The sequence below is a fragment of the Mobula hypostoma genome, chromosome 21 (genome assembly GCF_963921235.1).
Source record: "Mobula hypostoma chromosome 21, sMobHyp1.1, whole genome shotgun sequence".
NCBI lineage: Eukaryota > Metazoa > Chordata > Chondrichthyes > Myliobatiformes > Myliobatidae > Mobula > Mobula hypostoma.
The window spans coordinates 46,474,170-46,762,527 of NC_086117.1; the positions used below are offsets into that span (position 1 = coordinate 46,474,170).

The 288,358-nt window shown below is 44.1% G+C and overlaps 2 protein-coding genes and 2 long non-coding RNA genes across 8 annotated transcripts; all 4 read right to left on the minus strand.

The window, feature by feature from the left end:
• Nucleotides 1-246: 246 nt before the first annotated feature.
• Nucleotides 247-136,665, minus strand: LOC134360095 (uncharacterized). The gene is made up of 26 exons (XM_063074175.1): nucleotides 136,626-136,665; nucleotides 119,449-119,526; nucleotides 116,602-116,802; nucleotides 113,229-113,330; nucleotides 110,643-110,705; nucleotides 107,146-107,361; nucleotides 104,794-104,871; nucleotides 100,500-100,721; nucleotides 97,592-97,804; nucleotides 96,919-96,996; nucleotides 93,863-94,084; nucleotides 84,676-84,840; nucleotides 81,960-82,053; nucleotides 49,762-49,844; nucleotides 45,906-46,118; nucleotides 40,699-40,776; nucleotides 40,027-40,275; nucleotides 25,485-25,703; nucleotides 21,263-21,340; nucleotides 19,842-20,084; nucleotides 17,301-17,519; nucleotides 13,062-13,139; nucleotides 11,640-11,882; nucleotides 5,521-5,739; nucleotides 2,668-2,745; nucleotides 247-2,059 (listed from the first exon to the last, which is right to left on the minus strand). The coding sequence occupies exons 1-26, from the start codon at nucleotides 136,636-136,638 to the stop codon at nucleotides 1,896-1,898; spliced, it is 3,909 nt and encodes a 1,302-aa protein (XP_062930245.1). The 5' UTR covers nucleotides 136,639-136,665; the 3' UTR covers nucleotides 247-1,895.
• On the minus strand, nucleotides 70,587-74,516 carry LOC134359988 (uncharacterized). The gene is made up of 3 exons (XR_010021227.1): nucleotides 74,453-74,516; nucleotides 73,912-74,098; nucleotides 70,587-70,651 (listed from the first exon to the last, which is right to left on the minus strand). It is a non-coding gene; the product is annotated as an uncharacterized LOC134359988 (long non-coding RNA).
• Nucleotides 104,792-110,768, minus strand: LOC134359990 (uncharacterized). The gene is made up of 3 exons (XR_010021228.1): nucleotides 110,643-110,768; nucleotides 107,146-107,361; nucleotides 104,792-104,871 (listed from the first exon to the last, which is right to left on the minus strand). It is a non-coding gene; the product is annotated as an uncharacterized LOC134359990 (long non-coding RNA).
• A 26,551-nt stretch (nucleotides 136,666-163,216) lies between the features above and the next one.
• LOC134359991 (discoidin domain-containing receptor 2-like) lies at nucleotides 163,217-270,933 on the minus strand. Of its 5 annotated transcripts, none has more exons than XM_063073931.1 (18): nucleotides 270,812-270,933; nucleotides 230,202-230,306; nucleotides 222,634-222,770; nucleotides 213,173-213,275; nucleotides 207,000-207,228; nucleotides 202,406-202,553; nucleotides 197,177-197,282; nucleotides 195,482-195,668; nucleotides 192,684-192,939; nucleotides 190,527-190,742; nucleotides 189,802-189,959; nucleotides 184,348-184,546; nucleotides 178,770-179,014; nucleotides 177,260-177,381; nucleotides 176,369-176,566; nucleotides 174,634-174,868; nucleotides 169,172-169,321; nucleotides 163,217-168,570 (listed from the first exon to the last, which is right to left on the minus strand). In XM_063073931.1, exons 3-18 carry the CDS (start codon nucleotides 222,695-222,697, stop codon nucleotides 168,430-168,432), a joined length of 2,757 nt encoding a protein of 918 aa, XP_062930001.1. In that variant the 5' UTR covers nucleotides 222,698-222,770; nucleotides 230,202-230,306; nucleotides 270,812-270,933; the 3' UTR covers nucleotides 163,217-168,429. The 5 variants fall into 5 exon arrangements, with proteins under 5 accessions (XP_062930001.1, XP_062930002.1, XP_062930003.1 ...); XM_063073932.1 differs by lacking the exon at nucleotides 270,812-270,933 and adding an exon at nucleotides 269,110-269,412; XM_063073933.1 differs by lacking the exon at nucleotides 270,812-270,933 and adding an exon at nucleotides 235,938-236,040.
• Between the last annotated feature and the right edge of the window lie 17,425 nt (nucleotides 270,934-288,358).

The following is a 288,358-nucleotide window of genomic DNA, read 5'->3' on the forward strand; positions in this document are numbered from 1 at the left end:
GCAAGAGCGAGTGTAATGGTACTTTGTATCAGCCATGAGGAGCCAGCCACCAATCACCCCCTTAACTCGTGATTGAGAAGTTGCCTCCTCACAGAAAAACACCCAGGCTGGATGCACAACAATCATTGCCCCCAACAATATACACCATCTATGGGACTGCCATCGCGACCACTCCAATAGCTGTGGAGGTATGGCAGGTTGTGTACTTTGTGGGTGACAAACTGAACATACTTCAGTAGCTGATGACCAAGTGATTCTTTATTCTAATAGTCTCTACAATCACTACAGCAGCTGAGAGCATAATTTGTAAAATAAAAGCAGCATTAAAAACAGTCACTTTTAACAATTGACGAAATACAATGAATAAATGGATGAGAGTTTCCACATACTAATACCAAACATCTCACTAACATCATGAAAGGCTTTAAGATTGGAAAATCTGCAGTTTACTTCAGCGCACTGTTGCTATGGTGCATCATAAAGGCCCCAAAGGAGGTCTGTGTCCCTTTGCATTCAAAGGGTGTTATTCATTGGTGGCTGCTTGAAGGAAAAACAGCATGACAGCAGTAGGAAAGTATTTAACACCAGTGCTCAGAAGGAACAGAAGAGTGGTGAAATCAGCTCCAGTAAGAGAAACAAGTCAGCTAGCAAATTAACATAACTTTCCCTTAGACCACTCCCAGCTTTTATTACAAAATACATATTGGCAGGAAAAATCCTACACATTTCTCTGCCCAAACTCTGATACAAATTGTGTTAATAAAACTATCTTCTTTAATTATTGTGTATGCAGTCTGCATATGGGATTGTTCCTGCATCATCTAGGATGTGCTCTCTTCTCATTGTCACTGTCAGGAAGGAGGTACAGAAGACTGAGGCACACACTCAGTGATTCAGGATCAGTTTCTTCCCCTCTGCCATATGATTCCTAAATGGACATTGAACCCATGAACACTACCTCATTGTAATATTACTGTTTTTGCATTATTTGTAATTTAACTATTTAATATGTGTGTGTGTGTATGTATATATATATATATATTCACTGTAATTGATTTACTTTTTCTTTTTATATCATATATTGCATTGTATTGCTGCCATGAAGTTAACAAATTTCACATATGCTGGTGATATTAAACCTGATTCTGATTCAATCACACCCTTCTCACTGTATTGGCTAGGATTACAACAATATAGGTTGTACCTCAAATATCTCAGTGACATACCGTAAAATACTAATTATCCAAATCCCGACAGTAGTCTTAATGGCTCAACAGGCTTTCTTTCCCACTTGAGACACCCAGGACCATTCCCTTAAAACTCATTGGTGCTTAGTTCCCTAGCTCCATCTACATTTAACAGTTCTGTCCCTCATTCCTTTTCAATTTAATATTATTAAAAACAGGAATCTACAAGTCTAGCACAACAAAGAAATGAGGGTGCTGGATGATCAGACCTTGGAGGTGTATAGTATACTGTGATTTTATTGTATTAAAACAGCCTATTGCTCTTGTGAAGGGGGTTAACAATATAATTTGATACTGAAGTACATAGAGAAATTAGAAAAGGTGAACTATCATGAAATGTAGAAAATTTCAAGGACAGCCTTAAAAGAAAGCAGCAGAAAGATGTATTTTGCTCAGCAATTTCATATCTTAAACCCAGGCAGTAAAAACCACAAGCAAAAACAGAAGGGAGAAGGAAATTAGAGTTGAACAAGTATCCGTATTTACTCACTGAGCTTTGCATATTATTATTAAAATATTTCAGCTAAATTCCTCTAACCTGGAAAAAAGTACCATTTAAAGCATTAATTAAATTTCAAAAAGATATTATTTGTGCATTGTATGGGGCAGCTACATGTGATAAGTGCCACTCTTATTCATCCTCCTGGCTCATTGTTTCCTGGGAGGTAACACATTTTCCTTGAAATAGCCAGGATTGCTGATGTTCCCTGCTGGCTTGTAGACTGCCACCACAAAGAATGTGCCTTTCCCATCCGTTGCTTGTCCAGCCCCCATCTCTTTTGTTGCCTTCCACACCAGCTGGGTGAAGTGTCCTGGAATCAAAACCAGAGGAAGATGGGCCAACACCATTATAGAGTTATACAGCATAGGAACAAGCCCTGCAGCCCATCAAATCTATGTCAACCAAAAACCACCCATTTCCACTAATCCTACATTGATCCTAGATTTTTATTCTCCCCTCATTCCCTACAGATTCACTCAACTATTAGCAACTTATAGTGGCCAATTAACCTACCAACATGAATTCTGGGACATGGGAGGAAATCCATGCAATCACAGGGAGAATGTGCAACTCCATTATGCAAAATGAATGAGAAATAGTTGTGATTGGGTTTCACACCCCTCTCCCTGCCCGCTCCCCCAACCCTCCCCTCCCTCTCTAAGCCCTCCTTCACTCTCCCTCCTTCCCATCTCTCTCCTCTCTTATCTCCTTTCCCAGGTCCTTTCCCATCTCCCTCCCTCAAAGGACCCTACCTCTCCCTTGCAAATCCCAGCATCTGCAATTTCTTGTGTTTCCAATTTCAGTGTAAAGTATCCTCCCAAAGGCTGCATTTTGGGAGATGGTGACCTCCAGCAAACTGAAGCCAATGAAACTGAATGAATCTTGAACATCAACCTACAAATGCTCTCAAACACTTACCTGTCTTACTACTAAATCCTGGAGCTTTGAAGTTGTAGTCCCGAATTTCATTGTACCAGGATTCACTCACCTCTTTCCCTGAAACAAATAAAAATTTAAAAAATCATTACATTTCAGTTACACTCTGTCTGCAGATCTGACGACAATTCTCCTAAGTCTTTTACCTGTTATAACTAAACCCAAGCTCAATTTGTTCCTTCACGACTAAGTCATCAGGACTACAGAGACTAATCATAAAGAGATTTGATTTCAGCTGCTATCCCTGGAAGCAGTAAAGTATAACAATAAAAACAGAAGCGAACCTCAAAGTCCATGCCATCAGCTGATCTGTGCCTTGATCCCCATGTCTCCTAATACTCTAGGTGTCTAATAATTCATTGATCTGAACTGTGAATGTACCCAATCACTGGAACCTACAGCTCTCAGATACAAGATTTCTTAAGATGTTGTTGGGTGTCATTGAGTTGTTGACTCATGTCGACCCTACATTGGTCGGAAACATTTTCCCTCAATCTAGCCATCAAGCCATTTAATAATTTTGAAAGTTTTTATGAAATAGCTTCACATTCTTTTAAACTTAAGAGCATAAAGTCTTCCTTGTACGGCAAACTATTTCTAGAACCAGTCTCATGAATCTTTGCTGTACTTCCTCAAAGGCAAATAAGTCTTCTCTTAATTAAGGAAAGCAAAATAGAGTAACATTCTTCATGAGATTTACTTCTGCCTCATTTTTCCAACTCATTACCATATACCTTGATATTCAGAAATAAGTTGATCTGTGTTTGGAATTAACTCCATCATCAAGTCTCCAAACCACTGGATTCAGTTCCAAAGGTTCACTCTTTGATCCTTTATCCTGACACTATTGCCCTTCATTCTAGACACCTTATCCATTTCCAGTCTGTTGCAAGAGGATTCCCTCTCATTTTTCTAGATGAGAAATACACTTTTCTAAATAGCGAATACAAACTGAGCTGATCTAACCTTCCATCTCAGCAGCCCCGTGTTTTAGTGAAGTAGATTGCCAGGCCTTTCTTTCACACAGATAGTGAAGTAGATTGCTTATGTTTCAGTAAAGTAGTTTGCCAGGCCTTTCTTCTGCTGCTGCCCAGGTTGGGACCTGGCTGGATTTGAACTCAGGACCATCCGCCTCGAAGTCCAGTTCTGATACCACTGCACCACTGGCCAACCAATGCATCTTAAGATGTGTAATACTCCAAATAAAGGACCTTTTCATTTCAGTTCTGAAAGGTCAAACCCCTCACTTGAAACTGTGTTTTTGAGCTCAAGATAATCTATACAGGGAAACAATGCCCCCCCTCCCCCCAGTATTTACCACTGATCACTCTCCAGCCTTAAATCGTGCTACAATTTATAAAGATTTTCCAAAGTTGGTCAGAGTTCTCATTCATTTTTCTTCCCTTGTTGACAATGCATACAACCTGCTGACTAAACAAACTGAATGAAGTGCACCAAATAGCTGTAATAAGTCATGTCAAGCACAACTTTAGATCAGAATATAGCTTTCATGATTTTTAAATGTCCCTGCAGTTTGCAGCCATTGTCATGCCTTCGTAATACATTGGACACATACTGCTGGTCACAGCTCCAATGACCAGAATTCAATCTTGACCCTGGGCAATGTCTGTGTGGATTTTGTACATCTTTCCTATGACAATGGTTTTCCTCTAGGTATTTAAAGTGAAGATGGATTAATACTTATGAACACAAGAAAATCTGCAGATGCTGGAAATCCAAAGCAACTCACACAAAATGCCAGAGAATCTCAGCAGGTCAGGCAGCATTTATGGAAATGAATAAATAGTTGATGTTTCAGGCTGAGTCTCTTCTTCAGGATAATATTTGATAGATGGAGGAACAGAAAGTGATGGAGAATTGGCACAGACAAGGAGCTAAGGTCAGCCCAGATCAGCCACAATCATATTCAGGGATGGGGTAGGCTTGAAGGGCCCGATACCTTCAACGATGTTTTTTGCATTTTGGTTTCTCCCCCACATCTCAACATTGAGCTGATCGCTAGGTCAGTTGACAATTATTGTTTATTATTTATCATTAAATTATTAAAATAACATTATAAAATATTATTCATATATAATATATTCATAACATTATTGTTAATTGTTCTGAGTGTAGGTGTGTGGTAGAGTATGGGAGGAATTGATGGCAATGTGGGGAGAGTAGAATGGGATTAGCGGTGAATTAATAATGGGGGTTTATATTGTTGGTGCAGAAGGACCTGTTTCCGTGTTATATGACTATACAATTCAATGACCTTAACATGCACGTGGCAACGTCAAACCTCAAAGCCCATCTTCCGAAGCTTCACAATCTTGCAAAGGAATCAAGTGAATGCTCACTAGCCTTGCCAAACAAACCACTGATCATCATTAATTTCAATTGCATTTAATAGACATTGGTGCAACTTTGGTCCGGAGAAAATCCATTTAGTCACTTTTCTTGGGTTGAAAGGTTTCTAGGGAAGTAGGTTTTATTAAAGTTATGTAGGAAGTTTTTATTTTCACTTTTCACTGAAAACGTTCACCTACAGAGGACAGAAGGCCTCTTGTATTTTACAAATCGTCTGGTCTCTCTCTACTAATATTCAAATACATTTCTTAACACAATTCACCAATATTCATTATTGCACAAACCATTAGTGTTAATAATTCCTACAGTACTGACAAGAGACTACTCCAAACCCTCTGCTCTCCACCCCTGAATGATTACTCCAAACTCACGGGTCGTTGACTAGGAGGGATCACTGTTAATGGGAGCTCATCAACCTTCATCTCTACCTATACAGACTATCAACATTTCCAATCAGCTCTGTACCTGTTGGTAGTGTTTTGTTGCTGCTCCATTTGTACCAGAGGTTCTCTCCATATTGGGTGTCACTGTGCTTGAGTGCTTTGATACTGGCAAGATGCTCTGCCCATTTCTTTGCTTGTATAGACAGTTCAGGATTGACCTGGAGTGGTGGGGACTGATGTCGAGCTCGTAAACTATTGTGCTCTTTAAGCAGCTCAGCAATCAAAGCATCCTTTTCATTGCCTGAAAAACACAAATTGTTGATTGCATAATTTACAGGATCATACTGAGATATTTAAGTGATATTCGTTCACATTGTAATTTAGTGAAATGGAGAGCTTGCTGTTGATATAATTGCAATATTTACACAGAGAACTTAAAGCATCAAAATAGATCACTCTGTTCTTGTCCAAAGTGGTAATGCTCCATTTGTGCCTTCTTCCAGTGATGACCTAAACCTATTAACTTATTCTTCTAACCGAAAAACAATTACGACCAGAAAAGGCTATTTGGCTCTTTGAGCCCACTCCACCATGGTCAATCTTCCACATCAGATCTATTTTCCTGCATTATCCCCATTTCCCTTATATTTAGTAATCTGTGATTTGAATGCCCTCATAGGCCTCTGGGGAGAGGATTCCAAAAGCTTACTAACCCCCGCGTGTTTAAACCTTTTCTCATTTCAGGCAGAAACAGCCTACCCCTTATTCTCAAGGGGTCCTAAACCTCTCTTCCAGCAGAAACATTCTCCATCTATCTAGCCATCAAGCCCTTTAACAATTTTGAAAGTTTTGATGAAATTGTTTCACATTCTTTTGAACTTAATAGAATTAAGTCCTCCTTGTATGGCAAACTATTTCTAGAACCAGTCTTGTGAATCTTTGCTGTACTTCCTCAATGGCAAACAAGTCTTTTCTTAATTAAGGAAAGCAAGACAGAATAACATTCTTCACGAGATTTACTTCAGCCTCATTTTTCCAATCCATCCCCATATTCCTTGAAATTCAGAAATAAGTTGATCTGTGTTTTGAATTAACTCCATCAAGTCTCCAAACCACTGGATTCAATTCCAAAGGTTCGCTCTTTTCTCCTTTAACCTGACACTAATGCTCTTCATTCTAGACACCTCAACCAGGGAAAACATCTTCCCATTTCCAGCCTGTCTTGTGCTGTTGAACGTTTCAATTGAATGCCCTCTCATTTTTCTAAATAGTGAATACAAACCTAGCTTGCTTAATCTCTGCTCTTTTGAAAATCCTTCCATCCCAGCAATCAGTCTAGAGATTCTTCACTGAACTTCCTTTGTGCCAAGTAGCTGCTCTTTGGAGGAATGTGACCAAAACTGCATAAAGTATCCCAGGTAAGGTTCCACTTAGTATAACCGTTAACTGGTATCTTTGTTTCTGTATCCTCTTACACTGAAGGCCGACCTACTATTTGCCTTAACTGCTTGCTGTGTCTGTATGCCTGCTTCCAGTAACAGGTGCACAAGAACACCAAGTCTCTTTGCATATTAACATTTCCCAACGTACAAGCCATTTAAGTAACACGCTGTCTTGATTTTTCTATAAAATTATCAGCCTTATCTAATTATACTTGCCCAAATTAAACTGCATCTGCTACCTTTCTGCCCACTTACACAATCTGTCCAGGTTTTTGAAATTCCTTTCAATAGGTTTTAATATGTACATTTAATATACATTTGTATCTTTCATAAAATCCACAATCCCACCCAATTCTTTTTTGGAGCTAAATATGGAAATGTTACACTGGTTCCCTCAACCAATTTATTGATGTACATTATAAACAGTGGAGACCCAGCACTAGTTCCCCGTGGTACCCTGTGAGTAGTTGTATGGCATCCTGAAAAAAAGAGATCATTTTCTCTTTTCTGCCTGTTTACCAATGTTCCGTCCATGCCAATGTATTACATCCAATGGCAGGTGCTTTAATTTTGCTCACTAACCATTTATGTGGGACTTTATGTAAGGCCTACTGAAAATCCAAGAACAGAATAAACAATAGTTTTCCCTCATCTATTCTACCAGTTATTCCTCAATAAAGACTCCAAACACAACTTCCCATTCCTAGAGCCATACTGAGTTGTTTAACACAGAAATAGGCTCTCCAGCCCATCACATCCATGCTGACCCTTTGCCCAACTTCACAAATCCCATTTACTGCATAAGGTCCATAAACCTTCAATGCCTTGTCAGCTTAAGTGCCTGTCTAGATGTCTTTTAAATATGGTAGTAGTATGTCATTCCACCATCTCCTCCAGCAGCGAGTTCCAGATAATATCCCCTCCTTGTGTAGCACTCTTTCCCTCAGATGCCCCTTGAAATTCCTTGCTCTCACATTAAACTTATGCCTCGCTTTTGACCCTTGCCAGGATTCAATCGATCTACTTTTTAATCATAAATCTACGATGACATGGCATATCCTGAGTCCAGCACGTCGACGCAGCCATGAAAGATTGCCAGCGTGTCCACTTTCTTAGTGTCTTTAGATGTACAGTGACAAGAATTCTGAATCACATCCTACAGAGAGTGGTGGACTAAGCTAGTTCCATCACTGGTACAGCTCTCCCTACCATCGAGGACTTCTACAAGAGGTTATATCTCAGAAAGGTGACATCCATTATCCAAGAACTCCACCATCTGGGCCATGCCCTCTTCTTCATCCTGCCATCAGGCAGGAGGTAGAAGAGTACAGGCAGACACTTCAAGGCTCAACAACAACAGGTTCTTGAATCAAGCTGAAAAATCCGAATACTAGCTTGGACACATTTTATTTTCTTTCTCTCATCTTACACTGATGCTGTTATGTTTGTCAGGTAAGGTATATTTCAGGATGAAAGTTGTTTATTGCCATATGTACATATATGCACAGAAAACGGAAAACCTACATGCAATACCATTATAGCATTAGAGACACAACATCCACAAGAAAACTATAAATTAAACATAAATTATAGTGAATTATACAAGAAAGAATACGATTAGAACATGTTACGTACCCCATAACTAGGTTGCCAAACCAGCAGAAATGGATCACTCAGTTGGAGTCTGGATTACTAGAACTAAGAAAGTTTTATTAAAGAAACAAGCAACACAGTACTCTAATCAAAAGGATAATGAATGCAACAGTTCAGCAATGATAAACATACATGTACACAGAACTCAGATAACAGGATCAATCAAGCTCTATCGTTGTCTAGGGGTAAATGACCAGTTTCAAAGTGACGCAAAGTTCAGTTCAACTTAGTTCAGTTCAGTTCGCAGTAATCGCTGCCGTGGCGATGGACAGTGGGGGGAAGGAGAGAGACAGCAAAACGAATGAATATTCAACACAGCTTCCACACAGACCTTCGCAGTCAGCTTTCGGGCGAGTCCTTTATGATGTCATCTGAGGTCACCGACCGTGACCCCTCCGTTTCCAGATACGATCGTTTCCCTGCGGTGAACCTGGCACCCAGGCAAGGGTGGACACACACCAGGTTCCCGCCGATCGTGCCTTTCCACCCTGTGCGTTTATGGCCCGGTACTTCCCACCGACTTGTGAGAGACGCACCGCTTCCAGGGTCTTGTTACCTCGGGGTGTCGTGTGTGTGTCCTGCCTTAGCGAACCTGTCCCTTTTTATCCCCCTGCTGGGGTATCGCCTGTCCATCACTTCAAACAGATCAGGGTTCAAAGGGGGAGCCGCTCTTGACAGCTCTCCTTCCCCTTCATTAACATCTCCAAATGCTGCTCCATTGTTTTCCTTATCTCTCTCTCTCCTGAAGACAGGTGGCAGACCAACTGCTGATCCCACTGGTGCCAGCACAGGACAGCTACATCTTAATCCATGTGTATTCTTGTCACAAACAAAACACTGAAGTCTACTGTAGTGGAAAGTGGTCATGCTGTTGATATACTGAGGTAGTGCGAGTTGGTTGAAGAACTGAATGTTTGAAGGGAAGTAGCTGTTCTTGAGCCTGGTGGTGTAGGGCTTCAGGCTACTGTTCCTCCTGCCCGATGGTAATTATGAGAAGATAGCAAGACTCGTGAATAGCGAAGATGTTTGATGATAGATATTACTTCTTCAGGCAGCAACACATACAATAGATACTTTTGATGGATGTGTCAATAATGTATTGGGCTGAGTCCAGCATTCTCTCCAGCTTCTTATGCTCCTGCGCATTCAAACTTCTGTACCAGATCATGATTTATGAGCAGTTGCTGGACTGACACCTCTCAGGCCTGCTAATGGCTGTCGGGAGCAATAAGACATGGGACTCTAGGAGGGCCAGGTATTTTCGCCTGGACTTGTTAGGGCATATTCTGGAGATATGGAATAGAGCAAATTTTAATTTTAACAGTAACCATTCTTCAGATGTGAATATGGATGCAGATTGACTTTAAAATGCGGCTTAGAACAATGGCCTTCCTGGAGCTGCAGACTGGGGTCAATTGCAAACCAGGAAACATCACATTGACCAAGAAACACCCCACTGACCTGAGATGTCTGCATATGCATGAATGCAGCTCAGAGATAGCAGTGATTAATACTCATTTTGGGGGTGTTGATGTGAAGATCTAGGGCTACGTCCACACTACACCGGATAATTTTGAAAACGCTCGTGTCGAGTAAAAACGACAGGCGTCCACACTAAGCGTTTTTCAAAATATCTCTGTCCACATTAGGCGGATATTTGGGCGAATCTCCTCCTACTGGGCATGCGCAGGACACACACAGAAAACCAGTGAAGAGGAAACGATATACTTAGTGCGCGTTTGTCCAGTTACAGAGTAGAAAAACTTTAAAGGAATTGCTCTTGGCTGTCACGCAGGAGGACTTAAAACTTAAAAAAAACAAATACTGGAGCGTATGGAGGCAACCGACAGGGAGTTCATGGACAGTATGACCCGCTGACGACGAATGTTGAAAAACTGACTAACTCTGTTGAATTAATAAAGCACCTTGTTAAATGTATAAAACGTCTGCATCAGCGTTATCTTGTATTTCCATACAATGTTACATTAGGCTGTTACACATCTATTGTCAGAGAAGAACTTGCATAAATAGGTAAACCACCTTCATACAAGCAAGGACAGAAAACAGGGCGAAGTGAGTGTACTTACTCACTTCTTCACTTCGTTGTTAAAACAACGAACATCTGTTCTGCACATCATGACAGCGTTTTTAAATAGTCAAAAAAGCTCACTTTACAATTTAACTCTCACGCCGTTCACACCGACTGCGCGTTATAACAGCTTGCGCAGTACCAAGCAGAAGCAGAAAAAAGCATTGTTGTTGTGTTGTCATGACAACGTTTTTAAATCTCTCGGGTTATCCCGTACACACTACGCCGGATATTAAGCGTTTTCAGATTTATTCACTCTGGAGAGTGTTTTTGAAAATCTCCGTTTTCGGGGGCTGAAAACACCGGCTCAGTGTGGACGGGAGGGCAAAATGAAGAGAAAAAGCTTCGTTTTCAAAATTATCCGGCGTAGTGTGGACGTCCCCTAGGTGTAACTCAAAGGAAGCATTATGAATGCATTGTAACTATAGAAATTGCCCTGCTGTTACCTTTGATCTTTAGCATATAATAATGTGATGTAACGTTGGGTCTGGGAGTGTCTCTCTGGAATCACACCAAATACCGTCAGCTTGTATGTGCCGAATAAAGACTTTTATACTAGCAGCTGTATGTCTCTCTGGTGGCATTCGTTGACAGTCACAACAGACCTCACAGAAATAATTTTTTGTTTCCTTTATAGGGAAGTTCCCTCCCCACCATTCCAAGATCCATGGCTACATTCACTCTAATCACCAGTGACCATCCTACAGAACTGTGGCTATTTGCAGAAACTGTTAGTAAAAACTGTCAGCCAGGTCAAGTGACTATATGTTGGTAAAGTACCCCGTCTAACCCATGAGAATTTCAAATCTCTGACCGTTTCTACCTGCTGCTTTATCATCCTATCCTGTCACTTCTGAATGCAATTGTCCACCAGCATCATGTACATGATGGGATAAAGCAAATTTCAAGAAACGTTCCAGAGTACTCAGGAGCAGGAACTCACCATTACATTACTGAACAATATTAAACATTGTTTTCATTTCTTCATAGGAAATGCTTTAAGAACAAAACTTGTACCCGAAACTGGTGCTGCTTTCCCTGTATCTGGAGTGTCAGATGCCTTGACTTTTTCTCTGTGGGCTGATCCACCTTGCTGCACCTTGCTGCCAGGGGGCAGGACGTTTTTAGCAAAGTAGCCTGGATTGGTGATGTTACCAGCTGGGTTGAACTGAGCCACCACGACAGTGAAACCTTTGCCATCAGATGCTAGGCCAACTCCCATCTCCTTGGAATCTTGCCACACCAACTGTGTGAAATGGCCTGCAGAGAACAGGCAAGAACATACAAAGGAAAGAAAGCAATGTGGTCTGTAGGTAATATCTAATATATTCTTCCCTCTACAGATCGGTCTATTAGAAGGCTGTCTATCTCCTATCCACTATAAACTTGAGATCATCCAAAACACTTAAGACCAGAAACTCAATCCAAACCGACAAAAGTCAGGGGAGGGGGGAGGAGGAGGAGGAGGGAGAGGAAGAGGAGATGGGGGATAGAGGACTGGAGAGAGTGGGGGGTTCTGGAGAGTGGGAGGTCGGTGGAGAGGGGGGGAGGGAGAGAGTGAGGGGAGAGGGAAGGAGGAGTGGGAGGGGGAGATGAGAGGGAGGAAAAAGGGAGTGGGGAAGAGAGGAGGGAGTGGGAAGAGGGGGAGAGGAGGACAAGGGGGAGAGGAGGGGAGAGGGAGAGTGGAGTAGAGAGGGAGTAGACAGTGGGGAGAGAGGTGGGAGAGATGGGTGGAGAATGGGAGGGGAGAGACATGGAGAGAGGGGGTAGAGAAGTAGGGGAGAGTGGCGGTGAATGGGTGATAGTGGGTACAGGGAAAGGGGAGGTGGTGAAAGTGAGGAGGGAAGGATGTGGGAAAGAGGGTGGCAGAAGGGTCGAGGGGTTGGGGGAGAGATGGGTGAGCGAGACAGTGGGGAGGGATGGCTGAGGGGGAGGAGCAAAGAGGTGGGAGTAGGAGAGAAGGGGAGGGGGAGTGGTGGGAGGGGGGAGGGGGAGGTGGTGAGAGAGGGGTTGGTGGGGAGAATGGTGGAGAGAGGGTGGGAGAGGGGCAGGAGGGTAGGTAGAGTGTAGGAGAGGAGTTGGGGGTAGAGTGAGGGACAGAAGAGTGGAGTGAGGGGGAGAGGGAGGTTCGTGGGAGGGGAGGTGAGTGAAGTAAGGAATGGGTGGAGGAGAGGGAGGAGAGAAAGATTGAGGGAGAGGTTAGAGTGTGAATTTTGCCACAATAAGATGAATAAGCAGAATCCCAGATGCTTTCAAAATGAAAATCAAGTAGATTGGAGAAAAAGGAAGAGTAGAAAATGCTGAAAAACAATTGTTGGGAGGAGATTCTTGTGGAGAGTAAGCACCAACTCAGACTGGAGCTGAATGAGCTATTTCTGTTTCATATATTCTACCAATTCAATATAACCATTACACACAACCACTTAATCAAAAACTTACCACAATTCTTTTGAAATCCAGAGGAGGAGAAGTCATAATCTTTAATTTCATTGTACCAGGAATCAACAACTGCCTGTCCTGAAAACATGAAAGACATAATTTGATTAAATCTATTTCTGTGCAAAGCTGCACTAAGAATGAAATTAAATCCCATATCCTTGCAAGACACCTTTTGTAGTATCAATTACCATTGCTTCTAAATTGCAATAACTACCACGAGGTAGAGGAATAGATATACGCAGGCAAATTATGAAAAGATGTAAAAGTAACAGGGTTTTTAGTAGCGAGTGACTTTACTGTCCCCAGTACTGACCAGGACTTCCTTCGTGCATGGGTCTTAGATAGGGTAGAATTTCATCTGTTCATTCAAGAGGGTTGTTTGAAACAGTATGTGCATAGTCCAATTAGTGGAGCAAACATACTGAACCTGTTTTAGGAAATGAACCTGGGCCGGTCCAGGTGACCGCCTATTCAGTAAGCATTTTGGGAACTGTCATCAAAACTCCTTAAGTTTTCAGATACAGATTAGCTTTATTTGTCACAGGTAGATTGAAATGTGAAAACACACAGCAAAATGCATTATTTGCATCAAATCAACAAGGATTGTGCAAGGCAGCCTGCAAGTGTTGCCAAGCTTGTGGTACCAACATAGCATGCCCACAATTCAATGTTTATCATCGCAATGTGGGAGGAATCTGGAGCTTCCTGAGGAAACGTACAATCTTCTTACAGACAGCAGCGGGAATTGAACCTCGAACAGTGATCACCGGCACTGTAAGACTTCTGGTGAGGTGGTGGCGTGTTCACATGCAGCGGCCTCTCAGAGGTCAACCAAAGCTGCTTTTTTCTTTGTTAAGCGTGTCTTTTACAATTATAAGATAATTCTACTCCGAGAACATAGGGTAGTGCAGAGTTACTCCATCAGTAAGCTGCTCATTGATTGAAGCAGCTGGACTGGTGTCAGAGGTGGAGCCTACTGAGATGTCGAAGGGGCTGGCCAGACAGGGAAGGAGGCAGCCGGGATGTCGGAGGAGTCTGCCGGGATGTCGGAGGAGTCTGTCGGGACGTCAGAGGAGCTAGTTTGGGTTTGGAGGTGCTGACCTGGCTGCAGACAGTGTTGCTGTCTGTTTCTGGAAGACATTGGAGTTGCTGCATGAAGGCGGTGTGCGGTATAACTGTGGGAGATTGTCATGGACATCTCACTTGTGATTGCGAGACTCTGTTGAACAGTGACAATGTACAGTGCCTATATAAAGTATTCACTCCCACCGCCCACCCCCCCCCTTGGAAGTTTTCTTGTTTTATTGTTTTACAACATTGAATCACAGTGGATTTAATTTGGCTTTTTTGACACTGACCAAAAGAAAAAAGACTCTTTCATGTCAAATTGAAAACAGATCTCCATAAATTAATTCCAAATATAAAACACAATAATTGATTGCTTAAATATTCAATCCCCTTTAATATGACACACCAAATCATCATTGGTGCAGCTAATTGGTTTTAAAAGCCACATAATTATTTAAATGGAGATCTGATTCTGGAGGCCTGTATGCAGTCAAGGTGTTTCAATTGATTATAGTAAAAATACACCTGTATCTGCAAGGTCCAACAGCTGGTGAGTCAGTATCCTAGCAAAAACTACACCATGCAGACAAAAAAGCACTCCAAGCAACTCCACAGAAACGTTATTGAAAAGCACAAGTCAGGAGATGGGTACAAGAAAATTTCCAAGTCTCTGAATAACCCTTGGAATACAGTAAATCAATCATTAGTAAATGGAAAGAAAATGGCACAGCTGTAAATCTGCCCAGAACAGGTCATCTTCAAAAACAGAGTGACCATGCAAGAAGGGGATTAGTGAGGGAGGCCACCAAGAGACCCATTTCAACTATGAGGAGTTACAAGCTTCAGTGGCTGAGATGGGAGAGACTGCACACACAACTGTTACCAGGGTGATTTACCAGTTGCAGCTTTATGGGAGAATGGCAAAGAGAAAGCCACTGTTGAAAAAAAAACTCACATGAAATCTTGGCTGGAGTTTGCCAGAGGGCATGTAGGAGACTCTAAGATCAGCTGGAGGAAGGTTCTATGGTATGATGAGCTTTTTGACTATTAGACTAAACGCTATGTTTGGCGTAAGCCAAACATCGCACATCATCAAAAAGATACCATCCCTATTGAGAAGCATAGTGGTGGCTGCATCATGCTGTGGGGATGCTTCACTACAGCAGGTCCTGGAAGGTCTGAAAAGGTAGAGGGTGAAATGAATGTAGCAAAATACAGGGAAATCCTGGAGGAAAACCTGATGCAGTCTGCAAGAAAACTGCAACTTGGGAGAAGATTTATTTTCCAGCAAGCCAATGACTCAAAGCACAAAGTCAAAGTTACACAGGAATGGCTTAAAAAGAACAAAGTCAATGGGTTGGGGTGGCCAAGTCAGAATGCAGACCCTGGTCAGAATACACTGGCATCTGTGCTGGGTTGGTGGCTGCCCTCCCCTGTTCGAGCAGTGGCATGACAAGCAGGATTGTGTGCTTCTACGCACTGCTAGGAGACTGTATAATCAGTTGCGGGACATTTTGCTCAGAGTCTTGGACTATAATTTTTGCGCATGGATATGCTTCCTTTCTCGCTATTATGAATGTGCTAGTTTATATGTTTACTGCCTTGGCTCCAGTGGAATGCTGTTTCGCTCACTGTATCTATGTATGGTTGAATAATAATTAGACTTGATTTGATTTAAAGCGATGTGTAAACTGCTATGGTACCATGACACCTTAGTTATGAATATGTTTAAGTCTGGAACTTGTGCGAGTTAACTGCATAAGTTAACTTGTAATTCTAAAATGATTAATGTTGTGCTTAAGAATTTTTATTCTAAACTGTATCAATCTGAGCAATGTAATGATGGACAATCTACGATGGAGTCCCTTTTCAGGAATTTAGATCTCCTAGGCATTTCTTGTGAACAAGAGTCCCTCCTCAATGCTCCGTTATCTATACATAAATTGTAACTGCTCAATAAATGCCTTTCGCCCTTGAAAGTGAGTGCTGAGAGCCAGCTCCATCATGGGCACCAGCCTCTCCAGCATTGAGGACATCTCTGAAAGGAGATGCTTCAAGAAGCTGGCATTCATAATGAAGGACCTTTACCACCCAGGACATGCCCCCTACTTCTTCGCTAAAGTGCTTCTCTTACAAATATTGTCTGACCTGCTGAGTATCTGTGCCTTTTGTATCATGCAGAATTCTAGCCTTTGCAGTTTTTTGCCCCTTCAGAGATGTTTGGATATAGGTAGCTTGGGATATTTTACTATGCTTTGTTAATGGAAGTTACTGATTGCACAATATGGAAGAAGGACTCAGAACTAGATACTCTCATTTAAAGTCACATCCAGATCTTTAAAATTTGCAAAATTATGCTGATAATATCTAAACTTTCCACTCATTTTGACACTGAACTAAAGATTATTAATTAAACAATTTTGATTCCTCATGACAATTGAAAATTAAAACTACATTTCTTTCCAACAGGATTGTCTTAAGTTACTGATATCTTTAGTTGAAGTTGTCTGAATGTACTTTACAACAACATTGTGTACAAAGGTCTCTGAAGATGATTATACACTTTATGAGGCTTAATTACTCCTGAAGTTCAGTCATGCAATGTAAAATGAAAAATAGCAACTGTGCACAATTGTGCTTTACAACTAAAAATAAATATAGCTCTTAAGTTGTAATATAGGAAGATTCCACTAACAAAATGTAATGGATTACAGGACAACCTATGAAAGGAATAAAAAAGTCTCAAGATAGATGTAGGATTTCTTGCTCTTCAACCAGTGCCAATAGGTCCAACGGGACCAATTAGCCTCATCTGATGGTGCCAGAAAACCTCGGTGCCAACAGGATTCAGCCTGGATTACGTGTTGAAGATTTCTGGAGCAGCACCTGAACCACACCCCATTAGTGTAAAAGGGAGAAGTATGCTACCAAATGAATGACAGATGGTGCTGTTTATCTAAGTTGGGAGCATGTGCTGGAATTTCAATGGATTTACACAGAAGAAAAATGATTTGCATATAAGGAATTAAGAGTCCTGGATCAAATAGACTGCATGCTGGTTCTGGTAGAAATAATCTTATTCCATGAGGCATGACCTACTAATATCCAAACAATGTATGCTCCCTTACTGAGGATAACCATCAAAGGATGTCAGATCGCGATGCAACAGACCTGTGACCTGGCAATCTGCAGGGCCTTGTTGATACCAGATGTTCTCCCCATATGGTGTGTCACTGTGCTTCAGTGTTCTAGACTTGACAAGATGTTTTGCCCATTTCTCTGCATCCCTGCTGATTTGAGAGTTCAGGATTAAAGGTTGTGCTCCATGGCGCGCCCGATACTTGTTTGCGGAATTCAGCAACTGTTCGGCAAAATTTCCTGAATCTTCACCTGAAAGAGATAAAGACAGGTGATAAACAGCTACTTTCAACCACAGGGGAGGGGCGAGAGGGGGAGATCACTGACAGGCAATCCTGCATCTTCCCCCTCCATCCTTTGGAGAATGTGACAGGATGGTAATCTGTGGCAGTGCCCAGCAGCAACAGAATGGGGCACCATCAGCCACACTTTCATCCAATCTAAACTCTGCTACCCATATCCCAACTCATGCCAAGCCCCATTCACCATCACAGCTCTTCTCACCAATACAATAAAATACAATAGATACTTTTGATGGTGGGAAAGGATGTGTCAATAATGTATTGGGCTGAGTCCAGCATTCTCTCCAGCTTCTTATGCTACTGCGCATTCAAACTACTGTACCAGATCATGATTTATGAGCAGTTGCTGGACTGACACCTCTCAGGCCTGCTAATGGCTGTCGGGAGCAATAAGACATGGGACTCTAGGAGGGCCAGGTATTTTCGCCTGGACTTGTTAGGGCATATTCTGGAGATATGGAATAGAGCAAATTTTAATTTTAACAGTAACCATTCTTCAGATGTGAATGTGGATTGTAGATTAACTTTAAAATGCGGCTTAGAACAATGGCCTTCCTGGAGCTGCAGACTGGGGTCAATTGCAAACCAGGAAACATCACATTGACCAAGAAACACCCCACTGACCTGAGATGTCTGCATATGCATGAATGCAGCTCAGAGGTAGCAGTGATTAACACTCATTTTGGGGGTGTTGATGTGAAGATCTCGGGCTACGTCCACACTACACCGGATAATTTTGAAAACGCCCGTGTCAAGTAAAAACGACAGGCGTCCACACTAAGCGTTTTTCAAAATATCTCCGTCCACATTAGGTGGATATTTGGGCAAATCTCCTCCTACTGGGCATGCGCAGGACACACACAGAAAACCAGTGAAGAGGAAACGATATACTTAGTGCGCGTTTGTCCAGTTACAGAGTAGAAAAACTTTAAAGGAATTGCTCTTGGCTGTCACGCAGGAGGACTTAAAACTTAAAAAAAAACAAATACTGGAGCGTATGGAGGCAACCGACAGGGAGTTCATTGACAGTATAACCCAGCTGGCGACGAACGTTGAAAAACTGACCAACTCTGTTGCATTAATAAAGCACCTTGTTAAATGTATAAAACGTCTGCATCAGCGTTATCTTGTATTTCCATACTACGTTACATTAGGCTGTTACACATCTATTGTCAGAGAAGAACTTGCATAAATAGGTAAACCACCTTCATACAAGCAAGGACAGAAAACAGGGCGAAGTGAGTGTACTTACTCACTTCTTCACTTCGTTGTTAAAACAACGAACATCTGTTCTGCATGTCATGACAGCGTTTTTAAATAGTCAAAAAAGCTCACTTTACAATTTAACTCTCACGCCGTTCACACCGACTGCGCGTTATAACAGCTTGCGCAGTACCAAGCAGAAGCAGAAAAAAGCATTGTTGTTGTGTTGTCATGACAACGTTTTTAAATCTCTCGGGTTATCCCGTACACACTACGCCGGATATTAAGCGTTTTCAGATTTATTCACTTTGTAGAGTGTTTTTGAAAATCTCCGTTTTCGGGCGCTGAAAATGCCGGCTCAGTGTGGACGGGAGGGCAAAACGAAGAGAAAAAGCTTCGTTTTCAAAATTATTCGGCGTAGTGTGGACGTACCCTAGGTGTAACTCAAAGGAAGCATTATGAATGCATTGTAACTATAGAAATTGCCTTGCTGTTACCTTTGATCTTTTAGCATATAATAATGTGATGTAACGTTAGGTCTGGGAATGTCTCTCTGGAATCACACCAAATACCGTCAGCTTGTATGTGCTGAATAAAGACTTTTATACTAGCAGCTGCATGTCTCTCTGGTGGCATTCGTTGACAGTCACAACAGACCTCACAGAAATAATTTTTTGTTTCCTTTATAGGGAAGTTCCCTCCCCACCATTCCACGATCCATGGCTACATTCACTCTAATCACCAGTGACCATCCTACAGAACTGTGGCTATTTGCAGAAACTGTTAGTAAAAACTGTCAGCCAGGTCAAGTGACTATATGTTGGTAAAGTACCCCGTCTAACCCATGAGAATTTCAAATCTCTGACCGTTTCTACCTGCTGCTTTATCATCCTATCCTGTCACTTCTGAATGCAATTGTCCACCAGCATCATGTACATGATGGGATAAAGCAAATTTCAAGAAACGTTCCAGAGTACTCAGGAGCAGGAACTCACCATTACATTACTGAACAATATTAAACATTGTTTTCATTTCTTCATAGGAAATGCTTTAAGAACAAAACTTGTACCCGAAACTGGTGCTGCTTTCCCTGTATCTGGAGTGTCAGATGCCTTGACTTTTTCTCTGTGGGCTGATCCACCTTGCTGCACCTTGCTGCCAGGGGGCAGGACGTTTTTAGCAAAGTAGCCTGGATTGGTGATGTTACCAGCTGGGTTGAACTGAGCCACCACGACAGTGAAACCTTTGCCATCAGATGCTAGGCCAACTCCCATCTCCTTGGAATCTTGCCACACCAACTGTGTGAAATGGCCTGCAGAGAACAGGCAAGAACATACAAAGGAAAGAAAGCAATGTGGTCTGTAGGTAATATCTAATATATTCTTCCCTCTACAGATCGGTCTATTAGAAGGCTGTCTATCTCCTATCCACTATAAACTTGAGATCATCCAAAACACTTAAGACCAGAAACTCAATCCAAACCGACAAAAGTCAGGGGAGGGGGGAGGAGGAGGAGGAGGGAGAGGAAGAGGAGATGGGGGATAGAGGACTGGAGAGAGTGGGGGGTTCTGGAGAGTGGGAGGTCGGTGGAGAGGGGGGAGGGAGAGAGTGAGGGGAGAGGGAAGGAGGAGTGGGAGGGGGAGATGAGAGGGAGGAAAAAGGGAGTGGGGAAGAGAGGAGGGAGTGGGAAGAGGGGGAGAGGAGGACAAGGGGGAGAGGAGGGGAGAGGGAGAGTGGAGTAGAGAGGGAGTAGACAGTGGGGAGAGAGGTGGGAGAGATGGGTGGAGAATGGGAGGGGAGAGACATGGAGAGAGGGGGTAGAGAAGTAGGGGAGAGTGGCGGTGAATGGGTGATAGTGGGTACAGGGAAAGGGGAGGTGGTGAAAGTGAGGAGGGAAGGATGTGGGAAAGAGGGTGGCAGAAGGGTCGAGGGGTTGGGGGAGAGATGGGTGAGCGAGACAGTGGGGAGGGATGGCTGAGGGGGAGGAGCAAAGAGGTGGGAGTAGGAGAGAAGGGGAGGGGGAGTGGTGGGAGGGGGGAGGGGGAGGTGGTGAGAGAGGGGTTGGTGGGGAGAATGGTGGAGAGAGGGTGGGAGAGGGGCAGGAGGGTAGGTAGAGTGTAGGAGAGGAGTTGGGGGTAGAGTGAGGGACAGAAGAGTGGAGTGAGGGGGAGAGGGAGGTTCGTGGGAGGGGAGGTGAGTGAAGTAAGGAATGGGTGGAGGAGAGGGAGGAGAGAAAGATTGAGGGAGAGGTTAGAGTGTGAATTTTGCCACAATAAGATGAATAAGCAGAATCCCAGATGCTTTCAAAATGAAAATCAAATAGATTGGAGAAAAAGGAAGAGTAGAAAATGCTGAAAAACAATTGTTGGGAGGAGATTCTTGTGGAGAGTAAGCACCAACTCAGACTGGAGCTGAATGAGCTATTTCTGTTTCATATATTCTATCAATTCAATATAACCATTACACACAACCACTTAATGAAAAACTTACCACAATTCTTTTGAAATCCAGAGGAGGAGAAGTCATAATCTTTAATTTCATTGTACCAGGAATCAACAACTGCCTGTCCTGAAAACATGAAAGAAATAATTTGATTAAATCTATTTCTGTGCAAAGCTGCACTAAGAATGAAATTAAATCCCATATCCTTGCAAGACACCTTTTGTAGTATCAATTACCATTGCTTCTAAATTGCAATAACTACCACGAGGTACAGGAATAGATATACGCAGGCAAATTATGAAAAGATGTAAAAGTAAGAGGGTTTTTAGTAGTGAGTGACTTTACTGTCCCCAGTACTGACTAGGACTTCCTTCGTGCATGGGTCTTAGATGGGGTAGAATTTCATCTGTTCATTCAAGAGGGTTGTTTGAAACAGTATGTGCATAGTCCAATTAGTGGAGCAAACATACTGAACCTGTTTTAGGAAATGAACCTGGGCCGGTCCAGGTGACCGCCTATTCAGTAAGCATTTTGGGAACTGTCATCAAAACTCCTTAAGTTTTCAGATACAGATTAGCTTTATTTGTCACAGGTAGATTGAAATATGAAAACACACAGCAAAATGCATGATTTGCATCAAATCAACAAGGATTGTGCAAGGCAGCCTGCAAGTGTTGCCAAGCTTGTGGTACCAACATAGCATGCCCACAATTCAATGTTTATCATTGCAATGTGGGAGGAATCTGGAGCTTCCTGAGGAAACGTACAATCTTCTTACAGACAGCAGCGGGAATTGAACCTCGAACAGTGATCACCGGCACTGTAAGACTTCTGGTAAGGTGGTGGCGTGTTCACATGCAGCGGCCTCTCAGAGGTCAACCAAAGCTGCTTTTTTCTTTGTTAAGCGTGTCTTTTACAATTATAAGATAACTCTACTCCGAGAACATAGGGTAGTGCAGGGTTACTCCATCAGTAAGCTGCTTATTGATTGAAGCAGCTGGACTGGTGTCAGAGGTGGAGCATACTGAGATGTCGAAGGGGCTGTCCAGACAGGGAAGGAGGCAGCCGGGATGTCGGAGGAGTCTGCCGGGATGTCGGAGGAGCTAGTTTGGGTTTGGAGGTGCTGACCTGGCTGCAGACAGTGTTGCTGCCTGTTTCTGGAAGACATTGGAGTTGCTGCATGAAGGCGGTGTGCGGTATAACTGTGGGAGATTGTCATGGACATCTCACTTGTGATTGCGAGACTCTGTTGAACAGTGACAATGTACAGTGCCTATATAAAGTATTCACTCCCACCGCCCACCCCCCCCCTTGGAAGTTTTCTTGTTTTATTGTTTTACAACATTGAATCACAGTGGATTTAATTTGGCTTTTTTGACACTGACCAAAAGAAAAAAGACTCTTTCATGTCAAATTGCAAACAGATCTCCATAAATTAATTCCAAATATAAAACACAATAATTGATTGCTTAAATATTCAATCCCCTTTAATATGACACACCAAATCATCATTGGTGCAGCTAATTGGTTTTAAAAGCCACATAATTATTTAAATGGAGATCTGATTCTGGAGGCCTGTATGCAGTCAAGGTGTTTCAATTGATTATAGTAAAAATACATCTGTATCTGCAAGGTCCAACAGCTGGTGAGTCAGTATCCTGGCAAAAACTACACCATGCAGACAAAAAAGCACTCCAAGCAACTCCACAGAAACGTTATTGAAAAGCACAAGTCAGGAGATGGGTACAAGAAAATTTCTGAGTCTCTGAATAACCCTTGGAGTACAGTTAAGTCAATCATTAATAAATGGAAAGAAAATGGCACAGCTGTAAATCTGCCCAGAACAGGTCATCTTCAAAAACAGAGTGACCATGCAAGAAGGGGATTAGTGAGGGAGGCCACCAAGAGACCTATTTCAACTCTGGAGGAGTTACAAGCTTCAGTGGCTGAGATGGGAGAGACTGCACATACAACTGTTACCAGAGTGATTTACCAGTTGCAGCTTTATGGGAGAATGGCAAAGAGAAAGCCACTGTTGAAAAAAAAACTCACATGAAATCTTGGCTGGAGTTTGCCAGAGGGCATGTAGGAGACTCTAAGATCAGCTGGAGGAAGGTTCTATGGTATGATGAGCTTTTTGACCATTAGACTAAATGCTATGTTTGGCGTAAGCCAAACATCGCACATCATCAAAAAGATACCATCCCTATTGAGAAGCATAGTGGTGGCTGCATCATGCTGTGGGGATGCTTCACTACAGCAGGTCCTGGAAGGTCTGAAAAGGTAGAGGGTGAAATGAATGTAGCAAAATACAGGGAAATCCTGGAGGAAAACCTGATGCAGTCTGCAAGAAAACTGCAACTTGGGAGAAGATTTATTTTCCAGCAAGCCAATGACTCAAAGAACAAAGTCAAAGTTACACAGGAATGGCTTAAAAAGAACAAAGTCAATGGGTTGGGGTGGCCAAGTCAGAATGCAGACGCTGGTCAGAATACACTGGCATCTGTGCTGGGTTGGTGGCTGCCCTCCCCTGTTCGAGCAGTGGCATGACAAGCAGGATTGTGTGCTTCTACGCACTGCTAGGAGACTGTATAATCAGTTGCGGGACATTTTGCTCAGAGTCTTGGACTATAATTTTTGCGCATGGATATGTTTCCTTTCTCGCTATTATGAATGTGCTAGTTTATATGTTTACTGCCTTGGCTCCAGTGGAATGCTGTTTCGCTCACTGTATCTATGTATGGTTGAATAATAATTAGACTTGATTTGATTTAAAGCGATGTGTAAACTGCTATGGTACCATGACACCTTAGTTATGAATATGTTTAAGTCTGGAACTTGTGCGAGTTAACTGCATAAGTTAACTTGTAATTCTAAAATGATTAATGTTGTGCTTAAGAATTTTTATTCTAAACTGTATCAATCTGAGCAATGTAATGATGGACAATCTACGATGGAGTCCCTTTTCAGGAATTTAGATCTCCTAGGCATTTCTTGTGAACAAGAGTCCCTCCTCAATGCTCCGTTATCTATACATAAATTGTAACTGCTCAATAAATGCCTTTCCCCCTTGAAAGTGAGTGCTGAGAGCCAGCTCCATCATGGGCACCAGCCTCTCTAGCATTGAGGACATCTCTGAAAGGAGATGCTTCAAGAAGCTGGCATTCATAATGAAGGACCTTTACCACCCAGGACATGCCCCCTACTTCTTCTCTAAAGTGCTTCTCTTACAGATATTGTCTGACCTGCTGAGTATCTGTGCCTTTTGTATCATGCAGAATTCTAGCCTTTGCAGTTTTTTGCCCCTTCAGAGATGTTTGGATATAGGTAGCTTGGGATATTTTACTATGCTTTGTTAATGGAAGTTACTGATTGCACAATATGGAAGAAGGACTCAGAACTAGATACTCTCATTTAAAGTCACATCCAGATCTTTAAAATTTGCAAAATTATGCTGATAATATCTAAATTTTCCACTCATTTTGACACTGAACTAAAGATTATTAATTAAACAATTTTGATTCCTCATGACAATTGAAAATTAAAACTACATTTCTTTCCAACAGGATTGTCTTAAGTTACTGATATCTTTAGTTGAAGTTGTCTGAATGTACTTTACAACAACATTGTGTACAAAGGTCTCTGAAGATGATTATACACTTTATGAGGCTTAATTACTCCTGAAGTTCAGTCATGCAATGTAAAATTAAAAATAGCAACTGTGCACAATTGTGCTTTACAACTAAAAATAAATATAGCTCTTAAGTTGTAATATAGGAAGATTCCACTAACAAAATGTAATGGATTACAGGACAACCTATGAAAGGAATAAAAAAGTCTCAAGATAGATGTAGGATTTCTTGCTCTTCAACCAGTGCCAATAGGTCCAACGGGACCAATTAGCCTCATCTGATGGTGCCAGAAAACCTCGGTGCCAACAGGATTCAGCCTGGATTACGTGTTGAAGATTTCTGGAGCAGCACCTGAACCACACCCCATTAGTGTAAAAGGGAGAAGTATGCTACCAAATGAATGACAGATGGCGCTGTTTATCTAAGTTGGGAGCATGTGCTGGAATTTCAATGGATTTACACAGAAGAAAAATGATTTGCATAGTTAAGGAATTAAGAGTCCTGGATCAAATAGACTGCATGCTGGTTCTGGTAGAAATAATCTTATTCCATGAGGCATGACCTACTAATATCCAAACAATGTATGCTCCCTTACTGAGGATAACCATCAAAGGATGTCAGATCGCGATGCAACAGACCTGTGACCTGGCAATCTGCAGGGCCTTGTTGATACCAGATGTTCTCCCCATATGGTGTGTCACTGTGCTTCAGTGTTCTAGACTTGACAAGATGTTTTGCCCATTTCTCTGCATCCCTGCTGATTTGAGAGTTCAGGATTAAAGGTTGTGCTCCATGGCGCGCCCGATACTTGTTTGCGGAATTCAGCAACTGTTCGGCAAAATTTCCTGAATCTTCACCTGAAAGAGATAAAGACAGGTGATAAACAGCTACTTTCAACCACAGGGGAGGGGCGAGAGGGGGAGATCACTGACAGGCAATCCTGCATCTTCCCCCTCCATCCTTTGGAGAATGTGACAGGATGGTAATCTGTGGCAGTGCCCAGCAGCAACAGAATGGGGCACCATCAGCCACACTTTCATCCAATCTAAACTCTGCTACCCATATCCCAACTCATGCCAAGCCCCATTCACCATCACAGCTCTTCTCACCAATACAATAAAATCTAACACTTAAACATTGTCATGAAGGCTTTGGAATTACTGTTCAAACAGAACAAATCATTACACATCAAGGCAGTACAAGATAAGGCAACAAAAGAAAGCAGAAAAAGGTACAAGAGCTACAGAGCAAATGCAGTGCGGGTAGACAATAAGGTTTAAGTTCGTAACGAGGTAGATTATGAGGTGCAGATCTCATTTTACTATTGTGACACTCTCACTGGTCTGTATACAAACTTGGCTCATTAGCTAATTCTGCTAATGACCACGTGACTCAGCAGTGAGAAGGCCACCTTTCATACGCAATATATGTCTAGGATTGCTATGATCTGGGATTCAATCGAACAGGAAAGTTTGAATGTTCCAATAAAGAACACTGATTGTAACGAATACTGTGTAAATACTAACCTATAAAAAATTATCAGTCACTAAAATGACAGATCGTACACCAGCATAAAATTATAAAGAAAGTAGATTTACCAATTTTTCAACTCTATCAAAGTTAACAGAGAAAAGAAATATAAAAAGGCCCATTACAGTTAAATCAATTGCATGTGCACATAAATGTTGGAGCTCATTTCTGGAGTAGTCAGGTATATCACTTTACTCATGCTCTGAACGCACATTCTGCGTGAAAGACAGCAGCTAAATTTCGAACTTCCTTCAAAGACCATCCCCAACAAACTGGCTAACTCAGGAGTATTGGCACTTCCTCCTTCAAACCATTCATCTGCACAAAGCACTTTTACAACGGGATCTCTCCTTCGAATGGCATCTTCTCTTGTGCCCCGCTCCACAGCTCCCCCCAAAAGACTCCAAATTAGACTACTGTCCTTCAGAAAGCTTATCCTGCCTAGCCTTCTCAAATGTTCCATGATATCCCACTGCACAGAAAGTTACAACACATACCAAGACAATCCCAGTTGGCTGACACAATGTTCCTAACTTGGGCAGCATGGCTCCTTCAGCCAAAGCTAAAACATTCTATTAACAGGACACACTGCTTTCTCAGAAAACTGCTAAAAGAAAAATACCTCATAGCATGGCAGAAGAAATGTTAACCAGGGTATTACATTATACTAGGGAACTGTTCATTATGTCTGACAACAATGGGGTAGACGTTGTCCTTGAGCCTGATGGTACATGCTTTCAAGCTTTTGTATCTTCTGCCCAGTGCGAGAAGGGAGAATAGGGAATGTACAGGGTGGGTGGAGTCTTTGATTATGCTGGCTGCTTTACGGAGGCAGTGAGAGTCCATGCAGGAGGCACTGCTTTCTGTGATGTGCTGAGCTACGCCCATCATTCTCTGCAATTGCCATAACAAGCCATCATTCATCCACATAGGATAGTTTCGATGATGCATTGATAAAAAAGGGTCAAGAGAGAGAAGTCAAATTTCTTTAGCCATTATTTTGGTTTTGGCCTGCAACTGCTTTATTATAGAGCACGGAGACAAGGCCTTTAAGCTGACTATCCGCGCTGCTCACCCATCTACACGATTCTCATCCTAATTTCTGATATTTTCACCACTGCACTCCAATTCTACCACTCACCAACACTAGAGACACTTTACAGTGTTCAATTAACTTACTAATACACATATTTTGGAAAAGGGAAAAATCTGGAGCACGCAGGGGAAATGTTCAGGTTCACAGGAAGAATCCATACTGACAACACCAGAGGTCAGGCTTGAGCTTGTGAAGGGAGTTGTGAGACAGCAGAGAAAGTCTAACGCTACAGTTCTCAATCCCTCCTTTTAAACATATCTTCCTGTGAATAGCTTTGTTTCTTTAAGAGTTCCATCCAACCCATTTCAGACAGGAGTTTCAGAAGCAGTTACGCCAAAGATTCAAAACAGGTGCAGCACATGGGTGCGTGCTTAGCCCACTGCTCTTCACTCATCAATTTGTGGCTAAGCACAGCTCAAATGCCTTGTATAAATCTGCAGATAATACCACTGCTGTTGGAAGAATCTCAGATTGTGAATCGTAGCTGTACAAGAGTGAGATAAATGTAGCTGGTTGAGTGGTGTAGCAGTTGCAATCTCACACTCTATGGCTGCAATACCAAGGAAATGATTGTGGTTTACAGAAAGGGGAAGTGGGGAGAACTCACACCAGTATTCATTGAGGGGCCTAAAGACCACGAGCCATAAAATACACAGGAGCAGAATTAGGCTATTTGGGGGACTTCCGGGGTCGAGTATGGAGTGAGTTGGTGCGTGTGAATGTGGCTCCCGATTTTTATTGAAAATCTACCTGTTTATCTTTGCCGTATGCTCGAGATAACTGAATATTTACCATTGTGAACAACGCGGGACATAGCTGGACATTGAAATGGCAAGTAGAATGTACCTTCGAAGTAAAACCGGGGAAAAAGATAGCGAAGCCTCGAGCAAGAAGGCTGATGTTACAGTAATGGCGCCGTTGCACGCTGCTGGAGCTGGACCCGGCCCTGCGCTACCCGATGACCCGGAGAGGCTTCGTTTAGTGCTTATTACTGACATGACGCAAGGGGTGCATTCTGCCCTAAAAAGAGAACTTGAAGATGCTTTATCACCAGTGAATGCTACCATGGAACAAATTATGTCTTCTTACGAGTCGCACGACGAACGCATTCGTGGGGTTGAAGACGGTCTGAATGATTACAGTGGTCGGCATTCCTGAAAATTTGGAAGGTTCGGACCCTGTTAAATTTATGACCGAATTTTTTGACGAAGTGCTGGGGATAAATTTTTTCCCAAGGCCTCTCGTGCTTTCGCGTGCTCACCGAGTCGGACGTAAACCATGCGGTGTTTCTGGAGCCAAGCAAATGAGACCAAGAACGTTCCTGGTTTGCTTTCACTCCTTTCAAGATGAGCAATGCATCATCAATAGATGGAAGCAGGAGCTGTATTTCCGTGGACACCACGTGTTTTTTTATGAAGATTTTAGTGCGGAGCTGGGTAAAAAACGAGCAGCTTTCAAGGAGGTGAAATCCCTGCTTTACGGGAAAGGGGTCAGGTTTGGCCTCTTGTATCCTGCCCAGCTCCGGGTCATGCATGAAGGTGAAAAGCATTATTTCCATACACCAGAGGCGGACAAAGAGTTTTACCATTCGCGCTGGGGAGAAGAAGAACGAGAAGAGCAATGACTTTTTTTTAAGGTTATTCATGCAGCATTGAAGGGGCCTCATGCCGAGGCAAATGGTTAATTTTCGCAATCCACTTCTTTGTTCATTTTTTCCAGTTTAATTTGTGGAACGCGATCGGGTCGAACTGCTATGCTGCCAAAACTGATTAACAAAAACTTTCAACCAGCAAAATGTAAATATTTGGGATTTGTATCTCGGGTGTTTAAGTTGCCCAGTGTTTTTTTTTTGTTTTTAATGCTTAGCTTGACCTGTGTCTTCTTTAGCCTATATGTTATATTAAAGGTAGTATAAGTGATAGGATAAATGTTAAGGAGGGGAGCCACCCTAGATTAGATTGAAAATTGGGTTGTATGGGGAACACCTTGGAAGTTTTTTGTTTGGTAATGCCTGTGATCATCCTCAATTGGGGAGGTAGATCTAGGTTTCGGGGGTTAATTGGGTTTTGTTGTTTGCGTAAAGGGATGGGGGGAGTGTTTTGGGGGATTACCATGGCAGTTTATTCTTCTGTGTGTTACAGATTGATCAGACTTTCTTTTCATTGTGCGTTATTGTGTGCAACTTATGCCCTCACACTGTTTTGGATTGTAGGCCCTGTGTGTCTTTTGATATGGTTAACATGAGCGCTGCTGTTGGAGGCCACCCTGTGAGGTTTATTTCTTGGAATGTAAAGGGGCTCAATGGTCCGGTTAAAAGAGCTAAAGTTTTCTCTCATCTGAAACAATTAAAAGCATATATACTATTTCTACAAGAGACACATGTAAGAGTGGAGGACCATGATAGACTTCGTAAAGCATGGATTAGTCAGGTTTTTCATTCCAGATTTAATAGTAGGTCCAGGGGGGTGGCAATATTAATCACCAAAAGAATGCAGTTCACACCATCTGATGTAATCAGTGACCCTAATGGTCGCTTTATTATAGTCTCTGGCTCTCTCTTTCAGATACCTGTTATTTTGGTAAATGTTTATGCTCCTAATTGGGACGATGTCCAATTTGCAAATAAGGTTTTGTCATTAATACCTAACCTGAATACACATAAGCTAATCTTTTCCGGAGATTTGAACTGCGCTATTGACCCACTGCTTGATAGGTCTTGCCCTAGGGGAACATTTTCTGGTATGGCAAAGGCCTTCTCGATGTTTATGCAACAAAATGGTTATATGGATCCTTGGAGATTTTTTAATCCATCAGTTAGGCAATTCTCTTTCTTCTCTCATGTTCACCACTCCTATTCCAGGCTAGACTATTTCTTTATAGATAATTCCTTGATACCTATTGTTACGTACCCCGTAACTGGGTTGCCAAACCAGCAGAAATGGATCACTCAATTGGAGTCTGGAGTACTAGAACTAAGAAAGTTTTATTAAAGAAACAAGCAACACAGTAATCGAAAGGATAATAAATGCAACAGTTCAGTGATGATAAACACACATGTGCACAGAATTAAGATAACAGCATCAATCAAGCTCTATCGTTGTCTAGGGGTAAATGACCAAATTTCAAAATGACTCAAAGTTCAGTTCGCAGTAATCGTTGCCATGGCGATGGACAACGTGGGGGAAGAGACAGAGAGAACAGGAACAACTGATCATTCAGAACACTGCTTCACTCACAGACCAGCGAGATGGCTCACAAACAGCTTTTGGGCGGGTCCTTGGTGATGTCACCTGAGGTCACCGACTGTGACCCCTCCTCCAGATGCGGTCGATCCTCTGCAGTGAACCCGGCACCCAGGCAAGGGCGGACACACACCGGGTTCCCGCTGATTGTACCTTTCCACCCTTGTCGTTGTCTGGTACTTCTCACCCACTCGTGAGAGGCGTACCGCTTCCAGGGTCTCGTTACCTCGGGTGGCGTGTGTCCCCGTCTTAGCGAACCTGTCCCTTTTTATCCCCCTGCTGGGGTATCGCCTGTCCATCACTTCAAACAGTTCAGGGTTCAAAGGGGGGAGCCGCTCCAGACAGCTCTCTCTCCCACATCCCTTCATTACACATCTCCAGACGCTGCTCCATTGTTCCTTATCTCTCCTTCCCCTGAGGGCAGGTGGCAGACCAACTGCTGATGCCACTGATGCTAGCCCAGGCCAGCAAACATCTTAATTTTATGTGTATTCTCGTAACACTATGATTAGACAAATTGAATACACTGCTATAGTTATATCTGATCACTCGCCCGTGAAACTGGACCTATGTTTTCCTTTAAACGTTAGAGAACGGCCTCTGTGGAGACTTAACCCCCTTTTGATTTCTAATGAGAAATTTTGTAGTTATATATCGGCTAACATTGACACATTCTTCCAGACTAACAAAACTGAGTCGGTATCGTACTTTTTACTTTGGGAAACTTTAAAGGCTTACCTGAGGGGTCAAATAATATCTTATACTTCACTTGCCAATAAAGAGCATAGGAAGGAAATGCAAGTGTTAATGCAATGTATTTGGGACCTGAATAGAAAATACTATGAGGCACCCACTGTGGAATTATATAAAGGCCGGGTTGATTTGCAAGCGAAGTTTAATCTTTTATCTACAAACCTATCAGAACAATTAATTCTTAAGACACGTGGCCTCTATTATGAATATGGTGACAAGGCGAGCTGGCTTATGGCTCATCAGTTGAAACGTCAAGCTGCATCACGACTTATTCCCCAGATAAGAGACACGCACCAGAACTTGACAAGCAATCCAAAAGAGATTAATAACATCTTTGCAACTTTTTATTCCTCTCTGTATGCCTCAGAGTTCCCATCAGATAAAACAAATATGGAATGTTTTTTAGATAATTTGGAAATACCAACTCTTGAACCAGAGGAAGTGGAGAACCTAGATTGGGCTCTTGGGCAGGAAGAGATTAATAATGCCATTAAGGTGATGCAGAATGGTAAATCCTCAGGTCCTAATAGTTATCCAATAGAATTTTATAAGAAATTTAAGGATAAGCTCATACTGGTCCTTCTAGAAGTGTTTCAGGAATCTTTGGAGAACTGCTCCTTACCCCCTTCTCTTTCACAGGCAGCTATTTCACTACTTCTTAAAAAGGACAAGGACCCGACTCAATGTGGATCATATCGCCCCATCTCACTTTTGAACGTAGATGTGAAAATTTTGGCTAAAGTGCTTGCATGCCGTTTAGAACGTCCCCTTCCCAAGATCATTTCAGACAATCAAACAGGTTTGACTAAAAATCGCTATTCTTTGTTTAATATCCGTCGACTGGCTGATGTGGTTTATTCACCCAGCGATTCTCCAAGGCCAGAGGTTGTTATCGCCTTGGACGCGGAGAAGGCGTTTGATAGAGTGGAATGGGTATACTTCTTTAGTGTTTTGGAGAAATTTGTATTTGGCAGAATATTTATAGCTTGGGTTAAGCTATTATACCACTCGCCTTTAGCATGTATACAGACAAATTATTTTCGATCTGACTATTTCCCATTAACACGTGGCATTCGCCAAGGCTGCCCACTGTCCCCTCTTCTTTTTGCAATTGCAGTTGAGCCTCTTTCTATTGCACTTAAGTCAACTACATTATTTCAAGGTGTTAGAAGAGGGGACATGGAACACCATGTTTCCCTGTATGCTGATGACCTCTTACTTTATGTTAGCGACCCTATAGGTAGTAGTCCTGCTATTGTGTCATTATTAGGTCAATTTGGAGCCTTCTCTGGCTATAAACTGAACTTTCAAAAAAGCAAATGCTTTCCCATTAATAACTTGGCCCGACAGATCCGACAGGAATCCTTGCCTTTTCCTTTATCTCAAGATGGTTTTGTACACCTAGGAATACATATTACTCGCTCTTTTACATCTCTGTTTGAAGCTAACTACAGGCCTCAGGTTAGCCAAATGAAGGCTGATTTCGAGAGATGGCGCAGTTTACCCCTTACTATAGCTGGGAGAATTCAGTCAGTGAAAATGACTATACTTCCTAGATTTCTCTATTTGTTTCAGTGTTTGCAAGTTTTCTTATCTAAGTTATTTTTTAAATCAGTCGATCAAGCTATAACCTCCTTTATTTGGGAAAATAAGGTCCCAAGGGTTAATAAGCGCACTCTCCAAAGAGGCCGTGACGTAGGTGGAATGGGTCTTCCCAGCTTTATTCATTATTACTGGGCATCGAACATTCAAAAAGTATTATTTTGGCTTCACCGGCCAGATATAATCCGGTGTCTGCTTGAGTCACGGTCTTGCCACTCCTCGTCTCTCCCAGCTTTGGTGTATTCTTCCTTACCATCGAAATCCTCTCAATTCACATCTAACCCAGTCGTGCTCTCCACCCTCAAAATTTTTAATCATTTTCGCTGCCACTATAAGTTCATATCAGCTTCAGTTTTGGGCCCCATTCATAAAAAACATTTATTTCCTCCCTCCACATTCGATTCAGCTTTTAGACAATGGGGTTTGAATGGTCTTATGAGCATTAAGGATTTGTATACTGATAACATATTTGATAGTTTTGATAACCTGAGCTGTCAGTATGGCCTTCCGCATAATCATCTTTTTAAATACCTGCAGATTCGCCACTTTGTCAAGGAAAAATTTCCCTCTTTTCCTGTTCTACCACCTGCTATGTTATGGGAAAAACTCACTCTTAGCTTTAACAATAAGGGGCTGATTTCTGAACTATACTCTCAGCTGATGTCTTTGGAACTTCAAGATCTAAACAAAACTAAGAGTAGGTGGGAGGATGACCTCGGTATGGATCTGGCGGAGGAATATTGGGCAAAAGTATTGAATAGGGTTCATTTCTCATCATCATGTGCTAGACTGGGGCTCATACAATTCAAAGTTTTACACAGGGTACATTTAAGTAAAGCCAGACTGGCAGACATATACCCTGGGACAGATGCTGGCTGTGACAGGTGTTCCTTCTCTCCGGCTGGTTTAATACATGCATTTTGGTCATGCCCTCGGCTTGATGACTATTGGGCACTGGTTTTTCAAATTATCAGTGAGGTTTTGGGGGTGACATTGAGACCTTGCCTGCTTATAGCTGTATTTAGTGTGGCAGATGATGATTTGGGTTTAAATGCTAGCCAGTCGGATATCATTGCATTTATATCGCTATTGGCCCGTAGGAGAATTTTGCTGGTTTGGAAATCTGCCATTCCCCCAACTGCTGCTGCTTGGTTAGAAGATGTAATGTTTTTTCTGAAATTAGAAAAGATTAAATTCACTTTGAGGGGGTCTGTGAAAAAGTTCTATTCAAAATGGGGACCTTTCTTATCATATTTTGGGAGTCTTAAGGAATTACCTACTAGTTGAGGGCATTTGATTGTACTTGGGAAGTTGCCTCCCATTTTACACGCTTATAATTTACCTCACAGGGTGGTTGATGAATTGTAAATATGAGTGTATTTTGGATCATCTGACATGTTGCAGATGTGTATGAGCCGTCGTATTGAAGTAGTGTGGGGGTATGGTTGTGAAATGTCCATACTTGTATTTGTGAATTGTTGTGTTGTAAATATTGTAGCTGCCATGATATGTTTGGGGAGGGCGGGTGGGGGTGGGGGAGGTTTGTTTTGGGGGTACGATACTAAAGCAAAATGGAGGAAAATGTAATCCATTATATATTCTGTATTGTGTCATTCCTTCAATAAAAATAAAAATTAAAAAAATTAGGCTATTTGGCCCATCAAGTCTGCTCCATCATGGCTGATTTAATATCCCTCTCAAATCCATTTTCCAGCCTTCTTACCTTAACCTTTTACACCCTTACTAATCAAGAACCTCTCACCTCCACTTTAAATTTACAAAACATCTGTCAGTGTCAAAGAATTCCACAGATTAACCACCCTCAGGCTCAAGAAATTCTTCCTCATCTCTTCTCTAAAGGGACATCCTTGTGCTCTGAGGCTGTGCCCTCTGGCTCTAAACTCCCCCACTACTGGAAACATCCTCTCCATGTGCACTCTATCTAGGCTATTTAATATTCAATAGATTTCAATTGGATACCCCCTCATTCTTCTAAACTTTAGTGAGTACAGACCCAGAGCCATCATATGCTCTTCATACACTAACCTTTCATTTTTGGGCTCATTGTCACAAACTTCCTCTGGACCCTCTCCAATGTCAGCATATCTTTTCTTAGATATGGACCCAAAACTGTTCAGAACACTCTAAATGCAATCTGACAAATGCCTTATAAAACCTCAGCAGTACAGTTTGCTTTAATATTCTAGTCCTCTTGAAATGAACGCTAACACTGCATTTACCTTCCTTACTAGTGACTCAACGTGCAAGCTCAAAATTCAAGGAAAATTTATTATCGAAGTACATACATGTCATCAAATACTACCTTGAGATTCATTTGCTTGCAGGTATTCACAGTAGAACAATGAAAAACCACACACAAAGATTACTAGCCAATGTGTAAAAGACAAATAGTGCAATAAATAAATAAATACAAATGATTCCACTTCTCTAGGAGCTTACCAACATTCAACATGACATTAAAACTTTTGATAAATTGCTATAGATGTGTTGGGATATGGCCCAGTTCATCACGGTAAATCCATTCCCATCACTGAGCACACCTACATGAAGCGTTGTCGCAGGAAACCAGCATCCATTATCAGTGACTCTCACCACCCATGTCATGCTCTCTTCTTGCTGCTGCCATCAGGAAGAAGGTACAGGAGCCTCAGGACTCACACCACCAGATTCAGAAATAGTTATTACCCCTTAACTATCAGGTTTTTCAACCAAAGGAGATAACCACTCAAATTCACTTGTCCCATCATTGAAAGGTCCCCACAATCTATGCATTCACCGTTAAGGACACTTCATCTCATATTCTCAATATTTATCGCTTGCTTATTTATTAGTTCTTTCTTTTTTTTTATTGCAAAGTTTGGTGTCTTTTGCCCACTAGTTGAATAATCAAGTTGGTTCAGTCTTTCATTCATTCTGTTATGGTTATTATTCTATTGGGTGGTGGGGTGGAGATCTCTACCACAGGAGGTGTAAAGCATTCCTTCCCTCCACTAGCCTGCAGGTCACCACACATGGGCAAGGTGTAGCACCTGCTTCGGCCCCTGAGCAGGGGGGGGGGGGTCACATGAAGCTATGAGAGTAGGTGGTGGATGGTCATATGAACAGCTGGTACATATCACATCATGGTTATGCGACCTCTGACACCAGGTAGACAATCTCTGAAGAGTATTGATAATAGCTGGGGTCACCCTTGTAAAGACACTGCCCAGAAGACAATGGCAAACCACTTCTGCATAATTTACCAAGAACTATCAAGGTCACAGACCATGGTCGCTCACATCATATGACACTGCACATAATGATGATCAGTATGCACTTTAGGGACTAGTATCAAAAATTCTAATCGTTTTAAAGTAGTTATGGAACAGATAACATTAGTCCACAAGTTAAAATCCTAACAGTGGGACAGGGCTAATTTTGACAGCGTTAGACAGAAACTTGCAAAGTTTGATTGGGTGAAGCTGTTTAGGGATGTGTGGCAAGGGGATGCTTTTGAAAGCAAGCAAGGTAGAACTCAGGGTCAGTACATTCCAGTTAGAGTGAAGGGCAAGGTTGGCAGGGTTGGGAAATCCCAGTTCACAAGGTATATTGGGGCTCTGGGCAGGAGAGTGGAAGAGGAATACAATACAAATAGTGGAAAGCAAGTGAATCCCGCGAGGAGCATAAATGAAGTAGGAGTACACTTAATTGGAAAGCCAGGAGTGCAAATATAGGACATGAGGTAGCTTGGGAAGACAAGGTGAAAGTGAATCCAACAGGATTCTGAGCAAAAAAGTAGCTAGGGAAAGTATAAGACCCCTTAAGGATCAATATGACCAATTTTATGTGGAGCTACAGGATAGAGGTGAAGTCCAAAATGAATATTTTTTTGTTTGTATGTACTGTGGTGTTAGCAGAAGCTCAGGAATTCTGAGAATAGTGATATCACATTTAGAAAGGATGTACAGCCTTAAAAATAAACAAACAAAGCTAGGGGCATAAATTTAAAGTGAGAGAGATAAGATCTACAATGGAGATAGGGAGGCGGGTATCTAGAATGAACTGCCAGAGAAAGTAGTAGAGCGGGCGCAATTACAATGTATCACATTTGGACAGCTGTAAAGGTGTAGAAGGATATGGGCCAAATGGGACTAGTTCACGTTGGCATCGCGGTCGGGTCGGCACAAACGAGTTGGGCTGAAGGGCCGTTTCCGTGCCTTATGACTGCTATTTGATTTCTGCTGTATGTTTGTCAGTTTTCTAGTAGGATGGGACTTGGAGGCGCTGTGCTCTTCAAAACCCATTCTCTCCCCATGAAACACTTCGGGATTTCGGGGGGAAGCTACAGGACCTGCCACTTCCCCTCCTCTTTCACGGCAGCTCAGAGGGCGGTGAAGACGGGAAATTCGGGCGCAGTCTCGGCGGAGCCGCCCTCACACCGGGCGACGGCAACCGCCGAGTGACCCAACCACATGACGTTAACATCACTATGGCCACACGTGCCCGTCCTGCACCGCCAAGTGACCCAACCACTCGGCCACGTGATATAACATCGCTACAGGTGCACGTGACGTCACCGCACACATGCCTGTTGCTGCCCGACCGGCGCTGCCGAGTGGCCCGTCCGTTTGGCCACGTGATTTAACGTCGCTAGGGCTGCATGTGACTGGCCCTCCTTGGGACTGCTGCTGTCCGTCCTGCACTACCGGGAAATTTCTGTGGGTTCCAGCACATGTGGAGGTGAAGGGGAATGAGAGGGTGGAAGAGTCGGCAAAGAGGGCGTTGGAGAAAGAAAATATAGAAATGCACATTAGTATCAGTAAAGCAGAGGTTAAGTGTGTAATCTGGAAAAAATCAACCAAATGTGGCAAGAAAGATGGGACAGAGAGGGGAAAGGGAGGCATTTATATCAAATATGAAAAAGTGTTGCAGGTACTAGGGTAGGTAGTGGATACAGGAGAGAGGAAATTGTGTGGACTAGGTTAAGGTTCGGGCACTGTGCATTAAGCAAAACATTGAAAATGATAGGGAAACACCAGACAGGATTCTGTGAGGAGTCAGTAGAACATGTAGTTCTGAGTTGCAGGAAGTATGGAATACAGAGAGAGATGATGGGAATTAAACTAAGGGAATTGGGGGTGCAGGAATTCACATTAAAAGAGTTGCTGGGCATGGGTGAGAGAGCACAGGTTAGGGTATTTTTAGCTTTCTTAAGGGGTACAGAGGTTTTTTTATAGGATATGACGGATAAGCAGGAATAGGGTACTAGGGTGGCCAAAGATGGGAGGATAAAGTGTAGGTTAGTGTGTGTGTGTGAGAGAGAGAGATTGGGTGAAGGGATTTAGATTGTAAGTCTATATTTAGATTGTAAGTCTATTGCATACTCCGGAGCAGAAGGTGTACATAAAGCACCATTAAGCTGGGTGCCAACCACCGTAAAACAAGAAGAAGAAGTCCTGCACCACCGGCTTGCCGTCTGTCCCGGACAGAGCAAACACTAACCCAATCAAGGTTAGGACAGTCCAGCACTTCTCTGGGCACTAGTATGGTAACACCAATGTTCTTGAATGGAAAATGCTGCCAAAAAAGTACTGGATATGGCCCAGTCCATCACCACCATTGATAACATCTACACCAAGCATTGTTGCAGTGTCCATCACCAGGAACCCCCACCACACAAGCCATGCTCTCTTCTCACTGCTGCCATCCGGAAGAAGGTACAGGAGCACCAGGACTCTCACCACTAGGTTCAGAAACAGGTATTACCCCTCAACCATCAGGTTCTTGAACCAAAGGAGACAACCCCACTTAACTTCACTGAACTGTGCCCACAACCTATGCACTCACTTTCAAAGACTCCATCTCATGCCCTTGATATTTACTGCTTATTTATTATTAACATTTCTATTTCTTTCTTTTTGTATTTGCACAGTTTATCATCTTTTGCACACTGGTTGTATACCCAATTGGTGGGGTCTTTCATTAATTCTATTATGGTTATTGGATTTATTGAGTATGCCCACAAGAAAATGAACCTCAGGGTTGTATATGATGACATAAATGTACTTTGATAATAAATTTACTTTGAACTTGGGTCACGACTGCTCTGGTCAATGCATACGGGGCTCAGATGACCTCTTGAGATGTTGCACTTTAACGGGCAGGGGACTTCGTATGCAGACTGCCGAAGATGGAAAGGCCCGTAATATATAGGTTTTCCAATAGTGTGTAAAGGCATGGCTCGAAGAGCAACAGCTTCTTGCGTGGTGGAGGTCGCTGGACTGAATTATTTTCAACTGACTGGTAAAACTCCAATAATGCTGCACACTCAGAACCAAGATGTTAAATTAACCCATTTTCTAGATTACTCTATATTGTTTCTATCACAATAGGTTTGTCAACCTGGTGTCCGGGTCCAGTGAATTGAAGGGGTGTTGGATAATATCACCTGTTGGGCCAAATGATCTACCTTTGGGATTCTGGATAGTGGATCATTAGAGTTTTGATATATTTGTACAAATATTAAAGCACGCCTCTAATTGCTTTTCCTTTAGTGTTGATGGCAATGTTCCAGACATAACTCCTGGGGATTCCGGAATAAGGTTGTTGGAGGGTTGACTACACTATGAATGGTGTGGGTGTTTACTGTTCAGGTGCTAATTGAGAGAATATGCTGTTCACCAACTTTTGATCATCTCCAATTCCATAACTTTTGGACAGGTGAATTTGTTTGATATTGATGGTAACGGTGGCCTAAACTATGTTTGTGTCAATTAGTTGTTTTGAAGATTTTATTTTGCATAATTAGGAAAGGAACATTTTTTAGTTGAAGAAAAGTATGACTGGTATAGGAGTGAATGCCTTGATACTATAGGAGGAGTTCCCTTAAATTAAATTAGCCATTGTTTCAGTTGCCCAACAGGAAAAGGAGAGTTTGTTTAGAGAACTGAATTGTACCTGATGTAGGTGCCAACAAGCCTGTCTCCGGTGCACCAGGTTTGCTTGTGTTCCCTCTGGGGGCTGACGAACCCTCATCCTCCTGCACCTTGCTGCCAGCGGGCAGGACATTTCTAGTAAAGTAGCCCGGATTGGTGATGTTACCAGCTGGGTTAAACTGAGCCACCACGATAGTGAGACCTTTACCATCAGATGCCAGGCCAACCCCCATCTCCTTGGAGTCTTTCCAAACCAGCTGTGTGAAATGACCTGTGTGGAAACCGCAGGAGGGTAATTCATAAAATTTAATTTGTATTTTCCATCACAATGTTTTATTAATCAATGCAGATGTATTGTAACCTCCAAAGTGCTGAAAGTAGACCCAGTCTGGCCCCTCCACCACTCTCCCCCTCCACCTGTTCAGCTTGAAGTTAGTCATTTTCAGGAAGAAAAATATCAGCAAAAAAAGAGAAAATCAAACAGTTAAATAACAGAACATACGGACATGCATGCCTTCAAAACCATCGCATCACCCAAACGCCCAACATCCTACTTTACAAATAACACTGAATTTCTCAGCACCTCCTGTACTGATGACCTGCCCTCATTATTACAGCATTTCCATTCAGATCATCATTTCTCCCAACAGTAGTACCAGAGTTGATTAGGATGGTTTCAGAGAAGGAGAATTACCACAATTCTTCTGAAATCCAGGAGAGGAGAAGTCATAATTCTTAATTTCGTTGTACCACGAGTCAGCAGCCTGTTGTCCTGAAAACAAAGTCATAGGAAAACATTTAGGTTTCTCAAAAGGTAAGTAAAAATCATTTCAGATAAGGGGAAGTAGGCAAAGAATTTCAGGCTTTTATAATAGTTATACAGTATATAGTTGTACAATGTGGAAACACTATGTCCTTGATAACCATCTATACTGAACTCATTTACCAGCACTAAGTCTATAGCTGTACCTTCAAAGTGTAAAGAAAATTTGTTATCGATATATGTATATGTTACCACGTACTACCTTGACATTCATTTCCTTGCAGGAGTTTACAAGGAAAAAAGAAATACAATAGAATTTATGAAAAACTATACGAAGACTGACAAACAATCAATGTACGAAAGAAGGCAAACTGCAAGTAAAAACAAACACAGTGGATTCTGGTTAATTGGGACAGCCGCTTATTTGGAACAACTCTTTAAAAAAACTAAAACTAATTGAGGAAACAGCCGGGATTCACTTCATTTATTTGCCGCTATGCATCTTAATTGGGACAGGAGACTTGCCAAATAGTTTCTAAATAGCATCAGTCATGTGCACTTGTGCAGCAGTTAAACACTATTCTGTGCTTCAAGCAGACAATTTTTGAGTAGTTGCCTGGGTGTGGGTTCAGGAAGCAGTGATTTTAGTAACTGATAGTTGATTTTAGTCACTGATAATTGACGAGAAATAATCAGTAAGACAATTCAAAACAGCTTTGCTCAGTGCCGAGAGGATCACCATTGTCTCTTCCACCCCCTCGCCTCCACTTGTGACATTTACTGGGACTGCTGTATACATTGTTGAGAATTCCTACCATACGTTCCACAATCTCTTAGACCCACTGCGATCAGGGAGGTACAGGAGCACCAGGACTAGGACTGCCAGACCGGGTAACAGCTTCTTCCCTCAGGCTGTGAGTCTAAAGAATACTCTGCCACCACCGAGGTCTCGTCACTAGCACAGCGAGCTGTTTGCAGTTTACTTGTACTGCACACTGCATGCACTTCAAATTATATTTTATTAACTTATTTGTGGTAATGTTTTATGTGCTGTGTGTTACATGTTTTGCGGGTGCAGCGTGGTCCAGAGGAACATTGTTTAGTTGTATATATGTACAGTCAGATGAGAATGAATTTGAATTTATCCTATCTAAACACACTGAACAGGTTGGGGCTGTATTGTTAGAATGGGGTGATTCTTAGAAACATAGCATTCTAAGTAGCCTGGGCAGGATGGAAACATGAGATGTTATCACATGTGGAGATCTCAGATGAGTGCGTAGAGTTTCAAGATAAGTGGCAACTCATTACAAACAAATATAGAATTTCTTTTTATGGTGGGTGGGGAATTCTTGGAACTCTATGTTGTGGAGATTACATCATAAGTACTTCAAGTAGACGTAGTTAAATATATGAAAGATGAGAGTACTAAGGGCTGTGAGGAATGGCATAGAGGAGTTGAGGCCAGGACTAGATCAGCCGTGATCATATTGAGTGGTGGGTCAGGCTTGAGGAACTAGGAAGTCTTGCTCTTATTTTCTTCTTGTAAATTTTCTCTGCCGTTACCCATGATGAATATTATCCTGTCGTCTACAAGTTTCCTCCATCCTGTGAACAACACCACTAATTTTCATGCTCATTATACTTTCCACATTCATATCCAAATCAATAATATGCAAGCTGTCCCCAGTTTACCAATGCATGAATTACAGATAAACGCGTGTGAGTGAACGCTGATAATAAGTTTCAAAGTCTGACATATGTACGTGTGTTCATTCCTATGAATGGCTGAACTAGTTTTTGTCTCTCCATGTTTCGTACTTGTTCTGTCTTAGCATATTTTTGACATCATTCATCACAATACTGCGGAGGTATGGTTACCATGCTGAGTGACTTTTTACTTTTTTGACTCTCAGACAAAATTCTAGGAATTTCTGTAAAAATGGAACTCGTGTATTACCAAGGAACAGCCTAAATACAGCAAACAGTATGGAACCCAGCACCAGTCTCTGTGGTGCACCAATGGTCAAGATATCCAATAAGCATTGCACCCTCTGCTTCCTATTACCAAGCAACTTTAGATCCTATTTGCCATTTTGCTTGAATCCCATTTTGGACCAGCTTCCCATGTGGGACCTTATCTAGAATATTATGGAAGTCCACATGGAATACATCAACTGTATTAGTTTCATCAGTACATTTTGTTACAGCTTCAGAGTAGTAAATCAGATTGGTTAGATAGATTCGCACCCTTAACAAAGCCATGCTGTCTCTTGTTGCTGCTAGCAGGCAGGAGGTACAGAAGCCTGAAGTCCCACACCACCAGGTTCTTGTATGAACTTGCATAACCATAATCCTTCCACAGCAATGGAACACTATGGACTATCTCTTGGATGACCATGGCCTTGTCTCTGATTGGGCTTTTTAGCACTAATTTATTATTTTACTGTCTTTTCTTCACTGTCTTGTATAATTTATATTCTGTGTGGTCTGAATCTACGTGCCTATGATGCTCCTGCAAGCAAGTTGTTCATAATACCTATACCTCATCGTAGTTTGCACATGACAATAAACAACTTGATATGTTTAATCCCTGCCTTTCCCAGGTGAATTAATCTTCTCCTTCTGAGATTTCGATAACTTCCCTAAGACTGGCATTAGACTCTCAGATCTGTAATTACCTGGCTTTCTACCACTGCTCTTTGAATAGAAATACCACATTTTCTGCCTGTCAATCATCTGGAACCATATGTAGAAGAAGACATTTAGAAATCTTTGTGGGGCTCCAGAAATCAACTCCCTTGACCACTATAGTGGGTTGGCATCCAACTCCCCATGCCCTTGAATTCTTCCAACTTTAATTCCAAAGAAAGAAATCTTCTACCTATACTTTTTAATGATTACATGTTTTACAATTTTACTTCATCCCACCCTGCATTTTCCAACCACAACATCTTTCATGAATATAGATGAGAAGCTTGCATTTAAGACCTCACTTTCGTATATTGTCCATGCACAGATTACCATTTTGGCCCCTATGGGCCCTACTCCATCAGGTCCAATATAATAGCTGGTGAAGTGTATTTGATCAATCATGTGATGGACCGGTTGGGCCTCTTACGCATAGGCACAGGTTTTAAAATGCCCATGTTTACGTTTCGGCAGGCCTGGTTTGCAGTTTCTACACTGTAAATTGCCCAGCGTGTACCTTTATCAACATGACTCAGTAAAAACTAATTATATAATTTGTTTGTCAGTCTTTCTCAGCAACAGGTATACAATAGCCATTTCATATTAAAGGGATTTCTGCACTGGTAGTTTCTAGTTGAGGTTAATTAGGGACTCTCTGCCACAGGTTAGGTAGGAGTTGCTTGGTGGGTGGCTGGAGAGTATGGGAGCTAGTATCCACTATCTACCTTTTCCAAAGAAAAAGTGCTTCTGAAAAGATTCGGGGTTTTAGTGGTATTTATACTATACTTTGAATTTTGAACTTTATCCCTTAGTGTGCCATTCCCATCTTAAAATTTATTTTTCTCTTTAATGATTAATATTTCACTATATCTTTTTCTTGATAATGCAATTTTATAAGTCCTCATTGTATTCCTGTTTCTCTGATTTCTTAATCCCTTCACAGTCTTACTGTCATAGGCAGCCTGCAAGTCAATATACTAATACACGCCACTTCCCTTGCCCTCAATTTACCACGTATTCAGCCATGGAATCTTGTGTTTAGTTTGTACCTTAACACAATATATTTTTCCTGCACTTTGTTGAATAGGGTGAATCTGTTAAATATTTCCCACTTTCGTTTGCCAATATTTTGCCCATTTTAGTTTCCAAAGTTTTGTTCTAAACTCCTCAAAATCTCAATTTACTTACCTGCCTTCTTTCATCTTAAATATTATGATTTTTTTCTATTTAAAATGTACTTTTATGTGTTTCTGCTTTGGTTCTTCCCCCATTACCGGAGGCAGCAGAATCAAAATCAGGTTTATTATTACTGATATATGACCTGAAATGTGTTGTTTTGTGGCAGAAGTACAGTGCAAAGGCATAAAATCTATAAAGTACAAAAACAGTGTCACAAACAAGGAAGAACGTGGTATTGTTCATGGATGATTCAGAAATTTGATGCTGAATGAGTCCTCCTCCTTTGCTGGTTCTAGCTACATTATTAGTCCAATCAATATTGTTGGTGATAAATCTTTTATTATCTTCTATCTTTATGCATTTCAATCCGTTTTAGAGCTATATAATGCCTCACAATATTTAATTCCCAGTCTTCAGCAAGCTGTACTATGTCTGATCCATATCAAAGCATGTTTGCTTACAAATCGCCAGTTGTAATTAAGACACTCTGTGCATTAGCAGCTCTGACAATGAGAATTTTGAGCTGTTTACTCTTCACCCAGTCTGAAGCAGCGTGAGAAGTCAGATAATGATGTGGAGCAGTGATAGACTGGGTAGTCTGGTTAGTGCAGTAATCTTCCATGAACATAAACTGAATATTTACACTGGGATTAGACTGAGAATTCAGAGCATTGTGATATTGTGGCTGGCATGTGTGACACGGTGGGTTGTGGGCAACAATATATAATTTCATTCTAGCAGTTTATCTTAGGGTAGATAAAATCTGTTGCATAAGTTTCAGTTGGACTTGTCGTGTTCAGGACAGCATACATTGGTCTCAGGTAACAGACTCAGTCATCTGGAAAATTACTTTATTGTATCCAAACCCAGCATTACTTCTCATACTTATTTTCAAATCCCTTCCTCACCATTTATGAATACTGCAATCTCCTCCACGTCTACAACTATGATTTAGCTCTAATTCTGGCTTTTTGAGAATTCCCTTATTTTAACCATTTAAGCATTGGTGACCATCCTTCAGTTGTTTAAGCCCTAAGTTCTGAAATATCCTTCTTAACCTTTATCACCTCTCATTCTTCCACAAAGTTATTTTTTAAAGGCTCCCTCAAAGCTTTTGTCCATCTGTTTCAATACTTCTTAGATAGACAAATTTTGTTTGGTGATCTTCCCATGATAACCAATGTAGTTACTTTTCCCAGACATAGTCTAAGGCACCCTGTATAAGTTGAAGTTGTTGTGTAGTATCCTGTGTTAGTGAAATATCATACCTGTCACCTCCTGCCTGATTGTGCTCTGCTGACACCAGATATTCTCCCCATGCGATGTGACACTGTGCTGCAGTGTCCTGGAGTTTACCAGATGTCTTGCCCATTTGGTAGCCTTTTCACTGACATCTGGGTTTAGGATTAATGGTTTTGCTCCATGCCTCTTCCGGTACTCATTCACAGATTTCAGCAACTGTGAGGCAAAGATACCAGAACCTATACGTGGAATGAATGGAGATATCAGTGAGACATGGAAGGTCAGTATTGTGATGAAACTCAAAAAGGCAACATGGATTTTTCTCCATTCTCACACTGAACTAACATTATGTTTGTTACCATTCAGTAGTGTGAGACCATTTCCTGGGTTCTGTTTATGATTCCAGTGAAGAGTTGCAGGATGGTCTATAGCCTAGAGGTCAGGGGCAGAAACAGTTTGAGAATAAGTAGTTACGTCGGGTTCACTCAAGCTATTTAATTGGATGTGATATATACTATATATGAAATTGTGTGTATGACATATGACAAGCAAACCCATACAGTTAAAGGCAATGTTGACCTTGAAAGAAGGAAACATGAATTTACATTGCCTTCAGTCCAGTCACTGGAATCCTGTCAAAGTGTGGTTACTGCTTTAATGTGGAAAATTGAACTAAATTGATCAAAATCATGTTTGCTGCTATGTGCTGGGGCAGCAGGCTGAGGGTAGCAGACACCAACACAGTCAACAAACTCATTCGTAAGGCCAGTGATGTTGTGGGGATGGAACTGGACTCTCTGACGGTGGTATCTGAAAAGAAGATGCTGTCCAAGTTGCATGCCATCTTGGACAACGTCTTCCATCCACTACATAATGTACTGGTTGGGCACAGGAGTACATTCAGCCAGAGACTCATTCCACCGAGATGCAACACAGAGCGTCATACGAAGTCATTCCTGCCTGTGGCCATCAAACTTTACAACTCCTCCCTTGGAGGGTCAGACACCCTGAGCCAATAGGCTGGTCCTGGACTTATTTCCTGGCATAATTTACATATTATTATTTAACTATTTATGGTTTTATTACTATTTAATTATTGATGGTGCAACTGTAACGAAAACCAATTTCCCCCGGGATCAATAAAGTATGACTATGACTATTTTAGCCCTTAACTGAGTGCAGTAACTGATTGTGCTCCACTGCTCTCACCTTTCAGGAGATGGTCAGAATCCCAATTCTCTCTGCACACTGGAATTCCAATGTACCTGTGAAGATTTTGCCAGAGTCGTGATTGCTGTTCTGATTTGTGCCTACATAAGAACTTGTGGAAGAATATCAACCACAGAGTCTCTATTTCTCAGAAGATCTACACCCTGCAGTGCATGTCAGGAAAATGTTTCTTCAGGATCATTGTTGATAATCAGTAATTAGAAGAAGGTTGGGGGTGGAACTGGTGATTGGCAGAATTCAAAATTGAGGGATTGGCATTGATTGCCTTTTTCACCCCCACTGGATTTTTCAGTCCTAATGAAACAATTGAGCTGATAACAAGATGTGTTGTGTAATGGGCAGCAATATCAATGTCAGCTACTTTCTGTTGCCCATCTGTGCATTTCACCCCTTTATTCATGTTATCAGAGCAATGATACTGTGCTCAGTTCTTCTGGTATCTATCTGAGTGGGCCTTTGTTGTGTTTCAGTGGAATCCTGTTGGTTTCTGGAACTGTCGGGGAAGTTGTTCACCGGGCTAATATCACTTTGTGGAACAGCACCACTGTTTGGAAAGAGTAAAGCCATATTCTGTGAGGTTTCCTACTGTTCAGGCGTATTTGGAAAACTGGCATCCATCTCCAAACATCATTGTGATAAAACCATCAAAGAAAATGTCAAAGTTAGTTTTAAGTTTCTTTAAAAGATTATATCCATTGGTTGTAAAACATCTATGGAAAATTACTGAATGATCTATGATGGGAGTGTGGAAAAATGCAATTGGAGATCTTTGAGGATTTTCTCAACAAGAACTGGGAGCTCCAGCACTTAGTCTTAGCACATAAGAGATATGCATAAACACTTATGTATTTTCTCAGTATGTTCCTGTCAATCTGCATTGCAAGCTTCACTGCCACCTGTGTCTGTTCTCATGTCAATTGAGACAGGAACCAGGGGCTACCTAATCTAATTCCTAGCTTGGTTTGCTGGGTTACTGCCCTGTGTTAATTACAATACGGAGCTCAACCTTAACCAGTCCTAGCTGGGGTGGGATGTGAATGCCCAATTTGCAGATCCATGATATTTTAACATCTGCGCTTCATTTGCCTTTCAATTTCCCACCAAGAGCAGCTAAATGTTGCAGAGAACTTTCCAACAGGTGAAGCAGAGCATGTCACTGGGTTCCAACTAGAGGTTTAAGGACTGTGGAAGCAGATAGAGCTTGGAACCATTCTGCAGCACCACAGCCTTGCAAGAGTTGTGACAGACTCTTTTCTATCTTCAGTCCTGGTGCGGTACCATGGCAAAGTGTGGCTATCCCATTCATACATCATGTAAAACTGCCTTCAGATGCTATTGATGTTTAAGGAAGTTAAGAAGCTTTGGCCTGCCTTGGGAGGATGCTTTATCCAACAAGTCCAAACATGGCCAGTATAAACTGGGAATACAGAAGAAAATGCCAGAAGAATCTAGGATGTCAGGCAACATCTGTGGAGGGAAATAAATGGTCAATATTTCATGCTGAGATGTTTCATCAGGACCCTTTATCTGCAGACCCTTCATGCTGATTTCCTCAAGCATTTTGTGTGTGTTGGCCAGGATTTCCAGCATCTGCAGGCTGTCTTGTGTCTATGTCATCGTGGGAATAGTTGGAATGAGAATGGATAAATAATCCTGTACTCAGTTACTACCTTCTTCCGTCTCTACAGGCCAGAAGGGCTAATCTCTGGGAGACATAGTTAAGGGTATCAGGTTGTTGGCGGTATGTCTGGGGTCTAAAGATTCTTTCCTTGCTTTGGGCTGACCCTATTATCACCTTGTTGTTAATTAGTAGAATAGTTTAAACAAAGTATCCCAGCATTACCATTTGGGTTGTTCTGAGCCATGATGATTAGACTGATGTCATCAGTTGCTTAGCCAATCCAGATCCGTTTGGAGTGTCTCCAGACACGCTGTGTGAAATGACTTGCAGGAGAACAGCACCTGGGTGGATAACAAAGAACAGAGGTGATGATGATGCCAATCACTGGACCTCCATCCCTGTGTTCCTTAAGTCATCTGATCAGATAATCATCACCGTAAAATGATTTGGCATTCTTTGCTTCCAGCACAATTATTTCTGAACCAATTGTATAAAGAAACTTCCAGTAGTATGCAATATGGTGAAGTGTGGCTGACATTAAAAAAATTTGCAGTAAGATACCAATATTAATGGACATTTAGTTAACATTGATTTCTATAAACAAGTGTAAAATGGTGCATTTTTGTTGGAGTAGTGAATATAAATAAAGTAGCAGAGTGGAGAGATCTGGGATAACAGATAATCATCTAAAGTGATAATAAGTTTATAAGAAAGTAAAAAAATATATATCCTGTACCTCCACAGAATGTTGGACAGATGTTTGGGAGAAACTCATTGGCTACTTGCCACTCAGATTAAGACAGTCTGCTCAGCTACTTTTCTCCATTCCTCCAGCCTAACAGGCCAAATTTCCAGCAGACTAGCAGCAGAACAGCACTGACTGTTTCAGTCATGGGTTCCCCACGGCCACTGGTGCACATGGGATACTGTCTGTTTTCAGATTGGGCAGATTGTTGGTGAGAGAGAGTCAGCAGTTTGGAACAAACTAGCCTTTGAGTTGGGGGCTGGAAGTTCTACAGTGAGAGGGCTACCTTGCGACTTGAAGACGTGATCAAGTATGGCTGGGATGTAGGGGTACTGGGGCCTCCACTGTGATCTCTGGAGAGCGTTGGGGCTGTCGGGTAGGCAATAAAGAATGGTAGATCAGAGTATAAGCAGGTGTGGGTTAGGGTCAAAGAGTTGGAAAAGTGGGGGAGGAGGGTAGAGAAAATTTCAAGGGCTGGTACAGCAACCAGCCCACTCTTCACACATTTAAACTTTTTACTGTTGATGCATCCCAGCTTGTTGAATACTTTTCTACTTTTATTCCATTTCTTAAACATGATTGTTCTAATAGTGTCCAAAGTTTAAAGTAAATCTATTATCAAAGAACAAAAATGTCACCATATACAACCCTGAGATTCATTTTCTTGCAGGCATACTCAATAAGTCCAATAACCATAGTAGGATCAATGAAACACTGCACCAAAAGGGTGAACAACCAATGACAACAAACTGTGCAAGTACAAAAAGAAAGAAAAAGTAATAAGAAATAAACAATAAATATGGAGAACATGAGATGAAGTGTTTTTGAAAGTGAGTCCATAGGTCCAGTGATAGGTCCAAGTGAAGTTGAATGAAGTTATCCCCTCTGGTTCAAGAGCCTGATGGTTGAGGGGTAATAACTGTTCCTGAACATGGTGGAGTGAGTCCTGAGGCACTGAAGAATGCATGACCCGAGTGGTGGGGGCCCCTGATGATTGATGCTGATTCCTTGCGACAAAGCTCTGCGTAGATGTGCTCCATGGCGGGGAGGGCTTTACATGTGATGGACTGGGCTGTATCCTTTACTTTTTGTAGGATTTTCTGTTCGAGGGCATTGGTGCTTTTATACCAGGTCCCCTGAATATTTAACACGCGAGGAATTTAAAGTTACTGACTCTCCACCTCTGATCCCTGATAAGGACTGGCTGACAGACCTCCGGTTTCCTTCTCCTGAAGTCAATAATCAATTCTTTAGCACTCAACAAATCACCCCATATGAGCCAGATGTCTTCTGTGGGTTCATCCTCCTGAAGGATGCTCTCATGTCAGTGTCAGAGACTGAAACCACAGGGACATCAGCTTTGGGAGCACATGATGGATCCCTATGCTTTGATGGTCGAGCTCATATGGAAGTGAAGTCCTGTTGTCACCTATGTCACAACATTGGAGGGTTGCAGATGTTGTTCTCTTATTCAAGAAAGGGAGTAGAGATAGCCCAAGAAATTATAGACCAGTGAGTCTTACTTCAGTGGTTGGTAAGTTGACGGAGAAGATCATGAGAGGTAGGGTTTATGAACATTTGGAGAGGTATAATATGATTAGGAATAATCAGCATGGCTTTGTCAAAGGCAGGTCATACCATACGAGCCCGACTGAATTTTTTGAGGATGTGACTAAACACATTGATGAAGGTAGAGCAATAGATTAGGTGTATATGGATTTCAGCAAGGCATTTGATAAGGTACCCCATACAAGGTGTCTTGAGAAAGTAAGGAGGCATGGGATCCAAGGGGACCTTGTTTTGTGGATCCAGAAGTGGCTTGCTTACAGAAGGCAAAGAGTAGTGGTAGACCGGTCATATTCTGCATGGAGGTTGGTGACCAGTGATGTGCCTCAGGGATCTGTTCTGGGAAACCTACTCTTCATGATTTTTATAAATGACCTGGCTGAGGAAGTGGAGGGATAGGTTAGTAAATTTGCTGAAGACACAAAGGTTGGGGTGTTATGAATAGTGTGGAGGGCTGTCAGAGGCTACAGCGGGACATCGATAAGGTGCAAAACTGGGCTGAGAAGTGGCAGATAGAGTTCAACCTAGATAAGTCTGAGGTGGTTCATTTTGGTAGGTCAAATATGATGGCAGAATATCAATGGTAAGACTCTTGGCAGTGTTGAGGATCAGAGAGATCTTGGGGTCTGAGTCCGAGTTGTGCAGGTTGACTTTGTGGTTATGAATGTCTTATGTTCTTATGAAGGCATATGGTGCATTGGCCTTCATCAACTGTGGGATTGAGTTTAAGAGCTGAGAGGTAATGTTAAAACTGTATAGGACCCTGGTCAGACCCCACTTGGAGTACTGTGCTCAGTTCTGGTCACCTCACTACAGGAAGGATGTGGAAACTATAGAAAGGGTGCAGAGGAGATTTACAAGGATGTTGCTTGGATTGGGGAGCACGCCTTATGAGAACAGGTTGCGTGAACTTGGCCTTTTCTCCTTGCAGCAGTGTAGGATGAGAGGTGACCTGATAGAGGTGTATAAGATGATGAGAGGCATTGATCATGTGGATAGTCAGAAGCTTTTTCCCCAGGACTGAAATGGCTAACATGAGAGGGCAGTTTTAAGGCGCTTGGAAGTAGATACAGAGGAGATGTTAGGGGTAAGATTTTTATGCAGAGTGGTAAGTGTGTGGAATGGGCTGCCAGCAACAGTGGTGGAGGCAGATATGAAAGGGTCTTTTAAGAGACTCCTAGATAGGTACATGGAGTGCAGAAAAATAGAGGTCTATGGGTAACCCTAGATAATTTCTAAAGTAGGTACATGTTCAGCACAGCATTGTGGGCTGAAGTACCTGTATTGGGCTGAAGGGCCTGTATTTTGCTGTAGGTTTTCTAGGTTTCTATGTTTTCACTTTGTAAGAGGTGATAGGGTTCAGGCCCTGACACAGCTGTTGAGCATTCTTCATTGATTCAAGTTTCATTCGGAATTGCCTCTTCAGCCACGAGATGGCTTTCCGGAGATCATACTTGGATGTCTCATGACTTTCTTGGTCACCAGACTTGATTGCCTCTGATCTGGCCCTCAGCGGATTGCGGATCTCATGGTTAATCCAGGGCAACTGGCTGGGGAATACTGAATGATTATGTGGGGACAGACTCATCTGTGACTTTTTCAATCGTTCATATCAACCATGGTGTATTCATTCAGATTCACAGATGAGTTCTTCAACCAGTCCGCTGACTCGAAGCAATCCCATAGCTGCTCCTCTGCCTCCCATGATCACACCTTTATTGTCCCAATCTCTGAAGCCTTGCCCTTTAGCCTCCGCCTTTATGCAGGTAGGACAAGAGCAGGCTGCGATAAGATTTCCCGAAGTGTGGTCTGGGCATGGAACAGTAGGCATTCCTTATCTTAGTATAGCAGTGATCTAAGGTGTTGGGACCCCTGTTGCTACAGGTTATATGCTGATGGTAATTGGGCAGAGATTTTTTCACATCCCCGACGATTGTTTGAAATGGGTGGACTGTTTCTTGTTTAGTGACAGCATCATGTAGTATCTTAAATACCTGATCACAGTTGGCCAATGATGATATGTAAACTGTGGTCAGGAACATGAAGGAGAACTCTTGGTGAATAGAATGGTCGGCATTTGATAGGTGTTCAAGGTTGGGGGAACAAGAGTATGATATAACTGCCACATTGGAGCACCATAGAGAGTTTATCATGGAGCACATACCTCCAATTTTGCCTTTTATGAATTAGCAATTTGATCCACCCGGTGTATTGAGAACTTTTCGGGTCTGATCAGTGTATCTGGCATACTCCGAGAAAGCCGTGTTTCAGTAAAGTACAGAATACAACAATTTCCCATTTCCCTTTAATACAGCAATCTTGCCCTCAGGTCCTCAGATTTGTTCTCCAGTGATTGTATAAGATGCTGGGTAGAGGGGGCCTCATCCCTCTGTGGTTCAGCCTGGCTTGGAGTCCCCCACTCCCTCTGCTTGCTTGCAGTTATGTCAGACGAGTCCTTCAGAAGATCGTGAAATTTGTAGATCATTAAGTTGATTTAAAAGTATCTTGCTTCAAACGAAATTACATCAGAGTAATTCAAAGGAGGTAGATTTAGAAATATATCACATAGCCCGTAAAACATTGTCGTGATTCACCTGTGCCATTTTGACCAAATAAAAACGTGCCTATCCAAACTGCTCATAAATGTTGCAATCCAGCAGTTCCTCTGGCATCTCGTCCCACACTTGCACCCCTGCTGAGTGAAGACGTTCCCCCTCAGATTTCCCTTAAACATGTCACCTTTCAATCTTAACTTATGTCCTCTAGTTTCAGTTTCACCCAATCTCAGTGGAAAATTCCTGCTTGCATTAACTCCGTGGTCACCGGAAGAATATACAAACTCCTTACCAGCAGTGGTGGGAATTGAACCTGGGTTACCTGTTCTGTAAACATTGTGCTAACCACTACACTATTGTTACATTCCCTACGTTCCTATCAATCCCTCCCCATCCCCCATCCCCACAGATTCGACACTCATCGGCACACTAGGTGCAAATTACAGTGCCCAATTAACCTACTGACCCACTCGTCTGGGATATGAAAGGGAACCAAAGCACCCAATTAAAACCCAGGGGGTCACAAGTAGAATGTCCAAACTCCACATAGGCAGCACCCAAGGTCAGGACTGAACACAGCTCATTGGCAGTGAATCTACCAGCCGTCCCACTGAGCCTCCCTTAATGAATGATAAGGCCCTTGGGAGCACAGAGAAAAGAGGAACCTCGGTGTACTACTCCAAGGTCCCTGCAGGTGGCAGCACTGGCTGATTAGGTGAATGAAGGTAGACGGGATACTTTCTTCAGCAGCTGAGTTATAGAACATAAGACTTCGGATATAATTTTATAAGACATTAATGAGGTCCTACTTACAGGACTGTGTGCATTTTTGGTCTCTGCACTGTAGGAAGGAAGCGAATGCATTATAGAGGGTGCAGAGGAAATTCACCAAGGTGTTGCCTGGGATGGAGTGTTTCAGTTATGGGGTGTGAATGTAAGGCTGTATTTGATTTCCTTGGAGTAAGCTGAGAAGGGACCTTATGTATTTAATATTTCAGGAATATTTGAGTAATTTTGTAAATATGTTGTTGATGAAGCAAGCTTGTTCATTTAAAATAATTGATTATGGGTTCTATGTATAAATATGTGAACTGCATTTGTCATCACGCTACCATATGATATGTGCGTGCCTCACTTAAAGCAAACCTAAAGTTAGACTCAAATTTTAGTCTCTCATGTCTTCCTCTGAATTAAATGGCAAAATAATTAAAATGGAATTGGACACTGGTTTGGCTGTTTCAGGCATTCCACAAAATGAGTTTGAATGACATTTCAAAGATACTAAACTGAAGCCTGTAAATATCCAGCTAAGGACTTGTACTGGAGAAAAGATAACTCCTGTGACATTTTTAACAGTGAAATACAACAACTAACAAGCCCTATTGAGCTTGTATGTGGTAAAAACAGGAGGACCAGCATTGTGGGGATGTGAGTAGCTGAGACAACTGCAACTAGATAGGCCATCCATCATTTCCTGCAATGAAGCCAAGTGAAAGTGAATTATGAAAGGTACTGGATGATGCCACAACTGTCTCCATGCTGAACACCAGGAACTGCTTACAAACAAGAGAAAGTCTGCAGATCCTGGAAATGTAAGCAACACACACAAAATGCTGGAGTAACTCAGCAGGCCAGGCAAGAACTATACAAAAGAGTACAGGCACTGTTTCGGGCCGAGATGCTAAAATGGGTGGCCACAGGAAAAACAGGATCTCCCAGAGGCTATCCACTTAATTCCACTTCCCACCCTCGTTCCAGAATGTCTATCTGTGGCCTCCTCTACTGTTGTGATAAGTCCATGCTCAGGCTGGAGAACAACACCTTATATTTCGTCTGAGTAGCCTCCAACCTGATGGTATGAACATTAATTTCTCGAACTTCCAGTAGTAGACCCCCCCCCTCACCATTCCCCATGCCCTTTTCCCTCTCTTCACCTTATCTCCTTGCCTGACCATCTCTGGTGCTCTTCTCCACTTTTCTTTCTTACATAGCCTTCTGTCCTCTCTGATTAGATTCCCCTTTCTTCAGCCTTGTATCTCTTTCACCAATCAACTTCCTGGCTCTTTGTTTCACCCCTCCCCCTCCCAGTTTCACCTACCAACTTGTGCTTCTCCCTCCCCTCCCCACCCCGACCTTTTAACTCTACTCCTCATCTTTTTCTCTGCAATCCTGCTGAAGGGTCTCGGGCCGAAATGTCGACTGTATTCTTTAACCATTGATGTTGCTTGGCTCGCTGAGTTCCTCCAGCATCTTGTGTGGGGTACCATGAACTGCTGCCCAGTAGAAGACAAACAGGTGTTGGTGCCAACCTCTAAGCCTTGGTTGGAAAAGCACATGGGACCAAGGAAGGACCATGCTGCCCAGAGGAAGTGTGAAGGAGATGAAAGCAGTGGTCTGATTACCCCAGTTTTTGTCAGCAACATATCTGACGAAGCTTCTGATATATTAATCAGGCAGTTACTTGCGACATGTGGCTTGGTTTTAAGCTGGAAGAGAGTTCAAGGAGCTTCAGGAAAGTTGCAAGCATTCAGCTTTTGTGAGTATAAAGAACCAGAATCCACTCTGCATGCATTAAGTTTATTGCATGAATGACAAGTGTGAGATAATAAAACTGCTGAAAATAGATGCAAAGACCAAAGCCCAGCTGGGTAAATTGAAGGCCAAGAAGGAGTCAATAGAGATACGAAAACAAAGGATTTATCAGATGAGGCAACCTGGAGGAGAGATCAGATTGGTAAGGGAGCAATAGAGAATACTCTAGTGAATTAAATGCATCTTCCCAAGATCAAGACGCACAAACTAGAAGAAGAAAAAGGAAGGAGAGGAAAGGTGTCAGAACCACTTCCTGCAGTCTCAGAGTCAACTCCTACACCCACCGCGGAGGAGGCCCCAGAACCAGAGATTGTTTCACAGCCACGTCTTGCCTGCCTAGCAGAGTCATTCCCCCTTTACAGAAAAGACAATATCCCACAAGAGTAAGAAATTGTACACACTGATTAAATCTTTAGGCCTGAATGAGACATTTTAAAATGTACTATGCTATGAATGTCTGCATCTGGTAGTTGTACTGCACAGTGTACTGTGTATATAGTCGAGATGCATTCTCTATTGAGTTGGAGTTTATAGCTAAGAAGGGAGGAGTGTTGTGCACTTAATATTTCAGTGATACTTGAGTAAACGTTGATTAAGTATTCTTGTTTAAAATAATTCATTATGGGTTATTTGCATAAATAGGTTAATTGCATATGTCATCACACTATCACATGATACGTGCACACCTTGCTTAAAGTATACCTGAAGTTAGACTCTCGTGTCGTCCTTTGAATTAGTTTAATGATTGAAGTTATAAATCATAACAGACCTGACTGAAGTAATCGAGATTAAAGGACATTGCCCACCATTGAGAACATCTACCATAAACGCTGCCTGGGCAGGGTGAAAAGCAATATCAAGGATGCATCTCACTCTAATCATGGACTTTTTACTCTCCTCCCATCTGGTAGGCGCTACAGGAGCCTCCACTCCCGCACCAGCAGGCACAGGAAGAGTTTCTTCCCTGAGGCTGTGACACTGCTGAACCTCTCATCACAGCACTAAGTAGTATTGCATCCGTATTGTACTGTCTCAGTGCTTCTATATTTGTGTGCTGTAGCACTTTTTTTATTCACAGTTATTTTGTAAATAACACTATTCTTTGCATTTCTGGTCAGATGCTAAATGCATTTCATTGGCTTTGTATCTGTACTCGGCACAATGACAATAACGTTGAATCTAATCTAATCTAACATAGACAGGGTGAACAGTAGGAAACATCTACAAATCAGAGGTGTCTAAGATTAGAGTCCATAGTTTAAGAGTAAAATACATGCACATATTTTAGAAGTATTTTTTGAACAATCGAATCACAAAGGCATAGATGGATACAGGAAAATGGGATTAGTACACTGGGCTGAATGGTGGCTATATTTGGTTGGACTCTATGACTCAATAATCTGACTCTCTGATACCTTGGTAAGATCATGACAGCCCCTCACAGTTTTATCCAGATGGATACTTGTCCTCTACACAGTGTCTCAGTCTGAAACTGTGCAGCAACAATATTAAGGCTGAACACTCTGCAAGCCAGTCGGTGAATGCCAGAGTCGCTGCATTGAAGGGGAAGACCACTTTGCTGATTTTCACCTGTGACTGCTCTAGATTTAAATTCAAGTTTTCCGGTACATCGTGTTTCCTCTTGATGCTAAAGTTCAATTCATTTCCTTAATCCTGTGAACAAAATTAGGTTTCATTTTCCAAGCTGACCTTTCAATTCAAGTGAAGGGATCTCAACAGAGAACAGGCGCTCCGTAGGCATTGTGATAGAATGGCGTCCTCTGTACTCGTAATATATTCCACATCCAAATAGGCAGATTAGTTTTTGCAGATTTTAAGTCAACGTAGAGTATAAATTACGTTTCTTACCGGTATCGATGTGGAGTGCAGGTCTTGCGGATTATGCCTCTCTCACTTTGATGTAGTATAGTTGCATGAAGTTCAGAGCTGAACTACTGCTGAGCACACAGAAAGCACCGTTTACTGATCTGACAGGTTTATAAGGAGGAAGTGAAATAACAAATCGTAGGAGGTTCTAACTAAAGGCTGGTTGAGGCAAGAAGTGGAACAGCAAACGCCGAATTTCTTAACCCACTTTAACCACAGAGATTTAAACCCCAGTTAGCTAGGCATCAGCTGCGTTTGTGACAGAGTCTGAAATCATACTGGCAGAATATAGTTACACAGCTGATGGTTCAAGAACAGTTCTTGCTCATATTTTGTCTCAGTACTGCAACAGTATGACTGCTTTGCATTACAATCAATACTTCGCTTTGCTCTATTTGTTCAAATTCAATTGCAGTTTATTGTCTGGGATCACTGACAATGCTAAGAGCCTTGCATGTGCAGTGCTCCTGATAAATATCTCCGATGGGTGGAAGAGAGATCCTGATGATCCTTTCAGCAGTCCTTGCAAACCTTTGCTATGTCTTGTGGTCAAATGCTTTGCAATTCTCATTCCGGAGAGTGATGCAGCTTGTCTCAATCTCCTCAGGAAGTGGAGATGCTGCTGTGAGTTCTTGACCAAAGAGATGGTGTTGAGGGACCAGGTGAGATCGTCTGTTATGTGCACTCCCAGAAACTTGGTCCTCATAACTCTCTCCACAGAGGAGGCATGTATGTGAAGTGAGGAGTGGATATGTCTATCTATGGCCTCCTCTACTGTCAAGATGAAGCCAAACTCAGGTTGGAGGAACAACACCTTATTTTCCATTTGGGTAGCCTCCAACCTGGTGGCATGAACATTGACTTCTCAAACTTCAGCTAATGCCCCACCTCCCCCTCGTATCCCATCCGTTATTTATTTATTTATTTATATACACACATTATTTTTCTCTCTCTCCTTTTTCTCCCTCTGTCCCTCTCACTGTACTCCTTGCCCATCCTCTGGGCTCCCCCCGCTCCCCCTTTTCTTTCTCCCTGGGCCTCCCGTCCCATGATCCTCTCATATCCCTTTTGCCAATCATCTGTCCAGCTCTTGGCTCCATCCCTCCCCCTCCTCCTATCATTTCGGATCTCCCCCTCCCCCTCCCACTTTCAGACCTGTTACTAGCTCCTTTTTCAGTTAGTCCTGACGAAGGGTCTCGGCCGGAAACGTCGACTGTACCTCTTCCTAGAGATGCTGCCTGGCCTGCTGCATTCACCAGCAACTTTTATGTGTGTTGAGGAGTGGTCATCCTGCATCTTCCAGAAGTCCACGATCATCTCCGTGTTCTTGTCCACGTTGAGACTTAACTTCTCTGCATTCTCTCTGTACGCTGCCTTGTCATCGTTGTGGTGAGGCCAATCTTGTGTCATCAGCAAACTTGGTGATTTGGTTTGAACTGGGCCTAGCAGTGCAGTCGTGCCTCAGAAACGCGAACACGCGACGGGGGTGGGGAGCAGGGGGCTTCCTCATTGAAACTTTGTTCCATGCCTCAGACTGAGTGTTAAAGTCAATCAGCCCATCAGGAAGAGAAGATTCTCTGTCTTTGACACGCAGCGTGGAGTTTCACTCTGTTATGGACTGAATGCCTCTGTCACAGAAATGGCTGTATATTCTCTGTAAGTGATCCCATTTCGCCTTCCTGATGGTGCAGGAAGGTGCAGTTCTTGCTGACTTGGGAGCCGTCTTATCCCCTGATTTGAAGGCTGCATCCGATCTCTCGCCACGCTCAAACCTCTGCTGTGTCCTCCCATAGATGTGTTCTTTCTGGTAAAAGTTGTACATGATCTGTGTTTGTTTTTCTAGTGAATCCTTTATATCTGATGCTATGTGCCTGTGATGGTGTTGCTGATAAGTTCTCCATTGTACCTGTGCACACATGTACTTGTATTTACAAGGAGGAATTTAAGGTGGGGGGTTATATGGGAGGCAGGGTTTGAGGGTTGGCACAACATTGTGGGCCGAAGGGCCTGTACTGTGCTGTACTATTCTATGTATGACAACAAACTTGACTGACTTTGCATCTGTAGGACAGCTCTCCCAATGGTTAATTTCCAAGAAATTGAAGAAATATCACGGGTTAAACCAGTGCCTAATGCCCCTATTTTAACATTACCTGAAATAAATCACTGGAACTATTGTTTCCAGGCACAAAATTAGACTAACACTTCAGGTTGCATGTTTGATTTTTTTTTCCACGGTGTTAAACATGCAACAACAAACATTACTGCTAACACGGAGCTCATATCCAAACGAAGAAGCTGCTGTTGCACCGTTCCAGAGACCCAGGCTGAATTCCGACCTCTGGTGCTATCACGATGGAGTCTGCGTGCTTTCCTGTGACTGTGGATTTTTCCTGTGTGTCCAGGTGTCTCTCACATCCCAAAAGTGAGCACAGTGGCAGGTTAATTGGCCAGTGTGAATTGGCCCTGGTCTGTTGCTGAGTATGAGAATCATTGGGGAGTTGATGGGAATGTGGGGAGATTAAAGTGGTTTAGAGTAGGATTAGTGTAAAGGGATGATTAATAGATGTGGCCTCTTTGGCTTGTTTCCATGCCATATTGCTCTATGACTCTTTGACTTCAAAAGACGCATATAGTCCAGTCGTTTCGACAAAATGCTCCTAACTACACATGGACTTTGGCCTAAATGGGAAACATGGGGCAACCAACAGCTTGACTGTTGTAGCCAACATCCCCGGTTCCTCCATTTCAAATCCTTTCTCGCTGATAGGACAGATCTACCACTAGTGGTCAGACATTGGCACATAGTTCTGAGGGAGTTTTCAGCACTGACTCCCCATGCCATGAAATCTTAACACCTTGAGGTGGAAACCCATCATACATGGACATAGAAACCCTTCACCTATCCACCTCCCAAATAATTTATCCTTACTTCTCTGTTTTGAACACCAGCTGGAATAAATACAAAGTCTGAGAATAGACTTAGTGGAATGGACCAGCTATAGCAGTGAGCAAGCTGGTGAAGAGTGGAGCTACCAGTTGGTCCTTAGCAGGCAGTGAGTTACCATAATAAAGTCATACGTCACGGAAGTGGGCACTTTGACCCAACTGGCCCTGTCAACCAAGATTACCATTTAAGCTAGTCCTATATTCCTATGCCCCTCTAAACCTTTCCTAACCATGTATCTGTCAAAGTATATTTTAAATGGTCCCTTAATGTTATCATAGGTGGGGGAGGGAGTTGCGTCGTGGGGATAAGCTCCCACTAGCTATTAAATGCTCCGAATGACATGAGTCTCAAATTGCCTCTGACAAGCAAGTCAAGCTCTTGGCCTTCACGTGTGGCTTAGCTACTAAATCCAGCAAAACTTTGCTATTAAACGAGTCAGAACCCCTACTGACAAGGCAAGGGGCCTTAAAATCAGTCGCTCCGGGCAGATGGAGTTCATCAATGTGGTTGGCAGCTCATCTAGGAAAAGGAAAACTCGGATCTCAAACCTCTGCTGCCTTGCGGCTACACCCACTCATGGGAAAAGCTTTCGGAGCAGACGCTGAGAAAAATTCTGGAGCTGGAATCCCTAAGGTAGTCCTACATTGAGGTCCATAGTGGCTGGAAACTCTTGCCAAGTTTCTGGTGTCATTCCTTTGGGCTCATTAGCTGCGTGGAGAGGGGAAGCCTGCGGCAAGGACAGCAGCTCCCCTGGCTTGTGTATAATGCAGACAGCTCAGATGCAAATCTATGGTCAACACCAACCAACAGAGGACCTAACATTTTTAAATGTTGATGAACCTGTTTCTAACAGTTCCTCTGACAGCCCTTTCCGTATCTGAGTGAAAAAGTTGTCCCACAGGTTCCTACTAAACCTCTCACGTCTCAGCTTAAACCCATGTTCTCTTGTTCTTGATTCCCTAACCTTGGAAAACACTTCTATAAGTTATTGAGTAAGACAAGGGAGTGACAGTTTCTTAACCCCACCTATTGCAGATGCATCTTGCTGACAATAATGGTAGGATTTACTATCTCATAACCTTTGTTGAGATCATCGAACAGCTCAAAACTGTACATCATGGACCTTAGAAACAGCAGAATTGTGTTCTGCTGTAATCCTAAGGGCTGGTATATCCCTCACTGAATTATTGCCATTCAGCTAGTGATGGGTGGTTATTGTTCAATCAGGAGTGCAGAAGAACAGGCGAGGAACGCCTTCGGGCTCAGCTCAAAACAAGGACTACCATTTTGATACTACAACACACACTGATCAACAAGATCAGTCATTGCTGGACAAGTTTAGAAGAAAGAATTGAATCAGGAGTGCAGACCTGCTACTTTCTGCTGTGTATGATGGGAAAAAATTAAGTACTAAACACAATTAAATAGCTGCAACTGTGTCTTCAACAATGGAGAAGGAAAACAAATACATATCAAAGGCAAGGCTGATGTGTCTGCAATCTCCTTTAAGCAGACGAACATAATACAAACCGGGATAATTTGTTCAGCCCTTTACTCTGCTGTTTAATAATAAGATTATAGTCAAGCTTTTATCTCTGTCATTTTTCTGTATTAACTCATCCCGTGAGTTTTGTAATACCTATCATATTAGTTTTGAATATAATCAGAGTCTGAGACTTGACGAGAGTCTTGGGTAGGTAACTTGAAAGATTCACTACCTTCTAGACCAGGGGTTTATGCCATGGACAAATACCAGTAAACAAGGGGTCTGTGGAGCCCAGGTTGGGAACCATTACTCTGGAGTGAAGAAACTTCCCTTCACCTCATTCCGAGCCAACACTTAATTGCAAATGGTGAACCTGAGCCACTGACTAAATGACCCTTATTGGTTCTGTCCTATGGAGTCCACTGTCACGACTGTGCCATTTAGCGCTGTTCAAGAAACAACAGGCACCACTTGATACAGGAGAAGTTATGGAACCAGTCCACATTCCGGTGTCCTGACACAAAAACAGAACGTGTTGGAAATATGCCAGGTGCCCTGACAGCTTCTGTGGAGAGAGAAACTGAGCCAAGGTTTAAAATCAATGTCTTGACCAAATTTGGAGAGGTGTTTTGGGTAAACAGAAGAGGCAGGACAGAGAGAATGGAGGGAATATTTGTGTTGGGTGGAGATTAACACTGTGCACGTGACTCAATGATTCCTGTACAACCAGGTTACAGATAATAAGAGCATTAAAAATAAACTATGTTCTAGAACTGTGAGAGGCACAATACAGCAATTGCTAGAAATCTGAACCTAAAGAAAATGATGGAAACGCCCAGCAGATTAGGTAGCATCAGTGGAGAGAGAAAAGGCTGAGGATCTTTCATCAAGGTTCTCAGGAGTAAAGCATCCCCGTACAGAGCTGTTCCTTGAACTGATGTCGGGCTTCAATGGAAGAGCTCAAGAGGCAAAACATGGAACACAGCAGGGAATTAATGAGCAACGCACCTAAAATGCTGGAGAAACTCAGCAAGGCAAGCAGCATCTATGGAGGGAGAGTTGACATTTTGGGCCGAGACCCTTCAGGAATTGACATGACGGTTATTGAAAGCTCAATGTCTCCCTTGCAGTGGAATTATTCACCAATGTTCTTCCATTCATGCATTTAAGCAATCTAAGTCTCCAACCTTTCACAAACACCCCTCTCTCCCAGTTTCCTCCACCTCCTCCCCGCCAACCCTGCCACAATTCGGAACCTGCTTGTTTGCTCACCTCTTCAAATGACCGGAAGTGCTAACTCTGCTTCTGATTCCACAGATGCTGCCTAATCCATTGAGCATCTCCAGCACTTGCCGTTTTTATTTCTGATTTCCAACATCTGCAGTGTTTTGATTTTCAGCATTCTGGTGATATTGAATGCTGGGGCTCTGCCACTGATTGCATCTCAAGGCATTCAAGTGGTGGAGCAGTTAGAATGTATCACCCAAAGACCACCCATCAATCTACCCTAAATAACCAGAAAGGTAATGAAATGTGTGGTTGATGCGTTGTCAAGAGACCATCACTCAGTAATAGACTGTTCAGGCCTGCTCAGTTTTGGATTTACCAGGGCTACTTGCTTCGGGACCCTATTCCAGCCTTGGCCCACCTTTTTCTAACCTCTGAGTACCTATCTCTCCTCCAGGATCATTCAGTATTATGAATTGATCTCACTATCAATGAAGATGGTGGCGTGACCGTTCCGAATTGATATTGATATGTGTTAACTAGGGGGCCGTGCACAATCCTGATTTGATGGAGACAGATGTGAGAAGCACGGAGGAACACCTGGAAAGCTTCTGAAATGCCCGCTTTGCTGCCGCTGCTACTGTGCGATCGAGAATCTCCGGAGGGGAAGGCCCCAAATCCTTGGTTTTGCCTATCGCCTGTTGCCGGGGCCGAAGTCGAAGCACTTGTCAGAGATGGTGCTCGGCGTCGAAGAGGTGGATCGGAGGCTCAGAGTTTTCGGACGGACTCGGGTCGGACTGTGGTCGGATGCTTCCAGGATGCTGCATCGGCAAGTTTGCGGCACTGGAGGTTCACCGTCTGCGTGAGATGATGGGACTTTCAAGAGACTTTGAGACTTTTACCGTGCCCGTGGTCTGTTCTTATCAAATTACGGTATTGCTTTGCACTGTTGTAACTATATGTTATACTTATGTGGTTTTTGTCAGTTTTTAAGTTGGTTTGTCATGTGTTTCTGTGATATCATTCTGGAAAAACATTGTATCATTTCTTAATGCATGCATTACTAAATGACAATAAAAGAGGACTGCGTGTCCTCATAATCTAATCTAATCTATCCCAGAGTACTGCACTATCCTTCTCGAAACCTACCGTCACCAACCTTGTTTAAAGAAAAAGCCCTGAGCCCTGTGTAGTTGTTACCCCTCCTTGGATCTACTTTTCCATGAATAAACTGGAAAATCCCAAGCAGATGCTGGAATCTGGAGCAACAAACAAGCTGCTAGAGAAGCTTTCATGGGAAAAAAACATATCGTTGACATTTCAGGTTGAAAACCTGTGTCAGGTCCTGCATCAACAATATTAACATTTACCTTCCCCAACACTCCATGTTTGAATCCTTTCATCAAATTCCTGCCCTTGCCACAGTAACAAGACCTCTTACTCAGCGGGCCATCTGAACAGACCACAGATCAAAGCTCCATTTTCCAGCCAGCAGGATGACCCCTTTCCTTGGCAGCTACCTGAGATTCATACAGATTGCTAAAAAACTTGGTGTCATATTTGATGCTAAGATGAGGTATGATGATAGCATTGAGATGGCTGCCTATTTCTCCTTTACACTGCATTCAACCTTTTCATCTCTACTTTTTTTCAGATGTCCCTCAAAACCATAAATTATTAACGTATCCAAATAGTTCTTTCTGTGGTTGTGTGCAAATGGCTTTTAATATTGTTACTAGGAACCATAAAAGGTTTTTTTTTGTGTTAAAATCAATATTTAAAACATATTGTTACTACCTATAGGGCTACTAGAATGCAAATTTATGGGTCTTGGATGCTTTGAGTCACACAGGTCCGCGATTGAAGATTAAAAAAGCAGCACTTTGCAGCAATCTTCGGACTTTGATCTGTGGACAATCAGTGAACATGATTTATTAGCAAGGGCAAATAAAATAAGGCAGGGACAAATAGTTTGGTCATTGTTGGGGCAACCATTGTGTGAGTGGGCTAGTGTTAGACTGGGGAGGCTTTGGCTTTGGCTCATCAGGCTTACGAGAGATCAGGCTTCAGTGAGTTAAGTATCTGGTAAGTTTCTTCTTCTTTATTCTTCATTCACCGTCTGTTAGGACATAGAGCAGAGAGGATGACTCCAGGGGCAGTTATGTTCTTTGTGCAAGATGTGGGAATTCTGTGAGAGCTACAGCCTCCCAGGTAATCACATCTGCACCATGTACAGCAGCTCCTCAGGCAATGCATTAAGGAACTGGTGCTTCAGCTCGAAGACATTTGGCTCATACGGGAGACTGAGGAAATGATGGGCTACACACATCAAAGTTGCTGGTGAACGCAGCAGGCCAGGCAGCATCTCTAGGAAGAGATACAGTCGACGTTTCAGGCTGAGACCCTTCGTCAGGACTAACTGAAGGAAGAGTTAGTAAGAGATTTGAAAGTTGGAGGGGGAGGGGGGGATCCAAAATGATAGGAGAAGACAGGAGGGGGAGGGATGGAGCCAAGAGCTGGACAGGTGATAGGCAAAAGGGATATGAGAGGATCATGGGACAGGAGGTCCGGGAAGAAAGACAGGGGGGGGGGAACCCAGAGGATGGGCAAGGGGTATATTCAGAGGGACAGAGGGAGAAAAAGGAGAATGTGTGTATAAAAATAAATAACAGATGGGGTATGAGGGGGAGGTGGGGCATTAGCGGAAGTTAGAGAAGTCGATGTTCATGCCATCAGGTGGAGGCTACCCAGACGGAATATAAGGTGTTGTTCCTCCTTATAGGAGGAACCTTATGGATAGGAGCTACTGGGAGGTAGTCACCCCTAGAATGCAGGAAGCAGGTAACTGGGTGACTGTCAGAAGAAGGAAGGGGAATGGGCAGCCATTGCAATGTAGCCCTGCATTCATTACCCTCAATGATAAGTACTGTATGCTGTTTCGGATACCGTTGAGGGGGGGTGAGCTACCAGGCAGGAGCCCCAGTGATCGGGTCTCTGGTACTGAGTCAGGCACTGTGGCTTAGAAGAAGTGAAATGAATTGCAGTAATGATAGAGGTTCCATAGTTAGTGGAATAGAGGTGTGATTCTGTGGACGTGAAAGAGAAACCCACATGGTATGTTGGCTCCCAGGTGCCAGGGTTAAGGATGTCTCAAGCAGGTCCACGGCATTCTTGAGGTGGAGGATGAGCATCCAGGATGTTACATATTGGCACCAGTGACATAGGGAGGAAAGGCGAGAAGGTCTTGAAGAGAGATTTAAGGGAGCTAGGTGGTAATTTGAAAAGCAGGATTTCCGGAGTAGTAATCTCTGGATTGCTGCATGTGCCACACGCCAGTGAGGGTAAAAATAGAAGCATTTGGCAGATCAATGCATGGGTGAGGAACTGGTGGAGGTGGCAGGGATGCAGATTTCTGGATCATTAGGATTTCTTCTGGAGAAGGTACAACTTATACAAAAGGGGCAAGTTACACATGAAACCGAGGGGCACCAATATCCTTGCGGGCATGTTAGCTAGAGCAGTTCTGGAGGGTTTAAACTAATTTGGCAGGGGGATGGGAACTGGAGTGATAGGGCTGAAGATGGGGCAGTTGTTTACAGACAGAGGCAGTGTGTAGTCAGACTGCTAGCAAGGACAGGCTGATGATAGGGCAAAATTGCAGTCAACAGAACGAGGTGAAATGTAAAAGGAGGACTATATCGAAAAGGGTGATGAGGGTGGTATATTGGAATGCAAACAGTATATAGAATAAAGTAGATGAACTTGTAGTAGGATAGTTAGAGATTGGCAGGTATAATGTTGTGGGCATCACTGAGTCATGGCTGAAAGAAGAGTATAACTGGGAACTTAATACCTAAGGATACACGTTGTATCAAAAGGACAGGCAGGTAGGCGGAGAGGATGGAGTGGCTCTGCTGGTAAAAAAAATGAAATCAAATCCTTAGAAAGAGGTGGCATTGGGTTGGAAGGTGTAGAATCCTTGCAGGCACAGCTGAGGAATTGCAGGAGTTAAAAAGACCCTGATAGAAGTTATATACAGGCCTCCAGACTGTAGTAAAGATGTAGTCTACAAATTACAACAGAAGATAGAAAAAGCTTGTCAAAAGGGCAATACTACAATAGCTGTGAGGGATTTCAAGATGTAAGTGGATCGGGAAAATTAGGATGGTGCTGAATCTCAAGAGAGAGAATTGTAGCATGCCTGCAGGTAGCTTTTTAGAGCAGCTCATGATTGAGCCCTCTAGGGGATCAGCTCTTCTGGATTTGGTGCTGTGCAATGAAACAGAATTGATTAGAGAGCCAATGGGGGCAAGGAAATGGTGGACAAATTGAAGAAGTATTTTTGCATTAATGTTCACTGTGGAAAACACGAGGGGTATGCCGGAAGCTTGAGAGTGTCGGGGGTAGAGGTGAGTGAAGCTGCTGTTATTAAGGAGAAGTTGCTTGGGAGACTGAAAAGTCTGAGGGTAGATAAATCACCTGGATCAGTTGGTCTACACCTCAGGTTTCTGAAAGAGATGGCTGAAGGGATTACGAAGGCATTAGCAATGATCTTTCAGGAATCAATATATTCTGGCATGATTACGGCGAACTGGAAAATTGCAAACACAAACAACACGCTGGAGGAACTTAGCGGGTCGGGCAGCATCCGTGGAAAAGATCGGTCGACGTTTCAGGCCAGAACCCTTCATCAGGACTGTAGGGGGAAGGGGCAGAGGCCCTATAAAGAAGGTGGGGGGAGGGTGGGAAGGAGAAGGCTGGTAGGTTCCAGGTGAAGAACCAGTAATGGGAAAGATAAAGGGGTGGGGAAGGGAGGCAGGGAGGTGATAGGCAGGAAAGGTGAAGAAAGAATAGGGGAAAACACAATGGGTAGTAGAAGGAGGCGGGACCATGAGGGAGGTGGTAGTTAGCTGGGGGAGGGGGCAGAGTGACATAGGGATAGGGGAAGGGAGGGGGAGGGAATTACCGGAAGTTGGAGAATTCTATGTGCAAATGTCACCCCACTCTTCAAGAAGGGAGAGAGGCAGAAGGAAGAAAATTACAGGCCAGTTAGTCTGACCTCAGTAGTTGGGAAGATGTTGGAGCTGTTTGTTAGGGACATGGTTTCAGTACTTGGAGCCACATGATAAAATAGGCCGTCGTCAGCATGGTTTCCTTAAGGGCCTGACAAATCTGTTGAAATCCTTTGAGGAAATAACAAGCAGGATAGACAAAGGAGAATCGGTGAATGTTGTGCACCTGGATTCTCAGAAGGCCTTTTACAAGGTGCCACACGTGAGGCTGCTTGACAAATTAGATCACAAGATCACAAGACAAAGGAGCAGAAGTAGGCCATTCGGCCCATCGAGTCTGCTCCGCAGCTCCCCCATGAGCTAAATTATTCACCCATCTAGTTCCAATTTCCGGCTTTTTCCCCATAGCCCTTGAAACCCTGACTAATTAGATACCTGTCAATCTCCTCCTTAAACACCCTCAATGATCGGGCCTCCACAGCCATATGTGGCAACGAATTCCACAAATCCACGACCCTCTGGCTAAAGGAGGAGCCGATGGTATTACAGGAAAGATGCCAACATGTATAAAGCATTTTCTGATTGGCAGAAGGCAAAGAGCGGGAATAAAGGGAGCCTTTTCTGGTTGGCTGCTGGTAACTAGTGGTGTTCCTCAGAGGGTCTGTGTTGTGATTGCTTCTTTTTATGTTGTATGTCAATGATTTGGATGACGGAATTGATGACTTTTGTTGCTAAATTTGCGGATGATATGAGGGTAGGTGGATGGGCAGGCAGTGTTGAGGAGGCAGGGGGGCTGCAAAAGGACAGATTAGGAGAATGGGCAAAGACATGGCGGAGGGAATACAGTGTTGGGAATGAAAGGGTTATCATATGAGGATTGATTGATGTCTCTGGGTCTGTAACCCTTGGAATTCAGAATAATTCATTGAAATCCATCAAATGTTGAGAGGCCTCAATACAGTGGATGAGGTAAGGATGTTTCCTATGGTGGGGGGAGCCGAGGATCAAAGGGACCTGCATTTAAAATGGAGATGTGGAGCAACTTCTTTAGCTAGAGGGTGGTCAATCTGTGGAATTCATAGCCAATACCTTTTACCCAGGCCAGGAATAGCCAATACCAGAAGAGATTCATTAACGGTGTGTGGAGTAAGGTGTAGGGGAACTGTCAGAGGTAGTATTTTTTTTTACAGGGACTGGTGGGTGTCTGGAATGAACTGCCCAGGGTGATGGTAGCAGCTGATACATAAGGGACATTTAAGATAGGGACTTAAATAGATGCTTATGGACTGTGTAGGAGGGAAGGGTTAGATTGATCAGCACAACACTATGGGCCGAAGGGCCTGTAATGTGCTGTACTGTTCTAAGTTCTGAATTCCTTCAGTAAGACATGTTGTAGTGTTGGAAACCTGTATTTAATCATTCAGTCAGCTTCACTAAAGATATTAACCATCCCTCTCGGTAGCAATCTCTATTGGAGTGGCAGGTTGACTGTTCATTTCTCATTCTGAAGAACCGACACATGATCAAAACTGATACTACAGTGCAATATCCGATCTGATGTTGCACTCTTTTCTATTAATACCGCAGCAGGAATAGGTTGAGTAATGCACAAGCAACTCTTATCAGCTTCACACTTCACTTATCATAATTCATCTGAAATCTAGGGTGAGATAAGCTGTCGGTACTTCGTTCCATGGAACATGAATCAATGATTTCCTGCCTCAGCAGCAGTGAAACGGTGTCTCAATCCCCAAAGGTAGCTCGATTTTCACAAAACAAAGCTCCAGCACAACTCTAACAGTGCAAGAAGAGCAGACCAAAGACAAAGACTACTTGCATTCCTGAAGCCCGATTCTCAGCTCTGTGATTCCCCCAAGTTGCTTGACAGCCCTGCAGGACTTCTGAAATGTAGAGAAAACACAGAACAAAATCCCACAAAGAGCAGCATGATAATGAGCTGGCAATTGCTCAGAAATTTAATCGCATAATACTGTTTCCTTCACTCTTCATTAATTGAAAATCATTGCTTCCCCCCTGATTAAAAACTGATAAGGACCACTTCTCTAATACAAACAGAAAATGCTGGAGATACTCATCAGTTCAGGCAGTAGCTACAGAGAGAGAAACACAGTTAATGTTTCAGGATGATGACCTAAAAGATCTGAGTTAATGAAAGACCATTTGCATGAAGTATAACATTTTTCTTGTTTTTATAAATGCTTCCAGACCTGTTGAGTATCTCCAAATATTTCCGTTTTTATTTCAGATTCCCAGCGGAAGCAGCTTTTGCTTTTTAATGATTTTGTATTTCAGTGCAGGAGGAGATCTTTCCACCATTCGAGCCCTTGAGTTGCTATGAACCAAATGCTGGTAAATTGGATTAGAATGCAAGGGCAGTTGGTGGTGGGCACAGAGCTAGAGGACTCTGTTTCTACGTCTAATGAGTGTAAATCCAACATGATTACTCCACCAGACACATATTCCCCTCCCCTCCCCTTTTGGCATTTTGCAGTCAGGATTGGAATCGGAACCAGGGCTATTATCATGGACAGAAGTTGTGAAATTTGCTTTTTTTTTCCTGAACCTGCAATGTGAAATAAAAAATTACGATAAATTACAAATATTAATTAATAAATAGTGCAAAAGAGGAATAGCAAGATCGTGTTCTGGGGTTCATGGATCGCTCTGATATCAGATGTTAAGAACAAGAAGCTGCTCCGAAAACACCGAGTGTGGGTCTTGAGACTCTTGTACTTCCTTCCTGATAATAGAAATGAGAAGAGGGCATGTCCCGGACGGCATGGGTTCTTAATGATCAGCCTCTTCACGACTCCCTAGCCTCCCTGCAGGGGATGCAGACCCAGCCTTGCACCTCTTCCATTCACTGCATCCAGGGATCTGAACAACCTTCCCAGGTGAAGCCCTTGCACTTTTTCCTGTCCAGTGTACTGTATTTAGTAACACACTGAGGTCTCCTCTACACTGGAGGAACAAAATACAGGTCTGGGTGATCACTGGTGGAGTGCTAGTGTTCAGTTTACAGGAGTGACCTGGAGCTCCTGGTTGCCTGTCACTGTGTCCTTGCCCCACCCTGACCTCTCTGTCTGCAGCCTCCCGCAGTGTTACACCAAGGCTCAATGAAACTGCAGCTCGTCTTTTTTTCCCCTCTCTGTCAGGGCATCTTGTCATCTGTAGAACTCAATACTGAATTCTCCAACTTCTGATAATGGGGTCATAGATTCATACAGAACAGAAATGGGCCCGGCAGCCTACTTGGCCCATGCCAACCAAGGTTCCCATCTAATTTAATTCCTTTTGCCTGTGTTTGGCCATATTTGTCTAAACCTTTCCTGTCCAATGTTGATAATGTACCTGCCAAAACCACTTCCTCTGGCAGCTCATTCCATATACTGATCACCCTCTGGATGAAAAAATTACCACTCAGGTTCCTATTAAATCTTTCCCCTCTCACATTAAACATGTCCTCTAGTCTTGGCAAAATTACCCAACCTTGGGGTAAAAGACTATGCATTCATCCAATCTATGGTTATTATGATTTTATACACCTCTGTAAGATCACCACCTCAGTTTTCTATGCTGCAATGAAAAAAAGTCCCAAATTGCTCAACCTCTTTCCATAACTCAGTTCCTCCGGTCCTGGCAACATCCTTGTAAATCTCCTTTGTACTCTTACCAGCTTAATGACATCTTTCCTACAGTAGGCTGACCAAAGCAGAATGCAATATTCTGAATTCTGGACTATACCAACCTCCTTCTATTCAAACCATTAGTAGAATGTGTAAAGCTCTTTGGGAATAGATGCGGTGTTGACAGCAATACTGCTCGACTTTGTTTGGTAGTCCATTATAGCATGTTAGCCCTGTTCCGACTGACACTGGTCTGGGACTGGTATTGTTTCCCTTTTCCCATTGGGCAGAAGATACAGAAGACTGAAGGCATATGCCACAAGGATCAAAGATAGCTTCTACCACGCTGTTATAAGACAGTTGAATTGTTCTCTAATACAATGAGGTGGACTCTTGACCTGACATTTATCTCGTTATGATCTTGCACATTATTGTGTACCTGAATGGTATGTTCTCTGTCCCTGTTACACATTATTTTGCATTCGGTTATTAGCTTATCTTGTTCTACCTCAATGTACTGTGTAAGGGATTGATCTGCATGAACAGTATGCAGGACAAGCTTTTCACTGTATCTCGTTACACATGACAACAATAAACCAATTCCAATTTCAAAGGAACACATGCAAAATTCTGGAGAAAGACAAGCAGGTCACTCTGCATTAGTGGAGAAGATGAACAGTCAACATTTCATTTCCCTCCATAGGTGCTGTTTCGTCTACTGAGTTCCTCCGTCATTTAGTGTGCGTTGCTCAAGATTCCCACCATATGCAAATCTCTTGTGTGTCTCTCATTTCAAACTGCAACCTCACCAATATCCATACACTGTATAACTGTCTTTCTTTCTGTCCATCTCAAGACTGCCCATTTTCATATCCCATCCTTCTCCAGCTATTTTCCATCATTTGCACATTCTGGATTGTTGGGCACATCCCTGTTGGGCAGACTATACAACATTAGCAACACATCACGCTGACTAAGGAGCCAAATTCTCCAGTTAATGATGGCATCATCTCACCCAGTTACAGATATTGTCTTCCCCCAGCTTCTCTTCCACTCTTAGACCAACTCTCTTTCTCAGTTCTCATCAAGGATATTTCACGTCAATTGTTAACTGTTCCTCTTTCCATGAATTTTACCCAATCTGATACATTTTCCTGGCATCTTCTGTTTTTATTTCAGATTAAGGACATATGCAGTTTTTTGCTTTTCAAACTATACAGAGCATAAATTAAAAAAATCATGGATACAGTTGGACAAATTGAAAAGGCTACTGAATGTGTGATTATAACCTTAAAGACAAAAAGATCATCAAAGAGGTTTAATGTAATTGGGTTGAATGTCACTGAAATTTCATATTATAATCTTATTTTGATCTCAAGCATGAAGGATACTCACAGGGGAACTGTAATGAAGGCCTATGAATTTGGACTGCCTCTTTGACGGAGTGGGGAAGCTTGGAGGAAGTAGGCAATTAGCTTCAGTGATATATTGGGCAACAACATTACACACTGTACCTGTGTCCTGCGGACTTGATAGGGCCTTGTTGGTATCAGGAATTTTCCCATACAGCGTGTCATCAGACTGCAGTGTTGAAGGCATCAGCAGCTATTCCGGCCCTTCTCACTGATGAATGATTTCCAGATTAACAGCCTTGCTCCTGCTGCATCCTTTATTCATTCACAATTCCAGCACAATTATCACCTGAAAGAGATATGAATGAGATTCGGGAATTAACAGCAGCTGCAGCACCAGGAGAGAAAATGAGCTCAGACTGTGGCATTGTGCTTCTCCCTCTCTGAGAGATCTGGGTTGCCTGTCTGCCTTCTCTTCAATGCAGCACTCGAGCTGCAGCATTCTCTGAACTGAAAGTCTCTCCTCTTCCCTTGCCTTTCGTAAGCTGCGTCCAAACATGCTATTGGTTACCCGTCCCTCCTCTTATCACATGGCTCATTCAGATTTAGCATAGACTCTCGAGAAGTGGGTTGAAACATTCTAAACTTTGAAAGAGCATAATACAAATATAATTATCCTATGCTTCACTTAACACCAGCTCACCTCATGGTTATTAAGGCCTGTGGGTGTCTGCCCATCCCAAGGACCCAGACTGAATAAGATAGGGCAGGCTGACACTGACTGATAGGGACATGAAACAGCCACATGGTCCACATGTTCTGTGTTATCTATTATCCAGAGGTGGTGTTGCTGATTGGCTGCCCTGGTCCTGCTGTTCAACTATGAAAAGTTCAAAGTAAATTTATTATCAAAGTACGTATGTGTCACCATATGCACCCTGAGATTCATTTTCTTGTGGGCATACTCAATAAGTACACAATAGAGTAATAACCATAATATAGTCAATGAAAGACTGCACCAACTTGGGCATTCAACCAGTTCGACCAAAAGACAACGAACTGTGCAACCAAACAAAAAAAAAATCAAAACTACCACAACCACCATCATAAATAAATAAATAAGAAATAAATATCAACCACATGAGATGAAGAGGTCTTAAAAGTGAGTGCATAGGTTGTGGGAACATTTCAATGAGAGGGCAAGTGAAGTTATCCTCTCTGGTTCAAGACCCTGATGAGCGAGGGGTAATAACTGTTCCTCAACCTGGAGGTGTGGGTCCCAAGGCTCCTGTACCTCCTTCCTGATGGCAGTAGCAGGATGTGAGCATGTTGATAAGTTCATATGTTGTGACCTTTCTAGATTTCCTCTGCCACATAAATGGCCTGTCCTCCACAACTTCAATTTCAGGTCACTTTAGAAATAATTTCAGGGGTCCGTTTTTGTCTTCATCATTATGCAACATCCAAAAGATTCAATGGCAACTATTTTGAGGGTGAGCAAGGAGCGCTCTGTGGTGTCCAAACAGATCACTCGAGCAGCATTATAAACCTTGCTGTATGCAACTTGGTTCCTGAATTCCCTTGCATTCCATCAGGAACTGTACTTCAAAATAAAACTTCAACAGTTGCCAAGCACTTGCCTTGAAAACGTCCTGCAGGACATCTTGTATCTGCCCAATTAACGTTCATGATGAAGCTGTTGGATATAATCAGGCCCCAAAGGAGAGCGATGAAGGACAGTGTGCAGAATTATGATGCAAAGTGTCACCACAATTAACTACCTCATTTCATACAGTGTATTAATCCATGATTTCAGCTTGCCATGTAGGGCTATTAATACATTTGGTGCTTTGGAGTTGTGGTGTCTATTGAAATAACTGTATAGGGACAAGGGAGACACGAGAGACTGCAGATGTAGAATGAGGAGCAGAAAAGAAAACTGCTGGAGGTACTCTGTAGGTCAGGCAGCATCTGTGGAGGCAGAGGGAGGGTTGACTTTTTCAGATCAAGACTCTGCCTCAGTGGAGAGGGGAGAGAGCCAGAATAAAATGTGAGGGATGGGGTGAGACAGGGGCTGGTAGAGGAAGGAGATGATGGGCAGGTGGAGCTCGGCTGGAGGAGAGTAAGGAGTGGAGTTAGAGATGGTAGCTGGTGGGTGAAAGGTAGAGATAGATAAGGGAAGAGAAAAAAAAGAGGAGACGTGATGGAGGAGGGGAGGGGCGAGTTAGAGACAGAGGGCGGAAGGTGATAAGTGGAGACAGAAGAAGCTGCAGATGTTAGGACAGGATAAATAAGAAAGGTGAACAAGGTAAGGGAGGAATAAGTGGCAAATGGAACCGACTGGGGAGGAGACTGGAGAAGTAGAAGTTGTAGTGTTGTAGTGAGTGGGTGAAAGGGAGGTGGAACCAGGTGGAACAAAGGAACGAAACTGAGTGATGGAGATGAGTAAACGAGGAGAGAGAGGGAACCCAGGAACTGGGATTGGTTTATTATTGTCAAATGTACCAAGATATGGTGAAAAGCTTGTCTTGTATACATTTCATACAGATCAAATCATTACACAATGCTTTCAGATAGAACAAGGTAAAACAATAACAGAATGTGGGTTTCCGGAGATTGGAATATTTAGTGCTTGTACCACTGGGTTGCAATTTCCATGTGGAATATGAGGTTTCGTTCTTCTGTTTTGTGTTTGGCCTCACCGTCACGGTGGAGAAGGTCGAGAATTGGCAGGTCATGGTGGGAATGGGAAGAGGAATTTAGATGACATATAACTGGAAGCTCAACATGGTTGCTGCAGACAGTGTGTAGGTGTTCTGCAAAATTGTCACCTAATCACAACTTTGTTTCCCCCTCTCCCCCCCCCCCACTGTGGAGGAGACCACACAGAAAGCACCAAGTGCTGTGGACAAGATTGGAGGAGGTGCACGCAAATATTTGTCTGATCTGGATGGTGGTGAGGTAGGATCATAAGTCCTAGGATTCATCATGGTCCATTTGGTCCATCAAGTCTTCTCTGCCATTTCATCACGGTCCATTTGGTCCATCAAGTCTTCTCTGCCATTTCATCACGGTCCATTTGGTCCATCAAGTCTTCTCTGCCATTTCATCATGGTCCATTTGGTCCATCAAGTCTTCTCTGCCATTTCATCACGGTCCATTTGGTCCATCAAGTCTTCTCTGCCATTTCATCATGGCAGATTTATTATCCCTGTCCACCCCTTTCTACTTCCTTTTTCCTGTAACCTTTGACTCCCCGATCAATCAAAAGCCCATCAACCTCTGGCTTAAATATACCCAATGACTTAGCCTGCACAGGCATCTGTGTCAAAGAATTCCAAGATTTACCACCCTTTGGCTAAAGAAAGAGGGTTCATTCATTCACAATTCACATTATTCATTCACAATTCCAGCACAATTATCACCTGAAAGAGATATGAATGAGATTTGGGAATTAACAGGAGAGAAAATGAGCTCAGACTGTGGTAGTATGCACCCTCTGCCTAAACAGCTTTCCTCATCTCTGTTTTAAATGGATATCCCTCAATTCTGAGGCTGTGCACTCTGATCCAAGACTCCCCCACTATAGGAAACATCCTCTCCACATCCACTCTATCCAGACCTGTCAATATTTGACAGGTTTCAATAAACTAACCCCTCATTCTTCAATTTTCCAGCGAGCACAGGCACAGAGCCATCAAGCACTCCTCATACGTTAACCCTCTTATCCCTGGGATCTATCTCCTGAACCTCCTCTGGATTCTCTCCAATACCAACACATTCTTTCTTAGATACAGGACCAATACTGTAGGAGATTTAGGTGCAAATGTTGCATTTCCTACAGTTGCATGACTGAGAAATTATTCTGCATAAAACGACTCTGTGCACAGCACTAAACGAGAATCCGCTTTCAATAATCATAGACTGCAGAAAACCTATGCCAGTCACAATTAACTTCACAAGTTTAAGCAGAAAATGCAAGGACTCTACAATTCTGGTTAAGACAACAGTTAGTAAAGACAGGTGCTTGAGAAATCTAGAAGCCCAACACTCTACAGCACACCACAGGGGCCTGCAGGGCTCATGTATTTATAGAGGGAATTCCAGTGTTTGAAGCCCAATGACCAATGGCGATGTAATGGGAGATGAAGACATACAGTGAGCTTGTACTGGCTGACTGTACAGTGTTGTGGAACTGAAGACCATCTCAGAGATATAGAGGGATGAGACCACACAGTCACCCAAACACAAGGGTGAGAGTTTGAAACTGGCTGCTTTTTGGACCAGAAACAGTGCTTGAATTAGGCCACAGACTCCATGGTTTTGGATCAGCTGAGGTTTATGGAGAATGGAAGATAATTAGGGGAAATTTGGGGATTTTTATACACCAAACTGTCATAAAAATTCGTTTTTGAGTCACTAACATAAATTGAGAAGTAACATTCAGATACAGCAAGGAACTAGGAAGGACAGTTATATATATGCTTTTATTGCAAGAGAAATTGAGTAAAGGAATGAAGAAATATTTTTTCCAGCTACATTCGGCCCCACTGATGCCACATTTGGAATAACGTCTCCAGATCTGGTGTCGCCACTGAATGAAAGATACACGTGTTTTGGAAGTGCAGCGATGATTGGTTCCTGAGGTGATACATGACAACAGAATAAAGTCTGTGCAACCTGACTTCAGAAGAATGGCAGTTGGACTGATGAAATGTATAAAATTCTCATGGGGCTTGACGAAGTTGATACGGAATTAATTTCTTGTGGCTGTGGTTTCCGGAACCAAGGGTCACAGTCTCATACTGTGCACAGTTCTGGCTGCCCAATGAAAGGACAATCATCAAATTGGAAAAACTGCAGAAAAGAGTCATGAAAATGCTACTGGGATTGGAGAGACTGCATTTACTGGAACTTCTTTCCTTGGAGTGTAGGAGGCTGAGTGATGACCTTGGAGAGGTTTGTTAAATCCTGAGGAACATAGATAAAGTGAATCGTCACAACATTTTACCCAGGGTAGAGACCATGTTGGGTAAAGGGTGTACCTGGAGAATTGTTCACCTGAGAATGTACCTGGAGAGTTGTGTACCTGAGAATGTATCTGTAGCATTGTGTACCTGAGAATGTACCTGGAGCGTTGTATACCTGAGACGGGATGCATCTGTAGAGTTGTGTACCTGAGAATGCACCTGGTATGTTGTTCACCCGAGACGGTACCTGGAGTGTTGTGCACCCGAGATGGTACCTGGAGGGTTGTGCACCCAAGACTGTAGCTGGTGTGTTGTGCACCCGAGACTGTACCTGGAGTGTTGTGCACCCGAGACTGTACCTGTAGAGTTGTGTACCTGAGAATGCATCTGGTGTGTTGTGCACCCGAGATTGTACCTGGAGAATTGTGAACCTGAGGATGTACCTGGAGAGTTGTGTACCTGAGAATGCACCTGTAGAATTATGTACCTGAGAATACACCTGGAGTGTTGTGTACCTGAGAAAGGTTGAACCTACCATAGGGGGAGTGCAGTGAGGATTCATTAAACTGGTTTTGGGGTGTGGCAAGTTTATGTTGTCAGGAGATGGGGACTGTATTCTCTAGAATTTAGATGAATGAGAACAGATCACACCAAAAGAGCTCAATCAGTGAATGCAGGGACAATGCTTCCTTTGGCTGAGAGATCTACCATCATCGGACACAGAGTAACGAAAGGTCACCCAGATCTGAGGTGAGAGAAGCTGTTTTACACCAATAGTGATGGATATTTGGTATTCATCAAACCCCGGAAGGTTTCAGATACTGAGTCCCTTGAAATAATTCAAATCAATGATTGAGGAATTTCTGGATATTAAAGGAATTGAGGGTCAAAGGTACAGCGCAGGAAACTGGCTCGGAGGAGATAATGAACACAAAGCAGGCTCGAACATTCGACAATCACCTCCTGCTTCGGATGTTTTCTGGAATTGGGGGAAAGGGAGTGGTGTAGGGCATGCTGCTGAGGAGAGAGATGAATGAGGTGGTGGTCAGACAGAAGAGGGAGAGTGTGCTGATACCCTTCCACCACACGTCTTGCCTTACATAATCTGGAGTCCATCGGGAAGATCACAGACTGTGGCCGATACTTCCTTCTCTCTCCCATGGAGAAGAGTGACTGTAACTCTGAGCCAAACCCCACAATCACAGGGAACTAGAGGAATCACGCCAGTGAGTGGTGCAGGGGGGTGGGAACCAGAGTGTTAGGGCAGCTAGTGAGTGGATCGGTTGTGGGAAAAGTAGATAGGAAGCCTACACACAAAGATGGGAACTGGAAATTTGAGCATGGTGGGACTAATGTCCTGAGTTGTGTCTATTTCAATGCAAGGAGTACTGTAGGTAAGACAGATGAGCTTAAAGCAGCATGTGGAAATATTATATTGAAGTTATTAGTGAGACTTGGTTGCAGGAAGAGCAGGACTGGCAGTTCAATGTTCCAGGGCTCTGTTGTTTAAGACTTCATAGAGGGGGAGGAATTACATTGCGAGCATCTGCCTTACTCTTCAGGGAAAATATCATGGCAGTGCTCAGACAGGACTGACTGGAGGCTATCTGAGTGGAACTGAGGAATAAGAAAGGGATGACTACATTAATGGGATTATATTACAGCCCTCCCAATAGTGTGTGGGATGAAGAGGAGAAAATTTGTAGCAAGATGACAGATTATTGCAAGAAATATAAGATTGCAATAGTAACACACATAAAAGTTGCTGGTGAACGCAGCAGGCCAGGCAGCATCTCTAGGAAGAGGTACAGTTGATGTTTCGGGCCAAGACCCTTCGTCAGGACTAACTGAAAGAAGAGCTAGTAAGAGATTTAAAAGTTGGAGGGGGAGGCGGAGATCCAAAATGATAGGAGAAGACAGGAGGGGGAGGGATGGAGCCAAGAGCTGGACAGTGGATTGTCAAAAGGGATATGAGAGGATCGTGGGACAGGAGGCCCAGGGAGAAAGAAAAGGGGGAGGGGGAGAAACCCAGAGGATGGGCAAGAGGTATAGTGAGAGGGACAGAGAGAGAAAAAGGAGAGAGAGAAGAAGAATGTGTGTATATAAATAAATAAATAACAGATGAGGTACGAGGGGGAGGTGGGGCACTAGCGGAAGTTTGAGAAGTCAATGTTCATGCCATCAGGTTGGAGGCTACCCAGACGGAAAAGAAGGTGTTGTTCCTGCAACCTGAGTTGCAATTGCAATAGATTGCAATAGTAGGTGATTTTAATTTTTCACATATAGACTGGGGCTTGATGGAGAGAGTTTGTATTTAGGAAAATTTCCTTAACCAATGTATAGAGGTTCCAATGAGAGAGAATGACACTGGATCTCCTATTGACAAATGAGGCAAGGCACATGACACAACTGTGTGTAGTGGAACACTTCGGGGCCAGTGATTATAACACCATTATCTTCAAGATAATTATAAAGAATGACTGGACTGGTCATCAGGTTGATATTCTAAACTGGAGAACGGCCACTTTGATGATATCAGAAAGGAACTGGCAGGTGTGGACTGGTCTTCTGGCAATGGATTCTTTGTAAGTGGAAGGCCTTCAAAAACAAAACTTCTGAGAGTACAGAGTTTGTATGTTTCTGGCAAAATAAAAGGCAAGGCTAACAGGTTGAGGGAATTTTGGATTTTGACGGGTATTAACCCCTGGTTAACAAGAAGGAGGAGGTGCAGAACATGTATGGGTAACAAGGAACAAACGGAGTGCTCGAGGGGTATAAGAAATACAAAAGAAGATGGAGGGAAGTCAGAGAGGGTGACCCAGTCAAACACAGGCCGATGACACTGACCACCTTCTTGAACAAAATACCAGAGGAGCTCAGCAGGTCAGTAGCATCTTTGGAGAGAAATAAACGGTCGATGTTTTGGTCAGAGACCCTTCGACAGGGCTGGAAGGAAGGGGTAGAGGCCAGAATAAGAAGGGGTGAACGAGAGGAGCGGGTGGAGGGTGAGACCAGGTGAGGGGGAAGGGTTGGGTGGGTGGAGTCAGCAATGGATGATATCTTACAAGTTTGTTTTCTCAGATATAGCTGGAGTTAACCCACCATTTTCTAAAGACACAAATGGATGCATTTATATTTTAGTGAAGTTTTATTTCTCAAATGCCTGAGTGCTGTGAATTCTCTCCTCAATTCCCTGGAGTTTGTTGTCCTTATCTTAATGGCTCTGAAGTTGATCACTACTCGCATGGGCTTCGCTCGGCCTTCTTCAGTTTTGGATCTTTCTTCTTGGGACAGTGACGATGTGCTTTTTTCTTTTCTCCCTTTGGAGAGGCTGCTGGCAGGAACAGTATACAAACTGGTCAGTTTAAGTCCAGCAACATGCCATTGCTATTTGTCTAATAAATGTTTCAGTGACTGACCAATCAATGAGCTGCCGTCTGTCTATTCAGGCAAATAGTAGCTCAACAATATATCATTAACATCTAAGTAATATATGTCTATTAAGACACTGAAGAACACCATTCAGCCCATCAAGTAAATGCTGGCTTCCAACAGAGCAATACAAAAGTTCCATTCTCTTTTTTGTCCTCATAATTCATTCCCTTTCACATTCTTATCAATTACCTTTACCTCCCTCCCTCTGCTCTCTGTGGGGGTCCTTCCCTCTGTGATTTCCTTGACCATTCATCCCTCCCCACTCATCTCCCACCTGGCACATATCCCTGCAAACAGTCTAGATGCAACACTTGCCCAGACACCCCCTCCCTCACCTCCATTCAGGGGCATGTGAGGCAACACTTCACAAGCCAATCTGCTGTGGTCACCTGTTGTCTGTGGTGCTCCCAATGCGGCCTCCTCTACATTGGTGAGACCCATTGTAAATTAGGGGACTGCTTCATCGAGCACCCTCATACCATCCGCCACAAGCGGGAATTCCAAAGGGCCAAATATTTTAATTCCGATCCCTATTCCCGCTCCAACATGCCGGTCCATGGACTCCTCTTGTGCTAAGATGAGGCCACCCTCAGGGTGGAGGAGCAACATATCTTGATAACCTCCAACCTGAATAGCAATTTCTCTTTCCAATAAACAAATCCCTCCCCACTCTGACCTTTTACTTCTCACCTGCCCATTACCTCACCATGGGTCCCCTCCTCCTTCTCCTATTGTCCACCCTCCTCTCCTATCAGATTCCTTCTTCTCCAGCCCTTAATCTTTCCCATCCACCTGGCTTCATGTATAACCTTCCAGTTATCTCCCGCCCCCCCCCCCCACATTATTATTCCGGCATTTTCCCCTTCATTTTCAGTCCTGAGGAAGGGTCTCAGCCTGAAGCATCGACTATCTATTCATTTCCATAGGTGATGCCTAACCTGTTGAGTTCCTCCAGCAATTTGTGTGTGTTGCTCATCAGTTCCTTTTTGATTTATTTTGCCATTTGCCTAATAATTTAAAGAGTCCAAATACCCTACTGACTGCACACTTTTGGGATGTGGGGGGATTGGGATTCGAGCTTCTGGATGTAATGTTCACTGCCGCAGGGAGGATATGCACACTCCATGTGGACCAGCAGCCGAGGACAGGATCGAACTTGGGTCACTGGAGCTGAGAGGCAGTGGCTCTCCCTGTTGTGTGAAACCCTCAGAAACATCTGCAAGTGTCTGTCTAATACACCTGTTGATAACTCCCTAACATTCTCAATAGTATCGGTCTGTGATTATGCTCTCTCATAACTCCTGTGTCTGCCTAATGAACCTTTCAACAGTTCAGAACCATTACCAGCATTGTATATTTGATCAGGCTCACAAAAGTGTAAGAGCAGATCATGTCCTATAAAGGGTATACTGTAGAAAGGATATATTGACATTGGAGAGCGTTCAGAGAAGATTCACCAGAATGATTCCAGGAATGAAAGGGTTACTGTATGAGGAACATCTGGCAGCTCTTGGGCTGTATTCCCTAAAGTTCATGAGAACGAGGGGGGTTCTCATAGAAACATTCTGAATGTTCAAAAGCCTGAACAGATTAGATATGGCAAAGTTATTTCCCATGGTAGGGGAGTCTAGGACAAGACTTCAGGATTGAAGGATGTCCATTTAGAACAGAGATCCAGAGAAATTACTTTAATCAGAGGGTGGTAAATCAGTGGAATTTGTTGCCACGAGAGGCTGCGGAGGCCAAGTCATTGGGTGTATTTAAGGCAGAGATAGATAGGTTCTTGATTAGCCAGGGCACCAAAGGGTATGGGGAGAAGGCAGGGGAGTGGGGATGACTGGAAGAATTGGATCAGCCCATGATTGAATGGCAGAGCAGACTTGATGGGCTGAATGGCCTGCTTCTGCTCCTATATATTATGGTTTTATGGTCTTATAGAACTATCCATAACAGCGCACCCATTGACGGTTATCTGAAAATAATCCACTATTCAATAATGTTTTGGCAGTATTTGTGAAATGAACTGTTAGCAACTTATCTACCTGATCAATTCTACAGGGTTCACAAACTTTCTAGCATCATTCTAAATAGGGTATGGGAAGAAGGCAGGGGAGTGAGGATGACTGGAAGAATTGGATCAGCCCATGATTGAATGGCAGAGCAGACTCGATGGGCTGAATGGCCTACTTCTGCTCCTATCTATTATGGTCTGTTAACCTCAGTCCGTACTAGTGTTGTTTTTCCAGAGACAGTTTCACTCCCCTGTCTGTATTATCTGCATTATTTTAATAATTTCTAGTGTTTCTTACCCCTCAGCATCTGTGTATGTTACACCCTGTCTGATTTAGTCTGTTTTGTGCCTCAGTGTCCATTGGTTTTTATATGGATAATATTGGTTTTTTTCATATTTCTCACTGTTTAGACAGTTACTCGGAATTCATTGCTCCCTGTGATGTGCTGTACTGTTCTATGTTCCTTGTTCTAAAATCCAAGCCCCTTCATGGTCCATGGGTTATTTTACCTGATTCTGCTGCTGCGGCAGGCTGTTCATCGGCTGGTTTTGCCTCGGCCGGTTTCTCTTCGGCCGGTTTCTCTTCGGCCAGTTTCTCTTCGGCTGCCTGCTCCTCAGCTGGTTCCTCCTTGGTTTCAGGTTCCTTGGCAGGTTCCTTCTCAGCTGTTGGCTTCTCTGTTGGGAGGGAAACCATTGAAGTCATATGGACATATGTGTTACATAATAATACTTCAGATGTGACACTGCAGTATTAGACTTGTGTTCTTCTTCCTGAAGACAGACTGTCAATTCCACATGATACACGGCTCAGTGTTTGTCTGCAAGCCATTCAGTGTATGGGTCAGACAGTTGTTGATGAATGGACCAGAAAATGCCATTATCTGTCAGTCCCTGTGTTATATTCTGTAACTTCAAAGCATTAAACTAATTCAAAGGAATTCACGGAGTCTGAAATGTGAATCTAACTTCAATTTTACTTTAAGCGAGGCGGACCTGTTTTACATGGTGCATGCAATTCACGTATTTATACAGATAAGCTGTAATGAATTATTCAAATGAACAAGAATGCCCAATCATACAATGTATATACAAGGTTACTCCAATATTACTGAAGTATTAAATACACAAAACTCCTCCCTGCTTAGCTATAAACTCCAACTCAATAGAGAATGCATCTCAGCCATATACATAGTATACTATATAATGCAACTTCTTTATACAGACATCCACGGCATAGTAAATTTTAATTTGTCCCATTCAGGCTGAAAGATGTAATTGCTGCTGAGGGTTTTTCCTCTTTTGGGATAATGTCTTTCCTGACGAGAGAGGTAACTCTGCTTGGCAGGTGAGAATTGTGGCTGTGACACAATCTCGGGTTCTGGGGCTTCCACCGTGGTGGTTGTAGGAGTTGACTGAGACTTCCTCGTCCACAGCTTCATCTGATTCCTTTCTTTTTGGCTTTCTATTCATCCAGCTGGGCTTTGGTCTTTGCACCTACTTTTACAAGCAGCTTATTGTGAGCCCATTGAAGGTCATGCAATGACCTAAATGCACACAGAGTAGATTTTGTTTCTTCACAAAGCTTGCAAATTTCCTGAAGCTTCTTGAACTTTCTTCCAGCTTAAAATCAGCCACATTTCACAAGTAACTGCCTGATTAACCTATCAGAAGCTTTTTCAGATATGTTGCCAACAAACACTATTGATGTTGGACCACTGCTTTTGTCACTTTCACATGTCCACTGACCAGCATGATCCTTCCTTGGTCCAATATGCTTTCCAACCAGAGGCACTGAGTTTGGTACCGATACTTGATGGCTTTCTGTTGGGGAACAGTTCATGGTGTGCAGCACGGAGATAGTTGTGGCATCATCCAGTAATTTTCTTAAACTGCTTTCAGTTGGCTTCATAGCAGGGGATGTATCATGCAAATTATGCAACTGGGTCACCTCAATCTCAGGACTTTTCACAAGCTTATCGACTCTTTTTTTAAAAAGACACTTGCAATGCATCACAAGTCATTTCAAAAGCCTCTGGTAAGTAATTGTTGTAGAGTTGGTATTGTGCGATGCAGAATTTGATATTATTTGTGAAATAGTTCACTAACGATTTCCATTTTTACCATTTCCGAAGTGAATTCGTCATTCCTCCCTGAAAGTGGCTGCAGGAGTTCGTAGATCAGTAAAGGGAGCCTGTCGCAATCTTGCCTTTATTGGACGAGGCAGTGATTTCAAGTCAGAAAGTTATACTGCAGATTTATAAAACTCTACTCTGGGTGCACCTGTTGTATTGCATTCAGTTCTGGTCATCCCACCGTAAGAAGAACGTTGAGGATGTCACATCTATAGAAGATGTGGGGTCTGCAAGTGAGGAAATTGAGGATCAATTGCACCGGGGGGTATTGAGGCTAAGGTCTAGGAACTTATTGATTAGTTTTGAAAGGATGCTGGTTTTGAATGCAAAGCTGTAGTCAATAAAGAGCATCAAGATATTTGCATCTTTGTTCTCCAGAAGTTCCAGGATTGAGTGAAGAGCCAGTGAGATGGCATCTGCAGTAGGCCTGATGCTCTGGAAGGCCATTTGGAGCGGATCCAAGTTGCTTCTCTGACAGGAGTTGATATGTTTTATCACCATCCTCTCAAAACACTTCTTCACTGTGGATCTAAGTGCTACTGGATAATAGTCATAGAGGCAGGTCACCATGCTCTTCTTGGTTACCAGAAAATTCGAATCCTGCTTGAAGCAGGTGGGTACCTCAGACTGATGATGTGATAGGTTAAAGATCTTGAACACTCCAACCAGTTGATCAGTGCAGGTATTTGGTACTTGTGCAGGTACCCCATCTGGGCCAGATGCTTTCCATGGGTTCACCATCCTGAAAGCTGCTTGCATGTTGGCTTCAGAGACTGAAATCATTGTATCACTGGGGGTTGTGAGAGTTTGTGATAGTTCCTCTATGCTTTGATGGTTAGAGTGAGCATAGAAGGCATCGAGCTCATCTGGAGGCAAAGCCCTGCTGTCGCATAAATCGTTTGATTTAACTTCATAGGAGGTGAAAACATTCCAGCCCTGCCACAGCTGTTGAGCATCCTTCAGTGATTCAAGTTTAGTCTGGAACTGCCACTTCACTTGTGAGATGGCTTTCCAAGATCATACTTGGACCTCTGGTAGCTTTCTTGGTCACCAGACTCTCAGCAGATTGTGGGTCTCATAGTTCATCTAGGGCCTCTAGTTAGGAAAGAGTCTGAAGGCTTTTGTGGGGACTTACTCGTCTACAACAATGTTGATAAAATCCATGATAACCTTGGTGCATTCATTCAGATACGCAGATGAGTCCTTGAATATCGTCCTTTCTACTGACTAGAAGCAATCCTGTGATGGCACCTGGAATGGATTGCTAGGATTGGTGTAGGCAATGAATTAGAGGCATTTCAGAGGCTTGTAGACATGCACAGAGATGTGCAGAGAAGGGAGAGAGGTGGACTCTGTGTAGGCAGAAAGAACTTGTTTAGTTAGTTGGTTAATTACCAGTTTAACGAGTTTGGAAAAACATTGTGCCTGAAGGTCCTGTTCCTATGCTGTACTGGTCTGTGTTCTTTCAAGGAGAAATACAATGAGACCTGGAGAAGTGGTGAAATGTCATCCGTCCTTCACAAACTGGTTTGATGAAAATCTTGACAAGGTAGCAGAGGAAGTCGTTGAGGGAAATGCAGGATATATTGTGCAGGGGGTACTTCACAAGACATTTGATGAACGTTAACATAAAAAGCTGGTTGATAAAACTGAGGCCCATTGAACAGCTTGGTATGCCAACTACTCTGCACGTGACCACAAGAGAGCGTAGAGAGTTGTGGACGCAGCTCAGCACACCGTGGAAACCAGTCTCTGTTGATGCTTTTCTCTGTGTCATTAAAGCCTCCAGCATAATCAAAGTCCCCTCCCTCCCTGGACATTCTCCATCTCTGGTCTTCAGTCAGTTAGAAGATACAAAAGCCTGAAAGCACATATCACCAGGCTCAATGACATCTTCCATCTTGCTGTTATAAGACTATTAATATGATGGGATGGACTTTTGATATTACAATCTACCTCGTTATGATCTTGTACCTTATTGGTCACCTGTACTACATTTTATTCTGTATTCTGTTATTGTTCTACCTCGATCTACATCAATGCACAGTGTAGTGATTGATCTGTACGAACAGTACACAAGACAAGCTTTTCTCTGGATCTCAGTACATTTGGCAATAAACCAACTCCAATTCCCAATTCCAAAGGGCTCATTGGCAATGTTTGATGGAAATCCTCTCTCAGATTGTAGCGTGGTCCAGTACTGCAAGTGATAGGCTCTTTGAACTCTATTAATGACTTGAATATGGCTGTGCATGTCAAACTAGTTTAAAACTGCAGATGGCAAGCAGTTTGCAGAAGTGGCAGATGAAAATGAAGAGTGTTTCACATACTGGAAATGTGAAATTCAAAATCCACACAAATACTGCCCGAATCTCTCGGCTGATCAGACTGTGTTTACAGGAATGAAATGGAGTTCATGTTTCAGATCAAAGACGCTTCATGAGGAGAGGAACCAGGTCCAACAGCACAGGACAAGCCATTTGACCCACAATGTTGCACTGATCTTGATGCCAATTGGTAATCCTCCTGTGCATCATCCACATTCCACCATTCCCTTCGTACCCACATCTCTATCATGTGTTGTTATATAGGAGGCGGGGAGGGATATGTTATTATACAGAAGTCCTATAGAAGATGGGGAGGAATGACCAGGAGAACAGATCTTTGATAGGGTGAAGTCCAATGGGTCACTGGGGATAGCTAAAAGGCTTTGCACCTCGAGGAGGGGCAAACGTACAAGGGCATTGGTAGCAGGAGACCAGCAAAGAAGGGTGCGGAAGGTGGTCTGTGGCTGTATGTACAAATCCAAGATAGTGTGTCACATCCCTGGTGCCGGGGTCAAAGATGTCCTTAATACTATCAGACATTTGGAGCAGAATTGGGCTCTTCAACCCATCGAGTCTGCTCTGCCATTCAAATGTCATAGATTGGTTGCAGGATATTCTGGCGTGTGGGGGGAACAGCCAGAGGCTGTAGTTCAGAGTACTGGCAGGGGCAGAGGACAGGGTCCTGCAGCATGAGATAAGGAAGCTGGGTCACAGGGTGAAAAACAAGATCTGTAAGGGTGTAATCACTGAATTACTTCCAGTGCCATGTGCTCACAAGTATAGGAACAGGAAGATTGGCCAGACGAACGTACAGCCACAGAGATGGTACAGAGCGAGTGCTTCAGATTCGTGGGTCACTGGGACTGTTTCTGGATAGGATGGGTCCTCTAGCAGCTGGCCAACTGAACTAGAACCTTGCAGGAAGCTTTATCCTCATCTTAAGGAAGGGTTTAAATGAATAAAAATTATCTGTGGAATGCTCTGCCTCAGAAGGCAGTGGAGGCCAATTCTCTGGATGCTTTCAAGAAAGAGATAGCGCTCTGAATGATCGCGGAGTGAAGGGATATGGGGAGAAGGCAGGAACGGGGTACTGATTGTGGATGATCAGCCATGATCACAGTGAATGGTGGTGCTGGCTCGAAGGGCCAAATGGCCTACTCCTGCACCTATTGTCTATTGTCTATTGAATCTGGCAGGGATTTAGGAGATTCAGTCAGATATGGAAGGAAAGCTAAGCTAGACCGGTGGGTAGATTAGAATTAGACATGGATGGGAGGAACAGAAGTTTAAATTGCTTCCATTTGATTGCAAGGAGTCTGAGCGGTAAACAAAGCATTGATCAGCGATGAGACTGTAATACTATTGTTGCCACTGAGATATAAAAGAGCAGAAACAAGCATTTCAACATTCCAGTGATAAAAATGTTCCTGTGTGACAGGAGAGGGGTATGTAAAGAGGAGGCACTGTTGGTTGAAGATTCCATTACCATAGAAATGAGAGAAGACATTTGCGGAATGCTACCACCCACACTGGACCCTCTACAATTTGCCTACCGATGGAACCGGCCTACTGATCACACCATAGCCACAGTACTACACACCATCTTCACTCACCTGGAGAAGAGGGATGCATATGTTGGAATGCTGTTCCTAGACTAAAGTTCAGCATTCAACATCATAATTCCCTCCAGACTTGAGAGGAAGCTCAGAGGCCTCGGCCCGCACCTCACCTTGTGCAGCTGGATCCTAGACTTCCTATCGGATCACCGACAGGTGGTAAGGACGGGCACCCTCATCTCTGCCCCTCAACCCAGGTGCCCCCGGGTTGTGTCCTGAGTCCCCTCCTCTACTCCGTTTACTCCCACAACTATGCTGCTATACACACAGCTGCAATCCGCTGATCAGATTTGCAGATGACACAACATTGATCAACCTTATTTCTAGTGGTGACGAGACAGCCTACAGACACCCTGATACAGTGGTGCCTAGATAACAACCTCTCCCTCGATGCCCGAAAAACAAAAGAGCTGATTGTGGATTACAGGAGAAACAGAGACAGGCTCAGTCCAATCAACATCAATGGACTTCAGTTGAAAGGGTGAGTGGTTTCAAGTTCCTCGAGATCCACATCACTGACGATCTCTCCTGGACTGTACACACTGGCTGTGTGGCAAAAACAACACAACAGTGTCTTTTCCACCTCAGGTAACTGAAGAAGTTCGGCATGGGTCCCCAAAGCCTCAGACCTTCTACAGGGGCACCACTGAGAGCATCCTGACTGGCTGCATCACTGCCTGGTATGGGAACTGCACCAGCCTGGTTCACTGGGCACTGCAGAGAGTGGTATGGACAGCCCAGCACATCTGTGGATGTGAACTTCCCTCCATTGAGGACATTTGTAGCAGCAGCTGGTAAAGAGGTCCTGGAAGATCATCAGGAACACCAGTCACTCCAGCCATAAACTGTTTCAGCTGCTTCTGTCTGGCAAACGGTACCACAGCATTAAAGCCAGGACCAACAGGCTATGGGACAGCTTCTTTCTACAAGCCATTAGACATAAATTCACATGTCTGTACATTGTGACGGGGTCATAACACAAAGATTTTTACTCCTTCAAATTGTGGGACAGATGTAAGATTTAAATAAATAAATAAATCAGAATGGGGAAAGTTTAGGAACAAAAGGTTTGTAGTCAGTTTGCTGGGAATGTTCTGCAGCAGGTGTTCCCAACCTGGGGTGAACGGATCCCTTGGTTAATGGTAGGAGTCCATGGCACACAAAAGTTTGGGAATCCCTGTTTTACAGGCTTCCTGACTATCAATAGGAGGTGGAGGAGCTGATATTTCAACAAATCACAAAAAGATGTAAGAGTAAAAGGGGATTTGAACTTCTCCAGTATGAATTGGGTTCATTGTAACATGAAAGGCATGGAGGGGGGAGTTTTTAAAAAGACAGATCATTTCAAAATAAAAATACATTGGGGTAGTACAAAGGGGAAAACAATAATAGACTGCAGAATGTAGTGTTACTGTTTCAGAGAATGTGCAGTGCTGGGAGACAATGTGATGTTACGGCCATATTGAATGAGACTGTGAGATCAAGAGTTCTTTATCAGGTGGGAGATCGACTCAAGTGTCATATACTGGCAGGATAGAAGCTGTCCTTGATTCTGTTAGTGTGTGTTTTCAAGCTTTTGTATCTTCTGCCAAATGGAAGGGTGAGAAAATAAACCGTATTTGGATGGAGGGGTCTTTGATAATGCTGACCGCTGTACTGAGGCAGCAGGAAGTGCAGACAGGGTCCCTCGGAGGGGAGTTTGTTTCTGTGACAGACTGAACTGTGTCCATAACCCTCTGCAGTCTTGGGCAGAGCACAGGCGGGGTCATGGTGAGATCAAGAGTGAATCTTATTGTGACTGCAGATATGCACGTCAGTGTTCCTTAATGGATCAGTCATTTTCTTAAATACCTTATTTACAATTTTCAGTTTTACAAGGGCAAAATATATTGAAGACGTACAAAGCAATACAAAGGAAATACAGCTCCAGCTGGAGCACAGACAAAACAAATCAAAAACAAAAACAAAAAGGCTGCCAGACAATTTACAAGATTACATAAATAAACTTTCAGAAAAAGAGTTGCCACAATCAGGGAAGCAATGTAAAGTAAAATGAATAAAACAATCCAGTTAGGCACCACACCCACTCATGAGACTAGAGAGGTCAAGGTCACTATGTGTGTGAGGTAATATGACACTGAGCCAATAAGGGTCCCCATACTCTCCCAAATATATTCTGTGTATTGGGTTTGTGCAGACGCAGTCTTTCCATTTGTATAACAGACAACATCTCCTCGAGCCAGTGTGCGAAGGTGGGAGGAGTAGTAGACTTCCAGCTCAGAAGAATAAGTTTCTCAGCCACCACCATTCCTAGACGCAGAGTAATCTGCATGTCGTGCGGCAACTCAAGAGTCTCTGCAGAGCATCCAAAGATGGCGAGGTCGTGATTGGGCTGGATGTCTCTAGAATAGACTTTTGAGAGCCACTCAAAAATTGCAGTCCAAAAGTTGTATGATGTAGGGCAAAACCAGAGAAGATGTGCTAGTGAGCCCACAGCAGAGCGGCAATTATCGCGTTCAGGAGACACAGATGGGAAGGTGCTATTCAGTTTTGTTTTTGAGTAAGGCAATGTATGCATCATCTTGTACTGGATTAACCTGTAGCGTGAATTAATAGAACAACAGTGAACCCGGGATAAGTCCCGCTGATATCTCTGAGTTCAAGTCCCTGGCCCAGGCTTCCCTAATAAAATCTGTAGAAACCAAAGGAGTAGAGCAGTTCACAAATTTTGATATTAACTGTTTGGAGTCTGGAGGGAGCAAGAGGTTTTCAAGAAAGGGGTGGGTGGTGGAAGTAGGCTTGAAGTGTGGGCACTTTTCCTTAATGTAGTGTCTGACTTGGAGATAGCAAAAAAAATGTGAATTTGGAAGGTTGAACTTTGAGCTTAATTGTGTGAATGATGAAAATTGGTCATTGATGTACAGATCTAAGAAAGTTTTGATACTCCTCTCTCTCCAGACTGCAAACACCCTGTCTAATTGTCCAGGCTTGAATGAGTGATTTTGACAAATGGGAACGTGTATGGAAACACTGGGAGTTTGGTGAGCCACTTTCATCTGATCAGTCATTCCTGATCAGAACTCCCATATAAATTTATCAGTTGATGTGAAACTGTCAGGCAGTGACTGTTGGATAAGGGTCAGCTTCTATATTTGATCTCAGCTGACATTAATACATGCAAATCATATTTACATATATAAATTTATTAACATATGGCATGGGGGAGCTGTTATGGGCAACATTTTTCGCCTTTCCCCAGTGGGCCTTATGAAAGGGATGGTTTTGTTCATTTGTCAGGATAGGACCATCATTGGCAGGGCCAACATTTACTCTCTTGAACCACCCAGCGTCAGTGGTGTAGAGGCTGCAGAGTTTAGGAATTTGAAGGGACAGCCAGGATGGCGTGTATCTGGAAGGGAATTCTGCACTCTCAGACATGCCATTCAGACGGTGGGAGGGTTTAGGTCTGGGAGAAGTAGCCAGCTCACTTCAGCCTTCTCAGGGGGCATTGGAGAAGACCATTAAATTGTGACCCTGCCAGTGATGTCCACATTCCCACCCCCTCTAAATAAAGTGAGTTAATTTCGCATTTCGCTCCCACACTTCAGCCTTTGTTACTTGCCTCCTGCTGGAGCTTCCTCCTTTGGTGCAGCGGGAGATGCTGGTTCAGCCGCGGGCTTGCTGTACGAGGCATCCAGTGGGAGGACGTTCCTGGCAAAGGATTCCGGACCGGGTGTGTTCCCGCGAGGCTTGTACTGAGCCACCACAAAAGCCCCTTTGTCACTCACGTCATACGCAATCCCCATCTCGGTGGTCTCCTGCCAGATCAGCTGAGTAAAATGTTCTAAAGGACACAGAAGGAATTAACATCTTTAATCTGTGTACCTTTGTGTATTTGTCCGTTGATGCACATACGTGTGCAAATGCAACTGTGAGTGAGACATATACAATGTGTACCATGAATGTCAATGTATATACCGGTCCTTTATGTGGAAGTGCATGTACATCAATGCAAGAGAACATATGTACTGATATAAGAGCTGTATACAGTCTGTATGTTAGAAGGCTGGATGAGTGTGTGTATTGCGTCTGTGAATGTATGCATTGCTGAGTATTTCTAAATGTCTGTGTGACCGTGCATGTGTGGGAATGATTCAGTACGAGCATGTGCCTATGTGTGACTCTGAATAAATGTTTGTGTAGACCTTAACATATCTATGAGTAAGAGTTTGTGTGCACATGGAAATGTTTGTGTGTGGAACCATGTCTGAGCACGTTGAACAGCATTAACGTGTGTTTCTCAGTAAGTGTCTGCACATTGGTCTACGTACAAATAAATATGGATTAGGAGCAGGAATAGCTGCTCTATCCCTTGTGATGCTCTGCCACGTAATACAATCATCTTTATCTGATGGTAACTCAGTTCTACATCCCATCTCCCACAGTAACCTTTGGTTCTGTTGCTTATCAAGTCCCTATCTTGTCCCGGCTTGTAAAAGATTCAAAGACTCTGCTTCCACCACTCTTTAAGGAAGAGAATTGTGAAGACACAAATCTGTGAGGGAGAAAAACAAGTTTAATTCATCCCTGTCTTTAATGGGCAACTGCTGATTTATACCTAGTAATGGCTGGTCCTAGATTCTCCTGCAAGTTATATGTCAATGACTTGAATGATGGAATTGATGGCTTTGTTGCAAAGTTGGCAGGTCAGATGAAGATAGGTGGAAGGGAAGGTAGTTTTGGGGAAGTAGAGAGGCTACAGATGGACTGAGATAGATAAGGAAAATGGGCAAAGAAGTGGCAGATGGAAAATGGTGTTGGGAAGTGCATGGTCATGCACTTTGGTAGAAGAAATGAAAGGGCTGAATATTTTCAATATGGAGAGAAAATTCAAAAATCTGAGGTGCAAAGGGACTTGCAAGTCCTTGTGCAGGATTCCCTGAAGGTTAATTTGCAGGTTGAGTCAGTTGTCAAGTGAGAAGTGTTTGATGGTTCTGGGACTGTTTTCGCCAGAATTCAGAAATATAAGGGGTGATGTCATTGAAACCTATCGAATGTTGAAAGGTCTCGATAGAGTGGATATGGAAAGGGTATTTCCTTTGTTGGGAATAGAGTACACAGCCTCAGAATAGAGGGGCATCCTTTTAGAACTGATTTGAGGAGAAATTTCTTCAGCCAGAGAGTGGTGAATCTGTGGAATTTGTTGCTGCAGGTGGCTGCGGAGGTCAAAACTTTACTTATATTTATGGCAGGGGTGGATGTATTCTTGATTGGTCCGGGCATGAAGGGATACGGGGAGAAGGCTGGGAGGGAAAGTGGATCAGCCATGATGAAATGGCAGAGCAGACTCGATGGGCCAAATGGCCAGATTCTGCTCCAATATCTTATGGTCTTATGGTCTAAACATTCTCTCCACACCAACCTGTTGAGATCCCCCAGGGTCTGAAATACTTCAATCCAGTCACCTCTTATTCCTTGAAAGTGAAAGTGCACTATTTCGGCATAACCTGCCTGTCCTGGTATCAGTCCTGTAAACCCTAGCTGTACCAATTCTAACACACTAGCATGTCCCCTTCAACAAGAAGGCCAGCACTGTGCACTGTGCTCCAGATGTGGTCTTGAGAAAGCTCCACATAATCTTGCAACTTCACCTTGTGACAAGTGATTAGCAATCAGTGTGCTATGTGGGAGCAAAACATTGGATTGATCTGGAGTAGCTTAACATTTCAGCAAAGCATCGTGTGCTGCAAGGCCTGAACTGTTCTATGTTGTAGTCTGAAAAAGAAATGGAGAAAGCTAAAGGGGGAATTGAAATATCCCTGATAAGATTATGGGGATCCAGAGGCATTCAATCAGTACAGCTTATCAGAAGCCAGAAAAGAATGTGTCCCCTAGGGAGCAAAGGTGAAATGTGCGTGTGAAACCCGAGGACGTGGGTGAGATCTTCCCATCTGCATTCACCAAGGAGAAGGCTGTGGAAGGTAGTGAGTTCAGTGAGGGGGATGTGGATAGTCTGGAGCAGAAGGGGGAGAGGTTAAATGGCAATGGATGCACAAATTCTCAGGGCCAGATGAGATCCATTTTAGGAAGATGGGAAGAAATGGATGGGACCCCAATGGAGATTTTACATTCTTCATTCATCATAGGGAGATACTTGACTGGAGGATCACAAATGTTGTTTGTTTATTCCGAAGGGCAGCAGGGGTTAGCCTGGTAATTACACACCAGTGATACAGATCTCATGCAGGCAAATGGGATTAATATCGATGGGCAAAAAGGATCAGTGTAGATGTTCTCTACGGGGTCCATTTTTTTGTGATATGACTCTATGACTTTATATGTATTCTGTAAATGAAATTGTGTGTTGGAGATTGTGAATGCTTGTTTACGCAAGCACATGTATGCAAATGTGTATATGCATCTGATCTGTATGTTAGCAACTGTATCTCTGTGCAGAGACGAGGCACAAATCTGGATTGACAGTGTGTCTTGATAATCTGCTCTTTACTTCACCTTCACCCACTCCATTCTCCAAAATGTTCACACTCAATTGGGACTTGGGTTACCTTGGCAGCTTACTGTGCCTGTCTCTCTAACTCAATCAGTCTTCTGACAGACACTCAAGATAATCTTGCCTTTGCTTTCACTTGCTTACAATAACCAAAGATAAGGATTTACCGGTCTTCGTGGATGGTCCAGGATTTTCAAAGTCATAGTCGTTAATTTCTGAATACCAGCTGTCCACTGCAACGTTTCCTGAAACACATCGAAGAGAGAGCATGAACGTGAGAGTTGTTCAGGTGGTGAAAGAACACATTGACAGATTAATATCGGGTTTAGATGTTACTTTTTAAGTCACATTTCATGGATGTGAGCAAAATGAACTTACGTCAAGCAGCAAATAAGTGAAATCTTTCAGAATACTTCTCAATGAGGGAACAGGTGAGAAGATTCAAGCATGAATGGCTGAAGGTTACTCTATAATTTTTAGGAAAGGTGAGCAAGTGTTTGAAGGAATGTATGGTGCATTTCTTCATAAAATATGATCCAGTACACTGTGTATGTCAGTGAAAGCATGACTTAGTATTCCATATACCACATGATCGAACAGACTACAGAAAACATGATTCAGTATGTAACATGGGATGTCCACCCTGCTGATCCTCTGTGTCTTCAGCAGCTAATGGTGAATGTTGCAGTCCGTGTCTAACACCATGTAACAGCTGCTGGCCTGGAGACTCTGCTACACTCTCGGTGACTAATTTCTCTGGTCATGAACAACATTCTTTGCAAATGCTGTTGAGGATTGTGCAAATATCCGAATATACAACGCAGTGGAGACAACACAAACCTGCAATTTCTCCTTCCGTGATGTTAGGGTTGGACCAGATGTTCTCGCCGAAGTTGGTGGGACTCTGTGCAATGACACCATTCTGTGAAAGGGCTACTGCCCAGACCTTGCAGTCCTTGCTCAGTTCCCCACTGAAGAACAGAGGCGCTGTGTTGTGGCGAGCTCGGTACACGTTGTGAGACTCCAGAGCCTCCTTCTCAAACCGCGCCAGTACTGAAAATGAAACCCATATCGTCAGCAGTACTTCTGCAACTGGAATAGTCAAACAGTCTGCTGCTCACACCACACCATCACACACCTTGAATAGAGGCTACAGGCTGGAGAGTGAGACAGCATGGACAGAGAGACTGCAAGTCCTGTTTCCATGACACTATAACAAAGAAAAGTAAAGCACAGTATGGGCCCTTTGACCCATGATGTTGTGCTGACCTTCAGAAATCTACCCCACAATCAATCGAACCCTTCCCTTTTACACAGCCCATCTCATAACTCTCCATGTTTGTTTTCGCCACATGCCTACCTAAGATTGTCTTAAATGTCGCTATTGTATAATCCTCTTCCACTACCTCTGGTCATATGTTCCAGGCACCCCCACTCTCTGTGTAAAATGGCTGCCTCTGACATCTCCCCTCAACTTTCCCCCACTCACCTTTGTCAGATATTCTCTGGTATTGGCCATTGCCACCATAGGAAAAAGGGAACTGGACGTCCGCTCTATTTATATGTCTCATAATCTTACACACATCCATCAAATCACCTCTCATCCTCTGTTGCTCCAAAGAGAAAACCCTTAGCTTTCTCACCTTTTCCTCATAAGGCATCTTCTCTAATCCAGGAAGCATCCTGGTAAATCACCTCTGCATCCTGTCTAAAGCTTCCACATCCTTCTTATAATGTGGCAACCAGAACTGAACACAGTACACCAAGTGAGGTCTAACCAGGGTTTTACAGATCTACATTATCTCATGGCTCCTGATCTCCATTCCCCAAATAATGAAGGTCAATGCACCATACACTATCCTAACGTCCCTGTCAACATGTTCAGCAACTTTGAGGGATTTATGGACATGGACCCAAAGATCCTTCTGGTGCTCCATACTGCTAAGAATCGTATCATTGACCTTGTACTCCACAGAATCAGCACCTTCTGGCTAAATAAAATTCCTCCTCATCTCTTTTCTAAAGAGATTTCCTTGCATTCTGAGGCTGTGCCATCTGATCTTGGACTCTCCCATGATCGGAAACATCCTCTCCATGTCCACTTCACCTAGACCTTTCAACGTTCAGTAAGTTTCAATATGATTCCCCCTCATTCTTCTAAACTCCAGTGAGTACAAGTCTCTAGCCAGCAAATACTCTTCATATATTTACCCTTTCATTACTGGGTTCATTCCGATGAACTTCCTCTGGAGCCTTTCCAATGCCAGCACATCCCTTCTCAGATACGAGGCCTGAAACTGTTCATAACACTCCAAGTGGGGTCTGACCAATGCCTTTTATAGCCTCAACAGTAAATCCTTGCTTTTAATGTATTTTCGTCATCTCAAAACAAGGCATTTGCCTTCTTTACTTCCAACTCACCCTGCAAGTTAACTTATATAGAATCCTGCATTCAGACCCCCAAGTTCTGAATTCACTGCCTGTTTAGAAATAGCCTGTGCCTCTATTCCTTCTACCAACTGCGTGACTATACACTTTCTGACTCTATATTCCATCTGTCACTGCTTCCTCAGCAATACCTGCACAACCACCTCCTTGACTGCTGCCAGTCAGCCAATGTCTGTCCATGCTGCTGTCTTTTCTGTAATGCCATGGGCTCTTCTCTTGTTTTAGCAGCTTCATGTGCAGCACGTTGTCAAAGCCCTTCTGATAAACCAAGTAAGCAATAGCCACTGACTCTCCTGGCTACTACTTCCCAAAAGAACTCTAACAGATTTGTCAGGCGAGATTTTCCCTCAAGGAAACCATGCTGACTTTGGACTATTTTATCACGTGCCTCCAAGTACCACACAACCTCATCCTTAATAATAGACTCTAATATCTTAAGGACCACTTAAGTCAGGATAACTGGTCTAGAATCTCCTGTCTTTTTTCTCCCCCCTTTCTTAAAGAGTGAAGTGATATTTCGAGTACCCCATCAACCAACTCATCCCAGTTCACTCCCCAACCATCCCAGCACACTTCCCTACTAACCAGCGTACCCCAATACATTGTCCTACAAATAGTCTATCCCAGCACACTCCCCTAACCACGAGCACATCCAAGCACATGCTGCTCCCAACCAGCCCTCCCCAGCACACTCGGCTACCAAACAGCACATCCCAGTCTGCTTACCTTCCAACCAACACACCCCAGTAGAGTTTCAACCAACCAACTAACCAACACACTCCTCTACCAAACAACGCATCCCAGTATTCTTCTCTACTAACCAGCCCAGCCCAGCACAACATCCTATGAAGCAGCATGTCCTAACGCACTCCCTTACCACCAGCTGTCCCAGCAAACACCACTACCAACCAACAGATCCCAGCACACCCCTCTAAACCAATAGTCTTTCTATTGACCCAACACATTCGTACCTTACCCAATATCTTTCCAATGCTCATCAGAACACATAGGAACCCTGCAGAGCCCCTGTGCTGTGGTGCAGGGAATTAAGGAATAGAGTTAATGGGCCTGAGGAATTCCATTTGGATAGCATGGTCCCAACTGACCAAATGGCCTCTTTCACAAGCACGCTTAGTATAAGGTATGAAAAAAGTACAATTCTCTGAGTTGGTAAAACCTCTCCATATCTCCACATCAACCAGCCTTTGATTATAATATCTTTGCTTTGGAGAAAGACATTTCTCGTCCCCTCATTAGACCTTCGCATACCCATTGTGACTGCTCCCATTCCCGTTCCTACCTGCTGCCTCATTGTCGACCGTTTGTTGAGAAATCGCGTCGTTTTTATCTTTGGAGTCCACGGAGAGTGAGTCTTTTGGCCGCACGTTAGTTTGGAAGGAGTTCTGGTCCATGATGTTTCCAGCTGGGCTGTACTGGGCCACCACAAATATCTCCTTGGTCCCTACTGCATAAGCAATGCCCATCTGTGTGCTTTCCACCCAGACCATCTGGGTAAATCGACCTGCCAAGGGGGAAACGTGCTAATGAAAGATTTTAAACCAAAGCACATGCATCTGGAAACATACAAGCACTGGCTTGTGCTTTAGAAACATGCGATCTCTCAGAGTAAGGGAGCGTAGATTGTCTTTTTCCTTGTATTTGAGTTTCTTTATTCTTGTTTGTATGTTTGTATAGTCATTTGTTTGTCCGTAAATGTTCAGTGGATTTTCAGTAATTTGCACTGTGACTGGCTTTGTAATTTATAATTACTTTGTAAGCCGGGGATGTCATGTTGGTGCACATAAATCAAAGCTGTTCATATCAGAGAACTCCCTTATCTATCCAGCTTGAATTAGTTTTCAGTATAAAGACTGACCACAAGGCAAGTGCTTTGTTCTTTCCTTACAGTAGAGTGAGTTGCTTACAGATTGAATCAGTCACCAGCTGCTGTGTTTTATGGTCATTCCCTTGTTATAAGCATCTAATAAAATGGCTAAACCAAAAGATTTGTGCCTCATTCTTGACTTCCAAAGAACCTCCTGGATAATATCATCTCCAGATCCAACAGGAAGGACCATTTATGTCCGAGATGAGAAATATCTTTGGATAGTTCCAAAACTCCACTCTGGCTGGTGGAGTTTTGGAACTCTCCACCCCAGGGGTACCTGAGGTGAAGTCACCGAGTTCATTCAGGACAGAGATCCATAGATTTCTGGACATTTAGGGGAATCGACAGGTATGGGGATAGTGCAAGAACAAGAGATGGCACTGAGGTCAAGGGTCAGGTAGGGCCTTGAATGGTGAAGTGGGCTCAAAGGGACACAATGGATAATCCCTCTGCTACTTCCTCACTACATCTCTGTGAACATGTAAACCATCTGGCATCATGCATAATGATCAAACCAGGTTGCAACCTCCCCTCTACTGTAACCTCCAAGGAGGGGCAAAGATTATGAAAGGGTTTCTACTCTGATTCGGTGTGTGTATATGTGCTTTGGTGAAACATACGCCAAACCAAGCTTTATTCAATTAAAGTTTGCAAACAGCTATCAATGGCATCAATGAAAGAAAGGGCAAATGTTGTTTCTGATTTCAGACCCTGCACTCTGCAGACATGTGGGAGATTCACGTCCAACCTCTTCCAAGGCAGGCAGCCAGCTTGTTCCTAAAGTTATGCCAGCTTGTTGGCATACAGAGAGCACCTGTAATACTATTAGATTCACACTTTCTTCCCGCTTTGAATGGGGAATTTGTCTTGCATTTTTACAGGCATCCGTTAGTCTCATTAGACCATGGATTTGCGCCTTGGAAGGTTTCCAGGGAGCAGGCCTGGGCAAGGTTGTATAGGCAAACTCGCAGTTGCCCATGCTGCAAGTCTCCCCTCTCCACCGATGTTGTCCAAGGGAAGGGCACTAGGGCTGATACAGTTTGGCACCGGTGTCATTGCAGAGCAATGTGTGGTTAAGTGCCTTGCTCAAGGACACAACATGCTGCCTCAGCTGAGGCGCGAACTAGCGACCTTCAGATCACTAGACTGACGCCTGAACCACTTGGCCATGTGCCAACACCTTGCATTAATGACAGAGAAAAGGCAAGACATGTTCTTTCCATTGGAGAGTGTAAGCACACAGTTCAGATGACTCAAAATGCCAGATAAAGTACTCTACTGATAAAGCTTATTTTCATGCATTAACTAAAAATTTGCATCACCATCCGATGATTAGCTTTGTGTATTACACTATTGTTGACAGCTTTCATTAAATACAAAAATAAACAATGGCATTGTTACACAAGTTACAAATCTCTAATTTATAAATGCCTTGATGTTAAAGTTCAAGGTTTTTTCAGTACTCCCTGAGAGTAAAGCAACTAGCCTAATCAAAGACCCCAGCCACCATAGACATGCCCCTTTCTCCCCTCGGGCATTAGATCCAAAAAGCACAGATCACTGGACTCTAGGACTGTTTCTATGCCACCGTTATTAGAATATTATATGGTTCACCAATATGATAAAAGGAACTCGACCTCACAATTTATCTCCTTATGATTTTGCATCTTATTGCTTACCTGCGCTGTACCTTGTCTGCAGCTCTTACACTTTATTCTGTTTTTATTTACTTTGTTCTACCTCGATGCACTATATAATGATTTGATCTGCATGAACAGTCTGTAAGACAAGTTTTTTCACCGTATCTTGGTACATGTGACAATAATAAATCAATTCCAGTGTCTGTACCGAGCATGATGCAAATCCAGATAACCCCCAGACTGTCGGGTGAAGTTGAAGCCATGAAATTGAAGGCAGATTATTCAGGGAACTTGGGAAGCAGCAAGAGACAGATATTAGGAAATTACTTATCTTGGTAGGTAATGGTGTCCCATATGGGTCATTGCATTCCCAAAGGACTTAAATGATGGGCAAAAAAAATCATTCCAGTTTAACAGTGACCTATAAGTAAGTGATATTTTCAGGAATATAAAGAGGAAATACTAAATAATTAATCAATATTAATAGGTAGAATAAATGGGCACAATTATTTTAAATTAACTTTAATGTTGTAAAATATGAAGTCATCAACTTTGGTATGTGCAAGAATATTTTCCAAACTCCGAAAAGTTAGTGGCAGTAGTGATCTATGAGAAACTGGCATTCATAGATAATGGGCAAAGGAAATAATCGAATTCACTGATGAGACACCGGTGATGTATCTCAAGCACTACAGTACTGGGAATAGAAGTGATGCTGCTGCTGTACAAAACCTTGGCTAGACTAATCCTTGTCATTTCGGAAGAAGGTAAGGCTTTTGACATGAGCGAAGCAGAGACCTTTTGCACCCAAGAGCTGAATTACGAAAACAGGTTACACAAACAGTCTGGCATTGAGTTGACTAAGGAGTGATTGAACTGAAATTTCCACGACATGGAGGGAAACTGACAGGTGAAGTCAGTCCAGGTTGGTGTAAATACAACTGGAGAACTTGTCTAAAAATTGCAGCTGGGGTTTTCAGGAGTGTTCTTGTACATGCAGAGAGGGTGATATTTGTAACTCCTCCTCACATGATAAGTGATGTTTAACTACATTTAAGACTGTTACAGTAATTTGTTGATAATCAGGGACATTGTGTGGAATTGGAAAGACAGGGACATGGAGTTGATCACAGATGAGTCATGATTCCATTAGAGTCTGATTAGGTTTGAATAGTTTAATAGTCTATTCCAATGCCTAAACTCGATATTCCTAATCGAATCATAAATAAATCTGCTTACACATTTCTGCCCATACATTGCAGATCGGAACTTTGTTGAATAAAATATTTTTTTTAGCTATGTGTGGTCTGGTCCTTGGCACTCCAGCCAGAGGAACAACTTCACTTCATTTACTCTATTAGAAGTTGTGCAACTTTGAACAATTATGTTCAATTTTCCCTGATCCATCTCTGCTGTAAGAACAACTCCCATCTTTCCTAATCTGCCTGCAGGACTGAAGTCCTTAGGTGAAAATCAAAAAAACTTGCAGATATTAGAAATCTGAAATTAAAAAGAAACATACAATTCTTGAAATGTTCAACAGGTCAGTCGGTGTCCATAGAGAGAGGAATACGTTAAGTCAATGAACTTTCATCAGGGTGCCTTTGTACTTGTAGAACTATCTTGTACCTACTTTTTCTTCCACTATCCTGGGGCTCCCTGTGAACTTTCATTGTCTATGAGGTTTGCTCCAAGAGTTGGGCAGTTTCTTACTGTTACATTTCTCAGATTATTACAATGCTTACAGCATTAGAAACTTTAACTTCTGCGGTTGCAAAACTGTTACAAACCTCTCTCTTCTTGACGTTTCAGATCTCATGGTTTGGGAGTTTCTGTTGTAAAAGCCTTTACGAATATCACAAAGTACTCGCTGGCATATCCCTCCTCTCTCCCCAAACGAAAACAAACTACTGTCTGAATCCAATGTAACACTGGTCTGGAGGTATTCACTCATGCCATTTGTTCATTATATTGCTATGTTTAAGATAAGCTCTCAGCTTGCAAGCTGAAGGGCTTCTGAGTCTGAATTGTATTGCTTACCATCAGGTATAAATTTAAATGCTTACATGTCAGTGTGCTGTAACCAGGACTGTTAAAGTTGTAATCAATGATTTCGTTGTACCACGCAGTAACAGGGTCTTTGCCTGAAAAAGAGACAAAAGGCAAACATTCTTGACTGTCAACAATCAGCATGCCACGCTTCATGAGGAGACATTGGAGTGTGTGTAACTAGGCACTTGGCAAGATCCAATAAAAAGAAGTTAGAGTTAAGTGGAGAGGGCATTGTGGGAGCGTCCATTGTGTGAGTGGGTCAGTGCGAGAGTGGGGACAGGAAAGTGGAATGCTCCTCTTGTAGTGGATATTGTCTACATGGACTTTAGCAAGGCATTTGACAAAGTCCCATATGGGAGACTGGCCAAGAAGGTTCAGCTGCTGGTATTCAGGATGAGGTAGTAAATTGGATTAGACATTGGCTTTGTGGGAGAAGCCAGAGAGTGGTAGTAGATAGTTGCTTCTTTGACTGGAGGGCTGTGACTAGTGGTGATCCACAGGGACTGGTGCTGAGTCTGTTGTTGTTTATCAACTGTATCAATGATCAGGGTGATAATATAGTAAATTGGATCAGTAAATTTGTGAATTACACCAAGGTTGGGAGTGTAGGGGACAGCGAAGAAGGCTATCAAAGCTTGCAGAGAGATCTGAACTAGTTGGAAAAATGGGAAAAAATGGCAGATGGGATTTAATGCAGACAAGTGTGATGTTTTACACGTTGGAAGGACAAACCAGGTGAGTGGTAGAGCACTGAGGAGTTTGGTAGAATGGAGGGATCTGGGAATACAGAGCCATAATTCCTTGAAAGTAACATCACAAGAGAATAGGGTCACAAAGAAAGCTTTTGGCTGATTGGCCTTCACAAATCAAAGAATTGAGTACAGGAGTTGGAATGTTATGTCAAAGTTGTATAAGATGTTGGTGAGGCCTAATTTGGAGTATTGTGTGCACTTCTGGTCACCTACTTACAGGAAGTATATCAATAAGATTGAAAGAGTTCAGTGAAAATTTAGAAGGACGTTGCCTAGACTTGACAACCTGAGTTAGAGGGAAAAGTTGAATAGGTTAGGACCTTTATTCCTTACAGCATAAGAGAATGAGGGGAGATTTGATAGAGGTATGCAGATTTATGAGAGGTATAGATAGGGTAAATGCAAGTCGGCTTTTTCTCCCAAAGTTGGGTGAGACTAGAACTGGAGGTCATGGGTTATGGATGAAAGGTGATATGTTTAAGGGGAGCATGAAGGGGAACCTCTTCACTCAGAGGTGGGCGAGAGTGTGGAACAAGCTGCCAGCTGAAGTGGTGGATTGGGTTTGATTTCAACATTGAAGTTTGGTATGTGGATGGGAGGGGTATGGAGGGTTATGGTTTAGGTGCAGGTCAATGGGACCAGGTAGATGAATAGTCTGGTACAGACTAGATGGGCTGAAGGATCTGTTTCTGTGCTGTAGTGTTCTATGACTCTAAGGTAACTAGAGTAACAGAATCTGACCAACACATTGCCCTTTAATTCAGTCAGCTGACTCCAAACCTACAAAATGAATCAAAATGACTTTTTTCTCAGAAGCATCTGAGGAGGCTGCATTCCGGGAAGTAACGTACATTTGACAAGTACATTAAGGTCAAAGGGGTAGCTATGGAAAGAGTGGGGGCATTTGGGACCATAGTGACAATCTGTGCTTGGAGCTAGAGGACATGGTTTCTACCTTTATTGAGGAGAAGGATATTTTCGGTGAAATCCTAGAACATGTTACAAGAAGTCTTAGTGTAATTAAAATGGATAATTCTCAGAGCCTAATTAGATGTATCACTCTCTTGATTGCTGAAACACTTTGATTCTACATTCTGTATTTTTTTTGTACTACCTCAGTGACCTGTGGTAATGCATTGATCTGTGAATAGTGCACAAGACAAGATTTTCCCTGTCCCATAGTACTGGTGACAATAACAATCCAATTCCAATTTCAGGATTGCTGGGGTCCTATTGGAGATACTTACATTGTCTGCTGGTCACAAGTGAGGTGCCAGATGACTGAAGGATGGCAAATATGGTTTCTTTATTCCAGAAGTGCAGTGGGGATAAGAGAGGTAGTTACAGTCTAATGTCAGTGGTAGGTAGTTATTGGAAAGGGAGTATTGTTCAGGAATAGGAAGCGTGGAGCTCTTCAGAGGAGATCCTAAACAAGCAGCTGGACTGAAGAAACCAAGTGCATTGATGAGGGAACCATGGTTGCAGAATATCAGACATATTCAGTGGGATTTCTTTCAATCGCCGGTTCTTTGACGTCTGGAGTTCAGAGGGATTGGTAAAGATTCGGGGAAGGTATGGAAAGGATAAAGAAAGACCGGAGATGGAAATATACACCTGAAATTTCTGCTGCGGTGCTGAGTGTGGTCCAGATGTTCTCGCCGTTCTTGGTCTTGCTGTCCTCTGCCATTCCCATGGATGCCAGGTATTCTGCCCACCTCTTGCATTCTTGCCGTAGTTCAAAACTGTATTGGAGCGCTGGTGCGTCGTGCATCGCTCTGTAATGATTGTGAGCCTCCAAAGCTTCGGACTCAAACATGCTCATTTCATTATCTGAAAACAGAACACACACATGAATGTAATACAGACTCGAGAGCAGTAGTCTCCCAGCTTCTTCAGATGGGACTTCATCCAAACTGACATAGCTCCAGTTCAGAGTACAATTTACATGCACAGCACAGTCTCCATTATCTGTTTATGTCTCATGTCCTAATGAGCTCTGTACTACATTCATGTAAGGAATTAGATACTTTTTGACGCTTTCCTATCTACTTCTATTGACATCTTTACTTCCCTCTCTCATGTTAATATTGCCTTGATAACACCACTTTGACATTGTACCATAAGTACGAGGTGGTGTTGTTGAGGTTAAGATCGGTGGAGTACGCAGTCCAAGACATCAACCTGCCTCTCCACAGATGCTGCCTGACCCACTGAGTTCCTTCAGAAGTTGGTTCTGAGTTGGACGACAATCTGCAATCAAATGACCAACGCTAGATCATTGGGAAAGTGGGCCAAGGAATGGCAAAGGGAATTTAATTCAGACAGGTGCAAAGTGTTGCATTCTTGTAAGTTAAACTAAGGCAGGACCTAAACCAGTAAATGAGTAAAGAGTGTGGTAGAACAGAGACGTGCCCACAGTTTCCTGAGAGTGGTGACACAAGTAGACAGGGTGGTTGGCATGGATGAATTGGGCTGAAGAGCTGTATCTGTGACTCTCTAACTGTAATGTAATGCCATTTCACTACTAGAGCACATTCCATCATATCATCTCATCCAGTCAATCACATTTCTTTTATTGAAGTAAGTCATAGAGCAAAGGCTTCTAAAACCTAAAAGAACTGGTTGGTATGTGTCAATGAGAAAGGCAAATAAAAGTTGTCAATTATAGACACCAGACAGCTATTATCCCCAGATGCTTCAGAACCTCCACAATCATCCCTGTAGCAAAGAAATCAGTTGTAGCCTGTCTGAATGATTACCGTCCCGTTGCCCTGACCCCCATAGTGATGAAATGTTTTGAACAGCTTGTCAAGCCTCATATCACAGCCAGCCTCCCCTCATCACTGGATCCTCTACAGTTTGCTTATCGTCCAAATCGCTCTACAGAGGACGCAATGTCCACCACACTGCACACAGTTCTCTCTCACTTGGACAACAAAGACACTTATGCCAGAATCCTGTACGTTGATTTCAGTTCAGCGTTCAATACCATTATCCCGCAGAGACTAGTGGAGAAGCTGTCGCTGCTTAGCCTTAACACTGCCATGTGTCACTGGATTCTGGATTTCTTGACAGAGAGAGACCACAGTCAGTCCGTGTTGGCAGGAACATCTCTGACTCCATCACACTGAGCACTGGATCCCCACAAGGCTGTGTGCTTAGCCCATTGCTGTTTACACTGCTAACACATGACTGTGCAGCCAGATTCAAGGAGAACCTGATCATTAAATTTGCAGATGATACCACAGTGGTGGGGCTCATCAGCAAAAATGATGAAACAATGTACAGGGAGGAGGTCAAACACCTAGAGAGCTGGTGCAGGGATAACAACTTGATGCTTAATGTCACCAAAACCAAGGAGATGATCGTCGATTTCAGACAGTCTCAGCCTGAGCACACACCCCTCAGCATCAGCGGCTCCACAGTGGAGAGAGTGGAAAACAAAAAGTTCCTTGGGGTGCAGATCTCGGACAATCTCACCTGGTCCAGGAACACCACTGGGATTGTGAAACGGGCCCAACAGAGATTGCACTTTCTGAGGAAGCTTAAACAAGCATCACCCCCCACTAACGTCTTAACTACATTCTATAGAGGCGTGGTTGAGAGTGTGCTGACCTTTTGCATCATAACCTGGTACTCCAGTTACAGTGCTGTTGACAAAAAAGCCTTGCAGAGGGTGGGTAGGGGAGCAGAGAAGGTTATTGGAGTCTCCCTACCTTCTGTCCAAGACCTCTTTCAGAGTCGATGCCTCCAGAAGACACGGAACATCAATAAAGACCCCTCTCACCCTCTCCATGAACTGTTTGTTCTTCTGCCATCAGGGAAACGTTACAGGAGCATCAAAACTAAAACCACAAGGCTACTAAACAGCTTCCTCCCACAGGCAGTCAGACTGCTAAATAGCTGCTCCACCTGACTCTGCTTTGGACACTTTTAACTTGCACTGGACACTTATAACTTGATTTTAACTGACATGTGGCTGTTGTGTTTTACTATTTATTGTTATGTTTATTATTTAGTGTTGTGTTTGTTATGTTATGATTGCACTGCCCTTGAGAAACGCTGTTTCATTCTGCCCTGCAGAGCTGATGTACGGTTAGAATGACAATAAAGTTTTTTGAATCTTGAATCCTGAATCTTTGAGCGATTCTGCAGATGCTGGAAATCCAAAACAACACACACAAAATGCTGGAGGAACTCAGTAGGTCAGGCAGCATCTATGGAAATGAATAAACAGTCGACGTTTTGGGCCAAGACCCTTCTTCAGGATTGAAAAGGAAGGGGGAAGATGCCAGAATAAAAGGGTGGTGGTGGGGGGGGGGGGCGTGTGAGGAAGGAGGACAGCTGGAAGGTGATGGGTGAAGTCAGATGGGTAGGAGAGGTCAAGGGCTGGAGAAGAAGGAATCTGACAGGAGAGGAGAATGGACCATAGGAGAAAGGGAAGGAGAAGGGGACCCGTTGGGAGGTGAGAGGCAGGTGAAAAGAGGTAAGAGGCCAGAGTGAAGAACAGAAGAAGAGGGAGGGGGGAGGGAATTTTATTTTTACCAGAAGGAGAAATCAATATTCATGCCATCGGGTTGGAGACAATATAAGGTGTTTCTGATTCATTAATATTCCTTCAATTAAAACCCAGGGTACTAAGGGATTATTTTTTCCCCTCTGAGTTGGAGGACAAGGTCTTGGTCTATTTCAGGAGATCTGCCATGCCTGGAAAGACCCGAGGCCTCGACGGCACCTTACACAATCAGTGTTCTTGGGAAGTGAGAGCCAAGCATTGACAGTGCTGGCAACCCGAATATCTTGGGCACCTGGTAAATAAAGAATTTGAATATTCTGAGAAGCTGGAAAAGGATTGACACAGGTTGTCCTGAATAGACAAAATGTAAGCAGAGGACACTCAGTTTCCAGAGTGGGATCATGATCTACCTGGACAGCGAGCGCATCCAGATGAGGACTGTGCTAAGACCGGCAGCCATTTAATTAGTCCTAATGATGCACTGTGGCCCCGTGTGGGGTGCAGGAGGGGTACAGGGAAGCCAGTTTGTTATCACTGTGAGGTGTGTGGAGATGGTGTGGAGAGGGAGGTTGCCCGTCACTTGCGACAGCCTTACCTGCCACAGCTGCTGGAGCTTCCACTTCCTTTTCCTCTGGTTCTGCCTCGGGCGAGGGTGTGACTGTGGAACACACGGACAAGCAGAGAGAGCTTTATCAGGGGGACCGGCTGGCGGGCAGAGAGCTGTTAGATAGTAGCGCGAGTGAGTAAATGAGAAGGTTACACGGAAGATACAGCCCCGGGGTGGAGGCGTTCAGTCCCACAGGCACTGGCAGCAGCCCCTCATCCTCCCTCGTCAGAGAGTGAAGAAGGCATACAGGATGAGGAAGGTAGTTTATTTAGCCAGATGGTGGTGAATCTGTGGAGCTCTTTACCACAGATTGCTGTAGGGACCAAATCACTGGGTTTATTTATTGGTTAAGATATAGTGTGGAATAGGCCCTTCCTTTTATTTATGTGCTTTGTTTTTCTGTCTGTCTGTTTCTGTCTTTCAGTATCTCTCTCTCTAACTTCCCTTGCTTACCTATTAACTAGACTTTATCTACTGCCTATCCCCATGGCAACCCTGGCCTCATAGTAACAAGGTTTCGTAGCCCATTGCACGACTCCCACCTTCTCCTTAACTTTAAGCTGGCCAGTTTATCTCCCTTCAAAATAAATATAACAGTAGAAGGTGGAAATCTGAAATAGAAACAGAAAATTCTGGAAATACTCAGCAGGTCAGGCAGCCCCTGAAAGTGAAGGTCAGGTCTTTGACCTGAAATTTTATTCTAGTCCAAACAAGCCTATTTCCATTCGAGTCTCTACTGTTTGTGTGACTATAGATGAGCAAACTGCATATAACACATGGCTGAGACAGCTGTCCTTCCCACAGAGGGACTGTGACTGCTGGTGAAACCTGCCTCCAGGCTAAAGTGATTAAATACTTGTGATCGTCTATGAGAATTATTCAGAAGCATTCTATATTAAAAAGATACACGCTGTAATCTAATTTCTGAGTTAAAAAAACAAAATAATGAAATATAGTTAGAAATGCATTTAAATTAATTTGATTAAATTGAAAAATCTCACGAATGACCTTAAAGTTACCCTAGCAACACACACAAAATGCTGGAGGAACTCAGCAGGCCAGGCAGCACCTATGGAAAAGAGTACAGTCGACGTTTTGGGCTGAAACCCTTTGGCAGAAAGTTACCCTTCTTCCTCTGACCTACGCTTCCTGTTTCACATGAAGAGATTGTTCCCCAGCCTGAGTTACCTCTGTACTGGTATAACTGGCAGGTTCCCCGCGTAGAGTGAAGGCCTTGGCATGGGTGAACAGTGGTCTCGTCAGAAAAAAATCTGATTTATCTGGATGTCCTGAGTACCAGCACCTATTCACCTGTTCACTGGGCTCCCAAAATTAAAAAGGTAACTGCCCGCAATGCCACTGGCGTGGCCCAGTGGTGGAACCGCTCCCTCACGGCTTCAGCACCCTGGGTTCAATCCTGACTTCCAGTGCTGCCTTTGTGGAGTCTGCACGTTCTCTCTCTGAATGAGTGGGTTTCCCCTGGGTTAGTACGTCAATTGGATGCTGCAAGTCACCACCAGTGTGGACTGGACTCTGGGACAGTTGACGAGAAGGTGGATCAGAAAAGGATTAGTGACAGGGGCTGGTTGATGGTCACTGGCCTAGTGGACTGTAGAGCCTGCTGAGTGCTGTAGCTTCTCTGTGACACTTCTGACTGGATTGGATGATCTTACACTAATGTGTGACCCCGATGTTTCTTATTAACCTATTGGCCTCAAGTTTATCCGATTATCAATTGCCTTTTACACACCCAGTCTGAAAATTTTCGAATGCTATCTTGAGCAACACACAGAGAATATGCTGGAGGAACTCAGTGGATCAGGCAGCATCTGCAGAAGGACATGGACTGTCGACATTTCAGTTCGAGACCATTCAGCTGGAGTGGAAGCTGGAGGGCTGCCAGCAAGCATGAAGAGTTGACACAAGAGCTGCTGGGTGATAGGTGGATCCAGGGGAGGCTGGCGACAGGCAGATGGGAAAGGGGTGAAGGGAATGGTGACAGGAGCCTGTCGGTGAAAGCTGGAGGCAACACGGGGCCACAGATGGTGGAATCTGAGAGGAAAGTAAGGATCTGAAATAAGGGAGATGGGAACAGTGGGTGGAGGGGACCTACCGAGAGGAGTGTCTAGCTGATGGGCAAATGGAATGGGTGCAGGAGGGAAACAGGGTGATGGGGCGGGGTGGGGGGGAGTGATGTAGACTAGGAGGATAGAGAAAGAGACAGAGGGGTGTAGATGACCAGAAAGTGGAGAATTTGATGTTCATGCCCTCAGGCTGTAGACCCAGATGGAAGATGAGGTGCTGCTCCTCCAGTTGGGGATTGGTCTCACCCTGGCAAGTGCTGAGGAGTTAAATCTGAGGGAGGATTTAGTGGCAGGAAAGGTGAGAGGTAAGGGGGGGGCTCACGGGGGGCTGGTGGGGGGATGAGGTTTGTACAAAGGTGTTAGTGAGAAGCCTCAGAGACTTGTACGGTGAATCCTCCGAGCTCTGGTTTGGGCGGGGACATCAACACACAACATCCAGGGAATGTCCCGCTCCCCGTCAGCCTGTCGAATTGTCAGCAGATTGCCGTACCCACAGGTGTTGTCTTTGGGGTCCTGAGGATTGTTTCAGGCTCTTCGGCTTTCTCTTCTGCATTCTCTGCCTCTGGTTTGGCTTGGGGCTCCGGCGCAGGCTCTGCAAGAACAGAACATCCACTGGTAACCGTGCTCCGTTTGCGAGAGGGAGAGGAGTCGTGTTGGTCAGAGGGTGATGGTTCTGGTTTGACGGTGTGCAGGGCAGGCTGGTGGTAGGTGTTGGTGTCGTGACGTGGCAAAACATGGGCCATATTAGTGTGTGGCCGAGACGATGCGTGTTTAGCATGTGTTGGATGGAATGTTGTACTGTTGTCATGGACCATGGCTGAAAGCGTGTGTGTATGTGTGCGGATGTGTGTGTGTGCACGTGCGTGTGGTGATGTGTGGGTGTACGTGCGTGTGGTGATGTGTGTGTGTATACATGTGTGTGTGGTGATGTGTGTGTGCTTGTGTGGTGATGTGTGTGTGTATATACGTGTGTGTCTGGTGATGTGTGTGTGTGTGTGTGTGTGTGTGTGTGTGTGTGTGTATGTGTGTGTGCGTGCGGTGATGTGCGTGTGGTGATATGTGTGTGTGGGTGATGTATGTGTGGGTGGTGTGTGTGTGTGTGGTGATGTGTGTGTGTGTGCGTGTGTGTGTGGGGTGATGTGTGTGTGGTGATATGTGTGCGTGCAGTGATGTGTGTGTGTATGTGGGTGATGTATGTGTGGGTGGTGTGTGTGTGTGTGTGTGTGTGTGTGTGTGTGTGTGTGTGTATATATATACACGTGGTGATGTGTGTTTGCAGTTGAAGGCATGTCACTGTGTCTCTGCAGGTTAATATATTGCTGACTTCTATTCATCCAGGAAAGGGCACGACCCTGGCTTGTGCCATGGAGCTGGAGGAAGTGACTTGGTGAATTCAGGACTGAATCCACTCCCTCCTGATGGTCCAGAATAGTCAAGTATAAGGTAGGGAAACAGGAATACACTATAAATCCCCACGAGATATGAATGAAGTCAGCACTGATCTGACTTTAGACTTAACTCTCCATAAACTCAACTGTGGTGTGGACCAAGGCTTTTCCTCAGTCCTCAATACATTCAATAATTCAGTGCTGGGTAGAGAATGCCAACAATTCCCAACCAGGATGAGTGAAGACTGTCCTTTGGCCCAGGGCTCACAAACCGCAGTGTGCTGTAATCCTACCCCATGTAAACAATATCCTCTTACCATCCTTACATCACCCCACACTATACTCTGTCTTTGAGTCCCAAACTATATTTTTACCTCTTTGTAGATTTGTTGTGCATTCCTAACGACTTACTTTCCCACCTCTTTGCATTATCAGCAGCACACTTGGTCCTTGATTTATGTCAAGGACACAGATTGCGAATGGTTGGGGCACCAGTGCTGACCCCTGTGGCCTCCACCACTGATAGTCCCCATTGACTGGCCCAGCTGAGGCTTTACCTTCAGGTTGTGTCTCGGTCGGTGGAACTTCCTCAGGTTCTGTGGCGGGTGCTTCTGGCACGGGAGGAGATGAAGACACACACAGGGTCAATCAGACGAAGACTGTATCAAGTAAACTAAATGGTCACCCACTGCATTGGGGTGGCTACTTTGCCTGATACAGAACACTGAGTTTAAATCTCCCACCCAGTTTTACCATAACTACCCAATTCCATTTAAATGAATTGGAGGATTTTACAATTGTTTACGAATTTCCCATTCGAACCTGCTTTAAGTAAAGGAATTATTTTCACCATCTCCTTTTAGTTCTATTAATGATTAACTCAAAAAAGTATTCTCCAGTTTGCTCCTATACCCCATAGTTAAATTATTTGCTCTTCTTAAGTTAAGGTCAAGACCAATTAATTTCTCAGTGATGCGTCCTCATCCCTTTTAGGTGGAAATAGTGTTGACTTTTTCTATCTTCATAATAGGATAGTCCATGAACCCACAAACACTATCTCATAATTCACCTTTTGCACTATTTATTAACTTTTGTGACTTATAGTAATTTTTATGGATTGCAATGTACGGTTGCTACAAAACTAAAAACTTCACAGCTATCCACCTGCTCCCTCAGTGAACAACCTCAAACCCTTCAAGATTAGGACAACCAGCTCCAGGGAAATGAGAAGTGAATTCACGGCACTCAGGCACTTGAGAAATAAAACTTCGCTAAAATATATATGCATTGATTTGTGTCTTTAGAAAATGGTGGGTTAACTCCAGCTACAAGCAACACACATAAATGCTGGAGGAACTCAGCAGGCTAGGCAGCATCTATGGAAAAGAGTAGTCGACATGCTGGGCCAAGACCTTTCATCAGGACCGGAGAAAAAGATGAGGATTCAGAGTAAGAAGGTGGGGGGTGGGGGGTGGGGGCGGGGAAGAACCACAAGGTGATCGGTGAAACTGGGAGGGGGAGGGGTGAGGTACAGAGAAGGGCAGCTGAGTGGTGATAGAGACACAGGGCTGGAGAAGGGGGAATCTGATAGGAGAGGACAGCAACAATGGAAGAAAGAAAGAGAAGGGGGCGGAGAACCAGAGGGAGGTAATGGGCAGGTAAGGAGATAAGGTGAGAGAGGGAAATGGGAATGAAGAATGGTGGTTTGAACTCCAGCTACAGCTGAGTAAACAGACTTGTACAAGTTCTTAACTTGTAACCTAAAAACCACTACTGGCCCTAACCCCCTCCCCTGGTCTCACCAATCACTTGCTCCTCTCCTCCCCACCCCCACCTTCTTATTCTGGCTTCTGCAAACTTCGTTCTCAAAATGTCGACTGTTTATTCCTCTCCACAGATGACCTGCTGAGTTCCTCCAGCATTTTGTGTGTGTTGCAGCAATTTTCACACTGCACGTCAATCATAAGAAACCTGATTCTGTTCCGGATACGGGATGCTCCAGGTGATAAGTCTGACGTGGAGAGGCAGCAGTACATAAAAGGGTTACAAGAATTGCATGAGGACCATGACTATGTACCACTCAAGGAAAAATAACTGAATGGAATGGGCTCTTTTCAGTAAAAGACTTCACACAGAGGGAGATGTTGTGTCGGAAATGATCTAAGGATCTCTGATGAGGCTGTGGAACCACTGAGTGGAGGAAGCCTCCCCGTTAGGTTGTACAGTTTGGAGAATAGGTACCTCTTGTTCTAACTACCCCACGTGCTTCCGCCCCCTTTTATAAAGAGGGTCAAAACCACCAATTGATTTTGTTCCCCAAGGGAACCACCCTGTTTCAGTGGCCCCAGCTCTTCGACAGGTTCCCACTAACCGGACGGAGCATTTGAGGTTAGTGGGTTAAGTTAACGTGATGGGGTTGATCCAGGTAGAACGACCCCTCATCAGCGACCCTGCAGTTCCCGTTGTGGTTTCTACCTGCTGTCACGTTCTCGGCTGCAGGCTCTGCTTTTGCCTCAGGAGGGGCTGCGAGGGGCAGAACGTTCTTCTCAAAATACCCCTCGTTGGTGATGTTTCCAGCCGGGGAGTAATGCGCCACCGCTATCGCCGTCTGCCCACTCACCGAGTAAGCAATTGCCATTTCTGTGGTGTCCTTCCATAGCAGCTGTGTGAAGTGCCCTGACAGAGAGAAAGAGAGAGAGAAGAAACACAAGCCGATGAACGTGGTGCACGTTGGTTCATGCATTCAGAAGTGTCAGAAGCAACACCTGAAGGTCCAGTGGGACCCTCTGTGCCCGTGTGTGAAGGACAGGGAGAAACACAGCTCACATCACTGGGCACACACAGCACTGACTCACCAGCAACTGGGCCTCAGTCCGCCATCCAACCACAACCCCCCCCAACCATATTTCCTCCAACTACTTTACATGCCCTACCCCTACACCCACCCTCTTCAGACTCCTCCCAAAACACTCTAACCGCCTCACACACCCCTCAGCGCCCCTTCCCCTTTACAATACCTGCTATCCGTCTCACTGCAGCTACCCATGTTCCACTCAGTCCTCACCTTCTCTTTCTTCCACCAGCTCTGCTCTCGCCCAGCACAAACCCCTCCAGCTCATCACCTGTCACCAGCACTACTCTCACCCCAGCGAGGAAGTCCATAGCTTTAATGCGAGAGGTGAGATATTTCAAAGGGATCTGAGGGGCATCTTTGTCATCCAGAGAGTGGCAGATCAGTGGGACGAGCTGGCAGGAAGTGGTTGAGACAGGTGCGATAACCACATTTAAAACGCATTTAGATCAGTACATGGATAGATGGGGCTTAGAGGGATGGGGGCCAAACACTGGGAAATGAGACTAGCCCATTGGCACCATGGATGGGTTGGGTTGAAGGGCCTGTTTTGCATGCTGTATTATTCAATAGCTTATATTCTATATCCGCTCCATCTCATCGACACTGCATTCAGTCCCGGTACACAACTCCCAGTCGAAACTCACTCTCACCCTGCCCACTCTCAGCTACTAATACCACCTCCTCCACCCACTGACACCCACAGTCCCAACACATCCTCTTCACACCATAGGAAATGGAATTAGATAATTATTGTCACATGTACCCTGATAGAGTGAAAAGTTTGCCTTGCGTACTGTTCATACAGATCAAATTCAGGAATAGCTTCTTCCCCTCTGCCTTTAGATTTCTGAGTGGACATTAAACCCATGAACAAAACCTCATTTTTTTTTTGCACAAACAAGAAAGAATCTGCAGAAGCTGGAAATCCAAGCAACACATACACACATAATACTGGAGGAACTCAGCAGGCCAGGCAGCTTCTACAGAAAAGAGTAAGCAGTCGACGTTTCAGGCCGATAACCTTCAGCAGATGTGTGCTGCTTGGAGTGCTGTGTTCATTTCTGGTTCCCTCATTGTAGGAAGGATGAGGAAGCATTAGAGAGGGTGCAGACAAGATTTACAAGGACACTGCCCAGATGCAGAACATGTCTTTCGAGGAAAGGTTGAGTGAGCTAGGGCTTTTTTCCCCTTGGAGTGACAGATGATGGAGGTGACTTGATGGAGGTGTTTAAGATTAAGAGATGCATGGACAGAGTGGACAATCAGTGGCACTTTACTGTGGCAGCAATGGCCAATACCAGAGGACAACAGTTTAAAATGAGTGGAGGAAAGTTTAGAGGAGCCCTCACAGATAGGTCTCTTTTACACAGAGACTGGTGGGACTTGGAGCATACTGCCAGGGGTGCTGGTAGAGGCTGACACATTCGGGATATTTGAAGCACTCATAGATAGGTACATGAATGTAAGAAAAGTGAAGGATTAAGTCGGTATAAGAGGAAGAATTAGATTACTCATGGAGTAGATTTACATCAGCTAGCACAACATTGTAGGCTGAAGGGCCTGAAATGATGTTTGCTCTCTATTCTAATGCAAGCATGAGCTGTGGGGCAGAATTAATCCAGCATTTCTTTGCAACCAGAAGATATTTTGTGGAAATTATTATGTTAAACTTGATGGTAGGCTCTCTGACTGGAAAATGTTGAGTCTTCTCTGCTTTGAGCTAGCTTTGTTAGGACGGTGCAGGAGGACGCTGAAGTCAGTGGTGTTGAAGAGGAGGAAGATCAGGTCCTATTTATGGATGGGATGCAAAGTGCTCACCCCATCCAAATTTATCTCATCAACAGAGATATCCATGTGATAAACATAACAAGCTGGGATCAGAGAGCACAATTAAAACACAATGAGCATCACAGCCTCAAAATGACATTGGAGCTTCATTAAAAACAGAAATTACTGGTGAATTTCTGCAGTCATGTAGCATCTGTGGAAAAGAAGAGAGAATTAACAATCAGCAGATGACCGCGACCAAGGATCTTCTCCCAGAAGGGTCAACTCTATTTCTGCCTTCAAGAAACCACTTGACTGCTGAGATTGTACAGCATTTTCTGTCTTTATTTTAGATTTCAGCAGGTTTGACTTTGTGAATATTTGGGGCCTTGATCCCTTTACAGTTGAAGGGCAGATACATGACAGGGGTGCATGGCCCAGAGTCGGGCCTTTTGGCCCATCACATCCATGCTGACCCCTTTGCTCACCTCCACAGGTGAAACAGAATGGAGGGTCAGAGCAAAGCAAGGGGATGCTGATGAAGAGAGAGTTGGTGTGGTGTGGTGTGGTGTCAGAGACATTTAGTGTGGATACTGAGGTGCAGCTGGTCAACACAGCTGGGCACTTCTGGGATATTTAACTGTCTACAAAGAAGTGAAAATTGCACTGAGAAAGGATGTAACCAGAATGAACACACTCACCAGTTTCACTGGAAAATCCAGGATTGTTGTAGTCATAATCCTTAATTTCTTCATACCATGCATCTACCGGATCCTTGCCTAAAAAGAAAACAACTTGTCAAAACCCTCCAGTGAGGCAAGAGTGGTAAGGGCATGTAAAACAAGAAAACATCTGGAAACATTTGTGTGCAGCAGACAATGAAGTAGAAATGGTCACATTACCTATTACCCCAGAGAACGGTGAACATCATGGGCTTCCCACTGTAGGATGCGACATTACATTGATCCATTCGCATTAATTATACTGCATCAAGATTATTAGTGGTTAACACAGCCTATTAAAAGGAACGTTTGTCAGTGATGGAATATTTCCTTGGATGCTTGTGTTCTGTTATCTCAGGTTCACCAAACCTTCAATAGAATCTAGTCTGAAGTCTCATTTTTTAATACAGGGGTTTCCTCAACACTGGGCTCCCCCAGACACTGTGTTCTGAATTCTACCATGAGAAGGAATGGGCAAATGTTTCGAGGATGTGTTCAATGACTCCTTGAAGAAATGTAACATTCCTGCTGAGTCCTGGGAATATCTGACCCATCAACGGTCAGAGAGGAGAAGGAACATTTGGGAGGGTTCAGAGAACCTTGATGTCTTGGTTCAGGGTAAATGCCATACCACAAATGACAGACCACTCCTTTGGGCACCTCTGCCCCTTGCTGGAAGAGTCTACGGGTTCAACGTTTGCCTCTTTAATCAACTCCAAACCCATAGTGTGGAAGATGACCACTATCTCATGTTCCTTGCCCTTTGGAGCTTTGGGATGCAGCTTGTCAGGCCCAAGGGCTTTGACAGCCTTTAGCCCCATCAATATCTCGGCTTTATTTTTCTACTAAATTTAAGAGCATTTTAAAAAAGTGAAATCATTATTCTGGCCCAAAGGCAAATTGCTGTTTTCTGATAGATTTCTGAAACAAAAATGACTTTGGAGGATTCTTATTGAAGCTTATTTGAAATGAACATGTAAAGAAGGAACAAACTAGAGACAATCTGCAGATGCTGCAAATCCGAGCAACACACACAAAATGCTGGAGGAACTCAGCAGGCCAGGCAGCATCTATGGAAAAAAGTACAGTCGACGTTTCGGGCCGAAACCCTATTTCTGTCTTCATAGAAGCCACTTGACTGCTGAGATTGTCCGGCAATTTCTGTCTTTATTTCAATTTCTGCAGGTTTGGCTTTGTGAATATTTGGGGCCTTGACCCCATTACAGTTGAGGGGTGGATACGTCATAGGGGTGCATGGCTCAGAGTCAGGCCTTCGGGGTAAAAGATGAGGAGTAGATTTAAAAGGTGGGAGAGGGGGGAGAGAAACATGGGGTGATAGGTGAAAACGGGAGGGGGAAGCATGAAGTAAAGAGCTGGGAAGTTGATTGGTGAAAGAGATACAGGGCTGGAGAAGGGGGAGTCCGATGGGAGAGAATAGAAGGCCATGGAAGAAAGAAGATGGAGGAGGAGCACCAGAGGGAGGTGATGGGCAGGCAAGGACATAAGATGAGAGAGGGAAAAGGGGATGGGGAAAGGTGAAGGGGGTGCCATTACTGGAAGTTTGAGAAATCGATGTTCATGCCATCAGGTTGGAGGCTACCCAGATGGAATATAAGGTGGTGTTCCGCCAACCTGAGTGTGGCTTCATTGCGACAGTAGAGGTGGCCATGGATGGACATATCGGAATGGGAATGGGAAGTGGAATTAGAATGGGTGGCCACTGGGAGATCTTGCTTCTTCTGGCGGACAGAGCATAGGTGCTCAGTGAAACGCACTCCCAGTCTACACCGGGTCTCACCGATGTACAGGATGCCACACCGGCAGCACCAGACACAGTATATGACCCTAACAGACTCACAGGTGAAGTGTCACCTCACTTCACATGGGGATGCCAGCGTTAGTTCTATTTAACACAGAGAGTGGTAAATTCATGAAATGCACTGCTGGGTGTGCTGGGAGAAGCAGACACATCTGGAACATTTAAGATAGGCACATGACCAAATGAAAAATGGAGGGCTACTCCATGTGGGAGGGAAGGGTTGGGATTGATCTTAGAATAGGCTAAAAGGTTGGCACAACATTATGGGCTGAAGGGCCTGTACTGTTCGATGTTCTTACTTTGCATCTGTGCCCTGCCGTCTAGTTTTGGACCTTTGTGGAAAAGACTATAATGTCCACCTTACTCATACCCCATATGATTTTATACACTTCTATGAGGCCACTCCTCATTCTCCTGCACTACAGGGAACGAAGGTCAAGCATGGTCCACCTCTCCCTATAACTCAGACACTCTAGTCCAGACAACATCCTCATAAATCTCTTTAAAAACCCTGTCAGGCCTGACAATATCATTCCTATACCAGGGTGACCAAAACTGCACACAATACTCAAAGTGCAGCCTCACCAACAACTCGTATCACTGCAATATAACGTCCCTACTTCTAAACTCAGTGTTCTGACTGATGAGCACCACGCTAAGCACCTTCTGCACGACACTATCTACTTGCACAGTTGCTTTCAGTTAACTCGCACACTTGTACTCCCAAGTCCCTCTGTTCCCCAGCACTCGACGGTCCCCGGCCATTCACTGCAAAGTTCCTAGCCCAGTTTGACTGTCGAAAATGCGTTATGTCACACTTTTCTAAGTTGAAATCCATTTGCCGTCCCTCAGCTCATCTCCCTACCTGATCGATTTCCTTGCAATTCATTGTAACTTGCTTCACTCTCAACAAGACCCCCTGATTTAGTATCATCAGCAAACTTGCTAATCGTGCCATTTACGTTCATATTTGACTCATTTACAAGTTTATGGGGCAGCACTAGTCATTACTCCATCTACAAAAGATTTAGCCTCTTTCTTCTTCTGCCTTTCCCTCTGCCTGTCTCCCTTACCATGCAAAAGTTGATCCTCATCTTACTTTCTCTCACTCCTTTCCTTACTGCTCTGCATTTTTTTGCCCAATTCCTCTCTCTCTTATTCTCCCTTCCATCTCTTCCTCCTTCCCATCTCTTTCTACCCCACTTTTTCTCTCCTTCTCTCTCTCGGTCACCATTTCCTCCCATTCTCCTGGTCTCTGCAGTTCTCTGTTGCTGGTACCCTCCTTGCCTGAAGCCTCTGACAATGACTGAACTGGTGTGATGGTCCAATTTCACAGGGCTCGAAGGATAGGAATAAAAAGTTGGCTGAATTCTCTTGACTCTGTCAGAGAAGAAGACCTATGAGGAATTTTTGCATGTTGGTAATGGAAGCCATGTTCATTGTATGAGAAAGGCCTAAATGGCAATTGAATCAAAAATTGCAGCTTTATTGCAGAGAAGTCGGTAATAGTTTGGAAATAATTAATGGTGATCGTTTGTAAAAGCAGGAACAGAAGGGTTCTGGGGCTGGCTAGACAGACCTCAAACCCCAGAGATGTTGAGAGAGACCTCATAGGCCCCAGGCCTCTGGCTCCATCTCAGTCACCTTTTCTCACTGTTACCATCAGGTAGGAGGTACAGAAGCCTGAAGGCACACACTCAGCAATTCAGGAACAGCTTCCTCCGCTCTGCCATCAGATTCCTAAATGGACATTGAACCCTTGAACACTATCTTACTTTTTTAATATATATGATTTGTTTTTTGCACAATTTTTAATCTACTCAATATACATATAGTGTAATTGTTTTATTTATTTATTATTATCTTATTTTTCTTCTTTTATATTACGTATTGCATTGAACTGCTGCTGCAAAGTTAACAAATTTCACATCACATGCCAGTGATAATAAACCTGATTCAGATTCGGATTCTTTATTAGACCTGCATGGAAGCGTAAGGTGGTGTTTGATAAGGAACACTGTTTTTCTTAAAACGTATTAAGGACTTGGGCAGTTGTACAACAAATGATTGCCAAATTTTTAGATGGTACAAAACTCAAAAACATGAGGATATTGACAGGCTGATGAAATGAGGATACATAAGTTGCAAAAGTTTGGGTACCTCTGGTCAAAATTTCTGTAACTGTGAATAGCTAAGCGGGTGAAAGATGACCTGATTTCCAAAAGGCATAAAGTTAAAGATGACACATTTCTTTAATATTTTAAGTGAGAAATCTTTTTTATTTCTATCTTTTACAGTTTCAAAATAACAAAAAAGGAAAAGGGCCCAAAGCAAAGGTTTGGGCACCCTGCATGGCAGTACTTAGTAACACCCCCACTGTTCTATTGAAAAAGTTCAAAGGAACATCTAAACAAGCCTGATGCATTTTGGAAACAAGTCCTGTGGACTGATGAAGTCAAAATGGAACTTTTTGGCCGAAATGAGCAAAGGTATGTTTGGAGAAAAGAGGGTGCAGAATTTCATGAAAAGAACCCCTCTACAACTGTTAAGCACGGGGGTGGATCAATCATGCTTTGGGCTTGTGTTGCAGCCAGTGGTACGGGGAACATTTACTGGTAGAGGGAAGAATGAATTCAATTAAATACCAGCAAATTCTGGAAGCAAACACCACACTGTCTGTAAAAACGCTGAAGATGAAAAGAGGATGGCTTCTACAACAGGATAATGAACCTAACACACCTCAAAATCCACAATGGACTACCTCAAGAGGCACTGAAGATTTTGCCATGGCCCTCACAGTCCCCCGACCTAAACGTCATCGAGAATCTGTGGATAGACCTCAAAAGAGCAGTGCATGCAAGACGGCCCAAGAATCTCACAGAACTAGAAGCCTTTTGCAAGGAAGAATGGGTGAAAATCCCCCAAACAAGAATTGAAATACTCTTAGCTGACTACAAAAAGCATTTACAAGCTGTGGTACTTGCCAGTGGGGGTGTTACTAAGTACTGCCATGCAGGGTGTGCAAACTTTTGCTTTGGGCCCTTTTCCTTTTTTGTTATTTTGAAACTGTAAAAGTTAGAAATAAAAAAGTTTTCTTGCTTAAAATATTAAAGAAATGTGTCATCTTTAACTTCATGCCTTTTGGAAATCAGATCCTCTTTCACTCGCTTAGCTATTCACAGTAACAGGAATTTTGACCAGGCGTGCCCAAACTTTTGCATGCCACTTTATGACAAATGAAATTTGATGCAGATAAATTGTAAAGTTCATCAAGTTATAGAGTCATACAGCATGGAATCAATAAGGGAGGTAATGGCCTAGTGGTATTATTACTGGATTATTAATCTAGATAGCCAGGCAAAGTCCATGGGACCTGGTTCAAATCTTTCTTTGGCAGATGATGCTAAGTCTGCATTTGCATTCTGGAATTAAAATGTCCAACAATGACCATTGTTATGAAGACCTATCTGGTTCAATAATGTCCTGTAAGGGACAATATGTCCTGGTATCCTATTTCCTATTAGGGTGGAAATCTGCCCTCCCTGCCTGATCTGGCCTACACCTGATTCCAGACCCTCAGCTGTGTGGATGATTCTAAACTACCCTCTGAAATGGCCAAGCAAACTGATAGTTGTAATAAACTGCTTGAAAGCCTCAACCGATTCAAGAAGGCAGCTGAATGCAAAGCAATGCGGATGATTGTCAGGTAATAATATAGAGACCTGGAACAACACCTTGGGACTAGTTGGTGCCTAATTACACCACAAATAATCTATACTATAACACTGTTTTAAAGACACTCGTTGACATTGGCTGAAAAGTTTGATTACAATACATAATATAGCTATGACATCTGGTTTATCCTCCAGTCTCGATAGACCCCATGAAAATACATTTCCCTGCCAATGACTATGTCCATGACCCACTCTGTGCAAAGTGAATGTGGCCGAGGCCTTTGACCTGTGTAGCACAATTCTCCGTACTAACCGTGATCCTCCGCCTCGTGCAGTGAGCCATTCTTTCCTCATAGGATAACCCTCAGAAATCAGTGCAGTGGATCTACGCTGCATTCGAGCAAGAATTTCATTCCCATGACTGGAAGTCGCATCCTTTACACCAACCACAGCAAAAACCCCCACACCTTCCATACTCCATCTGGCCTGCAACAAAGTCAACATATAATTGTGCCTTTTAATTGCTAGATGCACTCTCACGCATACTTCTTGACCTTGTTTCTGGTGTTTATCTGTATTTCTCTGTCCGTGCTCATTTGTGACCAAACCATATGAACATCTTTCACATGGCTGAGGTAGATAATCAAAAGCCTTTGGAAAATGTTGACATTCTACACAAACAAGCTTCCTTTCCAATCACTTCTTCAATGAAATCTGTTCAATCAAAGTCAGTCTTCCATAAGATCACGTTGAACCCTGAACATACTATGCTTTTTCTAAGTGTCCTGTTGTGCTGGGGGACTGTCTTCCCTTGTCAAGTAGTCCCTCCTACTCTTTATTTCTTGATGCCCTCTGTGTTACAAACTCTACCCGTCTCCTCCAGTGATTTGTTGGCAGTGAATTGCACAGGTTCATCTCCCTCTGAGCGAAGAAAACTTTTCTCCCCTGTAACCCAAGACAGTCCCCCAGCCAGGGGATCATCCTCTCACCAGTCCCCCAGCCAGGGGATCATCCTCTCACCATCAAGTCGGTGTAATCTGATCAAAATGGTTAAATTTTGAATTAGATTCCCTTTCGCTCCAGTGACAATCTCTCCTTGTACAGCGGTACGCCCATCCTAGGATCAGTCTGGTGACTTTTGTTGTTCTTCCTCAGTGACGAGCGTTTCTTTTTACGGGCAAGGAGAACAAAAGTGCACACAGGACTCCAGGAGCAATCTCACTGACAGAACAACTAGGAGCAGGAGCCAGTCCTTCTGCCCCTCCTTTGTCAGCAGCATGGTGAATCTCTCCGGGCTATTTTTGCTGCACTGTCCCCAAATCCCTGGATTCTCTTAGTGGCCAAATCTATCCATCCAGTAAACTCAGTGACCGAGCCTCAGCAGCCACTGGTGGCAAAGCTTCCACGGGTTCACCACCTGCTGACTGAAGGACTTTCTCCTCATCGGATTCCTAAAACAGCGGTCCCCAACCACCGGTCCGTGAGGAAACAATATGAGTCAGCTGCACCTTTCCTCATTCCCTGTCACGCACTGTTGAACTTGAACATAGGGTTGCCAACTGTCCCATATTTGCCGGGACATCCCGTATATTGGGCTAAATTGGTTTGTCCCATACGGGACCGCCCTTGTCCCGTATTTCCCCCGCTAAGGTTCCTATGAAACCTTTCGTGCCGAAATGGCATAAAGCGCAGAAGCAATTACAATTAATTTATATGGGAAACATTTTTGAGTGTTCCCAGACCCAAAAAACGACCTACCAAATAACACATAAAACCTAAAGTAACACTAACATATAGTAAAAGCAGGAATGATATGATAAATACACAAAATAAAGTAGAAATAATGTATGTGCAGTGTAGCCGGGAAGATTAAGCCAAAACCTATTTGTGGAAAAAAAACTGGCACGTACGCGCATGCGCACGTCACGCACGCACACACCGGTGCCCGCGCAGGGCTTCATGGTCATAGTAGTCTTTAATGGGGTAAACACAAGTGTCCCAGGATTTGATTGCTACTTTTGTCCCTTATTTGGGAGTGAGAAAGTTGGCAACACTAACTGTAAAAGACATGTTGAGGTGAGTTTAACCCTACTTGGACAACCCCTCCCCGTCAGCTGCTCTGCAAGAATATTGTCAATGTTAAACTGGTCCGCGGTGCAAAAAAGATTGGGGCCCCCTGTTCTAAAAGACCAATGCCCATTCTGAGACTGCACCTTCCTGGTCCTAAACCCGTCACCAGGGAAATGTCCTCCCTGCATCCAACCTGCCATGTTTATGTTTCAGTTGGCTTGGCACTGGAGCCAGAGGCTCATGGTGGAAGGTTGCTTTAGTGATGAGAAGCCTGTGACCTGTGGTGTATCACAAGAATCATTGCTGGGATCCTTACTGGTTGCGAGCTACATTAAGAGTTTGGAAATGGATGTTAGAGGCACAAAGAATAAGTCTGCAAATGTGCGCTGATTTCTCTGGCAAGTGCATGTGATTCATCCTTGGGCACAATACTATTATTAACTCCTTCTGTTTTCTGGGATTGGGGACACTTTTCCTTCCCATTTTTGCATTAGGTAGTAGGTATAATCTTTGTGCATCCGGCATTCGTTCGTTAAATTTATCTTTTTTTCTGACCACTGCCATGAAGCTCCCAGAACTATCTGAACTAACTCATTCTTCACAAATCCCTTTTTGTAGAGTTAGATTTTGAACGACTCTACTTCCCTGATTAAAGAACTCTATCAAGTTATGGTCACTTCCTGAATGGACTCCACACAACAAAGTTATTAATGAATCCTTATCATTGTTAAAGAAGAGGAAGTGAAGAGGTTTCAGGGTGACTAAGTTCCCTGTTCAGTCTGTCTATCATGGGTGCACACATTAACATAAGTAGATTCTGTTTCCAAACATTATCCTTCTTTACAAGTAACACATACAAAATGATGGAGGAACTCAGCAGGCCGGGCAGCATCTATGGAAAAAAGTGTAGTTGGTGTTTCGGGCCGAGACCTTTCGGCAGGATTCGAGAAAAAAAGCTGAGGAGTAGATTTAAAAGGTGGGGGAGAGGGGAGGCAGAAACAGAAGTGAATAGGTGAAACCTGGAGGTTGGGAGGTATGAAGTAAAGAGCTGGGAAGTTGATTGGTGAAAGAGATACAGGGCTGGAAAAGTTGGGGATCTGATAGGAGAGAACAAAAGGCCATGGAAGAAAGAAAAGGGGGGAGGATCGCCAGAGGGAGGCGATAGACAGGCAAGGGGTTAAGGTGAGAGAGGGAAACGGGGATGGGAAATGGTGAAGGAGAGTCCAGGGGCATTACCAGAAGTTTGAGAAGTCAATGTTCATGCCAACAGGTTGGAGGCTACCCAGATAGAATATAAGGTATTGTTTCTCCAACTTAAGCGTGGCCTCATCCTGACAGTGGAGGAGACCATGGATGGACATCTCGGAATGGGAATGGGAAGTGGAATTAAAATGGGTGGCCACTGGGAGATCCCACTTTTTCTGGCAGAAGGAGCGGAGGTGCTTGGTGAAATGGTCTCCCAATCTACGTCGGGTCTCACTGATATACAGGAGGCCATTTCCTGAATTGATTCCACACAACAAAGTTATTAATGAATTGCTAAAGAAGGGGAAGTGAAGAGGTTTCAGGGTGACTAAGCTTCCTGTTCAGTCTGCCTGTCACAGGTGCACACATTAACATTAACTACATTCTGTTTTCAAACATTATCCTTCTTTCCAAGCAACACACACAAAATGCTGGAGGAACTCAGCAGGCCAGGCAGCATCAATGGAAGAAAGTATAGTCGGTGTTTTGACATTAGGGTAGGTAATTTCCTGGTGCTAGATAGGAAATACCTCGGGTTATTTGGGAAGTGAGGAAGTGATTGCTGCAGCTTTGGTGGTGATCCTCGTGTCCACACTGGCCACAGGAGTAGTGCCAGAGAACTGGAGGATGCAAATATTATTCCTTTGTTCAAGAAAGGGTATAGGGATAACACTGGGCATTATAGACCAGTGAGTCTTAAGTCAGTGGTGGGCAAACTATTGAAGAGGATTCTTAGAGGCAGGACTCACAAGCATTTGGAAATGCATAATCTGATTAGAGGTAGTCCTACATGGCTTTGTGAGGGGCAGGTTGTGCCCCACGAGCCTGATAGAATACATTGAGGAAATGACAAAACATATTGACAAAGGCAGAGCAGTGGATGTGGTGTATATGGACTTCAGTACAACATTTTACAAGACTCACTATAGTAGGCTCCTTCAGGAGGCATGGAAACTTGGTGGCATCGATTGAGAATTAGCTTGTGTTCAGTTCTGATAGAGGGTGATAGGAGATGGACCGTATTCTGCCTAGAGGTCGTTGTAATAGGAGATGGACCGTATTCTGCCTGGAGGGTGATAGGAGATGGACCGTATTCCGCCTGGAGGGTGATAGGAAATGGACCGTATTCTACCTGGAGGGTGATAGGAGATGGACTGTATTCTGCCTGGAGGGTGATAGGAGATGGACCGTATTCTGCCTGGAGGGTGATAGGAGATGGACTGTATTCTGCCTGGAGATCATTGACCTCTGGTGTTCCACAGGAATTAGTTCTGGGAACTTCAGTTCTTTGTGAATTTATAAATAACGTAGATGAGGAAGTGAAAGGGAGGTTATGTGGTGAATGTTGGTGGTGTTATGTATAGTGTAGAAGATAGTTGTAGGTTACAAAAGGACAGTTATAGGATTTAGAGCTGGGCTGCAAAGTGACAGAAGGAATTTAATCCGGAAACACGTGAAGTGATTCACTCTGTAAGGTCGAACTTCAAGGCAGACTACAGGGTTAATGGCAGGATTCTTAGCAGTGCGGAGGAGCAGAGGGATCTTGGGCTCCATGTGCGTAGATCCCTCAGAGTTATTGTGCAAGTTGCTAGGGTGGTTAAGAGGGCATATGGAGTGTTGGCCTTCATTAGTTGGGGGACTGAGCCAAGAGCCATGAGGGTAGTGTTGCAGCTCTATAAAAGCTTGGTTAGACCACACTTGAAGTATTGCGTTCAGTTCTGGTCACTTCATTATAAGGAAGACGTGGAAGCTTTAGAGAGGATGCAGTGAAGAGTTACTAGGATGCTGCCTGGATTAGAGGGCATGTCTTATGAAGATAGATTGAGTGATCTAGGTCTTTTCTCTTTCGAGTGGAGGATGAGAGCTGACTTGGGAGAGATGTACAAGATGATAAGGGCCATAGATAGAATGGACAGTCAAAGACGTTCTTCCAGTGAGCAAATGGCTAATACGAGTGGGCATAAATTTTCAGTGTTTGGAGGAAAGTGTAGTGGGGATGTTAGAGGTTTTCTGTACGGAGAGAGGTAGGTGCGTAAAACACACTGCCAGGGGTAGTGGTAGAGGCAGATACACTAGGAACGCGTAAGGGACTCTGAGATAGGCACATGGATGAAAGATAAATGGATGGCTAAGTAGAATGGAAGAATTAGATTGATCTTGGAGTAGATTAAAAGGTCCGCACAATATTGTAGGTCAAAGGGGCTATACTTTGCTATACTGTTGTATGTTCTATGATCCCTTCATGACACCCTCCCTTTCTGCTATCCCTGATTAGCAAAGCTACTCGTTCACCTCCTTTACCTCCATCACAGTGCCTTTTGAAACCCTTGTTCCTTATACTTACCATGTTAAATACATTTCATCCTATCCAACTGACTGTATTTATGCCCTATCTACTACCTATCCTTCCTTACAGGCTTCCTTACACGTTCGGTGGTGAGGAAGGCAAATGCAATGTTAGCATTCATTTTGAGAAGACTAAAATGTAAAAACAAGGATGCAATGTTGAAGCTTTATAAAGCATTGGTGATGGCCTCACTTGGAGTATTATGAGCAGTTTGGGCCCCTTATCTTAGGAAAGATGTGCTGGCATTGCAGAGGGTTCAAAGGAGCTTCACAAAAATGTTTCTGGGATTGAAAGGCTTGTCATATGAAGAATATTTGATGGCTCTGGGCCTGTATTCTCTGGAATTCCACAAGAATTGGGGGGGGGGGGGTGGAAATCTTATTGAAACTTATCGAATGTTGAAAGGCCTATCAAGGATAGGGGTGAGGATGTTCTCTATAGTGGGTGAGTCTAGGACCAGAAAGCACAGCATCAGAATAGAGGGACATCCATTTAGAACAGAAGTGAGGAGAAATTTCTTTAGCCAGAGAGTGAATCTGTGGAATGCGTTGCCACAGGCAGCTGGAAGGCCAAGTCACTGGGTATATTTAAGGTGGAGGTTGATAGATTCTTGATTGGTCGGGGCATGAAGGGATATGGACAGAAGGCAGGAGATTGGGGCCAAGAGGAAAATTTCATCAGCCATGATGAGACAGCAGAACAGACTCAATGGGCCAAATGGCCTAATTCTGCTCCTATATCTTACGGTCTTTACACCAACCACTCCATCTTTGACCTATCACCCTGGTTCCCATGCCCCTGCCAATCTAGTTTAGACGATCCCCAACAGCTCTAGCAAACCTTGATATTGGTCCTGCTCGAGTTGATATGTAACCCATCCCTGCTGTACAGATCACACCTTCCCCACAAGAGATCCAAGGATCCATGATTTTGAAACTCTGCCACCTGCACAAATTCTTCAGCCACACATTCATCTGCCATATATCCTATTCTTAACCACACATGGCACAGGCAGCAATTCAGAGATTACTACCTTCTGAGCCCTGATTTTCAGCTTCCTACCTTGTTTCCTAATTTCTGTCTTCAGGTTCTCATCCCTTTTCCTACCTATGTCAATGGTACTCATATGTACCAAGACTTTAGGCTGCATATCATCCTCCTTACGAATGCTATAAACTCAGACAGAAACATCCCTGACCTTGGCACCTGGGAGTCTCCTTCACGCCCACAGAATCTCCTGTCTGTTTCTTTAACTATTCAATAACCCTCACAAGTGCGCTCCTTTTCTTCTTTTCTGAGGCACAGATCCAGACTCAGTATTAGAGAGCCGGTCACTGCGGCTTTCCCCTGGTAGGTTGTCCCCACAACAGGATCCAAAGTGGTATACTTGTTACTGAGTGCAATGGCCACAGGGGTACTCTGCACTATCTGCCTATCCTCTTTCCTTCTCCTGACAGTCACCCAGATACCTGTCTCCTGCGACATAGGAGTGACTACCTCACTGTAGCTCCTGCCTATCAATTAGATTTGAGAGATTTGAGAGGTAAATTTACACAGAGGTCACTGAGATCCCAGACGGAGCTGCCAGATGAAGTGTTTGCAACATTTAAGAGGCACTTGGATAAGTACACGGAGGGAAGGGGATTGGAAGGTCATGGGCTGAATGCAGGCAATTGAAAATAGCAGGAAGGATGCGATGGTTGGCATGAACCAATTGGTTCAAAAGGTCTGTTTCTGTGCTGTATTGCTCTACGATCCTGGGTGTGAGGTTGGGAGTCACTGTGTTGGCAGTGAAGGGGATGGAGATCACAGGGAAGATATGGGAGAGGATTCATAAGCTGCAAGGACTCACCTTGACCATTCTTATAGGACATGATATTTTACCATGACATTGGTAACCAGTCTGGGGGTGTTCACCACCACCTACAGCTCACTCTAAGTTCCCGGCGAACATCTCTCCTGTGGTTGGTCTCTCCAAACGTCTTCAGTAAACTGGGGAGCCCATGCTTGACCTCTGGAATGGCTGATGCTGCCATGTGGAAAGAGAGTGCCCCTAGTGGCTGTGCCTCAGAAGTACGCTCTGTGTGTACATGCTGAGAAATTCAATTAGACCTCTCCTAAGATGGCTCAGGATTACGCAAGGAAAACCATTAAGTAGTGCAGGCAATTCTATGACACAAGAGATTCTGCAGATGCTGGAAATCTAGAGCAACAAACTCAAAATGCTGGAGGATCTCTTCCCTCCATAGATGCTGCCTGACCTACTAACGTCCTCCAGCATTTTGTAATCCTTTCAGAGATTTTTTTACAGCAACAACTAGGGAAATGACAAATGGTGCATCTGACCATGGAGACACACAACCCTCCTTTAAACTGGGCATTAATTAATCTAGTTACTACAGTTAACGCCCCTCCTCCTCCCTCACACCCCATCATGGTTCAAACCCCTGCTCCTTCTCAGATCATAACGTTCACTCCCATGCCACTTTGCCCAGCTGAGAAGCCCACCACTGACTGATTACCTGATCCAATCTTTAGTCACATCCTTCCTGGGCCCTGACCATCCCTGGCCCACTGCACATCCGACATCTATTCCTGGGTCACTGATCGTAATGGGCTCCTGACCCACTTACCCCTATCCCCTAACTGTTGGTCCCCAGCCATTGTCCCACCACTGGTCAGCATCCAACTTCGGCCCCCGACCTCCCTCATAATTCAAGACCTCGTCGCCCCATTCCCAGCCCCCTCTGAGCTGGGTCCACAGGTTTTCCTTTGCGTTCCTTCTGCACCATTTCTACACCAAGGAAATGCCATTTCATTCACATCTGATGTTCTGGGGTTCTGTCATTGTTCAACCTGCTGGCAGCACTCACAAAGCACGATCAGTCAAGGGCACAATGACCAACCGATGCCCTTTCCAGGGGCTGATGGATTTCAAGGCTACAGAATGATTAAATTGTACTGTTTAAGGTATCATGGGGGAGGACCAATGATTCTCAGATATGGATAGCTATTTTGCATTGTTAGAAATTCACCTTCAGCTTAAATAAAGCCAATTACTTAGATATGAGGAGCACAATGATTAAGAGAGTTTGAAAAACATTAGCGTCAAAGAATAAATGGAAAGCTCACGAGAAATTCCTCAACACTCTCAACACACATAGGCATCATTGCTAAAATAAAAACTCCATGAACAAACCAAAATACAGCTTCAATCAAACTAACATAAAGGCAGAAATTGTTGAAAATACTCAGCAGGTCAGGCGGTGTCTGAGGAGAGAGGAAGAGTTGATGTTTCCAGTCTGAGACCCTTCACTAGAAATGGTAAGAAAGAGATATCGACTTATAATTGTTTCAGTGAGGATGCTGGAGATAAGGACAAGACTGCAGACACTCTCTCCCACTTGAGGTTACATTACAGTTTGAAAGATCTTTCATCTGAAACGTTTCCATGCCATGGATCTTTTACTGACAGCTTCTGTTTTTGGATTTCCTATTTGAAACCTACAGCTATTGACTCATTGAAGATGTTGACAAAATCGTTGATTGCAATCATTGCTTAAGCTTACTAAAATGCTTCAGCTTAACTGGAAGTTCACACAGAATAAATAGTACAACACACAGTGATGTTCCACAGATGATATTCTCACACACCGAATGATAATTAATAACATGTGAGAGAGTATCCAGTGTAGACTGTCCCCTGCCGTTCAGTGAGATAGCGGTTGATTCAGTGCGTTGTTACTTTACCACATAACATTTTGCATATATTCAGAAAGGCATGGTGTCATAGTGTCACACAGCACAAAAAAAGAAGTTTCTCCACCCACCATAACCATTAAATTCCTATCTACAGAAGCTCCATTTCCCCTCACATTATTAGTCATAGAATCATAGAGCAATACCGCCCAGATAAAACACCCTCAACTCAATGAGTCCATGCTGACCACAGTGCTCATCAACTAGTCTCATTTTCTTGTGTACGGTACATCCCATATCCCTCCAGTGCCTGCCTATCCAAGTGCTTCTTAAATGACACCATTCTACCTGCCTCAGCTACTTCTACTGGCAGCTCATTCCATATATTCACCACCTTTTCCTAAATTATTAACCCTTAAGTCTCTTTTAAATCTTTTCCCTCTCCCCCTAAATCTATGCCACCTAGTTTTGGACTCTCCTACCCTGGGGAAAAGACTGTCACCTTCCAGCTTATCAACGCTTCTCATAATCTTAAACACTTTTATAAGGTTGCACCTCATTCACCTACATTTTAAGAAGTTAAAACCTAGCTTGGTCAACTTCTCCCTATAAATCAGACCCTCTAGTCCTGAAAATACCCTTGTATATATTTTCTGCCCTCTGTCCAGGTTGACAACATCTTTCTTATCAAACCTATACACAGTGACCTCACCCATGACTTATACAATTACAACATAATATTCCAACTCTTACAGTATATTCAAGTGCCTTGACTAACGAAGGCGACCATGTTAAATCCCTTTTTCACCACCCTGTCTACCTGTCACACTGCTTTTAACAAACTCCAAGGTGCCTCTTTTCATTACATTCTCTAGTGCCCTAGCATTCATAGTACAAGTCCTTTTCAGGTTTGACTTTCCAAAATGCATCACCTCACATTTATTGGTATTGAAATCCATTTGCCACTCATCAGCCCACTTACCTAACTGATTAAAATCCCCTTGAGATCTACGATAACCTTCTTTGCTATCAAAAACATTTCCTAATTTTGTGTCCTCCGCAAACTTGCCAATCAAACCTTGTACGTTCACATCCGGGTCATTTATATTAATAATAAATAACGAGGGACACAACAGTGACCCCTGGCAGCACACCACTAGGCACTAGCCTCTATTCTCAAAAAACAAACTTTCAACCACTTCCTAGCTCCAAGCCAAGTTTGAATCCACCGAACAAGGTCTGCCTGGAGAAACTCAAAGTCCAAGTCTGTGATCAGGCCTAGAGAGTTACCCAACTTAATTCGTGGTAAAAGTTCAAATATTTCCTCCAGGGTAATATGAATGTCCCCTAAAATATATCCGATTTTTTCTCTTTCCTCTTGAGCAATCATGATTTTCTCCTCGGTAAACACTGAGAAATGTTGATTTGAAATTCCACCCACCTTTTGTAGCTCAAGTCCTCGGTGGCCCTGCTGATCTCTAAGGAAATCTAGTTCCTCTCTAGCCGCCTTTCCACTCTGAACATTTCTACAGAATCTCTCGGATTTTCTTTAACTTTACCTACCAGATCCATTTGACACCCTCTCTTCGCCCTCCTGATTTCCCTCTTAAATGTATTCTTAACCAAATGTTTAATAAGCAGTAAGGTTGCCAGCACTAACCCTGGTGATGCATTACTGACCACAGCCTTCCAATTCTAATTCTGAGACAATTACTGATCCAATTCTCACCTTGTCCTTGATCTCCTGGGCTTGAACCTTTTGGACCGATGTGAGATCTTGTCAAACGTATTTAAGTCCACACAGACCACATCAACGGCACATTCCTTATTGCTGCATCTCATGTCCTCCTCAAAAAATTCAAATTATTCAGAGAAGAAACCCCTTAAACGAGCCCACTAACCATCACTGATCGATCTCTGCCTTTCCAAGTGTTGACCAACACTGCCCTTCAGATTTTTTTCCCTTAAGTTTCCTACCACTGATGTAGGACTGAAGGTTCGATAATTATCCCTGCTGGCTTTCTTGAATATTTGCTGTCCTCCAATCATCTGACATCCCACCCTTGACCAGCAATGATTCAAATATGTCTGTCAGAGCTCTGACAATCTACCTATCCTTGTTTCCTGGGGCAGCAGGGATCTAGACTGTACGACACTGTGATTTTACATGGACTGAGTGATAGTTTGTGCACTGTGGCAGTGACAAGCCTCTCTGTGTAACAGGCACACCATTTGGTTGTTGATTCATGCCTGCTGTACAAAATTACTGACACCAGACTTACCACCATGGCACAACACCAACCTGTAAACTCCATCGCTCCAGAGCTCCACTTGTACCAGATGTTTTCTCCGTTCTTGGTCTCACTGTGCTCCATCTCACCCCGGGGAGCCAGTTGGTCAGCCCAGGCCTGGCAATCACCTACCATCTCCTTGTTGTAAGTCAGAGGGGGGGTCGCGTGGAGCCTTCTGTACTCGTTGTGAGCATCCAGCGCCTCCTGCTCAAACTTTGAAAGCTCTGAAAATGGATGCATTCACAAGGTGTTAACTTGGACCTTGCTGCATTCGAATTCCAGTCTGTCACCCACCCCAGTGCCTGCCAGTCAGTTTCTCCTGCCAACCTGAGCAGCCGTAGGCACAGCTTGGCATAAAGTGATGACTGAAAGTTCTGTAGAGCAGACTGAAGTGTACACCCTCTCAACTTCCATCCCTTGCCTCCACATGGCCCCAGCTCCTGAACATCCCTCTGTGGACAATCCCTCTCCCCTACCCTTTTAACCAGCAGTAGGACTCTCATGTTTGAGTTTGGGGGAATTAAATTCTGCCCTAAAAACCTGACACAGAAACCACGTGGAAGAATCTGGGGCAAGAAAATCAGCTTGAGGAACTTGACAAGTTGAGCAACACCCATGGAAGGGAATGGACAAGCTGACATTTTGGGTTGAGTCCCTTCGCCTGGACTACATGTGGGTGATAAGCAGAGGGAGTGGGTGGAGGAGGGGATAGAGGCAGGTGGGGGTGTCAGAGGAGATGGAGTACTGCTGGCCGATTGTCTCACCGTTACAGCTGAGAGAGTTTGGCCGGGCAAGACATTACACTGAGTCCAATTAACCTTCCTGGTGTGCAGGTCATTATTTATCTGGTCACTACTGCAACACTACACTCAGTCCCTACATTCCCATTGTGGCCAGTTGAGACATAGAGTGATAGAGTGACATAGCATCAAAGTCTGTCCATGTTGACCATGGTGTCTCCCATCTGCCTGCATTTGGTCCACTTCCCTCCAAACATTTCCCATCCACGTACCTGTCCAAACATCTTTTAGACATTGTAATTGTACCTACCCCTTCTATATCACCCCAACCCCCCCATCCCCGGTTCCTTTTAAATCTTTTTCCTGTCACCTTTAGCCTATTCTTCCTAGCTCTAGATTCCCTGACCCAGGAAAAATGACTGTAACTATTTACCTTTATCTACAACCCTCGTGATGTTATTTGCCCCTAAAAAGTCACCTCTGTCTCCTACACTCCAAGGAAAAAATGTCCCAGACTAACTAGACTATTATGACTCAAGCCCTCCCAGTGAATCTTTTCTGTTTAGGTAGGTTCTGACAAAGATTTGAAAACCATTTAATTCCCCCTATCTTAATTTCTTTTCTCCTCTCTTCCATATCTCCTCTCCTCTCTGCCTCCTCCATTCTTTCCAATGCCAATAGTTTACAACAGAAATACTGCACAGATCCTGAGGTGTACACCAGGAAAACTGATAATCTGGCATCCGACCCTTTCGAACATTCTGAGGGTTTGACACCTGGCTAAGAGCAATCCATGGGTGTGCAGCTGGAGCCAGGATGAGATCCCGAACATCAAGAGACTGCGATCTGGTGGGTTAGGGTGAGTTGGGGTCCAGGAGGCTTGCATCTATCCCACTCCTTTGGTCCTCATTGGATCTACTGGAAAATGTGTCACACCAAAGTGTAATCTGCAAAGGGGATTTTACAGTGGGTTCAGATATTAATGAGGAATAACATTTGCCAACATTTGCCGGTACAGTAACTCAGTAGTCCCGGGATGCTGGATTATTGGGTTTTGTGGAAATCTCTACCCTGCCCAGCCTGTGGGATGTTCTGCCAACGTTTACCCCAGCGGGGCCCATACACGTCAGTGCTGCACTCAGTGCAAGTCAGTCAGCCTGATCTGGACAGCTCTGCGCGCGAGGGGTATGAGCAATCAGCCCACTCTCCTTCACCACGACGCTTAGTCGAACACGGTGCAGGAAGGAGCAGGGAGACCAGTCCGAAAGCGCCTGCTGGTATTCCTCACTCTCCGACTTGGTAGCTGGGCAGGATTCACACCCACCTCCATTATCAGCCATGTCCTCCTGGTCAGTGTTCCGCTGATCCAACACTGAATCTCAGAAGCCGTCTTCCTGTAAGACAGAAATGTAGTCACCGGGAATGAGAGTTACCCGAGGGCACTCAGTACAAACCAGTCCCTGAGGTTCACACAACAGCATACAGAAGAAACTCCTTAATGGCAAAAATATGAAACTTGCTGAGGTGAAGATTGCAAGTGTTTTTAAGGAAGTGATGGAGTGATGGAATTACACAGCATGCAAACAGGCCCTTCAGCCCTTCTTGCCATGCTAGTTAAGATGTCCCTCAGAGCTGGTCCCATTTGTCTGCATTTGGCCTACTTCCCTACAAAGCTTCTCTATCCACCATACCTGTTGAAATGTCATTCTAACACTATAATTATATCTATCAGCACCACCCTCTGGTCCTTTTTAAAGCTTCCTCCTTTCACCTTAAGCCTATTCTCTCTAGCTCTAGATCTTTGATCAAGGAAAATGACTGCAACTACTCACCTTATCTACAGCCCTCATGCTATTATAAGCCTTGATTACCCCTCAGCCTCCTACACTCCAAGGAAATAAGTCCCAGCCTAACTAGTCTTCTCCTTAGAACTCAAGCCCTCCAGTCCTGACAGCATCCCCATGAATCTTTTATAAATGATACCCTTCCCTTAGCAAGTCATAGTGCCGATCAGAAATATTTCATTAGGAGTTTGTGGAGACTTGATGTGTCACCAAAGACTCTAGCAATCTTCTACAGATGTGCAAGGAGAGCTTTCTGACTGGTTGCACCATTATCTGTTATGGAGTCGTCAATGCACAGGATCAGGAAAAGCTGCAGAGGGTTGTAAACTCAGCCAGCTCCACCATGGGGACAACCCTCCCCAGCACAGAAGACATCTTCAACAGTCAGTGCCCTAAGAACGTGGCATCCATTATTAAGGACCCTAACTGCCCAGGACATACCTCTCTTCTCATTACCACCTTCAAGGAGGAGGTCCAGGAGCCTGAAGACAGGCACTCAATGCCTTAGGGTCAGATTCTTCCCCTCCATCGTCACATTTCTGAACGGCCCATGAACTCATGAATACTCTTTTTGTACCACCTATTTAATTAATTTTTAAATATTTCTTATTGTAACTGATGGTATTTTTTTAAATGTAATACATTGTACTGCTGCCACAATATAACAAATTTCACAACTTATGTCAGTGATAATAAACTTGATTCTGGTTTGATTTTGACTAGAATGGCACACAATTCTCCTGTCTGACCAATGACGAGTAGAGCAACGTGATGTCCCGTCTCTATGGTGTCATGGGAACAGCCCTATCCAGACGGTAGGGATGAAAGAAAGGGACAGACTTGTGGCATTGCGTTGGAAATGGGAGCAGATGACCTGCCCAACATGGAGTGGTGAGGTGAGACAGCATGAACCCCTGTCAACTTCTGATTGAGGAGGGAAAGGGTGAGGGTGCAAAAGAAAGAGGAATTGGGATAGGCACAGAGTGCTGACATTGAGAGGGAAGGAATTTGAATTTCTGAAGTAAAAGCTTTGGCAAGAGAATGGACAGGAGAATAGATGTTAGGATGTATAGTCAAGGTGGGTGTGGACGTCAGCGTGGTAACGTTGGTGGGCAGCTAGCACGAAGATGCAGTTAGAAAGTCAAGAAAGGGAATTGTGAAGAGTGGTTAAAGTTGGGAACTGGAAACAACATTGATGTAATTTCCAGTCAGACCCAAGAGGTGGAAGGACATCAGCTTAATCAGAAATATATCAAGATAAGAGTGATGCAGAGAACCTGAGTGAGATGAGAACAAGGAACAGTTTTGTCAGAATAACTGACAACATTGAAATTGGTTTATTATTGTCATACGTACAAAGACACAATGAAAAGTTTGTCATGCAGATTAAATTACCACACAGAGCATTGAGGTAGAACAAGATAGAATGATAAAAATACAAAATAAAATGTAGCATCAACACATAAAGTGCAGTGCAGGAGAACATTAAGGTGCAAGATCGTATCAAGGTAGAATCTGAGATCAAGAGTCCAACTTATTGTACTAGGAAACTATTTAATAGCTTTATACCAGAGGGGCTTGTAGCTATCCTTGACCTGACTAGTAAGTGTTTTCAGACTTTTCTATCTTTTGCTCCATGGAAGAGAGAAGAGGAGATGTCCAGGGTGGGAGGGTGGGAGGGTGCTTTACTGAGAAAGCAAGAAGTATAGCTAGAGACTGTGGAGGGCAGAATGGTTCCCATGATATGTTGAGCTGTGTCCACAATGCACAGCAGTTTCTTGTGGTCATGGGCAGAGCAGTTACTATAGCAACCTATTACACCTCCAGGTAAGATGCCTCCTGTGGTGTATTGATAAAAATTAACAGGGATCGACGGGGACACGTCAAATCTATTTAGCCTCCAGAGGAGGTAGAGGTATTGGTGAGTTTTCCTGGCCTTGACATAAACGTGGTTGGACCAGGACAGGCTTTTAATGATATTCACTTCTAGGAATTGAATCTCTGACCTTAGCACCGTTGATGTAGACATTGATTGTGTGCACTGCCCCCTTCCTGGAGTCAATGACCAGCGCAGAACTGGAAATCACAATCAAATAATGGACCTTCCAGGGCAGGCCTACCTTTTGAGAAGGAAACAGATACGTGGCATTGAGAGCCTAGGATTGGATGGACTGGAGATAATCAAAGAGAAGATGAGGAACTATCAGACAACTGACATTTAGTCCTTGCAATTACTGTTCCTTCTAAGCTGTGTGGGTGTGCAGCCACACAGTAACTGAAATGCTTCCACACACATAGCCCTTGTTGCTGTGCAACTGTAAAAAAATTCAGTTCTTTGGGCAATAATACCACCCTTGACAGACAATGGATAGGATGGACCTGAGGAGACCGTGGGGCAAATCAGAGTTATAGATTTGTACAGTACAGAAACAAACCCTCTGCCTGCATCGTCACTGGCAGCCATGAAATGCCCATCTATGCCAATCCCATTTTCCAGCTCCTGGTCTATAACTTACCATGATTCAAGTGATTCAAGTGTTCATCTAGATATTTGTAAATGTTGTGGGACTATCCCTCAGCCTCTTTTGGAAAACAAGCTCAGCCTCTCATAAGACCATAAGACATAGGAGCAGAATTATGCTATTCAGCCCATTGAATCTGCTCTGCTATTCCAGCATGGCTCATGTATTATTCCTCTCAACCCCATTCTCATGCCTTTTCCCCATAACCTTTGTCACACTTACTAATCAAGAACCAATTAACGTCTGCTTTAAATATACCCAATGACTTGCCCTCCTCAGCCATCGGGGTCAATGAATTCCACAAATTCATCACTCTTTGGCTAAAGAAATCCATCCTCATTTCTGTTCTGAAGGGATGACCTTGTATTCTGAGGCTGTGCCCCCTGGTCCTAGACCTCCCCACTATAGGAAACATCCTCTCCATGTCCACTCTATCTAGGCCTTTCAGTATGCAATAGGTTTCAGTGAGATCCACCTTCATTCTTCTAACCTCTAGTGAGTACAACCAGAGCTATCAAACTGCTCCTCATACATAAACCCTTTCATTCCTGGGATCATTCTTAGGAAACCCCTCTGGACCCTCTCCTATGCCAGCACATCCTTTCTTATATAAAGGGCCCAAGACTGCTTGCAATACTCTGTGCTGTCTGACTAATGCCTCATAAAGTCTCACCATTACTCCCTTGTTTTTATATTCTAGACCTCTCAAAATGAATGCTAACATTGCACTTGCCTTCCTTACCACTGACTCAACCTTCAAGTTAACCTTTAGAGAATCCTGCACGAGGGCTCCCAAGTCTTACACAGCTCAGATTTCTGTATTTGCTCTCCATTTAGAAAACAGTCTAATCCTTTGTTCCTTCTACCAAAGTGCACGACCATATACCTCCCTACATTGTATTCCATCTGCCACTTCTTTATCTATTCCACTAATCTGCCTATCTCGCTTCCACAACACTATCTGCCCTCCACCTATCTTTGTATTGTCTGCAAACTTGGCCACAGAGCCATCAATTCCGTCATCCAGAACACTGACATATAATGTAAAAAGAAGTTGTCCTGACACCAACCCCTGCAGAACACCACTAGTCACGCAGCCAAGCAGAAAGTGCCTCTTTTGCCCCCACTCTTTGCTTCCTGCCTGCCAACCGATCTTCTATCCATGCTAGTATCCTTCCTGTAATACCCTGGGCTCTTATCTTGTTTAGTGGCCTCATGAGTGGCACTTTGTCAAAGGCCTTCTGAAAACCCAAGTAAACAGTATCCACTGACTCTCATTTGTCTATCTTGCCTGCTATATCCTAAAGAATTCCTCTGGATTTTCAGGCAAGATTTTCTCTTAAGGAAACCATGCTGATTTTGGCCTATTTTATCATGTGCTTCCAAGTACTCTGAAACTTCATCCTTAATTATGGACTCCAATATCTTCCCAATCACTGAGGTCAGGCTAACTGGCCTATAATTTCCTGTCGTTTGTCTCCCTCCCTTCTGAAACTTCCAGTCCTCTGGAACCATTCCAGAATCTGCTGATTCTTGAAAGATCGTACTAATGACTCCACAGCCTCTTCAGCTATCTCTTTCAGAACGCTGGGGTGTAGTCCATCTGGTCAAGTGACTTATCTACCTTCAGACTTTTCAGCTTCCCAAGCATCTTCTCCATAGTAATAGCAACTACACCCACTTTTGCCCGAGACTCTTGAATCTCTAGCATAATGCTGGTGTTTTCCACGGTGAAGACTGACACAAAATACTTCCATCTGCCATTTCTTTGTCCTCATTACTACCTCTCCAATGTCATTTTCCAGTAATCCAATATCCACTCTTGGCTCTCTTATACTCTTTATATATCCGAGAAAAGCTTTTGGTATTCTCTTTTATATTATTTGCTAGCTTACCTTCATATTTCATCCTTTCTCTTCTTATTACTTTTTATTTGCCTTCTGTTGGTTTGTAAAAGTTTTCCAATCCTCCAACTTCTCACTAATTTTTGCTCTATTGTATGCCTTCCTATTTGCTTTTATGCTGTCTTTGCATTTCAGGTAAACAGACAAGGTGCTGGAGGAACTCGGGGTTGAACAGCATTCTGTGGGAGGAAAGGGTCAAAGCCCTCATGAGTCCTGATGCAGGGCTTTGACCTGAAGCATTGACAATTCGCCTACCTCCAGAGCTGCTGCTTGATCGACGAGGTTCCTCTGATGTCAGCAATCTTTTGTGTCAACACCCTGTCGATGCTCCTCTGCACCTTCCCCAGTACAATCACACCCTTCCTGTTGTGTGGCCAGGGTCGACACGCAATATTCCAGCTGTGGCCTAAACAGTATTTTATGGTGTTGTATCAGAGGTACGCTGCTCTTTTACTCTCTGCTCCAGCATCCTGTATTCCTCACCACCCTATTTAAAGTCAAGTCAATTTTTATTGTCATTTCGACCATAACTGCTGGTACAGTACACAGTAAAAACGAGACAATGTTTTCCAGGACCATGGTGCTACATGAAACAATACAAAAACTACGCTGAACTACGTAAAACAATACAAAAACTACACTAGACTACAGACCTACCCAGAACTGCATAAAGTACACAGAACAGTGCAGGCATTACAATAAATAATAAACAAGACAATAGGCACAGCGGAGGGCAGTAGGTTGGTAGTCCAATGGCTTGGGGGGAAAAGCCGTTACTTAAATAAACAGCTGAATGGCGGTGTCCGGGATTCCACCCGTTTCTGAACTCCTGCCGAGTATTTCGTTGGAGTCGGATGTAGTCCAATTTAATGTCCATTGGAGAGCAGAATGGACGGGAGAGCCGGTTGGCGAGGGCTTGCTTTTTTCCTGGCACGGACTCCTGCCCGCTCGCCTGCTTCCGCTTCCTCACACACCGCTTACGACGTCCCCACCTCCGGCTACCGGCATCAGGCGACTTCGAGGACTACGGGCCCGATTCTCTCAGCAAGCCGAGGTCATGCAATTTAACCAGCAGATCTTCCTGAAGGCTTGTTTTTGGGCGATCTCTGTATTGTAGCAGTATCTGGCGATGTTAGATAGTCGCTCTGGTATCCATTGGCCTAAACCCTAATTGTGCCTTAAAATTAAATTTAAAAACTAAAACTGCTGTGCTGCGCACAGTCCTTGCACTTGTATACCAAAGTCTCTCTGATGCTTCATATTTCCTTAGGCCCAACCATTCACAGTACACGTCTTGCCCTATTAATCCCAAAATGCATCATCTCATGTTTATCAAATTAAGTTCAATCTACAAATGCCCTGCCCAACTGATGTGCCGATCTATATCATTAATATACAGTAGTTTTGATTACCCACCCCACAACATCACCAATTTGCATCTGCAGACTTAGTGATCCTGCTTCCTGGACTTACACCAGAGTCATTAACCCCAACCCCAACCCCATCCTAACTATCCCAGCCCCGATCACTGGGACACAGGCTTCCAATCACAAATGCAACTCACTTCTGTCTCGTATCCCATACCAATTTTGGATCCACGTGCTCCAACCCATGTGAGACCTTGATGAAGGCCTTACTGAACTTCATGTCTACCACATCATCTCGCTGTTCTCAACAATATATTTAGTTCGGAATCTAATATACTCAATTAGTCAGACAGGATCTCCCACCAACAAATCAATGCTATCACCAGTGAATCCCTGCCTCTCCAAGTGCGGATGAATCCTAGCTCTCAGAATTATTTCCATGCCACTGATATTAGACTAGCTAGCTTGTAACTACAAGGCTTATCCTTGCTCCTCTTTTTGAATAAAGGTATCACACTTGCTCTTCTCCAGTCATTTGGCACTTCACCCCTGGCCAGTGACGATTTAAAGAACTCAGTCATAATGCCCCAGCAATCTCCGCCCTGCCTTACAGCAGCCTGGAATGTATCCCATCACATCAATCAGGATTTATCCACGTTTAAGCTTGCTATGACAACTAATACCTCCTTTTTTAAATTTCAATGTACTCTAGAATTTCTCTGTCCCATCTGAAATTTCCAACTCCAATGTCTCTTTCGTGGGTACAGATGAGAAGTATTCCTTCAGACTTCACTCTCACTGTCTTGCTCCACCACCTTTGGTCCCCAACATTGGCCCCTTCATTACCCTCCTTGCTCATAACATAGGGGAAAAGGTGTCTTGTATGTTTCCTTAATCTTATGTGCTTGTGATATCTCTTTGTCATCTGACTTTTTTTTTTAAGTACTGCTTTACACTCCACACTCTATCACACTTTATATTCCCGAACCAGCCAGTCCTTTGCCACACTATTCCTACCACATGCTTCCTTTTCTCCTTCTTTATCAAACCCTCCATAACCCTTGACAGTCAGGGTTCCCTGGACTTGCTCCTCATCCTTTACCCCTATGCTGACCTTGAACTCCCACCAATTCATTTGCGAAAGATTCCACTTCCCGGATGTAGATTCACCTGTAAGTGATAGCTCCCAATCTGTCCTCAACTACAAGCTTTGTGTGTCACACGTGCATTGAAACGTGGCGAAGTGCGCGGCTTGCGTCAATGACCAACACAGTCAGAATATGTGCTAGAGGCAGCCCGCAAACGTCGCCATGCTTTTGACGCCAATATAGCACGTCCACAACTTACTGACACTAACCTGTGCTTCTTTGGAGTGCTGGAGGAAGCTAGAGCACCCAAAGCAAAGTCCACACAGTCACAGGAAGAACATACAAACTCCTTAGAGGGAATCAAATGGTGATCGGTGATCACCAACACTGGAAAACGATTGTACCAACTGCCACGCGACCACACCATCCTTGTGAGGTCCCAACGAACAATATTTAGATCAACCTTCCTCCAGTTCAAACGCTTAATTTCTGGACCATCCTTATTCCTTTCTATGGATGCTTGGAGACTGACGGACTTTTCTGACCATCTTTAGGGTGTCCCACCACTGGTCCTTCATCCACTTGCCTGGTTACACTCTCTAGGATTAGGTCTAGCAATGCCCTATCCTTAGTTAGACTATCTGGAAAAAATGTTCTAATGGATGCACTTTAAAAGTGTATTAATCTTTCACACAAAGGTGATTCTAATTAATAATGGGAGAATGAAATCCCCTTCACCTGTAGCCCTGCTCCTCTTTTACCTCTGAGATGTAACCACACATATCTACTCTATCTCCTGCTGGCCATTGGGAGGCCTGTAGCTGAATCCCAACAAAGTAATGACACTTTTTTATTTCTTCTCGGTAGCCTCATTTGAAGAGCCTTCGAAGTAATTCGCCCTCATTGCTGCATGAGTGATTTATTTTTGGGAAATATGGATTTTCCATTCCTCGAGAGGGTGATAGTGTGATAGCTTCTCCCTGAATAGCTTTGGTACAGCAGTCAGAGCCGAAATGTGGGACTCAGGGATTCAAGCCAGTGTGATGATAAATTGACCCAGCCCAGGGGAGGTTAGTGTCTAAAAATAAGGTACTCCAACATATCGTTTCCCTTTCACTTTCTTCGTCATTATGTGCTGTATCGTATGACATAGGTGATCATGGTCTCATGACCATGATTGTTCTTGGCAAATTCTTCTAAAGGTTTACCATTTCCTCCTTCTGGACAGTGTCTTTACAAGACAGGTAACCCCAGCCATTATCAATACTCTTCAGAGACTGCCTGCCTGGTGTCTGTGGTCGCATAACCAGGACTTGTGATACACATCAGCTGCTCCTGTGGCTCTGATGGCTTCAAGTGACCTTGATTAGGGCACTAAGCAGTTGCTACACCTTGCCCAAGGATGATCTGCTGGCTAGTGGAGGGTAGGAGTGCCTTACACCTCCCTTGGTAGAGTCATATCTATACCCCGCCACCCACTGGCACTTTCAGACTGCAACTGTCTGGGAGCTTCTTGGCAAGAAACATCAATGAATTGTACAGAAGGTATATACAAGCCCAGTGAAACCAAGGGTATGTTTACACAGGGGACAGATCTGATCAAACAGACTGATTCAGTATGGGTGACACTGACCCTCTGGGGCATTGCTGGAACTGCCCACACTCAGGAACATGCAGGACAACCCATCACACTCCTGACATACACCAGCGTGTAGACATCTGATAGTTGGCATCTTTAACTTCTACTGGCCACAGTACTTAGACACCAGGCCCAGTTCAGTTTCTAGATCATATTAATACTTAGATGTTGATAGTGAGGGATCTGACAGAGGTAGTGGCGTTAAATAGTGAGGGTAGAGGGCAGACTCTCTTTTGTTGGAGATGGTAATTACCTGGCACATGAGCAGTGTGAATGTTCCTTGCCGCTTATAGTATCTGCCAACTCCAGACGATGTCTAGAATTTTCAAGGTGGTTCTCAGAGAGCCGTGATCTCAGAGTGTGGGTTTGGTGATTGAATAAGTAGTAAGCATATATTAATTCATTAATTTTAAGGGGTGGTGTGGGGGTGCATCTCATAGAACCACTGCCAAACAGCACCAGACACCTGGGTTCAAGCTTAACCACTGGCACTGTCTGTGTGGAGTTTGCACGTTCTCCCTGCCACTGTGTGGGTTTTCTCTGGGTGCTCCTGTTTCCCATATACGTGCTGGTTAATTGGCCACTGCAGATTGAGCCCAGCATGTGGTGGGGGTGGGGGTAGAAGTAGAAACTTGAAGGGAGTTAATGGGAATGTGGGAGAGTCAAATGTGATTGGAGTAAATGGGCGCCTGATGGTTGGTGGGGTCCTGGGGGGTTGCTGTAGAGTCTGACCTGGGGGGTTTGTGGTAGGGTCTGACTTGGTGACTTGGGGGGGGGTGTTGCTGTAGGACCTGACCTGGGGGGTTGCTGGAGGATCTGACCTGGAAGGTTGTGGGGGGGTTTGAAGGGGGGGTTGTGGTGGGGTTTGAACTGAAGGGGGGTGTTGTAGGGCCTGACCTCGACCTCTGGAGTGTGGTAGGGTATGACCTGGGAGGGTTTGTTGTAATGTCTGACCTAGGGGGTTGTGGTAGAGTCTGACTTGGTGACTTGGGGGGGGGGGGGTTGCTGTACGGTCTAACCTGGGGTGGGATTGTAGTAGGGTCTGACCTTTGGGGTGGGATTGCTGTAGGACCTGACCTGAGGGGTTGTGGTGGGGTCTGAAGGGGGGGGTGGTTGTGGTGGGATTTGACCTGTGGGGTGTGGTAGGGTCTGACCTCGACCTTGGGAGTGTGGTGGGGTCTGACCTGGGGGGATTACTGTAGGGTCTGACCTGGGGGTTGTGGTAGGGTCAGATATGGGGGGGGGGGTTGTGGTGGGGTCTGACCTGGGTGGGGGGGGGGTTGCTGTAGGATCTGATCTGGGGGGTGTGGTAGGGTCTGACCTGCGGAGTTGTTTTCAGGGTGACCTGGGGCCTGGGGGGGGGGGGGGTTACTGTAGGCTCTGTTTCCATAATGTATGATAGCGTGGCCCAGATCCTGCAGCACAACCACAATGAACTTCACTGGCCACAGTATGGTGTACGGAGCTCATCAGTGCACACACAGCTACCCACCGTAAAAGGAGGGAGGTGCATTACTGAATCAACTGAGGACCCTGCCCTGTGTGTTGTTGTGGGGCTGAGATTACCGCTGAAAAGCAGATGCAGACCTTCAGCCAGTGGGAAATTTTCCTGAGATTTCCTGGGCTCCCGAATGCCGCAGTCTATCAGATGCTGTCTTCATAACACAGGCAGTCACTCTAATTTCCCCGTGGAAAGTCAGCTCAGGTCTACATTTGAACCGACAATGGAACTTAGTACTGATATACTGCAAACTGTGCACTGTGATGGGAATAGTGGTGCTTGTGTTGCCTGATGTCACTGTTTGCTCACATTAGGCGATGAATGGAATCAGACAGAAGGGAAGCCGACTGACAGTAAGATTCTCTCGGCTGTGTTTGGGCAGGATATCCCACGCCGTCTCCCAGTGTTGCTATGCCTCTAAAGCAGTTATATCTGACTGGCAAATGACTCTTGGGTGTGCCTGGCACTGCCCCTTACTGTGCCTTTTCAACCCTTCTCATTAAATGACACACATCAAAGTTGCTGGTGAACGCAGCAGGCCAAGCAGCATCTGTAGGAAGAGGTACAGTCGACGTTTCAGGCCGAGACCCTTCGTCAGGACTAACTGAAGGAAGAGTGAGTAAGGGATTTGAAAGTTGGAGGGGGAGGGGGAGATGCAAAATGATAGGAGAAGACAGGAGGGGGAGGGATGGAGCCAAGAGCTGGACAGGTGATAGGCAAAAGGGGATACGAGAGGATCATGGGACAGGAGGTCTGGGAAGAAAGACAAGGTGGGGGGGGACCCAGAGGATGGGCAAGAGGTATATTCAGAGGGACAGAGGGAGAAAAAGGAGAGTGAGAGAAAGAATGTGTGCATAAAAATGAGTAACAGATGGGGTACGAGGGGGAGGTGGGGCCTAGCGGAAGTTAGAGAAGTCGATGTTCATGCCATCAGGCTGGAGGCTACCCAGACGGAATATAAGGTGTTGTTCCTCCAACCTGAGTGTGGCTTCATCTTTACAGTAGAGGAGGCTGTGGATAGACATGTCAGAATGGGAATGGGATGTGGAATTAAAATATGTGGCCACTGGGAGATCCTGCTTTCTCTGGCGGACAGAGCGTAGATGTTCAGCAAAGCGGTCTCCCAGTCTGTGTCGGGTCTCGCCAATATATAAAAGGCCACAACGGGATCCCACCACTAAGCACATCTTTCCCTCCCCGCCTCTCTCTGCATTCTGTAGGGATCGCTCCCTACACAACTCCCTTGTCCATTCGTCCCCCCCATCCCTCCCCACTGATCTCCCTCCTGGCACTTATCCGTGTAAGCGGAACAAGTTCTACACATGCCCTTACACTTCCTCCCTTACCACCATTCAGGGCCCCAAACAGTCCTTCCAGGTGAGGCAACACTTCACCTGTGAGTCGACTGGGGTGATATACTGTGTCCAGTGCTCCCGATGTGGCCTTTTATATATTGGCGAGACCCGACGCAGACTGGGAGACCGCTTTGCTGAACATCTACGCTCTGTCTGCCAGAGAAAGCAGGATCTCCCAGTGGCCACACATTTTAATTCCACATCCCATTCCCATTCTGACATGTCTATCCACAGCCTCCTCTACTGTAAAGATGAAGCCACACTCAGGTTGGAGGAACAACACCTTATATTCCGTCTGGGTAGCCTCCAGCCTGATGGCATGAACATCGACTTCTCTAACTTCCGCTAAGGCCCCACCTCCCCCTCGTACCCCATCTGTTACTCATTTTTATGCACACATTCTTTCTCTCACTCTCCTTTTTCTCCCTCTGTCCCTCTGAATATACCTCTTGCCCATCCTCTGGGCCCCCCCCTCCTTGTCTTTCTTCCCGGACCTCCTGTCCCATGATCCTCTCGTATCCCCTTTTGCCTATCACTTGTCCAGCTCTTGGCTCTATCCCTCCCCCTCCTGTCTTCTTCTATCATTTTGGATCTCTCCCTCCCACTTTCAAATCCCTTACTCACTCTTCCTTCAGTTAGTCCTGACGAAGGGTCTCGCCCTGAAACGTCGACTGCACCTCTTCCTACAGATGCTGCTTGGCCTGCTGCGTTCACCAGCAACTTTGATGTGTGTTGCTTGAATTTCCAGCATCTGCAGAATTCCTGTTGTTTGCTTCTCATTAAATGGGCTGGTTACTGACAGTGCTGGGTCTGGTGTAGTTCGGGGTATGACAGCCCCTGGGAATGGCGAGAATGGGGGAGTGTCGTTGTGCTGCAGGAGAAGTCCCTGGTAGGTCGGCCCTTTTCAGCTGCGGAGCCCAGTCTCAACGATAACGAAGTTGCGCCTTTAATGTAGTGACATGTTCGACTCTGAGCCCACTTCCTCTCTGATTTCCTCCCCACTCCTCCCACTGACCCCATCTTTTCCCACTGGATAGGAAAACATAGTATTTCGCAGTACAAGACCCACAGGCAGTGGCAGAGGCTTACAGTGCTTATCCTGTCTCACTGCTGCATGTTATAAGCAGGAGGAGGGGCAGCTCAGCTCTGCCACGCCACAAGTTTGTGACTGGTCCTTCGCCTCTCCTCCACTTTCACACCTGATATTTATATCCCTTCATTCCCTCGCAATGGACAAATCCATCAGCCTCAGCCACTGAGCACTGGTACCCTCTCCAAATGATTTACAGTCCTACCTCTCCTCTCAGTCCCAAACAACTGGCTCCTGGTCACGAGACACAACAGGTGCCCGAATCTGAAGCAAGAACCGAACTGCTGGAGGAACTCGATGGGCCAGGCACATCTGTGGTGGGAATGCTTTAGTCGAGACATGAAGAGTTGGCTGTCCATTTCCCTCTAGAAATGCTGCCTGATCGTTGATTTCCTCCGACAGCTCATTATGAGACTCTGCCCCATCTCCTTCCACCTCAAGGCTGCCCAGCCAGGATAAATAGTTACCTGGAGTTACTCCTGCTCAAAGAACTCCACTCCCCCATCCCAGGAATCAGTCTGGTGAACTTCAGCGACAAGACCTTCAGGGCCAGGTTGCACTGTACTATAGTCCAGAGTCAGACTGGATAGTCTACAACCCAAACACGTCAACATGGCATCCACCAGTTTCAGAAACTTCCCCTACATTGGATATGAAGAGCAAACTGCACACACTGCAGTAGGTGAAATTGCACCAACACCAGTCTCTCTCCTGTTCCCCCAACTCCATGCAGCAGAAGCCGGTGCTATATTTCTCTTCCTCAATGTGACTCTCTGTATCTAACCTGCTGTCTAACCCCATCTACCTCCCCTCGATTTTACTGCAGTCTTGATTTATCCCCTCCTACAACCAGGAGCATGAAAGTTACCCACTTAAGTTTCTTAGTGTGATTCCCACTCTTGCCCTGCCAGGGAGCTTAGACTTCTGAGAATACTTCTCACAATTCATTTGGTAGTTACTTGCAGTCTACTAATGGCGGGATGCAATTGTTACTCTGTCCTTTGACTAGTGTCCATATTTTGTCTGTGGCTGTTACATTTTTATGAAGTACGGTACCAGTTTCTTTCTTGGGAAGGGGTTGGAGGTTCATCTTTCCTCACTCCGCCGCCCTCTCTCCGCACTCCTCACTAACCACACATCAAATCTCCCTTCTCCCCACAAAATGGTCACATAGCGTCTTATACCTCGGGCTCCTTGCTTCATGGGTATTTATCTGTAAGGTCCCCTTATGGGGAGATTTGGCGCTCATCCCAACGCACAGCTCCAATTGACTCTCGGGGTGATTTGTGACTTTAGTTTGGGGTGTTCCTACCCCGCGGTGAGATCCCCAACTCGTCGCCCCGCGCGGGATTTCCTTACCACGGGATGCCTGCGTGCCCGAGCCTCACCGGTCGTTCAGGCGCTGCCGTCTCCTGAAGCCCAGGTCACCCGTCGTCACTATCGCTGCTCCCCTCGTCACTATGGGCCGGATCACCAGGTCTCCTCGGGGTGATAGCCGCCCAGCTCGTACCGGCCGCACCCCCTCTTCTTGGTACTGAGGCCAAGGGTTAATATCCGACACTGCGTGACACCGTTGTCCCGGTCTGTTGTGTGACACTGTAACCCTAGTCCCGAACTAGACAAGGTGATCTGCAACCCAGTGGCATCAACATTTAATGGTCTTGTTGTAGGTAACCAGCTCGTCTTCCCTCCACCTGCCAACGCTGGTGTTGGATTAGAGTCTTCGGTCTTGTTAAAATTTATACTTGCTCGCAATTTACCGCTTGTCCGTAAATGTTCAGTGGATTTTCAGTAATTTGTAGCAGAGGTGGTTCTGTATTTTTGTTACATTTTTATGAAGTGCTAGTTTCTTCCTTGGGAAATGGTCGGAGGTTCACCTCTCCATCACTCCGCCGTCTAATCCTGTCCCCCCTCTGCACTCCTCACTGACCACACACCAACCCCCCCCCACCCCACACACACCTCCTCCCCACAATACCCCTTTAAATCCACTCCTGAGCCTTTCCCCCCGCAGTCCTGTCGAAGGGTTCCACCCAAAACGTCGACTGTACTCTTTTCCATTGATGCTGCCTGGCCTGCTGAGTTCCTCCAGCATTTTGTGTGTGTTGCTATATCTTTTGTAGTTTCTTTGCCTGTGTCACAGCAGCATAAGTCAAACTGTTTCATGGACTGTTCGTATCAAAGGGATCTGTCTTGTCTGAGCTGATGTTCAGTTTAAGATTAAAAGAATGTTCTTTTTTTTTGTCTTTACCTAGGGTAGAGTGAGTTAGTTATTGTTATTTCTTTGATCTGAGCATTAATAAAATGGCTTTAACCACAAGATCTTGGTCTCACTTTTGACTTCGGAAGAACCTTCTGGACAATACCATCTGCAGATCCTGTTTCAGAACCATTTCCCTGCATCTGTTCCCAGGATGAGGCATTGCTTTCCAGGACACCAGAGATGCCTTTCTTTTTCAAAGAATGGAGTTTCCTTTCCTCCACCATTGATGCTGCTCTCACCTACATCTCCTCTATTTCCTGGACATCTGCGCTCAGCCCAGCTCCCTGCCGCCTACACAGTGATCCTATCCTTACCTACCACCCCCGAGCCCCTGCATCCAACACATCATTCTCCACAACTTTCGCCATCTCCAAAGGGATCCTACCACCAACTGTATCTTTGCCTCCCGCCGCCCCCCCCCCCACTGCTCTCCACAGGGATCACTTCCTCAGTGCTACACTTACCCCATTCAGGGCAGAAAGAATCCTTCCTGGTGTGGCAACACTTCACCTGCGAATCTGCCGGGGTCACCTATTGTGTCCAGAACTCCCGATGTGGCCTCCTCTACACTGGTGAGACCCATCAGAAATTGGGGGGGCCGCTTTGTCGAGTACCTCCGTTCCATCTGCCAAAAGCGGTAATTCCTGACAGCCAAACATTTTAATTCAGATTCCTATTCCCGTTCCAACATTTCAGTCCAAAGCCTCCTCTTGTGCCATGATGAAGCCACTCTGGGGGGAGGAACAACAACTTACCTTCTGTGTAGCCTTTAACTTGATGACATGAATATCGATTTCTACTTCCAGTAAAAAAATACTTTCCCTCTCCCTTCTCTCTTCTTCTATTCCCTGCTCTGTCCTCTTACCTCTTCTCACCTGCCTATCACCTCCTCCTCTCCCTGGGACCCCCTCCTTCCCCTTGTCCTATTGTCCTCTCCTCTCCTATCAGATACCCCTTACCTTTCCTGCCCACCTGGCTTCACCTATCACCTTTCAGTTAGCCTTCTCCACCTCCCCACCCCCCCCACTTTTTTATTCTGGCATCCTCCCCCCTTCCTTCTCAGTCCTGAAGAAGAATCTTGGGCCAAAATGTCCAGCCTGCCAGAATTCTGGGGTTTGGAGGCGTTGGGGGGGGGGGTCAATGGAGGTCATGGAGGCCATTGTCGAAAGGCAATTTTTTTTTCTGGAGGGAGTGTCCCATTTGGAGGTTTGCCAGAAGTCCACAGAGTCATGAGTATCAGGGATGTTTGATGTAGGTGAGGTGGAAGAGATTGATGTCTGGGGCATCTTGGAGTTGGAAGGATGACTGGAGGACAAGATGTGGACCATGATTATCGGCAAGTCTCTGCATGACCTGGAAGTGGCAGCATTGAATTCAGAGAGAGATGAGATCACTGTTCAGTGACAGTGCCTATAGCATGTTGGGCTGAGGGCCCTGAGGCTTGGAGTAAACCATTCTGATGCTTTATCAAAGGAGGATCTCAATCTGTGCATCTGAAGAAGTACTGCCACAAGTCTAATACTGAAACTTCAAGCTCCTTGTGAAGGCAGCTCCCCTTAATTAGGACTTGACTCTGACTACAGGAGCTTCACAGGGCCCACGGCTTCCTGACTGCCCTGATACCTACCATAAATGGCAACCACGAAGACACTCTTGACTTCTCCAACCAGAGGTTTGTTGATAGTGACCAAGAGACCAATGAGCTAATAAGGGTCACAGAGTCACAGAGCACTGCAGCATGGAAGCAGGCTCCTTGGACCATCTTGTCTGCACCGATCTATTTTTGTGCCTTGACCTATCTACCTGCAATAGAGTCAATTAATTAATTGCAGGTGAAAGGCATTCCTGGACTGGAAGCTTCAACTTTCCTCAAGGGAAAAGAAACAGCCCTGGGAACAGGGTTTCTGAAGGTGAATATCGAGTAGAAAACCTTGGACCTGAAGAATGGATGGTAGAGGGGTGGTGTAACTCTTTACCAGAGAAGGTCTAGCATCACCCCAGTGCCTCCTTCTCCACAGTCCTGCAAACATTTCTACAACTAATCCCCTCCTGAAGGCCATGGTGGAACCCAAGACCATTACATCTGCAGGTGGTGTGATCCGTGTTTCCAACATTGTGCAAAATAGTTTTTCTTTATGTCATCCTTGTCTTTGTCCTTATCCTTGTCTCTACTCCCACCTCACCTAAGGCAGAGTCTGTGTTCAGTCTGTCCAAACTCAGCATACCATCATAAAACATGGAGACAAGCCCTTCAGCCCACACTTGCCAAGCTGACCATTACACCAGTATCCACTCTCCCAATTTATTCTCCCCATATTCCCAACATCTGCCAGATTCCATCACATACCACAGAGGCTTCTAGAGCAATTTACACTGGCTGTTTAACCCAACTTTAGGATGTGGGAGAAAACCCAATGGTCACAAGGAGCACGTGAAGAGTCCACACAGACAGCACCCTGTCACAAAGCAAGCAGAATCTATTGTAGTGCTCCAGCAGATGCCAGACCAGTGTTCTGTAATTAATCAGTGAGACTTCTCTGCCTTCATATTTTGTGCCTGTATCAATAAAGCATGTGTCCATGTAGGCTCCATCACCTGTTTCCTCAGGTGGCATTGGCACACACATTCCTGAGACTCTCTGCTCCTGCAGCCCATTTAGAACAGGAATTCTTTTTGTACATCACTTCTCTTCCTTCCTCCCTTGAAAGTGCATCACCTCACATCTCACTGCATTAAACTTTATCTGCCATGTACTTATCCATCCCTCCAACCTGGTTACACCCCTGTTGCAGCTCATCACCATTCACTTTGCAGTTCGTTATCCTACCCAGTTTTATATCATCGGCAAACCTGGAAATTGTAGAGAATCATAAACACAATTGGTTCTGCAGGTGCTGGAAATCCAGAGAAACACACACAAAATGCCAGAGGGACTCTGCTAAGTCAGGCAGCATCTATGGAATGGAATGAACAGTCAACGTTTCCGGCTGACACTCTTCACCAGGACTGGAATTGGAGTGTTGAATGAATCCCAGTGGAACTGGAAATTGCAGTTTCTCTCACCACTGCCCATATCATTAAAATATTGAACCCTACTAATGGGAATAACAGTGCAGGAGGTGCATTCTGCTCTGCCATGCTTTCCTGCTGCACCTCACCCTCACTAATAATCTAAAAGGTGTAAGTATGAGGGGAGACTCGTCATTCACTGACCTGACTCACAGTGCTGTTGTACTGTTGAAACCAAAGCTGATGTCGAGGCTCTGTGACTCCACTCCATTTCGTCCCCCTGGTTCGGTCCATTCCCACCTACATTTGTGACACTTCACATGCCCTCTAGTTATCAACAACATTCAGTTCCCTGACCCTGACTTTCTCATTTTCACTATGGATATCCAGTCCCCATACACGTCCATCCCCATGTCAGGATGGCCTTAAGGCTCTCCGTTTCTTTCTGGACAACAGACCTGCCCAGTTCCGCTCAGCCGCCACCATCCTGCTCAATCTGGCAGAACTGGTTCTCTAACTCAACACATTTTGTTTTCAGCACCTCTCATTTTCTCCAAACCAGAGGGCACATGCAGGGGTATCCCAGGTATGCCTGCCTTTTTGTTAGCTACGTGGAACAGTCCACATTCCAAGCCTACACTGGCAATGCTCCCCACCTCTTTCTCAGTTGCATCTTTCTTCAGAAAACTGTTTCCCTTCTACTACTATCAATGCTGCCCTCACCCATATCTTCTCCATTTCCCACAAGTCTGCCCTCACCCTATTCCCTGCCGCCCCGCCAAATTAACAGAGCTAGAGTTCTCCTTATCCTCAACTACCACCCTATAAGATTCCAGCACATCATTTCATGCAATTTCTGCCATTTCACTGGGATCCCACCACCAGGCACCTTCCTCCCCCGCTACTTTTCGCAGGGATTGCTCACTCTTTGTGCTTATCCCTTCCTACCTAACTCCCTCCTGCCACTTACCCCTGCAGCCATGCTAGGTGCTACGCCTGCCCCTGCACTTCCTCCCTCACCTCCATTCAGGACGCTAAACAAACTTTCCAGGTAAGGCAGTGTTTCGCCTGTGAATCTGTCGGTGTTCCAAGTGGCCTTCTGTACACTGGTGAGACCTAACGCAGATCGGGGGACTGCTTTGCTCTGATTGCCACAACAGCCAGGATCTCCCAGTGGCCAGCCACTTGCCCTTTCCACACCACAGCCTCCTCTACTGTCACAATGCCAAACACAGGTTGGAGGAGCCACACCGCAAATTCAGTTACGGTAGTCTTCAACCTCCCAGTATGAACATCGATTTTTTGAACTTCTGATAACTACTTCCTTCTGTTCGCCCTCCATCCTTTTGTTTTTCCTCAACCCCATCGCTCCACCATCCCTTCAATTCCCCTCCCGCTCAATCACGACCTGCCCATCAACTCCATCTGGTTCCCTACCTCCTCTCCTTTATTCAATGATCTGTTTTCTCCCATCAGATTCCTTTTCCTTCAGCCCTTTGCCTCTTCCACCCATCACCTCCCAGATTTTCACAGTATTCCCTTTCATTCCCTACCTTCCTCTCTCTCACCTGGATTCACCTATCACCCACCACCTTTCACTCCACCCTTCCCACTACCATCTTTTTTAGCTTCTGCCCAATTCCTTTCCAGTCCCAACAAAACGTCTTGGCCTGAAATGTCACCTACTCATTTCCCTCCACAGATGCTGCCTAACCTGCTTTGATCCTCCAGTAGTTTGTGTGTTGTGTCCAGATTCTCCCCATCATTTACCCAGCTCTGTACCCTGATGACCATCACTCTCTGAGATTGCTGCACTCCAGGATCACTGTACACAAACTACATTTCACGCACAACAATGCTGAACAGAAATCAAAACCAGGACACAAGCTGAGGATGGGGCAGTTGGTGTATAACTAGATGGAGTGTGCAGATGGACTGTCAGGATGATAGGTAGAAATTGCAGTCAGTGGGATAAGCTGCAGTGTGACATTGGCACAAAATCTAAAAGGATGATGAATACATGACTGAAGGTGTTATATCTGAATGCACACAATATATAGAATAAGGTAGATGAACTTGTAGTGCAATTAGAGATTGGCAGGTATGACATTATGGGTGTCACTGAGTTGTGGCTGAAAGATCATAGGTGGGAGCTTAACATCCAAGGATACACATTGTATCAAAAGGTCAGACAGGTAGGCAGAGAGGTTGGAGTGGCTCTTTTGGTAAAAAAAAATGAAATCAAATCCTTAGAAAAAGGTGCACAGGATTGGACAATGTAGAATTCTTGCGGACAGAGTTAAGAAACTGCACCAGTAAAAAGCTCCAGATGGGAGGCCTCCAACTAGTAGCTAGGATGTGGACTATGCAGTTAGATAAGGAAAATCAGGTTGGTGCTGGATCCTAAGAGAGAGAGAGTTTGTAGAATGCCTATGAGATGGCTTTTGATAGCAGTTTGTGGATGAGTCCGCTAGAGGAATAGCTATTCTGGATTAAATTACGTGTAATGAACCAGATTTGATTGGGGAACTTAAGGTAAAGGAACCCTTAGGAGGCAGAGACGAAGAAGTATTCTACAGGCAGGATGACACACTGCGGCTGACAAAGGAAATCAAAAACAACATTAAAGCAAAAGAGAGGGCATAAAATAGAGCAAAAATTAGTGGACAGTTAGAGAATTGGGAAGCTTTTAAAAACCAACAAGACAATTTAAAAAGTCATAAGGGGGCAAGGTAAGCTCACCAATAATATCAAAGAGGATACCAAAAGTTTTATCAGATATATAAAGGGTGCAAGAGAGGCGAAAGTAGATATCAGACTGCTGGAAAATGACGTTGGAGAGGTAGTAATGGTGGACCAACTAAATAAGTATTTTGAATATGTCTTCACTGTGGAAGACTCTAGCAGTATGCCAAAGATTCGAGAGTGTCAAGGGGCAGAAGTGAATGCAATTGCAAATACTAGGGAGAAGGTGCTTTGGAAACTGAAAGGTCTGAAGGTAGATAAATGACCTGGACCAGATGGACTACACCCAGGATTCTGAAAAAGGTGGCTAGGGAGATTGTAGAGACATTGGTAATGATCTTTCAAGAGTCACTTGGATCCAATGGACCCCAGGGTTCTAAAAGAGGTAGCTGAAAAGATTCTGGTGGCATTAATAGTGACCTTTCAAGAATCAATGGATTCTGGCATTGTTTTGGAGGACTGAAAAACATAGGCCAGTTAGGTTGACCTCAGTGGTTTGGAAGATGTTGGACTCGATCGTTCAGGATGAGGATTTAGAATACTTGGAGGCACATGATAAAATAAGCCAAAGTCAGCATGGTTTCCTTAAGTGAAAATCTTGCCTGACAAATTTGTTAGAACTCTTTGAGGAAACAACAAGCAGGAGAGTCGGTGGATGTTGTGTTTTTGGAGGTGCCATACATGAGGCTGCTTAACAAGGTAATACAGGAAAGCTACTAGCATGGATAGAGTATTGGCTGATTTGCAGGAGGCAAAGAGTGGGAATAAAGGAAGCTTTTACTGGTTGGGTTCTGGTGACTAGTGGTGTTCCACAGAGGTTGGTGTTGAGACTGCTTCTTTTTTCATTATATGTCAATGACTTGGATGACGGAATTGATGGCTGTGTACCCAAGTTTGCAGATGATACGAAGATAGGTGGAGGAACAAGTAGTATCGAGGAAGCAGGGAGACTGAAGGACTTAGACAGATTAGGAAAATGGGGAAAGAAGTTGGAGATAGAATATAGTGTCGGAAAGTGTATAGTCACACTGTTTGGTAGGAGGATCAAAAGCATAGGCTATTTTCTAAATGGGCTGTAACTTCAAAAATCTGAGGTGCAAAGGACCTTGGAAGCCCTTGTACAAGATTCCCTAAAGGTTAACTTGCAGTTTGAGTGGTGGTGAAGAATGCAAATGGATTGATTTCAAGAGGACTAGAATATAAAAGTGAAGATGTAATGGGGATGTTTTATAAGGCAATGCTGAGGCCTCACGGAGTATTGTGAACAGTTTTGGACCCCATATCTAAGAAAGGATGCACTGACATTGGAGAGAGTTAGAGGAATTTCATGAGAATTATTCCAGGAATTATTGTATGAGGAGCGTTTGATGGTTCTGGGTCTTTACTCAGTAGAATTTAAAAGATTGATGGGGGATCTCATTGAAACCTATCGAATGTTGTAAGGCCTAGATAGAGTGGACTGGAGAGAATGTTTCCTATAATAGGAGAGTCTAAGAGCAGAGGACATAGCCTCAGAAAGAGGGTCGTCCATTTCGAATGGAGATGAGGAGGAATATCTTTTAGCCAGAGGGTGGTGAATCTGTTAAATTCACTGCCACAGGTGGCTGTGGAGGCCAGGGCACTGGGAGTATTTAAGGTACAGGTTGATAGATTTTTGATTAGTCAGGGCATGAAAGATTATGGAGAAAAGGCAGGAGAACAAAATTGAGAGGGAAGATGGATGAGCCACGATGAAATGGCAGAACAGACTCGGCTACCTGAATAGCCTTATTCTGCTCCAATATTTTATGGTCTTTGTAGTAACTGCAGACGCTGGAACCAAAAGCAACAAACAATCTGCCAGAGGAACTCTGTGGGATGAGCAGCATCTGCAGGAGGAGAGGAACTGGCGACGTTCCTCTGGCATCAGGTCCTGTTGATATTGCTAGACTTTCGCCATCAGATCGTTTGTTACACTGTAAAAATTCTCCACTGGTGGAAAATGCTCAGTTGTAAAAGGTATTTTACAATTTCAAGTGTCTGGTGATTGGATCGTTGTGGTCCTTTACGGAGAAGATATAAACTGCCTTTCACTTGTAACGTCACCATTAACAACCTTACCCTTGGGTTTGAAGAAAGTAGTCCTATTTTCTGAGGCCATTCACTGACTGAGTTAGAACAGTCACCTCTGTGAGAACTGTATCGAGGAGGTAGAATTCTGATCTGAACCACAAAGGCTCTAATTTCAAACTGGCTCTAGGAAACTACCCAAACATTCCATCTGACCCTGACTTTGAAATCGTTCAGCAGGAGGTTAAATACTGCAAATCTAAAAAAATCTCTTAACCTCCGACAATCTGAAAATGTAACATTAGGGTTTCAAATTCATCAGGCTGCAAGTTAGAGAAGACAGTGAAATTGACACAGGTCTGGCATGGGATGTGGGGCAGCTTGGTGCACACGTGTTTTAGGGACAGTAAGTAGAGGAGGTTGTGGGATGGGGGTAAGAGGTAGGAAATGTATATGGGTTAGAGTACCAGAGATAGAACGAGTGGAAGGGGATGTAGAGTACAGGGGATGAATCTATTAGTAGGATAGGGCTGAGTGAGGTCAGGGAGTATTTAGTATATGGCAGATGTGATCTAGGAATGAGTGGGATAAGTCTGGAGGGTGAAAAGCAGTTAGAGGGTGTTTGACCATAATACCATGATACCATAATACATAGGAGCAGAATTAGGCCATCCAGCCCATCCAGTCAACTCCACCATTTTGCATGGCTGCTTGATTATCCCTCTACTTGAAGACAGGTGGTGACAGAGGGATAGCTTTGACTGTAGAATTTGTACAGATAGTGTCGGTGTAGTAGTAAGACAGGAGGGAGATGTGGTTGAAGAGTACCTTAGTGTGAAGGATGCAGAGTTTGAAGCAGTTCTAGTAGGGGTAAGGTATGTGTATGTGAGTAGGAATGCGGTGTGTGTTTGGAGCTGGGGTAAAGCTGTTGATGGAAGACTACCTCGACCCAAAACATTGACTGTTATCTCCATGTGTAGATGCTGCCTGACCTGTTGAGCTCCTCCAGCACTTTGTGTGTTGAGCCATGGAGATGAAGGTTCTTAGTTTAGAAAATCAGGTTAGGTTCAGTTTGGAAACAGCAAGGTGAAGAAAACACTTACGGACTTTGTAGACAGGCACCCAATTAGTTGGGCACGTTGTAAGTCAGGAGATCAGAGGTGCATGTGATGAAGTAACACAATAATAACAGGGGATTATCACAAATAAACAGTGCAAATCTCATCAGTAGTAACCGTGTGAAAGACAGATGCATGGAGTTTATACAAAATGGTTTTCCAGATTAATATATTGAGCAATAATGTGGGAACAGGCTATTTAGAATCTAGTATTTTACGACAATTTGTGAATTAATGTAAAAAACAGAAAATGTTGAAAACACACCTGCAGGTTGGGCGGCATCTGCAGTGAGAGAAAAACAGAGTTATTGTTTGAGGACACTGACTTGAAAGATATAAACATTATACTTACATTCAAAGGTGGAGAAAGTAATCATGGTACAAAAATAGAACTGTAAGCTTTTTATCTGAATACATTAACATTTTTGACAAGGTGGGTAAATTAATAACACAAACAGAAATAAATGCATATGATCAAATAACCACTGTAGAACTGTGGGTGCAAAGTGACCATAAATGGAAATCAAACCTCTCCGGGTAATAATTGCTCAACGATAGATTATCAAGCTCTCCCCTCAGATGCTGACAAGTTGCTGAGGGCTTCCAGCATTTAGGGAAATGTAATCAGAATGTATGTACAGATCTAAAACCAATGTTTTCAATGGAAACAAAAATGGATGAGGCATGAGTGGCTATGGTAGTCCATTGGGAAATTACATTAAAATTAGCAAGCATTTAACATATTAATACTTTGTTTAAAAACTTATAAAAACCCTTCAAGCAAAAATCCCAAATAGAAACACACGAGCATAAACATGTCCTTGTTGATGTCCTAGCCAAGGTACACATGATTGAAAGACTAACTATTAATTCCTAAAATGCTTGTCACTGCTTGTTTACTGCTACACATTTTAAAGTACTTTACCAATCTACCCCAAGCCTTAAAGAATTGTTGCATGGAAAAAGTCATCTGATTCTTTATTTTATTTATTGAGATACAGTGTGGAATAGGCCCTTCGAGATGTGCTTCCCAGCTCCCCACTACTTTAACCCTAGCCTAATCATGGGACAATTTACAATGACCAATTAACCAACTAACTGCTACATCATTGGACTGTGGGAGGAAACCGGAGCACCTGGAGGAAACCCACGAGCACATGTGAAGGAATGCACAAACATGCTTAGAGGACACCAGAATTGAACTCTGAAAACCAATGCCCTGAGCTGTAATAGCATTGCACTAACCGTCACGCTGTCGTGATTGTGGTTAACGAAATGAAAATAGCATTAGACCTAGGCTTCTAATGTTGCCGGAACAGAGCAGTCTGGCAGAAGACTGGGAAATTTACAGAAATTAGCAAAGGAGGCATCAAGTAGAATACTGTAGAATAGGTGATCTAGCCGGAAACCTAAAGAAGAGCTCTAAAAGTTTCTACAGATGTGTAAAAGTGTAAGATCAGCTGAAGTAGATTCTTTACAGACAGAGAAATTTTGTGAAGAGATAAGCAAGCCACACTGCAATTAAACAAGTTTTTGTCTATCTGTCCTCTGAGAAGATGACAGAGAGGAACTCTCTGAAATCAACAAGAATAACTGATCCAAGAATAAATGGAGGACTGCAGGATATTAGCAATTGTAAAATAACTAGTGTCAGGGAAATTAATGGGATTGAAAGCCTGTGAACTTCCAGGAGATGATGACCTGCATGCCAAGACTTTGAAGGAGGTACAGTCATGGCCTCACAGAACTAGAGACCCATGTTCAATTCTGACCTCAGGCACAGTGTGGAGTTTGTAAATTCTCTCTGTAATTATGTGGATTTCCCATGGGTGCTCTGAGATTTTTCCCATGTTCCAGAGATGCACAGGGTGGCTACTGTAAATTACCCCTCACATAGTTGGCTGGTGGGATAATTGGGGGTATGTGGGAGGGAGTAGCCTACAGGGAAGATTGATGAGGTTATCTGAGAACAAACCTCCTCCCTCTGTTCTCACAAAACTTCATATGAAAAGTTATGACAAAGAACAAGATGTCTGTGGTGTGCTGGGTCTGTTCACAATAGGCACTTGTAAATGATGGGGCAACTCGCGAGTAACTTTTAGACTGCTGATAAACTCAAACTTTCTCTTGGTCAAAAACATTTCTGATGGGTTTACGGTTGAAGATCAACCTTTGTGAAGAGTTCCTGATCTTGTAGGACGAAAATGGTGCAGTGACATGGGAAGCTAAGGGCATTCAAACAAACAATGTGCTGGAGAAACTCTGTGGGTGAAGCATCAGTGGGGTGGGGGAAGAGGAGGAATTGTCGTGATTTCAGGTTGAGACCCTGCATCAGGACAAAGGGTGCAGTGCTGGATTAGAATTGTTATTTTTCTTTTAGTTTAACTTTGTTATACTTGTTTGTAATTTTATATAATCACCCATATACATGTAATTGTTCAGTGATTTTTCAGTGGTTACAGTTGCTTCTCTATTTTTCTGAAAACTTTTTGGTTTCAGTGGCAGGTGTCACATGACTTGAATCTGGCTATTTAATTGGTTAATTGTTAACAATGAAATAACAACTGCTGTTATCAGTAGTCTGGTATACGAAGACCACACCACCTTTGTCTCTGCTCTCTTTCCTTTGTCTTTTGCCAAGCTGCTTCCTTTCTATTCTTTGTTCTTGTAACACTCAGTAAAATGACTGTGAGGAACAAGTTTTATGTCTGAATCCTGACTTCTGAAGAACATTTGGATTGCAAAAGCATCAGGATCCAACAAGAGGGAAGACAGCCAGTGTGAAGAAGTGAGGGGCAGTGGTGAGACAGGAGCCAGTGGGTGATTGCTGGACAGGAGAGAGGATCCTCCAGCAGATTTTGTGTTGCTGGGTAGGAATGCAGGATTATAAAATATGAAGGGTTTCGGAAAGGTTGCATGGAGCTGGAAGCAGAACTGTGTGATCACCAGGGTGAGGTCTGTCTAAAATCACCTCCAATTTTTGGTATTTGAAGTTAACGAATAACATGAAAATAATCTGCAAACAAGGCTGACAACTGAGGGGCTGGGGGTGTAAATGAATATGTACACCAGACAGTTCAATTAAGGGGTGAGATTGTGCAGCATAGAATGAAACTATGTGATATCTCACATTATATTTTCAGTAATTTAGCCTAGACCTTATTATTTATATTATTTATTTACATTATTTGTGGCGTTTGGTCTCTTAATACATTTTTAATAGTTCTGCAACTTGCTGCCAGATTTGAGCAATTTCTGTCTCTGCCTTGCCTCTCTCTTGAAAAGGTTCAGGTCATAAATACCCAGATGAACCTCGATCAGAACAGCAGAGGAAGAAGCCCTTCAGGATAGGTGTAAGTTATTGGAGCAGTCTCGAATGGGCTAAATGGCCCAATTCTGTTTCTGTGTCTTGCGATCTTACACTGCCTGCAACGCAGGTCACAGAACATTAACAGGTATAGCACACAACCAGAGCGGCAAACAGTATGTCAGTCTTTATTTCAAAAGGGTTTGAGTACAAAATAAAGATATCTTATGAAATTATATGGGGCCCTGGTAAAGTTGCACCGTGAATAATTGTTGGCTGGTCAGGTCTCCCTACCTACTTGCAATGGGAGAATTGATTCCTGGGATGGGGATAACTGTCCTTTGAGGAGAGATCAAGGTGACCTACCCTTATTGCCTAGATGTTGGAAGGATGACTCCAATGAAGCACAGAAGGTTCTTATGTGGTTTGATGCAAAGATGAGGTTTTCCAGGCTGGGGTGTCTAGAACCAGGGGTTGTGGAGTCAAAGGACAACAATGAGAGACAACAATGGTCTTTCACCCAAAGGGCAGCAAATCCATGGAACTCTCCACCCAAAAGTATGGTTGCCCAGTTACCAAGCAGATTCAAGACTGTTATTAATGGCTTCCGGGATATTCAGGGAATCAGCGGCTAATGTACAAAGGTGACGCTGAGGTGAACGATCATGGTGGAGGGGGCAGACAGTGGGAATGGTCTCAATGTGCTGTTGTAATGAATCGTTCTGAATTGGCAGCATGCGAGGCAGGTTTTTCACTGTGTCTTGGTATATGTGACAATAATAAACCACTTTAGCAATCATCCTATCCCTCACCCCCAACACCTACCCCTTTCCCATCCAGTGAATTCACACTTCTCGTGTCTACCAGCACCAGTAAAGCCACCATCCCGGGTAGCACTGCCCAATGCCTATCCCACCCTAATAGCATTAACAAAAGCAGGAGGATGCCATTCAGTCCATTGTGCCTGCTATACTGTTCAATCTTTTACCTCAGTGCCTCTTCCCTGCACTATCTCCATATGCTTTCATTCCCTTCTGCTCTCCTGAGCCAAGCCCAAACCTCTGGGGCTCCTGTCAACTAGGTTGATGGACCCTCCCCATTCCCTGCAGCTGTCTCCCTCCTTTCGCACACCCGTGGGGCACCTTTCCCACCTCGTCCACCACCCCTGGGGCCGGTGCCCACTGTGAATAACCAACCTTTTATTCTGAGGTTTCAGGCACTGTCCAGGTTAAAAATATACCGCAGCAACCCTGCTGAGCCCCTGCATCAATTTTCCCCAAAGCCCAATCCACACAGGTCCCAGCATCTCACTGAAACCCAAGCCCCCGTACCGACTGCTCTCCTATACTCAAGCTTGAAATGTAGGTCACCCATCCCCGAGGACTTTGGATGTCCAGTGGGGAAAGGGCTCACTGAAATGGAAGCTGTCCAAGTCATGCCACCCCCTCCTTCCCCCGCCCACTCTGTTAAACCCTACTCCCAAACTTCCACGACAGGGGCCCAGGATTTGTGAACAGCTCTCACATTAAAGCCACCAGCACTGAAGGAAAACAACATCAGTGCAGACGCAACATGCACCAACCGTTCCACCAAAGCGTCAGCCAATCAGTCACCTGTGAAAGTTGCCTATCTACAGCAACACATCCAGCTGTTGACATCTCACTGCCCACCACTCAACACACAGCAGTGCAAGGCACTTGAAGTACAGTCTGTACCAATGTAAAACCATGACTACAGCACAACTATAGTGGTTGGACATCTCCTCAACCGTGACTGGGGATAATGTCTACATTCGTAGGTCGAGGACACCGGATCACCAATTTCCACAGGCTTCTCTGTCCATCTGCAGCTTCCAGGCTTCCAATGTGAGGAAACGCCAGCAGAAGGAAATCAGTGCTTGTCCTTGCCACAGGGAACGATAGAGGAAAAGTAGTCTTGTCTGACCAAGCACTGGCTGTGTCTTCAGGTTCTTCCAGCCTGCACCTCCAAACGTCTCCGCTTCCTCAGCATACTGACAGTCGGTGAAATGACTCCAACATTGACACCTTCCCAATGCCTTGTCCCTTGAGTGTTACCATAGCAAGGAGCCACCTCGAGCCTGTTGTCAGTACATGAGGTCAGCAGACAGAATGTTGTGTTGATAGAGAGGCACGAGCAGGAAGTGCACTAAAGAATGAGCTCACCAAGAGCAGGCACCGCTGGTCAATTCCTGCACCAGACGATGAAGTTAAGTTGTCCATTGGTGTACTGAAGCAATGGGGGGAGATGCAACAACTAGGTTCCATTGACCAACTGCTTCTGGAGGAAGTGGTGGATCTGCTCAAAGCTTGGCCGGTCCTTGATGTCTCTGCTCCAGCAGCTGATCATTAAATCAAACATCTGCTTGGGACAGTCAACAGGCTGAGACAGGTAGACCTGCACAGAGAGGAAGGGCACAGAATGGTCAGAAGGCCACTGTCAGCATGAATCTGTTAACGAACAGATTAATTAATTAATTAATTAACATCCCTCTGTTAATGAACTTGACTGTGAGCGTCTGTTCTGACCCACAATCGGCCCCAGTAGGAGGCAGGGTGGGGTGGATGGTACACCCTGCGATTTTATGCAGCACGATCTTGTTACTGTAAATGTGATCTTTTGGATGAGATATTCACACACAGTCCAGCTGCTCTCTTGGGTAATGTAAAAGACCCAGAGGCACTTTCAAAAATATAGTGAAGGCATCACTGAAAAATGAGGGCTTTCCTGGTACTATAGCCAATAGTTTGCCTTATCAAACAGTCTTGAGAGATTATCTGCTTTTTATTATTACAATGTGTAGGCTCTTTCACTACTATGTATACTGCACAGCATTTCCCTTACAATAGATGGACTGTGATTCAAAAGCTTCCTTCACTGGCAGTAAAAGCTGTTAGGATCTCTGCAAGACACTAAAATAAACACAAGTTCTTTTTCATTTAAGATATAGATGAGCACAATGAGTGAGGCCAATACTATAGACAACGCCCTATTTTACCTGTCGGCCTTGATTCCGGAAGAATTCTCCAGTATTCATGATGACTTGCTCGTCGGAGTGCTGGGAATATGGCTGCTCCCTACAGAAGGTGAACATCTCCCACAGAGTCACTCCAAATGCCCACACGTCACTGGCTGTGGTAAACTTACCCTGCAAAGACCAGTGTGTAAGAACCTTTCGCAATTCCACATGCTTACCCTCTCCACCCGTAGTCACGTTTTTTTCTCCCATTGTTCCAACCTCCACAAACCTCAGCTCAGCCTATGCCTCTGATTCCCATCTCTTGACCCAAGTTCACCCCATATCATGTACCTTGGCTCCCAGAAAAGCAAGATCTCAGACTTCTCCCCTTTCTATTTCTTTGATCTTTTCCTTCAGCACTACAAGGCCTCAGTATCCCTCCGGGTCTGCATTATTCCCCCGTTCCCTCACAACATTGATCAGGATCAGTAACAGGCCCATTGGCTCACATGGCTGTGCCGACCATAATGACAATCTAAACTAATCCCATCTACCGGTATGTGGTCTGTATCCCTCCCTCCATTCCATGCCTGTTCAGCTGTGTGTCTGAATGCTTCGTAAGCATTGTACTTACTTCCACTACCTCCCCTGGCAGTACGTTCCAGCTTCCATTCTCTGTGTAAAAACTTGACTCATAAATCTCCTTTAAACTTTCTCCCTCTCAGTTCAAATCTATAATCTCTAGTATGCAACAACCTAATCTATCTATGCCTCTTATAATAGAATAAACTTCCACCAGGCCTCCTTTAGCCCCTGATGCTCCACAGAAAACTGTCCAAGTTTGTCCAACCTTATCGTTCTACTCTCTAATCCAGAGAACTTCCTGGTGAACCTTTTCTGAACCCTCTTCAAAGCTTCCACATACTTCTTGTAATGCGGTGACCAGAACTGCATGCAGTACTCCAAATATCGCCTAACTGTAGTCTTACACATCTGCAACTCAAGTTGCAAATGTCATACTCAGTACTCTGACCAATGAAGGCAAGTACGCCACATGCTTTCTAAAAAAATCGTTCAATCTACTTGTGTTGCTATCTTCAGGGAGCTATGGACTTGCATCCCAAAATCCCTCTGTACATCAAATCTCCACAGGGTCCTGGTATTTACTGTGAGCATTCCTCTTGCATTTGACCTCCCAAATTAAACTCCACCCATTTCTCTGCCTAAATTTACATCTGATCTGAATCTTGCTCTATCCTTTGACAACCTTCCTCATTATCCACAACTTTGATTTTGGTCTCATCTGCAAATTTACTAATTAGACCATCTATATTTTCATCCAGATTCTTATACATATCACAGAGGTCCCAGTACTTATCCTTGTGGAACTAGTCACAGACCTCCAGAGAAACATCCCTCCACCATTACTCTGTGTTCTATGGCCAAGCTTTATTCTGACTATTTCCTGTCAATCAACCAATTCTCTACCTAATCAGCACATTACCTACAATCACATATGCTTTAACTTTGCACATTAACTATTATGTGGGACCTTTTGACAGTTTTCTGAAAATCCAAGTGCCCCCCAACACTGGTTGTCCCCATCCATGAGACCAGTTACATTCTCGAAAGGTTCCAATCAACTTCTCAAACATGACCTCCCGTTCATAAATCCATGTTGACTTTGACAGATCCGGTCACTGTTTCAGAAACGTTAAGCTATCACACCTTCCGTAATTGCCTCTGGCATCTTCTAACCATCAATGTGAGACCAACTGGTCTCTAATTCTCTCTTTTCTCTCTCCCTCCTTTTTGAAACACTTAGGTTACACCAGCTGCTGTCTGAAATGTAAAATCTGAACCAGAACCTAAAGAATGCTGGAAAATGACCACCAATACACTCAAGATTTTGAGGGCTACTTCTTTCAATACTCTGGGATACAGACTATCAAGGTCTGGGGATTTATTGATCAGCAGCCCCATCATGTTTGCCAACATCATTTCACCAGTTATACTCATTTCCTTCTTTCCTCCCTCTCACCAGATTCCCTATCATCTCTGGGAGTTTATGGGTGTCCTCCTTTGTAAACCCCAGTATTTGTTCACCTGCTTTCCAACTTCTTTGCTTTTCATTATAAACTCTCCTGGTTTTGACAGTAAGTAGTCTTCACTAATTGTTGTTTTCTTCACATATCTACTGAAGCTTTTACACAGTTCCCTGCATGTCTGCTCTGAAACTCTATTTTCTCCCTTTTGACTAATCCCTGGGTCCTCCTCTAAATTCCAGTCCTGAGGTTTGCTATTTTTGCAGTCTTCTCCTTGGATATAACGTTATCCCTAAATTCCCTGTAGCCGTGGTTGAGACACACTCCCCATTTTATTTTTGACCCGACAGGAATGAACAATTACTCTAGTTCACCTACAAACTCTCTATGGTGACCTGCTCTCTGGATGGTTCCTCAGTGTATTAACCCCACAAGCAATCCTGTATTCATACTGGAAATTCCTCTCCCACATTATTGTTACACATTTGCTAGTCTGACCCACATGAAGATTAAAATCACCATGATTACATTTGAATCTTAAATACATGGGTCCCAAATCTCCTGCTTAACCCCCAATGTCAAATGAAAATCAAAAGTTAAATAAATATTTTAAAAAACAGCCAATACTCTGAAATAAAAATAGAAAATGCTGAAAACACTCAGGTCAGGCAGCATCTGTGTACTGAGAGAAAAAATTAATGTTTCAGCTCGATGATTCTTTGTTTGCTTAACCTACCAAAGTCACCCTACTGTTTGGTGTTGGTACGGTGCCTATAAAAACTATTCACCCCTTTGGAAGATTTCATGTTTTATTGTATTACAACACTGAATCACAGTGGATTTAATTTGGCTTCTTTGATACTGATCAATAGAAAAAGACTCGTGTCAAAGTGAAAACAAATTTCTACAAATTTGTCTAAATTTTTTTACAAATATAAAACGCAAATTGATTGCACAATTATTCACCCCCTTCAAGTCAGTATTTAGTAGATCCACCTTTGGCAGCAATTACAGCCTTGAGTTTGTACGGCTAGGTCTCTATCAGCTTTGCACATTGGGACACTGCAATTTTTCCCCACTCTTTTTTACGAAACTGCTCAAGCTCTGTCAGGTTGCATGGGGATCATAAATGAACAGCCCTTTTCAAGTCCAGCCACAAATTTTTAATCGGATTGAGGTCTGGACTCTGACTCAACCACTCCAGGACATTAGCTTTGTTGTTTTTAAGCCATTCCTGTATAGCTTTGGTTTTATGGTTGGGGTCATTGTCTTACTGGAAAACAGATCTCCTCCCAAGTCACAGCTCTCTTGCAGACAGCATCAGGTTTTCCTCCAGGATTTCCCTGTATTTTGTTGCATTCATTTTACCCTCTACCTTCACAAGCCTTCCAGGGCCTACTGAAGTGAAGCATTCCCACAGCATGATGCAGCCACCAACATGCTTCGCGGTAGGGATGGTGTGTTTTTGATGTGCAGTGTTTGGCTTACACCAAATATAGCATTTAGTTTGATGGCCAAAAGCTCAAAGTTCAATTGTTTCATCTGACCATAGAACCCCTGGCTGATGTCAGCTTCTTCCAGCTGACTTCAGAGTCTCCCACATGCTTCTGGCAAACTCTAGCCAAGATTTCATGTGAGTTTTTTCAAGAGTGGCATAAAGCTGTGACTGGTGAAGCACCCGGGCAACAGTTGTTGTATGTGCAGTCTCTCCCATCTCAGGCACTGAAGCTTGTAATTCCTCCAGAGTTGTCATAGGTCTCTTGGTGGCCTCCCTCACCAGTCCCTTTCTTGCATGGTCACTCAGTTTTTGAGGATGGCCTGCTCTAGGCAGATTTACAGCTGTGCCATATTCTTTCCATTTCTTGATGATTGACTTAACTGTACTCCAAGGGATATTCAGTGACTTGAAAACTTTCTTGTAGCCATCTCCTTACATGTGCTTTTTCAGTAACCTTATCATGAAGTTGCTTTGAGTGTTCTTTTGACTTCATGGTGTTGTTATTGCCAGGATACCGACTCACCAGCAGTTAGACCTTCCAGATACAGGTGTATTTTTACTACAGTCAATTGAAATACCTTGACTGCACACAAGTGATCTCCATTTAACTAATTTTGTAACTTCTAAAACCAATTGGTTGCACCAGTGATAAGTTGGTGTGTCATATTAAAAGGGGTTAATACTTTTGAAATCAATTATTTTGTGTTTTATATTTGTAATTAAATTAAATCACTTTGTAGAGATCTGTTTTCACTTTGACAGGAAAGAGACTTTTTCAGTTGATTAGTACCAAAAAAGCCAAATTAAATCCAGTGTGATTCAATGTCGTAAAACAATAAAACATGAAAACTTCCAACGGGAATGAGCACTTTTATAGGCACTGTATACAGGTCTGTTAATGTTTTGTACCCTTGACATTACTTCGCTCTACCCAATCAGAATCCACATCACTGGGTTCATATCCTTTCCCACTATGGTGTTAATCTCCTCAGTTCACCAGCAGTGTAACTCTACCTCCTTTTCCTGTCTTTCCCAAACAGCAAATATCCCTGTATGTTCTGTTCCCATCCTTGGTCTCCTGCATCCCAATGTTATCATATGCATTTACATCTCTGCAGGATTAATTTTACACTTTACTGCAAATGCTCCTTTTGTACAAACACGCAGAGTTCAGGCTTGATTTTTAACACTCTTTGTCTTGCAGCATTACTTTGAACTGAGGTGCTGTTTTGTTTGCTGCCCTCGAGTTCTCCATCTCCCATTTTTGTTTCTCCCCATTCCTGACCTTTGCTTCTATCCCATTTTCCCCTTCATCTGTCTCCCTACATTGTTTCTCATCTGCTAATGATTTAAGCTTAAACCCTCTCCAACAGCACATCAAACACTCCTTCCAGGACATCAGGAAAACAATTCTACCTTCCCCAAAAGTGGTTTCTACATCCCAGGAATCTAAATCCCTTCATCATGCTCTATCTTTCCAACCATGCATTCATCCGGTCTGTTACTAATCTCACTCACATGTGGCACTGGAAGTAACCCTGAGATTTCTATCTTTGCGGTCCTGCCAAGCTCCTAAATCCATGTAAACTACCTTGCAGCGTCTCAGCCTGTTCTCTACATATGTAGTTATACTGACGTGTACAATGGCCACTATCATTAGACACACTCTACAGTGAGCTCTGTAACTACTCTGTGCCATCCTTAACCCTAACACCAGGGAGGTAACAGACACCCAGGCGTGACATGTGCTGATAGATGCAGAAACGCCTATCCATTCTGTAATTCCCCTCCCCAGTAGCAGAGCCATGGAGCTGTCACCCTGAACCATTGCCTGAAAAAACCATCCTCCTCCCAACAATATCCAAAGCAGAACGTTCACCTCGATGGCACAAGTTGGACGCAAACTAATCTATTGTATATTTGGGATAAAGACAAAGTGAACCACGGGCAGCACTCACCAGCAGAATGCTCTCCCAGGCCATCCACCGGATAGGCAGCACGGCCCGACCCTGGATACGGTAATAGTCACCACTGTACAGGTTGCGGCTCATGCCAAAGTCAGCGATCTTGATGGTGTAGTGGTTCCCCACCAGGCAGTTGCGTGTGGCCAGGTCCCGGTGCACAAAGTTAAGCGAGGAGAGGTATTTCATGCCTGAGGCAACCTGCGTCATCATGTGCAGGAGGCACCGGTAGCTGAGGAACACAGGAGCAAATGGTGAACAAGTGAGCCAGCAATGAGCACAGAGCGAGTCTGTGGTGACATCATCCACAGGTGATGAACACTTTCCCCTACATGGAATATTAAGACATACACATTTACTTCTTAGGTGGTACATTATGAGATCTTACGAGATGGATTTTTCATCAGATAAGTAGTTCTCATGGATAAAGGGCAAGAAAATGGACGAGGAAAATTGAGACTACTTGGTTACAGCTAACTTGCTCATTATTCATCAGCTCTGGCTTCTGCCTCTTAGTCAATCTCCAGCCAGGTTAATAGTTAACCCCATGGGCACGATGATAGTGTAGCAGTTAGCGTGATGCTATCACTGCACAGGGAGTTCTGGAGTTCAGAGTTCAATTCCGGCACTGTTCCGTAATGAGTCTCTGTACGTCTTTCCCATGGAATGTGTGGGTTTTCCGCGGGTGTTCCGGTTTCCTCCCACAGTCCAAAGACGCACCAGGTAGATGAATTGGTCAGTGTAAGTTGTCCTGTATAGGTTAGGGTTAATCAGGGTTGTCAGGGGTTACGGGGGCGACATAGCTCGAAGGATTGGAAGGGCCTACTCTCCATGGTATCACTAAATAAATAAATAAATACATAGATAGTTCCAGAAACCCTAAGTTAGTGATCGCTATTAGAAATTTTATGAAATGCTGCTTGGATTTCATATAAACAACATTCAGAGATGCAAAAAGATTCAGCAGACCCGAGCTGCTGCTCACAGATAAACCCTACTGTGAAGGTGTCCGGTTCCGCTGCTTGTTTCCACAGTAGCGGAGACTCACATCACCACAATATGTAACCTTGTCGGCCAGCACTCACTCACTCTACCTCCAAAATGAGAGGGTCAACCCTGGATCACTGGGCAATGCAGGAAGTCAGCACCAGTTGTACTAAGGATTGAGTTGCCACACTCGTACATTCAGCGTGCGTTTGGCACAGCATTGGGCACAGTCAATGGATTGGATCGAAACTCTGCCATCTGTCTCCAGTCTTATCACGGAACCAGTCTGTGCCTTACATTTAATGACCTACAGATGCCCATCTTTCACTCCTTCCAATATCAGTACTCTGTATAAGGTCAGGATTTCAGAGTGTGCCTCATCAACAAGTGGGGCACACTCTTGCCTCACAAGGGTTCAAGACCCTCCCTGGACCTTTGAGCATAAATCTCTATTGAAGCCCTGAGAAACCACTGCAATTCATTGGTTTTTGGAGATGTTCTGAAGAGGTCCTGTGCAACCCCTCAGAAACCCCAAAAGACTCTGTACCCAATATCAAAGAGGAAAATTGAGTCTTGGACAATATTCAACCCTCAACCTATGTGTAGAGATACTTTAGAAGTACTTCATTGGTTGAAAGGAACTTTGAGATATCCCAAGGATTACAAAGCGCCTCTGCATCTCTCCAGGACCCAATCCACTCCCACCTCCATTACCTTTTGCTTCCCCCAGGTTGGCGAGTCCTACCTCACACTGGGGAGGTTGTTGGCCAAGGTGAAGTGGTTCTCAAGCACCCGCTGGGAGAGGAACTGGTTGAGATCCCCATTCTCCATGTACTCTGTGACCATGCAGAGAGGGTCATCACGGATACAGATTCCAAGAAGCCGGATAATGTTAGGGTCCTTCAGCCGTGACATGATCTTCACCTCTTTGAGAAAGTTGTTCCTGGAAGGGATGCAGAGCGCTTTACAATGTTAAATGTTGCACAGATTTGCCCAAAGCCAGCACCGTCCACTCTACACTGACAACTCCTGCAGAAAGGCCGAATCAGTATCAGAATTATTGTGCTATCTTTATCTAGCAGTACATATAAATTACTATAAGTTACAATAATAAGTAAATTAATAGTGCAAAAGACAAGTAAACAGGAGTGTTCATGGGCCATTCAGAAATCAAATGACAGAGGGGAAGAAGCTGTTCCTGAAACTTTGGGTGTGAGCCTTCAGGCTCCTGTACCTTCTACATGGTGGTAGTGATGAGAAGAGGGCATGTCTTTACGGTGAGGGGCCTAAACAATGGATGCTGCCATCTTGAGGCACCGCCTTCTGAAGATGTCCTCAGCGGTGGGAGGGTTTTGCCCCTGATAGGGCTGACGGAGTCTTCACCCTCTGCAGCTTCTTTTGATCCTGCGCTTTGGAGCCTCCGCACCACACAGTGATGCAACAATGTGACATTTGCCATGTTGCTCACAAAGCTGGTTGACAGGAGGGCAGAAATGATCCAAGAGGCCAAGGAAGTTCACACAGCCTCCAGCTGGGACTAACCTGTGGGCTCTGAGATGCTATTGCTACCTCAGGCCCAGAATGCTCTGCTCTCAGGGTCAATCTCTAGGATGCCCAGCCCAGCAGAACAGGGTACCTCGCATGTATAGTGACGTCCGATCTCAGCATCTTCACAGCTACCAGGCCTGAAATGTGTCCACTGTTGAAAAGATCAGGCTGCTGGGATTCATTTGTATTCACAGCTTCACACAAGTGGACCTAGAGAGAAAATCCAGAGGGTGTCATGCCCAGTCTGAGATAAACACCCTACCCCTCCATTTGTTTTCACTGATGGCCCACACCTAAGCTCTCTCCGATGGCCTGCACCCTCACCAATGGCCTGCACCGTCACCATCACCCTCACCGATGGCCCGCACCGTCACCCTCACCGACGGCCCACACTGTCATTCTGACCGATGGCCCACATGGGCGCCATGGTAACGCAGCAGCTGGTGTGACGTTATTACAACTCGGGGTGTCAGAGTTCAGAATTCAAATCTGACTCCCTTTAAAAGAGGTTTGTGAGTGCACGTGTTTCCTCTGGGCACTCTGGTTTCTTCCCACGGAGCAAAGACATCCTTGCCATAGAGGGAGTACAAAGAAGGTTCACCAGATTGATTCCTGGGATGGCAGGACTTTCATATGATGGAAGACTGGATCGACTAGGCTTATATTCGTTGGAATTTAGAAGATTGACGGGGGATCTTATTGAAACGTATAAAATCCTAAAGGGATTGGACAGGCTAGATGCAGGAAGATTGTTCCCGATGTTGGGGAAGTCCAGAACGAGGGGTCACAGTTTGAGGATAAAGGGGAAGCCTTTTAGGACTGAGATGAGGAAAAACTTCTTCACACAGAGAGTGGTGAATGTGTGGAATTCTCTGTTACAGGAAACAGTTGAGGCCAGTTCATTGGCTATATTTAAGAGGGAGTTAGATAAGGCCCTTGTGGCTAAAGGGATCAGGGGGTATGGAGAGAAGGCAGGTACAGGGTTCTGAGTTGGATGATCAGCAATGATCATACTGAAAGGCGGTGCAGGCTCGAAGGGCCAAATGGCCTACTCCTGCACCTATTTTCTACATTTCTATGTTTAAAGATTAGTAGGTTAATTGGTCATTGTAAATTGTCTTGTGAATCGGCCCGTGTTAAACAGGTGCGTTGCTGGACGGGGTGCATCTCACTGGGCCAGGAAGGGCCTGTTCCACATTGTATCACTAAACTAAATGAAAACATTGTCTCTCACTGACAGCCCAGCTCCTCATTCCCCAATGACAGCCAAAACACTCACTCCTACCAACAGCCCACACCTTTACTCTCAGCCACATCCCACACCCTCACTTCCACTGAACCTTGCCCTGCCCCTGCTGTCTGCACAGACACCCTCACCTCTTTCAGTAACCACATCACCCTCTCACTCACATCCACGTTTCTCTGGGAAGCACTCCCAGCACTCTCTCATATCGCTTACCGAGCCCAAACTCACCCAAACTCCCTACCCTTCACTTCCTGCCCCTCCTGCCCCATAGAGGAGGCGGGCATTTGTCTGCCTACTCAGGAAAACGAGTGTTGAGCAAGCACCAACCACCTGTAGGAATGTACAAACTCACCTCGCCAAACTGTCCCTCGCCTAGCTTCTCCCTGAAATGCAGCTGGTGTCGAGAGATCTCCCCCACACTGAGCTCCTTCTTGAGGAGAGAGTCCATGGTCAGCGCTGGGACTGCGTAGGTGTTGTTGCCCGTCATGCCCTGCAGGTTGACTATGTCGGCCTCTGCGTAGTGAGAGACCATATTTTGGAAGCCCTGGTGTCGAGCGCCCTTGGTCAGGTCAGGTTCTGCATAGTCCCCACTGCAGACTGCACAAAGAGCAGAAGGAAGAGCCGGGCTGTCACTGAGAGGAGATCCGATCGTTCTTGCCTACTCACTCCCGCCCCTCCAGTTAACCGCATCCAGCTTTACCTCCCTCCACCCCACCTCCATTGCAACCCTCTGCTTTCAACGAGAGAGTTAGTGTGACACAACTACGGGCTATGGTGACAGGTCAGAGGACAAGGGCAATAGCAAGAGATAGGCCAGGATATGTTGGAGGGATGAGATGTGATGGACAACTGGATCCAGACTCTGTGTTAATTGCTGTTACTCATTTACGCTGCTGTTGGAGACACTGTAACCAGTCACTCATAGAACATCACACCAGGAATCCCAGAAAGTGAAAACAAATTTCACAACTGAATTACTTTATTTGAGAGTCAGGGATCCAATTACATGAAGATGTAGCAACTCATTCAAAACCTCCATTTCTCCTTCAACAATAATACAATTTTACTGCAGAAGACTTTGGCTTTTGGATCTCAGGTGTGCTTGTTAAGCAAATGTTCTAATCAGTGTAACACAAAACTTGTTTTTCCTTGCAGAGATTGATAGGTATCTGAGTAGCCAGGGCATCGAAGGTTATGGTGAGAAGGTCGGGGAGTGGGACTAAATGGGAGAATGGATCAGCTCATGATAAAATGGCACAGCAGACTCGATGGGCCGAATGGCCGACTTCTGCTCCTTTGTCTTATTGTCTTATGGTCTTATGGTCAATATTGTCAGGAAACTTACCCACTCTCTGACCATGATGTCAGGAAACCTACTCACTCCCTCAACGTGATGGCAGGAAAGCTACCTGCTCCCTCAGCGTGTTCCACCTTGTTGAGAGAGACCAGAGTCCGTGCAGGGAATGCACATGCATTATTCCCAACTCAATGACACCAGGTCTCAATATAAAGTCCTTTGCATCGTCTCCCGCTTCTGGCTTTGTTCTGCTGTAGAAGTGTCTGTACACGTGTTGTTTCTCAGCAAGTCCAAGTGCAACAAACTCCCCCCCGATTTCTCGCAGTATTGAAACCAACACTCGGAAATCACCTCCTGTAACATCATCTTTCCCAGAATTTCAAACTCTCCGGACAACTCAGTTTGCTGGAGGAGCCCAGAGGGCTGAGCAGCATCTGTTGCAGGAAGGGAATTGTCAACATTTCTGGTTGTCTATTCCTTTCGTCCCACAAATGGTGCTTGAGTTTGCTGAGTTCCTCCAGCAGACTGTCGCTACAGATCAGATTCCACCATCTCCAGTCCCTGTGTCTCCTCAGGACAACTCTTCTCTCCTGAATTCTAACCATCTCCTAACCCTCCTGTGGAAGTTCTGTGGGATCAGGGATGCCTGATTTCTACTCTAGGCTTTGGTGGGCTCTGAGGTGACTGAAGGAGCCACTGCAGGAACCACAGATTCTACTAGCGTCCTAGCAGGAGGTAGGGGCTGGGGGCTGGGCGCTGGGCGCACTTCTGCTGCACATGCATGGTGCCTGCATGCTCCCAACACGGAGCCTCAAGGTTCACAGCACCATCCACTTTGAGCAAGCATGGGTCAGAGGTTCCCAGAAGTCATTACGTTGCAGCTGTACAAGTTACTGGTGAGGCTGAACTTGGAGTTGATGTAGGAGGGAGGGCATTAGACTTCTGGATCATCGGGCTCTCTTCCGTGGAAGGTGGGACCTGTATAGAAGGGATGGTTTGCACCTGAACTAGAGAGACACTAGTATCCTAATGGGAAGGTTTGTTAATGCTGCATGGTGGGGTTTAAATTAGAGTTGCAGGGGGATGGGAACCAGAGTGCCAGAACAGGTAGTGGAGAGGTTGTGGAGGCAGATGTTGGTAAGACCTCAGTCAAAGTCAGGAATCAAAAGGTTGAGCATGGTGTGACTAGTGTCCGGAGCTGCATATATTTCAATGCAAGAAGTACCGTAGGCAAAGCAGATAATTGTGCTGAAGATGAGGTAGCTGGTTTACAAACACGAGGCAAAGTGTAGTGAGGAGAGGCTGTTGATAGGGAAAAATTGCAGTCAACAGGATGAGTTGCAATGTAAAAGGCGGATAAAATCAAAAAGGTTGAATACAGGACTGAAGGTGTATCTGATTATGCACAGTATATGGAATAAGGTTGATGAACTTGCAGCACAGGTACAAATTGGCAGGTATGATATTGTAGGCATCACTGAATCATGGCTGAAAGTTTATAGCTGGGAGCTTAATGTCCAAGGATACACAATGTATCGAAAGGACAGGCAAGAAGGCAGAGGTGGCAGCGTTGCTCTGTTGGTAAAAATGAGATCAAATCATTAGAAAGAGCTGAGATAGGGTCAGAAGGTGTTAAGTCATACTGGATGGAGCTAAGGAACTGCAAGGGTAAAAAGACCCTGACAGGAGTTGTATACAGTTGGAAGGACTACAATTTACATGGGGGACTTCAATAAGCAGGTAGATTGGGAAAATCAGGTTAGTGATGGATTCCAAGAGGGGGATTTTCTAGAGTGCCTATGAGATGGCCGTTTGGAGCAGCTCATGGTTGAGCCCACTAGAGGATCAGCTATTCTGGATTGGGTGTTGTGCAATAAACCAGAATTGATTAGAGAGCTTAAGGTAAAAGAACCCTTAGGGGTAAATGATCATAATATGATCAAATTCACCCTGAAATTTGAGAAGGAGAAACTAAAGTCAGATGTATCAGTACTACAGTGGAGTAAACGGAATTACAGAGGTATGAGAGAGGAGTTGACCAGAATTTATTTGAAAAGAATACTGACAGGGATGACAGCAGAGCAGCAACGGCTGGAATTTCAGGAAGTAATTCAGAAGGCACAGGATATGTACACCCCAAAGAGGAAGAAGTATTCTAAAGGAAAGATGACAGAACCGTGTCTAACAAGAGAAGTCAAAGCCAACATAAAAGCCAAGGAGAGGGCATATAATAGAGTGAAAATTAGTTGCAAGTTAGAGGACTGGGAAGCTTTTAAAAACCAACGTAAGACAACTAAAAAAAGTCATTAAGGTAAAGATGGAATACGAAAGTAAGCTAACCAATAATATTAAAGAGGATAACAAAAGTTTTCAGATACATAAAGTGTAAAAGAGAGGCATGAGTGGATATCGGACTGCTGGAAAATGATGCTGGAGAGGTAGTAATAGGGGACAGCAAAATGGCAGACGAACTGAATAAGTATTTTGTATCAGCTTTCATTGTTGAAGACATTAGCAGTATGATGGAAGTTCCAGGTGTCAAGGGGCATGAAGTGAGTAAAGTTACCATAACCAGAGAGAAGGTTCTTGGGAAACTGAAAGGTCTGAAGGTAGATAAGTCACCTGGACCAGATGGTGTACACTACAGAGTTCTGAAAGAGATGGCTGAAAAGATTGTGGAGGCATTAGTAATGATCTTTCAAGAATCACTAGATTCTGGAATAGTTCCAGAAGAGTGGAAACTGGCAAATGTCACACCACTCTCCAAGAAGGAAGAGAGGCAGAAGAAAAGAAACTATAGGCCAGTTAATCTGACCTCAGTGGTTGGGAAGATGTTGGAGTCAATTATTAAGGACAAGGTCTCAGGGTCCTTGGAAGCACATGATAAAATAGGGCATAGTCAGCATGGCCTCCTCAAGGGAAAATCTTGCCTAACAAATCTGTTGGAATTCTTTGAAGATATAATAAGCAGGATAGACAAAGGAGAATCAGTTGATGTTGTGTACTTGGACTTTCAGAAGACCTTTGACAAGGTGCCACACATGAGGTTGCTGAACAAGCTACAAGCCCATGGTATTACAGGAAAGATTCTAGCATGGATAAAGCAGTGCTGATTGGCAGGAGGGAAAGAGTGGGAATAAAGGAAGTCTTTTCTGGCTGGCTGCCGGTGACTAGTGGTGTTCCACAGGGGTCTGTGTTGGGACCGTTTCTTTTTACGTTATATGTCAATGATTTGGATGATGGAATCGATGGCTTTGTTGAAAAGTTTGCAGATGATATGAAGATATGTGGAAGGGCAGGTAGTTTTGAGAAAGTAGAGAGGCTACAGAAGGACTTAGACATATTAGGAGAATGGGCAAAGAAATGACAGATAGAATACAGGGTCAGAAAGTGTATGATCATGCACTTTTGGTAGAAGAAATGAAAGGGTTGACTATTTTCTAAATGGAGATTTGGTATGCAACCAAAGACTCTAGCAAATTTCAACAGATGCACATGGAGAACATCCTGAGTGCATTCGGAGAGCTATGTTGACTGGAGTCAGGGTTTTATGCTTTGGCTCTTGGTAGGGTCACCCATGCCAAACAGGTAGAGGGCAGACTAAGAGTGGTCCACTGGTTCTCTAGGTTTGGGGGTTCAGCTCAGGGCTAACAATCCTGACTGGTCAAAAAAATTTGTTACGGAAACAGCAATGAAGAACCCTTCTACATCTGGATATGACAGCATTCCTGAGTCTCCACCCGGGACTTGCATGACTAACGGTAGCAAAAACAGAGAAGAAACTACTGACATGATGAAGGAAGCCCTGAACACTGCCAAAGATCATCAGCCAGAAGTGGGAGTGAGGCTAGGCTGAGCTGAGATGGGGATTTGGGCCCCATGGCTGGAGGTAACTTTGAAGTTTGGACATTGGTCAGTCCAGCACCTGTCATGGCCTGGCTGATGTTTGCAGCCAGATCATGATACAATCAAACAGGGTTGGGAATACTGCCATGATGTCACCTTGACAGAACAGGTCTACTATCATGATGAGGTCACGGTCCATGCATTTTGTCAACAGGACACTTGACCTTACAACCGACCTCGTTATGATCTTGCACCTTATTGTCTACCTTGCACTGCACTTTCCCTGTAGCTGTTACACTTTATTCTGCATTGTTATCGTTTTACTTTGTACTACGTCAATGCACTGAGAATAATTTGATCTGTGTGAACAGCACGCAGTTGGAATTTATTATTGTCACATGTCTTGAGATACAGCGAAAATCTTTTAAGACGTGTGACAATAATAAACCAATTCCAATTCTAATTCCAACAGGCCCCTTTGGACTTGGATTTCTCAACTCTTTCCTAGCCAATTATTTCTTGCCAAACAATTGGGTCCCACCTTTGCACTGGAGCAAAGGACAGGTATGAGGGCGGAGTGTTGGCAGTGTGGGTGGGGATGTGCAGAATTGAGAACATGGACCAGATATACAACTGGAACGTGGAACAGCAACGGGGGCCAGTGGGGAGGGAGGTAGGGCGTCAGATGTCTCATCTTTACAGGTGGGCCAGGTGCAGTCAGGGTTGGGGAGGGGACCAGGGAACAGGAACTCAGCAAAGGCATGCAGATTCAGAAAGTGCTACTAACCCGAGTCCTCTGCACTCTGAGGGAGCTCTGGAAGCCTGTGCAGCAGCCTGGCTGGTTCCTGGTACTCTAGGTCCAATGGAAAAACACGCTCATACGTGGGGTTGGTCTGGATTATCTGAGTCTGGTTGTTTATGACAATAGCGTCATCACACTGCGACAGGCGCACGGTGACATCTTCCTCCAGGATTTTCCGTGGAGCCTTGAGAAACAAGCAGAGTTTCAAGCATGCATCAGAATAAACCTCTGGAGCAAATAATAGAGTACGATCTACAATAGTTACACCCTCAACAGACAATGCAGTAAGGAAACTAAAGGATGACAAATCCCAATGATTATTAAAGGTTTAAAATAGATGACTGTGGAGATGGTGACAACCTGCTTATCAATTTCCAAAATTACTGAGATTCTCAAAGTGTTACTGAAGGCAAGGGTAGAAAATATGATTAGACCCTATACGTCTACCTGCACTGCACTTTGTCTGTAACTGAATTTGTTTTTCTTTCTACAACCTCAATATAATTATGAATGGCATGATCTGTCTGGATGGCAGATTATTGGTATTGGTTTATTATTTTTACATGTGGGAAAACTTAATTTTGCAAGCCAGTCATGAAAACATAAGTAGTTTAAGGTAGTGTAAGGAAAAAAGCATAACAGTATCTTGGTATATGTGGCAATAATAAAGCAATTACCAATACCAATAGGCCCAATGACCAATTACTGATACCAATAGGACTAACTACCAATTACAAACTACATTTTACTTAAACAAAAGTTCACCTTGAAAAACATTTCTGAAAGTAGTAATTACTCAAGTTCAGAAATATATCTTTACATTGCACAACATTCTTCCGACAAAACTCAAAAAACAGCAAATGCTTGAAATAAAGTTTACCTCTGATCTTCATCGTTGAGGATGTGATTAGTAGAATAGATAAGGGGAAACAGTGGATGTGATGCATTTCAATGTTTGGAAGGTTTTCAATAAGGTTCCACACAGGAGGTATGTCAAAAAGATTACAGGATGGAATGACAGAGTAACAGACCAAAATAACCCACACTATTTATTGGCCAGAAACCAGACAATGAGTGTAAACAGATCTTTCTCTGATTGGCAGGGTTACAGCAGGGATTGGTAATTGAACCCCAGTCATCCTAACTGAACAGATCAAATGTTTCACTGAGTTTTCCAATGAAGTTAAAACTAGATGGGATTGTGAGTGGGAAGGAAGACATAATGAGGCTTCAAAGAGACTTGAAGAAATTGAGTGAATGGGTGGGAATGCGGCTGATGACGTGGTGGAGAAAAATGTAATGTTAAACATTGATACCCAAAATTGAAAGTAGTCAAAATGGTTAGAAGTTGGGCTAAAATGTCTGTTTTTGTGTTAAATAACTCTAAGGGTTTTAAAAAAGGGAATATCTTTGATAGAGTGAGACCAAAGGAGATATTGTAGTATTAGAAGCAGATTATGCCTCTTGGCCCAGTGTCTCACTATTATCAACACATTACACAGGCAAAACGCAGCAGGTTAGATAACATGAACTGAACAGGAACAGGCAAGAAAAACCGAACAGATGACAGGCAGGAATGACTACTTCCAGTAGAGACAGAAGGAAAGAGGGGGTTACCCAAGACTGGAGAATTTGACGAGTCCAAAGGCTGCAAGATGGAAGATGAGGTATTGTTCCTCGGGCTCGCACTGGCCCTTGTTGTAAATGTGCAGGAGGCCACACACAGTAAGGTCAAAGCAGTAGCGTAAGGCAACCAGAAGCTCAGGGTCGCTCCTGTAGACATAGCATAGGTATTCTGCAAAGTGATCACTAAAGCTACATTTGATTTCTCCAGTGAAGAGGACGTCACATCGTGAACATTGCATGCAGTACACACTAGACTGGGATACTGCAGTACACACAGTGGGGTTACATTTACCATCTTCCGATCTGTATGCGATGCCCCAGAGTCTAAACGTGATGATCACCAATGCACCCACTATTTCCAGGGCTATTTCCTTTAGTAGCCTGGCTCACATTTATTAGGCCCTGGGGATTTGTCAGCCTTTAGCTCCATTAAATCACCCAGCACTCATTTTTTTTGCTTTTATTGAATCTCTTCACTTCTTCGCTCTCTCTGGATCCATTGTTCCTCAGCATGTCTGGGTGTCACAACCACAGACCTTGCTGCAGAGGCTACACAACCCCGCAAGTGGGCTGTGCAACAGATTTGACAATTGCACTCGTGAATCTGCACCTTCCAACTTACTACTGTTTCAGTATAGTGGTATTTAACTCCTTTCTTTCTGTTCTAGTCTTGCTGAGACTTGACCAAAAGCACAGCAACATTTACGCTTCCTGTTTACCTTTGTCCCTGTCCAGGAAAGACGACTACTCTTTTGTCTGATACTGTAAAGAAGTGGTATTCACTTACTACTTATTTATTGCTTCCAACTGCTGAGTTGGCATTTTACTTTCAGTTTGACACTTTAGTTTTACTTTTAGTTACATGGTTCTAACTCCATAATCATGTTTGCAGATGACACCACGGTGGTTGGCCTGATCAGAGGAGATGACGAGATGGCCTACAGGGACGAGGTCCAGCACCTGGCTGCGTGGTGTGCCGACAACAACCTTGCCCTCAACACCCAGAAGACCAAGATGATCATTGTGGACTTCAGGCATGCCAGGAGTCACACTCACGTCCCCATCTACATCAACAGAGCTGTAGTGGAGCGTGTATCAAGCTTCAAATTCCTTGGTGTCCACATTTCCGAGGATCTCACCTCGTCCCTGAACTCCTCCATCCTGATCAAAAAGGCGCAACAGTGCCTTTATTTCCTGCGGAGCATGAAGAAAGCTCACCTCTGTCCCAGGATACTGATGGACTTTTACCGCTGTACCATTGAGAGCATACTCACTAACTGTATCTCAGTGTGGTATGGCAATTGTCCCGTATCAGACCGCAAAGCACCCCAGCGTGTGGTGAAAACTGCCCAGCACATTATCGGCACCCAATTGCCCACCATTGAGAACATCTACCATAAACGCTGCCTGGGCAGGGTAAAAAGCATTATCAGGGATGCATCTCACCCTAACCATGGACTTTTTACTCTCCTCCCATCCGGTAGGCGCTTACAGCAGCCTCCACTCCCGCATCAGCAGGCACAGGAAGAGCTTCTTCCCTGAGGCTGTGACCCTGCTGAACCTCACATCACAGCGCTAAGTAGTATTGCACCCATATTGTACTGTCCCAGTACTTTTATATTTGTGTGCTGTAGCACTTACTGTTTATTTGCAGTTATTTTGTAAATAACACTATTCTCTGCATTTCTGGTCAGACGCTAACTGAATTTCATTGGCTTTGTATCCGTACTCGGCACAATGACAATAAAGTTGAATCTAATCTAATCTAATCTATTGGCCTAGCATTTATTGTTTTCCTTTAAATTCCGCAACAGTTCTCATTAAAGTCAGTGAATTGTCAATCTGCTCCAGTGGTGTGTGTGTGTCTCTCTCTCTCTCTCTATATATATATATATATATATAGACACACACACACTTACTTGGGCCACATCTGAACGCAGTGACACTGGGAGGTTATTTATGTCTTCCATTGTTAGACAGAACCAGATCATCCATTTAAATGGGCTGCCATTTCTTTGTAACCAATTACAATTTCTCTTGTTTCCGACTGTAGGGGACCTACATTTTCTTTCATCACCTTTTTCCCCCTGGCATATTTACAGTCAGTGGCTACATTGTCCACAGTTTACTCTCACACTCTATCTTCCTCCAATGTTGGCCCTCCTTTGTTGAATTCTAACCTGCGCCCAACTCTCAGGGCTGCTGCTCTTTCTGGTAATATTGAATCTGGTTCCACCCATAATTTCCTTCATAGGCTACAGCTAAGACCTGTTTCACAACCAAGACATAATGCACGTTCTTTAAGTAGTATCCATCGCTTATCCTCTGACAACCTATCCAGTGAAATCCCTCAATCTCTCAGACCCATTTCTTTTCTGTAGTTTCCTTTATTCTGATTCAGGACCTTTGTGCCTGGTCAATCTATAACACTTTCTATCAAGTAATGGTTATGATTCCCTCGGTGACCCTGTACAATGAGGTTGTTAACGACTCTTTTTCCGTTGCACGATGCCCAGAATCAAACTGGGAATGAGATTAGTTTAAGTGGGTGTTTGACAGATAGCATAGACATAGTGGGTCGATGGGCCTCTTTCTATACTGCTGGACTCTCTGACCATGGCAGCAGTGGGAACTGTGAGGTGTATGAAGAAGATATAAATAGGCCAGTCAAATGGGTGGAGAGGTAAGCCAGTGTAATCTACAGCAGAGGGATATGTTGCCTCTCCTGCTTTTTGCTAATGAGCTATCTCATTAGCAAAATCAGGAGAGGCAACAAAAATAAAGGGTTCAATTCTAAAACGCCTGCAAGAAGAGAGATTCGGGGTATATGCTGATAGCTCATTGAAAGCACCAAGGCAGGTTGAGTAAGTGGTTAGTAAATGCATATTGCATCCTGGCCTTAATAAATAGAGCCACGGAGAAACAAAGTCCCAATAAAGCTTTAAATATTGCTGGTTCAGCTACAAATGTAGTACTGAGTCCACGCTCTGGGAAAGATGCAAAAGGTTTGGAGAGGGCGCAGAAGATGATTCCCTCAATTATTCCACGGATGAGGGGCTTTAGTTATGTGGACCACTGCTGTTGAGGTAGTTTTCTATGGAGCAGAGAAGGCTGTGAGGAGATCTAATAGGATGATTTAAAATCACAGAATGTTAAACAGAAGAATAGAGAGGGAATGTGATAATGCAGTCAGTGGTCAAGGGCTGGAATACTGGCCAAATCAAATGTTCAAGCAGATTCAGTTAGTGTGTTCAAAAGGGAGCTAGATTGTGCATACTTTGACCAGTAGAGCTCATAGGCTGAATGGTATCCCTCCATGACATAACCATTTATCTGCAGAGCACAAGATATAACAGCCCACCCTGAGATCATAGGGTGCTGCCGCAACAGAGTATGGTATTATAAGAATACACTTTCAACTGATTAAATGATAATAACGTCACATGAGCGGTCATGGGCACAGAACAGAAAAGTATCTCCACAGCCACTGGATGACAGGACTGCAGTATCACTCAGAGAGGTGGCAAGTACATAACTGATCGAAATATACCGACTGAAGCGAGAGTAGGTGAGAAAGTAAAGCTTGGGGCAGTGAGGAGGGGGGGGAGGCCAAGTGAAAGGGCAAATAAAATGAAGAATTGGGAAGGCAAGTAAGAGAGTGTACAGTGGGGTGGGGCATTCAGAGGGGGTGCAGGATGGCAAGCGGGGGGGTGAGGGTCAGTGGGAGGAGGAGAAAGCGGCGTGCAGGCAGAAGGCAGCTGGGGAGGTGAGAAGAAGGCATGGTGAGACAGTGGAGGAAGAGAAGGAACGCACTTTCTCCAGGATCCGCTTCCAGTGTTGTCTCCACAGAATGATAATGATGATGATGAGGAGGAGCAGGATGATGGCTACCAAGCAACCGATCAAAATGGAGGTCTTGCCGTCCTCGGTGTGGTTCATGGGTTTGATGACGGTGGGAGAAGGCGGACTGTCTGCAGAGGGGAAAATAAACATCTGAGCGAACAGTGCAGGTCACAGCACCACACACCACCTCCAGGACTGTCTACAAGAACAGGCCGCTCCCCGCCACACAAACATAACTGCAGATAGTACACAGAAGGAAAGGTACAAAGGGCAGTCAGCCGGGAGACGGCAGACAGTAAATGAAGCAGGGAGTGTAAATAGAAGAGAGGGAATGCAGGGAGAGTGAGAAGGCAGAGTCAGAACAGAATCAAGTTTATTATCACTAACATGTTGTGAGATTTGTTCTTTTGTGGTAGCAGGACAGTGCAATACATAAAGATTACTACAAGTTACAATAATAACATACAAAGTATAAACAAGCAGTGCAAAATAGAGAAGTAGTGTTCACGGGTTCATGGTTCATTCAGAAATCTGACGTCGGAGGGGAAGAAGCTGTTCCTAAAATGTTGAATATGCATCTTCAGGCACCTGTACCTCCTTGTGAGGTGGGGGATCTGTCAATGAGTAAGGTGAGTGGAGACAGTGGAGAGAGAAGCTCAAGTGAAGGAGTGCTACAAACATTGAGAAGACTTTACCAAGATTCAGGGTGATCAGCCCACTGGGAGTGCTGGTCAGAGCGGAACTCAGAGATCCTTTCACAGCCTGTGTTGGGAGAGAGGTGGCTCTCAGCTCTATTCCCCGGCCTTGACCTACATCCAGCCTGGGACTGCTGGAACCTGCTGAAATTTGGGAACAGTCTTCCCTCACGGGAGGCTGAGAGTATTCCACCGGAGGATTTGAATCTCCAACATCTGTCAAACAGAGATGAAAAAAAGTTGAAACTCCGTCAACAGTTTCCAACAAAATAAGCATATAGCAAGGAGAGAGGGAGATGGAAACTTTCATGGCCGAGGAAGAGACAGAAGGGAAGAGAGTGACACACAGGAAAGGGTCAATGCTGAGATCCACTGCTCTTTATGCCACAGTGTGATAATTTCTGTAGTGAGCATCTTCTTTAGTCTTCCCCATTTCCTCCTACTCTGGAACCCCTTATTCCCAGGAACAATTCTGGTAAGTTTACATTACACACTTTGAGGCACTGAGTTGTATATTGCAGAAACAGGTCCTCCAATCCAATTCGTCTATGCCGACTGTGACGCCTTTCAACACTAATCTCATTCTCTCTTCTCCCCTCGCCCATCAGGCAGAAGATACAAAAGCCTTGAAGTACATACCATCAGGCTTAAGGATAGCTTCTATCTGGCTGTTGCAAGGTTATTGAGTGGATTCCTATGATGATGAGATGGCCTTTTGACCTCACAATCTACCTTGTTATGACTTTGCACCTTACTGCCTACCTACATTCAACTTTCTCTGTAGCTGATACAGTTTATTCCACAGTCTGTTATTGTTTTACTTTGTTTTATCTCAATGCACTGTTGTAATGATCTGATCTGGATGAAAAGTATGTAAGACCAGCTTTACACTGTATCTTAGATAAATATGACAATAATAAACCAATTCCAATTTGCCAGCATTATGTCTGTACCTCTCTGCTCCTTTCCTATCCAATTACGTACCCTTCTAAACATAGTAATCATACCTCCTCAACTATCTCCTCTTGTTCCATATACTCATCACACTCAGTGTGAAACACCTCGGATCTCCATCAAATCTCTCCCTTCTTACCTCTGAGTCCTCTGGTCCTAGACTGTATCACCCCAGGGAAAATTTTCTTAATAATTTTATAAACTTCTGCCAGGTCACCATTCTTACATTCCAGTGGAATCATCCTGAAGTCCCTCTGTGCATCAGCACTCCCACGGTTTCTGTCCTGTCAGTGCATTTTGTGGCATCAAATGCTGTCTCACGGAAGTGAGAAGCATAATCTACCTTGCGTTGCCTTGCTCTGCCCTCCCACCCCTCTCACCATACAGCTCGTACTTTCCTCAGACTAAAATAGAAAACATTGGAAAAAGTCAGCAGGTGGGGCAGAATCTATGGGAAGAGAAATAGTATTGTTTTAGATTCACAGTATAATATTAATATACAGAGAGGGGACACAAGAAACTGCCGATGCTGGAATGTGGAGCAACAAACAATTTGCTGGAGGACCCAAAGTTTTAAAAATTCCTTTTTTCCCACAGGTACTGCTCAAACCACCAGCAGATTGTCATTAACAACATACAATTGTACATTACTCAGATTTTACAATATTAGGAAGCTATTGCACAGACAAAGGAGACACAAGAGATTCCGCAGATGCTGATAATCCTGAGTAATACACACAAGATGCTGGAAGAACTCAGCAGAGCAGGCAGCATCTATGGAAGGAATTAAACAGTCGATGTTTCAGTCCTGATAAAGTCTCAGCCCAAAACTCATAGACATTGTCAGACCTGTTGAGTTCCTCCAGCATTTTGTGTGTGTTGCGGAGAAAAGACTTAACTTCCCCTTAGGAGCTTCTTCACCCGAGCAGAAAATTCATTTGTTCTGCCCACTGCTCTTCCCCACCATCTCTGCTACCTCTGTTTTCTCTCTTCCTCAGTTCTGATGAAGAGTTTCCAGACTGAAACTAGCCATTTCTCTTCCCAAGGTGCGGGCTGATATACTGTGGTTTTCCAACATTCCCTGCCAGTCAATGCCATTAGCCTGGACATCTTTTTCCAGCCAGAGGGAGAAGGGAGGAACGCCTGACTAGCATCAGCTCCCACCCTCCCAACACTCCTGAGCACGAGCTGGGATATTCCCACCTGCAATGGATGACTGGAAGGAAATTTCACTGAAGAGCATCCAACGATCGGCGAAGTAGAAGCGGCAGCGAATGGCCTTGGCCAGGCGCTGGCCCAGAGGCACAATAACAAACCGAGCACTCGGGTTCTTGTCGTCCATCACCGTGGTGACACCCACAGAGTCATGCTCCCAGTTCGCTACCAACCGCTGCTTGAAGAAGCACTCCACCCTCTGGAAAATCTTCACCGACTTGGTGTACAGGTTGTTACAGTGCACCTGGAGAACAGGGAAAAGCTCATAAGAGGGGGCAGGAAGGAGAGGTTACGTGGGGGAGAATGCGAGGCGATGTGGGAGCGGTGAAGAACAAGAGAGGGAAGGAGTGCAGGTCTGGAAGAAATGCAGGGAGGGCATGAGATAAGAGGGAAGGAAAGGGAGGGAGAGGGAGGGACAGTGACAGTGGGCAGGGGAAGTTGGGAAATAAGAGAGAGGGGAAGAGAACCGAAGGCGGTCAGACTATAAGATGTGGCACAAGAGAGGGGAACGGGAAAGAGATGATGGAAAACTGGAGGGGGAAGGTAGAAAGGAAGGGGTGAAGAGAAAGAGAGAGATATGAGGGGCAGGCAGAGGGGAAGGCACAAAGATAGGAGAGAGGGTAGGAAGGCAGGGGTGTGAGGGATGGAACAGGAAGGGAGGGGTGCGCGGATTCCGCATGTCACCAAACATTTTGACAACCTTCTATAGATATGGAGTGGAGAGGACCTAACTGGATGCATCAGGGACTGATATGGATACACCAATGACCAGGAATGGAAAAGGCTACAGAAGGAGGTGGACACAAAACAGTCCATCACAGATAAAACCCTCTTCACCATTGAGTGCATTTACATGGAGTGCTATCACAAGAACCTAGCAACCATCATCAAAGACCCCACCTTCTAGGCGATGCCTTCTTCTCGCTACTATCGTGAAGCATGAGGTACAGAGGCCCTGGGTCCTACTGCACCAGGCTCAGGAAGTTATTACCAGGTTATACAGCACTCATCAGACTCCTGAGCTAGTGTCGATAACTTCATTCACTACAACTCTGAATTGATTCTACAACCTATGAACTATTTCCAAGGACTCTTTGTCAGTCTTTGTGTATAGTTTTTTTTGGTAAATTCTATTGTATTTCTTTTTTTTCCTTTAAATGCCTGCAAGAAAATGAATTTCTAAGTAGTATTTGGTAACAATCATGTACTTTAATGATACATTTACTTTGAACTTTTTATTTATGTGGCAGGAGGGCTCAGGTCCGAGGAGACGGGAAGGGAGAGTCATCAAGGGGTGAGGCAGGAGAGGAATGAAAGCCCAGGAGGGGCCACAAAGGAGGGTAGGGAATGTGAGGGACAAGAGGATTGAGTGGAACTTGAAGACCCAAATTCAATGCTTTCGAATCAGCTCCATCTTCTCTGCCATCAGATTTCTGAACAGGCCATGAATGCATGAACACTATCTCATTATTCATCTTTTGTACTACTTATTTCAGTGATTTATAATCACTTTTGTGTCTTGCCCTGTGATGTTGCAAAATGACGAATTTCACGTGTCAGTGATAATAAACCAGCCCCTAATTCTCAGGGTAGGGGAGGGATGTGAGGGGAGGTGAATGCACGGCCCTTCACCCTGGTGGTGCCATGGAGCCAATTAGCCTCACTTCATGGGGCCATTCTGAGTCTACACTCCGACACTGTTTCTTAACTCCACCCCAGGTCAATTTTACTCCTGAGTTTCTGAGACAAGATCCTTATCTCAACTGCCTTTACTTTTTGGTTTTCCACATTGCCAATGTCTTCTAGAAGTTAAGTATCCTAGAATATGTATAGCTAGGTCAGTGTAATGGTTCAGATTTAACCCATTTATTTCTACGTGCACCATTCAGATGCCCCGCTGGTATTCGGGTGAACCAGAGCTGCCACCTGATGCACAGAAAAGAGTGTTTAGATGTGTTAAGATTGCTATATCCATTCCAGTTTGTCTTATTTTCTCCTGGAACAAAGTATCCAAGTAGCGTCCCACTTCCCCGAAGCACGGCAATCTCCTGTTCTCGAACTCCAGCTCACTAAGTGTGAGCTGGAGCTCTGTGGGCTGAAGATGGTTCCTATAGGTTTGGTCACCATGGATCACGGTGACACATGTACTTTGAGTTGGGACCACAGGAGTACGTTCCCAGTCTTTGGGTGTCTGATGACCTGAGTCATCTCACTTTAATTAACCAGCTCTTGTGGTTACCCAATTAACTGTGAGACTAAAGGCTATTTACTTATCAGTTCATCTAATCGGGGCTTCAGATCACAAGGAGGCATGAACATGTCAATACACAGGCTATAATGATGCAAAATTTATCCGTAGTTAGTCATGCCGTACCAGTCTACACTTAACACGATAGGTGTGATTTCTTAATAATGAAGAATTAGTAAAGTTTAACTCAGACAACATATCAAACACCTTAATCCAACTGTTGGGGCTTGGTTAGCCCCTGAAATAGGTCATAGGCAAAACCCAGTGGGCAGGATATAGTGCTTGGAGTTGTTATGGTGAATGATAATGGAGCGTCTTGAAGAAACCAATAGTCCTGGGTGATAAGCAGTTGGAGATAAACTGGTCGACACATTGGTCTGAGGAAGGGACAACACAAGTGTCAATGGTTATCAGTGCTTGGTCATGTTGATGTGGCGGCCAAGTATTCGGATGGAGGCTATGTTCTGAGCGGAATGGGTGAGAGGTCTGGAACAGAAGGACAAACAACCGTTTGGGCAGAACTCTTAAGACAGCTGACCTTCATGGCTGAGAAGTTCCTTCGCTGGTCAAACTCAAACTCCAGCTCCACGTATTGGCTGCGGAGGTTGTCCTTGCTCCATCCCACGTAGTCATATCCGGGCCACACTCGGTACTCGTGGCTCTGAGTGAAGTCATCCAGCCCCAGCATTCCATCCGTCAGCTGACCCAGGCCGCTGTAGCTGAGCCTATGCAAAAAACAGTGTCAGTGAGGCTTCTCCCTGGTTCCATGCCGGGTGGAAGCAAACCACCTCCCCAGCCACCCACCACTGAGACAGGTTTCATGTGCAGATTACAGGAGGAGCTGGTCTCTGACATTTTGCCTCAGTTCCTTCAACATCAGCACCCACAATGGGTCAGGTCCAGGGCCTGGGATCCAGGGAGGCACTCAGACACCCCTCACCTACCTACAGATCATTGCTCCATCAGTGGAATGGGAAGTTATAGAACAGAGGAGTGGAGGTAGTTGGCAGGCCAAAGGCCAGTGATGACTGCCAACCCTACACAAAGTTAGGTCCCAGCAATGGAGTCAAGACACAGGCAGGGTGCATCCAGAAATATTCCCCTTCTCACCTCCATATACCAAATGTACAAACACGTGCTTATTCTCCTGAAACCTACATCTCCAGCAAGATCCCAAAGCCTGCTACTTTAACCACCACGACCCACACCTCAACCCAAATGTTCTCCCCTGTCTAAGCCTCCTTCTCGTCTCCTTGCTCCACTCTCAGTTTCTGCTTTCTTCAACCCTTCCCTCTCCTACAAATCCACCGACACCCCCATTTCCCATACTCGTCTTAATCATCCAACCATGAATCATACCACCTCCTTAATCCCACCACTTTCCTCCACTCACATCTTTCTCCCACTACCCCAGAATCCTACATTGCAGAAACAGACCCTTCAGCCCATCCTGTCCATGTTTACTATCAAGCAGTGATCCGCATTAATCCCATTTACCAGCATTTGCTCCACTGCCTTTTGGTCTTGTTGGTTCAAGTGCTTGACACTTTGCAAATGCTATGAAAAAACCTGCTGAGGAGCCTCGGCCTGAAACATCAACTGTTTATATCCCTCCATAGATGCTGCCTGACTTTCTGAATCCCTCCAGCATTTGGTGCATTTGCTTATACCTGTCTCCAGCAACCAAATCAGGCTGTGCGTTCCATGCTCCAGTCACCCTTTGGTGGGGTAAAAATTCCTCTGCACATCCACTCTAAATGTTTTAACCCTGACATTAAACCTATGCCTTCTGGTTTTAGACATCTCTGTTCAGACCCCAATGTTCCACTACCCCTAACTGCCTGCCCCACTGTCTCCATTCTTCATGTTTCTCTATGTCCTCATCCACCAACACTTTATGAATACTGGTCAAGACCTTATTTCTGATGGAAGAAGCAAATTAAAGAGACGTCTGTCTACAGCTGACATGTGTGCAGAATGGACACCCTGTCCATCCAAGACCTGCTGTATTGGAGGGGCAATGATCACTCTGTTCAGTGTGAGTGTGGGAATGGCCTTTCTAAATCGTCTACCATTCAACAAGGATAAACTCAGGACGCAGTGGACCTTTCAATATCTCTGCAGTGTGCAGAAGGACCAGCGATAGTACTAATCCTGCCTGTAGAAAGTCAGCATGAACTGACAGGTAAGAGTACTGTTTGCTTGATATTGTGACACAGAATCACGAGCTTACCTGGAGTCCTGGAAACCATCATAGGTAGAGTCATTGAGATAGACGATGGCCGACCCTGGTTTTCCAATGGTTTGTCCCACAGGGCCACGATACGAATAGAGACCATCTAGGCACAGATATCAATGATCATGAGGTCCATAGAAACATTTTACATAAATCCTGGGCTTATACTACCATATTTCTAGCATTAAGAGTACAGTGTGCAGTTCTGGTCAGGAAGAATCTGATTAGACTAAGGAGGGTGTCGAGGAGATTTACAGGAATGCTGCCTGGAGTGGAATAACACTGAGTGATTTGTTAGGTTGGGTCCGTTTTCCCTGGAGTGAAGGAGGCTAAGGGGTTATACAATCATTAGGTGCATTCTTCTTCTTCTTCTTCATGTGCCTTGCGCGTTACACGCTTGGGCGATCATGGCTTTCCACATCGAACGATCCCATGCAGCGTCAATGATATCTTGCACACTTAGATCTGTTTAGTTCTTTCACAGTGTCCATATATTTTGTGCTTTGCCTTCCTCTTCCGCGTTTCCCAGGCATACGACCTTGTAATGTAAGACATTCTATTTCTCCCTTTCTGATGACATGGCTCAGGAACTTAAGTTTCCTCTCATTTAATGCTCTCTTTAAAGATCTTTTTGTATGGGCACGTTGGAGTACTGTCTCATTAACTACCCTATCTCTATATGGTGTTTTCAGCACTTTTCTAAGAAACCACATTTCTGTCGCTTCTAAGTTTCTTTGGAGTTCTGGTGTTATAGTCCATGTTTCAGAAGCATACAGCAAGATTGACCAGATGTAACATTTTAGTAGCCTAAGCCTTGTCGTAGAAATACGTCTGTTGGTAAAAATGGATTTCATTTTTTGGAGGTTGGTTTTGGCAATGGCAATTCTTCTTTTTATTTCTACTTTACTTCTAGCATCTTGTGATATAAAGCTACCAGGTAATTAAAGCTGGTCTTTTGTTCAATCTCTTGGTTACCGATGTACAATTGGAAGTTGGGATTATCCTGTTTTGATATTACCATACATTTGTTTTTTCTACAGTTGATGGTTAGACCAAAATCTGCACTTGTTTGTACTGCTCTGTCTAGGAGGATTTGTAGGTCTTCAGCAGCACTTGCTATTAGGGTGGTATCGTCTGATATCTTATATTGTTGATGTTAACACCTCCAATTTTTATCCCATCTAGGTCTTCTATTTCTCTGAGATATTAAACAATTCCGGTGAGGCAACGCATCCCTGTCTAATTCCTCTTTGATTTTAATCCAACTGCTTATATTATCATCAATTTTTACCGCCACCGTCTGGTTCCAATATAAATTTTGAAGCAGTTGTTGGTCCCTTGCGTCAATGTTTAGTTTAGCGAGAATTTGAAATAATTTTTCGTGTTGCACTTTGTCGAACGCTTTAGTGAAATCAATAAAACATAAAAATACATAATTTTGATATTCAATTGCACTTTCTGAAAGCATTCACAGTATGAAAATTGTGTTCCTAGTTCCTCTATCCGCAATAAAGCCATATTGTAGTTTAGAAGTTTCTGATCTTAACTTGTTTTTAATTCAACTCAGAACAATTCTCAACAAAATCTTTATTATGTGACTCATCAGACTGATTGTTCTATAATTTTCACAGTCAATAGTTGCAGGAATTTTTGGTAGAGTTATAAATACTGATTTCAAGAGATCGTCAGGCAATACACCAGACTGATATATGCCATTAAACAGTTCAAAAAGAATATCTACGCCCAGATCTTCTAGGGCTTACATCATTTCCACTGAAATTTCATCAGGTCCAGTGGCTTCACCATGTTTCATGCTTTTCATTGCTTTAGTTATTTCTTCTTTGGTTATAGGTGGGCCAGAATTAGGGTGTTTACTATCTGGGGGTTCCCTTCTAATATCCTCAGACAGCTGCTCTATATACTGAATCCACCTCTCACATACTTTATCTGGATCTGTTAGTATGGATCCGTCTGCTGATCTTATGCATCCTGTAGAGGAGGTCTTCTTAATTCCAGTAATTTCCTTAATTTTCTTGTGCATTTCTTTGCTGTTGTTAATTTGGCCTTCTACTTCATTGCATTTTTGATTCAGCCATTCTTCCTTTGCAATATTGCAGAATTGTCTGATCTGTCTGTCTAGCTCTCTGTATTGTACTTCATTATTCTTCACTAACCTTCTTTGTTCCATCAGATCTAGAATTTCTTGGGTTATCCACCCCTTTTGGTGTGTTGGATTTCTTGTACTGGGATTATCTCCTCTGCTGATTGTTGTATAGCATATTTAAATCATCCCAAATAGGTATTGTAACGTTTTCATTGAGGTGTTCTTCTACAGCTGTCTTGAATTGTTGCTTAAGTATGCTATCTTTTTTAAGTTCTCCCAACATATACTTCTTTCTCTTTTTTCCATGTTTCAGTTTCTTTAATTTTGTTTTAATGGTAGCTATTACTGGATGGTGATCTGAACCACAGTCTGCTCCTGGGTAGGCTTTAGAATTTGTGATATTATTTCTAAAGCGTTCATTGATGGTAATGAATGAAATCTATTTGATTCCTTGTTCTATCTCCAGGGGTAATCCAAGTACACAATCTACGTGGATGGTTTTTATACCAAGTATTGGTGATCAGTTGGTTGTTTCTGACACACCAATCAGTAAACCTTTCTCCATTTTCATTTTTCTCCCCTAATCCAAAGGGTTCTATTATGTTATCAATCCTTTCCTGTCCAACTTTGGCGTTAAAATCTCCCATGACTAGTTGCATATCCTGAGATTTACATTGCTCATAAGTACTGTCGAGATCTTCGTAAAACTTGTTGATATCCTCTTCATCTGCATCATTTATTAGGTGCATAGGTAGGTTAAAAAGTCACAATCTTTTCCCCAGGGTGGAGAGGGGTTGAAAACCAGAGTGCATATGTTTCAGTGAGAGGGAAATAATTCAAAGAAAATTCAGAGCAATATTTTCCTCACGGAGGGTGGTGTCTACATGAAATGAGCTGCCAGAGGAAGTGGTGCAGAAGGGTACAATAATAACACTTGGACAGGTACCTGGATAGGAAATGGGCCAAATGCAGGCAAATGCAATTAGTGTAGATAGACATCGCAGTCAGCACGGTTGGGTTGGGCTGAAGGGCCTGTTTCTGTGCTGTATAATTCTATAAACAAACTGTGTTACTCTTTTAGAATGCACTGATGCTAAATCTTACCTGGTCTGCACACAGCAAAGACTACTTGCTGTCCAGCCACCTTTTTCATTAATTTATATCTTGTAGGCTATGCCAATGAAGAAGATGGCAGTGAGCTGTGCCATCCTTGAGAAGATGGCAGTGAGCTGTCTTCCCGAACTGCTGCAGTACTTCGAATGAAGGTGCAGTGCTGATGGGGAGGGATTTGCAGAACTTCCAGTGCTAATGAAAGACCAGTGCTATATTTGAAAATGAGGACGGTGAACAGCTTTGAGGGAAAGCTGGCGGTGGTGATATCCAAATCAGGTTTATTATCACTGACGTACTGTATGTCATGAAATTTGTTGTCATTCTCGGTGATAGATACTGCAGGCTTGGGAGATGCTGTCAGAGAGCCCAGTATATTTTGTAAATGCTGCTCACTGCAGGCACTGAACCTGCAGAGAGGTGAATGAATATTTAGAGAGATTGACTGGGTGCCAGTCAAGCAGTTGTTTTGTCCTGGATGACATTGAACGTGCGGAGAGTTGAATGTATTGCACTTCACTGAGTGACTGGAAGCTTGCGGCATCGTGCAAGGTGCAGACATTGTAGGCTGGAGGACCTGTTTCTGTGCTGTTCTGTTCAATGTGTGTCCAGGTGGAAATTATCATATCATACTCCAGAGCTGTACCTCTGTACCTAATGGATGACAGAAAGACTTTGGGGTTTGGGTGGGCAAGTTACTCGGCGCAGGATACCCAAGCTCTGCCACAGTTTTTATGATGCTCTTCCAATTGAGTTTGTGGTCAGTGATGTCCACTCCCTGCCCCATATTTAGTGGGCATCAGAAATACAAATACCACTGAAAGTCAAGGTCAGGTAACGAGACTCCCTCTTATTGGAAATGGTCACTGCCGGGCACAACATTACTTGCCACTTATCAATTCATTCCTGAATGTTGTTGAGGTCTTGCCATCTGCAGGGGTCATCAATGGACATGAAAACCAAAAGCAGCAGAGGCTGGAAATGTGAAATAAAAGTCAAAAATACTGGAAACCTTCAGCAGCATGGGCAAATAGGATGGAAAAATGGCTTTGAATTGGGACACAGAGGATGATAGCGGAGGGATGTTTTGTGATTGGAAACATGAAACGTGGGAATCCATGCTGAGACCCTTGTAGTTATGAGGAGGGACTGGATAGTCTGGGTGTGTTTTCCTTAGAACAGAGGAGGCTGGGAGGAGGAGGACTGATAGAGATGTAGAAAATGATGAGGGGTACAGATAGAGAGACTGTGAAAAGCTGTTTCCCATGGCAGAGGCATCCAAGAGCATAAGGGATACATTTAAAGAGGTTTAGAGGGGATCTGAGGAAGTCTGAAGAGGAAATGGGGGTAGAGACTCTCACAATATCACACAAGTATCTGCATCAGCACTTGGATTGTCAAGGCAGAGCAAGCAATGTACTGTTAAACAGGATGAGTATACATGGGTACTTGACGGTAAAGACATGGGCTTAGAGCCTGGTTCTGCAGTACACCATCACTCCACTTCCAGTTCCACATCTACGTACATAACAACTCTCTCTCACAGTCACGGTCCCCAGTTAGTTATGACACTGTGACTAGCAACGACTAGAATGTGAAATTTTGATTGGAAGTTTCACAGCCAGGCATGGGAGGGAGCATAAAGAACTACATTTGCTCTGGTCCAGGGCTCCAGTGAGAATGACACATCCCTGTGCGGCCAAATAGTCTTTCACAATTACCTTCAAAAGTAGTGGGAAAATAACTGAGTTCAACAGTGAATCCAACCAGTCTTCCTGGAGATGCAACAGGAGAGGGAAGGAGCAGGGAATGAGTTATAGGAATTGTGTGAAATATGAAGATGTGTAAGTTCCATATAAAACGAATAGTTGTGAATTGTTGCACAGCATGTGGGAACCGCACAGTCCGGGTAACAGGTTGAGAACTGGTGTTGGTGAAAAGCCCCCTCCCGCTTCCTAATCTTCCCAGTACAAAGCACGGCAAGGGAACATCAGGCAAAACCTGGGACTTACCAGTCCAGGCACAGCCGTAGAGCTCAACCCTCATGCACACACTGGCAGGCTGATTAGTCACTGGGATCACCCGCACATATCGAGCTATGATGGGAGGCTGCAGGTCCTTGAGAACGATGTCATAAGTATTGACGTTTCCTGTGATGACCTGCAGGCGGAAAGAAGTTCCAGAGATTATATTGATCATCGTCTGTGGACAAGGTAGGTGTCCACACTGAAAAGAGTCAAATGTGAGCTTTGTATGAATCAGAATCAGGTTTAATATCACTGACATATGTTGTGAAATTTGTTGTTTTGCAGCAGCAGTACAGTGCAATATATTCTAATGCAATATAATACAAATATGCAAAAAGAGAGCAAATATAGTGAGGTAGTCAGAGTCAGGGCCAGGGAATTGACTGGGAGCATGAGAAGTGTCGTGGATGTAGGTGGGAAGGGACTGAACCAAGGAGGATAGAATGGAGTTGAGGTATGAGGATACGAGTTCAGTGGGCAGGGCCATCAGGCAAAGACAATGGGCCTACCCAGACAGTCAGGTTTGTGGATCTTGGGTAAGAGGTAGAAGCGAGCAGTGTGGGGAACGGATGGGAGTTCTCCAGAGTTGATGAGATCTGTGATGATGTCAGGGACAGTTTTCCGATGGTCCTGAGGGTGATCCTCTTCGAGGTGTTGGTATGAGGTGGTGTCTGAGAACTGCCGCTTGGCTTCAGCAAGGTAGAGGTCAGTCCACCGCACTACCACAGCACCCCCTTTGTCGGCGAGGTTGGGATTGGTGCGGGGAGAGTGGAGGAAAGTCCGTTCAGAAGGGGTAAGGCTCAAGAAGGACAGAGGAGTGCTGAAGTTGAGCTGGTTGGTGTCTCATTGGCAATTTGAGATGTGCAGACAAAGAACCAGAACGGGGTGTCCAAGAGGCAGAGGAGAGTTGGAGACGGGGGAAGGTGTCATAAGTACGGGGTGTGAAATTCTTGCCAGAGAAGTGGGTTTTGAGACGGAGGTGACAGAAGAAGAGCTTGGCATCATGGTGGGTGTGGAACTCACTGAAGTGTGGGCGAAGGGGGACGAAGGTAAGGTACTTGTTGAGGACAGAACATTCTGCTTCAGAGAGGGGGAGGCTGAGGAAATGGTGAAGACATGGCAAAGAATAGAGGGGGAAGAAAGTTGGTGGTGCCAGAGGAGAGAGGAGGGAAAGAGCGTTCAGGAAGGTGGGGTGGGAGCAAGGTGTGGACTCGAGAGGCAGTGGTGGAGCCTGAGACACCAGGGTTGGATAATGGTGATAGGGGAGGGGGAACCTGGGGGCCCAGCAGCAGTGAGAAAAGCCTCAGCTGATGTCCAGGCTGTAGCCAGAGCTAGAGGCTGCACAGCTGTAATCTGAAGGCATTGGTGGTGGTGGAATCTGAGATCTAGATCCATTCAGGGTTACTGGAACTTGGGTTGGTGACAACTGTGTCACTGGTCTGGAGGCATCCAGGGCCGTTGCAGCCGAGGTTGGAGTCGTTGAGATCCGGGGTATGGGAGGCAGCAGGAACCGTGGTCTGGGGGCATCAGGACCATTGGAAACAGAGTTGGAGACGGGCGATCTTCTGGTCCTTACTGGAAATGAGGAAGACAATGAATTGGAGGTTGAAGGTGTGGATCTGGTGTAGGATGAAATGTTGGAGAAGTCTGTAACAGACAGAGGAGAGAGAGGCCCAGAGCTGTGGCAGAGACTTAGACAGGGTCACCAGATATCTCTGCACAGTGGTAAGCTCATAGGATTCAGAGGAAGAAACCATGGGAGAATCAGTCAATCAAGCGCAAGTATCTGGGTCCAAACCAAGAGACCTGAAAATGGAGCTAGAAGCCATGTGGAACAAGATGGCGGTGAAGACAAGTTCCCAGGAAGGATACGTAGCTGTAGTAGCGAGTCCGCGTGAGTACATAGTCGAAGAGTCAGAGGGCATCAGAGATCACAGGGGGAGCAGTGAGAGAGTCTAGATTGCTTCTATACATAGATTGAGTGTACGTCCATAAAGTAACGCTAGGCACACAAGTGTCTGTACATAACAAAGCAGTGGTAGTTGAGGGTGTCGAGGGTAGGTTCAGCGGGTGGGGGTATTAATCAGCCTTAGTGCTTGGGAAAAGTAACTGTTTTTGAATCTGGTGGTCCTGGTGCGGACACTATGTAGCCTCCTCCCTGATGACTCGTAATCTCTCTCTACTTAATATGCTTCCCTTAAGTTACTCCTACGCCACTGAGCAAATGGTAATCTAGCATGCGTTGTCTAAAAGCACATTCAGAAATAATACGACCATATGACACACTGCAGGAGCAGCCCATCGAGTCTGCTCCATCACAGCTGATTTATCAACACTCTCAACTCCATTCTCCTGCCTTCTCCCCATAACCTTTGATGCTCTGGCTTATCAAGAACCTGCCAACTCTGCTTTGACTATACCCAATGACTTGGCCTCCACAGCAGTCTATGGCAATTAATTCGTCAGATTCACTGCCTCTGGCTAAAGAAATTCATCCTCATCTCAGTTCTAAAGGGACATCCCCTTAATCTGAAGCTGTGCCCTCTGGTCCTGGACTCCCCTCTATAAGAAACATCCTCTCCACATCCACTCTACCAAGGCCTTACAGTATCAGTGATTACAGACCCAGAGCTATCAAACACTCCTCACATGTTAACACTTTCAGTATTGAAAAAAAAATTCTCCTGAACTCCTCTGGGCCTTCTCCAATGCCAGCACATCTTCTCTTAGATAAGGGGAGCAAATCTGCTCACAATACTCCATGTAGTCTGACCAATGCCAATGAATCCTCATCATTACAACCTTGTTTTTTATATTTTAATCCTCTTTTAATAAATACAAATACTGCATCTACCTTCATTACCATCGACTCAACATGTAAGTAAATCCTAGGGAATCCTGCAGGAGGACTCCCAAGTCCCTTTGCACCTCTGATTTATGATTTTTCTCCCCGATTAGATATTAGTCTTCATCTTTATTCCTTCTACCGAAGTGCATGACCATACACTTCACTACGCCGTATTCCAACTCCCAATTTTTTGCCCAATTTCCTGATCTATCCAAGTTCTTCCTCAGACTTCCTGCTTCCTCAACACTACCTGCCCCTCCACTTATCTTCATATTGTTCATAAACTTGGCCGAAAGCCATCAATTCCTTCATCCAAATCACTGACATATAACATGAAAAGAAGTGGTCCCAACACCAACCCATGTGGAACACCATTAGTCGTCAGAAGCCAACCAAAATAGGCCGCCTGTATTCCCAGTCTTTGCCTCCTGCTATGCTAGTATTTTTTCTGTAATCTTATCTTGGGCTTTTATCTTGTTAAATAGCCTCATGTCAAAGGCCTTCTGAAAATCCAACGATACTACATCCATTGACTTTCCCTTGTCCATCCTGCTTTGAGCATAAACATTTCCTAATGAGCATATACAATACAATTACAGCATGGAAACAGGCCAACTCAGCCCTTCTAGAAACCCTCCTTTACTGCAGCTCCTTTACATTGAACTGTTATTTCCTCAAAGAATTCCAACAGACTTGTTAGGCAAGATTTCCCTTTAAGGAAGTCATGCTGATTTCAGCCTATTTTATCATGTGCCTCCAAATACCTCACAACCTCATCCTTAATAACGGACCCCACCATCTTCCCAACCACTGAAGTCAGGCTAACGAGCCTATAATTTCCTTTCTTTTGCCTCCCTCCCTTCTTAAAGAGTGGAGAGACATTTGCAATTTTCGGGTCCTAGTGATTCTTGATAGACCATTCCTAATTCAAGTACATTTATTATCAAAGAATGGATAAATTACACAACCTTGAGATTTGCTTGTTCACAAAGCAAAGCAAGAAATCTGAAAGAACGCAATTAAAAAAAAATTAACAATGCGTTCATAATTTCTTCAACTACTTCTCCAAACCCCTGGGGTGTTGTCTGTCTGGTCCAGATGACTTATCTACTGTTCGACCTTTCGGCCTCCCAAACACCATCTGCTTTGTAATTGCAACAAGACTCACTTCTGCCCCTTGACACTCTCAAGTTTCTGGCATACTGCTAATATCTTTCGTAGTGAAGATGGATGCAAAATACTCGCAAGTTCATTCACCGCTTCTTTGTCCCCCGTTCTCCAGATTCATTTTCCAGCATTCTGATATCCACTCACATGCCTCTTTTCCACTTTATGTAGTATATCTGAAAAAATTTTCTATCCTCTTTAATATTATTGGCTAGCTTACCTTCATATTTCATCTTTGCTCTCCTTATAGTTTTTTTAGTTGCCTTCTGGAGGTTTTTAAAAGCTTCCCAATCCTCTAACTCCCCACTAATTTTTGAGCTAATGAGCTTAGGAAACAGAATTTGAATGGGTAGACATGGGCAGGGTTTTGAGGAGGATGACAGAACGAATTTAAAACACACTATTAAAAATTAGCACTACTGCAAGAAATTATCTAAGCACCTTCAGTATCAGTGTCTGCATTGTGAAATTATTTCATCACCTTGCTGTCATCTGGAATAGCTCCACAGAAATACAAGGCAATACAAAAGCAGACAACTGGACTATAGGAAGCAGGCTCCTCACCTGCTGACCCCAGCGATCCTTCCAGGAGATCCAGCGTGTCCCATCCCGGCTGTACTCCAGTTTGTAAGCGCGAGCAAATTCGTTCCCACTTCCGAAGGCATGCCGCCCCTGTGTGCCCAGCAGTGTGATGAAAGTGAGGACGTGGAGGTCAATCTGAAGATACTCTGTACTGTCTGGATGCAGGAGGTCGACTGGACACCAGGCTCCATCCCCCTCATCCTTTTCCAGCCTGAAAACCAATGAGAGGCACTCTCGTCAATGGTGTACGTGAGCCATCTGCGCGAGGCAGCTGGGACTGCATTAACTCAACATAAGAGGCAGTAATGCTTAGCATGAACTTAGTTAGCAGTGAGGAGGGTACTGCAATATCCCGCATGCAGGAGGTGGCAAAGTACTGCATTCACTATCTGAACCCAGCTGCAGGAAGCCACAGGCACTGTACATGGCAACATGAAATTGAAGCAGGTTAGGCCATTTGACCCTTCAAGCCTGCTTCATCATTTATCAAGATCATGGTTGATGTTTTACCCTCCAGCACAACTCCCACGTCCCTTGATGCCCTTAAGGTGCCAATCACGTTTTGAGTGAACTCAGTGACCAAGCCTCCATAGCCCTCTGGGGTAGAAAATTACAGTCATTCATCACTCTGAGTGAACTAATGTCTTTCCGAGAAGGACAACCCCTTTTTCCAAAACAGTGGTTTCTCCAGCATGTCAAACGCATGAGAATTTTGTAACTTTAATGAGGACTCTTCTCATTCTTCAGAACTCTAAAGAATGCATTCTCACCTACTCAATACTCCTCACACAGAAAATTTGCCATCTACAAAGCTATATAACACTTTTACAGCTTTCCCTCTGTAGCAAATCCACCTTTCGTTTAGGCAAAGAAACCAAAACTGTGCACAATATTCTCATCATAGTCTTAACTAGGCTCTAAATTGCTGCTGGGCCACAGGCAAGGTGTCCGATGTCTGAAGAGCAAGAAATATCCAAGAAGGTTGGCACGGATAAGCTAAGAAATTACAGGCCAGTGACAGTAAGGGCAGTGGTAGTGAAATTATTGGAGAAACTTCTGAGGAACAGGACTATTCTTGGGATTTATCAAAAGTAGTCAGTATGGCTTTGTTAGCGGAGGTACCTTCTGATCAGATTGAACTTTACAGAGACAGCAAAATACAAGGGCAAAGTGATTGATGGATAGACTTGGATTTCACAAAGACCTTCGACAAGGTGCCAGATGGGAAACTACTCTAAAAGGTTAGAGCCCAAAGGAAGGGCCAAGCAAGTTGACAAATTGGATGCAGAACTAGCTTGGTAACAGAAGACACAGGGTGATGGTGAAGGACTGACTTGTGCGATTTTAAATTATGATGCTGTGCAACTGAGATTAGGAGGTCCGTTTAGTAAGTTTGGAGATGCTGTGAAAGTTGGTGGTGTCATTGACAGTGATGATAATAACTTCCAGTCACCACACTGAATGTAGTGCATGGAATGAAGCATTTCAGTTATGAGGAGAGACTAGGAAGGCTGGGAGCGCTTTGCTTGGAATGCAGGAGGCTGAGGGAATCCTGAGAGAGCTATGCAAACTTATGAAGGACTTTGATCCAGAAGCTGGTTGGGTATTAAAATAAGACGCATAGGTTTGGAGGAAGGGGGTATGAGGTGCAGAGGAGTTGGAGAGTTTTCTTCACTCAGAGGACAGTTGGAATCGGGAATGCAATGCCTGAGGGTGTGGTGAGGCAAATACTAACATAGTGTTTTATATCTAAAACAACACCCACACTGCCAAGAATTTGAAGGTTACAAATCAAATGCTCAAAATATTACTAGCCAAAGGGCCTGTTTCTGTAGTCTCTGTCTTGTTATTGTCTTGTTTTCTTGACAATAGACAATGGTTAGACGTAAGCCTTGAACAGGGGAAAATCTGTAGTGTGTTAACTTTCCTGAAGTGGGCAGGATGGCACTGCATTTGGAGTGAAGTGCATAGTTTTGGGTGCCTTATCTAAGTAAGGATGAGCTGACACTGGAGAGTGTCCCGAGGAGGTTCACAAAAATGATCCCCGGAATGAAAGGGTTAACATACGAGGAGAGTTTGATTGCTCTGGGCAAACTCACTGGAGTTTAGAAAAATTGGGGTGGTGGGGTGGAATCTCATTGAACCCTACCAAATATTGAAGGGGCTGGATAGAGTGCACATGGAGAAGATGTTTCCATTAGTGGGAGAGTCTAGGCACAGCCTTAGATTACACTAGACAACAAAGATTTTGCTTCCTGAATACCTTTAGGTGTATCTTATGAATGTTGGGCTGCTAATCATGAAAATCACCATGAAATTTCCCTATCACGCATCATTTTTTGAAATCACTTATGTTTATTATTTCAATTCATAATTCAAGTCAATTAAAATGTTGCCTACAATGTAAGCTGGAAAGTTTCCCATCTTGTCCAGGCATGCTTGGGTATGCTTAGGTGGCATGGCTGCTGCATGGCAGGACAGGTTTCAGTAATAATTACTGGGTTCAGGACTCTAAGGATGGAATTTGCTATCACCAGGCATAAAAATTTCTATGAAGGATTTTGATATTTGAGACAGATGCTTCCCAGAATAACTGATGCCAGGATTAAGGAAAGCATTTTTGTTGGTCCACAAATCAAACAGGTCATCAATGACAGGCAATTTGAAGAATTTCTAGTGGGACAGGAGAAAATCACAAGGAAGGTATTCAAGGAAGGTGTTGAAATTTTTCTCGGCATCTACAGAGCTCCAAACTACATGCAGCTGGTTGAAAGGCAAGCTTCAAGCATATAAAACCATGAAATGCAACATGTCACTAAAGATGCAAACACGAGGAAATCTGCAGATGCTGAAAGATTAATTTTCTGCATTCCCATTTAGACTTCTTCCCTGCAAATCTTGGTACTGTTAGTGACGAGCATGGCAGGGCAACTGGAATCTAACAATGCTAGCGAATTATCGTTGGACACTTAAGTGAGAAGCCTCAGACACCAAGTAGAAATGAAAATCATTAACAAAATATTTTTAACTTAGTTGAACTATTGCAAAGTATCAGCACCATTATGCAATTAAACATATTTCTTCAATAAAAGTTAATTTGTTGTTTCTCCAAATTCCTACGTGATACAAGTAGTCTGAAATTATATTTGTGTTCATCTTCAAGCAGTCTATCATATACAAAAAAATTCTGAGGAAGCAACACTTCTGAAAAAATTTGTTGTCCAGTGTTATTAGAAAGATGTCCCATTAGAACAGGAAGAATTCATTTTGCCAGAAATGGTGAATCTGTGGAATTCATTGCCACTATGGAGGCCAAATCATTTGGTATATTTAAAGCAGAAGTTGATAGGTTCTTAATTAGTAAGGCCAAAGGTTAAGGAGTCAAAGCAGGAGAATAGGGTTGTGAAGGAAAATAAATCAGCCATGTTTGAATGGTGGAATGGCCTAATTCTGCTCCTAGATCTTATAGTCTTATGGTAAATTGGATGAGTATAGACATGGCCATCATGGGCCAAGAAGCCTTTTTTCTGTGCTGTTTGACCCCATAACTCCAACGGGATGCAGGAAGGTGCAATCTTGGCCCTCTGTCAGGGGCAGGGAGCCAGTGTATTGACTGACATAGGAAGGCAGTATACATGCCTTATAGGAGAAGCAATGCGAATAATGAAGAAACAAACAGGAAGCAGACCTGCAGCATAGAAACCTGTCTCCTATTGTTGGGATAATACAGTGTCTTCCAGTCACTTGGAAGGGGAGTCAATTACAGTGTCCCTTGTGATATGGGGTCTTCTGTATCCTTTATCCTAAATCTTACATGTTTAATAAAATTACTACTCATTCACCATGCCTTGTTGAAAGCCTTCTAAAAGTCCTAAACTACTATTCCCTCTGGTGAGTACTTCCTCAAAAAATAATCCAATAAAGATCGCTGTCATGAGACCATGCTGACTCTATTTCTTTAGATTATCATTTTCCAAATATGCTTCTATTACTTTCCTAATAATTAATTCTCATTTTTCTAACAAAAGATGTTAGGCTAATTTGTCCTTATTTACTTCCCTATCTTTTTTGAAATAGGATGTTTTCCACTTCTCTGCTTTGTCTCCAGAATAAGGATCTTCAGAAGATTATGCCTATTTAGTCAACTATTTTGGGAGCCACCTGTTGTAGGTTCCTGCGATACAGGCATCTCAGGCTAGGGAACTACCAGTCTTTAGCTCCACTAGTTGGTTTAATACTATTTTTTGGGTAATGATGGTGGCATTAATTCCTCCCTGGCACTATTTGGCATTAATGGGATGTTCACAGTGTGTTCTCCCATAAAGATTGATGGTAGAACAGGTTTCCCCATTTCCCATAACTCATCTCCCAGCCTCTTTCTCTTGCAATGTGTGGTCATTTGAACCTTTTTCTGCTTTTTAAATCATCCTTTTAAAAATTATCTTTTGCTCATTTCAATTTAGCACCCTCCTTCCCTTCCTTGGTTAGCCATTATTGGTTCCCTCATTCCTGAGAACCTTTCCATTCTATTTGGACACATTTTGTTGAGTGTTATGAACTATAGCTTGCCTGGTATCCTTCCTGCTCATGTTCTAGCCCAGTCCACTTTAGCCAATGCCATCCTCCTTCCGTCTAGTTACATTAAACGTAGCTGCTTCTGACTCAGGTTTCCTTCTCTCTAACAGAGTACAAAATTCTCTCCTGTTATGCTCATTGGTTCCTAAAGGATCTTTTACTTTGAAATCCTTTAACAAACCCGCCTCATTAGTATTTACCACTTCCAAGACAACTTTCCCTTCACCGGCTCCATAACCTCTTGCTCCAGGAAACTATCTCAAATGTTCTCTATAAATTTATCATTACGATCTTTTTAAACTTACCTAATTACATGAAGATTACAGCAAACCATGCTTACTGCATCATTCCCCTGCAAATATTTATTAATTCATACACTTTCCTACCATGTGGCTGCTGTTTGGAGATCACAGTATTCCAGCCAGTGTCTTCTTTCCCTTATTATTTCTTTACCTCCTCTCAACATCTCTGACTCTATATCATCTCTTACAATTGTACTTCTTTCATCTCTTGCTCGAGTGCTGCCCTATGACTTTTCCTTACCTCTTGTCCTTTTTAAAGGACAAATATTACATTAACACACACAAAGTGCTGGAGGCACTCAACAGGCCAGGCAGCGTCTATGGAGACGAGTAAACAGTCAACGTTTTGTGCTGAGTTCCTTCAACAAAATTGGAAAGGAAGAGGAGAAGTCAGAGTAAGAAGGTGGGGAGAGAGGCAGAAGAAGTACAAGGTGATAGGTAAAACAGAGGGAGGGTTATGGTGTGAAGTAAAGAGCTGGGAACTTGATTGGTAAAGAGACAAAGGGCTGGAGAAAGGGGAATCAATTTCCCAGCTCTTTACTTCACCTCCTCCTCTCCCAGTTTCACCTATCACCTGCCAACTTGTACTTCTTCCGCCCCTCCCCCACCTTCTTACTGTGACTTCTCCCCTTCCTTTCCAGTCCTGAAGGGTCTCACCCTGAAATGTCAACTGTTTACTCTTTTCCATAGATGCTGCCTGGCCTGCTGAGATCCTTCAGCATTTTGTGCATGTTTCTTTGGATTTCCAGCATCTGCAGATTTTCTTGAAATATTACATTAAGGCAGAGGTTTGCCAAATTTATTCCCTGAAAGACCATGAGTGTCTGGAACTCTACTCCTTGAGGATTAAGGCGGAAATAGGCAGATGTGTGATGAGCAGTAGAGTGAATAGTTGCCACGACTACACACATAGATGCAGAGCTGACAATCAGATCAGGCATGAACTGAGAGATTGAAGGAGCAGGCACAAGCACTGAACTACTCCTCCTAACTTGTCTGCTCGATGTGCTCGGAAATGATGATGAAGCAGGAACCCACAGATGTTGCTGGGCATGCAATGAGTATTAGCATAATTAAATCATATCTCATTTGTTGCAATGAGGAACAATTAGCAAGATTAGATCCCACAGTTGAGAAGGTTACAACCAAACGATGTGGCCTGTGAAAGGGGTGGTTACTGTAGGATTGGACAAAGGAGTAGGTGAGGTGAAGGGGGAGGTCTGACACAATCTGTATGCAAACCAGGACAACCACTGATAACCAGCTGTGGAACTGTACCTGCCAAACTGAGCCGCAGTTGATTTGTACCATTCGTTGGAGGCGGTGATGTCTTCATCTGGGATTGTGCCATCCTGCATTCCCAGTGCATAGCGGCACAGGCCTGTAGGTAATAGCAATAAAGTACACCTGAGTAATGGGCAAATTGGCAATAGGAGAACTGAAGAAATTACACTTCAAACTCCACACAGAGTAAATCCCAATGAATCAAAAATGCACAATGTGCCATTTACTCCAGGGTTATTTATATAGTCACTGAAACTTTTAGCATAGCAGGGATTATTTGGTACATCTTGACAATGCCAATTTCCAGATGGGAAGACCCATCCAATTGGACATTAACAGGAAGTGCAGTCCATATCATTTCAATAGTTTCGACCTTGTTTATCTTATTTGACTGGTAATCCTGAGCTCTCTGATAAGGATAGGAGAGGGAACCAGTCAGCCACACATCTGTTGTCAGGAAATTATACGAAACTATAACTTTCATCATTACTTGAGTGGATATCAATTTGCATTTATTTAAATCGTACATCCATCCCACGTGCGAGGGAATAAAAATCTTTGCGTTATGACTCTGCCGCAATGTGCAGACATGTGGATTTCTAAGTCTAATGGCTTGTAGAAAGAAGCTGTCCCATTGCTGTCCAAAAATAAGGGCAGCATTTAATGTCCAGCCTTAATTACTCCCAAGGAGGTCCTGGCAAGTCTGGCTTGACAGCTGCAGCCTCAGATAGAAGCTACTCTCATAGACTTGTCAGACAGCATGCTTTTGACAAGGTAGCAAAAGAACAGACCAGATTTCCACATCACGACCTGACAGGCACTAGAATCCCTTGGAACCTTTTCCAGATCTTAGGTAGATTCTCCGTAGCACTTTGTTGTCAGCTAAACATGGAGTTTGCAGCCAGAAAGCCTTGGGATCAGGTGAACATGTTGCTTGTGGTAGATGATGCCTGGCAAAGGTGTCTGATGAATGTAATGGGTGGTGCAGATATGGTGGTGGTGTGCATGGTTGGCAGTAGGGCTCATGTCATGTATTCCTGGAACTCCTTGGCGCTCTCATACCCTTTATCACTTAGCAGTGATTCCAGGTCAATTCCACGCAGGAAAAAGGCAGTGTTCCCTATCCCTCTGTTCCTCTTGGTAGGAAAGGGCATGGATTCAGAAGGTGGTGTTGAAAGACTCTAGATGGATGCTGCAGCATTTGGTTTACCTGGTTTAGGCCAGAGTCACAGTGCACCAACTGTGGGAGCAGCCAATGTTTCAAATGGTGTCAGTCAGTCAGTGGGTGCCGTCCCCAATCCGGGGTTGGCGGCTATGCACCTCCATCTTCTTCGATCTTGCGACAGCACCCAGCACAGCCCCTCCTCCAGTTTGTTCTCGCTTGCCGCCTTGGCACTGCCCACCGCTGCCCCTGCTGAACTCAAGCCCGAGGCCGTGTCGGCCTCCAGCCGCGGCCGCTTCTTCGAGCTCGGCCCTTCCTTAGGCGGAGGCCTTGGACAGATCCAGGCACATGGTGCAGCGCCCAAGTTCATCATGTCTCTTCTAACTAGGTGCATAGCATACCATTCGTAGATACGTGGTGAGGCTTTACTCTCTTCCATGGAAGATGGCCGTTGGCTCACAAGGAGCTCATCCACCCTTTGTCAAGTCTTGTTTTTTTCAGTCCTGCTGGGTGTCCTCACACCTTCCTCACCAGACTAAGTCCGGTGGGGGAGTCGGCTAAGTCGCCGACTACTCGACCATGGCCCCTGGCTGAGCGCCGGGCGCTCACCCCCCGCCGAATCTCTCTGAGCATCCAGCACCCGACCGAAAACTATGGTCGAGCGGCCAGCGACCAAACTGGAACTCAAATGCTGCTGCTACAAAAAGCTACTGACATGGCATTTTACCTGATGTATTATACTTAGTTTTCCAGAAGGCATTTCGTAAGGTGTTGCATCAAAGGCTATCGTGCAAAATAAAAGCTAATGGTGTAAGAGGTAAAATATTGCTATATTCAAAAGATTGGCTGGTTAACAGAGCGTAGGCATGAATGGGTTTTCCAAGTTAGTAAACTGCAGTAGGTGATGTGCCACAGGGATCAGTGTCAGAACCTCAACTCCTTATTTTTAATGTTAATGACTTCGATGAAGGTACTGAAGCTATAACTGCAAAATATACTGAAATGCATAGACAAGCGGAAGAGTTTGTGATAGGACAGAAGGAGACTACAAAGGGATATAGATAAAATGAGTGTGAGGACAAAGAGCTTGCATCTTCAAGTGAGCAATTTCAAGGTCCTGGGTGTCGACATCTCTGAGGGTCTATCCTGGGCCCAACATATTGATGCAGTTACAAAGGAGGCACGACAGCGGCTGTATTTCATTAGGAGATTGAGGAGATTTGGTATGTCACCAAAGACACTCACAAATTTCTACAGATGTACTGTGGAGAGCATTCTAAATGGCTGCATCACTGTCTGGTATGGTGGGGGGCAGAGCATTGCACAGGATTGGAATAAGCTGCAGAAAATTGTGAACTCAGTCAGCTCCATCATGGGTACCAGCCTCCCCAGTATCCAGGACATCTTCAAAGAGTAATGAATCAAAACGGCAGCATCCTTCTGCTCCTTTGTCTTGTGATCTTGTGATCCATCATTAAGCACCCTCATCACCCAGGATATGCCCTCTTCTTATTGCTACTATCAGGGAGGAGGTACAGAAGCCTGAAGGCACACACTCAAATGACCAGTCAGGGCCCCAGACAGTCCTTCCAGGTGAGGTGACACTTCACCTGTGAGCTGGCTGGGGTGATATACTGCATCCGGTGCTCGGAGATCGTTTTGCTGAACACCTACGCTCTGTCCGCCAGAGAAAGTAGGATCTCCCAGTGGCCACACATTTTAATTCCACGTCCCATTCCCATTCTAATATGTCTATCCACGGCCTCCTCTACTGTAAAGATGAAGCCACACTCAGGTTGGAGGAACAACACCTTATATTCCGTCTGGGTAGCCTCCAACCTGATGGCATGAACATTGATTTCTCAAACTACCGCTAATGCCCCACCTCTCCCTCGTACCCTATCCGTTATTTATTTATATACACACATTCTTTTTCTCTCTCTGTCCCTCTCACTATACCCCTTGCCTAAGCTCTGGGTTTTCCCCCCCTCCCCCTTTCTTTCTCCCTGGGCCTCCTGTCCCATGATCCTCTCATATCCCTTTTGCCAATCACCTGTCCAGCTCTTGGCTCCATCCCTCCCCCTCTTGTCTTCTCCTATCATTTTGGATCTCCCCCTCCCCCTCCAACTTTCAAATCCCTTACTAACTCTTCCTTCAGTTAGTCCTGACGAAGGGTCCTCAGCCTGAAACGTCGAACTGTACCTCTTCTTAGAGATGCTGCCTGGCCTGCTGTGTTCACCAGCAACTTTTATGTGTGTTGCTTGAATTTCCAGCATCTGCAGAATTCCTTTTGTTTGCAAATGATTCAGGAACCTATTCTTCCCCTCTGTCACCAGATTTCTGAATGGACATTGAACCCATGAGGACTACCTCACCACTTTTTTTGCACTACTTACTTAATTTATACTTCTTACCATAATTTACAGTTATTATTATGTATTGCAATGTACTGCTACCGCATTGTAACAAATTTCATGACATATGCAAATGTTATTAAACCCGATTCTGATTCATATGGTGCACAGCTTGGGAAAATATGAAGCGTGTATATTGGCAGGAAAAATATCAATAAATATTTCTGTAGATAGTAACACTATAGAGTTCCAAGGTGAAGAGGGACCCATACTGGGAACATTTACATTTATTGCAGGAGTAACTGAAAACATAAGTAAGGAAGTTATCTTTCAGCTATAGTAATTGCTGGAGTTTAGAACAGTGAGAGTGGATTTAAAGAGGTCTTGTCAGAGTGGGTGCGGAGAAAATGTTTCTTCTAGGAGTCAAGGTCACTGTTTAAAAACAAGGTTGAAATGAGGCAAATGTTTTCTTTCAGAGTCGGGTACCTTTGGAATGCTTGTCCCAAAGACAGGTGAAAGCACTGTATTTGAATATTTGACCATATTTAAGGCAGAGGTAGACAGGTGCCTGATAAGTAAGTGGGGATGGGCAAGGTGAAAGGTTGCTGAAGGTAGATAGTCAGAAAGTGATTTAGAGTTGAGTTTGCAATCGGATTAGCCATGACTTTATTGAAAGATGAAGCAGATTCCAGAGCCTGAGCAGTTTACACCATGTCCTAATTCACACATGGAAGCAGCAAGGGCACAGAATATACTCCAAGGGTAGGGGAGTATCTTAACGCCCATCACCAAGCATAGCTTGACGGTGCCAAGAGCGTGAAGATCCTGAAGGAAGCAATAGCCAGATTGGGCCCACTTGAGGACAGGTAAGCCGATAAGAACTTATGCTTACCAGTTTCCTCACTGCTGCGAGATCTGGCTATGACTGCACTAGTAAGCGTGTCCACAACACTGATGTGGGTGCAGGTAGGTGCTACATTCAAGAGCTGCTGTGGGACATTACCAGCAGCAGAAATCCATGGCTATAATCTTATCACTGTCAAGGTAAGAAGAAACCCTGGCCGAACAAAAGAAGTGAAGAGCAAATGCAAACAGACTTTTTCCACTGAGGTTGTGTGAGACTAGAACTAGAGGTCATGGGCTAAGGACGAAAGGTGAAATATTTAAGGGAAACAAGAGGGGGAGCTTCTTCCTTCAGAAGGTGGTGAGAGTGTGGAGTGAGCTGGTAACTGAAGTGGTGGATATGGGTTCAATTTCAACGTTTAAGAGAACTTTAGATATATACATGGATGGGAGTGATGTGGAGGGCTATCGTCCAGGTGCAGGTTGATGGGACTAGGTAGAATAACAACTCGGCACAGACTAGATGGGCCAAAAGGCCTGTTTGGTGCTGCAGTGCTCTATGACTCTAAGTAATTGGTAAGATGGTAGTGCACTTGGTTGCAGTGGCCTCTCCGGGCCCAAACAAAGGCGCAATTGTTCGTTCTTTATGTCTTGTTTACAATTGCAGGGCTTTGCTGGATGTTTAAGAGCATTAAATATGACAGGTCTACCCCACTAGTGAGTTGGTGGATAGCAATGGAGCTGGACTTTTTGTGCACCGGGTTGCAGCCTGTTTCAGCCACACAGGAGGTGCATGATCCAACAAACAGTGGAAATGTTTGGCTTGGACATCCTTCTTGTGATTGCAAGGCCCTGTGGGAAGTTGGTAACATAGAATACTGCGAGTCCGAGTCACTGGCTCATTGGAAGGATCGACGGCGGGGGAGCCGCATTGCTTTGGCTGTTGCGTGGGCACGGCCTCATGCCTTCATGTCGCCTGTTGCGGTCACCGCTGAAGCAGACGCCGGAGCTGGCTGTGTGCTGCTGGATTCTTTACTAGGTCGGGGGCTGACCCTTCCTGTGGTTGCTGCTCTCCAGTACTCGCTCCCAGGAAGACAAGATGGATCGCGCTCTTCTACGGTTGCACTTATGAGGGGGGGTGTTCTTGCTTAAGGATAACATCCATGCATCAGCAATCTACAGGCCATGACACTCAGTGACTTGAGCTTTAATATAATTATTTCATATACTTTTTAAACTGTGTTTTTTTGCTATTATAATTATACGTGCCAGGTGCTGCATATGACCGCTGGTGTTGTGTATTGCATCTTGGCCACGGAGGAACGCTGTTTCGTTTGACTGTATTCCTGTGTATGGTTGAATGACTAACATGAACTTGAACACTGGGAGTTGCACTAGACGTACCTGAAAATGAAGTGACAATTCTTGAAGCTGCAATATATAACCTCAATGGAGAATTCAGCAAGAAATCGACAAAGTTAAGCAATTCCACAGTCAATAGATTTGATCAAAACTCCATCAGTCTGCTGTATCCAATACCTCTCGACAACAGGGACTTGTTGAGAATCCCAGCTTCAATAATGGTCAAGCTAAACACCAAACTACAAATGATGAGGCCCAAAAATATGCACGTGTGTCCATTCATAAGTGCTGTGCGGCTGAATAACTCAGCATTCTCCTGAGGTCACCCTGGCAGAAGTCAATCTGTAACCAGTCTGATTTATCCCAAGTGACACGACATGGCTGAGAACATGAGATGAATCCGAGGCATTCAGCTGAAGTGCTGAAAGTTTGTGCTCTGGAACCAGCTGGCTTGTGTCTAAGCACTTTTAGCAGAGTCACATCACTGGCAATTTGCCAGTAATGAGGAAAACAGCTTGGATACATCTGGCCAGATCCAATATGGCCAATTACCACCCCATCAAACTATTACAAAGCAATGAAACTTTCAAGGCATAGAGTAATAGAGAGAATAGAACACTACAGCACAGAAGCCTTTCAGCCCATCTAATCTGTGCTGAACATTAACCTGCCTAGTCCCATCAACCTGCACCCATTCTTTAGCCCTCCATACCCCTCCCATCCACGTACCCACCCACATTTCTCTTAAATGTTGATGGGAGCTCGTTCCACACTCACCACTGTCTGAATGAAGTAGTTCCCCCTCATGTTCCCCCTTAAACATTTCACCTTTCACCAGTTCAATTCAACAGCATACACCTAACAATAATCTGTCAAATTGAAGGTCATGGTGCAAGAGGTGACATGCTGCTGTATACAAAAGATTGGCTATTAACAGAGCAGGCATGAATGGGATTTTCATGTCAATAAGATGTAATGGTTGGTGTGCTACATGGATCCATGTAGAGCCTCAACTCTTTACAATTCATGACAACGAACTTGGGTTTTGCCCTGACTCACTCAGCTAAACATTCTTGGTTCAAACATGGTCCAAGCAAAGTACCAAGTTCCAAAAGACCAGATTGCCTTTGGAGGCCAAGAAGTCAGAGACAAGATAGAATTCTTCATAGGTTCAAGTTACACCTTGCACAAGGAAGTAGCTTGTAGTTATTGGAGGACATCACTCCAGTTCCACGACATCACAGGACAGTGTTCTGTCCAACCACCTTCAGCTGCTTCATCAATGAAAGACTTTCCTTTAATCAACTGATGAAGAACGTGGATTTTTGCTGATGTTTGAAGAGTCACAATTCCTCAGGTAATGAAACAGAAGCAAATCTGGTTAATAATCTCCCACGGCCTGAAATGTAAAACTCACACCACACAACCGCCATGCAATGAACCACTGAATAAAGATTCTAATCATTCCCTTACCGTTCAACAGCAAGACCTACAGAGAAAGGCAGGAGGAACTTGGAACTCTCCGTACTTGACATTTTTGCTCGTGTTCAATGTTAATTTTAAATCTGATTGATAGATTTTTGTTAACCAAAGATACAAGATGATATGAGACATGGACAGATTATGTACGATTAGTTCATAGATCAGACACAAACACATTTTGAATAGCAGAACAAATGTGGGAGACTAATTGTCTTTTTTTTTCTGATAGACTGAAATGAAAAAATATTATACATTAGGTTTAACACTGGGAGCTAGTGTTAATCACACATAAACTGTATCAATATACTTTAGGGAAGCAATTTAGTGCAGTTTACGGATACAGCTGAAAATAATTTTATTTCAAGAAATTAATATTCTTTAACACAACTACCTGATCCACTCACTTTGTATAACTCAATTTTAATGTTTAAGAGTTCTGTAAGCATAATTATTCAGAAATAATCCAGAGGTTTGGACAAATGACCCAGAGACATGGCTTCAAATCCCACCACAGCAACTGCAAAATTCCATTAAGTAAATCAATCAGCGGTAATGATGACAACCATGAAGCCATAGCAGTCTTGTAAACATCTATTTCAGAGAAGGAATTCAATCTCAGCTGGTTGTGGCTTGAAGTGTTATTTGTAAAAATATGATTGGGAGTATATTTGAACAATAGCTATACACCAAGAACTTTCCTGAAGGACCTCAATCAGTGAACAGTTATCATGGCGATTAATTAATGTGGTCTGTTCCCTGTTTGAGTGCTGGCCCTTTGGTCATTGCAATTATCTTAAAATGAGCGTAATAGATCATAGCAACTCAGTATGTGCTGATGCAACTTTCTCAATCTTTTGGACAATTTTGGAAAAGTTTACCCAAAACCTAGGTATCACTGGAAAAATATCTAACAGGTTCGTTAGCATTCTTCAGAGAAAAAGCCTCCTTTTGTATCAGTTCAGTCCCTCGGCTGACAAGGATTCAGAGTAATTGGGAGGATGGCAGAAGTGGAGGTGATAAACAATCTTTTCACTCACAGCAGCAAAGATCTGAAATTCACTGTCTGAATTGTGTAGCAGATACCCATGTTACAATTAAAAAAACATCTTGAAGTGCACTAACCAACAAAAACAGGGAAATGTGATTTGCCAAAATAGTTTCCTTAGCTGGCATCTATGCCATGGGCCTTCGCCCAAGCTGTAAATTACTTTGATTCTGTGACTGCAGTCCCTCAGAACTATGTTGACTGCTCAGTGATATTGCCCAGCGATTCTTTCAGTTGTGGCTCACAGAGCTCACCATTTTCTCTGAGCTCTACAGCTGACCAATAAATAACAGCCCACATTCCCTAAGTTAATTTCAGAAAGCTGCAATTGTTTCTTTTTTCTAAAAGTCTTGCAACTCTCCTCTCCCTTCTCTGCTGCTCTGATCCGACTTCTTCTAGTTACAACCATTGGGGAGAAGGTACAGGAGTCTGAAGACCTGCACTCAGTGATTTAGGAACAGCTTTTTCCCACCTGCCATCTGATTTCTGCATGGTCCATGGACCCTTGTTGTCGGAGTATCTTGTTACTCTTCTTTTACACTAATTATTTTTACAATTTATAATTTTTTATGTTTTTGCACTATATGCTGCTGCAAAACAACACATTTCACATCATAAGTCAGTAATAATAAATCTAATTCTGACTTTATGTTACCAGAGACCACAATTGCTAGCAAGAAGTACAACAGGAGAAAGATTCCCAACAGACTAATCAATGTTTATAGGTCAGTAACTGGGTTACATTGGAGGTTAATGTTTCCAGTAGTGGGAGAGTCTAGGACCAGAGGGAACAACTCCAGAATAAAAGTATATCCCTTTATAACAGAGATGACGAGGAATTTATTTAGTCAGGGAGTAATAAATCTGTGGAATTCAATGCCACAGACGGCCATGGCGGCCAAGTCATTGGGTATATTTAGTTTGATGGGGTCTTGATTAGTAAGAGAGTAAAATGTTATGGGGAGAAGGCAGGGGAATGGGTGTGAGCGATTGAATGGCACAACAGACTTGACTGTCTGAATGGCCGAATTATGCTCCTGTGTCTTATGGATTAAGCATCACTTTAGGACCCCCCCAGCCGCTACCAGGCACTGACTAGGGAGAGGGCTGCCCAGTTAAGTCACTTGCTAGGTTACCAGTAGACCTCTTTGTTAAATAAATCCCTCAAATCAATTGAATGAAAATTATGGATCCAACAATTTCTTACCAGGATTGACTTGAGCTTTGGAATTCCCCAGGTAATGAAGTATCAATAGGAAGCACCAAAGCATTCTGGTTAGGAAGGCACTGCTCGGGGAGTTGGCTTTGCAGCAAAGGAGGTTCTTACAAAGGAGGTTTACATCTCTGAAAAAGAAAAATAAATAAAATAAACATTGGAATCACCGACAACATAAACCATGCAATCTTCACTGGTGACATGAACAATGGACTAATCCGCAGGAACAGATCGCAGAGATTAATCATGAATTAGGAATGCCACAAGTAACGCCAGAAAGACAGAGAGAGGGTTTTGAGGCATTAGTGAGAAAATAAAAAGAAAATTGGGAACAATCTGTTGAAGCATCAGAAAGGGAACAGACAGGATAAGATAGCAAGGAATGAAAGGACTAATTGCCAGGAAGATCAACGGAGAGCAAGAAGCCCGAGGGTGCCTTTGAGTCTGCATCCAGGGAGCTATACAATAACAAGCTCTGTTTTTATCCTGTTGATGTTTATGTTGCCCAGGCCCCGAGTCTCCCCTGACTCACCAATGGATGTAATAACTCTGGTCAACACTGTGCATGCATGGACTTGGCTGCACTCCACAAATTCCTCCATAACATCTCTTTCACGTTCTCTCTCGGCCAAAACACTCTCAAACTAAAAGGTCGTGACCAGTTTGATGGTATTGGTCAGCTCATGTAAGAAAACGCAATTCGTCCCATCTGCGCTGAAGAGCAGAAATCAGAACAGATAGACGGGGCTAAGCTGCACTTTACACAATGAATCCTGAACAAATACGAAGGAGAGTGACTAGATCTTGGCTTACACATTGGGATGAAGTCAGCAGGCAATACTTTGGTTTGCAATTAAATAATCTGTTAACCCCAATGTCTCCTTCCACATAAATGCACAGACTGTTTTAGGCATTTCAGCTGTTGAGTCACAAAGTCACAAGACAATTAGACCTTCTCAGATTTAATGGAATGTAAACACAACGCAGAAGTCGAACAAAGTCTGCCACCCATCTCATTATGTTTCAACACAGGGACCTCATTCTTCACCCCCTCTCTTCCCCCCCTCCCCCCCCACTCCAGAGTATCAGTACTCTGTTTAATGGTCATGAATGGTCATTTGGTGAAGGATTGTGTGGAAGACAATAATGCATGCTAAATGAATGCAAGAATAGAAGGAATAGGAGGAAGAGTGGGCCATTTGGCCCATCAAGCCTGCACAGCCATTTAGTAACATCTGGTGACCAGACCTTGGCCTCAGTTGCCTCTCCCTGCTTGGTCTCCACAACCTTCATTTGTTATTTTGGCCTTAACAGATTCAATTATTCACCCTCCAAAACTTCAATGGGATTTTAAAAAAAATCGGAAGATTCCTTTTCACAGAAACAATTCCTCCTCAAGCATCTAAAGTGGGTTGCCCTTTATTCTGAACATATGACCTCCACCAGTTCCCACAAGGATCCATCCTGCCCAAATCCCTGCTGGATCATGTAGTTTGAAATTAGATCCACTCCAATGTCAACATGCTCAACTTTTCTTCATTTCACAGAGAAAGCCCAGTGTGCTTAATCGGATTTTACCTGCTGCTGAACTGGCACATTGTTTCACCGTTCCGGAGAAATCTCTCTTGGTCTGCCCGCTGCCCTTCCCCACCACCTCGACTGGCCTGCTCCTTTTCTCAGTTCCAATGAAGGGTCCCAGACAGGGACCATTAACCATCTCTCATTCAGGGAACATAGAACAGTACAGCACAGTGCAGGCTCTTTGGCCCATTGTCTTGTGCTGACCTTTTAACCTACTCCAAGATCAATCTAACCCTTCCCTCTGACAAAGCCCTTCATTTTTCTTTCATGAGTTTCTGAAATGTTCCTAATGTATCTGCCTCTGCCACCACCCCTGCCAGTCCGTTCCACTCTCCGTGCAAAAGGAAATTACCTCTGACATCCCTCCACACTTTCCTCCAATCAATTTAAAAGTAGGACCTCTCGTACTACCTTGGAAAAAAGACACTAGTTGAACACTCTAGCTATGCTGTTTGTTAGCTTATAGACCTCTATCACATCATCTCTCCTCTTTGAGCAGAGGAGGATGAAAGCTCTAGCTTCCTCAGCTTTCCTTACAAAATAAGTCTAATCCAGGCAGCATCCTGGCAAATCTCCTTTGCACCCTCTCCAAAGCTTCCACATCTTTTCTATAATGAGGTGACTAGAACTGAATAAAATGATCTAAGTGTAGTCTAACCAGAGTTTATAGAACTGCACATTACCTCACTGTTCTTGAACTCACCGAATGAAGTTCAACACACAATTTACCTTCTTAACCACCCTATCAACTTGTGTAGAAACTTTTGAGAAATCTATGGACTTGGACCCCGACATCTCTCTGTTCCTCCACACTGCTAAGAAACAAAGAATTGAAAGCACATTTGTATTCAAAGTATTTATGCAACATACAACACTGGTTAGTTTTCCCCCACAGACAGCCACGAAACAAGAACCATGGAACCCGTTCAAAAAAAAACCTCAACCCCCTTTCCCCCATGTGAAAAAAAACACAGAAATGGCAACAAAAAAAGTGTAAAAACACAGAATATAACATAATCAAAACACATATTTGAGTTCAGCTCGGTGTTCCTTTATCTAAAGGCCATCCCAATTCACAATCACCAAACTAGCAATAAAAATAAAAGGAGTGACCAGAAAAACTGGAAACACATAATAACATTGCGGGGGGAAGGGGGGGTGAAGAGAGGGAGAGAGAGAGAGAGAGAGAGAGGGGGGGGAGAGGGGGAGAGGGGGAGGGGAGAGGGGAGAGGGAAGGGGAGGGGGAAAGGGAAGGGGAGGGGGAAAGGGAAGGGGAGGGGGAAAGGGGAGGGGAGGGGGGAGGGGGAGGGGGGAGGGGGAGGGGGGAGGGGGAGAGGTGGGGAGAGATAATTTAAACGCAAGGAACTTCCATCAGGAGCAGTGGGCGAGAGAGAGACCATCACACGCGGCCAACTCCCTCCAGCAGCAGCAAGCGAGAGGCTGGTGTATGGCGCTGAAACCTTGCTGGGTTTGATGATTTCAATTTTCCTTGGTGCTTCCAGTGGCGAGATTGGTGAGAAATGGAGTTGATCATGGCCCCGCACCATCTCCGGGCTTCTGGGCTTTGCTTGCAGCCTTGTGGAACCCTTTCAGAGACAGCAAAGCGCCAGATCCCTCAAACGGTCCGAAAACACACCGCCAGAATGCAGATCGCAGACTCCAACAGTTACAGGACCGCATTTGAAATAAAAGGACACAATCCTGCCATAAATCTTGCATTCTGCCTTCAAGTTCAACCCCCAAAAGTATATCACCTCATACTTTCCCAGACAGAACTTCATCTGCCACTCCTCAGCCCAGCTCTGCACATGCACTAGACACAAAATGTTAAAGAAACTCAGCAGGTCAGGCAGCATCTATGAGAACGATAAACAGTTGATGCTTTGGACTGAAACCCTTCATCAGAAAGGAAGGGGTAAGAAGCTGGAATAAGAAGGCGGGGGTCCAAGCTAGAAGGCAATAGGTGAAGCCAAGCTAATTGGGGAGGGGAGGATGAAATGAAAAGCCGAGAGGTGATAGGTGGAAAAGGTAAAGGGCTGAAGAAGAAGGAATGTGATAGGAGAAGAGAGTGGACCATTGGAGAAAGGGAAGGAGGAAGGGAATCTGAGAGAGGTGATAGGCAGGTGAGGAGAAGAGAAGGGGTAAGAGGGGAGCCAGAAAGGGGAATGGAAAAGGAGAGGGGGGGGAGGGAGAGAAATTAATGTAAGTTAAAAAATTGATGTTCATACTGTCAGGTTGGAGGCTACCCAGATGGTGTTGCTCCTCCAGGCTGTGAGTGGCTCATCGTAGCAGTAGAGGAGGCCATGGACCGACATGTCAGGATGGGAATGGGCAGTGGAACTAAAATGGATGGCCACTGGAAAATCATGCTTGTTCTGGATGGAGCAAAGGTCATCGACAAATCAGTCACCCAATCTGCATCAGGTCTCACTGACGTAGAGGAGGCTACACCAGGTGTACCGGATACAGGAGATAACCCTGAAAGACTTTGCAAGTATAGTGTTGCCTCACCTGGAAGAACTGTTTCTGCAGGGATAAATGCCAGGAGGTATATCAGTGGGGAGGAATGAATGGACAAGGAATCATGGAGAGAATGAACCCTGTGGAAAGCGAAGAGTGAAGAGGGGTAAAGATGTGTTTGGTGGTAAGATCCCATTGAAGCTGGCGGAAGTTGAGGGACATGATGTGCTGGATGCAGAGGCTCATGGAATGGTAGGTAGGACAAGAGGAATTCTAACTCCATTAAGGCAGTGGGAAGGTGGGGTAAGGGCAGATGTCAGGGAAATGGAAGAGATGTAGGTGAAGGCAGCATCAATGGTAAATGAAGGGAAAGACTGTTCTTTAAAGGAGGAGGACACTTCTGATGTTCTGGAAAGGAAAACCTCATCTTGGAAACAGATGTGAAGAGATGAAGGAACTGAGAAAGTGGAAAACCTCTACAAATTTCTACAAACTGCTACAAACGTAACATGGACAACATTCTGACTGGCTGCATCACCACCTGGTTTGGGTCGTGGGGGGGCTACTGCTCAAGATCAAAGTGAGTTGCAGAGACTTACAAAATTAGTCAGCTCTGTCATAAAAGTTGCTGGTGAATGCAGCAGGCCAGGCAGTATCTCTAGGAAGAGGTGCAGTCCTGACGAAGGGTCTCGGCCTGAAACGTCGACTGCACCTCTTCCTAGAGACCCTGCCTGGCCTGTTGCGTTCACCAGCAACTTTTATGTGTGTTGCTTGAATTTCCAGCATCTGCAGAATTCCTGTTGCTTGCAGCTCTGTCATCTTTGTCTCTGTAGCGTCCAATACATCAGCGGTCCCCAACCACCGGGCTTCGGACCAGTACCAGGCCGCGAGGAAACGATACGAGTCAGCTGCACCTTTCCTCATTCCCTGTCACGCACTGTTGAACTTGAACATAGGGTTGCCAACTGTCCCGTATTTGCCGGGACATCCCGTATATTGGGCTAAATTGGTTTGTCCCATACGGGACCGCCCTTGTCCCGTATCTCCCCCGTTAAGGTAGAATATTCCTATGAAACCTTTCGTGCTGAAATGGCGTAAAGCCAAGAAGCAATTACCATTAATTTATATGAGAAAAATTTTTGAACATTCCCAGACTCAAAAAATAACCTACCAAATTGTATGAAATAACACATAAAACTTAAAATAACACTAACGTATAGTAAAAGCAGGAATGATATGATAAGTACACGGCCTATATAACGTAGAACTAATGTATGTACAGTATAGTCGGGAAGATTAAGCCAAAACTGATTTGTGTTAAAAAATTGGCACGTCACTGACGTATGCGCACGTCACTGACGCATGCGCACACAGGTGCCCGTGCAAGGCTTCATGGTCATGGTAGTCTTTTTGGGGTAAACACGAGTGTCCCGGGATTTGACTGCTACTTTTGTCCCTTATTTGGGAGTGAGAAAGTTGGCAACCTTAACTGTAAAAGACATGTTGAGGTGAGTTTAACCCTACTTAATCAACCACCCCCCCCCCTCCAGTCAGCCGGTCCACAAGAATATTGTCAATATTAAGCCGGTCCGCGGTGCAAAAATGGTTGGGGACCGCTGCAATACATCTTCAAGGTGCGGTGCCTTAGGAAGGGGCATCCATTATTAAGGACCACCACCACCCAGGACATGCCCTCTTCTCATTGCTACTATCAGGAAAGAGGCACAGAAGCCTGAAGGCACATACGCAGTGATCCAGGAACAACTTTTCCCCTCTGCCATCTGATTTCTAAATGGACGTTGAACCCATGAACACTACCTTACTACTTTTTATTTCTGTTTCTATTGCACTACGTATTTGACTATTTGATAGACACGTATATACTTACTACAATTCAGTTTTTTTCTCTCTTTTTTTGTCATGTATTTCATTGTACTGCTACTGTAAAGCTAACAAATTTCACAACATATGCCAGTGATATTAAACCTGATTCTGAATTTGAGAATGGCATTTTTACAAGTGACAGGGTGGGAAGAAGTAGTCAAGATAACTGTGAGAGTCAGTAGGTTTATAAACTGTATCAGTAGATAACAATCAAAGATAACTTTCTAACTCGAGAAATGGAGACAGAGAGATCGAGTAAAGGGAGAGAGGTGTCCGCAATGGACCAAGTGAATTTAAAGGTGGGGGAAAGCTGGAGGCAAAACTGATGAAATTAACATTAGTATCAAACTGGCTGATAATGGTGTGCTGTTGTAGTCTGCCAAACTGGCCACTGCCTCACAGAGGCCAAATGTCACCTCCACATATCGTCCTCTGGACCAAAACTCCACCACCAAACATGAGAACATTGCCTTCTACACAATTGAAGAACTTACTTGTTCAGGAATTCTTCCTTCCACAGCTTCCAACATTTTAGTTTCCCAGCCATGCAGAGACCTCTTTTACCTTCTGCTCCAGATCCACAAGGACAGTGTGAGCAAACCAATTGTTTCACCCCATTTCTGCCTCACTAAACTTGTTTCTTTCTATCCTATACTAACTCTTACAAATGTCTACAGATGTATGGTGGAGAGCACTCTGACCAGTTGCATCAGAGCCTGGCATGGAACCTCCAAAGCACAGGGTTGCAAGAGGCTGCAGAAGGTTTATAGAATCAGCCAGCTCCATCACAGGGGATTTCTCTCCCTGCCATCGAGGACATTTTCAAAGAGTGGTGCCTCAAGAAGGCTACATCCATCTCTGAGGACCCTCACCCTCCAGGACATATCACAATTGGGAAAGAGGCACGGAGCCTAAAGGCCAATTTATACTTGTGCATCAAATCGACGTCATAGGTACGGCGTAGCCGCGTATCCTACGCCGTAACCTGATGCGCACCTCCCCAAAAATGTAACTACACATCGCGGTGATGCAGACCGCAACAACTGTGATTGGTCTGTTTGGTAGCATCGCATTTCCTCCTACGCTGCAAGAGCTTCCCATTGGGCGACTGAAGGGCAAGGAAGGAACTCTGGCTGCAATGCTTTCCATAAAGCTTTACAGACCTCCGAAATTATGGAGGACCCAGTGCTTGATGCCAGTTTTTAGCTAGCTGCTACAGCCTGTTGACTTCCACCTGAAGCTAAAACTTGAATGGTGATTGCCAGTCTCTGAGTATACTGTGCATACACTAATGCGAAATAAATGGTTGGAGACGATGAACCAAATCGTCAAATCTACCTGCCGACATTCGAAAATATTTGAAATGCATTTCCTCATCCATGTCTCTCAGTGGCCAGACAAGCACAGAAAATTCACCCTCCTTCAGTTTCAGTCGCCATTGTTTGAAGTTTGAGTTTCTTTGTGTTGAGCCTCAACATGAAGAAACTCAACACAGCAGCATAGAAACCCCACCGCCAACTAGCGTTTTGGCGGTGAATTGCAGAGCGAAGCAGACACACTAACGCACAAGTATAAATGCTCACAACGGCGTAGCCCACTTACTTAAGCTAGTACGCACAAATATAAATACTTACAATGCGCATAGGTCACTTGCGTAGGTTACCGCGTCGAGTTAACGCACAAGTATAAATCAGCCTTAAGGGTCCACAGTCGACAATTTAGGAACAGCTTTTTCCCATCTACAATCAGATTTTTGAACAATCCATTATTATTCCCTTTTTCTGCATTATTTTATTACATAACTTACAGTAATTGTTTTTGCATTGTACCGCTGCAACAAAACAACAAATTTCAAGTCATTTAGAACAGTGATAACTTGATTTTGATTTTCCATTTGATTCTTTTTCCCCCAATACACACACTTGATGACACTTCCGACACCTCTGAAAATTTGGCAGCTTCCATGTCCCTGGTCACCATGATATACATTTCTATCCCGCGTCAGGAGAGTCTGAAGCCCTCCGCTTCTTCCTGAAACACTTTTCCTCCACCAACATACACATTCACTTGGTGGAACTTCTCTCTAAACCTCAGGGTTGTAAGTAGTGACGTATGTGCGCTGATAATACATTTTACTTTGAAATCAAAGGTATTACAAAGGGCATTCATATGAGCTGAGCTACACTTCTCTTTTTGAGGGATTAATTTCAGTCCTATCAAAGCCCGCTCCTCATACCTTTTTCTAGTACATTGACAACTGCATCGGTAATGTTTCCTGCACTCATGCAGATCTTAAAAATTATATCAAGCTCCTGATGCAGGGTTTCATCAACAATTCCTTTCCACCCACAGATGCTGCTCGACCCACTGAGGTCCCCCCGGCTGCTGGTTTGTTGGTTGAAGCATCATTTCTGCAACTAGTTTGCACTCTGCACTCACCTTCACATGATCCATCTCTGACCCTTCCCTTTCTGGATTTCTCTTTCGCCGTTTGGGAGGACAGGATAGCTAGCACATCCCTTAAAAGCCACAGGCTCCCATAGGTACCTTGACTGGATATTTCTTCCCAACCTGCCTCTTGTAAGGATTCCATTCCACTCTGCAAGTTTCTCTGTCACATTTGCTCCGACGACGACACATTCCTCTGAAGTGCCTCACTTCCTCCTTGACCACGGCTTTCTCTCCACCGTAGAATACAGATCCCTAGACCGCATCTCATCTATTTCCTGCACTTCTGCTCCAGACAAGAGCAAGAATAAGTTCCACCCCCTTGTATTCCACCAGGTATTGCATTCAGTGGAGCATCCACTGCAATTTCTGCTCCAAGAAGATCCCACCACTATACACACATTCCTCTCTTCTTTCAGTATTTCAGTGAAATATCTTCTTCACATCCTCTCTATCTCGGCCTTTCAGTATTAGATATGTTTCAATGAGATCCCCCCCCCAACATTTTTCTAAAATCTAATGAGTATAGGCACAGGGCCATCAAATGCTAACCCTTTCATTCCCAGAATCATTCTTAAGAACTTCCTCTCGACCATCTCCAATGCAAGTACACCTTTTCTCGGGGAGGTAGTCACCCCTAGGTTGCAAGAGGCAGATGAAAGGGTGACTGTCCCGAGAGGGAAGGGAAATAGGCAGCTGCCACAGACTATCCCTGTGGCCATTCTCTTCCATAACAAGTATACCACTTTGACTACTGCCGGGGGAGGGGGGAATGACCATCCCGGTGGAGCCACAGCAACTGAGACTTTGGTATTGAGGGAAAGGGCCAGAGGGGGAATGCAGTGGTGATAGGAGATTCCATAGTCAGAGGAGTACATAGGAGAGTCTTTGGACGTGATAGGAGACCAGGATAGTATGTTGTCTACCAAGTGCCAGGGTCAGGGACGTCTTGGGTCATGTCCACGACATTCTAAAGGGGGAGGGTGAGCAGCCAGACATCTTGGTACATATTGGTACCAATGATATAGGAAAGGAAAGAGAGCAGGTCCTAAAGAGAGAATTTAGAGAGCTAGGTAGAAGGCTGAAAAACAGGACCTCCAGGGTACCAATCTCTGGGTTGGTACCTGTGCCACGCAATAATGAGGGCAAGAATAGAATGAGATGGCAGATGAAGCGTGGCTGAGGAACTGATGCAGGGGACAGGATTTCAGATGTATGGATCATGAGATCTCTTCTGGAAAAGGTACAAAAGGGAGGGGCTACACTTGAACCCGAGAGGGACCAATATCCTTGCAGGCAGGTTTGCTAGAGCTGATGGGGAGGGCTTAAACTAATTTGGCAGCGGTATGGGAACCAGAATGATAGGGCTGAGGGCAGGGATGTTGGTTTACAAACAGAGGTAGTGTATGAGTTTGTCAGAAAGGACAGGCAGATGATAGGGCAAAATTGCAGTCAGTGGGATGGGTTGCAGTATAGCCCATCCCAATGACAAAATTGAAAAGGGCAACAAATACAGGATTCACGGTGTTAGTACAGGGCTATGGTAGGAAACACTGTCACATGGTGTGAGCAGAATTATCTGCAGCTTAATGTGAAAAAAGACTAAGGAGCTGGTGGTAGACCTGAGGAGAGCTAAGGCACCGGTGACCCCTGTTTCCATCCAGGGGCTCAGTGTGGACATGGTGGAGGATTACAAATACCTGGGGATACGAATTGACAATAAACTGGACTGGTCAAAGAACACTGAGGCTGTCTACAATAAGGGTCAGAGCCATCTCTATTTCCTGAGGAGAATGAGGTCCTTTAACATCTGTCGGACGATGCTGAGGATGTTCTACGAGTCTGTGGTGGTCAGTGCGATCATGTTTGCTGTTGTGTGCTGGGGCAGCAGGCTGAGGGTAGCAGACACCAACAGAATCAACAAACTCATTCGTAAGGCCAGTGATGTTGTGGGGATGGAACTGGACTCTCTGACGGTGGTGTCTGAAAAGAGGATGCTGTCCAAGTTGCATGCCATCTTGGACAATGTCTCCCATCCACTACATAATGTACTGGTTGGGCACAGGAGTACATTCAGCCAGAGACTCATTCCACCAAGATGCAACACAGAGCGTCATAGGAAGTCATTCCTGCCTGTGGCCATCAAACTTTACAACTCCTCCCTTCTCCCTTGGAGGGTCAGACACCCGGAGCCAATAGGCTGGTCCTGGACTTACTTCCTGGCATAATTTACATAATATTATTTAATTATTTATGGTTTTATTACTATTTAATTACTTATGGTGCAACTGTAACGAAAACCAAATTCCCCCGGGATCAATGAAGTATGACTATTATATTTGAATGCACGCAGTATACGAAATAAGGTAGATGATCTTGTAGCGCAGTTAGGGACTGGCGGGTATGACATTATGGGTATCACGAAGTCATGGCTGAAAGACAATTGTAGTTCAGAGCTTACATCCAAGGATACAGAATCTATCGAAAAGACAGGCAGGAAGGCAGAGGAGGACGAGTGGCTCTGCTGCAAAAAAAAAAATGAAATCCAACCTTTAGAAAGAGGTGACATAGAATTGGAAGATGTAGAATCCATATGGGTAAAGTTAAGAAACTGCAAGGGCAAGAAGATCCTATTGGGAGTAATTTACAGGCCTCCCAACAGTGGCCAGGATGTGGTCTACAAATTACAGCAGGTGAAAGAAAAAACATATCAAAAAGGCAATATTATGTTAGTCATGGCGTTTTCAATATGCAGATAGATTGGCAAAATGAAGTTGAAGCTGGATCCCAAGTGAGAAAATTTGTGGAATGCCTCCAAGATGGCATTTTGGAGCACCTTGAGGTTGAGCCCACTAGGAGATCAGCTATTCTGGATTAGGTGTTGTCTAATTAACCAGATATGAATAGAGAGCTGAAGATAAAGGAACCCTTAAGAATCAGTGATTATAATATGATAGAATTCACCCTGCAATTTGAGAGAGAGAAGCTAAAGTCAGATGTATCAGTGTTAAAGGAAATAACAGAGGCACGAGAGAGGAGCTGGCCAAAGTTGATTGGAAAAGGACACTAGCAGGGATGCCAGTGGAACAGCAATGGTTGGGAGTTTCTGAGAGCAATTTGGAAGGTGCAGTACAGATACATGCCAAAGGTGTGGTATTCTAACAATATATACAAAATGCTGGAGGAACTCAGCAGGCCAGGCAGCATCAATGGAAAAGCGCATATTCAATGTTTCAGGCAGAGGCTCTTCGTCAGTACTGGAGAGAAAAGATGCTGTAAATAACTCCCATCTGAGTCTTCTTACCCTTGAAGTTTCTTTATGTACTAACAAGGACCCTTTTTCTCCAGTCCCGATGAAGGGGCTCAGCCCGAAATGTCAAATATACTCTTTTCATAGATGCTGCCTGGCCTGTGAGGTCTGTCAGCATTTTGTGTGGGTTGCTTGGATTTCCAGCATCTGCAGATTTTCTCCTGTTTGTGAAGTGTTCTGAAGGCAGGATGATGCAACCGCAGCTGACAAGGGAAGTCACAGCCAACGTAAAAGCAAAAGGGAGGGTGTACAACAGAGCAAAAATTAGTCAGAAGTTAAAGGATTGGGAAATTTTTAAAACTATCAGAAGGTAACTAAAAAAACCAAAAGGGAGGGAAACATGAAATGTGAAAGTAAGCTAGCCAACAATATCAAAAATAATACCAAATTTTTTTCAGATATATAAAGAGTTAAAGAGAGGCGAGAGTAGCCATTGAACTGCTGGAAGATGATGCTGCAGAGATAGTAATGGGGACAAGGAAGTAGCGGGCAAACTGAGTAAGTATTTTGTATCAGTCTTCACCGTGGAACACGCTAGTAGCATGCCAGAAGTTCAAGAGCGTCAAGGGGCAGAAGTGAGTGCAGCTGCCATTACTATGGAGAAGCTGCTTGGGAAACTGAACGGTCTGAAGGTAGATAAGTCACCTAGACCAGATGGACTACATCCAAGAATCTCCTGCCCTTCCTCCTAACCATCGAATCTCCTACCACTATCGCTCTGCCTGACTTTACCCTTCCCTGCTCAGGCTCAGAGCCAGCCACAATGCCACTGACCTGGCTGCTGTTGCTGTCCCTTAAAAGGTCATTCCTCCCCACAGTATTCAAAAAGAATATACTCATTGCCGAGGGGAATAGCCACAGAGGTACCCTGCACTGACTGCTTACTCCCTTTCCTTCTGCTGAGGTTTTCAGGCTGCTGGCTGGCCCCGAGTGCATCAGGCTCCAGACCCTGCTCCTTGAACTTGTTAGTCAGCAGCTGCAGTTGGATCCACCTCCTGCAGATGTAGTGAACAGGGAGACTGTAAGCTACCCTGAAATCCCACATCACACAGGACTGGTGTTGCACTACCATCCTGCCTATGCACGTTATACCTCTAACTTTTAGCCTCTGCCTGTTCTTGCTTTAGCCTATTGAGCCAAGCCTGACCACTCTAACACTGTCTACTGCAACAATAGCCACAGCAACAATGGCCACTTTACTTATACCCCCTTCTTTTTATTGGCCCCTGCTGAGTGCCTGAAAGATCTTTATGATTGCAGCCCACTGAGAAGTTCCAAAAGGCCTTGAGCTCTTTTTAAACCTGGTGAGGAAAGCCCACAAGGAATTGTCTCCAACTCACTCCGCGATCTCCTGCTGGGCAGACAAGCCCTGACAGGCCTCAGGCGCTTTTTAAATTGGTACATAAAGTCACCTGAGGTGTTTTTGTTTTCCACCGCTGCTCCCTGATCTGACAAGTTAGTTTTCTCAATAAGTTTGGTTTTTATTTCACATTTCTTGTAATAACCCCGAGAGCCTTCTTTCCACCCGATCCAATAGAGGCATTTTCCACCTTTAAAAAAACAAACTGTTTGCTGTAATTAACTTGGGGCAGTTATAGAAACAATTCCTTACCTTGAAACTCCATTCTCAATACCTAAAAAAAAATCGAATGTTCCATGAATCTTCCCAGGTTCAACTTGGGCAGTATCCTGGTGAATCTCTTCTGCACTTTCTCCTATGCAATCTTGACTGTTGTATTCTGTGGTGATCAGAGCTGAACACAATATTCCAGCTATGGCCTCACCAATGTATATGCTTGCCAATTTTGTGTTTCATAGACTAGGTCTCCGAGATCCCACTGGACTGCAGAGAACTGTTGTCTCTCCCTGCTCAACAACATTCCCACATTCTATTGTTTCTGCCAGAGTGGATGCCTTCACGCGTTCCCAAATTATACTTCATCTATCAATCTGTTGCCAATTAAATTTTAATATATCTTTATCACTTTACAGAAACACGAGAAATTCTCAGAAATTCCCATCATAATGAGCTTGGTCTCGTTAATATGATGCATTTCTCCTGACCATTTTCCAGGGGATGTGTTGCCCTTTAGCACCATCATTATGCTTCATACTTCTTCTTTCACAAAGCGGATGTTTTAAATTCCTGCTGCCTTTTGCCCCTTGACTTTCCATTATTATTGCAATGTTCAATGTTTTTTTTAAAGCTGACATGTTTATTCAGTGTCTAGCATTTGCTTAGTTATGGAGTAATAGGGCATGGTAACAGGCCCTTCAGCCCAACTGGTCCCTGCTGACCACAGCATCCTCCCTGCTAGCCCCAGTTGCTTGTGTTCTGCCCAGAACCCTTATAAGCCCTTCGCCTCCATGTACCTATGCAAAAGCCTCTTAAATGCTGTAATTCTATCCAGCTAGACCATTTCCTCTAGCAATTCATTCCATGTATTCACTATCCTCAGTGTAAAAAAGTTATCTCTCAAGTGTCTTTTAAATCTCTCCCGTTGTATCTGTGTCCTCGTCCTAGGAAAATGACTATGATTGCCCACCTTATCCATACCCTTCATGATTTTGTGAACTTCTTTTAGCTCTCCTCTCATTCTATGCTCCAAGGGATAAAGATCCAGAGTGGCCAATCTCTCCCTATAATTCAGACCTTTATTCCAGGCAGCATCCTCGTAAATGTCTTCTGAACCTTCTCCAGATTGGCAGTGTCTTTCCTATAACAGGGTGATCAGAACAGTATACAATTTTGGGGCACCACGATAGCGTAGTGGTTAGCATGACGCTATTACAGCTCGGGGTGTTGGAGTCTGGAGTTTGATCCTGGCATCCTCTGTAAGGAGTCTCTGTACATCCTCCCCTGGAAGGTGTGGATCTCAGGACCTTCCTGTTTCCTCCCACTGTCCAAAAAGACGTATTGGGTAGGTTAACTGGTTATTGCAAATCTTCCCATGATTAGGTTAGGGCAGATGGGGCTCGTCAGCTGTGGTTGGCAACTCATCTCGGAGAAGCAAAGCACTGATTTCAAACCTCCATTGTCGTGCTTATGGGGAAGGCTTCAGGAGTTAACCCAGAGGGAAAAATCCAGAGCTGGAGTCCCTAGGACAGTCCTATGTTGAGTTCAATGCTGACTGGCAACTTGTGTGACACTGCTGGCACCAAACAGTATCGGTCTCTGCCGTTCCTTTGGGTTTATTAGATACCTGGAGAGGGGGAGCTTGCTACATGGGCAACAGCTTGCATATCTAGACAGCTAGGTCGTTATCATCCATGGCCAACCTATACCGACAGAGGCCTCAGGGTTAGGGTTAAATCGGGATTGTCAGAGGTTGCTGGGCAGTGCAGCTCGAAGGGCTGGAAAGGCCTATTCCACTCCATCTCTAAATTTAAAAAAAGACAACAAAAAAACAATACTCCTAGAGCTGTTTTACCAACAACTTATAAAACTGCACTATAATCTCCCTGTCCTAAACTCCATGCCTGACTGAAAACGGCCAGTACGCTAAAGACCTTCTTCATCACCCTGTCCACTTAACGTGGCTGTTTTCAGCCATTTACATTTGTACTCCCAGGTCACTCTGTTCCACAACACTTGTAGGTGCCCTTCCATTCACTGTATAGCTCCTGTTCTGGTTGAATGTACAAATGCATCACTTCACATTCACCTAGGTTGAAATCCATTTGCCAGGGGTTGCAAATCTTTTTGAAAGCACGCATTCAAATTGGCGATAATGTTCTAAAAGTTTCTCCCACATGATATAGTAATTTTGAACTGAGATTATCACCCATTCATGAATTAGTAATCATAATTATGAACTTTTTTTTTAAAGGAGAAAGGATGAGTTCTGTTGCTTATTCATTGTTTGACCTTCAGTAAAAGTATCATAGAAACAGACTGAAAGAAATGAACTATTTTAGAAAACTTGTTCTAAAAGTATTAATATTAATCTTTTAAAAAGACGATTGAAAAATAACAATTTCTGAATAGTACTATTATTGTAACTGTTTACGATTAAATACTGCTGTATACACCAGATCTGCAAGGATTTCAAATTGTAATCATCCAAAGTCACATGGTCTCACAACTATCTAGCTGGCATGTGATATTTCCTGTGAAAACATCTCATCTCATTATTCCCAGGTTTTAAAAAAAATCATTCACTGCTTCATTTGGTAGTAAAGATAATCGTTATGTATGTTTTTATTATGGGTGAGTTTTAATTGAGGGACATATACCGCATGCCATCAAAATGTTTACGTGTGCCGTAGATTCACCTCCCCTGACCAGTTGCCATTGCTCAGCCTCTCTCCGTGACTGATCAAGATTTTATTGCAAGTCATGTTAACCAACAAGACCCCCTATATCATCAGCAAACTTTCTACTCTTGCCATGTACATTCACATGCAAATCATTTACATAAGTCATGAATAAAAGCGGTCCCAACACTGACTCCTGGGGCACCCCATTCAGTCAGACTTACAGCCATCACCCTCTGCTTCCCTTCATCGAGTCAATTCTGAATTCTATGGCACCCAGGTTTCCAGATCAGTCTGCCATGTGGAACTTATCAAAGGCTTTACTAAATCCACATAGACAACATCTACTGCAACATCTTTATATATCCCTTTAGTTAGCTCTTTGAAAAATTTCAAAAGATATGTCAGACATATCCTCTCATGCATACAACGATATTGATTAATCCTGATCAGGCCTTGACTATCCAAGTGATGGCAGATCTTGTACCTCAGAATTCCCTTCAGTAACCTCCCTACAATGAAGTCAGCCTGTCCTTCAAATGGGGTTTAAATGGTCCCATTTATTATCAGAGAACGCATGCAGTATACAACCTGAAATACTTAAATCTTCACAGACATCCACAAAAAACAGAAGAACCCCAAAGCCCCCTTTCCCCCCTCCCCAGTGCAAGCAGTAGCGAGCTTCAACACATCAACCTCCGCCTTCCCCCCATCTATTTCAACAAATCAGCATCAGCGCCCACATCCTACAAGCAACAGCAACGCACCCAAAGAGAGACCATGATCTTGCTACCCTTCTTGAATAGTGAAACGATATTAGCCTCCTTCCAGTCTCCTGGAACTTCATCAGTGGCTAACAACGAAGCAAATATTTCTACAAGCACCTCTGCGATTTCTTCCCTGGCCTCCCATAAGATTGAGGGATGCACATTGACAGGTTTTAGGAATTTGCCCAACTTAATACACCAAAAGACTGCAACTACCTCCTGCCTCACAGTATGCAAGATCTTACTACTGGTTACCCTCATTACTTCGGTATCCATGATTTTCTCCTGAGTACACGCTAAGGAAAATAGACATTAAAAACATCACCCTTCTCCTGCGGCTTCACAAAAGACCATCAGGGATGCCGATGACGTTTGCTAATCACAGCTCCTACATTCATATCAAAGTAATGATAACAAGGGTAGCAGCACTGAACCTTGTGGAATACCACTGATCTCAGGCTTCTGATCACAAAGCAATTCTCCAGCATCACACTCTGCCTTCAGTTATCAAGCCAACATTTGATCCAACTTTCTAACCTGTCTTAAGTTTGGCGGGCTCCAACCTTTTCAACTAGCTTTCCACATGGTACTGTCTCAGAAGCCTTACTTGCTCTATGTAAACTAACATCATCAATAAGTTGTTATTTCTTCAAAAAACTCAAAACACATTAGTCAAACATGATTTTTATTTTTTTACCATCCTTGATCAACCCCAAGTCTGGACTCATCCCATTCCTCAATTACTTCTTTAATAACTTTCCTACCTGAGGTAGAAATATAATTCCACGGTGTTTCCCTGCTGCTGCTGCTGCTGCTGCTGGATACAAGCACGTAGCTTCTGGTTGTTAACTTCCTCTGATAATCCCTATTTTCTTTATTTTATATTCGTCATCCTTCACTGATGTCTCAATATTTCCCAATCCTCTTGCCTATCACTAATCTTCCCATCAATGTTTGCCTTGATTTTGGAATTAGCCTCAACTTCCTTAGTTAACCACAGTCTTCATTTCCAAATGGATTTATTTTCTGACGAAAATTATGAAATATCAACTTCGATGCCTGCTACTCTTTTATCTTCCATTTTACACACTGTTCAGTTCATTACGTTCCATAGCATGGGAAATAGCCACAAAAGAGACTGCGGATGTTGGAATCTTGAGCAAAAAGCTTGCTGCTGGATATACACTGGGAATGGAAAACGGTCCTTGTGTCAATGTTGGCCATCAGTTACCTTCCACACTAATCTCATTTTCCACAATCTGCCCCTAGTAGTTTTTGCTTCGGTGTTTTAATTGCTCATCTAAATTTATCTTAAATATTCTGATTTTTTTTTTACCTTCACCACTGCTTCAGGCAGCAAATTCCAGACTTCTCACAATCAAAGAGTCACACAGCAGGGAAAAAAAGCCCTTCGGCCCGTCAAGTCGGTGCTGACCAATAATCCTACACCGATCATATTTTATTCTCCCCACATTCTACCAGTTCCCCTCCAGATATGACCACTCACTAACACACCAGGGACAATACTTACAGGGTAAGACTTATTCTTTATCATAGTCTTAGACTCCCAGAGTTGAGCAGCCCAGAACAGCCCACCGAGTCCGCACAGATCCTCGACTAGTCCCACAAAATTCTCCCCACATTCCCTTCAGCTTCACCCATATTCTACCACCAACTTACACTGGCCATTTAACATACCAATCTCACCGCATCAGGAAAGAAGCCACAATAATCAAAGACCCCACCCACTCTGGACATTCTCTTTCCTCCCCTCATCCATCAGGCAGACCTTACAAAAGCCTGAACCACCAGGCTCAAGGGGAGTTTGAACCCCACTGTTAAAAGTCTACTTACAGTAAATTGGACTCTTGGCCTCACAATTTATTGTTTACCACACTGTACTTTCTCTGTAGCTGTTACACTTTATTGTGCATTTTTATTGTTTTACCTAGTTCTACCAAAATGCACTGTGTAAAGATTTGACCTACATGAACAGTATGCAAGACAAACTTTTCACTGTATCTTGATACATGTTACAATAATAAACCAGTTCCATTTCCATCCAGCATGTCTTTGGGATGTGGGAGGAAATTCAGCACCCATAGGAAATCCATGCAACACAGGGAGAGCGTGCAAACTCCACACAGTCAACACCCGAGGTTCAGAGCTCCATCGATAGCCTTTGACATTCTGGGTTCCCTGGGCTTGCCGCCCTTTCCTTTCACCGTTATGGGAATGTGCTGGTCCTGATCTCTCACTATTTCATTTTTAAAAGATTTCACTTCTCAAGTGTAGATTTACCTGCAAGTATCAGGTCCCAGTTCAAGCTTGTGAGGTCCCAAATGACTCTGAAAATGATTTACCCCCTGATTTCTGGAGCATCCTTATTCCTTTCCTTAACTTGGAGACTAACAGAGTTATGGTCACTATCTTGAGTATGCCTCAACACTGACACTTCATCCACTTGCTTGTTTCTATTTCTGCCCTACCCTGAGTAGGATTACCTACCCAAATGGACCACTACAAGTTCTCCTAAGTGCATATTATAAATGCCACCCATCCTAATTCTTCCACATTAACAAAATCCCACTTAATGTTGGGGTAATTGAAATTCCCTGACCATAGAATCAAATAACACGGAAACAAACCATTTGGCCTAATTGGTCTATGCTAGCCAAAATTCCTATCTAACCAACACACACAAAATGCTGGAGGAATTCAGCAGGCCAGATAGCATCTAGAAAAAGAGTACAGTAGATGTTTCGAGCCAAATCTCTTCGGCAGGACTTCCCATGTAACTTATTCTCACTTTCCCACATTTGGCCCATATCCCTTTAAACCTTGACCATCCAGTCTCTGTAACCCTATTCCTCTTCCACCTCCCTGTCCTTGAATGTGGCAGCATAGGTAGATAAGAAGGCATATGGGATATGGCATTCATTGCTGGGGCATTGAATGCAAGAAGAGAGAGCATAAGCTTCAGCTTTATAAAATGTTGGTCGGTCCTCAGCTGGAGTATTGCCTGCAGTTCTGGTCACCACACTACCGGCACTGGAGGCAGTGAAAAAGAGATTCACTAGGATGTTGCCTGGGATGGAGTGTTTCGGTTTTAGGAAAGAATGGAGAGGCTAGTTCTGTTTTCCCTGGAGTGGAGGAGGTTAAGAGTGGACAGGACTGATGGAAATAAAATTATGGGTGTGTATAGGTAAGGTAGACTGCAGGAAACCTATCCTCCTATCAGAGGTGGGTAAAATTAGAGAACACATTTAGTGTAAGATTTAGAGGTGATCAGAGGGAGTCTTTCTTTACCCAGAGTGGAGAGTACCCGGAATACACTGCAGCTACCACTGGGCAGGAAGCACACAAGCCCGCAGTCTCACACCATGAACTCAGGATCAGCTACTTCCTTTCAACCACTCGGTTCTTGAACTCACTAACACAATGCTAATCATTACAGTTTAGAAACACAATAGCCACTTTACTATGTACCACTTTGACCACTCTGCACTAAAATCGACTTTTTTGTTCCAACTGTGTTCTTTCTTATAAGAATTGTAAATAATTTATGCTTGCCTTTCTTGAGAGTGCTGCTTATGTGATGCTATCTGCTGGTGATGCTGCTGAAAATAAGTTTTACTTGCACCTGTTCATACATGTACCTGTGAATATGACAATAAACTCAACTATGACAATCACAAGAAAATCTGCAGATGCTGGAAATCCAAAGCAACACCCACAGAATGCTAGAGGAACTCAAACAGTCAAGTAGCGTCTAAGGAAAAAACAGTTGATGTTTTGGGCTGAGACCCTTCATCAGGACTGAACTACGATTTTGATGGAAACAGTCACGGACAGCATTTAATTGTCTCGGTAGGCACTTGAACTAATCAGGCAAAGCAAGCTTTGGGTCAAGTGCTGGAAGGTGGGATTAATATAGATAGGCCACACTGGTTGGTGTAGACATAGTGGGCCAAATGACCTGTTCCTATTCTGAGTGACCATGATAATACCCCGCCACTCTGACGGAAACAGGGTTCTGAGTACTGCGCTAATGACCCCTAATATTTAGACCATGGTATACACCTGAACCCTGAAGAAATTTTGGATTGATGACTGACAAAACTAATAGAGCCTGATAAGTTTCTGCTGGAGGGGTGGATGAGACACTCAGCTTTGCTCCATTTCAGGGTCAATGGAAGGCTGTCTCTGAAGAGGTGCGTGAATAGGATGCTGCCATTTATACCTGGGCTGGTCATTCTTTTTCAATTTTTAACCATTTATCACTTTCCTCTGGAAATTACCCTCTTCTCATTACTGCTATCGGGAAAAGGTATAGGAGTGTGAAGACCCACACTCGACATTTTAGGAACCCTCTTTCTCCTCTGCCATCAGATTTCTGAATGATTCATGAATCCATGAACACAACTTTGCTATTCTACTTTTGCATTATTTAATATTTTTATTGTAATTTATAGCAATGTTTTGTGTCTTGCACTGTAGTGCTGCCACATAACAACAAATTTCATGCCATAGGGCAGGTGACAGAAGAGTGTGTAGGGAAAAGCTTTGGATCTGGTATTCAGAACTTCATTTGTTTCATGATAGTTACGGAGGAAAGGCCTGGTTCTTGTATTGCGGTTCGAAGTTGGAGAAAGGCTAATTTTGATGACATCAGAAAAGATCTGGCAAGTGTGGGTTGGGGCAGGTTGTTTTCTGGCAAAGGGATGCTTGGTAAGTAGGACTTCAAGAGGGAAATTTTGAGAGTACAGAGCTTGTATGTTTATGTTAGAATAAAAGGCAAGGATAACAAGTCTAGGAAACCTTGGTTTTCGAAAGATACTGAGGCACTGGCTAACAAGAAGAGGGTGTGCAACAGCTTTAGGCAGCAAGGAGAAAATGAGTACATGAAATGCAAGTGAACACAAGAGGAAATTCAGAATTTTTAATATATCTATAGATATATTAAGAGCAAAAGGATAGCAAGGGACAAAATTGGTCCACTTGAAAATCATCGCGATCAGCTATGCCTGGAGTTGAAAGAGATGGAGGAGATCTTAACTGTTTTTTTCGGCATCTCTATTTTAGTTGGGAGAAAGATACAGAGCCTATAGAAATGAGGCAAAACGGTAGTGAAGTCTCAGATCGTATCCAGATAACAGAAGAGGAAGTACCTGCTGCCTTGAGGTAAATTAATATGGATAAGCCCAAGAGCCCTGACAGAGGTATTTAAAACATCCTTAACTACGGGTGAGGTAATGAAGAACCGTAGGATAACTAATATTGTTCCATTGTTCAAGAGAACCTCTAAGAAAAGCCAGGAGATTATACGCCAGTGAGCCTGACATCAGAAAGCAAGTTATTTTAAAGTATTCTAAGGGTCATGATGTCTAAATTTTTTGATAGACATGGCCTGATTAGGGATAGTCAAAATGGCTTTGTGCATGGCAGGTGAAGTTTAACCAATCTTAAAGTTTTTCAACCAAGAAAGTTGATGAAGGATAGGTAGTGGATTTTGCCTACGTGGGCTTTAGCAAGGCCTTTGACAAGCATGGGAGGCTCAGTTGCTTGGCATTCAGGATGAAATAGTAAATTTGATTCAACATTGGCTTCATGGGAGAAGCCAGAGAGTAGTAGTAGATGGTTTCCTCTCTGACTGGATGCTAGTGACTAGTGGAGTGCTGCAGGGATTGATGCTGGGTCTGTTGTTGTTTGTCATTCATATTAATGAAATGGATGATAATGTGGTAAACTGGATCAGCAAATCTGCAGATGACACCAAGATTGGGAGTATAGTGGACAGCAAGGAAAGCTATCAACACTTGCAGCAAGATTTGAAAAAATGGGCTGGAAAAAGGCAGATGGAATTTAATGCAGACAAGTGTGAGGTGCTACACCTTGGGAGTGGAAACCAGGGCAAGATTTACACAGTGCAGGATATTACACTGAGGAGTGCAGTAGAAGACAGGGATTTGGGAAGAGAGATCTGTAATTCCTTGAAAGTGGTGTCACAGGTGCAGAGTGTTATAAAGAGAGCCTTTATAAATCAAAGTACTGTACTAAGTACAGGAGTTGGGATGCTATTTTTAAGTTTAATAAGATGTTGGTGAGACAAAATTTGGAGTATTGTGTGTATTTCTGATCACCCATCCACAGGAAAGATATCAATAAGATTGAAAAAGCACAGAAAAAGTTTACGTGAATGTTGACGGGACTTGAGGACCCGAGTCATAGGGCAATGTCGAATAGGTTAGGAGGTTATTCGCTAGAGTGTAGGAAAATGAGGGAAGACTTGATAGAAGTATACAAAATTATGAGGGGTATAGATAGGGTAGATGCAAACAAGCTTTATACACTGAGGTTGGGTGAGACTAGAAGTAAAGGTCATAGGTTAAGGGTGAAAGGTGAAAAATGTAAGGTGAACCTCACTTAGAGGGTGCTCTGAATTAGGAATCAACTGCCAGGGAAGCGGGTTCTATTGTAACATTTAAGAAACGTTTAAATAAATACATGGATTGGAGGGGTACTGAGGGCGATGGTCCAGGTGTGGGTTGATTGGACTAAGCAAAGTAACAGCTTGGCACAAACTAGATGGATCAAAGGGCCTGTTTCTGTTATGTAACACTCTATGACAGTCTGATAATAAAACTGATCTGATCCTGAAAGTTAATCCCGAGTCCGTTTCCACCATCCTTTCAGGTAGTACATCCAAGTTTGTCTCCACCTTCCCCTTTGGTGCTGATTGTTATAAAGTTAAAATTGTCTGGCTGCTAACCATTCCAACAGCATTTTCCTCATTTTCTCCATTAAAACCACCCGCGCTTTTGTATCTGTAGGAAATAACTGTTCTCACTCCAAGAACCATCCCTGTTTCTCTTGTAACCCGAATCCTTCATCCTTGGTCCCATTTGGAAAGTGTCCAACCTGGCTGTGGCAACAAACCAGCTGGGAGTTGTTTTGGGCATCAAAGTGTTAACAGTTGTGCTTGCAGGGAGTGGGTGGGGGAGGATAGATGTGGACTAATTGACTGCAGCTGAAACGCTGAAGGCAGGCTGGCTCGAGTTCAGGCATGATTTGCTCAGAGAAGAGAAAAAAATATAGCCCGAGAAGGCGGAACAGATGGTTTAGGTCATGGAACTCGTTCTCACTGCTCCAAGTTCATCACAAATTGTATTGTCAGCCTCCTGCCCAACCCCCCCCCCCCAACCCACCTCCCAAATCCCAGCAGCATCTGCACAATCTCACAAACGGGGAAATGGGCAGAACCGGCACTTACTGCTGCAGAAAGGGATGGGAGAAGCTGAAGGCAGAGTGCCAGGCTGAAGCCATCTCACACACACAGCACAGACAACCCCCAGCCATTCCTTGAATTTTATCAACTCTACACGCAAGAGGAAGCCATTCAACAAATCAGGGCAAATCTGTGGCTCAGCACGATTTACTCACTTTTGTTCCAAATCCTAAACCATCCTGAATTCCACAAGAAGAATTTAGTCTTACAGACCCCCTCTATCCAAGCTTTTGCAGCAGCTTAGTCCAATTTTCATTTTCCATTCTGTTCCTGGATGGGGCAACCAAAGTTTGACGCTGATTCTCTTCGTGGATTTGTTCCTTTACCGCACATCATTACTCCTTCCTTCCTACCCACTGCCCATCCTATGATACCTTTGAAACAGCGACCAGATAACCAATGCCATTTCCTGCGCTAGGTAACTGTCTGCACAATGGAACTCTGCCAGGTGACCTCAACACCAACAGCATTCACATATCCATACATTAAAAAAAATCCAAAGTACATTTATTTTCAAAGTATGTATGCAGTATACAACCCTGAGATTCATCTTCCCTACGGACAGCCACAAAACAAAGAAAACCATAGAACCAGTTCAAAGAAAATGATAACGATCAAAATTACACACAATAGCAACAAGAAAAAAACTTCCATATCTGATCACCTTCATTACAGCTGCGATGCCAAGGGTTCACTTGTTCCTCCCAGGCTAAGAAAATTTTATAGGTGAGGCATTTTGGGAAGTCAAACCGGTGTAAACTTGTACCATGAATGGTAGGGCACTAGGGAGTGTAATAGAACAGAGCGACATAGGAGGGCAAACACATAGTTCGTTGAAAGCAGCATCACTGAGTGAAAAAGGCATTTAGGGTGCGGGCCTTCATCAGTCAAGGCACTGAGTGTAGGAGCTGGGACATTTATGTTGCAGTTGGACAAATAATTGGCGAGGTCACACTTGCAGTACAGTGTACAGTTTTGGTCACCATGTTATAGGAAACATGTAGTTAAACTAGAAAGAGTGCAGAAAAGATTCACAAAGACTAGCGGGCCTGTGTTACCTGGAAAGGTTGGCCAGGCTAAGTCTACGTTTCATTCCTAGGAACGTAGAAGGAATGAGGGGCGACCTTACAGAAATGTGTAAAATAATGAGGGGAATACATAAGGTTGACAGAAACAGTCTTTTCCTCAGGGTAGAAAGTCCAAGGCAAAGGGTAATAGATTTAGGGTGAGAGGGAAAAATTTAAAAAGTACCTGAGGGGCAACTGTTTCATCCACAGGGTGGTGAGTATATGGAATGAGCTGCCAGAGGAAGTGGTTGAGGCAGATACAATAGTATAATTTAAGAAGCACTTGGACATGTACATGGACAGACAGGACTGAGAGGGATGTGGTACGAAATTGAGACAAGCTGGGTGGGTACCATGGTTGGCATGAACTCATTGGGCCAAAGGGCAATTATCCATGCTATGCTGTTCTATTACTCTATGACTCAGGGATCATTGCATTCAACACATGAGGGCTGTGAGAAAGACCCAAGTTGCAATTCTGCTGAAATTGCAGCTAACTCAATATTAGGCTTCAGGTATAATCTACTTGGCCTTGGCTACCAATCGCAGTTCAGTCTCCAGTCCCTGCTGAACAATGGAGGGCCACATCTGAAGAAGGACAAATACTATTCTTAACAACAGCCAGCAAATGATCTTAAAACATTTCAAACACTTTGTAATTTATACAATCACTGAAAATTTATGATGCAGAATGAGGCACCATCAGCGCCAGTTGAAGATGACCCCAGTCTAATCCTACATTCCACTAACAGAACCATAACCTTTCAGGTCACCATTCTTTAAGAATATATCTAGTACTTTGAAAATAAGATGAGGGTTCCTGTTTCTACAATCCTTGCAAGCACAGAATTCCAGCCAGATTCACCTACCTTCTGGGAGTAAAAGTATTTCCTAGTCTCACAATTAATCCTTCATTAACACTATTTTCCTGACTGCAATCCCTCTACTGAGGGAAACTGGTCTTATCTAAGCTCTATATAATTACATACTGCTTGTTTAAGTGTCCTCAAGTCCAATGAAGGACTGCTGACCGGAATGTTAACTCTGTTTCTCTCTCCACAGATACTGTCTGAGTATACCTGCTGAGTGTTTTCACTTTTTGCTCCAATACCTTTATTTCCAAGAAAGCAAACCCCACCCAATCCAATTTTTTTCTCAGAGCCACAACTGATAAAAGGTCACCAACAGGGAATATCATTCTGTTTCTCTCCTTAAAGATACTGTCAAATCTGCTGAGTATTTCCAACATCTGCAATATTATAAGCATAACCTGTCGAGGTGATCTATACTAATATTTATTTTATCATTTGCAAACTTCACTATCATGCCTGTACATTTAGTCATGGAGGAATACAGCACAGAAACAAGTCATTTGACCGTTGTCCACGCTGACCAAGGATCCTACCTGAGCTAGAACTATCTGACTGCATATGTTCTGTATATTTCTAAATCTTTCCTATCCATGTACCCATCCAAATTACTTTTAACTTTTGTAATCGCACCTGCCTCAAACACTTTCTTTGGCAGCTTGTTCAGTATACCCACCGCCCAGTGTGTGAAGAAACTGCCTCTCGGATCCTCCTTAAATCTTTCCTCTCTCATTCCAAACCTACACCCTCCAGTCTTTGATTCCTTCTCCCTGGGAAAAAGACAGTGTTCATTCACCCTATTCATGCCTGTCTTGAATATCGTACACCACGGTGTCGCACATTGCAAGGGGAAAAAAAAGTCCTAGTCTGCCTTGATTAGTCTAAATATGTTACAAAGAGCAGGGAGCTGAGTTCTGCGCAAGCTTTCACGTACAAAATTAATCACTGGCAATATTCATAGGAGGCAGTAAGAAATTTTTATCCAGAGTAGAGGTATTTAAAACCAGTGTATACAGTTAAGGGGCAGGATTTAAGGGGAACCTGAGAAAGATAATTTTTTCCACCAGAGAGTGGTTGGAATCTGGAGCACCCTGACTGAAATATGGTGGAGGCAGGTACTCTCACAAAGTTGAACAAGTATGTAGAGGATATTTGAATCACAAGGGAGACCAGGCAAACAGGCCAAGTACTAAAAAATGGGATGTGTAAAGATGGGTTCTGGTGTCTTGATAGTTTGCCTAAGGGCCTATTTCTTTTCTGTACAACTCTTATGATCTTTCAAGCATTACCCTTCGCTTCCTACCAGAGTTAATTATGAATCCAATTTACCACTCCTACCATTTTACTGATTTGATATGGGACTTTGTCAAAAATCTTTCTAAAATCCATGTATAACAAATGTACTGCCCTCATCAACCGTGTGTGTTATCTCCTCCAAATATTCAATCATTAGTCGGACACAAACTTCCCTAACAAATTCATGCTGTCTTAAATTAACTGGTGCCTTCTCAAATTAAGGTTCATACTGGGTATGAATTCTAATAATTTGTTTACTATCGGCTATTCGTGATAAGTTAGTGATTTTGAGGCATGCCCTTTTCGATAAAATCAGAACTGCCTGGGCACAAGATATAAACATCTCTTTATCCAATGCGGTTTGGGATTTAATTCTCAAGTCAGTCAACTTAACCTCTTCATGCGTTCGCCACTGTCTTTTGTAGTTTAAGGTTGCAGACAGGGCTCATCTGTCTAAAACTAAATTATCACGGTTTTATTCTGATTTTAGTCCCGTTTGTGACATGTGTAAAGGGGCTGCGGCTTCCCTTATTCATATGTATTAGACCTGTCCAAGCCTTGAGAAATTTTGGAGAGAAGCTTTTTTAACCCTATCTCATATTCTTAACTGTTATTTAAAACCTAACCCTCTGGTTGCTCTTTTTGGCACCTTGGGTGAAGTGACTATGCATTTGATTATGACTAAATGCCAAACATTATCTTTTGCCTCTCTTTTGGCTAGACAGTTGGTTCTTCTTAGGTGGAAAGATGCTGCCCCACCCACTCATGCTCAATGGTTTAATGATATTATGGCCTGTTTAGACCTCAAAAAGATTAATTATTCACTTCTTAATTCGGACATGAAGTTTCATAAGGTGTGGGGTCCTTTTCTTCAATATTTTCATAGTGCTTCTTTAGGGTAAGTTTATTTTTTTTAGTATGCTACAATCCCTTACTTTCAGCTTTTTTTTCCTGAAAGTTATACGGTTTTTTGTTATGAATTATATTATACTCTTCGTAGTCGGCACTATATTATTTTTTTTCCTATATATATATATATTTTTTTAGTTCTCTGGGGTTGAATATTCTGATAGATTTTTTTATATATATGTAAAGTGGTTGGCCTGGATTTTTTTTCTTTCTTTGGGGTGGATATTAATTTTACATAACTTTCTTTTGGGTGCTTTTTTTTTTCTTCTCACTGTTATGAATTATATATTGGATTTGTTTGTTTTGCACTGTATAAATCTCCATTTTGTTGTTGGGTTCTTTTTCAGAGATTCTTATAGAAATGCATAAAAAATTAATTAAAAACATAAAAAATAATTTGACCCCTATGGCCTATAGTAATTTGGTTTATCCTTTTCTCCCATTTTAAAACAATCATACAATATTCAGCAGGTCTCAATCCCCAGGCATCACTCCTGTAGTCATGGAGGATTGATAAATGATGGCCAAAGCAATTGCAGTTTCCTTCTTCTTTTGCCAGCCTAGGATATATTTCAGGATCAAGAGCAACCCATTTCACGTGGAGAAGTAGTAGATTGCTTTCTCCAGCAGGGAGAGCCAGTGAACTGAAAGATACTTAAAATACCTGAGTCGAGGTGCAGGGAGAGGGCATGGAAGTGGTGAGAAGGCCAAGGCTGAATTAGCTCAGAACTTAATTTACGATGAGGTGTGCTCCAGGTCCCACTCCTGCTCCATATATTCACTTGCAAGTGAAAACACCTTCTCTATATCAGTTCAATTAAGGCCCTTCATGAACTTAAGATATCTATTACATTACACTACACTGCACCTTCTCTGAGAGGGAAGAGACAACTTGACCCGCTACAATTTGTCTACCACTAAAACAGGTCTGTAACAGTGGACACCGTCTCCCTGGCCCAACATTCACCCTGAAGTATCTACACAGATAGTACAGATACATCAGACTATTGTTTATTGACTACAGCTCCGTCTTCAATGCTATAGTTCCAAGCAAACTTATCACCAGACTCTGAAACTTAGGATTCCGTTCCTCCCTCTGCAAATGGATCCTTGACTTCTTCGCCAACAGAGTGCAATCAGTAAGGAAAGGCAGCAACATGTCCACCACGATTATTCTCAACCCGGGTGCTCCACAAAGCTTCGTCCTCAGTCCCCTACGCTGCTCCCTCTACACTCCTGACTGTGTGACCGGAGTCAGCTCCAACTCCCATCTACAGGTTGAGTACCTCTTATCCAAAAAGCTTGGGGCCAGAAGTGTTTCAGAGTTCGGATTTTTTCAGATTTTGGAATATATAATGAGAAAACTTGGGATCGCTATCATTTTCATCTCTGAACTTATATGCCACTGGTAAGCAGTCTTTGTCTTTCACTCGTTCATCATACACCTGTACTGATTCAACTGTTCAGCATGTTAGACTTCCATCAGTGGCAATCTTGGTAAACTCATCAATGAATTTCTCTGCTGCTTCATGATCAGCAGATGCTTTATCAACACAAATCTTTAAAAATGTGATACTATGCCTTTTCTTAAATTTCTGCAATGAGCCTGCTGAAATTCACAATTACCATCAATTCTCAGTTTGTCGTGATAGATATTTGCTTGTTTTATGATCAGCATACTGTTAAGCGACATATATTCACTCTGATGCTGATGAATCCACTCTTTCAATACACAATCTAGATCTTCATTTTTCGCTTTATGCACTTTTTCTATTTTTAACTTCTGTATTACATATGTGATGTCGCTTCTCAGAAGTGTCTGTGGTGTGCAGAGACCTGTGCATCGCCTGAGAACCTTCCCAGCACCTTGTGGAATTTTCCATTTGCAGCATCATGTCAGTGCTCAAAAAAATTTTGGACTTCAGAGGTTTTCAGTCTTTGGAATTTTGGATAAAGAGTACTCAACCTGTACAAGTTTGCAGAGGACTTCACGGTAATGATGAGTCAGCGTACAGGAAGAAAATAGAGAGCTTAGTAACACTATGTCATTAAAACGACCCTTCCCTCAATGTCAGCAAACAAAAAAGCTGGTCATGGACTTCAAAAAGGGAGCATGTACATTTCTGTCTACATCAATGGCATTGAGGTTGAGATGGTTAAGAGCTCAAAGTTCCTAGGAATGAGCATCACCAAGAGCCTGTCCTGATCCAACCACATAGATGCAGACAAAAAAAACTCACCAACGCCTCTACTTCCTCAGGAGGCTAAAGAAATTTGGCACATCTCTATTGATCCTTACCAATTTTTAATCGATGCACCACAGAAAGCATCCTATGTGGACGCATGACAGCTTAGCATGGTAACTGCTCGGCCTGTGACCATGAAAAACTGCAGAGGATTGTGGACAAGGCTCAGCACATCACCCTTCCCTTCACTCCATGGACTCTGTCTATACTTCTCACGGCTCCAGTAAAGTAGCAACATAATCATAGACTTCACCCATTCCAGAGAATCTCTCTTCTTGACTCTTCCATTGGGCAAAGCTCTAAAAGCCTGAAAGCACATACCACTAGGTTCAAGGGCAGCCGTTATTAACTACTGAATGGTTCATGAGTACAGTAATATGGGCTTTTCACCTCACAATCTACCTCATTATCAGAACCAGGATCAGGTTTAATATCACAGGCATATGTACAATGAAATACATGATAAATAAAAATATAGAGAAAAATCTGAATTACATTAAGCATATATATGCCTATTAAATAGCTAAGTTAAAATAAGTAATGCAAAAAAAAAGTAGTGAGGTAGTGTTTAATGTTCATTTAGAAATCGGATGGCAGAGGGGAAGAAACTGTTCCTGAGTCACTGAGTGCGTGCCTTCAGGCTTCTGTACCTCCCTTCCGATGGTAACAATGAGAAGGGTCATTATGGTCTTGCACCTCAGTGTCTATCTGTACTGCACCTTCTACACAGCTGTTACAGTTTATTCTGCTTCCTGTTATCATTTTACCTTGTACCATGTAATGAACTGATCTCTATGAACAGTGTGCAAGGGAAGCTTTCCACTGTCTACCTGACGATTATAAAGTAACTTCAATCCGTCCCGGTCTGATCAGCCTGAAGTATGGTCACTTCTAATCTGGATGGAGATCTTCAATGAGTCCACCCTCTGAAACATTCCCTCTCCCGAAGCCTCACAGTCACTCGATCAAACAGCAAACCTTAATCATCAGTGTGATAGACAAAGCTACAGAGATTTACTGGCCAACTTTTTCACTGGTCTAAACATTCAAATTCATTACAGACTGTTCAGCCTTTTCATTATTTTCTGCGTAATCTCAGCGCTCCCCCGACCTTGGAAGACTGCTTCACCAACAAAATGCTGGCGGAACTCAGCAAAGTAGACAGCATCTATGCAGGGAATAAAGTCAACGTTGCAGGCTGAGACCCTTCGTTAGTCCCGGAAGATTGCTCCTTCCTTCAAGCTCTTTACAGCAAAAACCCAAACAGGTAAACTGGAACTGCTGTGAGGTTATTGAGAAAAATCTGAGATACTATTAGTGGAAAATATTGCCAAAATAAAATCAGTAAATTGGAGAACATGGGAAAATATAAAGCTTTTTAAAAAAGGAGGGAGAGAGAAACCAGGGAATTATAGACCGGTTAGCCTGATATCGGTGGTGGGGAAAATGCTAGAGTGAGTTATCAAAGATGTAATAACAGCACATTTGGAAAGCGGTGAAGTCATCAGACGAAGTCAGCATGGATTTGTTAAAGGAAAATCATGTCTGATGAATCCCATAGAATTTTTTGAGGATGTAGTTAGTAGAGTGGATAGGGGAGAACCAGTGGATGTGGTATATTTGGATTTTCAACAGGCTTTTGACAAGGTCCCACACAGGAGATTAGTGTGCAAACTTAAAGCACACGGTATTGGGGGTAAGGTATTGATGTGGATAGAGAATTGGTTGGCAGACAGGAAGCAAAGAGTGGGAATAAACGGGACCTTTTCAGAATGGCAGGCAGTGTCTAGTCGGGTACTGCAAGGCTCAGTGCTGGGACCCCAGTTGTTTACAATATATATTAATGACTTGGACGAGGGAATTAAATGCAGCATTTCCAAGTTTGCGGATGACACGTAGCTGGGCGGCAGTGTTAGCTGTGAGGAGGATGCAGGGTGACTTGGATAGGTTGGGTGAGTGGGCAAATTCATGGCAGATGCAATTTAATGTGGTGCGGATAAATGTGAGGTTATCCACTTTGGTGGCAAAAACAGGAAAACAGATTATTTGAATGGTGGGAGATTAGGAAAAGGGGAGGTGCAACGAGACCTGGTGTCATCATACACCAGTCATTGAAAGTGGGCATGCAGGTACAGCAGGCGGTGAAAAAGGCGAATGGTATGCTGGCATTCATAGCAAGGGGATTCGAGTACAGGAGCAGGGAGGTACTACTGCAGTTCTACAAGGCCTTGGTGAGACCACACCTGGAGTATTGTGTGCAGTTTTGGTCCCCTAATCTGCGGAAAGATATTCTTGCCATAGAGGGAGTACAAAGAAGGTTCACCAGATTGATTCCTGGGATGGCAGGACTTTCATATGATGAAAGACTAAACATAGAAACATAGAAAATAGATGCAGGAGTAGGCCATTCGGCCCTTCAAGCCTGCACCGCCATTCAGTATGATCATGGCTGATCATCCAACTCAGAACCCTGTACCTGCCTTCCCTCCATACCCCCGATCCCTTTAGCCACAAGGGCCATATCTAACTCCCTCTTAAATATAGCCAATGAACTGGCCTCAACTGTTTCCTGTGGCAAAGAATTCCACAGATTCACCACTCTCTGTGTGAAGAAGTTTTTCCTAATCTCGGTCTTAAAAGGCTTCCCTTTATCCTCAAACTGTGACCCCTCGGTCTGGACTTCCCCAACATCGGGAACAATCTTCCTGCATATAGCCTGTCCAATCCCTTCAGGATTTTATATGTTTCAATCAGATCCCCCCTCAATCTTCTAAATTCCAACGAGTATAAGCCTAGTTCTTCCAGTCTTTCATCATATGAAAGTCCTGCCATCCCAGGAATCAATCTGGTGAACCTTCTTTGTACTCCCTCTATGGCAAGGATGTCTTTCCTCAGATTAGGGGACCAAAACTGCACACAATACTCCAGGTGTGGTCTCACCAAGGCCTTGTACAACTGCAGTAGTACCTCCCTGCTCCTGTACTCGAATCCTCTTGCTATAAATGCCAGCATACCATTCGCCTTTTTCACTGCCTGCTGTACCTGCATGCCCACTTTCAATGACTGGTGTACAATGACACCCAGGTCTCGTTGCACCTCCCCTTTTCCTAATTGGCCACCATTCAGATAATAATGTTTTCCTATTTTTGCCACCAAAGTGGATAACTTCACATTTATCCACATTAAATTGCATCTGCCATGAATTTGCCCACTCACCTAACCTATCCAAGTCACCCTGCATCCTCTTAGCATCCTCCTCACAGCTAACACTGCCGCCCAGCTTCGTGTCATCTGCAAACTTGGAGATGCTGCATTTAATTCCCTCATCCAAGTCGTTAATATATATTGTAAACAACTGGGGTCCCAGCACTGAGCCTTGCGGTACCCCACTAGTCACTGCCTGCCATTCTGAAAAGGTTCCGTTTATTCCCACTCTTTGCTTCCGGTCTGTCAACCAATTCTCTATCCACATCAATACCTTACCCCCAATACCGTGTGCTTTAAGTTTGCACACTAATCTCCTGTGTGGGACCTTGTCAAAAGCCTTTTGAAAATCCAATTATACCACTGTATCGACTAGGCTTATACTCGCTGGAATTCAGAAGATTGAAGGGGGATCTTATTGAAAAGTATAAAATTCTAAAGCGATTGGACAGGCTAGATGCAGGAAGATTGTTCCCGATGTTGGGAAAGTCCAGAACGAGGGGTCACAGTTTAAGGATAAAGGGGAAGCCTTTTAAGACTGAGATGAGGAAAAACTTCTTCACACAGAGAGTGGTGAATCTGTGGAATTCTCTGCCACAGGAAACAGTTGAGGCCAGTTCGTTGGCTATATTTAAGAGGGAGTTAGATATGGCCCTTGTGGCTAAAGGGATCAGGGGGTATGGAGAGAGGGCAGGTACAGGGTTCTGAGTTGGATGATCAGCCATGATCATACTGACTGGCGGTGCAGGCTCGAAGGGCCGAATGGCCTACTTCTGCACCTATTTTCTATGTTTCTATGTGAGGAAGAACTGCAGCATTGAAAATGCAAAATAATAGGTGAGAAACAAAAAAAAAAGGGCCTGCAAACTTGCCATCAACATATGAAAAGGAAGACTAAATGTGGGAAATTAAGGAGATGGCAGAGAAATTAAATATATATTTTATCTTAAGTAAAAACAGAAAGTACTGTGGAAAAACTCAGCAGGTCAGGCAGAATCTGTGGAAAGAGAAACATTTGATGTTTCAGTCCTGGGACCCTTTGTCAGAACCGAAGTGGAGTGCACTCATCCTCCAGTGAACAGACGAGCTAAAGTGTTATAGTTCAATAACTAGGAACCTAAAATTGAGAGGAATTATGTACTGATTTCTGTTTATTTAAAGCAGAGGTTGATCGGTTAGTGATTAGTAATGGTGTCAAAGTTTATGGGGAGAAGGCAGGAGAATGGGGTTGAGAGGGATAATAAATCAGCCATGATAGAATGGTAGACTCGATGGGCCAAATGATCTAATTCTACTTCGATGTCTTTTGGTTTAAAAGAAGGGAAACTTTAGTCTAAGTAGCAAAGAAAGGGACAAAGGAACAAATGTGGTGATAGGACCAATTAATGCAGTTAAAGGTCATCTAAACTTCTCTGCCTGTGCAATGTGCCGAGTCTGTGTAGTAGTGCATAGTGTGGCCTACTGGGAGTTGCAAAAGCACCTGAATATATAAATGAAAGGAGGAGGGAAAAAAAAAGAGATGGAAGGCAAAGGCGGTCAATTCTGATACAAACAAAAATAGACAGCACATTATCTGAAGTTAGATTATCCAGAATTGATTCCTACAGGCAGAAGTTGAGGTGCTGTTCCCAAGCTTGCGTTGAGCCACATTTAAACATGGTAGGAGGCCACAGCCAGGTTAGAGTGCCATTAGGATGGGTATTAGGGTGACAGGCAACGGATAGCCCAGGCTCACTCCTGTGCTCTGAGTGTATAGGAGCTCTGCAATACAATCTTCCATTTGGTTTCTCCAATGTCGAGGAGACTACACTGAATGCAGTACATTTGACTGTGAGAAACGCTAGTAAGTTATTACTTCATTACATTTAGACATTTTCCCGTAATGGTTCGTGTTGAATCTAAAATCTGGATGGTTCATGAGCAATAAGTGGGGAATTTGATGTCACTGCTGTGGTCAGTGCTGTTCCTACAATGGACTGTTCAGACTCAAAGGCTTATTGGATGAGGCAGCCCAGCTTCAACAACGGCAATGGGTCCTGACAAAGCTGAAGCATCAGAACCATGTTTATCTAGAAGTGCCAAGTGGATAATCCCACCCTGCATCCCCTTGAGATCTCCGCACCACCGAAGCCGGTCTTCAGACAACTGGATTCACTTCATGAGAGTAATGGATACAGCAAAGATGACACCTTAGTTGTAGTACTGAAGATTTGCATTCCAGTATTACTCACAATTTGGGCCAAGCTGTCCGATGTATAAATTGCCCAGGTATGTTCTGTCCATAAAAAGGACAAATCCAGACTGGCTATTTATTGCCCATTCAGTCCACCTCAGACACCAGCAAAGTGATGGAGATTATGGCAACCGTGCTGCACCAATAATCTGCTCAGCAGTGTCCAGTTTGACTTTCCCCAGGAGCACTTGGCAGCAGAAATTAACTTTTTGCCCCTATATCATTTGCTTTTGTCCAAGCAACTGAATGTTAGAGGTGAGGTAAGAGCAATAGTCCTTGACATCAAGGCAGTATTTGTTTCAATGCATCCTCAAACAGCGACAGTAAAACTGAAGTATATGTTATCAGTGTGAGAATATTCCCATGCCTGGTGTTAGGCCTCACACAAAGGAAAACACTGGAGGGCATTCATCTCAGACCGGGCTGGGAGATCACTGCAAAAGGACAGTTTCCTTGGTTCAGTCATCACAGAAACCAATTTCAATAGCCAAGCAAAAAACATGAATTCTATGTAATGGAAATTGATTAATATCATATCAGGGGCCGCTCCAAGATCTCACTTCCAGCATGGGCCTGACGCAGGGAAAATCGTTGCTGCTTGCTCAATATACCCCGCCAACAAACAAATCTACGTGCAGTAATACCTAGACAACTCAGGCAGATGAATGGGAAGTAACACTTGTGGCACAAGAGTGCAAGACAATGAGCATTCCCATCAGATAGAGAGTCTACTCACTAACTTGGCAATGTAATTGTATTAAGTTTCCCACCATCAACTTTCTGGGAGGGTGTGGGGGGGGGAGGGTAATTGCTGACTAGAAACTTAGGTAGGCCAAGGATATAAATAACATCAGAGGAAGGGTATCCTTCAGCAAGTGACTCACCTCCTGATATTTCAAAGCTTTTCCACCACTGACAAGGCATAAATCAGGAGTGTGATGGAATACCTTCCACAATACTGGCCCAATTAACTGGAATCGACTGTTTCTATGATCTTGACTGCAAAGATCTTATCATCTTATCATTTTTTGCTTCAACATATATTGTGGATATTGTAATAGTTTTCTATTAATTTTTCTTTAAGAAAAATTGAATGAAAATGATGTTATATCCACTATGAAACATGATTATACTATATACAAGCATTTGTTATTTCTGTGTAACGCACAGAAAAATTGCTGGAGCAACTCAGCAGGTCAGGCGGCATCTATGGAGAGGAATAATGGAGAGCATCTATGTGAGAGTAAGAGTTCAGCAGTGAGAGTAAGAGTTTGGCACGGACTAGAAGGGCCGAGATGGCCTGTTTACGTGCTGTAATTGTTATATGGTTACATGGCTATAATACTGAATCCTGATGGAGAGGATATAAATCTGTGAGAACCTAAAACTGAGGGCCACTGCTTAAAAATCACCAGCTCAAGACAGAATTTTTCTCTCCCTTGGAAGTTACTGTGAGCTTTTGGAACTCTCTTCCTCCAAGTGGCAGTGACAGTGGGTGAGTGGCACGGTAGCGGAACAGTTAGCGCAACACTTCCCAGCGCCAGCAATCCGTGACCAGGCTTCACTTCCCGTCGTTGTCTGTAAGGAGGTTGTATGGTCTCCCTGTGACCACGTGGGTTTCCTCTGGGTGTATCAGCTTCCTAGCGCATTCCACAGGCAGGTTAGGGTTACAGCAAGTTGTGCTATGTTGATGCCCGAAGTATGGCAACACTTGCGGACTACGTCCAACACATCCTCAGACTGTGTTGGTCACTGACACACATTTCACTGCACGTTTCCATGTACAGGTGACAAATAAAGCTCATCTTATCTTAAAAAATCTTAAGCGTTTCTCAGGCAGAGGTAAGCACATACTTGACAAGCAAAGCGGTGAGAAGTTATTGTAAGAAGACTGAAACGTACAATGGAGGTTACAATCAGATCCATTATGATCTTATTAAATGGTTTTTGTTCCAAGTTCACTTGTTATGCTGCTCAGTTGGGTGTCAGGTTGGGAATGCCAGTAGGTGTGTGGCTGGAGCCAGGGTGCAGGAAAAGCTGAGGATAAGGAACTGGAATCAAGAGTCAGGAATGAACCAGGTCTGGAACAGGAATCGGGCATTGGGAATGGGACCAGGGGTACGGCTAGAAGCAGGACAGGAATGAGGCAGACACAATAGGCAAGGTGTGCAGCCACATCTGGAGTTGGGATGAGGAATTAGGGAATATGTGAACATAATTACTTGTGTTCATGCATACACGCAGAGCAGCATATGCACATGGTGGATGTGGGGTGGCAGCTAGGCATGTGCCCTCCAACATGTGAGCATTAATATCCACGCAGCAGAATCTGGTCTCCAGCTATCTTGGTCTCATTGCCACTGGAATATGACCACACCCAGTGAAGCCTGTGGTATACAATGTGCCATAGACACCCCATGTAGCAGAAGCCACCGATAAACAAAGTCTGCTCCACAATATGAAGTTCAGGATCTGGAATGTCAGAACCTTGATGGATAATACCAACAGAGCTCAAAGTCTCTCTAGTGTCAAAGCTTAGGAGCTCAGATGCTTTGACCTGATCACTGTCACCCTGAGTATGACATGATGGACCAGGAGTGGTCTGATCAAAGAAGAAAGTAATGGGTACATTACTTTCATAGTTTGGGGAAAGTCTTGAAAACGATTGTCATCGCAGAATGAGCTTCACCATCAAGCTGACCAGGAGTCTCAGTCAGTCTTCTGTGGAATTAGTCAAAGCCTTATAACTCTTCACCCAATACACTACACTTAACTCTGTTGGGCGGGCCACGATTCCACCGGAGTCCCTCAATGGATACTTTATTCCGAGCTCTATCACAGAACGATTACCAGGCAGGCTGGTGAGTGTATGCAAGGATGGACTCAAAGCATCTGGAAAAGAAAGTAATAGCCCTAGTGACTCCTGGGGACACTTGGCCCACACTGCCCAAAATAGAGGAGGAGTACTCAGGATGCGACTGAGCTCATAAACATGCACTAGGAACACAAAGAAGTGCTGTGTATATAGGAGAATGGCCAGAGCAACCCATAAATTATCATGTCACAAATTAGCAGTTGCCAGCTTCGTCAGGCACCTCCTAGCTCCACATCTGGTTCCCACACTAGTCTCACCCGTCACTTCAAAACTGGAGTGGAACCAAGTCACTTTTGATCCTATCGGACTGCTTAAGTAAGTAAGTGGAGCTCCAATACGCAAACAACTCAACATTGTCCAGGACAAACCAGCCTGCTTGATGAACACCCTGAACATTAAGACCCTGTGCGGTACCGCCTACAAAATGCATCCCAGTTACTTGCTTCGGCTATTCCGACGGCACTTCCAAAACTAGAGAAGAAAATAGAGGCAGATCATGTGAACCCCATCACCCGCAGATTCTGCTTTGAGTCATGCACTCTCTTCCCTGACCTGGAATATATCAGTCCATAGACTCTAAATTCCTATACTATATTGTGGGAGTATATTCAATAGAAGAGCCGCAGTGGTTCAAGAAGGTGGTTCAAATCCCCTCCAAAAGTTCTTCTTTTCACAAAATTAATCTTATGTGATAAGAATGGGTTAATTAGAAATATTATTTCAAGGGATCATCCAGGTATATAAAAAGAAATTTTATATTCGGTCCGAGAGGAACACAGTTGACAGTTACCACTTATGGGGACATATAATCCAATGTAAAGTAGGAAATTAGGTAATAATTTAGTGGTACATAAACATTTAATTTAAGCAAGGCTAATTTCAAAGGGATGAGGACGGACACATTCCCATGAAGAGCAAGAGAAGAACTAAACATCCAGAGCTCTCCAGATTCTTGCAAGGACAATAAAGCAAAAATGTGGCTGCTTAGGACGATCGTCAGGTTGTAAATACCAGTGAGAACATGGTTATTACGCAAGAATCAGACATAAAGTGAAATTTGCAAGAAGGGAGGTAATTGGAATAAAGAGTGTACAAGAAAAGATCATCTGCAACACAAATGCAATCTACAGTTCCACAGAGTGAAGAGTAAAGATGGGACCTGCATGTGGATGCTGAGGGCAGGGTTTAGGTAGTAAATTTAGAGCAGGCTTCACCAGGTAAGAGGATGATATCCAAGTAATAGCAGAGGAGGAGACTTTGGATATTTTACATCTCCACAGAGATAATAGAAAAGGTGCCTAAAGCTAAGTAGGTGGATTACAGGAAGAAATCTCTGGGACACTGATGATTATGTTCCAACACTTATTGAATAGTGGGCTGGTGACAGAGAACTGGAGAGTAGCAAATGTTACTCCCTTGTTCAGAAGGGAAGTCAGCATAAGGCCAGCAATGACAGGCTGGTCAGTTTAACCCGAGTGATGGGAAAGCTTTATCGGATAGGACTCTGGAGGAAAATGGATTGGTATTGGAATGCCAGCTTGGAGTGGGTAAGGTCACATTTATATTTATGCAACTTGACAGACCTTTATCATAGAGGAACATAAAGGTAATGTCATTGCTGTGCTGTGCGTGGCTTTTTATAACATGCCACATAAACTTTTCATCAAACTTGAAGTATGTGGCATTAAAGGGACACTAATACCATGAATACAAATATGGCTAAATAAAAGACAAGAGTGATTCCTGGTGAATGGTTGTTTCTGACTGGAGGGAGGTGAATAATGGCATTATCCAGGAATCTGTGCTGTTTTTTTTATCTACATTAACAGCCTAGACAAAAAGTGGATGATATAAAACTTGGGGAGATCAGGGTTGGGTTGCTGCAAGATATACACTGGCTGCTGGAGTGGGAAAATACATGGCAAACGAAGTGTAATGCAGGAATATGTGAGGTGATACATTTTGTAAGAAGAATAAGGAGAGGCAACACAAAATGAACTGCTCTGAAGGAGCAGAGGGACCTGGGGGTATGTGAGGACAAATCATTGAGAGGCAGATTGAGAAAACAGTTCATAAGGCATTCAGAATACAACTGAGATACAGAATACAACAGAAGGGAAGTTTTGTTGAATACCAGTCTGACCACAACTGAAATATTTGATTCAATTCTGGTCACCGCATCTCACAACAAAGTGAAGGCACTGGACAGGGTCCAGTAAAGATGTGTGAGAATAGTTCCTGAGAGTACAGTTACAAACAGGGCACTTGGTGATAGAGTGCTAAAGTATCCAAACCACAGGGTGACACACATTCCAATTAAATTGTAGAACAAGTTTAAGGTACTGCTTTGCCAGGATCTGCATCTAGCTGAATGCTTAGTGTACCTAATTTCTTATTGGTGCTTCCCCATTAGAATGTTTCTTCAAATAACCGCCTCTTCCAAACACAGACACATTCTTTCCTCATTCTCCATCACGCCCACCTTGGAAATCCTTTCAGCACTTACCATGTAACTGTGTACTATCTTCCCTCTGCCTCCCCTCTATCAACATGGCCTCCAAATAGTACTTTTCTCAATTTGGAATATTTATTCAATCTTCATACTTTGGTCTTCTTTGCAATTTAGAACCTCTATGGACACCATTAAGTGCGCAAAAAACAATCTGGAGGCTTGGGAATATGTCACTTTAATTCTCCATCTCACTCCTGCTACGACCATTGCTTTCACAGGTTCTCAACAGTTCCACTGAGGGTCAGTAACCTGATCTGATCTTTCTCCTGGTGCAACGTCGTATCCTGAACCCCAGAGTTGCACAATGTCACTTTTCCAACTGAACTTTCATTGTATTAGTGTTGATCTAAAACACGAGCTCAAGATTTTCCCTCCAAAGATGCTGATGGTCTGCTTCCTGAATACTTTTAAATAAGAACATATCTAGCTGTGTCTCCTCTGTCTTCCCACCTTTTCACTGGGGCCGGCACTGTAGCGTAATGGTTTGCGCAATGCTATTGCAGCGCTAGTGACCCAGGTTCAATTCCTGCCACTGTCTGTAAGGAGTTTGTACGTTCTCCCCGTGACTGAATGGGTTTCCTCCAGGTGCTGCAGTTACCTCCCATATTCCAAAGATGTACGACTGAGTGATTGGTCACATGGGTATAATTAGGCAATGTGGGCTTGTTGGGCCAGAACATTACCATACCACATCTCTAAATAAATAAGACCATGGTCGATCTGCACCTCAGTGCCATTTTCCTGCTCTATCCTAAATGACAAGAGAGGTGGTGAAAGCAGTTAAGAAGGCACACACAACTGTGGGCTTTTATTGATAGGGGTGTGGAGTACAAATGCTAGGAAGCGATGGTGAACTTGTCTGGTCTCCAACAGAGCATTGTGTTCAATTTTGATTGCCACATTAGAGGAAAGACTGAGAACATGAGTGAGATGGAGAGATTTACAAGAATGGTTCCTGGGAAGAGGAATTACAGTTTCAGAATTAGAATCAGATTTATCATCACTGACATATAGTGTAAAATTTATTGATTTGTGACAGCACTACTGTGCAAAGACACAAAGGGATAACAAGGAGAGTTCAGATACTGTTCAGAAATCTGATGGAGGAAGGAAAGATGCGACTCCTAAAATGTTGAGTGTGGGTCTTCAGGCTCCCGTACCTCCTCCCTGATTGTAGTAATGAGAAGAGGGCATGTCCCGGATGGCGAGGGGCTTTAATGATGGAAGTCGCCTTCTTAAGGCACTACCTTTTGATAATATCATCAGTGGTGGGGATGGTTGTACTCATGATGGATCTGGCTGAGTCTATAACCTTCTACAGCCTCTTTCAATCTTCTGCATTGGAGGCTCCATACCAGACAAAGATGCAACCAGTCAAAAGCATTCTCCAGAGTACAACTGTAGAAATTTGCTAGTGTCTTTGGTGACATAGCAAATCTCTTCAGTCCTAATGAAACACAGCCACTGGCGTGCCTTCTTTGTGACTGCATGAATATGTTGGGCACAGGATAGTTCCTGAGACGTTGACACCCAGGAACTTGAAGTCGCTCACGTTTTCCACTGCTGATTCCTCAATGACGACTGGTGTGTGTTCTCCTAACTTCCCCTTCCTAAAAATCACAACCTGTTCTTTGATTTTGCTGTTGTTGTTGCAACACCACTCAATCAGCTGATTTGCTTCGCTCTTGTACACCTCCTCATTGCCATCTGAGATTCTGTCAATTTCAGCAGTATCTTCAGTAAATTTATGATGGCATTTCAGCTGTGTTTAGCCATAAAGTCATGAGTGCACAAAGAGTAGAACAGTGGGCTAAGCACTTAAGCAGAAAACCTTGAGGTGCTCCTGCGTCAATTGTCAATGAGGAAATTATTATTACTGATACATACTGATTTTGGTCTTTCAATAAGGAAGTCGAGGATCTAATTGCAGAGACCCATGCTTTGAAGCTTGGTTGTTCGTACTGAGGGAGAGAGATTCAAGGATGAGGGCTGGTCCTGAGGACTGAGAGAGTCTGAGACTGCTTTCATTGAAGAGAATGTCGAAGGGAGATACGACAGAAACAGTGAAATGATGAAACGTCTGGACAGAATGGATACTGGGAGGCTGTTCCCTTGGATGGAGGGATAGAGGACCAAAGGTCACAAGTACAATACAGGAGGAACAAGTTAATTGTGATTATTAGGAAACACATGGATGCATTGCCTGCATACAGATAGAAGCAGGTTTCATTGTACCTGTCAAGAGGGAAGCAGATAACTATATGATGGAGAAAAGAGTTGCAATACTGTGGAGAAGGAATCATGGGTTGCCCTGATACAGAGCTGAAACAGGAGCAATTGGACATGTCCTACTATACAGGAACTACAATTTTATGCCTTGATTCCCTTAATATCCAGAAATATATTGAACAATGAAATGAATGAACTCCACAATAATACTCCGCAACCCTCTGGGGAAAGAATTTCAAAGATCCATCTGCCTGTGGTGAAGAAATCTCTCCTCACCTCAATCCTAAATGACTTAACCCTCATTCTGAGGCTGTGACCACTACTCCCAGGACCTTCAGCTCGGGAAATACACTCCCTACATCCGGCCTGTCAAGCTTTGTAAGCTTTCGTCGATAGGCCTAGTCAACTTAACCTCTGGGGTAAAGATAAGGCTAACCACCATCCCGAACCTGTCTAATGAATCTTTGTAGCACTGGCCAGGATCATGCTTGGCACAAAGGAAGGTGCTAAAGTTGCTGAAAATCTGAATTAACACACACAAAATACTGGTGAAACTTAGTAGGTCAGGTACAGATACTGCCTGACCTGCTGAGCTCCACAAAGCAAGATAGCTGTAGTGGTTGGAAGCCAATCATTACAGTGACAAGACATCTCTGAAGGAGTTCCTCACTGTAATACCCTACCCCTTCACCAATGTCCTTCCTTCAACTGTAAGGTCAGAAGTAGCAATAATCACTGATGGTTAAGAATCACAACTCCTCAGATAATGAAGCAATCCACAACCAAATGCAGCAGGAGCTGACATGCCCAGGCCTGGGCTGAAAGTTGGCACGCAACATTCTTAGCACACAAGTGCAGGACAATGATGCGATCCAACATGAGAAAATCCAGCAATCATCCGCTGGCATTCAATGGCATTACCATCACTGAATCTCCCTTTATCAATGTCCTGGGGTTACCATTCACCAGAAGCTGAGCTGCAGTAGCTCTGCACACAATGTGGCTACAAGAGCAGGTGAGGTGTTAGGAATTCCCTCAGTTAGCTCCCCAAAACCTATCCAGCATTTACAAGGCTTAAGTCAGAAGTACGATGGAAAGCTCTCCACTTACAGATGAGTGCAGCTTCAATAACTCTCAAGAAGTTTGATACCATACAGACACAGTGGCCCACAAAAGGCACCCCATGCACAACCATTCACTCATTCTACCGCCGTTGCACAGTGGCAGCATTTTGTACAATGCACTGCAGCAAATCACCAAGAGTTCAAACCCAAAACCTCAATGAGAACAAGGGCAGTAAAAGCAGGAACACCACCATCTGGAAGCTGCTTCCAAGCCACACACCATCCTGACCTAGAAAGACATCACCGTTCCTTTCGCATCACTGGGTCAAGATCCTGGAACTCCCTCCCGAACAGCATTACCCACACCAAGGGCTGCAGTGGTTCAAGAAGGCAGCTCATCACAACCTTCATGAGGGCAACCAGGTTGGCTCAGCCTGTGAAGCCCACATTCCTTGCATGAATAACAAAAACAACTGCTTTTAATGCTAATATGTCCAATCTTTAATGTAAAGAAATCAAACCAGTATTTCAGGTGTGAGATGGCAAGTTTACTCCTGTACTCAAATCTTCTCACAATGGACTATAATGCTGAGGCTTCATAAGACACTCTTCAAGCCACACTTGAAGTACTGTCAACAGATTTGGGTCCCATATCTCAGAAAGGATATGTTGTCATTGGAAAAAATCCAGAGGAGGTTCACAAGGATGATTCTGGAAACAAAGGGATTAACAATAGACGAAGCATTTGGCAGCTTTGGGCCTGTACTCACTGGAATTTAGAAGAATGCAAGGGGATCTCATTGAAACCTACTAAATGTTGAAAGAACTAGATAGGGAAGATGTGGAGAAGATGTTTCCTCTGGTGGAGGTATCCCTAACTAGAGGGCACAACCTCAAAACTGAGAGGCAACTGAGGTAAGGAGTAATTTTTTTTAGCCACAGAGTAATTAATCTGTGGAATGCTCTGCCACAGACTGCGGTGGTGGCCAAATCCGTGGGTATACTTAAGGTAGAAGTTGATAAGTGTCCTGATAGGTCAGGGCATCAAAGGATATGGCAAGAAGGCAGGGTTGTGTGGGATCTGGGATCAGCCATGATAGAATGGCGGAGCAGACTCAATGGGCTGAATGGCCTAATTCTGTTCCTATGTCTTATGGTCTTATACTATATGCCCTCCCAATTGCTGCTGCATCTGTATCTTGCCATTCAGTAACTTACAAACATGGTCCCTTTCAATATCAATATTACCTAATAACTTACCATTTAAAAAATAACTGCTTTCTGGTTTGTGCACCAATTTGGATAACTTAACATTTTTCAACATTATAAGTGTTGAACTGTGTTCTTGCCACTTTCTCAGTGTCTCTGTACTCCCCTGACACCTCTTTACAACTTCCTACAATCCCACCCTATTTTATATCATCAGCAAATATGACATTTGGTCTCCTCGTCTTGTTACTGATAAGAGATTGTGGACAGATTGGTCTGAGCAGCTGTACCTCCACTACTCAGTTAGTAAACCCGAGACTTATCCCCACTCTGCTTTCCGTCTGCTAATCAATTATCAATCCATTTCAGTATCTCAAACAAGAGGGCATAAATTTAAGGTGAGAAGGAGGAGTTTTAGAGGAGATCGGAGGGTCAAGTTTTTTTGTTTACAAACAGATAGCTGGAGATGTCTAGAGCTTACTACCAGAGGAGATTGCAGATTCAGATGCAGCCACTATATTTAAATTATTAGGCAGATACAGTACAGATAAACAAGGCATAGAAGCAAACGTGTGGATGCTGGAATCTGGAACAAACAAAACACTGGAGGAACTCAGCAGTTCAGGCAGCATCCATAGAGGGAGATGGACAGTTGATACTGAGAGCATTCTAACAAGTGCAAATAGGGTAAGTAGATGGGAAAAAAGGGTTGGCATGGATGCGGTGATCTGAAAGGCCAATTTCTGTGACTATATTTACCTCAGTTTACTGTGTTCTAAACTTATGGACCAAACTCCTGCACAGGAACTTTAGGGACAACCACCAAATACATGCTAATACACCACTGGTTCTCCCTTATCTGTTCTACTCTTCAAAGAACCATTAAACCTGATTTTCCCTTCATGGATCCCACTTATCTGTGCTTAGTTCCACAGCCATCAACGCCCTGCCAACTACCAACCTCCCCCATCCCTCTCATAGCTCCCAGTGCTGGGCCCGGACTGGCAGTGAACTGGTGGGTTCCCTGCAGCACAAGAACATGCCCCTGCCCACAACACCAGCACTCACCTTGTCCACACCTCCATCAACAGTACCCCTTCCAATTGCCTCCTCTCTGCCCACGACACGACCCTCATACCCTCCTTCTTTCCTACAGTGTCCCACGTCCCTTCCTCCCTGCCCCCTCTGCCTACCTACACCATCTTGCTGCCCCCCCCCCACTCTGATAACACTGGCTCTTCTGTCTGCTCTTGTCGGCCCGCCAACACTGGCACCACTGCTCCCTCCTCTCTGCATACATCACCTCCCCCCTTCCCCCTCTTTGCCCACAACAACTTCTCCCCCTGAAAACACTCCTCTCTGCCCATGTCTCCCTGCCCCTCCTCCCTCCCCACAACATCTCCCCTGCCCACAACACTGTCTCCCCTGAAACCTCTCCTCTGCCTACAATTCTCCCCCAAAACCCCCCCTCTGCCACATCTCCCCTGCCCCCTCCTCTGCCCACAACACTGCCTCCCCCATCCTCTCCGCCCACAAGTCTCCCCGAAACCTTTCCTCTCTGCCCACACCTTCACCCACTGAAACCCTTCCTCTCTGCCCACACCTTCACCCACCGAAACCCTTCCTCTCTGCCCACACCTTCACCCACCGAAACCCTTCCTCTCTGCCCACACCTTCACCCACCGAAACCCTTCCTCTCTGCCCACACCTTCACCCACTGAAACTCTTCCTCTCTGCCCACACCTTCACCCACCGAAACCCTTCCTCTCTGCCCACACCTTCACCCACTGAAACCCTTCCTCTCTGCCCACACCTTCACCCACTGAAACCCTTCCTCTCTGCCCACACCTTCACCCACTGAAACCCTTCCTCTCTGCCCACATCTTCACCCACTGAAACTCTTCCTCTCTGCCCATATCTTCACCCACTGAAACCCTTCCTCTCTGCCCACATCTTCACCCACTGAAACCCTTCCTCTCTGCCCACATCTTCACCCACTGAAACCCTTCCTCTCTGCCCATATCTTCACCCACTGAAACCCTTCCTCTCTGCCCACATCTTCACCCACTGAAACCCTTCCTCTCTGCCCACATCTTCACCCACTGAAACCCTTTGCCCACAACACCGTTTCCCCTGCCCCCTCCTCTTTGCCCACAACCCCGCTGCTTCCCGAATCCGGCTCCTTCCTTCGCTCCAGGCACCAACCACATCGTCAGCCCGCGCCGAACCTGGCCGGCAACAAGCTCGCACAGGCCGCTGCTCCGACGCTCGGGCTCGAATTCGAGCCTGCGCCTGCCCGCCCCCCCACCCCCCCCCCCCCCCCCCCGGCCGGCCGGCCGGCCGGCGGACGGGCGGCTGGAGAGCCGCTGACACGTTGGCCTAGCGCCGGCCACTGGAGTGGCGGCGCAAGCCGAGTCCCGCCCGCTGCCCAGCCCGATCTCCAGTGTTCTGGCCGCGGTACCTGATCCGCCGCTCTCCTCTACCGCTCCGAGCCGCAGCTCTGCTTCTCCTGCCGGCGGGCGGGCAGCGGTCCAGCGCTAGACCCACCCCCTCGGCCCCGCTCCAGGCCGGCCTCCCCTTCACTCCGAATCCATCTCCATCTTTTCCCGCACTTCCTATTCCCTCAACACTTATCAGTACCTCTACCCTCTACGTTCACCCCTCAACCCTCCTCAATTAACCCCACACTCTAACCTAATCCGCCTGCCCTCTTATCCTCACCCCTTCTCCATCAATCACTCTCCTCAACCTTTCCTCGCCCCCTTATTCCCATTATTCCCCATCCCATACCGCCACATCATCTCCACACACACCCTCTTCATTTCCTTTCACAACCACATCCCCATTCCCCTCATACCCTGATTCCTCAGGCCTCCTCATTCCCTCATCCCCCAACCCACCCACATCCCTCCTCATTCCCCCATTCCACTCCATCCACACTCCTCCTCACTCCCTCCAGCCCTCCCCACCCACATCCCTCCTCACTCCCCCAGCTCTCCCCATCCCACCACTCACATCCCTCTTCATTTCCCCATCACCTCTATCACATTCTTCATCATTCCTCCCTCATCACCCATACCCATTCACCTTCTCAACTTCTAAATTCATTCACTCTCATCCAACCTCATGTTGGATTCTATTAAACATAGAAGCAGAATTAGGCTGTTTGGCCCATCGAGTCTGCTCTGCCACTACATTATGGCTGATTTATTATCCCTCTCAACTCCATTCCCCATAACCTTTGACACCCATATTAATCAAGAACCCATCAACCTCCACCTTATATATACCCAACGTATATTTGGGTCTGTGGCAATGAATTCCTGATTCACCACCCTCTGGTAAAATAAATTTTTCCTCATCTCTTTTCTCATCCCTCAAACGTTTCAAAAAAGGTTCAAAGGTTCATTTATTATCAAAGTATGCAACAACGAAATTCTTCTCCAGATAGCCATGAAACCAAGAAAGGAAAGAAAGTCAATACAATCATCAACCCCCAAATTCCTCCTCCCAGCACAAAAAAAAACAAACAGAAATTAAACAGGCACATCAACCCCCAAATCACCATACACACACACACACACACACACACACACACACACACACACACACACACACACACAACAACAACAACAACAACTGAGAAAGATGGGGTGAAAGAAAACAGAATACAAAAATCATAAGACTGAAAAAAGTCCACAGTTCAAGTCCATATCCAAAACACAGAAACCTTCCTCACCTCCTTCATCCCTCTTCACTGCACCACATCCCTCTCACTTCCCTTCATGCCCCCTCACCTCTCATCATCCACCTTCATTCCCCTCTAATCTCCATCCCCTCTCAATCTCTTATCTGGTCATCACCCTCCTCATTCCCCCTCCTCTTCATCCCCATTTCCCATTCCCTTTCTCCTCCCCATTTCCCTCACCTTACCCTTATTTCCTCTCTTCGCTCCACCTTTGACTCTTCCCACCACCTGGATTCCCCTCCTTCAGCTCACGATGCAACTCCTTATCATCACCTCTTTCCCCATTCATATAATATTCTCCCTCCCCCGACACCCTGCCATTCTTCCAATTCCTCACTTTCTCTTTCCTTCACCAGTGGTCTACCTCCATCACTTCCTCTCTTGTTTAACCCCCTTACTTCTTACCACTCTCCCCCACTCGTGTCTTCTAGAAACCCCTGTCACCCTCAATGACCTCTCCTCCCACGCTCCTAACCTGCCCTCTTTGCTGCCCACTGCATTACCCTCTACATTCTACTGCCCTTCTCCACTCTGGGCACCAAAAACACCCTCCACCTCCAACTTCCCTTCGCCCATCCAACAATTCCTCTCTCTTCCTCCCCACTCACTTGTAGCCACTCTCCCTCTTCCTGCTTCCCATTCCCTACTCCCCTTTACCATTTCCTACGTACCTTCCACTTAAATTCAACCCTAAATTTTCCTATCTGACCAGCTGAGTCTCCGCACCGGCAAACTCTCTGCATCCTTTTCCATCTTGTCAGTCTCCCCCTTCCCTCCAACCATCCAGTTCCCTCATTCACTATCTCTCCTCCAGACCCTCTCTGTCTCCCACCCACACTCACATTCCCTCTCCCTAACACCTCCGCACACCTGCTTCCCTTCCCCCATCCACTTTCCCCCCTCCCTCCTGAACTAATGAGGATATCTTCACTCGGCACATCTCAGGACTGTTCCCCTAACCTACGAACTCATTTTCAAGGACTCTTCATCTCATGTTCTTGATATTTATTACTTACTTATTTATTATTATTTCTATTTTACTCTTTTGTATTTGCACAATTTTTTTGTCTTTTGTACGTTGGTGGTTTGTCGATCCTGTTGGGCGCCGTCTTATGATGATCCTATTCTGTCTCTTGGATTTAGATTAGATTAGATTAGATTCAACTTTATTGTCATTGTGCCAAGTACAGATACAAAGCCAATGAAATTCAGTTAGCATCTGACTAGAAATGCAAAGAATAGTGTTATTTACAAAATTACTGTGAATAAAAAAAGTGCTATAGCACACAAATATAAAAGTACTGAGACAGTACAATACGGATGCAATACTGCTTAGCGCTGTGATGTGAGGTTCAGCACGGTCACAGCCTCAGGGAAGAAGCTCTTCCTGTGTCTGCTGGTGCGGGAGCGGAGGCTCCTGTAGCGCCTACCGGATGGGAGGAGAGTAAAAAGTCCATGGTTAGGGTGTGATTTACTGAGCATACCCACAAGAAAACGAATCTCAGGATTATATATGGTGACATATATCTACTTTGATCATAAATTTACTTTTTACTTTGTACTCCACCCCCACTCAACCTGCCCCTGCCTGAGAGGCCATTCCCCCTTTCCCAATGGTATCCAACCCAGTACATTCAGCAGTTAATTTATACTGCTGACTAAAAACTTAACCCAACTTGAGCATAGAAAGAGGCCATTCACCCCACAATGACCAGCTGCCTAATTATACTAATCACATGCAAGAACTTGATCAGTCGTCTTTTATGTCCTGATGCTTTAAGTGATCAACCAGACACTGGCTCCAACAGCTCCTTTAGGAGAATGTGTAAGACTGCTTGCACCCACCCTCAGGATGAAAAATAATCTTCCAATCCCCTCTAACCTTCTTACTCCCTATCTTACTACAATGTTTGGATAAAAAATTGGCTTACAGGAAGAAAGCAGAGGGTAGTAGTGGAAGGAAAGTATTCTGCCTGGAGGTCGGTGACTAGTGGAGTGCCGCAAGGATCTGTCCTGGGACCCCTGCTCTTTGTGATTTTTATAAATGACCTGGATGAAGAGGCGGAAGGATGGGTGAGTAAGTTTGCGGATGACACGAAGATTGGAGGAGTTGTGGATGGAGCTGTAGATTGTCGAAGGTTATAAGAGGATATAGACAGGATGCAGAGTTGGGCAGAAAAGTGGCAGATGGAGTTCAATCCGGATAAGTGTGAGGTGATGCATTTTGGAAGGACAAACTAGAAGGCTGACTACAGGGTTAATGGTCGGTTACTTAAGAGTGTGGATGAACAGAGGGACCTTGGGGTTCAAATCCATACATCCCTCAAGGTTGCTGCACAGGTTGATAGGATAGTTAAGAAGGCCTATGGGATGCTAGGCTTCATTAATAGGGGATTGAGTTCAAGAGTAGAGAGGTCATGATGCAACTCTACAAATCTCTGGTGAGACCACACTTAGAGTATTGTGTTCAGTTCTGGTCACCTCATTATAGGAAGGATGTGGAAGCTATGGAGAGGGTGCAGAGGAGATTTACCAGGATGTTGCCCGGATTGGAAAACAAATCTTATGAGGCAAGGTTAACAGAGCTGGGACTTTTCTCTTTGGAGCGTAGAAGAATGAGAGGGGACTTGATAGAGGTCTACAAGATTATGAGAGGCATAGATAGGGTGGATGGACAGTGCCTGTTTCCCAGGGCACGAATAGCGAACATCAGAGGGCATATGTACAAAGTTAAGGGAGGGAAGTTCAAGGGAGACATCAGGAGTAAGTTTTTACACAGAGAGTTGTGGGTGCCTGGAATGACTTGCCAAGGATGGTGGTGGAGGCTAAAATATTAGGGATATTTAAGAGCCTCTTGGACAGGCACCTAGATGAAAGAAAAATAGAGGGTTACAGGGTAGTATGGGTTTAGTACTTTTTTTTAAGGAATATATGGGTCGGCACATCATTGAGGGCCGAAGGGTCTGTACTGTACTGTAGTATTCTAGTGTCCAGTGTCTAATGCACTCTGCTTTAAATAGCGCAAAGTATGTGAAAAATGTTGTATATCTCTCATCCATATTTTTCATTCTAATGGAAACAGACCCAGGTGTTTCATCAAAGTTGCTGGTGAACGCAGCAGGCCAGGCAGCATCTCTAGGAAGAGGGACAGTCAACGTTTCGGGCCGAGACCCTTCATCAGGACTAATCGAAAGAATAGTAAGAGATTTGAAAGTGGGAGGGGGAGGGGGAGATCCAAAATGATAGGAGAAGACAGGAGGGGGAGGGATGGAGCCAAGAGCTGGACAGGTGATTGGCAAAAGGGATATGAGAGGATCATGGGACAGGAGGCCCAGGGAGAAAGAAAAGGGGGAGGGGGGAAAACCCAGAAAATGGGCAAGGGGTATAGTGAGAGGGACAGAGGGAGAAAAAGGAGAGAGAGAAAAAGAATGTGTGTCTATAAATAAATAATGGATGGGGTACGAGGGGGAGGTGGGGCATTAGCGGAAGTTTGAGAAGTCAATGTTCATGCCACCAGGTTGGAGGCTACCCAGATGGTTGCGTTCACCAGCAACTTTGATGTGTGTTGCTTGAACTTCCAGCATCTGCAGAATTCCTCATGTTTGCGTGTCCAGGCATTTCATACCAGGTGGATATCCTCTGCACCCTCTCCTAACTGATCATGTCTTTGCCAACGAGAATCATACATTGTACTTTAGTTTCAGCCTAACTAATGTTTTATGTAGTTGTACCACCACTGCCCTGCTTTCATATAAAAAGTTAGTCTTGTCTGATGAAGACAAATATCCCATGTCTTCTTCACCATCTTTCCTATCTGTGCTGCCACCTTGAGGGATCCTTAGGTATGACCACCAATGCCCATAATATCTGAGCAACACACGCAAAATGCTGGAGGAGCTCAGCGGGGAGGCATCATCATCTATGGAGGGAAATAAACAGTCACCATTTCAGGTCGAGACCCTCTATCGGTCTTCTCATCCTCTCCATTCACTCTGTATGGCCGATCATTTTTAGTCCTATCAGAATGAATCATCCTGTACTTAACAACGATTAAGCTCCTCTGCCCATCTTACCAACTGATCAATATCATCCTTTGTCCTTGAATGATCCTTCTATCAACGTCACCACAGTTTTATGTCATCTGCTCTACATCGAAGAGAGTGATCACTCCCCACCTTTGATTACAAGTTCTGCCTTCTCAGTCGAGGAGGAGCCTTCTAGATTATCCTCCCTCATTACTGTAGTAATGGAGTTCTTCATTAATTCTGCCATTCCACCTTCGTATCTTCTCCTGTCATGGCTTGAAATGTTGAGTTGCACAGCCTGTCCTTCTCTCAACAATGCCTCAGTGATTGCAATGTTCCCACGTGCTAATTAATGCTCAAAGTACGTCTACCTTACTGTTCAGACTCTTTGCTTTAAAATAGATGGCTCAGAATCAGAATCGGGTTTAATATCGCTGGCTTATGTCGTGAAATTTGTTATTTTGTGGCAGAAGTACTTTGCAATACATATAATAAAAATATAAATTAAATATTTATAAATATTTATGTTATATATAATATATTTATTTATAAATATACATTGAAATAAGTATATGTAAAAAATGAAATTAAATAAATAGTGCTAAAAGATGGAAAAATAAGTGAGGCAGTGTCCATGGATTCATTGCCAATCAGAAATTTTTGGCGGTGCGGAAGAAGCTAAGCTTGCCTTCATGGCAGGAGTGCTGAGGTTAACTGTTGGGACATCATGTTGCTGCTCCAGCACAGGCAATAGACAATAGACAATAGATGCAGGAGTAGGCCATTCAGCCCTTCGAGCCAGGCACTAACCTCCCTACCATCTTCAAGTAGGCAGCATCCAACATAAAGACCCTTGCCATCCAGGACATACCCTCTTCTCGTTACTAACATCGGGGAGGAAGTACAGGAGCCTGAAGATGTACGCTGAACGTTTCAACAACAGCTTCTTCTTCGCTGTCTTCGGATTTATGAATGGTCCATGAATGATAAACAGTAGCTCACTATTTTGCCAATGAGAAAATCTGCAGATGCTGGAAATCCAAGCAACACATACAAAGTGCTGGAGGAACCAGGAGGCCAGGCAGCATCTGTGGAAAAAAGTACAGTTGACATTTCAGACTGAGACCCTTCAGCAGGTCTGGAGAAAAAAAAACACGAGGAGTAGATTTAAAATTTCGGGGGAGGAGAGTGAGTAACACAAGGTGATAGGTGAAACCGGGATGGGGAGGAGTGAAGTAAAGTGCTGGGAAGTTGATTGCTGAAAGAGATACAGGGCTGGAGAAAGGGGAATCTAATAGGAGGGGGCGGAAGGCCATGGAATAAAGAAATGGGGGGAGGAGCACCAGAGGGAGGCTGGGCAGGCAAGGAGATAAGATGAGAGAGGGAAAAGGGGTTGGGGAATGGTGAAGGAGGCGGGGGGGGTGGGCGCATTACCAGACATTCGAGAAATCGATGTTCATGTCATCAGGTTGGCGGCTACTCAGACGGAATATAAGGTGTTGTTCCTCCATCCTAAGTGTGGCCTTATCCCGACAATGGAGGAGGCCATGGATGGACATACCAGAATGGGAATGGGAAGTGGAATTAAAATGGGTGGCCACTGGGAGATCCTGCTTCTTCTGGCCGATGGAGCGTAGGTGATTGGCGAAGCGGACTCCCAATCTACTTCGGGTCTCACCGATATACAGGAGGCCATACCGGGAGCACCAGACACAGTATATGACTCCAACAGAATCAAAGATGAAGTGTTGTCACAGCTGAAAGGACTGTTTGGGGCCCTGAATGGTGGTGAGGGAGGAGGTGAAGGAGCAGGTGTAGCATTTGTTCTGCTTCCAAGGATAAGTGCCAGGAGGGAGATCAGTGAGGATGGACAAATGGACAAGGGAGTCGTGTAGGGAGCGATCCATGCAGAAACCAGAAAGTGGGGGGTAGGGAAGGGAAAGATGTGCTTGGTAGTAGGATCCAGTTGGAGTGGCGAAAGTTCTGGAGAATTATGTGCTGGACGCGGAGGCTGGGGGGATGGTAGGGGAGGACAAGAGGAACCCTATCCGTGGTAGGGTGGTGTGAGGATGGGGTATGAGCCGACGTGCGTAAAATGGAAAAGATGTGGTTGAGGGCAACATTGATGGTGAAGGAAGAGAAGCTCTTTTCAAGAACATCTCCTTTGCTCTGGAATGAAAGCCTCATCCTGAGAGCAGGTGCATTGGAGACGGAGGAACTGAGAGAAAGAGGAAGGCATTTTTATGTTACAGGGTGGGAAGAGGTATAGTCCAGGTAGCTGTGAGAGCAATTTTGCTGTCTTTTTGCACTACTTAATTATTTTTTATTTTACCATGGTAACTGTTCATGTATTCCTTTGTACAGATGGTGCAAACAACAAATTTCGTGACATAGGTCAATGATAATAAATCTTACTCTGATACCAGACATCAGTTAGGCTAAACTTGGAGTATTCTGTAAAAAAAAGGTGATAATGCTAGAAAAATGTAGAAGAGGTTCACTGGATGTTACCAGGAACAAAGGGATTTAGTTACAAGGAGAGATTAGATAGGCTGGCATTGTTCTCACTGGAGCTTGGTAGGCTGAGGAATGACCTTACAGGGGCATAGTCAGGATAGCGGATAACAGTCTTTTTCCAAGGGTAGAGGAGTCAAAGACCAGAGCAACTTGTTTTCAGGTGAGGGGGGAATATTTAAAGGTGCTCTGAGGGGTAAGCTTTTCCACACTGAGGGTGGTGTGGGTATGGAACAAGCCTCCAGAGAGGGTGGTAGAAGTAGGTACAATCATATTTAAAAAGCATTTGGACAAGTACGTGGATAGGGAAGGATTAGAGGGAAATGAGCTGAACGCATGAACGTGGGAGTGGGAGTAGGTGAGCATCTTGGTTGGCATGGATGATGAGCCAAATGACCTGTTTCTATCCTGTATATCTCTATAAATATGCCTCTACGCAGTCACTCCTACCACTGTAGAAATGGTTTTGGAGTGAGGCACGCTTTAAAACCTCCTTGACCTTCTACCTGCCTCCCTTCCTCTGCATGGTGAGCATCCATTTCTTCCCTGCTCATGGGATGAGGGCTCTGAAAAACAATCTATGAGACATTTAGCCTTGAGATGTACCTTGACCAGGCCAAACTGGAGGTATCTCCTGCTAAGACAGCAAGTGTTCCCCTCTCTCTTCCCCACTCCAACTCACCACTCACCTCCACCTACCACATTCACCCTCTCTCCTCTCCAGCCCCCACGTTCCCTCTCCCCTTCACTGTCACAACTTTTCTCCCCTCCATCCTACCCTCCCTCCATTACCACACTCCTTCTCCCCTCCACCCTATCCTCCCCTCCACTGCCTCACCTCTTCTCCACCCTCCCCTTCCCTTCACCACCACAACTCTTCTCCCCTGCATCCTCCCCTCCCCTTCACCCCATTCTCTATTATCTCCATTGACATTTTCCTGCTTCCCTCATCTCCCCAAATCCCCACCACCCCTTCAATCCCTGGTTTCACCTCACTCTCATTCCCCCTTCCACCTCTGTCCCACTTCCCTTTCTCTGTATTCTATCTGTCTGCTTCACCTTCTCCAACTCTCCCTCCACTCACCCTCTCAATTCCACATATCTCCACCTTCTATTTCCCATCTTTTGCTCCCCCTTCACCCTCTTCTTCAACCATATCCAGTTCCCTACTCTCCCTCTCCTCCACCACATTTCCCTTTATCCCCTCCAATCCCCCCTCATCCCAGTCCTCCCCTCACCTCCGCCAATCACCCCCACTCTTCCTGCCTTTCCAACTGCTTCCGCACCCCTTTTCTCCTCATTGCCTTCACTACTTTCTTCCCTCATTCCCCATTCTGCTCCAGCCTCCCCACACCTCCCCCAGTGCTCTCCACACCTCCCCCAGCGCCCTACTTCCTCTCATCGTTCATCGCCACTGCCCTGGTCAAACAGTGTGTCAGATTCACCATCCGGTCAGCATTACCGAGGGAAAGACGGGCCAGCATCCCACCCCACCCCACATCTGCACAGTGATCACCAACACCCCCACGGTCAAATATTCACTCGCTCAGTTGACTCACACAGGATTGTGGGTGTCAGGATCTGTTCAGTAGATCACACTCCCTGCTCATTTCCCGTTCACGTGGAGATATTTCTTTTTCAGTCCTGGTCTTTTAACTGCTCCAGTTGAGCAGGAGTTCCACACCACCAGGCTGAGGAACAGTTACTTTCTATAACTATCAAGTTCATGAAAAGACTTACACATCTTTCACCCTACCTCCACAATAGAACACTACTTGCACTACCATAGGCTTGTTTCTGACTGATTTTTTTTGAACTAAGGTCTTGCGTCTTTATTTCATTCAATCTTTTGTATAATTTATTCATCACTAATGTTTGTTGTCTGAATCTATGTGCCTGTGATACTGCTGCCAGCAAGACTGTCATTGTATCTGTCCCTCACTGTAATTGTGCACATGACAATAAATGTAATGGGTACTATCTAATTTCTTCTTCCAAAGTTTCTAGCTCCCTTTCTACTGAGTAACTTCTCTTTATCTTCCCTCTGTACCTTTGGTGAATTACGACTAATTACCCAGATACCTGTTATTATAAACAGTTTCTCCTCCACGATTTTATCAAAGCCATTTGTTATGCTCTCTGCACATTTACAGAATGTTGCAGGCACTGACAATCGGCAAGTTGGGCGATAATACTGTAGATTTCAACAAGACATCGGTGAGCTGGTGGAATAGCTAGCAAATGAAATCTAATACACAGACATGAAACACATTATCTTTTGGGAGGAAGAATAAGAAGAGAGAATGTAAACTAAAGGCCACAGTGAAAGATCAGATATAAGAATAAAGCGATTTGGGACTTGCGTGCACATAGTAGATTTTAAAAGTGGCAGGCTGAACATATGGTTAAAATACTGTCCTGTTTTGTAAAGAGAAGCACAGTAAACACAAGCAAAGAAGTCACTTTGTAAACACTATTTCATTCCTACAGGAAAATTGTGTCCCTTTTTGGGAGCCTCACTTTTGGAAAAATGCCGAGACTTTGGACAGGGTGCCAAACATCCGCCGAAACGATTCCGGTGAAAAGGGGCTTCAGTTACCTGGACAGACTGGAGAAGCTGGGATGCAAGAGGACATCAGGTGGTCTGATAGAGATAAAGTCATGAAGGGTAAGGGGAGAACAGGTGGAGAGAAACAGTTGCCAAAGGCAGAGGGATCAAGAGTCAGGGATAGATAAAAGAACCAAATCTCACCAGAGCATTTTAAAGCGTTTTGAGCGGTTGTTGTGAGGAACACTGGGGCAAAGAAAGCAAAATCAATTGTAGTGTTCAACAGGAGCCAGGAATGAACTTGCAGGGCTATGAGACCGGAGCAGCCCAGATTGCTGTGACAGAGAGCTATTCTGGGCTTGCTGGGCTGAATGGCCTCCTACACTGTTACTTTTCTGTACTCCCGCTCTTGTTATTTCTGCTCGCGTTGACTCCATTTAAGAATCACAATGTTGCACAGAGGCCAATGGTGAATAACAGCAGGGTCTGAGGGAGCAGACTGCAGTATCGTATTAGTCACATGACACAGATACTTGAGAAGTTGGGGTAATTAATGACGGGGTGTCCCTCTGAGAAACTCCAGTCGTGTGCCTGAGCATTAACGTCCTGTAAATCACCACAGGTTGGGACAATCTGCACAGATTTACAGCCCTTACTCAGTACTGAGCCCACTACCTTTAGTGGAATCCTAATTGTCTCATCAGCTGACAGGCTGGGAGTAGAATGACAGAACATCACAACACCCGACCTTGACCCTGGCCTCCAGCTCAGTCGTCGTCCATCAATCACCCACCTACGTTAACCCAGTGTTTTTTAGTTCTCCTTACATTTCCATTATCTTTCATCTGGTTATTTGTAACTCACCTATATATAAGCAGCAATTAACCCAGTAATCTGCATCCTTGGGGATGTTGGGGGGAATCGGAGCACCTATGGGATATCCACTTATTCATGTGACTCAGAATCTGGTTTATTATCACCAGCATGTGTCGTGAAATTTGTTAACCTAGCAGCGGCAGTTCAATGCGATATATAATATAGAAGAAGAAAAGAATAATAATAATAATAAATAAGTATATCAATTACAGTGTATATATATTGAATAGATTAAATATCATGCAAAAACAGAAATAATATATATTAAAAAAGTGAGGTAGTGTTCACGGGTTCAATGCCCATTTAGGAATCAGATGGCAGAGGGGAAGAAGCTGTTCCTGAATCACTGAGTGTGTGCCTTCAGGCTTCTGTATCTCCTACCTGATGGTAACAGTGAGAAAAGGTCATGCCCTGGGTGCTGGAGGTCCTTAATAATGGATGCTGCCTTTCTTAGACACCGCTCCTTGAAGATGTCCTGGGTCCTTTGTAGGCTAGTACCCAAGATGGAGCTGACTAGACTTACAACTCTCTGCAGCTTCTTTCGGTCCTGTACAGTAGCCCCCCACCTCCCCATACCAGGCAGTGATGCAGCCTGTCAGCATGCTCTCCACGGTACATCTATAGAAGTTTTTGAGTGTATTTGTTGACATACCAAATCTCTTCAAACTCCTAATGAAGCATAGTCACTGTCTTGCTATCTTTAGAGCTGCATCGATATGTTGGGACGTACAAACTCCACACAGACAGCACCCAAGGTCAGGATTGAACCTGTGACCCTGGAGCTGTGAATCAGTAGCACCAGCTGTGTGACTGTGTCAGTCAATCGTTTATCTCCCTGTCTCTTGCTCCTACACCATCTCAATGACTGACTGAGAAGTAAATGCAGAGACCCCGTAGATGCTGGAGTCTGGAGTTCTAAACAAACTGCTGGAGGACCTCAGTGGGTCAGGCAGCGTCTGCGGAGGCAGAGGGATGGTTGATGTTTGGGTTAACGTCCTGCATCAGGTCTTGGGGAAGGGGGTGGGGAGAAGAAAGGTGCCCAGAACAAAGAAGTGCTGAGGGAGAGGGGGGACAGTGGCTGCTGGCCATAAGTGGAACCGGAGGGGGGAGGAGGTGAAATTGATGGGTGGATGGAGACAGGTGGGAAGGAGGAAGGGGACAAAAAAGTGAAAGGATAGAGAGAGTGTGAGAGAGATCATGGGAGGACTAGCGAGAGTGAGGATGGGAAACATGGGCAATGGGCTACCTCTCTGAGATCCTAACCTGGATGCAGCATATTGATGCAGCTATAAAGAAGGCAAGACAATGGCAATATTCCATCAGGAGTTTACAGAGATTTGGTTTGTCAACTATAACACTCAAAAACTTATATAAATGTACTGTGGAGAGCATTCTGACTGACTGCATCATTGTCTGGTATGGGGTGGTGATGGTGGTGGACGGCTACTGCACAAGATCAAAATAAGCTGCAGAAACTTGTAAAACTAGTTACCCCCATCATGGGTACCAGCCTCTGAAGAATCCAAGACATCTTCAAGAAGTCGTGCCTTAGGAAGATGGCATTCATCATTAAGGATCCCCACCACCCAGGATATGCCCTCTTCACACTGCTACCAGTGGAAGGAGGTACAGAAGCCTGAAAACACCCACTTAGCAAATCAGGAACACCTCCTTCCCTTCTGCCACCCGATTTCTAAGTGGACATTGAACCCATGAACAGTACCTCACTGCTTTTTTAAGCAACACACACAAAAAATGCTGGTGAACGCAAAAGGCCAGGCAGCATCTATAGGAAGAGGTACAGTTGATGTTTCGGGCTGACACTAGGCCCGAAACGTCGACTGTACCTCTTCCTATAGATGCTGCCTGGCCTGCTGCGTTCACCAGCATTTTTTGTGCGTGTTGCTTGAATTTCCAGCATCTGCAGATTTCCTCGTGTTTGCGTTTTTAATTTCACTACTTTTTAATTTCTGTTTTTTTGCACTATTTATTTTATCTTAACTATTTAACAGACATAAATACACCTAATGTAACCGGTTTCTTTCCTCTGTATTTATTTAGCATGTATTTCATTGTTCTGCTGCCGTAAAGTTAACTAATTTCACGACACATGTTGTGATTCTGATTCTGAAGTTGGAAAATTCAATGCTCATTCTTTTGAGTTGAGGGAATATGAGATACTGTTCCTCTAGTTTATGTTTGCCTTACCGTGGCAGTGTGGGCACCTGGCCAAGTGGTTAAGGCATTGGACTAGCAACCTGAAGGTTGTGAGTTCAAGCCCCAGCCAAGGCAGCAAGGCACTTAATCATGCACTGCTCTGTGACGACACCGGTGCCAAGCTGTATGGGTCCTAATGCTCTTCCCTTGGACAACATTGGTGTCATGGAGAGGGGAGACTTGCAGCATGGGCAACTACTGCAACTTCCATACAACCTTGCCCAGGTCTGCGCCCTGGAGACTTTCAGGGGAAAGTGCCTGGGAATGATGGGGAGAGGTGGGTGGGAAGCATGGAGTCATGGAGAAGAAAGCAGAAAGGGGAGAGAAGGGAAGATACAATTGGTGAGATCCTGTTGGACTTGGAATTGGCAAGGGTGCTGTACTGGTTGTGGAGGCTGGTGGGATGAAAGGTGAGGATTAAGGGGACTCTGCATCTGTTCTGTCTGTGGAGTCGTGGTGGGGGTGTAAGGTGCATAAAAAGACATATCCCTCCCTCTCCCCCACCTGCTTCCATCTGTCCATCATTTCCACCATTCCCCAACCCCACCAATCTGGTTCTATCAATCACCTGTCCCAGGCCCTTGTCCACACTTTTACATATTGGTCATCTTCCCTCTTTACCCCACTGCCCCTTTCCTGATGCAGGGTTGCAACACTAAACATTAACCATCTCTTTGCCTCCACAGATGCTGCCTGACCCACTGAGTTGCCCAAGCAGTGTGTTTATTTGCAGTGGAGGGCTGGGGGCCACTTTCCATTCGGAAGGGGTTTAAGCAAGGAACAATAAGTGTCAGCCGGAGTTTTACACTGTGTCTTGATGAGCACACTGATTGCTCCCCTGTGAGCTGGCAGGGCTTCAACGGGATGAATGGTCATTAGACGATAAAGTGATAGCAGGGAGATGGGCAGCAAGAATGCAGGCTGGAGAGGAAAGGGAATGGGTAGTGGTATTTGAATATGCAGGTGGCCATTTTAAAGTGGGAGGGTCCAGAGAGTTGCCAAAAGTTAAAATTGCATTGGTCAGGTAAGCTAAGTTACACACTATCTCACTTAGAATCACCTACATGAGCTCTTCCTATGAAAAGAAGTAGTTTACAATCTGTGATACAAGTAGAATCAGGTGACTGAGAAACAGTCACATTGTGAATGAACTTTGCAGTTCATTCTGTACTCAGTTGACAGTGCAGAGTACTTCTTGCTTCAGTGACTATGGTCAAAGAGTGAAATTTTACAATTAAGTAAATGATCCATTCATCACAAATTAATTAATTAATTTATAAATGATTTGAGGCAATGCCTCAGAAAAATTGGCATCCTTCATGAAGGACCCCACCACCCAGGACATGCAATCTTCTCGTTACTACCATCAGGAGCATGAAGACCCACAGTCAACAATTTAGGAATAGCTTTTTCCCCTTCAAAATCAGATCTCTGAATGGTCTATGAACCTTACCTCAATATTTTTGCTGTCTTTTGCAACACACACACACACACACACACACACACACACACACACACACACATGCGCGTATATGTATATGTAAAACTAGGGCGCATAAACTTAAGGCAAGACGGGAAAAGATTTAATAGGAACCTGAGAAACTGGGGGCCAACCTCTTCACTCAGAGAGTGGTCAGTGTGTAGGATGAGCCTTGAAATAACATGGAGTGCTTCATGGCTCAGTGGCTAGCAGTGAAATAGTGTGAAGTTCTACAATGAGATTAACAATTCAAGCTACTCTACCTGCAAAAGACAAGAAAGGATGCTGGAAAGTCAAAGCAGGCTCGGCAGCATGAGTGGAAAGGGAAATGGTTGGCATTTCAGGTTTGTGACCACTCCAGTATAAACTCTCCACAGAAGGAAAAGATTTACAGTATGCAGTGCAACACACAGATTCAGCTGATGCATTGCAAATGAGCTTTGCATCTTGTGCTGCCAACGCTGTTCGAAGCTTTTAGACAATACAGATTGCTTCATACCACCAAAGCTGTCAACTAAACAGAGTTAAAGCTAACCAAGAGATGAACATTTCTAACTAGTGTAGAACTATTCTTCATATAAAGAGTAGTTTACAATCTGTCATGCAACAATTGACGGAAGTTAATTCATACTGAGTGAGTGAAGCTTAGAGATGATGCTATACATTTGTTCAATATTGGGTTATATATGTAACCGGGTGACCGTCGGATCTTATTCAGTATCGTTAAAAGTGTACTTAGGCATCCATCCGGGTAATGCTAGAATAGTTGTCTGTGCCTTTAAGGGAGACGGTGAAGTCATTATGCACACGCAAGATAGTGGGGAAACCATTTTGCTTTCTGCTGAAGACGTGGTAAGGTGTTTGGAACTGGGTTCTTCCCAGAGTGTGCTGGGCATGGTGAGGAAAGATTTCCACGAGTGAAGAAATCAACGCTGGGTAGCGTGGCTTATACCAAGTTCCTCACCAGCCAAGTAGGATTGCCACTACCGTATTTGTACCGTATTAGTACCGTATTAGCTCTGGTATTTTTATACTACATACGCAATTCTGTTCATACACAAGGGTGTGGATCGAAAATTAAACTGAGATTGTAACGGCAAGAACTGGTTGTAAATTTGTTTGTTTTGTTCTGTGACCCTCTTCTAGCACTTAACCATCTAAAACAGATAAAGGAATTAAAACCCGAAAAAGTCTTTGTTGTCCTGAGTGTGTACTTTTCCCCAGGCTACAAAATCTGGTACCAGGGGCTAATTCCAAGCCAGTTTAGAGGGTTTGTGATTGTTGTATGCAGTATAATGTACAGTACCTAATATGGTAGTGGTGAAGACAGGACCGTGTTCCCTTCGGGCGGAAGGAGACAGCACGGTAGAGCCTCGTGGAGAGCGTGGTGGAGCCTGGGGACTGGGCCGGGACATCAGCGACTGACGTCAGGACACAGGCGGTGACGTGGACCCTGGGAACTGCGGGCCGTGAAGTCACCGCGTTTGCAGCAAAGGACAGCAGCAGCTCCCTTTTGTAGGCTTATTGTGTGAACTTTAAAGACTTGAGGTTTTACCATGTCACGCTCAGAGGACACACCAGTTGAACTTGATTTGAATGAACAAATTAGGGAATTGCGTAGTAGGTACGATGAAGCCATGGCAGCCATTGATAATTTAAGCAAAAGGTCCTATGTATATGTCCCAAGGGAAAGACACATCGTTCCATTTACGAGGGATGTTGAGAAAGATGGGAGGTCTGTTGATGACTTTATTGAAGAAGTACAACGTGCACTTCATGGTAGAAATCAGTCTGACCAGGATCAGTATGACTTTGTTATGTCCCTGCTCAGGGGTGCAGCCTTAGAAGAAGCACGTATGCGCAGTGATGCTGGGGAAGACCGGGCTGATGACTTGTTCACCTATCTCAGGGAAGCTTTTAGAGACAAGCGTAGTGCACCCCGGCGGTGGCATAGCTTCTACAGTCGCAAAGAGCGTGAGGGTGAAGATGTAAGAGAGTTTTCACACGCCCTAGCCCAAGCTCTTAACTGCTACTGAAGCACTTCTCTGATGCTGTGACCAATGAGAGGGTGGTGCTAAGAGATCAATTTATAGAGGGGATCAGGGATCCTTTCCTCAGAAGGGAGCTCCACAGATTCGTGTGGGGTCACCCTGAGTCCTCAATGATAGAAGTGAGAGAGGAGGCTCATCTGTGGCTCGTAGACGAGCCCCTGGGAAATACAAGGTCTAGAAAGTCAAAGTGTAGCAGTGGCCAGGCACAATACTCGATTCTTACAGCTCAGGAGTCTGAGTCTGAGTCTGTCACACTAGATGACGTCCTTAAAGTGGCTGCAGAGCAGGGCAAAGCCCTTTGTGAATTGACTCAAGCAGTGAAAGATCTCACTGTACAGAGGGATTTTACACGCGCTACTAGTGGCAGATGTAATTTACAGCCTAGTTTCACAGAAGATGGGCAGCCGATATGTTTCAAGTGTCAGGTGGGAGGGCATTTGGCCAAGTATTGCCCACGGAAGCGGGGTGCAAGGGAAGTGGAGTCTGCATCCTCCTGCCCTCAAGAGGTTGGGAGTCGGGCAATTCGGCGGAACCTCATAGATACAGACA

Coding starts and splice junctions, on each gene's coding strand:
- LOC134360095 (XM_063074175.1), bottom strand. Junction 94,085..96,918: donor TGGACCATCCACGAAGACCG/GTAAATCCTTAT, acceptor TGTGTCCTTTAG/AACATTTTACTCAGCTGATC. Junction 17,520..19,841: donor GAAAGCAGCACCAGTTTCGG/GTACAAGTTTTG, acceptor TATCTCTTTCAG/GTGAAGATTCAGGAAATTTT.
- LOC134359991 (XM_063073931.1), bottom strand. CDS start 222,697: ATGCTTTGGTGCTTCCTATTGATACTTCATTACCTGGGGAATTCCAAA. Junction 213,276..222,633: donor CAAAGCTCAAGTCAATCCTG/GTAAGAAATTGT, acceptor TATTACCTACAG/GCCTGTGCCGCTATGCACTG. Junction 192,940..195,481: donor GGAACTTCTCAGCCATGAAG/GTCAGCTGTCTT, acceptor CCTGTTCTCCAG/GTGCACTGTAACAACCTGTA.